This window comes from Salmo salar, chromosome ssa06 (assembly GCF_905237065.1).
Source record: "Salmo salar chromosome ssa06, Ssal_v3.1, whole genome shotgun sequence".
Taxonomy (NCBI): Eukaryota; Metazoa; Chordata; class Actinopteri; order Salmoniformes; family Salmonidae; genus Salmo; species Salmo salar.
In genome coordinates, this window is record NC_059447.1 from 80,927,618 (window position 1) to 81,215,975 (window position 288,358).

At 43.7% G+C, this 288,358-nt stretch overlaps 1 protein-coding gene across 1 annotated transcript; it reads right to left on the reverse strand.

Moving 5' to 3' along the window:
- Positions 1 to 8,492: 8,492 nt before the first annotated feature.
- On the reverse strand, positions 8,493 to 189,854 carry LOC106608176 (leucine-rich repeat and fibronectin type-III domain-containing protein 2-like). Its single transcript, XM_014205961.2, has 5 exons — positions 189,263 to 189,854; positions 106,594 to 106,709; positions 94,478 to 94,578; positions 33,804 to 35,200; positions 8,493 to 11,685 (listed from the first exon to the last, which is right to left on the reverse strand). The coding sequence occupies exons 4-5, from the start codon at positions 35,177 to 35,179 to the stop codon at positions 10,662 to 10,664; spliced, it is 2,400 nt and encodes a 799-aa protein (XP_014061436.1). The 5' UTR covers positions 35,180 to 35,200; positions 94,478 to 94,578; positions 106,594 to 106,709; positions 189,263 to 189,854; the 3' UTR covers positions 8,493 to 10,661.
- Between the last annotated feature and the right edge of the window lie 98,504 nt (positions 189,855 to 288,358).

A 288,358-nucleotide genomic window follows, 5' to 3' on the forward strand; every position in this document is an offset into this window, starting at 1 on the left:
GTCTCAAGCACTGAGATGCAGGGCCTTAGACAGCTGCACCACTCGGGAGCCCAAAAGGCCTACCCCCATTTCACTATGTGGTGTATGAATTTCCTTGGGACATGAATCTGTCGACCAATGTGAAGAACAACTCTGTTGACCAGTCAAAAATGTGATTGGATAACGTCCTCAATTTACATATCCTGTTTGTAGGTCCTTCGGCCTGTTTCTATAGACCTATTGTAAATATATTCAACTTGGACGGGGCAGTCTCACTCAAGAGCTTACTGTAGGTAAATTCATTGAGTTAATATTAGCATGATGTCCATTTTCATCTTTGTTCACAGACATCTGTCATTTTGTTGACTTTTGGTTTTACTTTATCTGCCTTAGAGGTTACTGAGGTCCTTGTAACCTTCAACCTCCAGTTATCCACTCCAGATCCACTGCTCATTCTCTTACGTTCACTCTACCTATTTGTATACAATGTATGTAAATTCATCTGTCTGTATTCTGTCTATAAACGTTGTCTATCACTAGCAGTACCATATCACCAAGTAGAAGTCTGAGTATGTGTAAATGTACTTGGCAAATGATTCTACTGTATTTCAACAATCTGTACAGGTAACTTACAACCACAGGGAGGCACTACTGTATTATGTGGGATGTTGACCACTTCTGCACATCACATAGGTGTCTGTCTATGCATATCTGAATGTTCTTTAAAGCTCACTCATTTTAATAAAGGCACCTACCTATTCAATTTTACCTCATCAGTATTCTGTAACTGTAACTTCACTGTAACTTCAGTTGTAAATTATACAAAATACAGGCATAATCAAATATGGAAAACATATACGACTGTGTGTGGTGCTCTCTAGAGTTATGTTAAATAGATCAACCTTTTCCTATGCTAGACATCATGTTGTCAATGCTCAATAAGACCCTAATGGCTAAGTGGAAGGTTTCAGCCAATGGGTTCCATTCCCCCTGGCACTTCCCATGGCTCCAGTACACCAATACTCTCCACCTCGGGATTCATGTTTCAGTTATGGCAACCCTGGAAGAACAGCCACACGACCAAGTAAATAATCCACACGAGTCAAGATGACCCTGATTATTTGGTGCAGTAAGGACACACTTCTGAAAGGTTCCAGGAAGAAACATCTCATGCACTTGTTTGGTTTTCAGGTAGTAAGTTCGTGGTAAGTTGTTTATGCAATTGTAAATACTGCAACATGTATTTGTTGACTATGTTCTATTTCATAAAGTTTTAGAGATGAAGAGAATGGGTGTTTGTGTAGAACACTGGTCATATAGGCACAACACAAGTGTATCCATGCGACCCATCAAATATTATTTTTTGCACTTAGAATCAGTAAAAACACCAAGTTTCCACTTTAACCTTAGTGGCGACCCATTTGGACAGTTACAAGTATTCTGACCACTTAACTTTTTCCACATTTTGTTATGTTACAGCCTTATTCTTAATTTGATACAAAAATAATGTCATCGATCTGCACACAATACCTCAATAATAACAAAGCGACAAACTGTTTATTTATTAATATTCATTACAAATAAAAAAACAAAATACCTTATACATGTAAGTATTCAGACCCTTTGCTATGAGTTCGAAATTGAGCTCAGGTGCATTCTGTTTCCATTGACCATCCTTGAGATGTTTCTACAACTTGACTGGAGTCCACCTGTTGTAAATTCAATGGATTGGACATGATCTGGAAAGGCACACACCTGTCTATATAAGGTCGCGCGGTTGACAGTGCCATGAAGGAATTGTCCGTAGAGCTCCAAGACAGGATTTGTGCAGCATTGAAGGTCCCCAAGAACACAGTGGCCACCATCATTCTTAAATGGAAGAATTCTGCAACCACCAAGGCTCTTCCTAGAGCTGGCCGCCCGGCCAAACTGAGCAGTCAGGGGAGAAGGGCCCTGGTCAGGGAGGTGACCAAGAACCCAATGGTCACTCTGACAGAGCTGCAGAGTTCCTCTGTGGAGATGGGAGAAACTTCCAGAAGGACAACGATCTCTGCAGCACTCCACCAGTCAGGCCTTTATGGTAGAATGGCAAGACGGAAGCTACTCCTCAGTAAAAGGCACATGACAGCTCACTTGCAGTTTGCCAAAAGCACCTAAAACCTCTCAGACCATGAGAAACAATTTTCTCTGGTCTAATGAAACCAAGATTGAACTCTTTGGCCTGAATACCAAGCATCACGACTGGAGGAAACCTAGCACCATCCCTGCTGTGAAGCATGGTGGTGGCTTCATCATAACGTGGGGATGTTTTTTAGCGACCGGGATTGGGAGACTAGTCAGGATCGAGGGAAATATGAACGGAGCAAAGTACAGAGAGATTCTGGATGAAAACCTGCTCCAGAGTGCTCAGGACCTCAGACTAGGGCGAAGGTTCACCTTCCAACAGGACAACGACCCTAAGCACGCAGCCAAGACAATGCAGGAGTGGCTTCGGGACATGTCTCTGAATCTCCTTGAGTGGCCCAGCTAGAGCTGTGCAGTGACGCTCCCCATCCAACCTAACAGAGCTTGAGAGGATCTGCAGAGAAGAATGTGAGAAACTCCCCAAATACAGGTGTGCCAAGCTTGAAGCGTCATACCCAAGAAGATTCGAGGTGTATTCGCTGCCAAAGGTGCTTCAGCAAAGTACTGAGTAAAGGGTCTGAATACTTATGTAAACGTAACATTTCCGTTTTTATTTTTAATACACTTGCAAAAACTTGTTGCTTTGTCATCATGTGATATTTTGTATATATTGATCAGAAAAAAAAAACAATTTAATCATTTTTAGAATAAGGCTGTGTCATAATATTTTTGGGGAAAAAGTCAAGGGGTCTGAATACTTTCCAAATGCACTATATATGCCTGCGTTCTGATGTTCTGTTGTTGTGTGGTTATTAGGGCACGTTTATCAGTTAGCTCTGGTTTAGGCGGGGTTCGATGAAGGGAATGCCTGGAATGTGTCAGTGCCAGGCGTCCATGTGGTTGGTGGAACAACGGACAGGCTGGGAAGGGGCTGGGCACTTCATGTCTGGTATATTTCCATGCTTGCATTGTTATCCCTTTATCTAGGTCCTGACAGTGAATTGAATACCTGATATTGTTATGTCATATTTATTTGGCATAGGTTACGCCAGACAGTAGACTGTGCTCTTTGTGGGTCAGTAAACCATTCAATTCATAAAAAACTCAAGAAATGTTGTGGACATTCTCTCATTTATGATCTTTCGAGGTCATTAAAATAAGTTAAAACCCATTGGTAATTGATGATGGGTATATCATTGAATGTTTATACTGCATTAAGGCATTGCAATCAACGAGATTCCTTATAGGAAAACTTTTGGTATTTGTATTTGTTTCATTAGGCCATTGTTGACATGGTCTCAAAATGTTTTGCTTGTCAGCAATCAAGTTTTCAAGATATGTAACTTTCCAAATGCAGAAATCATCCCCGTATGATGCATTTTGTATCATATGATGCTGCGTTTTGAATCACATTCAATTACTGAGACTGACAGCCTCCTATCCTATCCTGTCCTCTGCTGCTGCAGCGCCTCTATATGGATGTGGCGGGGAGGGTCTGAGCCATGGGCAGCCTGCCATGCAAGCTGTGCCTCCTCCACACTGAGCCAGCACTATGCACTATTACCTTTCCTCTGCTCTACCCACCATGCCACCCACCAGCCACCATCACCATCTTTCTCACCCAGCACAGAGCGTCTCACACCCCTTAAATATCCCTCACATGCACATTCCCCAATAGGGTCCATGCAGACACACCAAATCCAATCAGTTTTCCAAGTTGATTCAATGTCATCACACATACATTTTTTTGTTGAAATCACGTGGAAACTACGTTGATTCAAAAGTTTTTGCCCAGTGGGCAGGGTCATATTCATTCGGGCACACCATAACAAAACAATTTGCAACGGAAAGCAAGAATGAGTGTTTCTTATCGGACAAGTTCAGGTAGTAGTTCCGTGTTTCAGTCCATAATCTTCATCTTGGTGCCTAACAAATACGACCCAGTGTGCACTCTGCTTTGGCTTAAAAGGGGCTTTATACACCTCACTCCACCTCTAACCACATGATCTCCCCTGGTTAAGCTCATTTATGCCCCTACTTGCCTCCAACTCTTCCCCTGCACAAACCCATTTTAAAATGCATGCAGGAGCTAAGTGGATATCTAGGAGGCATGTGAATAAGATCGTCAACACAGGGTGTTAGGAGACTTCCCCTTATCCTAGTCCGGCTATGCTATGACGTAAGGAGTCCAGGGCAGGTTAATGCGGGGTAACCCATTAGTTTTTTTTCTCCGAATTGGACGTCAGTCAGGCCAATTAGTGGTCTGACATGTGATGCTGAGGTAGTCTCCGGGATTCCGGAACGCTGAAATTCCCAGAAATCCATGATCTCCTCAGAGCTGCTTCATACAGATCTACTTACTGTTTACCCCAGACCTACCAGAGGCTGACAATAGAAGATCATTGCTGAACAATGCAATACAATTACATGACAAATGTTGCACATTACCACGTCTTATAATAAGGGTCTGACAAAACACGAAAGTTTCAGAATATCTAGATTTTTTTTTCTATTTTTGTAGCAAAACACAATATTTTGGACAGCAGAAACATTGTCTACAAATCCAGGTGCGAAATATACATGGTTATACTGTAAATATACAGTGAGAAACCACTTTATTTCTGTATGCCTACCAAGAAAATAAAGACACTGGTTGGTGGAACAGCGGACAGGCTGGGAAGGGGCTGGGCACTTCATGTCTGGTATATTTCCATGCTTGCATTGTTATCCCTTTATCTAGGTCCTGACAGTGAATTGAATACCTGATATTGTTATGTCGTATTTATTTGGCATAAGTTACGGCCAGACAGTAGCCTGTGCTCGTTCTGGGTCAATAAACCATTCAATTCATAAAAAACTCAAGAAATGTTGTGGACATTCTCTTATTTATGATCTTTCGAGGTCATTACAATAAGTTAAAACCCATTGGTAATTGATGATGGGTAAATCATTAAGTGTTTATATTGCATTAAGGCATTGCAATCAACGAGAATCCTTAAAGGAAAACTTTTGGTATTTGTATTTGTTTCATTAGACCATTGTTGACATGGTCTCAAAATGTTTTGCTTGTCAGCAATCAAGTTTTCAAGATAAATAACTTTCAAAATGCAGAAATCATCCCCGTATGATGCATTTTGTATCATATGATGCTGCGTTTTGAATCACATTGAATTACTGAGACTGACAGCCTCCTATCCTATCCTGTCCTCTGCTGCTGCAGCGCCTCTATATGGATGTGGTGGGGAGGGTCTGAGCCATGGGCAGCCTGCCATGCAAGCTGTGCCTCCTCCACACTGAGCCAGAACTATGCACTATTACCTCTCCTCTGCTCTACCCACCATGCCACCCACCAGCCACCATCACCATCTTTCTCACCCAGCACAGAGCGTCTCACACCCCTTAAATATCCCTCACATGCACGTTCCCCCACAGGGTCCACACACCAAATCCAATCAGTTTTCCAAGTTGATTCAATGTCATCACACATACATTTCTTTGTTGAAATCACGTGGAAACTACGTTGATTCAAACGTTTTTGCCCAGTGGGCAGGGTCATATTCATTCGGGCACACCATAACAAAACAATTTGCAACGGAAAGCAAGAATGAGTGTTTCTTATCGGACAAGTTCAGGTAGTAGTTCCGTGTTTCAGTCCATAATCTTCATCTTGGTGCCTAACAAATACGACCCAGTGTGCACTCTGCTTTGGCTTAAAAGGGGCTTTATACACCTCACTCCACCTCTAACCACATGATCTCCCCTGGTTAAGCTCATTTATGCCCCTACTTGCCTCCAACTCTTCCCCTGCACAAACCCGTTTTAAAATGCATGCAGGAGCTAAGTGGATATCTAGGAGGCATGTGAATAAGATCGTCAACACAGGGTGTTAGGAGACTTCCCCTTATCCTAGTCCGGCTATGCTATGACGTAAGGAGTCCAGGGCAGGTTAATGCGGGGTAACCCATTCCTTTTTTTCTCCGAATTGGACGTCAGTCGGGCCAATTAGTGGTGTGACATGTGATGCTGAGGTGCTCTCCGGGATTCCGGAACGCTGAAATCCACATTGGTTCTGGAATGCTGAAATTCCCAGAAATCCATGATCTCCTCAGAGCTGCTTCATACAGATCTACTTACTGTTTACCCCGGACCTACCAGAGGCTGACAATAGAAGATCATTGCTAAACAATGCAATACAATTACATGACAAATGTTGCACATTACCACGTCTTATAATGAGGGTCTGACAAAACACGAACGCTCAGATTATCTAGATTTTTTTATATTTTTGTAGCAAAAAACAATAGGTTTGACCACAGAAACATTGTCTACAACTCCAAATGAGAAATATAAATGGTTATACTGTAAATATACAGTGAGGCACCTCTTTATTTCTATATGCCTACCAAGAAAATAAAGACACTAGTGTACAGCTTTTGTTCATTCTCCATCAATTATATATATAAAAAGTCAATATACAGAGTCAATGTACAGATGCAGTTGATCCAGAATGTCACAAAAAAGTAATTCAGACAACACAATGTGAGGAAAGACAGATAGCGTATAAGGTTCTTAACGGGCCCATGAGTTAGTCCTCGGTAAACATGCAAGTTGTACACGTTACAGAAAAGCCAACAACTTCAGCATAGTTGAGAGCCATTTTGCACTGTACATTTATGGTACCTGTCAATTTATGCTACCAAACAAAAGAAAATCAAGTTTGATAATTCCTAGACACAGACAGTTTACCATGAATTTCCAGTACATTTCTCATGCCAATAACTGCTGAGGGAGGCAAGGTTTTTGCTTACCCTCAAATGTCAAACATTTTAGGTGATGAGATCCAGATACATTACACAGGTAAGTGTATCTAAGTACACTACCATTCAAAAGCTTGGGGTCACTTAGAAATGTCCTTGTTATTGAAACCAAAGCACATTTTTTGTCCATTAAAATAACATCAAATTGATCAAAAATACAGTGTAGACTTTGTTAATGTTGTAACTCACTATTGTAGCTGGAAACGGCAGGTTTTTTTATGGAATATCTACATAGGCGTACAGAGGCCCATTATCAGCCAACATCAATCCTGTGTTCCAATGGCACGTTGTGTTAGCTAATCCAAGTTTACCATTTTAAAAGGCTAAATGATCACTAGAAAACCCTTTTGCAATTATGTTATCACAGCTGAAAACTGTTGTGCAGATTAAAGAAGCAATAAAACTGGCCTTCTTTAGACTAGTTCAGTATCTGGAGCATCAGCATTTGTGGGTTCGATTACAAGCTCAAAATGGCCAAAAACAAAGGCCTTTCTGCTGAAACTCATCAGTCTATTCTTGTTCTGAGAAATGAAGGCTATTCCATGCGATAAATTGCCAATGCTGTGTACTACTCCCTTCACAGAACAGCGCAAACTGTCTCTAACCAGAATAGAATAGAGGAGTGGGAGGCCCCAGTGCACAACTGAGCAAGAGGACAAGTACAGTAGACAAGTACAGTAGTGTCAAGTTTGAGAAACAGACGCATCACATGTCCTCAACTTGCAGCCTCATTAAATAGTACCTGCAAAACACCAGTCTCAGCGTCAACAGTGAAGATGCGACTCCGGGATGACGGCCTTCCAGGCAGAGTTGCAAAGAAAAAGCCATATCTCAGACTGGCCAATGAAAAGAAAAGATTAAGATGGGCAAAAGAACACAGACACTGGACAAAGGAACTCTGCCTAGAAGGCCAGCATCCCGGAGTCGCCTCTTCACTGTGACTGGTGTTTTGCGGGTACTATTTAATGAAGCTGCCAGTTGAGGACTTGTGAGGCGTCAGTTTCTCAAACTAGACACTCTAATGTACTTGTCCTCTTGCTCAGTTGTGCACCGGGGCCTCCCACTCCTCTTTCTATTCTGGTTAGAGACAGTTTGCGCTGTTCTGTGAAGGGAGTAGAACACAGAGTTGTATGAGATCTTCAGTTTCTTGGCAATTTCTTGCATGGGATAGCCTTCATTTCTCAGAACAAGAAAATACTGACGAGGTTCAGAAGAAAGGTTTTTGTTTTTGGCTATTTTGAGCCTGTAATTAAACCCAGAAATGCTGATGCTCCAGATACTCAACTAGTCTAAAAAAGGCCAGTTTTATTGCTTCTTTAATCAGAACGACAGTTTTCAGCTGTGCTAACATAATTGCAAAAGGGTTTTCTAATGATCAATTAGACTTTTAAAATGATAAACTTGGATTAGCTAAAACAACGTTCCATTGGAACACAGGAGTGATGTTGGCTAATAATGGGCCTCTGTACGCAGATATACGTAGATATTCCATAAAAAAATCAGCCATTTCCAGCTACAATAGTCATTTACAACATTAACAATGTCTACACTGTATTTCTGATCAATTTGATATTATTTTAATGAACAAAAATTTTTATTTTCTTTCAAAAACAAGGACATTTCTAAGTGACCCCAAACTTTTGAATGGTAGTGTACATGAAAAAGTAAAAATGTTCCTTGGAATTGGAGAAGGATGCTTGTCTCTCAAAGATTAAGCATGTTGAGCTGCAGTTTTTCTGAGGGCTTAATCTTTCTGTGCAAGAGAGGGTAAACTCCTGCTGGTTGTTAGCTCTATACTGGGTTAATTGATTTGGAGGCCAACAGGGGCCATGTTCTTTTGCTGAAACTCATTATAGGACTCCCCTCTAATGAACCTTTTAAGTGACATCACGATAACAGTTACATTTTCACTTAAGACCTTACCCATTTCACATTGCTATCTTAAAAAAAATATTTCATGGTTTTGAGGATGAATTGTTTGCTCGCTTTATACATGAATACAACTTGATAGGAACCAGATATGGCATTATTTAATGAAGCCTCAAATAAACATTCTGTATACAAAGTTAAAATATTCAAATACAGTGGTTTCATGAAATCATTTCATATATACATTTTTTTTAATGATTAACTAAATTGCCTATATAAAGTGTACATATGGTACTGCAGATATTAAAAAAATGCGGATGGATATACGGTCAGGTCCATAATTATTGCCACCCTTGTTAAAGAGGAACAAAAAAGGCTGTATAAAATAAATAATACAAACTGCATGCTACTTTTAAAAAAAAATCATATTATTTTACACTCAGGGAAAGGGCTTTTGTTTAATAAGTAATAAAACAAATCTAAGAAAGATAGGGATTAAATGTATTGTCACCCCTGTTTTTAGTACTACAGCACCCTCCCCTTGCGAGGATAACAGCACTGAGCCTTTTTCTCAAATGTTTTATGAGATTGGAGAACACATTGGGAGAGATCTTAGATCGTTCCTCCATACAGAATCCTTCCAGATCCTTGACATCCTTCGTCTGCGCTTATAGACTGCGCTTTTCAATTCAAACCGCAGGTTTTCAATGGGGTTCAAGTGGAGGCTGAGATGGCCATTGCAAAATGTTGATTTTGTGGTCAATAAACAATTTCTTTGTAGATTTTGATGTTTTGCTGGAAGATCCAGTTATATCAAAGTGTCAGCCTCCTGGCAGAGGGAACCAGGTTTTTGGCTACAATCTTCTGGTATTTGGTAAAGTTCACGATGCCGTTGACCTTAACAAGGGCCAAAGGACCAGTGGATACAAAATAGCCCCATAACATCAAAGATGCATCATCATATTTTACCTTAGGTATGAGGTACTTTTATGCATATGCTTCAGTTTTCGACACCAAACCCACCACTGGTGTACGTAACCAAAGAGCTCTATTTTGATGTCACCTCTTTCTCTGAGCAAATGTATTAGTACAAAATAATATAATGTCCTTTTTTTGCATACAATATAGCTCAGTATTTGTATTATTTATTTTGTGCAGTCTTTTAAGTTCATCTTTATCAAGGGTGCCAATCATTTTGGACCTGACAGTATATTGAGGTTTTTCATAATGCAAATATTGAAGTCAGAGCCCCGTCGTGTTCAGAGGGGAAAAACAGTATTAGACAATGTGTGTTTGATCAGCAAAATAAAACATGTAAAAACATTAAATTCATTACATATTTCATATTCACTTACAGCAGTATTAGTCCAGGGCCATGCATGGCCCATCATCTCAGCAACAGTAACAAGAGGGACTTTCACTGTTATGCCATTTTACAAGTCAACAAATACAGTGATTTGTTTCACGTTCCTTGTGTCAGAGAAACCATGGCTCTCCTTAGGAACATCAGGCCTGCTTCCCATTTCCTAGGTTTCATTGCATGCCTTACTTGTAGTTTGAAGTTGACCATTACTGTGCATTCCCCGTCCCCATGTAGAGAACACACACATACAAACACAAAACAACCACACTCCACGAATCAGCTCCATCCACCAAGCGTCATTAGCCGACTTACCCACTTGGGGGAACTTTGTACATATCTGTCACAACAATGGAGGATCCACAATAGATTAACATGAATGAATTCCATGCAGGACGAGGAGGGAGGAGGCATGGACTTCTCCTCCAGCCTGGAGGTCTATCAGAACTGAGGCGTATTGCTATCTCTCTGGGGCAGTGTTTTAGAAGACACAAAGCAAATCCTCATCTCTCCTAGACGGTACTCTCCATGACCCACTCTTGGCTGTCAAAGGTCCCCTTGCCCCCCCCCATATCCCCTTCCTCGTCACACTGTAGCAGCATGCCGTTCACAGACAGGCTCCTCTTAGTCCAGATGTTGCTGATGCGCCGCGGGTAACTGCACACCGGCGTTGTGGCAGTGGAGGTGCTAGAGGCCATCGCTTGGTCTGTTTGTTGATCTGTATCCATACAGTCCCCCATGTCAAACGACTGGCTCCTTTTTGGTTTGGAGTCATGAGACAGCATGAGCAGCCGGCTCAGCCGCGAGTCCATTGTCCGGCCCAGCAGGGGCTCTCTGTCCGTGTGGGGCCTATCGCCACCCGCCACCGGAGTGCTACTGCTGGATGAGGGCTCCCCCAGGTCTCCCCTGCCCTGGGGCCCCCGGAGCTCTAGGGAGTTGAAGGCCCCCAACAGGTGATCCAGGTTTGCCCTGGGCTTAGAGGGGGCAGCCTGCCTCCACATAATGGCCAGGGTGCTGTTGGGGCTGTAGGAACCCTCCCCGACCACCGAGCCCCCCGACGAGGATGAGGACGAGGTGCTCTGGAGGGAACCACATTTAAACTCCACCACCTCATCCTGGAGGGTCACTTTGGCCTTTGGTTTGGGCAGGGGAAGGGGCACGCCGTTCTGTCCCAGCCGGCCCCCATTGTTCTGTGAGTGGGTGTCACTAACGCTGGTCAGCTTGCCGCTCCCCCCGATGCCACCCCCCTCATGGTCGGTGGCTTTGTAGCGCACCATCAGGATAACGATGAAGACGAGTAGCGTCGCCACGATGATGCCACCCACCACCAGGATCATGGTGCCCCCCAGAAACTGGCTGTGGAGAGACTGGCACTGTGTGTAGTCATCGCGGGTAAAGAACTGGGCACAGCCCACCACGTTGGTGGCCGTCAGGGTGGTGGCGGTGTCGTCCCAGGCGGCCAGGACACACAAATCGTACTTGGTCCCCGACACCAAGTTGGTCACCAGGAAGGCTTGGCTGGAGGCTGGGATCATCCTATAGAAATGGAGAGGAAGAGTTAAACATGGTGATGACTGAGTCGAGTCAGCATAATCATTGTTGGACATCCGTGAAAACCTGGGAAAGTCAGCTGTGAAAACCTACCACATTTGATACAATTTAATTGATTTGGAGGATAATGCTATTAACATGCATCTTTCTTAACACCATACATTTCATATCAATATAAAACTGTGCTTGAGTGTTCTTTATGTCATTTCCACTGAAAGAAAAGCAGGGCTTCTGTGTTCTTAGGTTCATTCCTGAGGAGTTGTCCAGTGTTAAGTCTCTTTGTGGTTGAGGTTCTAGTCTAACAGACAGACAGCTGTAATTGGCTTTATCTCTCTAAACCATCTGTCCTGCTGCAGCAAACAGACGCTCTACCCCATGTCTGAGCCATGGAGATGTGAGAAGAATAAATAACCAGAACACAGAGGAAAAGAGTGAAAAAAGAGTGAAAGAGAGGGAAAAGGAGAAGATTGAAAGGCTTCTGTAACAGCTAGAGCCTCAGATACCTATGTTGCTCAGGCGAGTCTTAGTCTGCTTATAAGGCAGGAACCTGTCTGAGAACATGACGAGGTATGTCCAGGGAACTGGCTCGGAGCTGTTCGACAACATCAATCATTCAGTCACAGTAGCTGGCCATGCACACCCATGTAGTATGCTGGAAATAAACACCCATGTGATAAGCTGGCCATCAACACCCATGTGATAAGCTGGCCATAAACACCCATGTGATATATAACCATATGATAATAACTATAACCAATGATGCCATACCTTTTCTTTCACATTGTTCTGTGTGTTCTGATAACTCACTCCACACTAATACTGTAGCAAAAGATGCAAAATAATGCAAAAGAAACTAAAACAGGAAACGCCCGTGCTCAGGTCTGTTCAACGCTGGTCCGACCAATCTGATCCACGCTTCAAGATTGCTGCGATCACATGGACTGGGACATGTTCCAGATAGTGTCGAACAACAACATTGATGTATACGCTGATTCGGTGAGTGAGTTTATTAGCAAGTGCATCGGTGATGTTGTACCCACAGCGACTATTAAAACCTTCCCCAACCAGAAACCGTGGATTGATGGCAGCATTCGCAATCACGGACTACAAAAAGAAAACCAGCCCCGTCGCGGACCACAATGTCTTGCTCCCAGACAAACTAAACAGCTTCTTTGCTCGCTTTGAGGACAATACAGTGCCACCGACACGGCACGCTACCAAAACCTGCGGGCTCTTCTTCACCGCAGCCAACGTGAGTAAAACATTTAAACGTGTTGACCCTTGCAAGGCTGCCAGCCCAGACGACATCCCTAGACGCGTCCTCAGAGCATGCGCAGACCAACTGGCTGGTGTGTTAACGGACATATTCAATCAATCCCTATCCCAGTCTGCTGTTCCCACATGCTTCAAGAGGGCCACCATTGTTCCTGTTTCCAAGAATGCTAAGGTAACTGAGCTAAACGACTATTGCCCCGTAGCACTCACTTCCGTCATCATGAAGTGCTTTGAGAGACTAGTCAAGGATCATATCACCTGCACCCTACCTGACAGCCTAGACACACTCCAATTTGCTTACTACCCCAATAGGTCTACAGACAACGCAATCGCAAACACGATGCACACTGCCCTAACCCATCTGGACAAGAGGAATACCTATGTAAGAATGCTGTTCATCGACTACAGCTCAGCATTTAACACCATAGTACCCTCCAAACTCGTCATTAAGCTCGAGACCCTGGGTCTCGACCCCGCCCTGTGCAACTGGGTCCTGGACTTTCTGACGGGACGTCCCAGGTGGTGAGGGTAGGAAACAACATCTCCACCACGCTGATCCTCAACACTGGGGCCCCACAAGGGTGCGTTCTCAGCCCTCTCCTGTACTCCCTGTTCACCCATGACTGCATGGCCATGCACGCCTCCAACTCAATCATCAAGTTTGCAGACGACACTACAGTGGTAGGCTTTATTACCAACAACAGCGAGATGGCTTACAGGGAGGAGGTGAGGGCCCTCGGAGTGTGGTGTCAGGAAAATAACCTCACACTCAATGTCAACAAAACAAAGGAGATGATCGTGGACTTCACGAAACAGCAGAGGGAGCACCCCCCTATCCACATCGAACGGGACAATAGTGGAGAAGGTGGAAAGTTTTAAGTTCCTCGGCGTACACATCACGGACAAACTGAAATGGTCCACCCACACAGACAGCGTGGTGAAGAAGGCGCAACAGCGCCTCTTCAACCTCAGGAGGCTGAAGAAATTTGGCTTGTCACGATGAACACTCACAAACGCTTACAGATGCACAATTGAGAGCATCCTGTTGGGCTGTATCACCGCCTGGTACGGCAACTGCTTTGCCAACAACCGTAAGGCTTTCCAGAGGTAGTCTGCACAATGCATCACCGGGGGCAAACTACCTGCCCTCCAGGACATCTACACCACCCGATGTCACAGGAAGGCCAAAAAGGTCATCAAGGACAACAATGACCCGAGCCACTGCATGTTCACCCCACTATCATCCAGAAGGCGAGGTCAGTACAGGTGCATCAAAGCTGGGACCAAGACGCTGAAAAACAGCTTCTATCTCAAAGCCATCAGACTGTTGAACAGCCATCACTAACATTGAGTGGCTGCTGCCAACATACTGACTCAAATCACTAGCCACTTTAATAATTTAAAATTGCATGTAATAAATGTATCACTAGTCACTTTAAACAATGCCACTTTATATAATGTTTACATACCCTACATTACTCATCTCATATGTATATACTGTACTCTATACCATCTACTGCATCTTGCCTATGCCGTTCGGCCATCGCTCATCCATATATTTACATGTACATATTCTTATTCATTCCTTTACACTTGTGTGTATAAGGTAGTTGTTGTAAAATTGTTAGATTACTTGTTAGATATTACTGCATGGTCGGAACTAGAAGCACAAGCATTTCACTACACTCGCATTAACATCTGCTAACCATGTGTATGTGACCAAAAGAATGTGATTTGAATTTGATTTGATTTGATAAAAGGTTGATCATATTTAATGTTTTGGTCCTCAGGGGATGTAATCTATTACAGAGTGATAATTGCTTGCTTGGCATCGGCATGGGAGGGAGGGAAATTCCAGTGCTTAGTGAATATTTTGCCGGGCACTGCTCTGTCCTGTGACTGATTCATGTCAGGCCGTCTGTGTTGACTGTTTCATTCAGCTGAATTAAAATACATCGGGACAAAGTGGAACTCAGGAAAAACGTCTGGCTGTGCTTATCATGGGGAAATGAATACACGTTTTTTTCCCTACACCCTTTGGGCATCGAAAGGCAATTTGGAGATTGCTTTAAATCGTTTCCAGTGACGGCATGAGGCCATAACATTAATCAGAGTGAGAGAGGATGCAAGTCCTTAAACATTGCTTCTGGGAAGGAAAAGTAGTGGGGAAGGGGATAGGGATAGGCACCAATCAGCCACAGCTACCCTCTTCCTCCCAAACAGTTTAAAAGCTATTGTCAGATACAGTTTCAACACACTTCCTCACTGGCAAGAAAGAAAAAAGAACTGAAAACAAACAAACAAGTCATTACTTCAGGTTATAGCATTTCTCCCACTCAACAATCATTAAAGTATTTCATGGCTAATTCCCCCCCAGGAGGACTGTATGATTTCTTAAGGCGGCCTCTTTCTCTGGATAACAGACAAGGTCATGCCAAATGGGTCTCTTGCTCCATTGATTCAGCCTAAATGTCAGGGTGCTGGGAAATGTGATTATGCTTATATAAGCAAAAATCCCTAATGGGCTCTGCACTTTCTGCTAGGGCATTTATTGGGAGATGCTGCTGAATTGTACTATAGCGGTAGTGGGGAGATTAAATGGAACTTGACGCTTGCCTGTGTCTGTGTCCATACCCTTGAGTATATATCCTGCCATAAAACATCCTGCTATGGTAACTATAATGGATGAGTTCATTTTAGAAAAACAGCTAACTTTGGGAGTGTCAAACAGTACAACTGCAGCATTAGCTCAAGGTTTGATTAGTGTTTTGGCTTGTGTTGTTAAGCTCAAGGTCTGGTTAGTATGTTGGCTTGTGTTGTTAAGCTCAAGGTTTGGTTCGTGTGTTTTGGCTTGTGTTGTTAAGCTCAAGGTTTTGTTAGTATGATCGCTTGTGTTGTTAAGCTCAAGGTTGATTAGTGTGTTGGCTTGTGTTGTTAAGCTCAAGGTTTGGTTAGTATGTTGGCTTGTGTTGTTAAGCTCAAGGTTTGGTTCGTGTGTTTTGGCTTGTGTTGCTAAGCTCAAGGTTTGGTTAGTATGTTGGCTTGTGTTATTAAGCTCAAGGTTTGGTTAGTGTGTTTTGGCTTATGTTGCTAAGCTCAAGGTTTGGTTAGTGTGTTGGCTTGTGTTGTTAAGCTCAAGGTTTGGTTAGTGGTTTGTCTTGTGATGTTTTGCCTTTACAAAGAATAAATAAGCATATCAGAGCTTGTAAACTCTTTTTTGAAGAACTTTGGCTTTTCAAAGATAATCCTCCTACGAGCACATCAATACACACAACGATTACAATAAGGGTTGTTAAATCCAAAGCTTATGATCACTATAAAACTATTCATCATAAAGATGACGGCATCACTATCTGCCTGAAACGCACCATTAATATGCAAATGCAGATCCCATTTAATTTCTGTAAAAAGACTCTCTAAACCTTGTGGAATGCCGGAATATTTCATTACGTTATTACTGACATGGGATGTTATCTGTTCACTCATACCCAAATCAGACACATTTAAAGACCACATTATCAAGTATTAATGTCTTGGCCTAAGGATAGGTTCTACAGATAAAATATCAAATGGGTCCAGAGCAAGGTTCTAGATGGGCAAGATCACTACTTTGTCTAAAGAGTAATGGGTATATCATTTGGGGGGTGCTTATATTTGGCTGTCAAACACTAGTACAAGTGTGTAATGGAAATGTGTTTTTTGCACGGGCAGGGATACCATTGTACAGCACCCCTGGAGCAATTGGGGTTAAGTGCCTTGTACAAGGGCACAATGATGAGTTTTCACCTTGTCGGCTCCAGGATCAGAAACAACCAACTTTTCGGTTGCTGGCCCAACACTCTACCCTGGAGGCTATACGCCCCTATATATAACATATAATTATCTTATTAAACACGTAGGGTGTGGTGTACCGCAGGGCAGCTTTCTAGGCCTACTACTCTTTTCTTTTTTACCAATAACCTGCCACTGGCATTAAACAAAGCATGTGTGTTCATGTACTGTATGCTGATGATTCAACCATATACAGTACCAGTCAAAAGTTTGGACACACCTACTTATTCAAGGGTTTTTCTTTATTTTTACTATTTTCTACATTGTAGAATAATAGTGAATACATCAAAACTATGAAATAACACATATGGAATCATGTAGTAACCAAAAAAGTGTTAAAAAATCAAAATAAATGTTATATTTGAGATTCTTCAAAGTAGCCACCCTTTGCCTAACGCTGCAGAATGCTGTGTTAGTCATGCTGGTTAAGTGTGACTTGAATTCTAAATAAATCACTGACAGCTTCACCAGCAAAGCACCCCCACACCATTACACCTCTTCCTCCATGCTTCACGGTGGGAACCACATATGCAGAGATCATCCATTCACCTACGCTGCGTCTCACAAAGTCACGGAGGTTGGAACCAAAAATCAAAAATTTGGACTCATCAGACCAAAGGACAGATTACCACCGGACTAATGTCCATTACTCGTGTTTCTTGGCCCAAGCAAGTCTCTTCTTATTATTGGTGTCCTTTAGTAGTTGATTCACACAGTCTCCTCTGAATAGTTGATGTTGAGATGTGTTTGTTACTTGAAATCAGTGAAGCATTTATTTGGGCTGCGGTGGTGGTCCTCATGAGAGCCAGTTTCATCATAGCGCTTGATGGTTTTTGCGACTGCACCTGAAGAAACTTTCAAAGTTCTTGAAATGTTTCTGATTGACTGACCTTCATGTCTTAAAGTAATGATGGACTATCACTTTTCTATGCTTATTTGAGCTGTTCTTGCCATAATATGGACTTGGTATTTTACCAAATAGGGCTATCTTCTGTATAACACCCCTACCTTGTCACAACACAACTGATTGGCTCGAATGCATTAAGAAGAAAATAAATTCCACACCTGTTAACCTCTTGGGGCTAGGTGGGACGCTAGCGTGCCACCTGTGGTGCACTCCATCAACAGCAGGTGCATTTCAAGAGCGGCAAATTTGAATCCAAATAAATGTCAAAATTCAAATTTTTCAAAAATACAACTATGTTACACCATTTGAAAGATAAACATCTCCTTAATCTAACCACGTTTTACGATTTCAAAAAGGTTTTACGGCGAAAGCATAAATTTAGAGTATGTTAGGACAGTACATTTACAAGAGTTGTGTGTAATGTTTTGTCAAGTCAACGACAGGGTCACCAAAACCATAAAACCAGCTAAAATGATACACTAACCTTTTACAATCTCCATCAGATGACACTCCTAGGACATTATGTTAGACAATGCATGCATTTTTAGTTCTATCAAGTTCATATTTATATACAAAAACAGCGTTTTACTATGGCATTGATGTTGAGGAAATCGTTTCCCTCCAATAACCGGCAGTCAAGTCAGCGTCACAAATTAAATAATTAAAATTAGAAAACATTGGTAAAATATTATATTGTCATTTAAAGAATTATAGATTTACATCTTTTGAACGCAATCAACTTGCCAGATTTAAAAATAACCTTACTGGGAAATCACACTTTGCAATAATCTGAGCACTGTGCCCAGAAAAATACGCGTTGCGATACAGACTAGACGTCATGTTGGGGAGATCTAAAATCGAAAATACTATGTAAATAATCCATTACCTTTGATTCTCTTCATCAGATGTCACTTCCAGGTATCACAGGTCCATAACGAATGTAGTTTTGTTCAAAAAAGCTCATCATTTATGTCCAAAAATCTCCGTCTCGTTAGCACATGATGTAAGCCAGCCGGACTTCTCGTCATGAACGAGGGGAAAAATATATTTCCGTTCGTTCAAACATGTCAAACGTTGTATAGCATAAATCATTAGGGCCTTTTTAACCAGAACATGAATAATATTCAAGGTGGACGAATGCATAGCCTTTTATAACGTATTGGAACGAGGGTACCCAACATGAAGTAGCGCGCCAGGTGTCTAATGGGACATCACCGTTCCATGGCTCTTGTTCGGTCAGATCTCCCTCCAGAAGACTCAAAACACTTTGTAAAGGCTGGTGACATCTAGTGGAAGCAATAGGAAGTGCCAAAATATTCCTAAACCCCTGTGTTTTTCAATGGGATAGGTTTAAAATCAATACAACACATCAGGTATCCACTTCCTGTCAGAAAATGTCTCAGGGTTTTGCCTGCCAAATGAGTTCTGTTATACTCACAGACACCATTCAAACAGTTTTGGAAACTTTAGAGTGTTTTCTATCCATATATAATAAGTATATGCATATTCTAGTTACTGGGTAGGATTAGTAACCAGATTAAATCGGGTACATTTTTTTTATCCAGACGTGCAAATGCTGCCCCCTAGACCCAACAGGTTAATGGAAATGAATTCCAGGTGACCACCTCATGAAGCTGGTTGAGAGAATGGTTGAGAGAATGCCAAGAATGTGCAAAGCTGTCAAGGAGCTGCAGTCAGTTTTGGAATGGGTGGCCAGTAATGTCACGCGGAATGACGCTGGAGGGACGAAGCAGGTACGGGGAGTAAACATTTAATAATAACGGACAGAGACGAGACAGGAACAGCGTCAAAGACTAAAACTAAAGACAAAAACAATACAATGAAGCAGCAGGGAACAGAGCTAGGGAACTGACAAATATAGGGGAGGAAATAAACAGGAGATAAGTGAGTCCAGGTGAGTCCAATAACGCTGAATGCGAGTGACGAGGGAAGGCAGGTGTGCATGATGGATGGCAGGAGCGTGTGATGCAGGGTAATCTGGCCCCCTCAAGCGCCAGAGGAAGGGAAGATCGGGAGCAGATGTGACAGTACCTCTCCCTTTTGGGATACCACCCGGCGTCCAGCCTGGGCGAACCGGCCGAGACATGGGCACTGGGCAAGCCGGTTGGAGCGTGAAAACCTGACGAACCGGCAGGAGCATGAGAGCCTGGCGAGCCGGCCGAGGCATGAGAGCCTGATGATCCGGCTGAGGCAAGACGCCTGTGGATCCCACAGCAGAAGGGGAAGGGAAGCCCGATGATCCCGTGGAGTGTGACATGGGATGGGAAGCCGCCGAGCCAGGAAAACCTCTCGAGCCAGCCAGGGCGTGAAAGCCTGACGGGCTGGCTTAGGCATCCCGGTTCCATCGGCAGTGGAATCCACCCCGACGTCACCAACAAAACACAAGACAAACAAAAAACACTCCTGGACCGGCTGGGTGAACAAAAACTGCCGATCCAGCTGAGGCCCGACGTGGGATGTGAGCCATCCGAGCCAACCGGACCAGGAAACCTCTTGAGCCAGCTAGGGCGTGGAAGCCCGACGAGCTGGCTAGGCATCCCCGGTTCCTTCGGTGGCGACCCAGAACTGCTGCCACCATTCCAACCGGAACGCCAGTACTCCCCGATGCTTCGTTTGTTGGCTGCTTCATTCTGTCATGCGGAATGACGCTGGAGGGATGAAGCAGGTACGGGGAGTAAATATTTAATAATAACGGACAGAGACGAGACAGGAACAGCTTCAAAGACTAAAACTAAAGACAAAAACAATACAATGAAGCAGCAGGGAACAGAGCTAGTGTCACGACTCCCGCCGAAGTCGACCCCTCTCCTTGTTCGGGCGGCGTTCGGCGGTCGACGTCACCGGCTTACTAGTTGCCACCGATCGATGTTTCACTGTTCGTTTGGTTTTGTCTTTATTGTGTACACCTGTTTTGAGTTTCCCTAATTATGTTCATTATTTAACCTGTTATGGTTAGGGGGCAGTATTTTCACGGCTGGATAAAAAACGTAACCGATTTAATCTGGTTACTACTCCTGCCCAGTAACTAGAATATGCATATAATTATTGGCTTTGGATAGAAAACACTCCAAAGTTTCTAAAACTGTTTGAATGGTGTCTGTGAGTATAACAGAACTCAAATGGCAGGTCAAAACCTGAGAGATTCCTTTACAGGAAGTGGCCTGTCTGACCATTTCTTGAACTTCTTTGCCATCTCATTCAATTACAAATGATCTCTGCTCTAACGTGACACTTCCTACGTCTTCCATAGGCTCTCAGAGCCCGGGAAAAAACAGAATGTCGTCATCCCAGCCCCAGGCTGAAACACATTATCGCCTTTCTCAAGTGGCCGATCAAGGGACTGTGGGCTTAGGCGCGTGCCCTGGCCGCCCCCGTCTTTGTGATTTTTCCTCTGTTTGCCGAAAAGGAGATTCCCGGTCGGAATATTATCGGTTTTTTACGAGATAAATTGCATATAAATTGATTTTAAACAGCGGTTGACATGCTTCGAAGTACGGTAATGGAATATTTAGATTTTTTTTGTCACGAATTGCGCCATGCGTGCGACCCTGATTTACCATTTCGGATAGTTTCTGGAACGCACGAACAAAACGGCGCTATTCGGATATAACAATGGATTATTTGGGACCAAACCAACATTTGTTATTGAAGTAGTAGTCCTGGGAGTGCATTCTGACGAAGACAACAAAGGTAATAACATTTTTGTTATAGTAAATCTGATTTTGGTGAAGGCTAAACTTGCCGGGTGTCTAAATAGCTAGCCCGTGATGGCTGGGCTATGTACTTAGAATATTGCAAAATGTGCTTTCACCAAAAAGCTATTTTAAAATCGGACATATCGAGTGCATAGAGGAGTTCTGTATCTATAATTCTTAACCTCTTACATCTAGACGTTCCGCTAGCGGAACACCTGCTCCAATATCCAATGATAGGCGTGGCGCGAATTACAAATTCCTCAAAAATACAAAAACTTCAATTTTTCAAACATATGACTATTTCACAGCATTTTAAAGACAAGACTCTCCTTTATCTAACCACACTGTCCGATTTCAAAAAGGCTTTACAGCGAAAGCAAAACATTAGATTATGTCAGCAGAGTACCAAGCCATAAATAATCAGACACCCATTTTTCAAGCTAGCATATAATGTCACAAAAAACAAAAACACTGCTAAATGCAGCACTAACCTTTGATGATCTTCATCAGATGACAACCCTAGGACATTATGTTATACAATGCATGCATGTTTTGTTCAATCAAGTTCATATTTATATCAAAAACCAGCTTTTTACATTAGCATGTGACGTTCAGAACTAGCATACCCCCAGCAAACATCCGGTGAATTTACTAAATTACTCACGATAAACGTTCACAAAAAACATAACAATTATTTTAAGAATTATAGATACAGAACTCCTCTATGCACTCGCTATGTCCAATTTTAAAATAGCTTTTCGGTGAAAGCACATTTTGCAATATTCTCAGTAGATAGCCCAGCCATCACGGCTAGCCATTTAGACACCGACCAAGTTTAGCCCTGATCAAACTCCGATTTACTATTACAAAAGTTTCATTACCTTTTGTTGTCTTCGTCAGAATGCACTCCCAGGACTGCTACTTCAATAACAAATGTTGGTTTGGTCCAAAATAATCCATCGTTATATCCGAATAGCGGCGTTTTGTTCGTGCGTTCCAGACACTATCCGAAATGGTAAAGAAGGGTCGCGCGCATGGCGCAATTCGTGACAAAAAAATTCTAAATATTCCATTACCGTACTTCGAAGCATGTCAACCGCTGTTTAAAATCAATTTTTATGCCATTTTTCTCGTAGAAAAGCGATAATATTCCGACCGGGAATCTCCTTTTCGGCAAACAGAGGAAAAAATCACAAAGACGGGGGCGGTCAGGTCACGCGCCTAAGCCCACAGTCCCTTGATCGGCCACTTGAGAAAGGCGATAATGTGTTTCAGCCTGGGCTGGGATGACGACATTCAGGTTTTTCCCGGGCTCTGAGCGCCCATGGACGACGTAGGAAGTGTCACGTTAGAACAGAGATCCTTAGTAAATATAGAGATGGCAAAGAAGTTCCAGAAATGGTCAGACAGGCCACTTCCTGTAAAGGAATCTCTCAGGTTTTGACCTGCCATTTGAGTTCTGTTATACTCACAGACACCATTCAAACAGTTTTAGAAACTTTAAGGTGTTTTCTATCCATATATAATAAGTATATGCATATTCTAGTTACTGGGTAGGATTAGTAACCAGATTAAATCGGGTACGTTTTTTATCCAACCGTGAAAATACTGCCCCCTAGCCATAAGAGGTTAAAATAATTGTTATGCTTTTTGTGAACATTTATCGTGAGTAATTTAGTAAATTGTTAGTAAATTCCCCGGAAGTTTGCGGGGGGTATGCTAGTTCTGAACGTCACATGCTAATGTAAAAAGCTGTTTTTTTTATATAAATATGAACTTGATTGAACAAAACATGCATGTATTGTATAACATAATGTCCTAGGTGTGTCATCTGATGAAGATCATCAAAGGTTAGTGCTGCATTTAGCTGTCTTCTGGGTTTTTGTGACATTATATGCTAGCTTGAAAAATTGGTGTCTGATTATTTCTGGCTGGGTACTCTGCTGACATAATCTAATGTTTTGCTTTCGCTGTAAAGCCTTTTTGAAATCGGACAGTGTGGTTAGATAAAGGAGAGTCTTGTCTTTAAAATGCTGTGAAATAGTCATATGTTTGAAAAATTGAAGTTTTTGTATTTTTGAGGAATTTGTAATTCGCGCCACGCCTATCATTGGATATTGGAGCAGGTGTTCCGCTAGCGGAACGTCTAGATGTAAGAGGTTAAACCTCTGCATTTCCTGTTTGTCTTGTCGGTGATTGTTTGTCTGTTTAGTGTAGTTGGAGGTGTGTTCTCCAGACTATGTATTTTTAAGAGAAGATGGATTTAATAATTTTAGTAAACAAGTTTTGGTTTACCTTCATCCCTGTGTCCTGCGCCTGACTCCTCCACTTCTCTCCGTTACAGAATCACCGACCACAAATGGAGTCAGCAGGAGCAGCCAGTTCTCCTAGTCATATAGAGGAGCGCGTTAAGCAGCAGGCGAATATGATCCAGGATCTAATGACTGCCATGGATTGCGTGCTGCTAACCATGGAGAGATTGGAGAGGAAAGGATGTCCCGTCGACCCAGCCACACCACCGCCCGGTACATCTCTGGATCCTATCCAACCGCCGTCTGGATCCGGTGGGATTTGGCTCTCGCTCCCGGGAGCGTATGACGGAACAGCTGCCGGGTGTCAGGGGTTCCTACTCCAGCTGGAGCTCTACCTGGCGGCTGTCCGGCCGCCGCCCTCGGGACGCGAGAGAGTGAGCGCCCTCATCTCCTGTTTGACTGGTAAAGCCCTAGAGTGGGCCAACGCCATCTGTGAGGTGGAAGATCCGACTCGGGAAAACTACGAGGATTTCTCCCGCCGCTTTCGGGCAGTGTTTGATCATCCACCAGAAGGAAAAGCGGAGGGAGAGCGCTTGTTCCATTTAAAGCAGGAGATGAGGAGCGCTCGGGAGTTCGCACTGGATTTTAGAACTCTAGCGGCTGGTGCAGGATGGAATGAGCGGGCCCTGATCGATCACTACAGGTGTGGTTTGCGAGAGGACGTTCGTAGGGAGCTAGCCTGCAGGGACACCACCCTCCACCTGGACCAGCTGATGGACTTATCTATCCAGCTGGATAACCTGCTGGCCTCCTGCGGACGTCCGGATCGGGGTCCGTTGGTTCCATCCTCCAGTCCCTTAGACCCAACACCAATGGAGTTGGGCGGGGCTGGTACTAGGGAGACCGGAGGGGAAACCGTTCCATGCACCAGAGGTGACCGCAGAGGACACACTGCTGGTCGGTGCTGGGGAGGTTTTCCAGGTCGTCGAGGTGGTAGGCGGAACACTGGTGGTTCATCTCAGGTGAGTAGGCACACGACTCACCCAGACCCCCCTGTTGCTCACATGTGGTTGTCTATAAGATTTCCGGGGTTTTCCCTGCATTCACAGCATAAGGCGCTAGTAGATTCAGGCGCAGCTGGGAACTTTATAGATCGGTCTTTGGCCAATAGATTAGGGATTCCTATTGTTCCCGTTGATGTTCCCTTCCCTATACATGCCCTAGATAGTCGTCCTTTGGGGTCTGGGCTGATTAGGGAGGTCACAGTTCCCATTGCTATGGTGACGCAGGAGAGTCAGGAAGAGAGGATTAGTCTCTTTCTGATTGACGCTCCTGCGTTTCCCGTTGTATTGGGGCTTCCCTGGTTGACTTCTCATGATCCTATTATTTCGTGGCAACAGAGGGTTCTCAAGGGATGGTCCTGTCAGTGTTCAGGGAGGTGTTTAGGTGTTTCCTTAGGTGCCACTACGGTGGAAAGTCCAAACCAGGTTTCCACCATGCACATTCCCCCCGAATATGCCGATTTGGCAATCGCTTTCTGTAAAAGGAAGGCGACTCAATTACCACCCCATCGACCGGGGGATTGTGCGATAAATCTCCTGGAGGGTGCTGCACTTCCCAGGAGTCACGTGTATCCTCTGTCACAGGAGGAGACGGCGGCTATGGAAACATATGTCGCTGAATCTCTGGGACAGGGATACATTCGGCCCTCCATTTCACCTGTCTCCTCGAGCTTATTTTTTGTGAAGAAGAAGGATGGAGGTTTACGCCCGTGCATTGACTATCGAGGTTTGAACCAGATTACTGTGAAATACAGTTACCCGCTACCTCTGATCGCCAGTATGACAGAGTCATTGCTCGGGGCGCGCTTCTTCACAAAATTGGACCTCAGGAGCGCGTACAATCTGGTGCGTATCAGGGGAGGGGGATGAGTGGAAGACGGCATTTAGCACTACATCTGGGCACTATGAGTACCTCGTCATGCCGTATGGGTTAATGAATGCTCCATCCGTCTTCCAATCATTTGTGGATGAGATCTTCAGGGACCTGCACGGGCGGGGTGTAGTGGTGTATATAGATGATATTCTCATATACTCTACCACCCGCGCTGAGCATGTGTCCCTTGTGCGTACGGTGCTTGGTCGACTGTTGGAGCATGACCTTTACGTCAAGGCGGAGAAATGTCTGTTCTTTCAACAGTCCGTCTCCTTCCTTGGGTACCGTTTGTCCGCGTCAGGGGTGGAGATGGAGACTGACCGCATTTCAGCCATGCGTAATTGGCCGACTCCAACCACGGTAAAGGAGGTGCAGCGGTTTTTAGGGTTTGCCAACTACTACCGGAGGTTTATCCGGGGCTTTGGCCAGGTGGCGGCTCCCATTACCTCCTTACTGAAGGGGGGACCGGTGCGGTTGCGGTGGTCGGCTGAGGCGGATAGAGCTTTTGGCAACCTGAAGGCTCTGTTTACCATGGCTCCAGTGCTGGCGCATCCTGATCCCTCCTTAGCGTTCATAGTTGAGGTGGATGCATCCGAAGCTGGAATAGGGGCTGTGCTATCTCAGCGCTCGGGTAACCCACCAAAACTCCGCCCCTGATCTTTCTTTTCGAAGAAGCTCAGCCCGGCGGAGCGAAACTATGACGTGGGGGATAGGGAGTTGTTAGCTGTTGTCGGGGCTCTGAAAGCGTGGAGACATTGGCTTGAGGGGGCTAGACACCCTTTCCTCATTTGGACTGACCACCGAAATCTGGAGTATATTCGGGCAGCGAGGAGACTGAACCCTCGCCAGGCTAGGTGGGCTATGTTTTTCACACGCTTTTCTTTCACTCTTTCTTATAAACCAGGTTCCCAGAATGTCAAGGTAGACGCACTGTCCCGGCTGTATGATACAGAGGAGCGGTCCACAGAGCCCACTCCCATAATTCCAGCCTCATGCCTGGTGGCACCGGTGGTATGGGAGGTGGACGCGGACATCGAACAGGCGTCACGTGCAGAACCCACTCCCTCCCAGTGTCCCGTTGGGCGCGTGTACGTGCCGTTTGATGTTCACGATCGTTTGATCTGTTGGGCCCACACATCACCCTCCTCTGGTCATCCTGGTATAGGTCGGACGGTGCGCTGCCTGACGGGGAAGTACTGGTGGCCCACGTTAGCCAAGGATGTGAGGGTTTATGTCTCCTCCTGTTCGGTATGCGCACAGTGCAAGGCACCTAGACATCTGCCCAGAGGGAAATTACAACCCCTTCCCGTTCCGCAACGACCGTGGTCACACCTATCGGTGGATTTCGTGACAGATCTTCCCCCGTCACGGGGGAACACCACGATCCTGGTCGTTGTGGATCGGTTTTCTAAGTCCTGCCGTCTCCTTCCTTTGCCCGGTCTCCCTACGGCCCTACAGACTGCGGAGGCCCTATTTACCCATGTATTCTGGCACTACGGGGTGCCTGAGGATATAGTCTCTGATCGGGGTCCCCAATTTACGTCTAGAGTCTGGAGGGCGTTTATGGAACGCCTGGGGGTCTCGGTCAGTCTTACCTCAGGGTTCCACCCCGAGAGTAATGGGCAGGTGGAAAGAGTCAACCAAGAGGTGGGTAGGTTTCTGCGGTCCTATTGCCAGGACCGACCGGGAGAGTGGGCATCATTTATCCCTTGGGCGGAGATGGCCCAAAATTCCTTACGCCACTCTTCCACTAACCTTACCCCTTTTCAGTGTGTGCTAGGGTATCAGCCGGTCCTGGCACCATGGCATCAGAGCCAGATCGAGGCTCCTGCGGTGGATGAATGGTTTCGGCACTCGGAGGAGACATGGAACGCTGCCCATGTACGTCTGCAACGGGCCATCAGGCGGCAAAAGGCGAGTGCCGACAGCCACCGCAGTGAGGACCCGGTTTATGCATCGGGGGATCGGGTCTGGCTCTCGACCCTTCACCTGCCCCTTCACCTGCCCTGCCGGAAGCTGGGTCCGCGGTTTGTGGGGCCATTTAAAGTCCTGAGGAGATTGAACGAGGTTTGTTATAGGTCCTGTTATGGCTAGGGGGCAGTATTTTCACGGCTGGATAAAAAACGTACCCAATTTAATCTGGTTACTACTCCTGCCCAGTAACTAGAATATGCATATAATTATTGGCTTTGGATAGAAAACACCCTAAAGTTTCTAAAACTGTTTGAATGGTGTCTGTGAGTATAACAGAACTCATATGGCAGGCAAAAACCTGAGAAGATTTCATGCAGGAAGTGGCCTGTCTGACAAGGTGTCGTTCTTCTTGTCTCTGTTTATTGAAGAGTGAGGATCTTAGCTGTCCCGTGACACTTCCTACGGCTGCCATAGGCTCTCAGAAGGCGGCAAAATGCTGAATCGTGGCTTTGCAGGCTCTGGCTGAAAAAAAGTAGCGCGTTTGGGTAGTGGCTGGTTACAGTACTGTGAGACTCAGGCTCGTGCCCGCGTCGACCGAAAGCTTTGTTTTCTTTCCTCTGTTTAGCTAAATGGACATTCCCGGTTGGAATATTATCGCTTTTTTACGAGAAAAATTGCATAAAAATTGTTTTTAAACAGCGGTTGACATGCTTCGAAGTACGGTAATGGAATATTTAGAATTTTTTGGTCACGAATTGCGCCATGCGCACGACCCTGATTTACCATTTCGGATAGTGTCTGGAACGCACGAACAAAACGCCGCTATTCGGATATAACGATGGATTATTTGGGACCAAACCAACATTTGTTATTGAAGTAGCAGTCCTGGGAGTGCATTCTGACGAAGACAACAAAGGTAATAACATTTTTGTTATAGTAAATCTGATTTTGGTGAAGGCTAAACTTGCCGGGTGTCTAAATAGCTAGCCCGGGATGGCTGGGCTATGTACTTAGAATATTGCAAAATGTGCTTTCACCAAAAAGCTATTTTAAAATAGGACATATCGAGTGCATAGAGGAGTTCTGTATCTATAATTCTTAAAATAATTGTTATGCTTTTTGTGAACGTTTATCGTGAGTAATTTAGTAAATTGTAAGTAAATTCCCCGGAAGTTTGCGGGGGGTATGCTAGTTCTGAACGTCACATGCTAATGTAAAAAGCTGTTTTTTTATATAAATATGAACTTGATTGAACAAAACATGCATGTATTGTATAACATAATGTCCTAGATGTGTCATCTGATGAAGATCATCAAAGGTTAGTGCTGCATTTAGCTGTCTTCTGGGTTTTTGTGACATTATATGCTAGCTTGAAAAATGGGTGTCTGATTATTTCTGGCTGGGTACTCTGCTGACATAATCTAATGTTTTGCTTTCGCTGTAAAGCCTTTTTGAAATCGGACAGTGTGGTTAGATAAAGGAGAGTCTTGTCTTTAAAATGCTGTGAAATAGTTATATGTTTGAAAAATTGAAGTTTTTGTATTTTTGAGGAATTTGTAATTCGCGCCACGCCTATCATTGGATATTGGAGCAGGTGTTCCGCTAGCGGAACGTCTAGATGTAAGAGGTTATAACTTCCCCATGATTATCATATTAACCCCTCGTTCCATGTGTCTCTCCTCAGGCCGGTGGTAACTGGTCCGCTCCAGCAGTCGGAGGTACGGGAGGTTCCTCCGCCCCCTCTGGACATCGAGGGGGCCCCGGCATATACCGTACGAGCCATTATGGACTCCAGACGTCGGGCGGGGGGCCTTCAGTACCTCGTGGAGTGGGAGGGGTATGGCCCGGAGGAGCGAAGCTGGGTACCGGCGGAAGACATCCTGGATCCATCGTTAATCCAGGATTTTCATCGCTTCCGTCCGGATCGCCCTGCTCCCCGTCCTCCGGGTCGTCCCCGAGGCCGGTGTCGGCGTGCTGCTGGAGCCGCGCGTCAGGGGGGGGTACTGTCACGACTCCCACCGAAGTCGACCCCTCTCCTTGTTCGGGCGGCGTTCGGCGGTCGACGTCACCGGCTTACTAGTTGCCACCGATCGATGTTTCACTGTTCGTTTGGTTTTGTCTTTATTGTGTACACCTGTTTTGAGTTTCCCTAATTATGTTCATTATTTAAACCTCTGCATTTCCTGTTTGTCTTGTCGGTGATTGTTTATCTGTTTAGTGTAGTTGGAGGTGTGTTCTCCAGACTATGTATTTTTAAGAGAAGATGGATTTAATAATTTTAGTAAACACGTTTTGGTTTACCTTCATCCCTGTGTCCTGCGCCTGACTCCTCCACTTCTCTAAGAAGATCCGTTACAGCTAGGGAACTGACAAATATAGGGGAGGAAATGAACAGGAGATAAGTGAGTCCAGGTGAGTCCAATAACGCTGAATGCAAGTGACGAGGGAAGGCAGGTGTGCATGATGGATGGCAGGAGAGTGTGATGCAGGGTAATCTGGCGCCCTCAAGCGCCAGAGGAAGGGAAGAGCGGGAGCAGACGTGGCAAGTAATAAACTGGGCCTGAACATATCTAAAACTAAGAGCATTGTATTTTGGTACAAATCATTCCCTAAGTTCTAGACCTCAGCTGAATCTGGTAATGAATGGTGTGGCTGTTGAAGAAGTTGAGGAGACTAAACTACTTGGTGTTACCTTAGAATATAAATTGTCATGGTCAAAACATATACACTGCTCAAAAAAATAAAGGGAACACTTAAACAACACATTCTAGATCTGAATGAAAGAAACAATCTTATTAAATACTTTTTTCTTTACATAGTTGAATGTGCTGACAACAAAATCACACAAAAATAATCAATGGATATCCAATTTATCAACCCATGGAGTCCTGGATTTGGAGTCATACTCAAAATTAAAGTGGAAAACCACACTACAGGCTGATACAACTTTGATGTAATGTCCTTAAAACAAGTCAAAATGAGGCTCAGTAGTGTGTGTGGCCTCCACGTGCCTGTATGACCTCCCTACAACGCCTGGGCATGCTCCTGATAAGGTGGCGGATGGTCTCCTGAGGGATCTCCTCCCAGACCTGGACTAAAGCATCCGCCAACTCCTGGACAGTCTGTAGTGCAACGTGGCGTTGGTGGATGGAGCGAGACATGATGTCCCAGATGTGCTCAATTGGATTCAGGTCTGGGGAATGGGCGGGCCAGTCCATCTTGCAGGAACTGCTGACACACTCCAGCCACATGAGGTCTAGCATTGTCTTGCATTAGGAGGAACCCAGGGCCAACCGCACCAGCATATGGTCTCATAAGGGGTCTGAGGATCTCATCTCGGTACCTAATGGCAGTCAGGCTACCTCTGGCGAGCACATGGAGGTCTGTGCAGCCCCCCAAAGAAATGCCACCCCACACCATGACTGACCCACCGCCAAACCGGTCATTTAGTCATGTTGGAGGATCAGTGTGAACCTGCTTCATATGTAAAGAGCACGTCATTTTGCAGGGCTCTGGCAGTGCTCCTCCTGCTCCTCCTTGCACAAAGGCGGAGGTAGCGGTCCTGCTGCTGGGTTGTTGCCCTCCTACGGCCTCCTCCACGTCTCCTGATGTACTGGCCTGTCTCCTGGTAGCGCCTCCATGCTCTGGACACTACGCTGACAGACACAGCAAACCTTCTTGCCACAGCTCGCATTGATGTGCCATCCTGGATGAGCTGCACTACCTGAGCCACTTGTGTGGGTTGTAGACTCCGTCTCAGCTACCACTAGAGTGAAAGCACCGCCAGCATTCAAAAGTGACCAAAACATCAGCCAGGAAGCATAGGAACTGAGAAGTGGTCTGTGGTCTCCACCTGCAGAACCACTCCTTTATTGGGGGTGTCTTGCTTATTGCCTATAATTTCTACCTGTTGTCTATTCCATTTGCACAACAGCATGTGAAATTTATTGTCAATCAGTGTTGCTTCCTAAGTGGACAGTTTGATTTCACAGAAGTGTGATTGACTTGGAGTTACATTGTGTTGTTTAAGTGTTCCCTTTATTTTTTTTGAGCAGTGTATATTAAATGGTTGTAAAGATTGGGGGAGGCCTGTCCATAATAAAGAGATGCTCTGCTTTTCGGACACCACACTCAAGAAAGTCCTGCAGGCTCTAGTTTTGTCTTGTCTTGATTATTGTCCAGTCATGTGGTCAACTGCTGAAAATAATACCAAGTTAAGCTGCAGCTGGCCCAAAACAGAGCAGCACGTCTTCCTCTTAATTGTAATCAGAGGGCTAATATAAGTATTATGCATGCCAGTCTCTCTTGGTTAAGAGTTGAGGAGAGACTGACTGCATCACTTCTTCTTTTACAAAAAACATGAATGTGTTAAAAATGTCCAATTGTTTACATAGTTAACTTACACACAGCTCTGACACACACTCTTACACCACCAGACATGTCACCAGGGGTCTTTTCACAGTCCCCAAATCCAGAAAAAATTCAAGAAAGCTTACAGTATTACATAGAGAAATTATTGCATGGAACTATACATGTATATATTGCTCAAATAAATAGCAAACCTGGTTTTAAAAAAAACGATAAAGCAACACCTCACGGCACAGCGCCTCTCCCCTATTTGACGTAGATACTGTGTGTATGTATTGATATGTAGGCTATGTGTGCCGTTTTTAAATTCATGTAGTTCTGTGCATGAGCTGTTCTTGTCTATTAATGTTCTGCACTATGTCATATTTCATGCTTTGTGTGGACCCAGCAAGAGTAGCTGCTGTTTTCGCAAAAGCTAATGGGGATCCTAATAAAACACCAAATACCAAAGCTAACACGTTTCTCTGTGATGCAAGAGGTATGAAGCGTGGATCCACCCCCACTCTCCGTGACTCCAGCTAACAGCCAAAAATAGTGGCCCCAGGACCTTGCTATCATTTCTGAAACACATTGTCAAGCCGAGCAGAAGCATAGGCATTAAATCACATGGGATGGTACAATCAAACCATTACATGGTAAAGGATTGCTCTGAGGGACTCATTGCAATTGAACTGAAATATTACTGAAAGTCCGTGTCTGACACATAACTTCCATTACTATGTCCACGTATAGCACCTTCTTTGGCTTCTATTGCTGCTTATACAATCCTGATGGATGAAGATAATGTGCTTAACGTATTCTGGGTATATATTCGATCTTGCTCTAACCATAGGGTAAATAAATATACTATTATATTGTTCTCCGAGCCCAGCGTCTTTTATCGCCTGGTGAATCAGATTTGTCAGAGAAAAGAGAAAACACTTAGGATTTTCTACAGATTTGTTTTGAAGAGGAAGAAGGACTGGTTGTTCTAATGGAGAGTCATACTGTATGCGATAACAAAGCTCTACACTGACTATAGGACTACATATCATTATTTTCATGGCAGGTATAGTACGAGTTAGAGTTCATTTACATTCCAATCCCTTTGAAAAAATTTTTTATATAATAAACTGTAAAGCAATCATAGCCAAGTGTAGTGGTAATGATAAGCAGAAATAAATACTGTCTGATGAGATATAGACCTATATGTCACTAAAGTGTTACAGTACAACTCTCGAAGTCTATGGCTGAAATGATCTGCCTTTCTCTAGGTTTTAACAGAGTAACTAATTTAAATGGCATGAAATAATTGGATTTCCTTTCCAACTGGTTTCACAGTCGTTTGGAGATGTGCTAATATACTATATATCAGCTTCCTGTAATACACTTTCAGCCTCATCAAATAGCTGCTGTAGTGGATTGACAGAATATCCATCCATTAAGCTTAGGAATGAAATTCCCTTATTTATGGCCTACTTAGCATAATGGAGCTGATGCTTAGCGACCGAAACGTCAGATGATAAAAAAGTCTGTGGAAAGTGAAGAGTGAGTTGTCTCGCTGTCCAACAATTCAACGGACAGACAGAAACAATGGATGATGGATGGATCACTTAGGATTAACAACACCATTGTAGGCTATATTGTTATGGAAAACTGGGTATGAAAGCTGCTGGTTCTGTACACATGGCAGTGTTATTGATACTGTGTATTTTGTTCAGAGTAAACAGCATGATTTACTGTTTGCACAATTCATCTTCATCATTCATCTTTTGTGAAAGCTGAGAGACATTATCTTTAGGTAAACAAAACAAGTCGACTGGAGTCTTAAAACAACACTTGTATTGAGCGCCTCCTCCATCTTTTGTTTCCTCATAGATCAAAGCTATCGATGTTCCTACTTCTCTGAAAATGAAGGTTTGTTACCTGTAGATGAGGACTTCATCATCGGAACAGTTGTACTGGAGCTGGTACATCTTTACCTTGGGCGCTGCCTTGCTGACGGTCCACTTAACCAAGGCTGAAATGGCCGTCACCTCTGACACAGTGACCACTTTCTCCAGGGGGGTCTTTGGAACCCCCTTGCTTATCCTGGTGGTGCCGGTGATGTCCGAGAGGCGGGACTTGGGCTGTGAGGCCTGACCGGTGCCGTTGCTGAGGTGGGGCAGCTGGATGATTGACAGATCCACTGAGGCGGTGGACTCCCCAGCCACGTTGGCCGCGATGCAGGTGAAGGTACCGTAGTCCTTGGAGGTGGTGATGAGAATCTCCAGTGTGCCGTTGCCGTAGACGACGGTTCTGGACGAGTTGCCAAGGACACGGTCGTCGGGGGCCATCCAGTGGATGGTGGGGGTGGGGTCTCCAATGGCCTCGCACCTCAGGCTGGCCATCTGGCCCTCCAGCACCAGCATCCTGTGGGTGTGCTGAGTGATGAGGGGTGGCTCACACACAAACTCCTCCTCCCTCACATACCAGAAGTAGCGCCCCTTCAGGTTGGAAGGGGAAGCGCATGTCTCCTGATCATCGTCCCTATCCAGCCGCCGCAGCCACAGCACCTCACAGTTACAATGCAGGGGGTTTCCACCGATGCCAAGGGACAGCTGGGGGGCGTAGGGAGTGGTCATCATCACTGAGTCCTGGGCCCTGGCAAAGATGGGGTCTGGGGGCAGCTTCTGCAGTCGGTTGGAGGTGAGATCCAGGCGAGCCAGTCTCTCTAGATCAGTAAAGGTCCCCTCAGGGATGAAGTCCAGGAGGTTATGGTCAAGACTCAACTGGTGGAGAGAGACCATCAGCTTGACTGAGTCCCAGGGCAGGCTCCTCAGGTTGTTGTAAGACAGATCCAGATCCTCTAGGGAGGGTGCCAGGTCTTCCAAGGCCCGGTCTGAGATGCGCCCCAGCTGGTTGTTGTTAAGGATGAGGTGCTGTAGATTGACCAGGCCCCGGAGATCATCGGGACCCAGCTCTATGAGGCGGTTGTTGTCCAGGTGTAAGGAGCGCAGGGTCTCCAGGTCGCTGAAGGAGAAGGGCTGGATGTAGCTGATGGTGTTGCGGCTAAGCGTAAGGTCCACCAGGTCGGTCATGTTGGCAAAGTCCTGCTGGGTGATGCGGAGGATGTAGTTTCCGCCCAGCCGGAGCTCCACAGTGCGCCGGTCGATGTCCAGTGGGACGAAGAGCAAGCCTTTGGAGGGACACAGGGTCCCCAGGGACTCGGACAGGTTCTGGCACACACAGTACTTTGGGCATGCGTGGGCCATCAACACTGCGGTTCCCAGGACCAGCAGGCAACAGAGGATGTGGTCCATGGTAGAGTCACACAAAGGAACCTACAGAGAGAGAGAGAGAGGAAGAGATAGAGACAGAGAGAGAGAGAAGAGAATAGAAAATAGGAGAAGAGAGAGAGAGGTGGAGGGAGAGAGAGAGAGAGGGAGAGAGAGAGAGAGAGAAGAGAATAGAAAATAGGAGAAGAGAGAGAGAGGTGGAGGGAGAGAGAGAGGTGGAGGGACAGAGAGAGAGAGAGAGAGAGAGAGAGAGAGAGAGAAGAGAGAGAGAAAGAAATACATGATTAGTTCTTCCATAGTACGCAGTCTACTTCTCCTTTCACTGTGGCAGACAATCATGATCTCATGTAAACTATCTGTGAGGATCTCTGCCTAGAGCAGTAGGGTGTTGGGGCCTGTTTTTGACAGGCTACATCTGTAGGGTTTTGGGGCTTGTTGTTGACAGGCTACAGCAGTAGGGCTTTGAGGCCTGTTGATGACAGGTTACAGCTGTAGGGTTTTGGGGCTTGTTGTTGACAGGCTACAGCAGTAGGGTTTTGGGGCCTGTTGTTGACACAGCAGTAGGGTTTTGGGGCCTGTTGTTGACAGGCTAAATCAGTAGGGTTCTGGGGCCTGTTGTTGACAGGCTACAGCAGTAGGGTTTTGGGGCCTGTTATTGACAGGCTACAGCAGTAGGGTTTTGGGGCCTGTTGTTGAAAGGTTACATCAGTAGTGTTTTGGGGCCTGTTGTTGACAGGTTACATCAGTAGGGTTTTGGGGCCCTGTTGTTGACAGGTTACATCAGTAGGATTTTGGGGCCTGTTATTGACAGACTACAGCAGTAGGGTTTTGGGGCTTGTTGTTGACAGGTTACAGCAGTAGGGTTTTGGGGCCTGTTGTTGACAGGTTACAGCAGTAGGGTTTTGGGGCCTGTTATTGACAGACTACAGCAGTAGGGTTTTGGGGCCTGTTGTTGACAGGTCACAGCAGTAGGGTTTTGGGGCTTGTTGTTGACAGGTTACATCAGTAGGGTTTTGGGGCTTGTTGTTGACAGGTTACATCAGTAGGGTTTTGGGGCCTGTTGTTGACAGGCTACATCAGTAGGGTTTTGGGGCCTGTTGTTGACAGGCTACAGCAGTAGGGTTTTGGGGCTTGTTGTTGACAGGTTACATCAGTAGGGTTTTGGGGCCTGTTGTTTACAGGCTACTGCCGTAGGGTTTTGGGGCCTGTTATTGACAGACTACAGCAGTAGGGTTTTGGGGCCTGTTGTTGACACAGCAGTAGGGTTTTGGGGCCTGTTGTTGACAGGTTACAGCAGTAGGGTTTTGGGGCCTGTTATTGACAGGTTAAATCAGTAGGGTTTTGGGGCCTGTTGTTGACAGGTTACATCAGTAGGGTTTTGGGGCCTGTTATTGACAGACTACAGCAGTAGGGTTTTGCGGCCTGTTGTTGACAGGCTACATCAGTAGGGTTTTGGGGCCTGTTGTTGACAGGTTACATCAGTAGGGTTTTGGGGCTTGTTGTTGACAGGCTACAGCAGTAGGGTTTTGGGGCCTGTTGTTGACAGGCTACAGCAGTAGGGTTTTGGGGCTTGTTGTTGACAGGCTACAGCAGTAGGGTTTTGGGGCTTGTTGTTGACAGGTTACATCAGTAGGGTTTTGGGGCCTGTTGTTGACAGGCTACAGCAGTAGGGTTTTGGGCCCTGTTGTTGACAGGCTACATCAGTAGGGTTTTGGGGCCTGTTGTTTACAGGCTACTGCAGTAGGGTTTTGGGGCCTGTTATTGACAGACTACAGCAGTAGGGTTTTGGGGCCTGTTGTTGACAGGTTACCAGCAGTAGGGTTTTGGGGCCTGTTGTTGACAGGCTACATCAGTAGGGTTTTGGGGCTTGTTGTTGACAGGTTACATCAGTAGGGTTTTGGGGCTTGTTGTTGACAGGCTACAGCAGTAGGGTTTTGGGCCCTGTTGTTGACAGGTTACAGCAGTAGGGTTTTGGGGCCTGTTGTTGACAGGTTACAGCAGTAGGGTTTTGGGGCCTGTTATTGACAGACTACAGCAGTAGGGTTTTGGGGCCTGTTATTGACAGACTACAGCAGTAGGGTTTTGGGGCCTGTTATTGACAGACTACTGCAGTAGGGTTTTGGGGCCTGTTATTGACAGACTACAGCAGTAGGGTTTTGGGGCCTGTAGTTGACAGGCTACATCAGTAGGGTTTTGGGGCCTGTTGTTGACAGGTTACATCAGTAGGGTTTTGGGGCTTGTTGTTGACAGGCTACAGCAGTAGGGTTTTGGGGCTTGTTGTTGACAGACTACAGCAGTAGGGTTTTGGGGCCTGTTGTTGACAGGTTACAGCAGTAGGGTTTTGGGGCCTGTTATTGACAGGCTACTGCAGTAGGGTTTTGGGGCCTGTTATTGACAGACTACAGCAGTAGGGTTTTGGGGCCCGTTATTGACAGGTTACATTAGTAGGGTTTTGGGGCCTGTTGTTGACAGGTTACAGCAGTAGGGTTTTGGGGCCTGTTATTGACAGGTTATATCAGTAGGGTTTTGGGGCCTGTTGTTGACAGGTTACATCAGTAGGGTTTTGGGGCCTGTTATTGACAGACTACAGCAGTAGGGTTTTGGGGCCTGTTGTTGACAGGCTACATCAGTAGGGTTTTGGGGCCTGTTGTTGACAGGTTACATCAGTAGGGTTTTGGGGCTTGTTGTTGACAGGCTACAGCAGTAGGGTTTTGGGGCCTGTTGTTGACAGGTTACAGCAGTAGGGTTTTGGGGCTTGTTGTTGACAGGCTACAGCAGTAGGGTTTTGGGGCTTGTTGTTGACAGGTTACATCAGTAGGGTTTTGGGGCTTGTTGTTGACAGGCTACAGCAGTAGGGTTTTGGGCCCTGTTGTTGACAGGCTACATCAGTAGGGTTTTGGGGCCTGTTGTTTACAGGCTACTGCAGTAGGGTTTTGGGGCCTGTTATTGACAGACTACAGCAGTAGGGTTTTGGGGCCTGTTGTTGACAGGTTACCAGCAGTAGGGTTTTGGGGCCTGTTGTTGACAGGTTACAGCAGTAGGGTTTTGGGCCCTGTTGTTGACAGGCTACATCAGTAGGGTTTTGGGGCCTGTTGTTTACAGGCTACTGCAGTAGGGTTTTGGGGCCTGTTATTGACAGACTACAGCAGTAGGGTTTTGGGGCCTGTTGTTGACAGGCTACATCAGTAGGGTATTGGGGCCTGTTGTTGACAGGTTACAGCAGTAGGGTTTTGGGGCCTGTTGTTGACAGGTTACAGCAGTAGGGTTTTGGGGCCTGTTATTGACAGACTACAGCAGTAGGGTTTTGGGGCCTGTTATTGACAGACTACAGCAGTAGGGTTTTGGGGCCTGTTATTGACAGGCTACTGCAGTAGGGTTTTGGGGCCTGTTATTGACAGACTACAGCAGTAGGGTTTTGGGGCCTGTTATTGACAGACTACTGCAGTAGGGTTTTGGGGCCTGTTATTGACAGACTACAGCAGTAGGGTTTTGGGGCCTGTAGTTGACAGGCTACATCAGTAGGGTTTTGGGGCCTGTTGTTGACAGGTTACATCAGTAGGGTTTTGGGGCTTGTTGTTGACAGGCTACAGCAGTAGGGTTTTGGGGCTTGTTGTTGACAGACTACAGCAGTAGGGTTTTGGGGCCTGTTGTTGACAGGTTACAGCAGTAGGGTTTTGGGGCCTGTTATTGACAGGCTACTGCAGTAGGGTTTTGGGGCCTGTTATTGACAGACCACAGCAGTAGGGTTTTGGGGCCCGTTATTGACAGGTTACATTAGTAGGGTTTTGGGGCCTGTTGTTGACAGGTTACAGCAGTAGGGTTTTGGGGCCTGTTATTGACAGGTTATATCAGTAGGGTTTTGGGGCCTGTTGTTGACAGGTTACATCAGTAGGGTTTTGGGGCCTGTTATTGACAGACTACAGCAGTAGGGTTTTGGGGCCTGTTGTTGACAGGCTACATCAGTAGGGTTTTTGGGGCCTGTTGTTGACAGGTTACATCAGTAGGGTTTTGGGGCCTGTTGTTGACAGGCTACAGCAGTAGGGTTTTGGGGCCTGTTGTTGACAGGTTACAGCAGTAGGGTTTTGGGGCTTGTTGTTGACAGGCTACAGCAGTAGGGTTTTGGGGCTTGTTGTTGACAGGTTACATCAGTAGGGTTTTGGGGCTTGTTGTTGACAGGCTACAGCAGTAGGGTTTTGGGCCCTGTTGTTGACAGGCTACATCAGTAGGGTTTTGGGGCCTGTTGTTTACAGGCTACTGCAGTAGGGTTTTGGGGCCTGTTATTGACAGACTACAGCAGTAGGGTTTTGGGGCCTGTTGTTGACAGGTTACCAGCAGTAGGGTTTTGGGGCCTGTTGTTGACAGGTTACAGCAGTAGGGTTTTGGGCCCTGTTGTTGACAGGCTACATCAGTAGGGTTTTGGGGCCTGTTGTTTACAGGCTACTGCAGTAGGGTTTTGGGGCCTGTTATTGACAGACTACAGCAGTAGGGTTTTGGGGCCTGTTGTTGACAGGCTACATCAGTAGGGTATTGGGGCCTGTTGTTGACAGGTTACAGCAGTAGGGTTTTGGGGCCTGTTGTTGACAGGTTACAGCAGTAGGGTTTTGGGGCCTGTTATTGACAGACTACAGCAGTAGGGTTTTGGGGCCTGTTATTGACAGACTACAGCAGTAGGGTTTTGGGGCCTGTTATTGACAGGCTACTGCAGTAGGGTTTTGGGGCCTGTTATTGACAGACTACAGCAGTAGGGTTTTGGGGCCTGTAGTTGACAGGCTACATCAGTAGGGTTTTGGGGCCTGTTGTTGACAGGTTACATCAGTAGGGTTTTGGGGCCTGTTGTTGACAGGCTACAGCAGTAGGGTTTTGGGGCTTGTTGTTGACAGACTACAGCAGTAGGGTTTTGGGGCCTGTTGTTGACAGGTTACAGCAGTAGGGTTTTGGGGCCTGTTATTGACAGACTACAGCAGTAGGGTTTTGGGGCCTGTTGTTGACAGGTCACAGCAGTAGGGTTTTGGGGCTTGTTGTTGACAGGTTACATCAGTAGGGTTTTGGGGCCTGTTATTGACAGGTTATATCAGTAGGGTTTTGGGGCCTGTTGTTGACAGGTTACATCAGTAGGGTTTTGGGGCCTGTTATTGACAGACTACAGCAGTAGGGTTTTGGGGCCTGTTGTTGACAGGCTACATCAGTAGGGTTTTGGGGCCTGTTGTTGACAGGTTACATCAGTAGGGTTTTGGGGCTTGTTGTTGACAGGCTACAGCAGTAGGGTTTTGGGGCCTGTTATTGACAGGTTATATCAGTAGGGTTTTGGGGCCTGTTGTTGACAGGTTACATCAGTAGGGTTTTGGGGCCTGTTATTGACAGACTACAGCAGTAGGGTTTTGGGGCCTGTTGTTGACAGGCTACATCAGTAGGGTTTTGAGGCCTGTTGTTGACAGGTTACATCAGTAGGGTTTTGGGGCTTGTTGTTGACAGGCTACAGCAGTAGGGTTTTGGGGCCTGTTGTTGACAGGTTACAGCAGTAGGGTTTTGGGGCTTGTTGTTGACAGGCTACAGCAGTAGGGTTTTGGGGCTTGTTGTTGACAGGTTACATCAGTAGGGTTTTGGGGCTTGTTGTTGACAGGCTACAGCAGTAGGGTTTTGGGCCCTGTTGTTGACAGGCTACATCAGTAGGGTTTTGGGGCCTGTTGTTTACAGGCTACTGCAGTAGGGTTTTGGGGCCTGTTATTGACAGACTACAGCAGTAGGGTTTTGGGGCCTGTTGTTGACAGGTTACCAGCAGTAGGGTTTTGGGGCCTGTTGTTGACAGGTTACAGCAGTAGGGTTTTGGGGCCCTGTTGTTGACAGGCTACATCAGTAGGGTTTTGGGGCCTGTTGTTTACAGGCTACTGCAGTAGGGTTTTGGGGCCTGTTATTGACAGACTACAGCAGTAGGGTTTTGGGGCCTGTTGTTGACAGGCTACATCAGTAGGGTATTGGGGCCTGTTGTTGACAGGTTACAGCAGTAGGGTTTTGGGGCCTGTTGTTGACAGGTTACAGCAGTAGGGTTTTGGGGCCTGTTATTGACAGACTACAGCAGTAGGGTTTTGGGGCCTGTTATTGACAGACTACAGCAGTAGGGTTTTGGGGCCTGTTATTGACAGGCTACTGCAGTAGGGTTTTGGGGCCTGTTATTGACAGACTACAGCAGTAGGGTTTTGGGGCCTGTTGTTGACAGGTTACAGCAGTAGGGTTTTGGGGCCTGTTATTGACAGGTTAAATCAGTAGGGTTTTGGGGCCTGTTGTTGACAGGTTACATCAGTAGGGTTTTGGGGCCTGTTATTGACAGACTACAGCAGTAGGGTTTTGCGGCCTGTTGTTGACAGGCTACATCAGTAGGGTTTTTGGGGCCTGTTGTTGACAGGTTACATCAGTAGGGTTTTGGGGCTTGTTGTTGACAGGCTACAGCAGTAGGGTTTTGGGGCCTGTTGTTGACAGGTTACAGCAGTAGGGTTTTGGGGCTTGTTGTTGACAGGCTACAGCAGTAGGGTTTTGGGGCTTGTTGTTGACAGGTTACATCAGTAGGGTTTTGGGGCTTGTTGTTGACAGGCTACAGCAGTAGGGTTTTGGGCCCTGTTGTTGACAGGCTACATCAGTAGGGTTTTGGGGCCTGTTGTTTACAGGCTACTGCAGTAGGGTTTTGGGGCCTGTTATTGACAGACTACAGCAGTAGGGTTTTGGGGCCTGTTGTTGACAGGTTACCAGCAGTAGGGTTTTGGGGCCTGTTGTTGACAGGCTACATCAGTAGGGTTTTGGGGCTTGTTGTTGACAGGTTACATCAGTAGGGTTTTGGGGCTTGTTGTTGACAGGCTACAGCAGTAGGGTTTTGGGCCCTGTTGTTGACAGGTTACAGCAGTAGGGTTTTGGGGCCTGTTGTTGACAGGTTACAGCAGTAGGGTTTTGGGGCCTGTTATTGACAGACTACAGCAGTAGGGTTTTGGGGCCTGTTATTGACAGACTACAGCAGTAGGGTTTTGGGGCCTGTTATTGACAGACTACTGCAGTAGGGTTTTGGGGCCTGTTATTGACAGACTACAGCAGTAGGGTTTTGGGGCCTGTTGTTGACAGGCTACATCAGTAGGGTTTTGGGGCCTGTTGTTGACAGGTTACATCAGTAGGGTTTTGGGGCTTGTTGTTGACAGGCTACAGCAGTAGGGTTTTGGGGCTTGTTGTTGACAGACTACAGCAGTAGGGTTTTGGGGCCTGTTGTTGACAGGTTACAGCAGTAGGGTTTTGGGGCCTGTTATTGACAGGCTACTGCAGTAGGGTTTTGGGGCCTGTTATTGACAGACTACAGCAGTAGGGTTTTGGGGCCCGTTATTGACAGGTTACATTAGTAGGGTTTTGGGGCCTGTTGTTGACAGGTTACAGCAGTAGGGTTTTGGGGCCTGTTATTGACAGGTTATATCAGTAGGGTTTTGGGGCCTGTTGTTGACAGGTTACATCAGTAGGGTTTTGGGGCCTGTTATTGACAGAATACAGCAGTAGGGTTTTGGGGCCTGTTGTTGACAGGCTACATCAGTAGGGTTTTGAGGCCTGTTGTTGACAGGTTACATCAGTAGGGTTTTGGGGCTTGTTGTTGACAGGCTACAGCAGTAGGGTTTTGGGGCCTGTTGTTGACAGGTTACAGCAGTAGGGTTTTGGGGCTTGTTGTTGACAGGCTACAGCAGTAGGGTTTTGGGGCTTGTTGTTGACAGGTTACATCAGTAGGGTTTTGGGGCTTGTTGTTGACAGGCTACAGCAGTAGGGTTTTGGGCCCTGTTGTTGACAGGCTACATCAGTAGGGTTTTGGGGCCTGTTGTTTACAGGCTACTGCAGTAGGGTTTTGGGGCCTGTTATTGACAGACTACAGCAGTAGGGTTTTGGGGCCTGTTGTTGACAGGTTACCAGCAGTAGGGTTTTGGGGCCTGTTGTTGACAGGTTACAGCAGTAGGGTTTTGGGCCCTGTTGTTGACAGGCTACATCAGTAGGGTTTTGGGGCCTGTTGTTTACAGGCTACTGCAGTAGGGTTTTGGGGCCTGTTATTGACAGACTACAGCAGTAGGGTTTTGGGGCCTGTTGTTGACAGGCTACATCAGTAGGGTATTGGGGCCTGTTGTTGACAGGTTACAGCAGTAGGGTTTTGGGGCCTGTTGTTGACAGGTTACAGCAGTAGGGTTTTGGGGCCTGTTATTGACAGACTACAGCAGTAGGGTTTTGGGGCCTGTTATTGACAGACTACAGCAGTAGGGTTTTGGGGCCTGTTATTGACAGGCTACTGCAGTAGGGTTTTGGGGCCTGTTATTGACAGACTACAGCAGTAGGGTTTTGGGGCCTGTAGTTGACAGGCTACATCAGTAGGGTTTTGGGGCCTGTTGTTGACAGGTTACATCAGTAGGGTTTTGGGGCTTGTTGTTGACAGGCTACAGCAGTAGGGTTTTGGGGCTTGTTGTTGACAGACTACAGCAGTAGGGTTTTGGGGCCTGTTGTTGACAGGTTACAGCAGTAGGGTTTTGGGGCCTGTTATTGACAGACTACAGCAGTAGGGTTTTGGGGCCTGTTGTTGACAGGTCACAGCAGTAGGGTTTTGGGGCTTGTTGTTGACAGGTTACATCAGTAGGGTTTTGGGGCTTGTTGTTGACAGGTTACATCAGTAGGGTTTTGGGGCCTGTTGTTGACAGGCTACATCAGTAGGGTTTTGGGGCCTGTTGTTGACAGGCTACAGCAGTAGGGTTTTGGGGCTTGTTGTTGAAGTGTTACATCAGTAGGGTTTTGGGGCCTGCTGTTTACAGGCTACTGCCGTAGGGTTTTGGGGCCTGTTATTGACAGACTACAGCAGTAGGGTTTTGGGGCCTGTTGTTGACACAGCAGTAGGGTTTTGGGGCCTGTTGTTGACAGGTTACATCAGTAGGGTTTTGGGGCCTGTTATTGACAGACTACAGCAGTAGGGTTTCGGGGCCTGTTGTTGACAGGCTACATCAGTAGGGTTTTGGGGCCTGTTGTTGACAGGTTACATCAGTAGGGTTTTGGGGCTTGTTGTTGACAGGCTACAGCAGTAGGGTTTTGGGGCTTGTTGTTGACAGGTTACATCAGTAGGGTTTTGGGGCTTGTTGTTGACAGGCTACAGCAGTAGGGTTTTGGGCCCTGTTGTTGACAGGCTACATCAGTAGGGTTTTGGGGCTTGTTGTTGACAGGCTACTGCAGTAGGGTTTTGGGGCCTGTTGTTTACAGGCTACTGCCGTAGGGTTTTGGGGCCTGTTATTGACAGACTACAGCAGTAGGGTTTTGGGGCCTGTTGTTGACACAGCAGTAGGGTTTTGGGGCCTGTTGTTGACAGGTTACAGCAGTAGGGTTTTGGGGCCTGTTATTGACAGGTTATATCAGTAGGGTTTTGGGGCCTGTTGTTGACAGGTTACATCAGTAGGGTTTTGGGGCCTGTTATTGACAGACTACAGCAGTAGGGTTTTGGGGCCTGTTGTTGACAGGCTACATCAGTAGGGTTTTGGGGCCTGTTGTTGACAGGTTACATCAGTAGGGTTTTGGGGCTTGTTGTTGACAGGCTACAGCAGTAGGGTTTTGGGGCCTGTTGTTGACAGGTTACAGCAGTAGGGTTTTGGGGCTTGTTGTTGACAGGCTACAGCAGTAGGGTTTTGGGGCCTGTTGTTGACAGGTTACAGCAGTAGGGTTTTGGGGCTTGTTGTTGACAGGCTACAGCAGTAGGGTTTTGGGCCCTGTTGTTGACAGGCTACATCAGTAGGGTTTTGGGGGCCTGTTGTTTACAGGCTACTGCAGTAGGGTTTTGGGGCCTGTTATTGACAGACTACAGCAGTAGGGTTTTGGGGCCTGTTGTTGACAGGTTACCAGCAGTAGGGTTTTGGGGCCTGTTGTTGACAGGTTACAGCAGTAGGGTTTTGGGCCCTGTTGTTGACAGGCTACATCAGTAGGGTTTTGGGGCCTGTTGTTTACAGGCTACTGCAGTAGGGTTTTGCGGCCTGTTATTGACAGACTACAGCAGTAGGGTTTTGGGGCCTGTTGTTGACAGGCTACATCAGTAGGGTATTGGGGCCTGTTGTTGACAGGTTACAGCAGTAGGGTTTTGGGGCCTGTTGTTGACAGGTTACAGCAGTAGGGTTTTGGGGCCTGTTATTGACAGACTACAGCAGTAGGGTTTTGGGGCCTGTTATTGACAGACTACAGCAGTAGGGTTTTGGGGCCTGTTATTGACAGGCTACTGCAGTAGGGTTTTGGGGCCTGTTATTGACAGACTACAGCAGTAGGGTTTTGGGGCCTGTAGTTGACAGGCTACATCAGTAGGGTTTTGGGGCCTGTTGTTGACAGGTTACATCAGTAGGGTTTTGGGGCTTGTTGTTGACAGGCTACAGCAGTAGGGTTTTGGGGCTTGTTGTTGACAGACTACAGCAGTAGGGTTTTGGGGCCTGTTGTTGACAGGTTACAGCAGTAGGGTTTTGGGGCCTGTTATTGACAGACTACAGCAGTAGGGTTTTGGGGCCTGTTGTTGACAGGTCACAGCAGTAGGGTTTTGGGGCTTGTTGTTGACAGGTTACATCAGTAGGGTTTTGGGGCTTGTTGTTGACAGGTTACATCAGTAGGGTTTTGGGGCCTGTTGTTGACAGGCTACATCAGTAGGGTTTTGGGGCTTGTTGTTGACAGGCTACAGCAGTAGGGTTTTGGGGCTTGTTGTTGACAGACTACAGCAGTAGGGTTTTGGGGCCTGTTGTTGACAGGTTACAGCAGTAGGGTTTTGGGGCCTGTTATTGACAGGCTACTGCAGTAGGGTTTTGGGGCCTGTTATTGACAGACTACAGCAGTAGGGTTTTGGGGCCCGTTATTGACAGGTTACATTAGTAGGGTTTTGGGGCCTGTTGTTGACAGGTTACAGCAGTAGGGTTTTGGGGCCTGTTATTGACAGGTTACATCAGTAGGGTTTTGGGGCCTGTTGTTGACAGGTTACATCAGTAGGGTTTTGGGGCCTGTTATTGACAGACTACAGCAGTAGGGTTTTGGGGCCTGTTGTTGACAGGCTACATCAGTAGGGTTTTGGGGCCTGTTGTTGACAGGTTACATCAGTAGGGTTTTGGGGCTTGTTGTTGACAGGCTACAGCAGTAGGGTTTTGGGGCCTGTTGTTGACAGGTTACAGCAGTAGGGTTTTTGGGGCTTGTTGTTGACAGGCTACAGCAGTAGGGTTTTGGGGCTTGTTGTTGACAGGTTACATCAGTAGGGTTTTGGGGCTTGTTGTTGACAGGCTACAGCAGTAGGGTTTTGGGCCCTGTTGTTGACAGGCTACATCAGTAGGGTTTTGGGGCCTGTTGTTTACAGGCTACTGCAGTAGGGTTTTGGGGCCTGTTATTGACAGACTACAGCAGTAGGGTTTTGGGGCCTGTTGTTGACAGGTTACCAGCAGTAGGGTTTTGGGCCCTGTTGTTGACAGGCTACATCAGTAGGGTTTTGGGGCCTGTTGTTTACAGGCTACTGCAGTAGGGTTTTGGGGCCTGTTATTGACAGACTACAGCAGTAGGGTTTTGGGGCCTGTTGTTGACAGGCTACATCAGTAGGGTATTGGGGCCTGTTGTTGACAGGTTACAGCAGTAGGGTTTTGGGGCCTGTTGTTGACAGGTTACAGCAGTAGGGTTTTGGGGCCTGTTATTGACAGACTACAGCAGTAGGGTTTTGGGGCCTGTTATTGACAGACTACAGCAGTAGGGTTTTGGGGCCTGTTATTGACAGGCTACTGCAGTAGGGTTTTGGGGCCTGTTATTGACAGACTACAGCAGTAGGGTTTTGGGGCCTGTAGTTGACAGGCTACATCAGTAGGGTTTTGGGGCCTGTTGTTGACAGGTTACATCAGTAGGGTTTTGGGGCTTGTTGTTGACAGGCTACAGCAGTAGGGTTTTGGGGCTTGTTGTTGACAGACTACAGCAGTAGGGTTTTGGGGCCTGTTGTTGACAGGTTACAGCAGTAGGGTTTTGGGGCCTGTTATTGACAGACTACAGCAGTAGGGTTTTGGGGCCTGTTGTTGACAGGTCACAGCAGTAGGGTTTTGGGGCTTGTTGTTGACAGGTTACATCAGTAGGGTTTTGGGGCTTGTTGTTGACAGGTTACATCAGTAGGGTTTTGGGGCCTGTTGTTGACAGGCTACATCAGTAGGGTTTTGGGGCCTGTTGTTTACAGGCTACTGCCGTAGGGTTTTGGGGCCTGTTATTGACAGACTACAGCAGTAGGGTTTTGGGGCCTGTTGTTGACACAGCAGTAGGGTTTTGGGGCCTGTTGTTGACAGGTTACATCAGTAGGGTTTTGGGGCCTGTTATTGACAGACTACAGCAGTAGGGTTTCGGGGCCTGTTGTTGACAGGCTACATCAGTAGGGTTTTGGGGCCTGTTGTTGACAGGTTACATCAGTAGGGTTTTGGGGCTTGTTGTTGACAGGCTACAGCAGTAGGGTTTTGGGGCTTGTTGTTGACAGGTTAAATCAGTAGGGTTTTGGGGCTTGTTGTTGACAGGCTACAGCAGTAGGGTTTTGGGCCCTGTTGTTGACAGGCTACATCAGTAGGGTTTTGGGGCTTGTTGTTGACAGGCTACTGCAGTAGGGTTTTGGGGCCTGTTGTTTACAGGCTACTGCCGTAGGGTTTTGGGGCCTGTTATTGACAGACTACAGCAGTAGGGTTTTGGGGCCTGTTGTTGACACAGCAGTAGGGTTTTGGGGCCTGTTGTTGACAGGTTACAGCAGTAGGGTTTTGGGGCCTGTTATTGACAGGTTATATCAGTAGGGTTTTGGGGCCTGTTGTTGACAGGTTACATCAGTAGGGTTTTGGGGCCTGTTATTGACAGACTACAGCAGTAGGGTTTTGGGGCCTGTTGTTGACAGGCTACATCAGTAGGGTTTTGGGGCCTGTTGTTGACAGGTTACATCAGTAGGGTTTTGGGGCTTGTTGTTGACAGGCTACAGCAGTAGGGTTTTGGGGCCTGTTGTTGACAGGTTACAGCAGTAGGGTTTTGGGGCTTGTTGTTGACAGGCTACAGCAGTAGGGTTTTGGGGCTTGTTGTTGACAGGTTACATCAGTAGGGTTTTGGGGCTTGTTGTTGACAGGCTACGCAGTAGGGTTTTGGGCCCTGTTGTTGACAGGCTACATCAGTAGGGTTTTGGGGCCTGTTGTTTACAGGCTACTGCAGTAGGGTTTTGGGGCCTGTTGTTGACAGACTACAGCAGTAGGGTTTTGGGGCCTGTTGTTGACAGGTTACCAGCAGTAGGGTTTTGGGGCCTGTTGTTGACAGGTTACAGCAGTAGGGTTTTGGGCCCTGTTGTTGACAGGCTACATCAGTAGGGTTTTGGGGCCTGTTGTTTACAGGCTACTGCAGTAGGGTTTTGGGGCCTGTTATTGACAGACTACAGCAGTAGGGTTTTGGGGCCTGTTGTTGACAGGCTACATCAGTAGGGTATTGGGGCCTGTTGTTGACAGGTTACAGCAGTAGGGTTTTGGGGCCTGTTGTTGACAGGTTACAGCAGTAGGGTTTTGGGGCCTGTTATTGACAGACTACAGCAGTAGGGTTTTGGGGCCTGTTATTGACAGACTACAGCAGTAGGGTTTTGGGGCCTGTTATTGACAGGCTACTGCAGTAGGGTTTTGGGGCCTGTTATTGACAGACTACAGCAGTAGGGTTTTGGGGCCTGTAGTTGACAGGCTACATCAGTAGGGTTTTGGGGCCTGTTGTTGACAGGTTACATCAGTAGGGTTTTGGGGCTTGTTGTTGACAGGCTACAGCAGTAGGGTTTTGGGGCTTGTTGTTGACAGACTACAGCAGTAGGGTTTTGGGGCCTGTTGTTGACAGGTTACAGCAGTAGGGTTTTGGGGCCTGTTATTGACAGACTACAGCAGTAGGGTTTTGGGGCCTGTTGTTGACAGGTCACAGCAGTAGGGTTTTGGGGCTTGTTGTTGACAGGTTACATCAGTAGGGTTTTGGGGCTTGTTGTTGACAGGTTACATCAGTAGGGTTTTGGGGCCTGTTGTTGACAGGCTACATCAGTAGGGTTTTGGGGCCTGTTGTTGACAGGCTACAGCAGTAGGGTTTTGGGGCTTGTTGTTGACATGTTACATCAGTAGGGTTTTGGGGCCTGTTGTTTACAGGCTACTGCCGTAGGGTTTTGGGGCCTGTTATTGACAGACTACAGCAGTAGGGTTTTGGGGCCTGTTGTTGACACAGCAGTAGGGTTTTGGGGCCTGTTGTTGACAGGTTACATCAGTAGGGTTTTGGGGCCTGTTATTGACAGACTACAGCAGTAGGGTTTCGGGGCCTGTTGTTGACAGGCTACATCAGTAGGGTTTTGGGGCCTGTTGTTGACAGGTTACATCAGTAGGGTTTTGGGGCTTGTTGTTGACAGGCTACAGCAGTAGGGTTTTGGGGCTTGTTGTTGACAGGCTACAGCAGTAGGGTTTTGGGGCCTGTTGTTGACAGGTTACAGCAGTAGGGTTTTGGGGCTTGTTGTTGACATGTTACATCAGTAGGGTTTTGGGGCCTGTTGTTTACAGGCTACTGCCGTAGGGTTTTGGGGCCTGTTATTGACAGACTACAGCAGTAGGGTTTTGGGGCCTGTTGTTGACACAGCAGTAGGGTTTTGGGGCCTGTTGTTGACAGGTTACATCAGTAGGGTTTTGGGGCCTGTTATTGACAGACTACAGCAGTAGGGTTTCGGGGCCTGTTGTTGACAGGCTACATCAGTAGGGTTTTGGGGCCTGTTGTTGACAGGTTACATCAGTAGGGTTTTGGGGCTTGTTGTTGACAGGCTACAGCAGTAGGGTTTTGGGGCCTGTTGTTGACAGGTTACAGCAGTAGGGTTTTGGGGCTTGTTGTTGACAGGCTACAGCAGTAGGGTTTTGGGGCTTGGTGTTGACAGGCTACAGCAGTAGGGTTTTGGGCCCTGTTGTTGACAGGCTACATCAGTAGGGTTTTGGGGCTTGTTGTTGACAGGCTACTGCAGTAGGGTTTTGGGGCCTGTTGTTTACAGGCTACTGCCGTAGGGTTTTGGGGCCTGTTATTGACAGACTACAGCAGTAGGGTTTTGGGGCCTGTTGTTGACACAGCAGTAGGGTTTTGGGGCCTGTTGTTGACAGGTTACAGCAGTAGGGTTTTGGGGCCTGTTATTGACAGGTTATATCAGTAGGGTTTTGGGGCCTGTTGTTGACAGGTTACATCAGTAGGGTTTTGGGGCTTGTTGTTGACAGGTTACATCAGTAGGGTTTTGGGGCTTGTTGTTGACAGGCTACAGCAGTAGGGTTTTGGGCCCTGTTGTTGACAGGCTACATCAGTAGGGTTTTGGGGCCTGTTGTTTACAGGCTACTGCAGTAGGGTTTTGGGGCCTGTTATTGACAGACTACAGCAGTAGGGTTTTGGGGCCTGTTGTTGACAGGTTACCAGCAGTAGGGTTTTGGGGCCTGTTGTTGACAGGTTACAGCAGTAGGGTTTTGGGCCCTGTTGTTGACAGGCTACATCAGTAGGGTTTTGGGGCCTGTTGTTTACAGGCTACTGCAGTAGGGTTTTGGGGCCTGTTATTGACAGACTACAGCAGTAGGGTTTTGGGGCCTGTTGTTGACAGGCTACATCAGTAGGGTATTGGGGCCTGTTGTTGACAGGTTACAGCAGTAGGGTTTTGGGGCCTGTTGTTGACAGGTTACAGCAGTAGGGTTTTGGGGCCTGTTATTGACAGACTACAGCAGTAGGGTTTTGGGGCCTGTTATTGACAGACTACAGCAGTAGGGTTTTGGGGCCTGTTATTGACAGGCTACTGCAGTAGGGTTTTGGGGCCTGTTATTGACAGACTACAGCAGTAGGGTTTTGGGGCCTGTAGTTGACAGGCTACATCAGTAGGGTTTTGGGGCCTGTTGTTGACAGGTTACATCAGTAGGGTTTTGGGGCTTGTTGTTGACAGGCTACAGCAGTAGGGTTTTGGGGCTTGTTGTTGACAGACTACAGCAGTAGGGTTTTGGGGCCTGTTGTTGACAGGTTACAGCAGTAGGGTTTTGGGGCCTGTTATTGACAGACTACAGCAGTAGGGTTTTGGGGCCTGTTGTTGACAGGTCACAGCAGTAGGGTTTTGGGGCTTGTTGTTGACAGGTTACATCAGTAGGGTTTTGGGGCTTGTTGTTGACAGGTTACATCAGTAGGGTTTTGGGGCCTGTTGTTGACAGGCTACATCAGTAGGGTTTTGGGGCCTGTTGTTGACAGGCTACAGCAGTAAGGTTTTGGGGCTTGTTGTTGACATGTTACATCAGTAGGGTTTTGGGGCCTGTTGTTTACAGGCTACTGCCGTAGGGTTTTGGGGCCTGTTATTGACAGACTACAGCAGTAGGGTTTTGGGGCCTGTTGTTGACACAGCAGTAGGGTTTTGGGGCCTGTTGTTGACAGGTTACATCAGTAGGGTTTTGGGGCCTGTTATTGACAGACTACAGCAGTAGGGTTTCGGGGCCTGTTGTTGACAGGCTACATCAGTAGGGTTTTGGGGCCTGTTGTTGACAGGTTACATCAGTAGGGTTTTGGGGCTTGTTGTTGACAGGCTACAGCAGTAGGGTTTTGGGGCCTGTTGTTGACAGGTTACATCAGTAGGGTTTTGGGGCCTGTTGTTGACAGGCTACAGCAGTAGGGTTTTGGGGCTTGTTGTTGACATGTTACATCAGTAGGGTTTTGGGGCCTGTTGTTTACAGGCTACTGCCGTGAGGGTTTTTGGGCCTGTTATTGACAGACTACAGCAGTAGGGTTTTGGGGCCTGTTGTTGACACAGCAGTAGGGTTTTGGGGCCTGTTGTTGACAGGTTACATCAGTAGGGTTTTGGGGCCTGTTATTGACAGACTACAGCAGTAGGGTTTCGGGGCCTGTTGTTGACAGGCTACATCAGTAGGGTTTTGGGGCCTGTTGTTGACAGGTTACATCAGTAGGGTTTTGGGGCTTGTTGTTGACAGGCTACAGCAGTAGGGTTTTGGGGCCTGTTGTTGACAGGTTACAGCAGTAGGGTTTTGGGGCCTGTTGTTGACAGGCTACAGCAGTAGGGTTTTGGGGCTTGTTGTTGACAGGCTACAGCAGTAGGGTTTTGGGCCCTGTTGTTGACAGGCTACATCAGTAGGGTTTTGGGGCTTGTTGTTGACAGGCTACTGCCGTAGGGTTTTGGGGCCTGTTGTTTACAGGCTACTGCCGTAGGGTTTTGGGGCCTGTTATTGACAGACTACAGCAGTAGGGTTTTGGGGCCTGTTGTTGGTTGACACAGCAGTAGGGTTTTGGGGCCTGTTGTTGACAGGTTACAGCAGTAGGGTTTTGGGGCCTGTTATTGACAGGTTATATCAGTAGGGTTTTGGGGCCTGTTGTTGACAGGTTACATCAGTAGGGTTTTGGGGCCTGTTTTTGACAGACTACAGCAGTAGGGTTTTGGGGCCTGTTGTTGACAGGCTACATCAGTAGGGTTTTGGGGCCTGTTGTTGACAGGTTACATCAGTAGGGTTTTGGGGCTTGTTGTTGACAGGCTACAGCAGTAGGGTTTTGGGGCCTGTTGTTGACAGGTTACAGCAGTAGGGTTTTGGGGCTTGTTGTTGACAGGCTACAGCAGTAGGGTTTTGGGGCCTGTTGTTGACAGGTTACATCAGTAGGGTTTTGGGGCTTGTTGTTGACAGGCTACAGCAGTAGGGTTTTGGGCCCTGTTGTTGACAGGCTACATCAGTAGGGTTTTGGGGCCTGTTGTTTACAGGCTACTGCAGTAGGGTTTTGGGGCCTGTTATTGACAGACTACAGCAGTAGGGTTTTGGGGCCTGTTGTTGACAGGTTACCAGCAGTAGGGTTTTGGGGCCTGTTGTTGACAGGTTACAGCAGTAGGGTTTTGGGCCCTGTTGTTGACAGGCTACATCAGTAGGGTTTTGGGGCCTGTTGTTTACAGGCTACTGCAGTAGGGTTTTGGGGCCTGTTATTGACAGACTACAGCAGTAGGGTTTTGGGGCCTGTTGTTGACAGGCTACATCAGTAGGGTATTGGGGCCTGTTGTTGACAGGTTACAGCAGTAGGGTTTTGGGGCCTGTTGTTGACAGGTTACAGCAGTAGGGTTTTGGGGCCTGTTATTGACAGACTACAGCAGTAGGGTTTTGGGGCCTGTTATTGACAGACTACAGCAGTAGGGTTTTGGGGCCTGTTATTGACAGGCTACAGCAGTAGGGTTTTGGGGCCTGTTATTGACAGACTACAGCAGTAGGGTTTTGGGGCCTGTTGTTGACAGGCTACATCAGTAGGGTTTTGGGGCCTGTTGTTGACAGGTTACATCAGTAGGGTTTTGGGGCTTGTTGTTGACAGGCTACAGCAGTAGGGTTTTGGGGCTTGTTGTTGACAGACTACAGCAGTAGGGTTTTGGGGCCTGTTGTTGACACAGCAGTAGGGTTTTGGGGCCTGTTGTTGACAGGTTACATCAGTAGGGTTTTGGGGCCTGTTATTGACAGACTACAGCAGTAGGGTTTCGGGGCCTGTTGTTGACAGGCTACATCAGTAGGGTTTTGGGGCCTGTTGTTGACAGGTTACATCAGTAGGGTTTTGGGGCTTGTTGTTGACAGGCTACAGCAGTAGGGTTTTGGGGCCTGTTGTTGACAGGTTACAGCAGTAGGGTTTTGGGGCTTGTTGTTGACAGGCTACAGCAGTAGGGTTTTGGGGCTTGTTGTTGACAGGTTACATCAGTAGGGTTTTGGGGCTTGTTGTTGACAGGCTACAGCAGTAGGGTTTTGGGCCCTGTTGTTGACAGGCTACATCAGTAGGGTTTTGGGGCTTGTTGTTGACAGGCTACTGCAGTAGGGTTTTGGGGCCTGTTGTTTACAGGCTACTGCCGTAGGGTTTTGGGGCCTGTTATTGACAGACTACAGCAGTAGGGTTTTGGGGCCTGTTGTTGACACAGCAGTAGGGTTTTGGGGCCTGTTGTTGACAGGTTACAGCAGTAGGGTTTTGGGGCCTGTTATTGACAGGTTATATCAGTAGGGTTTTGGGGCCTGTTGTTGACAGGTTACATCAGTAGGGTTTTGGGGCCTGTTATTGACAGACTACAGCAGTAGGGTTTTGGGGCCTGTTGTTGACAGGCTACATCAGTAGGGTTTTGGGGCCTGTTGTTGACAGGTTACATCAGTAGGGTTTTGGGGCTTGTTGTTGACAGGCTACAGCAGTAGGGTTTTGGGGCCTGTTGTTGACAGGTTACAGCAGTAGGGTTTTGGGGCTTGTTGTTGACAGGCTACAGCAGTAGGGTTTTGGGGCTTGTTGTTGACAGGTTACATCAGTAGGGTTTTGGGGCTTGTTGTTGACAGGCTACAGCAGTAGGGTTTTGGGCCCTGTTGTTGACAGGCTACATCAGTAGGGTTTTGGGGCCTGTTGTTTACAGGCTACTGCAGTAGGGTTTTGGGGCCTGTTATTGACAGACTACAGCAGTAGGGTTTTGGGGCCTGTTGTTGACAGGTTACCAGCAGTAGGGTTTTGGGGCCTGTTGTTGACAGGCTACATCAGTAGGGTATTGGGGCCTGTTGTTGACAGGTTACAGCAGTAGGGTTTTGGGGCCTGTTGTTGACAGGTTACACCAGTAGGGTTTTGGGGCCTGTTATTGACAGACTACAGCAGTAGGGTTTTGGGGCCTGTTATTGACAGACTACAGCAGTAGGGTTTTGGGGCCTGTTATTGACAGGCTACTGCAGTAGGGTTTTGGGGCCTGTTGTTGACAGACTACAGCAGTAGGGTTTTGGGGCCTGTAGTTGACAGGCTACATCAGTAGGGTTTTGGGGCCTGTTGTTGACAGGTTACATCAGTAGGGTTTTGGGGCTTGTTGTTGACAGGCTACAGCAGTAGGGTTTTGGGGCTTGTTGTTGACAGACTACAGCAGTAGGGTTTTGGGGCCTGTTGTTGACAGGTTACAGCAGTAGGGTTTTGGGGCCTGTTATTGACAGACTACAGCAGTAGGGTTTTGGGGCCTGTTGTTGACAGGTCACAGCAGTAGGGTTTTGGGGCTTGTTGTTGACAGGTTACATCAGTAGGGTTTTGGGGCTTGTTGTTGACAGGTTACATCAGTAGGGTTTTGGGGCCTGTTGTTGACAGGCTACAGCAGTAGGGTTTTGGGGCTTGTTGTTGACAGGTTACATCAGTAGGGTTTTGGGGCCTGTTGTTTACAGGCTACTGCCGTAGGGTTTTGGGGCCTGTTATTGACAGACTACAGCAGTAGGGTTTTGGGGTCTGTTGCTGACACAGCAGTAGGGTTTTGGGGCCTGTTGTTGACAGGTTACAGCAGTAGGGTTTTGGGGCCTGTTATTGACAGGTTATATCAGTAGGGTTTTGGGGCCTGTTGTTGACAGGTTACATCAGTAGGGTTTTGGGGCCTGTTATTGACAGACTACAGCAGTAGGGTTTCGGGGCCTGTTGTTGACAGGCTACATCAGTAGGGTTTTGGGGCCTGTTGTTGACAGGTTACATCAGTAGGGTTTTGGGGCTTGTTGTTGACAGGCTACAGCAGTAGGGTTTTGGGGCTTGTTGTTGACAGGCTACAGCAGTAGGGTTTTGGGGCTTGTTGTTGACAGGTTACATCAGTAGGGTTTTGGGACTTGTTGTTGACAGGCTACAGCAGTAGGGTTTTGGGCCCTGTTGTTGACAGGCTACATCAGTAAGGTTTTGGGGCCTGTTGTTTACAGGCTACTGCAGTAGGGTTTTGGGGCCTGTTATTGACAGACTACAGCAGTAGGGTTTTGGGGCCTGTTGTTGACAGGTTACCAGCAGTAGGGTTTTGGGGCCTGTTATTGACAGACTACAGCAGTAGGGTTTTGGGGCCTGTTGTTGACAGGCTACATCAGTAGGGTTTTGGGGCCTGTTGTTGACAGGTTACAGCAGTAGGGTGTTGGGGCCTGTTGTTGACAGGTTACAGCAGTAGGGTTTTGGGGCCTGTTATTGACAGACTACAGCAGTAGGGTTTTGGGGCCTGTTATTGACAGACTACAGCAGTCGGGTTTTGGGGCCTGTTATTGACAGGCTACTGCAGTAGGGTTTTGGGGCCTGTTATTGACAGGCTACTGCAGTAGGGTTTTGGGGCCTGTTATTGACAGGTTACATTAGTAGGGTTTTGGGGCCTGTTATTGACAGGCTACATCAGTAGGGTTTTGGGGCCTGTTGTTGACAGGTTACAGCAGTAGGGTTTTGGGGCCTGTTATTGACAGGTTACATCAGTAGGGTTTTGGGGCCAGTTATTGACAGGCTACTGCAGTAGGGTTTTGGGGCCTGTTATTGACAGACTACAGCAGTAGGGTTTTGGGGCCTGTTGTTGACAGGCTCCATCAGTAGGGTTTTGGGGCCTGTTGTTGACAGGTTACATCAGTAGGGTTTTGGGGCCTGTTGTTGACAGGTTACATCAGTAGGGTTTTGGGGCTTGTTGTTGACAGGCTACAGCAGTAGGGCTTTGAGGCCTGTTGATGACAGGTTACAGCTGTAGGGTTTTGGGGCTTGTTGTTGACAGGCTCCAGCAGTAGGGTTTTGGGGCCTGTTGTTGACACAGCAGTAGGGTTTTGGGGCCTGTTGTTGACAGGCTAAATCAGTAGGGTTCTGGGGCCTGTTGTTGACAGGCTACAGCAGTAGGGTTTTGGGGCCTGTTATTGACAGGCTACAGCAGTAGGGTTTTGGGGCCTGTTGTTGAAAGGTTACATCAGTAGTGTTTTGGGGCCTGTTGTTGACAGGCTACATCAGTAGGGTTTTGGGGCCTGTTGTTGACAGGTTACATCAGTAGGATTTTGGGGCCTGTTATTGACAGACGACAGCAGTAGGGTTTTGGGGCCTGTAGTTGACAGGCTACATCAGTAGGGTTTTGGGGCATTTTGTTGACAGGTTACATCAGTAGGGTTTTGGGGCTTGTTGTTGACAGGCTACAGCAGTAGGGTTTTGGGGCTTGTTGTTGACAGACTACAGCAGTAGGGTTTTGGGGCCTGTTGTTGACAGGTTACAGCAGTAGGGTTTTGGGGCCTGTTGTTGACAGACTACAGCAGTAGGGTTTTGGGGCCTGTTGTTGACAGGTCACAGCAGTAGGGTTTTTGGGGCTTGTTGTTGACAGGTTACATCAGTAGGGTTTTGGGGCTTGTTGTTGACAGGTTACATCAGTAGGGTTTTGGGGCCTGTTGTTGACAGGCTACATCAGTAGGGTTTTGGGGCCTGTTGTTGACAGGCTACAGCAGTAGGGTTTTGGGGCTTGTTGTTGACAGGTTACATCAGTAGGGTTTTGGGGCCTGTTGTTTACAGGCTACTGCCGTAGGGTTTTGGGGCCTGTTATTGACAGACTACAGCAGTAGGGTTTTGGGGCCTGTTGTTGACACAGCAGTAGGGTTTTGGGGCCTGTTGTTGACAGGTTACAGCAGTAGGGTTTTGGGGCCTGTTATTGACAGACTACAGCAGTAGGGTTTTGGGGCCTGTTGTTGACAGGTCACAGCAGTAGGGTTTTGGGGCTTGTTGTTGACAGGTTACATCAGTAGGGTTTTGGGGCCTGTTGTTGACAGGTTACATCAGTAGGGTTTTGGGGCTTGTTGTTGACAGGCTACAGCAGTAGGGCTTTGAGGCCTGTTGTTGACAGGCTACAGCTGTAGGGTTTTGGGGCCTGTTGTTGACAGGCTCCAGCAGTAGGGTTTTGGGGCCTGTTGTTGACAGGCTACAGCAGTAGGGTTTTGGGGCCTGTTGTTGACAGGCTACATCAGTAGGGTTCTGGGGCCTGTTGTTGACAGGCTACAGCAGTAGGGTTTTGGGGCCTGTTATTGACAGGCTACAGCAGTAGGGTTTTGGGGCCTGTTGTTGAAAGGTTACATCAGTAGTGTTTTGGGGCCTGTTGTTGACAGGCTACATCAGTAGGGTTTTGGGGCCTGTTGTTGACAGGTTACCAGCAGTAGGATTTTGGGGCCTGTTATTGACAGACGACAGCAGTAGGGTTTTGGGGCCTGTAGTTGACAGGCTACATCAGTAGGGTTTTGGGGCATTTTGTTGACAGGTTACATCAGTAGGGTTTTGGGGCTTGTTGTTGACAGGCTACAGCAGTAGGGTTTTGGGGCTTGTTGTTGACAGACTACAGCAGTAGGGTTTTGGGGCCTGTTGTTGACAGGTTACAGCAGTAGGGTTTTGGGGCCTGTTATTGACAGACTACAGCAGTAGGGTTTTGGGGCCTGTTGTTGACAGGTCACAGCAGTAGGGTTTTGGGGCTTGTTGTTGACAGGTTACATCAGTAGGGTTTTGGGGCCTGTTGTTGACAGGCTACATCAGTAGGGTTTTGGGGCCTGTTGTTGACAGGCTACAGCAGTAGGGTTTTGGGGCCTGTTGTTGACAGGCTACAGCAGTAGGGTTTTGGGGCTTGTTGTTGACAGGTTACATCAGTAGGGTTTTGGGGCCTGTTGTTTACAGGCTACTGCCGTAGGGTTTTGGGGCCTGTTATTGACAGACTACAGCAGTAGGGTTTTGGGGCCTGTTGTTGACAGGCTACAGCAGTAGGGTTTTGGGGCCTGTTGTTGACAGGTTACAGCAGTAGGGTTTTGGGGCCTGTTGTTGACAGGCTACAGCAGTAGGGTTTTGGGGCCTGTTGTTGACAGGTCACAGCAGTAGGGTTTTGGGGCCTGTTGTTGACAGGCTACATCAGTAGGGTTTTGGGGCTTGTTGTTGACAGGCTACATCAGTAGGGTTTTGGGGCCTGTTGTTGACAGGCTACATCAGTAGGGTTTTGGGGCCTGTTGTTGACAGGCTACAGCAGTAGGGTTTTGGGGCCTGTTGTTGACAGGCTACATCAGTAAGGTTTTGGGGCCTGTTGTTTACAGGCTACTGCCGTAGGGTTTTGGGGCCTGTTATTGACAGACTACAGCAGTAGGGTTTTGGGGCCTGTTGTTGACAGGTTACCAGCAGTAGGGTTTTGGGGCCTGTTGTTGACAGGCTACAGCAGTAGGGTTTTGGGGCCTGTTGTTGACAGGCTACAGCAGTAGGGTTTTGGGGCCTGTTGTTGACAGGTTACATCAGTAGGGTTTTGGGGCCTGTTGTTGACAGGCTACAGCAGTAGGGTTTTGGGGCCTGTTATTGACAGACTACAGCAGTCGGGTTTTGGGGCCTGTTATTGACAGGCTACTGCAGTAGGGTTTTGGGGCCTGTTATTGACAGGCTACAGCAGTAGGGTTTTGGGGCCTGTTGTTGACAGGCTACAGCAGTAGGGTTTTGGGGCCTGTTGTTGACAGGCTACATCAGTAGGGTTTTGGGGCCTGTTGTTGACAGGTTACAGCAGTAGGGTTTTGGGGCCTGTTGTTGACAGGCTACATCAGTAGGGTTTTGGGGCCTGTTGTTGACAGGCTACAGCAGTAGGGTTTTGGGGCCTGTTATTGACAGACTACAGCAGTAGGGTTTTGGGGCCTGTTGTTGACAGGCTACATCAGTAGGGTTTTGGGGCCTGTTGTTGACAGGTTACAGCAGTAGGGTTTTGGGGCCTGTTGTTGACAGGTTACATCAGTAGGGTTTTGGGGCCTGTTGTTGACAGGCTACATCAGTAGGGTTTTGGGGCCTGTTGTTGACAGGCTACAGCAGTAGGGTTTTGGGGCCTGTTGTTGACAGGCTACATCAGTAGGGTTTTGGGGCCTGTTGTTTACAGGCTACTGCCGTAGGGTTTTGGGGCCTGTTATTGACAGACTACAGCAGTAGGGTTTTGGGGCCTGTTGTTGACAGGTCACAGCAGTAGGGTTTTGGGGCTTGTTGTTGACAGGTTACATCAGTAGGGTTTTGGGGCTTGTTGTTGACAGGTTACATCAGTAGGGTTTTGGGGCCTGTTGTTGACAGGCTACATCAGTAGGGTTTTGGGGCCTGTTGTTGACAGGCTACAGCAGTAGGGTTTTGGGGCTTGTTGTTGACAGGTTACATCAGTAGGGTTTTGGGGCCTGTTGTTTACAGGCTACTGCCGTAGGGTTTTGGGGCCTGTTATTGACAGACTACAGCAGTAGGGTTTTGGGGCCTGTTGTTGACACAGCAGTAGGGTTTTGGGGCCTGTTGTTGACAGGTTACAGCAGTAGGGTTTTGGGGCCTGTTATTGACAGGTTATATCAGTAGGGTTTTGGGGCCTGTTGTTGACAGGTTACATCAGTAGGGTTTTGGGGCCTGTTATTGACAGGCTACAGCAGTAGGGTTTTGGGGCCTGTTGTTGACAGGCTACATCAGTAGGGTTTTGGGGCCTGTTGTTGACAGGCTACATCAGTAGGGTTTTGGGGCCTGTTGTTGACAGGTTACAGCAGTAGGGTTTTGGGGCTTGTTGTTGACAGGCTACAGCAGTAGGGTTTTGGGGCTTGTTGTTGACAGGTTACATCAGTAGGGTTTTGGGGCTTGTTGTTGACAGGCTACAGCAGTAGGGTTTTGGGCCCTGTTGTTGACAGGCTACAGCAGTAGGGTTTTGGGGCCTGTTGTTTACAGGCTACTGCAGTAGGGTTTTGGGGCCTGTTATTGACAGACTACAGCAGTAGGGTTTTGGGGCCTGTTGTTGACAGGTTACCAGCAGTAGGGTTTTGGGGCCTGTTATTGACAGACTACAGCAGTAGGGTTTTGGGGCCTGTTGTTGACAGGCTACATCAGTAGGGTTTTGGGGCCTGTTGTTGACAGGTTACAGCAGTAGGGTTTTGGGGCCTGTTGTTGACAGGTTACAGCAGTAGGGTTTTGGGGCCTGTTATTGACAGACTACAGCAGTAGGGTTTTGGGGCCTGTTATTGACAGACTACAGCAGTAGGGTTTTGGGGCCTGTTATTGACAGGCTACTGCAGTAGGGTTTTGGGGCCTGTTATTGACAGACTACAGCAGTAGGGTTTTGGGGCCTGTTATTGACAGGTTACATCAGTAGGGTTTTGGGGCCTGTTATTGACAGGCTACATCAGTAGGGTTTTGGGGCCTGTTGTTGACAGGTTACAGCAGTAGGGTTTTGGGGCCTGTTATTGACAGGTTACATCAGTAGGGTTTTGGGGCCTGTTATTGACAGGCTACTGCAGTAGGGTTTTGGGGCCTGTTATTGACAGACTACACCAGTAGGGTTTTGGGCCCTGTTGTTGACAGGCTACATCAGTAGGGTTTTGGGGCCTGTTGTTGACAGGCTACATCAGTAGGGTTTTGGGGCCTGTTGTTGACAGGTTACAGCAGTAGGGTTTTGGGGCCTGTTGTTGACAGGTTACATCAGTAGGGTTTTGGGGCCTGTTATTGACAGACTACATCAGTAGGGTTTTGGGGCTCGTTGTTGACAGGTTACAGCAGTATGGTTTTGGGGCCTGTTGTTGACAGGTTACATCAGTAGGGTTTTGGGGCCTGTTGTTTACAGGCTACTTCAGTAGGGTTTTTGGGCCTGTTGTTGACACATCAGTAGAGTTTTGGGGCTTGTTGTTGACAGGCTACAGCAGTAGGGTTTTTGGGCCTGTTGTTGACACATCAGTAGAGTTTTGGGGCTTGTTGTTGACAGGTTACAGCTGTAGGGTTTTGGGGCTTGTTGTTGACAGGCTACAGCAGTAGGGTTTTGGGGCCTGTTATTGACAGGCTACATCAGTAGGGTTTTGGGGCTTGTTGTTGACAGGCTACATCAGTAGGGTTTTGGGGCCTGTTGTTGACACAGCAGTAGGGTTTTGGGGCCTGTTATTGACAGGTTACAGCAGTAGGGCTTTGAGGCCTGTTATTTTCAGCCGCCACGGGGCATCTTGATGTGTATCGATTAGACTGCACTTTGATCCGACACAAAAGCTATCATCAAATGCACATGGATTTGAACTAGGTTTGATCTGTTGTCTGTGGGCGGATGGGTGTGTGTGTATTTGTGTGCGTGCATCTGTCCATGTGTGAGGGCTGTGTGGGAGGGAATCTTTACAGCAAATCGTGGCTCAGAATTAATCATTTCAAAGACAAAACAATATAAATTAAGTAACTTATCTACTAACAGCTAGCCATAAGACAGTCATAAATGGAGCTCCTCTGGGACATCAACTCATTTAGATTTACCATGGACAATTTGTCTGAAACACTATACTGCATTTATGATAGAGCCATTCATCATGCAAAAGGTTGGCTATTTATTTAGTGGCTTCTGTCATTTATGAAGTGTCCCTCTGAGGACACCGTAGTGCTCTCTAACGGGGAAGTCATGTGACATGGGTCAATTCCAACGATGGATGTTTCACTCAGGTGGAGATAATATACTGTAATCATAATATATTCAATGTAATCAGGGAATGCTGGGTAATAACTCAAGCCCAAAGCATTGGACAGCAGGCACTTAGAGACACCGTACAGAACTGACTCGAGATCAGGTGGTAGAGGTATATATTAATGAAGCAATAGACAGAGGGGAGACTGGCCTAAAATAAATGAGCATTCCTCAGAGATCAAATTAGAGAGGACATGCCTAAGCCCCTGTCTGTGACCACTCATTAGAGACAAATAGGTATGCAGTCATGTGGAACACAACTGCCCCCCCATGTCTATAACGTCCTTCATTAATATTCCCGTCTGCTTTGTTAATGTCAGTCACACACACATGCAGCCTACAAACACACACGCACACCTCTATGACCTTATACACCCATCAAATCATTATCCCCATGAGCCAAAACTATTAATTCTCTCTCTCTTTCTCTCTCTCATATATTATCTTACCAGGATTTCCATATAAAGTAGCATATGCTATAAAGCAGTGTATTTTTTGCATCATTTGACCACATTTGTATTCATATCGACTTGTGGCAGAATTCCAAAAACCTTTGGCAACACAAAGCATCTGAGGCTTTTGTACTCCAGTAAATGGAGGTGGCTAATCATTGGCCCGGTGAAAAGAGCAGCGGCAAACCTAAGGAAGGATGGATAAGAGAGGAGGCTTGACCTTAGAGTCATCTGCGCATTGACCCAGCCAGCCACAGTAGTCACAGTACATTGAAAATAGGATAATTCAATCACAGGATAACATGGGCCCAATGCTATAGAGCATGGACGCCAGGGGGAAGGCTTAAATCACTTGGCCAAAATCACGATTCAAGGACGAATCCTATACGGATCCTAGGGAAGATGGATTGATTTGAAGTCAGGCAGTTAGGAAAACCGCAGAGATTGACAAGCTATGTGGGGCACTACTGGGATGGTGGGATTATAATTTGACCAGCACACCGTGGTTGTAATCAGGATACTCATGGGAAGCTGGGAAGACATCAATACAGGGATAGCTTTTAACATGCTCACCCACTGGCAGGTGAATCAGAACATTATCACAGAGGTTAAAATGTCTGCTTACAATATGGGCTAATCAGTTGCCTTACGGAAGAAAAGGAACTAATAGCACTCGGATAGAATGTTGGTTGCAATGTTGGTAGCACCGCGGCCACGACAGCATGATTACTCTTATGTTATAAAATCAAATCAAGTCAAATCAAATTGTATTTGTCACATGCGCTGAATACAACAGGTGTAGACCTTACAGTGAAGTTATTACTTACAAGCCCTTAACCAACAATGCTTTAAAAAGTGAAGAAAAATAAGTGTTAAGTAAAACATTTAAAATAAAAAATAAAAGCAACAAATAATTAAACAGCAGCAGTAAATTAACAATAGCGAGGCTATATACAGGGGGTACCGGTACAGAGTCAATGTGCAGGGGCACCGGTTAGTTCATGTAATTGAGGTACTATGTACATGTAGGTAGAGTGACTATGCATAGATAATAATATATGACATAATATATGACACCGCCTGACATAGAGGTCCTGGATTGCAGGAAGCTTGGCCCCAGTGATGTACTGGGCCGTACGCACTACCCTCTGTAGTGCCTTGCAGTCGGAGGCCGAGCAGTTTTCATACCAGGCAGTGACGCAACCAGTCAAGATGCTCTCGGTGGTGCAGCTGTAGAACCTTTTTAGGATCTGAGGACCCATGCCAAATCTTTTCAGTCTCCTGAGGGGGAATATGTTTTGTCGTGTCCTCTTCACGACTGTCTTAATGTGTTTGGACCATAATAGTTTGTTGGTGATGTGGACACCAAAGAACTTGAATCTCTCAACCTGCTCCACTACAGCCCCGTCAATGAGAATGGAGGTGTGCTTGGTCCTCCATTTCCTGTAGTCCACAATCATCTCCTTTGTCTTGATCACGTTGAGGGAGAGGTTGATGTTCTGGCACCACATGGCCAGGTCTCTGACCTCCTCCCTATAGGTTGTCTCATCATTGTCGGTGATCAGGCCTACCACTGTTGTGTCATTGGCAAACTTGATGATGGTGTTGGAGTCGTGCCTGGCCATGCAGTCATGAGTGAACAGGGAGTACAGGACGGGACTGAGCATACACCCCTGAGGGGCCCCCGTGTTGAGGATCAGCGTGGTGGATGTGTTGTTAGCTACCCTTACCACCTGGGGGCGGCCCGTCAGGAAGTCCAGGATCCAGTTGCAGAGGGAGGTGTTTAGTCCCAGGGTCCTTAGCTTATTGATGAGCTTTGAGGGGACTATCGTGTTGAACGCTGATGAATAGCATTCTCACATAGGTGTTCCTTTTGTCCAGGTGGGAAAGGGCAGTGTTGAGTGCAATAGAGATTGCATCATCTGTGGATCTGTTGGGGCGGTATGCAAATTAGAGTGGGTCTAGTCTGATCTAGCAAAACAGTCCTGAAGCTTAGCGTCTGCTTTAACTGACCACTTTGTTATTGACCGAGTCACTGGTGCTTCCTGTTTTAGTTTTTGCTTATGAGCAGGAAACATGATGATAGAATTACGGTCAGATTTGCCAAATGGAGGGCAAGGGAGAGCTTTGTACGCGTCTCTGTGTGTTGAGTAAAGGTGGTCTAGAGTTTTTTTTCCCTCTGGTTGCACATTTAACATGCTAAATAGAAACAAGGTAAAATGGATTAAAGTTTCCCTGCATTAAAGTCCCCAGCCACTAGGAGCGCCGCCTCTGAATGAGCGTTTTCCTGTTTGCTTATGGCCGTATACAACTCATTGAGTGTGGTCTTAGTGCCAGAATCGGTCTATGGTGGTAAATAGACAGTTACAATGAATATAGATGAAAACTCTCTTGGTAAATAGTGTGGTCTATAGCTTATCATGAGATACTCTACCTCAGGCGAGCAAAACCGCGAGACTTCCTTAGATTTTGTGCACCAGCTGTTGTTTACAAATATTCATTGACCGTCACCCCTTGTCTTACTGCTGTTTTATCCTGCCGAAAAAGCTTAAAACCCGCCAGCTGTATGTTATTCATGTCGTCGTTCAGCCATGACTCAGTGAAACATAAGAACTTACAGTTTTTAATGTCCCATTGGTAGGATATACGTGATCGTAGTTCGTCTATTTTATTTTCCATTGATTGTACGTTGGCTAATAGGACCGATGGTAAAGGGAGATTACCGGCTTGGCATCGGATCCTTACAAGGAACCCAGATCTTCATCCAACTCGCCAAATAAAATGTTGTTTGTACCGAAGTAGCTAACTCATTCTTGTATTATTCATTGTTATTGTCAAATCATAATTTCCTCAGGGGAAAATCTATTGTTGACGTTATGATGTTCTTGTTGGGTGCTGACTGTTTGGGTGTTAGGCTGAGCGATAGTCTAAGAGCTCTACCTATGCTTCTTGAAAAAGATACGATGATGCATATTTCCATGGATATGATATTCTTACCAGTTTCTTACAATGTTTCACAAGTATCTCTCTCATTAAGACTCTCAGCTGGAGGTAACATGTTTACAACCCAGATAAATATCAAGCCTCCACATCACATCCAAATGTGGGTATTTGCAGTTCTATAATTCGTTTGCAGGCCGGCACATCTCATATCTAAATAAAAGTATTCAGAAAAAAAGTGAGGCTGATATTGATATATTCACCCACACCTGCTCTCCCATTTACATTGACAATGAACAAGACTATGTGGATACTGCTTGTCTGTCTGCACTTGTGCTCTACGTTCTGACTACACACTGCATGTTTCTAGTGAGATTAATATTTTGGATTATGCATGTTAGGATGCATGTTAGGATGGTGTGCATCATGACTCTAGTCAGATGATGATATTGGATTGAGAGGGTTCTGCCTGTATGCATATGAAAATCACATCTCTGTCACGTTGCAGACACAGAGATCCAGTGTAAATGCCTCGATCCGGGTGTTGAGTCTTTGGCTGGAGAAGCCGCAGAAGCTGGATCAGCACAGATACTTTATTTAATCTTCAAGACATGGGGAGACCGGCTCTGTATTAGCATTCTTCTGCTAGCGGTTTAGTGAAAAGGCTTTAAGTAGCTTTCAGACTGAAATCTCCCATACCCTTCATGAAGAGAGGGCTGCAGAGTCTGCAACTGAGTGTGCACTTAGAGAGTGAATTACCAAGTTGATGGAGACGGTTTAAGTGTTTAGGGGAAATGTCAGTGATTTTGGGCGGGAAAGAGGTCTAAATGACAGGGCACAGGGTAAAGGGGAGGGAGTGGAGAGCTGTGGGTCACTAGGCTTGTTAAATGAAGCATCCTACCACAGACAGACAGACATATGCACACGAGAATGCACACACACACCATCACGCCCTGTAAGGCTCAGTTCTCGTGATGTGTTACCTTTTTCTTCTGCAGTGTCATTTTAGTTCTTACCGCATGGCTGCATGGATTTCTCAGGAAACACTGATCTCATTTATGAAAAGTGTCAGGGAGGGTTTTCATAACAGCTAGCCTGGGCTAAAGATGAGCTTATTCAGCTAACTAATAGAAAAGAAAACACTCTCTCCCTCTCCCTTACAGAGCCCTGTCTCTCTCCCTCTCTCATTTTAATAACACCAGAGCCTCTTGATTCACAAAGCTGTTCTCTCTCTCTCTCTCTCTCTCTCTCTCTCTCTCTCTCTCTCTCTCTCTCTCTCCTGCCAAGTTATCTCCATAGAAAAGATGAATATTAATAATGGCTGTTGGAAGTGGAGGTGACACAATGAGATAGCTCCTCTACTGTCTGCTTAATTAACCTCATCAGCTAATGCTCCGTTCACCTACTCAAAGGCCTCTTTGGTGTGACATGGCAAAGGATGCCTTTCAGGGATAATAAATTGCTCTTTTGGGAAGATATATAAAGGGGATTACTTTTGCCTGCTCCAAAATTAGGAATCTAAATGAAATATATGAACCAGTGGTTCAGGCCAGCATTTGGATCCTTCCTTGGTCAAATAGAGCAAAGTCTTTGGGATGCCTGCTATTCGGTTATAGTCTCCATCTCCTTAGCGCCATAGATCACATTGCCACAGATCAGCGGGCTTCATGGTCAGATCTCTCAGAGGAGAATACTCTGGACGATTACAGGCTGCAGGGAGAGCGAGAGAGCGAGAGAGCGAGCGAGCGAGAGGGGGAGAGGGACACCCTGTGTAATACCAGGGCGAGAGAGAGTCCCTGTGTAATACCAGGTGGAGAGAAAGAGAGCCAGAGAGAGAGAGAGAGAGAGAGAGAGAGCTAGGGAGAGCCAGAGAGAGAGCCAGAGAGAGAGAGAGAGAGAGAGAGAGAGAGAGAGAGAGAGAGAGAGAGAGAGAGAGAGAGGCCCTCTGTAAGTATGTTGGCAAAGCAGTTAAATAGACATGAAGATATGCATGCACAAACATGCACACAGACTAAAGGTGCAGGTATGCACACACACACACACACACACACACACACACACACACACACACACACACACACACACACACACACACACACACACACACACACACACACACACACACACACACACACACACACACACATTTTGTTCTTCTATCCTCATGGGAGCCTAAAATAAATGTCCTATTTTCCCTAACCCTAACCTAGCTCCTAACCCTAACCCTAACCACTAAGCCCTTACCCTAATTGTAACCCTAAAGCTAACCCCTAAGCTTAAAATAGCCTTTGTCCTCATAGGGATCTGGGAAATGTCCCCACGAGGGAGAATTTTTCTTGTTTTACTATCCTTGTGGGGATAGTTCCCAGCTAGCCTCCCTAGTGGACCATAGTCACAGGTAATGGGATGAGATAGAGAGCTCTGTGTCTCAGGGAGCATCTGTATAAGCCGACGCCCACAACGTCCCCTCAGTCCCACTGGTCTCCCTGGCTGGGCGGTCAGCTGTAGTTGGCCCATCTGGCAGCTTACTTAGTTAGGGCCTTCCCCTGGTACTGCATTCTCACCTCTGGCCCGCTCTAATGAATAACTAATCAAATGAAGAGCATTAAACAAATACTGTCCAACAAAAACTAACTCCTAATCTCTTTGGGAGAGGAGTTTGTTGTGTTCCCACTGGTAAGTGAGAATAAGCTGCCCACCCGAGGCGAAACAAGATTAGCACGGCAGTTTTTAAAGAAAGGACAGCGGGGAGGGGGGGCAGCTTGGTAGAGGGAGGGGGAAAGGGAGAGAGAGAGAAAGAGACTGTCAGTAATATCACTGATAACAGGACAGTGTTAGTCACCAACTCACCAGTACTATTCCTGTTGCTGTGATGAGAATGGCAGTGAGCCTGTGAATGAATGACAAAGCACCCACAGGCCTTCATCCTCCTCATCCTCATCATCTGTAAATATAGCAGCGCTCAACACCACACTTCAAACAGGGACCATCATCCCACACTCTTGTCACTGCTGTTCTGACTTCGATCATCATCCAATCATATGACTCTTGCCTATAGCACTTTCTATAACAATTTGTTCTTATCTCCTGGCCAGCCTCTCTCTCTCTCTCTCTCTCTCTCTCTCTCTCTCTCTCTCTCTCTCTCTCTGAGTGGGACCTGGAGATGTGACTCCGCTCTTATCAGTGTGTGTCAGACAGCCTCCCACGTCCTCCCACACGAAGCCTGCATGCTCATACACAAGGAGGAATCCCATTTAAAAAGAGTCAGTGAAGATCCCAAAGAGGACCAGAGGGACACAAGGACACAGAAAGGCAGAGATGGACAAAGGGATGGCGAAAGAGAGAGAGCGAAAAGGATTGACAGATATTCCCGTCTGGACCGGCAGCCTTGGAAGGGTTAACACTTAAATGGCTCTGTGTTATTTTCCTCGAAGCAAGCACAGAAGGTGTTTAGGTTCGGAAGCAAGGTGTCGGTGTCTGCATTGTGGCCACATGCGTCTCGTGTCTGAGCCGTTGAATTGCGACTCCACTTTGTCTCTGTACTGATGTTTTGCCTCTTTGATTGCCTTACGGAGGTCATAGATCAGGGATCATCAACCAGATCCAGCTGTAGACCGATTTTTTCTTGAGAGGATGGTCGGGGGGCTGTAACATAATTAAAAATAATTTGTAGACTGCAAATTGACAGCAAGGTGCCCAAATAGATTTAATATTTGACTAAAACATAATCAGTTCAAACCTTGCTTACGTTTGTTTACGATCGCGTGTCTCTCTACTATGCGTCGGAATACTTGGGAACAGATTTCCCAAATTAAAATCCATTGCAGCTGATTTCCTGGTATTTTTACAGTATTTTATGTCCAACAATGAAAATTCTAAAAAAATAAAAACATTTAAAATAAAAACTTGGGGGGGGACAAATAAAACCACCGTGGGTCAAATTTTGCCTGCAGGCCGCCAGTTGGGGAACCCTGTAATAGATGGTCTGTTTGTACACGTCCATGTTCACAGTCACCTTGCTCTGGTTAAATGTGGTGGTTCGTGCTTTTAGATTTGTGCAAAACAATCTTGAAGCAGAGATTCTAACATTGAACAGTCTTTACCACGGTGTCACGTCCTGACCAGTAATAGGGGTTATTTGTTATTATAGTTTGGTCAGGACGTGGCAGGGGGTGTTTGTTTCATGTGGTTTGGGCTATGTATTTAGGTAGAGGGGTATTTGTTTTATATGGTTCGGGGTGTGTGTGTATGTAGAAGGGTGTTGGATTTATGTGTTCCGGGGTTTTTGGTTTATGTTCTTGTTTAGCTATGTGTGCCTGACAAGACTGTCAAGTTCGTTTTGTGTTTTGTATACGTTTTTGGTGTTTTTCCTTCTTCACTTTAAATAAAAGAAGATGAGTGTACATTTTCCCGCTGCGTCTTGGTCTCAACCCTACGACAACCGTGACAGAATCTCCCACCACAAATGGACCAAGCACCGGGGTAAGGAGCACGAGGAAGAAGGATGGACATGGGCAGAGATGAGGATGAGCATTTCCAGGGCTATGGAGGAGTTAAGGGAGCCCGAGAGGCAGCCCCAATAATATTTTTTTGGGGGCACACGGGTAGTTTGGCTGGGCGAGGATTAAGCCCCAAGCCAAATCCCCGTGCTTTTTTTAGGCAACATATGACTGGACAGGTCCCGTGCTTAGGGGTAATGCGTACTGTGGCGAGGCCAAGTATTTTCTGGCCGGTGTGCGCAGTGCCAGCGCCCCGCATTTGCCAGGGGGAAGTGGGCACTCAGCCAGTACGGGCGGTGCCAGTCCTGCGCTCGAGACCGCCAGTGCGCCTCTACGGTCCAGTGTTTCCCGCTCCTCGCGCTAGCCTTGAAGTGCGTGTCTCGAGTCTGATACCTCCAGTACCAGCACCACGCACCAGGCTTCCAGTGCGTCAGCCCAGTCCAACTCGTCCTGTTCCTGCTCCCCGCACTAGCCCTGAGGTGCGTGTCCCCAGTCTGGTACCTCCACTACCAGCCCCACGCATTAGGCTTCCAGTGCGTCAGCCCAGTCCCAGTCCAGAGTGTCCGGCAACAGTACCTCGTCCAGAGTGTCCGGCAACAGTACCTCATCCAGAGTGTCCGGCAACAGTACCTCGTCCAGAGTGTCCGGCAACAGTACCTCGTCCAGAGTGTCCGGCAACAGTACCTCGTCCAGAGTATCCAGTAACAGTGTCCAGTTCGGGAACCAAGTGAGACGGCCTACAGTCCGGCACCGAGTGAGACGGCCTACAGTCCGGCACCGAGTGAGACGGCCTACAGTCCGGCACCGAGTGAGTCTGCCTACAGTCCGGCACCGAGTGAGTCTGCCTATAGTCCGGAACCGAGTGAGTTGGCCTACAGTCCGGAACTGAGTGAGTCTGCCTACAGTCCGGAACCGAGTGAGTCTGCCTACAGTCCAGAGCTCCTAGAGTTGCCCTACAGTCCAGAGCTCCCAGAGCCCAGTCCAGGGTCTTCAGTGACTGGCCTCAGGCAGAGGTATGCAGTGGGGGTGGTTTGGTCCGGTAGGAGATTAAGGCCTGAGCCTAAGCCACCTCCACTGTAGGAGGTTTGGGGAGGGGGGGTGTAGCACAGGAGCCGTCGGTGATGGCAGCCACCCTCCCTTCCCTCCCTTTAGATTTGGGATTTATTTTTTGGGGGTCATTTTTGGTTATTTGTGTGAGGTGCATCCGGGGTCTGCACCTTTGGGGGGGGGGGGGGGTGTACTGTCACATCCTGACCAGTAATAGGGGTTATTTGTTATTATAGTTTGGTCAGGATGTAGCAGGGGGTGTTTGTTTCATGTGGTTTGGGCTATGTATTTAGGTAGAGGGGTATTTGTTTTATTTGGTTCGGGGTGTGTGTGTATGTAGAGGGGTGTTGGATTTATGTGTTCCAGGGTTTTTGGTTTATGTTCTTGTTTAGCTATGTGTGCCTGACAAGACTGTCAAGTTCGTTTTGTGTTTTGTATACGTTTTTGGTGTTTTTCCTTCTTCACTTTAATAAAAGAAGATGAGTGTACATTTTCCCGCTGCGTCTTGGTCTCAACCCTACGACAACCGTGACACACGGGTGCTTCCTGCTTAAGTTTCTGCCTATAGTTCAGAGAGTATGAAGTTCACTGGGTTCTGAGCAAAGCAATATTAAAAGGCAGATCTTATCCAGTGTGCTCTAGCCTTTAAACTAATCAAAAGTGGTGCAACATTATTTTTTTTAAAGAAGATTAGAAATCGAGCTAAAATCACAGAGAGATTTCACTACAGACACAGTTGCTGATATGTTGCGGTGTCTATTGACTTCTATTGGCACAGCATGCCTTCCAAGGTCATCTACTCATCATAGTTTTGTAAATGGCTTTGAGTGGAGTGGAAGTTATTGGCCTTGAGAAGATCAATGGCTTTCTCCATTGGGATTCTTCCGGTGCTTTTGTGAACAACAAATTCAGCACAAGTGTTGTTGGCCCACTTTGTAATGTTTGCTTTCTGTTGTTAAGCCTCGTCTTTGTAGAAGTGCTTCACACAGGGCCTTCAAGGGTACTTTGAGTACTGTACTGCGGATAACTGCATGCGTACAGTTGGGGAAAAAAGTGATTCATTATCCCAGAAAATAATTATCGACAGAGCACAGAGCAATCTCGAGGTAATGAGAGCAATTAAACAGCAATGAAATACGAATAGGCCCTGATATTACTTTACTGTATGTTTCCAAGTCAGTACAAGTGGCATACAAAGTCCTGCTGCTTTTCTGGAAGTGACGCTCTGCATGGCTCTGTGTTAGGACAGTTTCGGATACTAAAAGAAGCATAAATTGTCTAGAGAAACTGCTTACAGTAAAAAATCCATAAACAGTCTTTATGTAAAGAATGCGGTCAGACCATCAGATAATTGGCATATATATTACTCTTACTGAATTTCTACATGGGCGAGGATATTGGAAATTTAATCAAAGCCTATTGGATGACTAGGACAGAGGACATAACATAGGTACAGTAGATCCCCTTATTGCATGGGACACTTTTAAATGTGCCTTTAGAGGCCATACAATTCAGTACTCAGCTTTAAATCAAAAGAAATTTAGGTAAAAAAGTTAACAAATGAAATAGAAGGTCTAACAGAACAGATAGATAGCAATAAAACTGTACCATAGAGGCTCAGAATAAGTTAGAGGAAAAAGAAAAAGAAAAGGAGGAACTTATTCAAGAAAGATTAAGTGTAATATATTATAAAATAAAGCAAACTGGATGGAATATGTGGAAAAATGCACAATAAAAAAATAAAATCTTCAACAGAAATGCTACCAAAAATAATGTACCAGAACTTGTTACAAATGTCACCCATGATTCACCAAATTATACTTTGAAAGAGGAAGCAAAGTACTTTAAGCATATGTTTTCGTTTCAGTCTCATCCATCTCCTCTAACTGAAGCTAATTGTATAGATTTTAAAATTAACAGCTGTACAGAAAGATTCATGTGAAGGCAAAATTACAGAGGAGGAACTTCTTGGTGCAATTAATGCCTTTAAGTCTAGGAAAACTCCAGGGCTGGATGGCATACCAGTTGAGGTATACCAAACTTTTTTTTATATATACTCAGAGGACCATTATTAGCATGTTTTAACCACTCCTATGTAAATGGTAGATTATCGGACACTCAACAGGGTCTGATTTCATTATTACTGAAACAGGATACAAGTGATACATATAAAGATCCAGTCCTTTTAAAAAATTGGAAGCCCCAGTGTTGTGATGCAAAAATTGTAGCAAAATGTGAAGCGCCTAGAATTCAAAAGGTATTGGATATTATTCATTCGAATCAGACAGGATTTTTACATGGATGATACATTGGCGATAATATATGAAGGCTTTTGATAAAGTACGACTGGAGTTTATATATAAATGCCTGGAACATTTCCATTTTGGAGAATCTCTTATAAAATGGGTTAAAGTCATGTATAATGGGGCCTCCTGAGTGGTGCAGCGGTCTAAGGCACTGCATCGCAGTGATAGCTGTGTCACTACAGATCCTGGTTCAATCCCAGGCTGTGTCGCAGCTGGCCGCGACTGGGAGACCCATGAGGCGGCACACAATTGGCCCAGCATCGTCTGGGTTAGGGGAGGGTTTGGCCGGCCGGGATGTCCTTGTCCCATCGCGCTCTAGTGACTCCTGTGGCGGGCGAGGAGCATGCAAGCTGATACGGTCGTCAGGTGTTTCTTCCGACACATTGGTGTGGCTGGCTTCCGGGTTAAGCGAGCATTGTGTCAAAGAAGCAGTGCGGCTTGGCGGGGTCTTGTTCGGAGGATACACGGCTCTCAACCTTCATCTCTCCCGAGTCCGTACGGGAGTTGCAGTGATGGGACAAGACTGTAACTACCAATTGTGGAGAAAAGGGGGTAATTTTTTTTGAAGTAATGTGTAGTTTAAAAATATATGTATATTTAACCTTTATTTAACTATGCATGTCAGTTAAGAACAAATTCTTATTTACAATGACGGCCTACATAGTTAGCCTAGATGTGAAATAGTAAATAATGGCTACTTCTCTCAGAAAGTTTTAAACTGTCAAGATGAGTAAAACAAGGTTGTCTACTATCGGAATACCTATTTATTATGGCCATCGAAATGTTAGCTATGATCCAACAATAATATCAAGGGGTTAGAAATCCAGGGCTTAATAACAAAGGTGTCATTGAATGCTGATGATTCATGTTTTCTTTTAAATCCACAATTTGGATCCCTCCACAGCCTCATAGAGAATCTAGATACTTTTTCTAACCTCTCTGGATTACAACAAAATTGTTGTGCTATATTACATATTGGATCACAAAAAATACAACATTTACATTACCGTGCAGTTTACCAATAAAATGGTGTGATGGTGATGTCGGTATACATATCCCAAAATAAATAAATGATCTCACTGCAATACATTTTAATAGAAAGTTAGCGAAAATACATAAGATTTTGCTACACCTAGCAAAAATACCTGTCTATTTGTGCAAAAATTAAATCTTTAGTCATATTCCAGTTTACCTATTTGCTTATGGTCTTGCCTACACCTTACCAAACAGTTAATTAAATTATATGAGGAAAAAGATTCAATTTTCTTTGGAACGACAAGTCAGACAAAATTAAACGGGCCTATTTATAGAATTAATATAAATTCGGGTGGGCACAAATTATTAAATATGAATATTAAAGCATTAGACCTCTCACTAAAGGTTTCAGTCATACAAAAGTTATACTTAAATCCGAACTGGTTCTCTAGCAAATTAATAAGAATGTCTCACCCCATGTTCACGAATGGCCTTTTTCCCTTTATTCAGATTACAACCTTGCACTTTCAGTTATTTGAAAAGGAAATAATCTCCCAAATATCGCTATTTTTACAAAAAGCCATAGAAAGTTGTTTGCAATTTCAATTTAATCCACCAGAAAAAAACTGAACAAATAATACAACAAATACTGTGGTTAAAATTATTAAACTCAAATATACTAATTGATTTAAATATATATATATATATATATTTTTTTTTTTTTTAATGTTTAAAAAAGGTATCATCTTTGTAAATTATATCATAAATAGGACTGGTGGAGTTATGTCACACATGCAGCTAACACAAATATATGGAAATATCAAATTTACCCAAAACTGCAACTAATTGCAGCATTGCCATAAAAATGGAAGAGGAAAGTGGAAGGGGGAAAAAGTAGGGAACCTGTCTGTCAGCCCTGCATTAAAGACCATAATTGGTTAAAGAAAATTGAGAAAAATAAAAAAGAATACCAGTTTCATTTAAGGACCAAAAATTGACAGCTGTGCCATATAGATTACAAAATAGTTGGGAAGAGATTTTCAACATACCGATTTCATGGCACATGGTTTATGAACTGATACGCAAAACAACACCTGATTCAAAACTTTGAATTTTCAAATTAATATCCAAAATTCTTGCAACCAATAGAATGTTATATATATGGGGAGAATGTTATATATATGGGGGATACAACCTTCCCAGCTCTGCAGATTTTTATGCGAAGAGACAGAATCATTAGATCATTTGTTTTGGTACTGTCCATATGTAGCTTGTTTTTGGTCACACGTCCAGGAATGGATGAAGAATTGCAACATTTACCTGGAGCTAACTCTGCAGATAGCTCTACAGGGTGATTTGAAAAGTCATAGTCAATCGGTGTTAAATCCAATGTGGATGGTGTTGAATCCAATATGGATGGTGTTAAATCCAATGTGGATGTTGTTAAATCCAATGTGGATGGTGTTAAATCCAATGTGGATGGTGTTAAATCCAATGTGGATGGTGTTAAATCAAATGTGGATGGTGTTAAATCCAATATGTGGATGATGTTAAATTCAATGTGGATGGTGTTAAATTCAATGTGGATAGTGTTAAATTCAATGTGGATGGCGTTAAATCCAATGTGGATGGTGTTAAATCCAATGTGGATGGTGTTAAATCCAATGTGGATGGTGTTAAATCCAATGTGGATGGTGTTAAATCAAATGTGGATGGTGTTAAATCCAATATGTGGATGATGTTAAATTCAATGTGGATGGTGTTAAATTCAATGTGGATGGTGTTAAATTCAATGTGGATGGCGTTAAATCCAATGTGGATGGCCTTAAATCCAATATGGATTGTGTTAAAGCCAATATGGATGGTGTTAAATCCAATGTGGATGGTGTTAAATTCAATCTGGATGGTGTTAAATTCAATCTGGATGGTGTTAAATCCAATGTGGATGGTGTTAAGAAATAGATGGGAGCGGTTGAATGGAGCCGAAGGTTGGGAATAATAACAACTAATAACAACTAAAATAACTCATGTAAAACATACTGTGTCCTTAAAAAGTATCAAGGTTCAGCACTTTTGTGAAATAAATAGATGGGAGAGGTTAACGTTAGATGAAGTACAGGAGTAAAAACAAACAAAATATAACTATTGTGAAATAGACTGTGTCCGTAAAGTTTATAGTATGTATAAACTGGAAGTAGAAGCCTAAGCATTGTGTTCACTAGTTTACACCAATTAGGGGAGGGGTGGTAGGGTTAGAAAGAAATAAAGGAACATATATTTAAAAAAGATGTGCATATATATGTATGTATTTGCCCAAAAATATATGGGGGATTGGAAGTGATGCAGACAATTACATTGATGGAAGCTACAATATATCTGCAATATTAAAGATGATCTACCCCCTATACATACAAAGTATTTATGTTTATCTGTGCCTCTCTACTATATATATATATATATATATATATATATATATATATATATATATATATATATATACAGTATATACTTCATTGGAATAATGAAATACAGTGGAGTCACTGCAGTGGCTATGCAGTGGCTGCCCAGAGGGGGTTATAGCTAGCCTGTGAAGAAGTCCCATCTGGCCAGAAACAAAATGGTATTCCATTGTCTCTTTGAAACTTCCCAAACAATAATCATAAGAACACTGTATAGGGTCAAATCCAAGAATGCAATCCGTAGAGATGGAAAATGGAATATACTGATAAGACTGTAGGATGAGATGGTGGATGTCATGATGGGGTTAGTGCTTTGCCTTTCCATCTGAATTGGAGCACCACAGCACTGCTGTGAAAGAGATGAGAAGATAAATAAGCGGAATCACTTCCTGGGATGTAGGCAATACCTAAACAATAAGTCACTCAAGAAATAATGACGGGGCATTTCATACAGGGATAATGGAACGCTCACGAAGATGCAATTATGTCGACTCGTGGGAAGTAAAGTTATTATCGTGGCAGATTTTCAATACAGACCTAACCCATCTCAGGACTCAGTAGCAGAGTAGACCCACAGTAGGCCTTTTCACCTTGCATTGTTCTTGGCCCTGGGTTAGACTGGCCTTGGGCTAGCTTAGCCTGTGTTCACACAAGCATTAGTTAACCCTGGGCTATGCTTTAGCCCTGGGCTAAGGATTCACACTTGTATTCCAAAGCCCTGGGCTAACGGACAAACACAACATGTGACCAACATTCTGTCTCTGCCACGAGACCAACATTCTATCTCTGCCACGAGACCAACATTCTATCTCTGCCACGAGACCAACATTCTATCTCTGCCACGCGACCAACATTCTATCTCTGCCACGCGACCAACATTCTATCTCTGACATGCGACCAACATTCTATCTCTGCCACGCGACCAACATTCTATCTCTGCCACGCGACCAACATTCTATCTCTGACAGGCGACCAACATTCTATCTCTGCCAACCGACCAATATTCTATCTCTGACAGGCGACCAACATTCTATCTCTGCCACGCGACCAACATTCTATCTCTGACACGCAACCAACATTCTATCTCTGCCACGCAACCAATGTTACAAGCAATTAGACATTTATCAACACATGATTTCCTCTTGCTTCAAGCCCAACATTTGATTTCCTCTTGCTTCTAGCCCAGCATTTGATTGCCTCTTGCTTCTTGCCCAGCATTTGATTTCCTCTTGCTTCTAGCCCAGCATTTGATTTCCTCTTGATTCTAGCCCAGCATTTGATTTCCTCTTGATTCTAGCCTAGCATTTGATTTCCAACAGTGATGGTTTGTATAAAGCATGCGGTCTGCCTATCCGACCTCTAAAACAATGTTTCACTTTTGAAATTCAATCTCGTCCCTGTACAGAGAATGCTGTGCACGAATGAGAAATCAACTTTACTGATTCAGGTGAAATCATGCAACAAGTATTATCATGGATATATCCAAATGAATGTCAATAGCTATGAAAACAGAGGAAAACAGAGGAGAATTTGCTGCTTTTCCAGGGGCAGTGTGTTGCTTGGCGAAGTGAGAAGAAGTTAGCCAGCATGCAAAGTAATCATTTTTGTTAAGCATAGCAACCAATGTTTTTTGCACCGATTAAAATATTTTGTTTTTTGTCCTCAGATGGAAGGATGAATACATGCAGAACACATTACTGGTATCATGAGCATATGTAAATTAAGTGACAGTACAGCTTTGGTGATTGGACAGTGAGCATTCTAAGGATTGACCGTCTTTCGCACAGGCTATTTTGGTACCGTGTTTTTTAGGGTATCCCTTTTGGGAAAGCTCAGGAGCAGGGCCAGCTAGCCCTGGGCTAAGGTTGGTGCTAACCCACTTTAGAATGTGCAAGTGTGAACACTCGCTTAGACCTGGGCTAAAATCTTCCCTAGCCCAAGGCTAAGGAGGCTCTTATCCCTGGGCTAAGGTGTAAATGTGCCTAGTGACTGGTAGGTACAGGGGATACCAATATTGAGTGTCACACATACAGCATATGTTTAACCTGTTGGGGCTAGGGGGCAGTATTTGCACGGCCGGATAAAAAACGTCCCCGATTTAAACTGGTTACTACTCTTGCCCAGAAACGAGAATATGCATATAATTAGTAGATTTGGATAGAAAACACTCCAAAGTTTCTAAAACTGTTTGAATGGTGTCTGTGAGTATAACAGAACTCATATGGCAGGCCAAAACCTGAGAAGATCCCATACAGGAAGTGTCCTGTCTGACAATTTATTGTCCTTCTGTTGCATCTCTATCGAAAATACAGCATCTCTGCTGTAACGTGACATTTTCTAAGGCTTCCATTGGCTCTCAGAAGGCGCCAGAAAGTGGAATGAAGTGTCTCCTGTCTCTGGGCGAAGAACAGCAGGAGATTTTGTGAGTGGTCAGGCTGGGAACAGTGACACTGGAGATGCGCGTTCATGAGAATTCTCTATTTTTTTCTTTCAGCCTTTGAACGTCGCTCGGTTGGAATATTATCGCTATTTTACGAGATAAATAGCATAAAAATAGATTTTAAACAGCGTTTGACATGCTTCGAAGTAAGGTAATGGAATATTTTGACATTTTTTGTCACGAAATGCGCTCGCGCGTCACCCTTCGGATAGAGACCTGAACGCATGAACAAAACGGAGCTATTTGAATATAACTATGGATTATTTGGAACCAAAACAACATTTGTTGTTGAAGTAGGAGTGCATTCTGATGAAGAACAGCAAAGGTAATCCAATTTTTCTAATAGTAATTCTGAGTTTAGTGAGCGCCAAACTTGGTGGGTGTCAAATTAGCTAGCCTGTGATGGCCGAGCTATGTACTCAGAATATTGCAAAATGTGCTTTCGCCGAAAAGCTATTTTAAAATCTGACACCGCGATTGCATAAAGGAGTTCTGTATCTATAATTCTTAAAATAATTGTTATGTATTTTGTAAACGTTAATTGTGAGTAATTTAGTAAATTCACCGGAAGTTTGCTAGTTTTGAACATCACATGCTAATGTAAAAAGCTGGTTTTTGATATAAATATGAACTTGATTGAACAAAACATGCATGTATTGTATAACATAATGTCCTAGGAGTGTCATCTGATGAAGATCATCAAAGGTTAGTGCTGCATTTAGCTGTGGTTTTGGTTTTTGCGACATATATGCTTGCTTTGAAAATGGCTGTGTGATTATTTTTGGCAGGGTACTCTCCTGACATAATCTAATGTTTTGCTTTCGCTGTAAAGCCTTTTTGAAATCGGACAATGTGGTTAGATTAACGAGAGTCTTGTCTTTAAAATGGTGTAAAATAGTCATATGTTTGAGAAATTGAAGTTATAGCATTTTTGAGGTATTTGTATTTCGCGCCACGCGATTCCACTGGCTGTTGACTAGGTCCAGGGAAGTTAAAACATCTCAAAAATATATATTAGTAGAGTGATCTAAAAATAAAATAAAATACATAATTGAATTACTTCAGTTGTGGCAGGTCGGATAAGATAAAGATAATATATATATATATATATATATATATATATATATACACAGTGAGCACCATAATTCATTGGACAGTGACAATTTTTTTGTTATTTTGGTTCTTTACTCTAGCACTTTGCGTTTGAAAGGATACAATGACAATGAGGGTGAAGTGCAGACTGTCAGCTTTAATTTGAGGGTATTTTCATACATATCAGATGAACCGTTTAGAAATGACAGCACCTTTTGTACATGGTCCCCCCATTTTAAGGTACTACATGTATTTGTTGAATTGGCTTCACAGATGTGTGTCGTTAGGCAGGTGTATTCATTTGTGTCGTTAGTGAATGCAGGAGAGTTGTTGATGAATAGTATTGATTCTAGACTTTGCTATTGCCTTTGTAGGTTGTTGTTGGGGTGTGACAACATGATGAAGACAGCAGTCGATTCAAATGAAGCTGGCCGTCATAAGGCTCAGAAATGAAAATCAATCAATCAGGAACATTGCAAAAACCCTGGGCATGCCCAAGTCAACAGTTTGGTTCATCATTAACACGAAAAAAAACAACCGATGAACTCAATTATGTCAAAAGACCCGGTAGACTGAGGAAGACCACTGTAGTGCATGACCGGAGAATACTCTCTATGGTGAAGAAAAAACCCCTGACAACAGCCCCACAGATCAAAAACACTCTTCTGGATGTAGGTGTAGATGTGTCAAAGCCTACCATACGTAAAAGACTACACCAGCAGGACTATAGAGGGTGCACTACAATATGCAAACCACTGATAAGCCTGAAGAACAGAAAGGCGAGATTACAGTTTGCTAAAAAGCACCTAAAAGAGCCCCAAGATTTTTGGAAAAAAGTATTGTGAACAGATGAGACAAAGATTAACATGTACCAGAGTGATGGAAAGAGGAAAGTGTGGAGAAAAAAAAGACATGCCCATGATCCAAAGCATATCACCTCATCCGTGAAACATGGTGGAGGGGGTGTTATGGCTTGGACCTGTATGGCTGCCAGTGGAACAGGCTCACTTGTCTTCATTGATGATGTGACTGCAGACAGAAGTAGAACAATGAATTCTGAAGTCTACAGAAATATTTTATCTGCTCAGATAAAACCAAATGCCTCCAAACTCATTGGACGGCACTTCATCATGCAACAAGACAATGACCCTAAACATACTGCTAGAGCAACGAAGGGGTTTTTGAAGGCCAAAAAGTGGAAAATCCTTGTCTGGCCGAGTCAATCACCAGATCTGAATCCAATTGAACATGCATTTTACATGCTGAAGAGGAGACTGAAGGCAATAAGTCCCTGAAACAAGCAGGAACTGAAGATGGCTGCAGTACAGGCCTGGCAGAGCATCACCAGAGAAGATACCCAGCGTCTGGTGATGTCGATGCATTGCAGACTTCAAGCAGTCATTGCATGCAAAGGATATGCGACCAAATATTAACAATTATTACTTTATTCTACATTAGGTTAAACTGTCCAACGTTTTTTGATCCCTGAAAATGGTGGGGGGACTATGTACAAAAGCTTCTATAATTTCTAAACGGTTCATCCGATATGTATGAAAATACCTTAAAATTAAAGCTGACAGTCTGTACTTCACCCTCATTGTCATTGTATCCTTTCAAACTCAAAGTGCTAGAGTACAGAACCAAAATAACAAAAAAATGGTCACTGTCCAATGAATTATGGTGCTCACTATATATATATATATATATATAGTAAACATACAAACAGCAACATTCACACATGACGGATACAAATGCTGACAAGGTACTGTTTATACAATAAATGTAATTCACAGAATCTATTTCATTAAAGGTAGACTCAGCGATATGGTGTAGATGCAGAAAGTAAACAGCATAGTGGGTCAATTTCCGTAACACCTAAGAGCATAACAACTACAAATGACTGAAATTACCCTGCTGGACTACTATAACTGTGAAATGACTGAAATTACCCTGCTGGACTACTATAACTGTGAAATGATCGACACTCTTTACTGAGTCTTAAGTAACTATGGAAAATATAAGCCATCAGCACTCACATGGACTTGCTTACACAGAGAGAATCAACCAATGGCATTTGAGTGACTGGGACTAAAGCCTCTCCATCCAATTAAGCTAGGGTATCCCCTTGGAGAAATCTATCCAATAGCAACAAAAAGCAACAGAGGCTTTTCTGTCAGAGCTTGCAGGCAGCAGAAATAGATCTCCGTTTGTGTTTTCCAGTTGTCTTGGTCACACTAAACCCCCTCTGCACACACACACGCACGGCACACACACACACACACACACACACACACACACACACACACACACACACACACACACACACACACACACACACACACACACACACACACACACACACACACACACACACACACACACACACACACACACACACACACACACACACACACACAGCGCCATGTTGTGTGGCCGGTGGAACGGGGAAAATAATGACTCCCAAAGCAATTATCAATAATTATCCTCAGCTTGGCTTCTTAGGCATGGTGACAGCTGCCACTGGGATCCATCAGGCCTCCTCTGCAGACTGCCTGAAGTGGTGTTGTGTAATATAATGTATGTGCTCAGGGTGGACACACTCACAAACAACTTCAATGATCACAGCAGCATTGTGATTATCAATGCAGACTGTGACCTATATTGTACTCAAGAAGAAGTGTTGCAGAAGTAACCCTACTAAATGCTTAATTAATGAACTCTTTAGGGATAGGGGGCAGCATTGGGAAGTTTGGATGAAAAGCGTGCCCAGAGTAAACTGCCTGTTACTCAGGTCCAGAAGCTAGAATATACATATAATTAGTAGATTTGGATATAAAACACTCTAAAGTTTTCAAAACTGTTAAAATAATGTCTGTGAGTATAACAGAACTCATACGGCAGGCAAAAACCTGAGAAAAATCCAATCAGGAAGTGGGAATTCTGAGGTTTGTAGTTTTCAAGTGAATGCCTATCGAATATCCAGTGTCTGTGGGGTCAGATTGCACTTCCTAAGGCTTCCACTAGATGTCAACAGTCTTTAGAAGTTGTTTCAGGCTTCTATTGTGAAAGGGAAGCAAATAAGAGCACTCTAAGCAGATGGCCCAGGTGAAAGCCTTTAGTTTAGTCACGCGCGAGCTCCGTTCCCTTTCCTTTCTAATGAAAACAGTATTGTCCAGTTGAAACATTATTGAATATGTATGATAAAAACACCCTAAGGATTGATTAGAAACATCATTTCACATGTTTCTACGAACTCAAATTGAATTTTTTTGACTTTTTGTCTAGACTTTGTGCCTGCTCTTTGTGCATTTGGATTATTGGACTAAACGCGTGAACAAAAAGGAGGTATTTGGACATATAGATGAACTTTATCGAACAAAACTAACATTTATTGTCTAACATGGAGTCCTGGGAGTGCCATCAGATGAAGATCATCAAAGGTAAGTGATTCATTTTAATGCTATTTCTGACTTTTGTGTCACCTCTCCTTGGTTGGAAAATGGCTGTATGGTTTTTGTGGCTAGGCGCTGACCTAACATAATCGCATGGTGTGCTTTCACCATAAAGCCTTTTTGAAATCGGACACAGCGGATGGATTAACCTCTCTAGGGCAGGCGGGACGAATTCGTCCCACCTACGCAACAGCCAGTCTAATCCAGTGGCGCGATTTTCAAATACCTTAGAAATGCTATTACTTCAATTTCTCAAACATATTACTATTTTACAGCTATTTAAAGACAAGACTCTCGTTAATCTAACCACACTGTCCGATTTCAAAAAGGCTTTACAACGAAAGCAAAACATTAGATTATGTCAGCAGAGTACCCAGCCAGAAATAATCAGACACCCATTTTTCAAGCTAGCATATAATGTCACAAAAACCCAGAAGACAGCTAAATGCAGCACTGACCTTTGATGATCTTCATCAGATGACACACCTAGGACATTATGTTATACAATACATGCATGTTTTGTTCAATCAAGTTCATATTTATATCAAAAACCAGCTTTTTACATTGGCATGTGACGTTTAGAACTAGCATACTTCCGGGGAATTTACTAACAATTTACTAAATTACTCACGATAAACGTTCACAAAAAGCATAACAATTATTTTAAGAATTATAGAAACAGAACTCCTCTATGCACTCGATATGTCCGATTTTAAAATAGCATTTTGGTGAAAGCACATTTTGCAATATTCTAAGTACATAGCCCAGCCATCACGGGCTAGCTATTTAGACACCCGGCAAGTTTAGCACTCACCAATATCAGATTTACTATTACAAAAGTTTGATTACCTTTTGTTGTCTTCGTCAGAATGCACTCCCAGGACTGCTACTTCAATAACAAATGTTGGTTTGGTCCAAAATAATCCATCGTTATATCCGAATAGCGGCGTTTTGTTCATGCGTTCCAGAAACTATCCGAAATGGTAAATCAGGGTCGCACGCATGGCGCAATTCGTGACAAAAAAAATCGAAATATTCCATTACCGTACTTCGAAGCATGTCAACCGCTGTTTAAAATCCATTTTTATGCCATTTTTCTCGTAAAAAAGCGATAATATTCCGACCGGGAATATCCTTTTAGGTAAACAGACAAAGGAAAAGAAAGCTTTCGGTCGACGCGGGCACGAGCCTGAGTCTCACAGTACTGTAACCAGCCACTACCCAAACGCGCTACTTTGTTTCAGCCAGAGCCTGCAAAGCCACGATTCAGCATTTTGCCGCCTTCTGAGAGTCCATGTGAGCCGTAGAAAGTGTCACGTAAGAGCAGAGATCCCCTGTAATTGATAGAGATAATCAACAAGGCCAAGAAATGGTCAGACAGGGTACTTCCTGTACAGAATCTTCTCAGGTTTTGACCTGCCATTTGAGTTCTGTTATACTCACAGACACCATTCAAACAGTTTTAGAAACTTTAGGGTGTTTTCTATCCAAAGCCAATAATTATATGCATATTCTAGTTACTGGGCAGGAGTAGTAACCAGATTAAATCGGGTACGTTTTTTATCCAGCCGTGTCAATACTGCCCCCTAGCCCTAACAGGTTAACAAGAAGTGTATCTTTAATCGTATGTATAACACTTGTATCTTATATCAATGTTTATGATGAGTATTTCTGTAATTTGATGTGGCTCTCTGCATTTTCACCGGATGTTTGTTTGAGACAATGCATTTCTGAACATAACACGCCAATTTCAAATGAGGTTTTTGGACATAAAGATTAACTTTACGAACAAAACAAACATTTATTGTCTAACATGGAGTCCTGGGAGTGCCACCAGATGAAGATCATCAAAGGTTAGTGATTAATTCTAACGCTATTTCTGACTTTTGTGACACCGCTCCTTCTTTGGAAAATGGCTGTATGTTTTTTTTGTGGCTAGGCGCTGACCTAACATAATTGCATGGTGTGCTTTCACCGTAAAGCCTTTTTGAAATCGGACACTGTGGTTGGATTAACGAGAAGTTTATCTCTAAAATGGTGTATAATTCTTGTTTGTTTGAGGAATTTTAATTATGAGATTTCTGTTGTTTGAATTTGGCACCCTGCAATTTCACTGGCTGTAGGCCAGAAAGGTTAAAGCCCTAACTGTGTGTGTATGTCTGTGCATGTTTTTCTGTGTACACGTGTGTGTGTGTAGCCGGTGTGAAATGGCTAGCTAGTTAGAGGTGCAAGCTAGTAGCTTTTCAAACGGGATGTCTCTCGTTCTGAGAGCTTGAAGTTGTTGATTCCCTTGCTCTGTGGCTTTTGTGGCATGATAGGTAACGGTACTTTGAAGGTGACTGTTGTTTAGAGGGTCCTTGGTTCATGCCGAAGTTGAGGAAAGGAGAGGGATGGAAGCAATACTGTTATATTGATGATGTTGACTCGGATCACTTGCTGCGGCGGAGAAGGAGGTCAAAACGGGGACGAGTGTAACCGGTGTGAGATGGCTAACTAGTTAGCGGTGTGCGCTAGTAGCGTTTCAATCAGTGATGTAACTTGCACAGAGTCCTTGAAGTAGTTGATATACTTGCTCTCCAAGGGCTGCAGATTTTGTGGAGCGATAGGTAATAGAGGTATTTACGGACCCACCTGTACATGAATACCTGAGAACAAATCTGGGACCCGAGCGGGTTCACACCAGACACGGACTGTTTTGATTTTGACCCCCCTTTATTCAGGGTCACATTATTCAATTTCTGTTAGTCACATGTCTGTGGAACTTGTTCAGTTTATGTCTCAGTTGTTGAATCATGTTATGTTCATACAAATATTTACACATGTTAAGTTTGCTGAAAATAAACACAGTTGACAGTGAGAGGACGTTTATTTTTCTTCTGAGTTTATAACTGACACTAAGAATGCTTAGACATGGTTGGTTCCACCCCTCCCATGCAGATTGGGGCATCATAAGCCACTTTGGGTTCATCCTGTCTTCTGCAAGGGGGGGGGTATTGTCTTAACCTGTTAGGGCTAGGGGGCAGCATTTGCACGTCTGGATAAAAAAAATGTACCCGATTTAATCTGGTTACTAATCCTACCCAGTAACTAGAATATGCATATACTTATTATATATGGATAGAAAACACTCTAAAGTTTCTAAAACTGTTTGAATGGTGTCTGTGAGTATAACAGAACTCATTTGGCAGACATTTTCTGACAGGAAGTGGATACCTGATGTGTTGTATTGACTTTAAACCTATCCCATTGAAAAACACAGGGGCTGAGGAATATTTTGGCACTTCCTATTGCTTCCACTAGATGTCACCAGCCTTTACAAAGTGTTTTGAGTCTTCTGGAGGGAGATCTGACCGAACAAGAGCCATGGAACGATGATGTCCCATTAGACACCTGGCGCGCGAGTTCATGTTGGGTACCCTCGTTCCAATACGTTATAAAAGAGTATGCATTCGTCCACCTTGAATATTATTCATGTTCTGGTTAAAAAAGGCCCTAATGATTTATGCTATACAACGTTTGACATGTTTGAACGAACGTAAATATATTTTTTCCCCTCGTTCATGACGAGAAGTCCGGCTGGCTTAGATCATGTGCTAACAAGACGGAGATTTTTGGACATAAATGATGAGCTTTTTTGAACAAAACTACATTCGTTATGGACCTGTGATACCTGGAAGTGACATCTGATGAAGAGAATCAAAGGTAATGGATTATTTACATAGTATTTTCGATTTTAGATCTCCCCAACATGACGTCTAGTCTGTATCGCAACGCGTATTTTTCTGGGCGCAGTGCTCAGATTATTGCAAAGTGTGATTTCCCAGTAAGGTTATTTTTAAATCTGGCAAGTTGATTGCGTTCAAGAGATGTAAATCTATAATTCTTTAAATGACAATATAATATTTTACCAATGTTTTCTAATTTTAATTATTTAATTTGTGACGCTGACTTGACTGCCGGTTATTGGAGGGAAACGATTTCCTCAACATCAATGCCATAGTAAAACGCTGTTTTTGGATATAAATATGAACTTGATAGAACTAAAAATGCATGCATTGTCTAACATAATGTCCTAGGAGTGTCATCTGATGGAGATTGTAAAAGGTTAGTGCATCATTATAGCTGGTTTTATGGTTTTGGTGACCCTGTCTTTGACTTGACAAAACATTACACACAACTCTTGTAAATGTACTGTCCTAACATACTCTAAATTTATGCTTTCGCCGTAAAACCTTTTTGAAATCGTAAAACGTGGTTAGATTAAGGAGATGTTTATCTTTCAAAGGGTGTAAAATAGTTGTATGTTTGAAAAATTTGAATTTTGACATTTATTTGGATTCAAATTTGCCGCTCTTGAAATGCACCTGCTGTTGATGGAGTGCACCACGGGTGGCACGCTAGCGTCCCACCTAGCCCATAGAGGTTAACCCCACCCTGGCTTAGTCTTGCAGATGCAATGATGATTTTGAGACAATGAGGGATTTTTCTACTCCTAAGCTATCTAGTAAAACACATTATTGTCTATGTAATGCAGTCTTTAACTCATTTGTCAGCTCAAGCCATCTCTGGTGACCATACGCCCAGATTAGCTGCAGGGCACTAGAGTGGAGACCATAAAAACACAGACACTAGCAGGACAGAAATGTCTTACTATTAGTTAGATATGAATTGTTAACCATTAATATCAAATAAATCAGGTAAATACACAATTTCTCTCACAATATTTTATTAATTTGGATCCGAACAGGTCCGTTCGGAACAGGTCTCTATATTTAAAACATTTATGTATATCGGGTCTGGGTGGGAAAGCACCAGGTCCATTTCGGAACGGGTCCAACTTTTTGGAACTGTGAAGACCTCTAAAAGGTAACGATGACTGTTGTCGATGTGTGCAGAGGGTCTCTGGTTCAAGCCCAGGTTGGGGCAAGGAGAGGGATGGAAGCAACACTGTTACGTGTGTGTGCACGTGTGCATGTGTGTATGCATGTCTGTGCCCACACAAAACAGAGAGCTGGTGGGTCTGTTCTTTCTTCCATTTGAATGGTTTTCTCTACCACAGCAAGTGTTTATCCCCTCGCTCTCCCACACGTATTCCTCCGCCGGTTGGACACAGAGTCCCGCTGCTGGCATTAAGACAGAATGAAGGATTACAGAGGAGCTCTGCCTCCCCATACAACCGCTGCACTCTCCACAACAGCACAACTCTCAGAACATTGCAGCAAAAAACCTACGCACTGGCTGTTGGCATTAAATAACTAATCCTTTTGGATGAAAACCAAACACCTCACAGAAGCTCGCAGAGGAACAAACGGGGCAAAATGGGTCCCTTTAAGATGGAGAAAATACAGAGTTGTCCTCTTCTGATGGAGACATAGAGACGGTTCTTAATCTTGACTATTATGTTGGGTTCCATTGGTGTCCATATCTTCTCTCCAATTTGGGGGATTCCCCCAAGGATACCCAGCAATGACATACTGTATCTCCTTAGAACAGCAATGATAAGGCTGATTAAATGTATTCAGATTAATGTGGAGTATCTCTGCAAGAGAAAATCAGACATAGCCAGTGGTGAACACGTGTTTGAGTAAGGCACATCTGACTGTGTGTGTGTGTGTGTGTGTGTGTGTGTGTGTGTGTGTGTGTGTGTGTGTGTGTGTCTGTGCGTGCATGCGTGCGCTCAAATGTGTGTGCACTCTCTCTCTCTCTCTCTCTGACTGCTCTGGACCACTGACACAAAGACACCAGCTTCACATGACTGTTCCAGGAGTCAAACAACAACACTGAGTAGAACAACAAGTAATATGGATGGTTCCAGACATGATACTGCAGAGGGATCTATTGTGTACTGCTGTTTACACTAATGTAGTAGCATTCAGACTCTTTAACACTGCTGTTTACACTAATGTAGAAGCATTCAGACTCTTTAACACTGCTGTTTACACTATGTAGTAGCATTCAGACTCTTTAACACTGCTGTTTACACTATCTAGTAGCATTCAGACTCTTTAACACTGCTGTTTACACTATGTAGTAGCATTCAGACTCTTTAACACTGCTGTTTACACTATGTAGTAGCATTCAGACTCTTTAAGCTGTTAGGGCTAGGGGGCAGTATTTACACGGCCGGATAAAAAACGTAACCGATTTAATCTGGTTATTACTACTGCCCAGAAACTAGAATATGCATATAATTATTGGCTTTGGATAGAAAACACCCTAAAGTTTCTAAAACTGTTTGAATGGTGTCTGTGAGTATAACAGAACTCATATGGCAGGCAAAAACCTGAGAAGATTCTGTACAGGAAGTACCCTCTCTGACCATTCCTTGGGCTTCTTGGCTCTGTTTATTGAAAACTTAGGATCTTTTCTGTAACGTGACACTTCCTACGGCTCCCATAGGCTCTCAGAACCCGGGAAAAAGCTGAATGATGTAATTCCAGCCCCAGGCTGAAAAACATTAGCGCCTTTGGTAAGTGCTCTATCAGAGGACCATCAGACTGAGGCGCATGCACGGGGCGACACCATGTTTTTATTTTCTCTCTCTTCGTACTAAAACACGATTTCCCGGTCGGAATATTATCGCTTTTTTACGAGAAAAATGGCATAAAAATTGATTTTAAACAGCGGTTGACATGCTTCGAAGTACGGTAATGGAATATTTAGAAATGTTTTGTCACGAAACGCGTCGTGCGCGTCACCCTTCTTTACCCTTTCGGATAGTGTCTTGAACGAACGAACAAAACGCCGCTATTTGGATATAACTATGGATTATTTGGAACCAAACCAACATTTGTTATTGAAGTAGAAGTCCTGGGAGTGCATTCTGACGAAGAACAGCAAAGGTAATAACATTTTTCTTATAGTAAATCTGACTTTGGTGAGGGCTAAACTTGTTGGGTGTCTAAATAGCTAGCCCTGTGATGCCGGGCTATCTACTTAGAATATTGCAAAATGTGCTTTCACCGAAAAGCTATTTTAAAATCGGACATAGCGAGTGCATAGAGGAGTTCTGTATCTATAATTCTTAAAATAATTGTTATGTTTTTTGTGAACGTTTATCGTGAGTAATTTAGTAAATTCACCGGAAGTTTGCGGGGGGTATGCTAGTTCTGAACGTCACATGCTAATGTAAAAAGCTGTTTTTTTATATAAATATGAACTTGATTGAACAAAACATGCATGTATTGTATAACATAATGTCCTAAGATTGTCATCTGATGAAGATCATCAAAGGTTAGTGCTGCATTTAGCTGTGATTTGGGTTGATGTGACATTATATGCTAGCTTGAAAAATGGGTGTCTGATTATTTCTGGCTGGGTACTCTGCTGACATAATCTAATGTTTTGCTTTCGTTGTAAAGCCTTTTTGAAATCGGACAGTGTGGTTAGACTAACGAGAGTCTTGTCTTTAAAATGGTGTAAAATAGTCATATGTTTGAGAAATTGAAGTAATAGCATTTCTAAGGTATTTGAATAACGCGCCACTGGATTCCACTGGCTGTTACGTAGGTGGGACGAAATCGTCCCACTGGCCCTAGAGAAGCTAACACTGCTGTTTACACTATGTAGTAGCATTCAGACTCTTTATCACTGCTGTTTACACTATGTAGTAACATTCAGACTCTTTAACACTGCTGTTTACACTATGTTGTAGCATTCAGACTCTTTAACACTGCTGTTTACACTATGTAGTAGCATTCAGACTCTTTAACACTGCTGTTTACACTATGTAGTAGCATTCAGACTCTTTAACACAGACGTAGAATTTTACTTACAATAATGTAAAAAAAGATATACATTTCATTGTTTCAAATTGTCCTCAAATGATAGAGAATAGAGGAAAATGGTTTCTATTCCCTGGCTGTGACGAGTGAAATGATCCAGCACAATTATGTCCATGCAATAAATCATTTCTGTTTGTCAAGAGAGTCATTCGTATTTGTACCCTCAGATGTAATACCCATTAACCTTGTGCTAGTGCCTCATTCAGCTGGCTCCTCTAGCAGCTAATAACATCATGTTATCCTCCTACTCTCTTAGAAAAGATAGGATGGAATAGCCTGTACTGTCAGACACGCACATCTAGTGCCCACACACACACACATGCACGCGCACAAAGGCACGCAGGCAAGCGCACGCACGCACGCACATATATACACACACACACACATTTGTTTTACTATCCTTGTGGGGACCAAACAATTAATTCCCATTCAAAATCCTATTTTCCCTAACCCTAACCTTAAACCCAAACCCTAACCCCTAAGCCTAAAATAGCCCCTTTCCTTGTTTTAATATCCTTGTGAGGACTTCTGGTCCCCCACAAGGATAGTAAAATTAAAAACACACATTCACAAACACACAACATGATGTTCTCTTAGAAAAGAGAGGAATGAGTATCCTCAGACAAACAAACTGTTGTCAAATCTATTCTTATTGGATTATGCAAGGCTTTATCTCAGTCATTGTTGTGTAGGAGTTATGGCATCATTATAATAAGAGTACAATCCTAACCCTGCACTTTTCTTTCTGTGAAAGTGGATTTTCTTTGTCTGAGCAAATAGCCCAAAACGCTGTAGAAGCAAATAGATATTATGTACATTATATGATTTTAGAGTTTTACAGTAATCCCAGTTTCCGTCTAAAAATACTTTACAATGAGTTCTTCTGTCTTATAAAATGACAGTCTTTTGAAGCAATCAATTTGATTTTAAAGGGACAGAGAAGTTTTATTGCAATGAGTTGCGGATTGCTTTAACAGCCATGCGATAAAATGTCCTGCAGGAGAGGAGTTAGTGTGCTTGACTTTCTCAGTCCCTTATCCTCAAAGAGACAGAGAAACCACCGAAGCAGAGTGTATCAATCTTAGAACTGCCCATGAAATTAGACGGGATTCCTCCTCTCAAATCCTGGCGGATGTAGTTTCACGGACTGGGCGGGATTCTAACATCATACATCTCCTTTCTCCTCCCTTCTCTGTCCAACTCTGATTAAGATGGCATATCACCTTTTATTGGCAACAAGACAGGTGTAATAAAACATGGATCCTCCCCTACTGCATGGTCCACTGTATTGTTTTTACCCCGCATTGTTGATTGATTTATTTGGTCTACATGGAAAACACAGGACACAGCTGGGCACAGTTAGGCTATAGCAGATTCAAAATGGCTGCCGTCGGTTATGCTTCTACATACTGCCCATATTTTACCTCTCAGTATCAGCTGTCACAATTTCCCAATTCACAACCAGAGATCTTATCCTCCACTCCCGCCAGAGGAAGCCTTACTGAGACTCATAATGCAAGGCTACCCGTGGTGGCCGTGTCAGAGAGGTACGTCCTTCTCACACCACGGACCTGGGCAGCTGGAGCTGTGTTCACAACAGAAGCCATATCAAGAACAGAGAAAAAGTCTTGCTGCTGAAAAGATACAGCGAAAGAGTGTAGTTTACTGTAACATATCAAGCAATAAGTCCCCAGTGTAGCGGTAGTAGACTATTCATTTACTTCGATGTTGAAAGCAGCAATGATTGGTGAACTTCGATTCAGCAGCACCCGGTTTAGGGTAAAGGGATAAGGGCTTGAAATTCCTCCTGCTGTTTTTCTATTCACTTGAAGAGATAATTGTGCAAAATTTAAAAAGTTTTAATTTAGGTTTTTCTGTGAAAATGAAACAAATCATTCTGGCAAGGCATATACAGTAGGGACACAATACTTTTGAAAACCTTTGGCTGTACCTGGGTAGCAAAACAGAAGGCATGTTTAAATCTTCAACATATTTCCGCGCACAACACAACACAGACTCAAACTTAACTTATATCCAAACACCAGAATTGACCTGACCTCCAACCAACTTTTTCGAGGTCTGTGCTCAATAACAAAAAGTATCTTAAAATTCTTGATTTTCAGCTTCATGCATTTAATGGCAGACTGTCCTGACCTTGGTCAGCTCCTGCACCCCCAGGGGGTTATAGATTTGATTTGATGTGGTCAGGGTCAAAATCCACCGTAATCCTTGAGAAAGAATGCCTGCTGACTTTCAATAACCAGGAGGCTGCAGGAGCTGGAGCCTTTCCTCCCCCTTGTCTTAAGGGCACCCAGGGGTTAGTCTGAGAGAAATCATAAACCCTAGGGAACCTGCATGCTTCTACAGTATGTGTCCAATACTCCTCAACACTCCTCACTCAGCCACGCCAACACAAACAACAATCATCAGTCCAGCCTCGTACCACCTCATTCCACCCAAACACTTCCTTTCCCAATTCTTTCTTCTTTAGAAGCGAAAGCCTTTAAATGATTTCTCAACCTTTGTTTTTCCTCTAGAGAACTTTGTTTTCGTACCAGTAAGGTTAAGGCCCGCAGGGATTGGCTCTGCTGTAGGTGTGTGAGGTAAGTGGATTCCAAACACCTGTGCACTGCTCGGTGCTACTTACCTGTATTGTGTGGTTTCACTGCCATAGGTTCACTCACAGGGCGCCACCCATCAATCACAGCCTGCACGTCTCTGACCACCACACCAGAGGGAATGGTTAACCTGGAGGACACACAGGACACACACACACACACACACACACACACACACACACACACACACACACACACACACACACACACACACACACACACACACACTGATCAGTTTACACATGGCAACACACTCCAATCAGCTCTAACACAGAAATTCTATGTACACTTTGTAAATAGCTACAGGAATTCTGAGAATATGATGGATATGGAATTACTGTACATGCAGTGGTCAAATAAGTCCCTTGTACAGTGCGGTTAGGATTTATTGCATAACGAGTTCCGGCTTCCAATAATACAGCTCTAGCCCTGCAGCATACACACTGTTTGGGGAACGCATAAGAGCCATCCATCTATGTAACACCACTGCGATAGACATCCTCAACGTAAGTCCTCATCATCTAATGCTTTGTATTCGATGGCTTTGACATAGATTGTCAGAGCAGCAGTACTAGAAACTCAGATTCCTCTTATAGCCAAGTGGAATCTTAATATGAATATGACGAATGCCCTGCAAAGGGAATATTGTTTTCAGCCGTATCCATAGGACAGTCATACGGGATGCAGGGGAGGGGATCCGAGTGCCAAAGAGAGATATAATAAATATGACTAATGCATACTGAGTATGGTGATGTAAGACAGGAAATAGCTGTCTTATTGATTATAATAAGTTAAGAGGTACAAAACAATAAAACCTAAGAACTACATTTACGTCAAGTAGCAAACACTCTTATCCAGAGCGATTTACAGTGGTGAGTGTATACATTTTCATACTTTTTTCGTACTGGTCCCCCCTGGGAATCAAACCCACCACCCTGGCGTTGCAAGCACCATGCTCTACCAACTGAGCTACACTACATAAACTGTCCATTAATCTCCCTGCGTTTAGACCAAAGAATGCGATGCGTGAGATAACGAGCTGCAGTAGTTCCAGTCTTTGGGTTATCGTCACTGGATATGGATGTATCAGGATTGGGTGAAGGCAGTGCTTAAACTGCTTTGTGTCGAGTGCTTCACACGTGTGCCCACACAGATCGGAACTCTCAATTTCTAACGAGTATAGACCAAGAAGTTAATCACGCAGCTGACCAAATTACGCAAGATTTTACTTCTGGGCTAACCAAGATTAGCTATCCATAACACAAGTAATTTGTTACACTAGCTCCAACAGACACAGACAACACAGACACCTCCCAGACAGACTGACTGGGTTAGCTTGACAGACAGACTGACTGGGTTAGCTTGACAGACAGACTGACTGGGTTAGCTTGACAGACAGACTGACTGGGTTAGCTTGACAGACACATGGACAAATAAGTGTGAAAACATGGGAGCCCATTGTAGAAGTGTAGGACTTTCAACTACATTTAAGATAATTCACTCTGACAGAATATTATTGCAATAAGATATTTCCTATAATTACAACCTAGTGCACCTGCCACACTCATTAGCTCTGTGATACGGGTGAAGAATTCAGCTGCATTTATGTAAATTGAGAGCTTGATGAAGTTATAATGAATTGGATAGCACTGGATTATAAGGCTTTATGGAGTAGAGACATTGTATCTTCTTTAATTGTGTACCTCCCTATTCTTGCAAAACGTTAAGTTCAAAAGATACATGAGTGATAAACATGTAAACTGCACAGACGTGTTTCCGCTTTTGACGAATCACTTTGCAAAAAACTCTAAAACCAAGACAATTTGAGGGAGTAAATGTTTTCTTTAAAAAATTACATTGATCTTTCAAATCAACTTTAGGCCTAACCTTTTTCCATAATGATCTATATTTATCTAACATTTGAATGTTCCATACACTGCAACAAAGAGCAGTATGTATGGAGGCTTTCGATTCATTCACACCTTAAAACCCTCCACTGCTCATCAACACACTCATCTATTTGGATTTTATCTGAATAAATATGCAGAACATTCCTTGAACACAGTTCTTTTTCAACTAATGACAAGCCAATGACCGTGTTCCTCTTTAGCCCATCTTGAAAGGAGGATTCTGCTTTCCCATTAGTGACTAATGTGCTATAATATTGACTGCTTTTGCGATGGGCCATCATGCAAGACTAAAAAAGTGCAGAATCTTAAGCACATGGAGGGAAGCTGATGTGAGTTTCTGCCTCCTAGCAGCCACATCTGGTAGGTATTTCTCACTTTATCCAGAGCCAAATGCTTTGACTTACACATGTTGAGATCTAAATGATCTTGAACCTATTCCATGGCGAGAGATGGAGATAGATGGAGAGATAGAAAGAACGCTGTTAGTAATTAGTCAGGTGGCGAAATAGAATTTGCTGCCAAGTGAATTAGACCACGTCTACTGTGCTGCATCTCATTCTTTAAAACAATGACCAGAAACCAGAGCTTTGCTTCAGAATGCTTTGCTACAACATGGACATCTTCATTTGACCAGTTTCTCACAGCAGGAAAATAATCCTGCAGCAAAAGGACATGTGAATTATTATGTGTATAATAATTAACCCCCTAGATTTGAAATTGAATTAGCATAACAAAAAAAATCGACATAAAAATCCATCAGTTTAAGCTAGAGATATGTTTTTTTTTTGATGGATGCGGTGAAAGATGACAGAGCTATAGCGGTGTTTGTCAGACAATGAGACATTCACGAAAATTGCTCTTCTCACAAAATCGGCTGTACCGTCCTAACAGTTTGGCCTGCAAACTGTTTTGCTTCAGACTCATCTGAAGGTCCCCTGGGACCAGTTCAAAAATAATGTACTGTATATACGTCCATACCAGTCAAAAGTTTGGACACACCTACTCATTCCAGGGTTTTTCTTTATTTTTACTATTTTCTACATTGTAGAATAATAGTGAATACATCAAAACTATGAAATAATAGAAATGGAATCATGTAGTAACCAAAAAAAGTGTTTAACAAATAAAAATATATTTGAGATTTGAGATTCTTCAAAAGTAACCACCCTTTGCCTTGATGACAGCTTTGCTAGCTAGGTAAACAATGAACCATAATCCCAACTCATGACGTTACTACCCTGCATGAATCTGCAGGTGGCTAACCAACCAGGTTCAATGTTAGCTAGCTAACATTAGGCTATAGCTAGCCAAGTAAATGGCTCTGCGATACGAATAATAACATCATACATGTAACGTTAGCTAGAGAGCCAGCCAGCGAACGTTAGCTAGCTAGCTAAACAATGAACCATAATCCCAACTCATGACATTACTACCCTGCATGAATCTGCAGGTTACTAACCAACCAGGTTCAATGTTAGCTAGCTAAAATTAAGCTATAGCTAGCCAAGCAAATGGCTCTTTCTGTCAAAATTAGAAACGTGTAATATCTGAAAATGTAGCTAACTAGACCATCTTACCTGTATACATGGATGGACGCATCTCCTGTTGGATGCCATGGTTGCCCTTAGTTTGAAGATGTAATCCGGAGACAGGTGGTTTCTCCATCTCCTTAGCTATCATACTCAAAATCCACTGATTTAAAAACTCGTTCCTCCAAAATGGGAGAGCAACACTTGTGCAGTTTTAATACACAATATGTTTTTTAAAAAGTAACGTTAGATAGGATTACCTAGACATACTGACCAGCTCAAATAGACAGAAGCTGGCAGACCAATCCAAACTAATCTCTCAGAATGTCCAGCCTACTCATTATCTCAGCCAATCATGACTTGCGAGAAGGTTGCAGCATTTTTCTGTGGCTAAACCAACTAGGCTTGTAATTTAACAATTGTATTTGTATTTACAGATGACATCAAAGTTTGTTATTAAGGCACATGAAAGTTCATAAGTTCGTGAAGGCATTTCTGCCAATTAACTTGTTAGGGCTAGGGGGCAGTATTTACACCGCCGGATAAAAAACGTACCCGATTTAATCTGGTTACCACTCCTACCCAGTAACTAGAATATGCATATACTTATTACATATGGATAGAAAACACCCTAAAGTTTCTAAAACTGTTTGAATGGTGTCTGTGAGTATAACAGAACTCATATGGCAGGCAAAAACCTGAGAGATTCTGTACAGGAAGTGGCCTGTCTGACAAGGTGTCGTTCTTCTTGTCTCTGTTTATCGAAGAGTGAGGATTTTAGCTATCCCGTGACACTTCCTACGGCTGCCATAGGTTCTCAGAAGGCGGCAAAAAGCGGAATCGTGGCTTTGCAGGCTCTGGCTGAAAAAAAGTAGCGCGTTTGGGTAGTGGCTGGTTACAGTACTGTGAGACTCAGGCTCGTGCCCGCGTCGACCGAAAGCTGTGTTTTCTTTCCTCTGTTTAGCTAAATGGACATTCCCGGTCGGAATATGATCGCTTTTTTTACGAGAAAAATGGCATAAAAATTTATTTTAAACAGCCGTTGACATGCTTCGAAGTACGGTAATGGAATATTTAGATTTTTTTTTGTCACAAATTGCGCCATGCGCGCGACCCTGATTTACCATTTCAGATAGTGTCTGGGACGTGCGAACAAAACGCCGCTATTCGGATATAACGATGGATTATTTTGGACCAAACCAACATTTGTTATTGAAGTAGCAGTCCTGGGAGTGCATTCTGACGAAGACAACAAAAGGTAATCAAACTTTTATAATAGTAAAGCTGATATTGGTGAGTGCTAAACTTGCCGGGTGTCTAAATAGCTAGCCCGTGATGCCTGGGCTATGTACTTAGAATATTGCAAAATGTGCTTTCACCAAAAAGGTATTATAAAATCGGACATATCGAGTGCATAGAGGAGTTCAGTATCTATAATTCTTAAAATAATTGTTATGCTTTTTGTGAACGTTTATCGTGAGTAATTTAGTAAATTGTTAGCGAATTCCCCGGAAGTTTGCTAGTTCTGAACGTCACATGCTAATGTATAAAGCTGGTTTTTGATATAAATATGAACTTGATTGAACAAAACATGCATGTATTGTATAACATAATGTCCTAGGGTTGTCATCTGATGAAGATCATCAAAGGTTAGTGCTGCATTTAGCTGTCTTCTGGGTTTTTGTGACATTATATGCTAGCTTGAAAAATGGGTGTCTGATTATTTCTGGCTTGGTACTCTGCTGACATAATCTAATGTTTTGCTTTCGTTGTAAAGCCTTTTTGAAATCAGACAGTGTGGTTAGATTAACGAGAGTCTTGTCTTTAAATAGCTGTAAAATAGTCATATGTTTGAGAAATTGAAGTAATAGCATTTCAAAGGTTTTAAAAATCGCGCCACAGGATTCAACTGGCTGTTACGTAGGTGGGACGAATTCGTCCCGCCTAGCCCAGAGAGGTTAACGCATTTTGATAAAATCAAAGTTTACGTTCAAATGGCTCTCCTATGCAGTAGTGACCCGCAACATACATCTAGTTTCCTGAAACAGGGTCACATACTAATTCATTTTTAAATGGATGGGTTTACTGGTGGTAAAATAGGCATGTTATACCATTTTGGACCACCAGGCTGCGGATGTCATGCAATCTGTCGTTTTTGTGTTTATTCTTTTTCATAAAAACAATGACAAGTTTGATGTCGGACAACAATAGAATGTTCATGATGTTACTGACAACTGTCTACAGACATGTCGATAGACGTAGTATAAATCAGCCTTTAGTCTTGAAATCTTTGGTTGTTTAGTACACTACTGTATTCACTCCGTTTAGCATATGCCTACATACAGTTGAAGTCAGAAGTTTACACAAACTTACGTTGGAGTCATTAAAACTCGTTTTTCAACCACTCCACAAATTTCTTGTTAACAAACTATAGTTTTGGCAAGTCGGTTAGGACATCTACTTTGTGCATGACAAAAGTAATTTTTCCAACAATTGTTTACAGACAGATTATTTCACTTATAATTCACTGTATCACAATTCCAGTTGGTCAGAAGTTTACATACACTAAGTTAAATGTACCTTTAAACAGCTTGGAAAATTACAGAAAATTATGTCACGGCTTTAGAAGCTTCTGATACGCTAATTGACATCATCAATTAGAGGTGTACCCGTGGATGTATTTCAAGGCCTACCTTCAAACTCTGTGCCTCTTTGCTTGACATCATGGGAAAATCAATAGAAATCATCCAAGACCTCAGAAAAAAATTGGAGACCTCCACAAGTCTGGTTCAGCCTTGGGAGCAATTTCCAAACGCCTGAAGGTACCACGTTCATCTGTACAAACAATAGTACGCAAGTATAAACACCATGGGACCGCGCAGCTGTCATTTGCTCAGGAAGGAGACGTTTTCCGTCTCCTAGAGATGAACGTACTTTGGTGCGAAAAGTGCAAATCAATCTCAGAACAACAGCAAAGGACCGTGTGAAGATGCTGGAGGAAACAGGTACAAAAGTATCTATATCCACAGTAAAACGAGTCCTATATCGACATAACCTGAAAGGCCGCTCAGCAAGGAAAAAGCCACTGCTCCAAAACCACCATAAAAATGCCAGACCACGGTTTGCAACAGCACATGGGGACAAAGTTTGTACTTTTTGGAGAAATGTCCTCTGGTCTGATGAAACAAAAATAGAACTGTTTGGCTGTAATGACCATCATTATGTTTGGAGGAAAAAGGGGGAGGCTTGCAAGCCGAAGAACACCATCCCAACCGTGAAGCACGGGGGTGGCAGCATCATGTTGTGGGGGTGCTTTGCTGCAGGAGGGACTGGTGCACTTCACAAAATCGCATCACGAGGAAGGAAAATTAAGTGGATATATTGAAGCAACATCTCAAGACATCAGTCAGGAAGTTAAAGCTTTGTCGCAAATGGGTCTTCCAAATCGACAATGACCCCAAGCATATTTCCAAAGTTGTGTCAAAATGGCTTAAGGACAACAAAGTCAAGGTATTGCAGTGGCCATCACAAAGCACACATCTCAATCCACCTGAAAATTTGTGGGCATAAGTGAAAAAGTGTGTACGAGCAAGGAGGCCTACAAACCTGACTCAGTTACACCAGCTCTGTCAGGAGGAATGGGCCAAAATTCACCCAAATTATTGTGGAAGCTTGTGGAAGGCCACCCAAAACTTTTGACCCAAGTTAACCTCTTGGCGTTCCCCTAGGATAGGGGGCGCTAAAGCGATTTTTGAAAAACATTTGTGCCCATTTTAAACGGCCTCCTACTCAAACTCAGAAGCTAGGATATGCTTATAATTAATACTTGTGGATAGAAAACACCCTAAAGTTTCTAAAACTGTTTGAATGGTGTCTGTGAGTATAACAGAACTCATATGGCAGTCAAAACCACGAGACAGATGGAAACAGGAAGTGGAATTCTGAATTGCGAACTCAACTTCATCCCTTTGCCTATTAATCACACCGTGAGCTATGGTTCATTGAGCACTTCCTGTTGCTTCCACTAGATGTCCCCAGTCTTCACAAATTGGTTTGAGCCTTCTACTGTTAAAATTGAATGAATGAGACGCTGTGGAACGTGGTCACACGGAGAGGGCCATCACCATTATGACGCCGGCGCCCCTGGTTACCCTCCCCTTTCGAAACGTTTTGAAACACAATGCAATCGCCCCCCTCGAATCTTATTGGCTCCCTTGTTGAAAAACGCCCTGAAGATTTATGTTATACAATGTTTGACATGTTTGAACGAACCTAAATGGGGAAAAAAAGCATTTTCTCGAAATGGCTGTTCCGTGGCCGACGAAGCATTTTTACTTCAGCCTTCAGACGCGCTAACAAGAACAAGCTCTTGGAACATAAAGGAGTCATACGGGACGGAGGCCGCACAGGGGTTAAACAATTTAAAGACAATGCTACCAAATACTAATTGAGTGTATGTAAACTTATGACCCACTGGGAATGTGATGAAAGAAATAAAAGCTGAAATAAATCATTCTCTCTACTATTATTCTGACATTTCACATTCTTAAAATAAAGTGGTGATCCTAACTGACCTACGATAGGGAATGTTTACTAGGATTAAATGTCAGGAATTGTGAAAAACTGAGTTTAAATGTATTTGGGTAAGGTGTATGTAAACTTCTGACTTCAACTGTAGATATTCCATAAAAAAATCAGACGTTTCCAGTTACAATAGCCATTTACAACATTAACAATGTCTACACTGTATGATCAATTTGATGTTATTTTGTCTGCCCAGCAGACAAATCATTACAAACAGTTAGCAGCCAAGAAGAGGAGTAACAAAAGTCAGAAATAGCGATAAAATGTATCATTTATCTTTGATGATCTTCATATGATTGCACTCCCAAGACTCCATGTTATACAATAAATGTTATTTTTGTTTGATAAAGTCCCTCTTTATATTCAAAAACCTCCATTTTGTTGGTCCGTTTTGTTCAGTAATCCATTAGAACAAAGCGCGGTCACAACAGACAGACGAAAAATCAAAAACGTACCATAAAAGTTAATAGAAACATGTCAAACGAATTTTATAATCAATCCTCAGGTTGTTTTTGTCATAAATAATCTATCCTATTTCAACCGGACAATTGCTTCATCAATAGAAAAGGAAAAACAAGAAAGGCACAGTCCCGGTCACACGTAGGACTCATGTCTGGAAATTTCCACTGTCCTCTCATTGAGGATGGTGTTTCTCCCTCTTTTTTCAGAGTAAAAGCCTGAAACAATGCCTAAAGTGAACTGCATCATAAGTCTTTGTATGGTGGATAGGCTTTCAATGGAAAAACAGACATTTCAAAATAATAGCACTTCCTGGATGGATTTTCTTCAGGTTTTCGCCTGCCATATCAGTTCTGTTATACTCACAGACATTATTCTAACAGTTTTGGAAACTTTAGAGTGTTTTCTATCCAAATATACCAATTCTATGCATATCCTAGCTTCTGGACCTGAGTAGCAGGCAGTTTACTTTGGGCGCACTTTTCATCCAAAATTCCAAATGCTGCCCCCTAACCTAGTGAGGTTTTAATGGACAAAAAAAATGTCATTTTCTTTCAAAAACAATGGCATTTGTAAGTGACCCCAAACTTCTGAACGGTAGTATACATGTAAAAAAACTGTAACTTCAGAACAAACTTCCTTTAAATTTTTGGGACCATCTGTTGTTCCATGTAGGGAATCTGTTATTCAATGCGTTTGTATTTGCTAATAGCCAAATAAAATATTTAATCAAATCATTAGTCAATATATATTTTTTTATACTTCAAGGGGTGTTAAAATTCAAAATCAAATAGCTAAATGATCCTTGGTATGACCTTCTTATACATTTCCATATAACTTAGTAGAACTCCCTGTACCCCGGCTTAGACAGGGCTTAGCCTAGACATTTTTGTAGGGGTTTGTATTTCTTGCTGCACAGGACACTTCTCCGCGACAATAGAGTGGCCAAATTAAGACAGCACACCTGTAGGGAATATATCATATTCAATGCCCAGCCTTTAATAAAAAACGCTGATCAGGAGTGTGTGGGTTTCAAAAGCCACCAATTGGTTTGGAACAAACCCCACCAGTTCCCTGAATCAATGACTGCTGTTTAACCTAATAAGCACAGATAAAGTAACAAATGGTGTTTACGAGACCAATAATTAAAGTGAATAAATATTGGACCTCTATTGACGAGGTTTCAAGCTCTTTTTGTTGTGGCTTGAATGTCTGTTGCTGCAGTTCCCCAAAGAAGCAGCTCCGGATCGTAAATTCAACATTAGTATTGTATTCCTCGGCCTCCATCAGAACGCTGTTGAGGACAAGAAGACATTTCAGTTCGAAGTGCATATCCTTGAAGTTACAGCTAGCACTGACAAAGAGGTTTATCCAATGTTTAGCATTCTTCTCAGCTTTGATGTCAAAAGTAGTTTGACAAATCTCCAGAGTCACTATTTCCTAGACAAAAAAGCAACAACCAATCCCTTTTTCCACAAGACACAGAGTAGAGTGTATTCTATTGCTGACATTTTGGGGCCAGTTTATGAGCCAGTTTATGACTGTCCTAAGATTCCTAAGAGGACAGACTACTCCTTATAGTATATACAATACTAATAATAATATAACATAATACAATATATATACTCCTACACATGTAGACTTTTAGAGAGCAAAGTGGGCCTGATGCTCAACACTGAAATATTAACCTTCAATAAAAGGCAATCCCTGGTGATTTGCTGTCCGCCAACTGGATTATACATAGCTTCCTGGAAAGCCATCTCCAAGCGCGAGCAGCATTACGAGGCTGCATTAAAAAGGAGATTCCTCTTGGCGTACACACAGAGGTCTGGATTCTGCCTCTCCTCTGACACTATTTATATCTGCTGCCTGTGATCCCAGTGGTCAGACAGCCTAATGAGATGGAAGCTATTCTAAAGGGATAGAAGATTGGATAGAGGTGTATGTGTTCGCATGAGTGCGTGTGTGAATGCGTGCACACAGTGCCTTCAGAAAGTATTGACACCGCTTTACTTTTTCCACATTTTGTTGTGTTACAGCCTGAATTTAAAATGGATTAAATTGAGATGTGTCACTGGCCTACACACAATACCCCATAATGTTGAAGTGGAATTATGTTTTAATGTTTTCAAATGAATTAAAAATGAAAAGCTGAAATGTCATGAGTCAATAAGTATTCAACCCCTTTGTTATGGCAAGCCTAAATAAGTTCAGGAGTAAATATTTGCTTAACAAGTCACATAATAAGTTGCATGGACTCACTCTGTGTGCAATAATAGTGTTTAACATACTTTTTTAATGACTACCTTACCTCTGTACCCCACACATATAGTACAATTATCTGTAAGGTCCCTCAGTTGAGCAGTACATTTCAAACACAGATTTAACCACAAAGACCAGGGAGGTTTTCCCACTCCTCACAAAGAAGGTACCCTATTGGTAGATGGGTAAAAAAAAACAGACATTGAATAATTCTTTGAGCATGGTGAAGTCATTAATTACACTTTGGATGGTGTATCAATACACCCAGTCACTACAAATGCGTTCTACCTAACTCAGTTGCCGGAGAGGAAGGAAACCACTCAGGGATTTCACCATGAGGCCAATGGTGATTTTGAAAACAGTTACAGAATTTAATGACTGTGATGGGAGAAAACTGAGAATGCATTAACAACATTGTAATTACTCCACAATACTAACCTAATCGACAAAGTGAAAAGAAGGAAGCCTGTACAGAATACAGATATTCCAAAATATGCATCCTGTTTGAACCAAGTCACTAAAGTGATACTTCACAAAATGTGGAAAAGCAATTAACTTTTTGTCCTGAATACAAAATGTTATGTTCGGGGCAAATCCAATACAACACATTACTGAGTACCACTCTCCATATTTTCAAGTGTAGTGGTGGCTGCATCATGTTATGGGTATGCTTGTAATTGTTAAGGATTAGGGTCTTTTTCAGGATAACAAAGATACGCAATGGAGCTAAGCACAGGCAAAATCCTAGAGGAAAACCTGGTTCAGTCTGCTTTCCACCAGACACTGGGAGATTAATTCAATCTAAATCAAAAGGCCAAATATACATTGGAGTTGCTTACCAAGACGACATTGAATGTTTTGAGTAGCCTAGTTACAGTTTTGACTTAAATCGTCCTGAAAATATATGTCAAGACCTGAAAATGGCTGTCTAGCAATGATCAACGACCAACTTGACAGAGCTTGAATAATTTTTTTAAGAAGTATGTTCAAATATTGTACAGTTCAGGTGTGCAATCCTTTTAGAGTCTTACCCAGAAAGACTCACGGCTGTAATCACTGCCAAAAGTGATTCTAACATATACTGACTCAGGGATGTGAATGCTTACGTAAATTTGATATTTCTGTAACTCATTTTTGATAAATGTGTAAACTTTTCTAAAAAAAGTTTTTCACTTTGTCATTATGCGGTATTGAGTGTAGATGAGTGAGAAAATGTTGTTTTAATCAACGTTGAGTTCTGTCTGTAACGCAACAAAATGTGGAATAAGTCAAGGGGCAGGAATACATTCTTTAGGCGCTATGTGTGTGAGAGATGGGATGCAGGATGTGTGTATATGTGGTGATAGAGGATGTGTGTCTGTGTGTCCCAGTGAGAGATGGGACATAGGATGTAAGACTCACAGAGATCCGGTCGGGGATAATGAAGTGGAGGAGTCCCCTTAGGTCAGGCTTCCATTATCTTTACAATTTAGCAAAGGCCTTGGTCCTGAGCTCATTGTGGCCATCACAACACCCTCCTGTAGGGAATATAGAGAAGGAAAACACATTTTAAACATCAACTCCATCTCAGCACATTCCCACCAGATGAGACTTTGATTTCGCTATGAGCAATGAAGACTTCATGACATTCCACTGATTGTAAAAGTAGAGTTCTGTGAGTTGCTTTCTCAGTGAGAGGACCTCAGGGTTGACTGTTTTGCCCTAGAGGAAGCCTCCAGGTGTCATTCTGATAAGAGTGTACAAGCCTCCAGGTGTCATTCTGAATGGAGTGTACAAGCCTCCAGGTGTCATTCTGATAGGAGTGTACAAACCTCCAGGAGTCATTCTGATAAGAATGTACAAGCCTCCAGGTGTCATTCTGATTGGAGTGTACAAGCCTCCAGGTGTCATTCTGATAGGAGTGTACAAGCCTCCAGGTGTCATTTTGATGGGAGTGTACAAGCCTCCAGGTGTCATTCTGAAGGGAGTGTACAAGCCTCCAGGTGTCATTCTGATAAGAGTGTACAAGCATCCAGGTGTCATTCTGATAGGAGTGTACAAGCCTCCAGGTGTCATTCTGACTGGAGTGTACAAGCCTCCAGGTGTCATTCTGATAGGAGTGTACAAGCCTCCAGGTGTCATTCTGATAAGAATGTACAAGCCTCCAGGTGTCATTCTGATTGGAGTGTACAATTCTCCCGGTGTCATTCTGATAGGACTGTACAAGCCTCCAGGTGTCATTTTGATAGGAGTGTACAAGCCTCCAGGTGTCGTTCTGAAGGGAGTGTACAAGCCTCCAGGTGTCATTCTGATAAGAGTGTACAAGCCTCCAGGTGTCATTCTGATAGGAGTGTACAAGCCTCCAGGTGTCATTCTGACTGGAGTGTACAAGCCTCCAGGTGTCATTCTGATAGGAGTGTAAAAGCCTCCAGGTGTCATTCTGAAAGGAGTGTACAAGCCTCCAGGTGTCATTCTGATTGGAGTGTACGAGCCTCCAGGTGTCATTCTTATTGGAGTGTACAAGCCTCCAGGTGTCATTCTGATTGGTGTGTAAAAGCCTCCAGGCGTCATTCTGATAGGAGTGTACAAGCCTCCAGGTGTCATTCTGAATGGAGTGTACAAGCCTCCAGGTGTCATTCTGATAGGAGTGTACAAGCCTCCAGCTGTCATTCTGATAGGAGTGTACAAGCCTCCAGCTGTCATTCTGATAGGAGTGTACAAGCCTCCAGGTGTCATTCTGATTGGAGTGTACAAGCCTCCAGGTGTCATTCTGATTGGAGTGTACAAGCCTCCAGGTGTCATTCTGATAGGAGTGTACAAGCCTCCAGGTGTCATTCTGATAGGAGTGTACAAGCCTCCAGGTGTCATTCTGATTGGAGTGTACAAGCCTCCAGGTGTCATTCTGATTGGAGTGTACAAGCCTCCAGGTGTCATTCTGATAGGAGTGTACAAACCTCCAGGTGTCATTCTGATAGGAGTGTACAAGCCTCCAGGTGTCATTCTGAAGGGAGTGTACAAGCCTCCAGGTGTCATTCTGAAGGGAGTGTACAAGCCTCTAGGTGTCATTCTGATTGGAGTGTACAAGCCTCCAGGTGTCATTCTGATAGGAGTGTACAAGCCTCCAGGTGTCATTCTGATGGGAGTGTACAAGCCTCCAGGTGTCATTCTGAAGGGAGTGTACAAGCCTCCAGGTGTCATTCTGTTAGGAGTGTACAAGCCTCCAGGTGTCATTCTGATAGGAGTGTACAAGCCTCCAGGAGTCATTCTGATAGGAGTGTACAAGGCTCCTGGTGTCATTCTGATTGGTGTGTACAAGCCTCCAGGCGTCATTCTGAATGGAGTGTACAAGCCTCCAGGTGTCATTCTGATTGGAGTGTACAAGCCTCCAGGTGTCATTCTGATAGGAGTGTACAAGCCTCCAGGTGTCATTTTGATAGGAGTGTACAAGCCTCCAGGTGTCATTCTGATTGGAGTGTACAATTCTCCCGGTGTCATTCTGATAGGAGTGTACAAGCCTCCAGGTGTCATTTTGATAGGAGTGTACAAGCCTCCAGGTGTCGTTCTGAAGGGAGTGTACAAGCCTCCAGGTGTCATTCTGATAAGAGTGTACAAGCCTCCAGGTGTCATTCTGATAGGAGTGTACCAGCCTCCAGGTGTCATTCTGACTGGAGTGTACAAGCCTCCAGGTGTCATTCTGATAGGAGTGTAAAAGCCTCCAGGTGTCATTCTGAAAGGAGTGTACAAGCCTCCAGGTGTCATTCTGATTGGAGTGTACAAGCCTCCAGGTGTCATTCTTATTGGAGTGTACAAGCCTCCAGGTGTCATTCTGATTGGAGTGTAAAAGCCTCCAGGCGTCATTCTGATAGGAGTGTACAAGCCTCCAGGTGTCATTCTGAATGGAGTGTACAAGCCTCCAGGTGTCATTCTGATAGGAGTGTACAAGCCTCCAGCTGTCATTCTGATAGGAGTGTACAAGCCTCCAGCTGTCATTCTGATAGGAGTGTACAAGCCTCCAGGTGTCATTCTGATTGGAGTGTACAAGCCTCCAGGTGTCATTCTGATTGGAGTGTACAAGCCTCCAGGTGTCATTCTGATAGGAGTGTACAAGCCTCCAGGTGTCATTCTGATTGGAGTGTACAAGCCTCCAGGTGTCATTCTGATTGGAGTGTACAAGCCTCCAGGTGTCATTCTGATTGGAGTGTACAAGCCTCCAGGTGTCATTCTGATAGGAGTGTACAAGCCTCCAGGTGTCATTCTGATAGGAGTGTACAAGCCTCCAGGTGTCATTCTGAATGGAGTGTACAAGCCTCCAGGTGTCATTCTGAAGGGAGTGTACAAGCCTCCAGGTGTCATTCTGATTGGAGTGTACAAGCCTCTAGGTGTCATTCTGAATGGAGTGTACAAGCCTCCAGGTGTCATTCTGATTGGAGTGTACAAGCCTCCAGGTGTCATTCTGATAGGAGTGTACAAGCCTCCAGGTGTCATTCTGATGGGAGTGTACAAGCCTCCAGGTGTCATTCTGAAGGGAGTGTACAAGCCTCCAGGTGTCATTCTGTTAGGAGTGTACAAGCCTCCAGGTGTCATTCTGATAGGAGTGTACAAGCCTCCAGGTGTCATTCTGATAGGAGTGTACAAGGCTCCTGGTGTCATTCTGATTGGTGTGTACAAGCCTCCAGGCGTCATTCTGAATGGAGTGTACAAGCCTCCAGGTGTCATTCTGATTGGAGTGTACAAGCCTCCAGGTGTCATTCTGATAGGAGTGTACAAGCCTCCAGGTGTCATTTTGATAGGAGTGTACAAGCCTCCAGGTGTCATTCTGATTGGAGTGTACAAGCCTCCAGGTGTCATTCTGAATGGAGTGTACAAGCCTCCAGGTGTCATTCTGAAGGGAGTGTACAAGCCTCCAGGTGTCATTCTGATAGGAGTGTACATGCCTCCAGGTGTCATTCTGATAGGAGTGTACAAGCCTCCAGGTGTCATTCTGATTGGAGTGTACAAGCCTCCAGGTGTCATTCTGATTGGTGTGTACAAGCCTCCAGGTGTCATTCTGATTGGAGTGTACAAGCCTCCAGGTGTCATTCTGATTGGAGTGTACAAGCCTCCAGGTGTCATTCTGATAGGAGTGTACAAGCCTCCAGGTGTCATTCTGAATGGAGTGTACAAGCCTCCAGGTGTCATTCTGAATGGAGTGTACAAGCCTCCAGGTGTCATTCTGATAGGAGTGTACAAGCCTCCAGGTGTCATTCTGATAGGAGTGTACAAGCCTCCAGGTGTCATTCTGAAGGGAGTGTACAAGCCTCCAGGTGTCATTCTGAAGGGAGTGTACAAGCCTCCAGGTGTCATTCTGATTGGAGTGTACAAGCCTCCAGGTGTCATTCTGATTGGAGTGTACAAGCCTCCAGGTGTCATTCTGATAGGAGTGTACAAGCCTCCAGGTGTCATTCCGATAGGAGTGTACAAGCCTCCAGGTGTCATTCTGATAGGAATGTACAAGCCTCCAGGTGTCATTCTGATTGGAGTGTACAAGCCTCCAGGTGTCATTCTGATTGGAGTGTACAAGCCTCCAGGCGTCATTCTGATAGGAGTGTACAAGCCTCCAGGTGACATTCTTAATGGAGTGTACAAGCCTCCAGGTGTCATTCTGATAGGAGTGTACAAGCCTCCAGGTGTCATTCTGATTGGAGTGTACAAGCCTCCAGGCGTCATTCTGATAGGAGTGTACAAGCCTCCAGGTGTCATTCTGAATGGAGTGTACAAGCCTCCAGGTGTCATTCTGAAGGGAATGTACATGCCTCCAGGTGTCATTCTGATAGGAGTGTACATGCCTCCAGGTGTCATTCTGATAGGAGTGTACAAGCCTCCAGGTGTCATTCTGATTGGAGTGTACAAGCCTCCAGGTGTCATTCTGATTGGTGTGTACAAGCCTCCAGGCGTCATTCTGATAGGAGTGTACAAGCCTCCAGGTGTCATTCTGATTGGAGTGTACAAGCCTCCAGGTGTCATTCTGATAGGAGTGTACAAGCCTCCAGGTGTCATTCTGAATGGAGTGTACAAGCCTCCAGGTGTCATTCTGATTGGAGTGTACAAGCCTCCAGGTGTCATTCTGAAGGGAGTGTACAAGCCTCCAGGTGTCATTCTGAAAGGAGTGTACAAGCCTCCAGGTGTCATTCTGATTGGAGTGTACAAGCCTCCAGGTGTCATTCTGATTGGAGTGTACAAGCCTCCAGGTGTCATTCTGATAGGAGTGTACAAGCCTCCAGGTGTCATTCTGATAGGAGTGTACAAGCCTCCAGGTGTCATTCTGATAGGAATGTACAAGCCTCCAGGTGTCATTCTGATTGGAGTGTACAAGCCTCCAGGTGTCATTCTGAAGGTTACCTAGCCAGCTACACGTTCAAAGTCAACAACGCAGCCACTGCTAGCTAGCCTACTCCACCAGCCAGCAGTACTGTATCATTTTAGTCAATAAGATTTTTGCAAGCCTCCAGGTGTCATTCTGATTGGAGTGTACAAGCCTCCAGGTGTCATTCTGAAGGGCGTGTACAAGCCTCCAGGTGTCATTCTGAAGGGAGTGTACAAGCCTCCAGGTGTCATTCTGATAGGAGTGTACAAGCCTCCAGGTGTCATTCTGATAGGAGTGTACAAGGCTCCTGGTGTCATTCTGATTGGTGTGTACAAGCCTCCAGGCGTCATTCTGAATGGAGTGTACAAGCCTCCAGGTGTCATTCTGATTGGAGTGTACAAGCCTCCAGGTGTCATTCTGATAGGAGTGTACAAGCCTCCAGGTGTCATTTTGATAGGAGTGTACAAGCCTCCAGGTGTCATTCTGATTGGAGTGTACAAGCCTCCAGGTGTCATTCTGATAGGAGTGTACAAGCCTCCAGGTGTCATTCTGAAGGGAGTGTACAAGTCTCCAGGTGTCATTCTGATTGGAATGTAAACAGTGAGCTATAACAAGTAGGTAAGCTAACCTGAGTAGACCAGGACTGACAAACTCATGATCCTAATCTATACATGAAAACCTATCTGACTTGTTTGGGATGAGAACGTGCCTTTGCTCAAGGACACAACACTACTTCTCCTGTCCCGTCCCGTATAGAAGGAGCTCCAAGTGCTGTGATTGGATCACATCTCACAAAACACCCTGTTAGCGAGCGTTAGCGTTAGCACAAGGCAGTGTCATCCGTCAGAGAACCCAGACAGGCCGTGACTCACAGCACAGCTGCGAAAACAACAACAATGACTGCAAACTAAACCTGAACTCAGGGAGAGGATTTATTCAGAAGCGAAAAGCCAGGTCTGCCAAGGAAAGGACCTTTCCCAGAATCCTATCACCCTCTCTGTAGTACCAAACCACTTACTTTATATTAGTTGGCACAGACACACACACACACACACACACACACACACACACACACACACACACACACGATAACATACGCACTATACATACACATGGATTTAGTACTGTAGATATGTGGTAGTGGTGGAGTAGGGGCCTGAGAGCACACAGTGTCTTGTGAAATCTCTGAATGTATTGTAATGTTTTTAAAATTGTATAAACTGCCTTAATTTTGCAGGACCCCAGGAAGAGTAGCTGCTGCTTTGGCAGCAGCTAATGGGGATCCATAATAAATACAAAATACAAAAATACTTCCCTCTGCCTACCGCAAATCAATGATCAATTATGGAAATTCAGCTCCAGTTGCACAACTGTTTTGGATGGTGAACTAGTCTGATGGACCTTAAAGGATCTCATGATGCACAGTTATATGACATAGTACAGAATGGTGAAATGTATGGTTCCATTATTTCCATTCTCATATCCAATTACATAATCATACATGAATTAAGGTGAAACTGAGAAGCTCACATGTACTCATAATACACTTTCACAACAGCCATGTAACATAACATCCTGCAAATGGGATGTAAAGCTGCAATCCATAGCGGTGAAACTGCCAAGTCCGTTTGCGACATTACACTGAACAAAAACATAAACCAAACATGCAAAAATGTCAACGATTTTACTGAGTTACAGTTCATATAAGGACATCATTCTTTAGGCCCTAATCTATTGATTTCACATGGCAGGGAATCACAGATACCTGAAAAAAAAGGTAGGGGTGTGGATCAGAAAAGCAGCCAGTATCTGGTGTGAGCACCATTTGCCTCATGCAGCGCGACACATCTCCTTCACATATACTTGCTAAATCTGTTGATTGTGGCCTGTGGAATGTTGTTCCACTCCTCTTCAATGGCTGTGTGAAGTTGCTGGATATTGACAGGAACTGGAACACACTGTCGTACACGTCAATCCAGAGCATCCCAAACATGCTCAATAGGTGGGTCTCATGAAGAGGGCACGACAAAGCCTATTCCCCCTCAGGAAACTAAAAATATTTGGCATGGGTCCAGAGATCCTCAAAAGGTTCTACAGCTGCAACATCGAGAGCATCCTGACTGGTTGCATCACTGCCTGGTACGGCAATTGCTCGTCCTCCAACCGCAAGGCACTACAGAGGGTAGTGCGTACCGCCCAGTACATCACTGGGGCTAAGCTGCCTGCCATCCAGGATGTCTACACCAGGCGTTGTCAGAGGAAGGCCCTGAAAATTGTCAAAGACCCCAGCTACCCCAGTCATAGACTGTTCTCTCTACTACCGCATGGCAAGTGGTACTGGAGTGCCAAGTCTAGGACAAAAAGGCTTCTTAACAGTTTTTACCCCCAAGCCATAAGACTAGTGAACAGGTAATCAAATGGCTACCCGGACTATTTGCATTGTGTGCCCCCCCCCCCCAAAGCCCTCTTTTACGCTGCTGCTACTCTCTGTTTATCATATATGCATAGTCACTTTAACTATACATTCATGTACATACTACCTCAATTGGCCCGACCAACCAGTGCCCCCACACATTGGCTAACCGGGCTATCTGCATTGTGTCCCGTCACCCACCACCCACCAACCCCTCTTTTACGCTACTGCTACTCTCTGTTTATCATATATGCATAGTCACTTTAACCATATCTATATGTACATACTACCTCAATCAGCCTGACCCACCGGTGTCTGTATGTAGCCTCGCTACATTTATAGCCTCGCTACTGTTATAGCCTCGTTACTGTTATTTTTCACAGTCTTTTTTACTGTTGTTTTTATTTCTTTACTTACCTATTGTTCACCTAATACCTTTTTTGCACTGTTCGTTAGAGCCTGTAAGTAAGCCTGCCTGTAAGTAACCTGTTGTATTCGGCGCACGTGACAAATAAACTTTGATTTGATTTGACATGTCTGGTGAGTATGCAGGCCATGGAAGAACTGGGACATTTACAGCTTCCAGGAATTGTGTACAAGTGAGCAGGTGAAGAAGCCGGATGGAGATCCTGGTGTGGTTACACATGGTCTGCGGTTGGCAGGCCAGTTAGACGTACTGCAAAATTATCTAAAACGACATTGGAGGCGGATTATGGTAGAGAAATTAACAATAAATTATCTGGCAACAGCTCTGGTGGACATTCATGCAGTCAGCATGCCAATTGCATGCTCCCTCAAAACTTGAGACATCTGTGGCATTGTGTTGCGTGAAAAAACTGCACATTTTAGAGTGGCCTTTTGTTATCCCCAGCACAAGGTGCACCTGTGTAATGATCATGCTGTTTAATCAGCTTCTTGATATGCCACACCTGTCAGGTGGATGGATTATCTTGGCAAAGGAGAAATGCTCACTAACAGGGATGTAAAGAAATCGTTGCACAACATCTTTGAGAAATAAGCTTTTTGTGCATATGGAATATTTATGGGATCTTTTATTTCAGCTCATGAAACATGGGACCAACACTTTCCATATTGCGTTTATAATTTTGTTCAGTAAACAACAAAGACCTTACTTCAAACAATGAACACAGTTTTTTCCCTCTGACATAACTGCACGTGCGAAAGAACTGCAGAGCACCTCCTACGATTTGTTTTACCACGATGCTGGATGGCTTTCCTCCAAACAAAAACAATAACAAATGTGCCTGGGGGTAGCGGTGGCTCAGTTTGAATTACATTGCTTTCATTTTTCACGTCCTACCCATATCTAGTCTATGTGTTTCCTGGATTACTCTTTCTATCTTTTAACCCATTGTACCCTGCAGACATAAGGTTTCTGAAGGTTCTAAATATTTATCTGTGCTCTCCCTCGTTCTCTCTCTGTTTCTCTCTATCTTTCCCTGTCCCATTATCTGTGTGTCTGTTTGCGTCTGTCTCTCTTTAAGGTCTCCCAGCTCTTTTAGTCCCTTTGCTTTTCCTTCTACCTGTATTGCTGCAGGGTTATGCTCAGTGCTCATCCCCAGGTCGGTCCAACACACCAATCGCTTTCATGTCACTCCACAAATGGATGCGATTACTGTGACTGAGGAGCCCAAGTTATCGGAGAAGGGTGACCGACTGTGCTCCTAATCAAAGTGACACGGCCATACTGCAAGGTGAAGAGGCACCCACGGAACGGCTGCACCAGCCAGTCAGCCGCCAGAGCCAGAAGCAGATATATCACCGCCACTCAACTAGTGTTTTACACGTAATAGCTTAGCTGTTAATCACATGGGGAAACTGTAATGCACTGTACTGTGTGTGACCAGCAACATGGTGTTGTGGGTACTGCTGTGACACCTGCTAATAAAGGTTATATAATATATCAAACCAAATAAAATGTTATTAGTTACATACACATGGTTAACATATGTTATTGCGAGTGTAGCGAAATGCTTGTGCTTCTAGTTCCGACAGTGCAGCAATATCTAACAAGTAATATCTAACAATTCCACAACAAATACCTAATACACACAAATCCAAATAAGGAATGGAATAAGAATATATAAATATAAATATATGGATGACCAATGTCAAAGCGACATAGGCTAAGATGCAATAGATAGTATAGAATACAGTATATACATATGAGATGAGCAATGCAAGATATGTAAACATTATTAAAGTGGCATTATTAAAGTGACTAGTGTACCATTTATGGCCAGTGATTACAAGTCTGTATGTAGGCAGCAGCCTCTGTGTTAGTGATGGCTGTTTAACAGTCTGATGGCCTTGAGATAGAAGCTGTTTTTCAGTCTCTCGGTCCCAGCTTTGATGTACCTGTACTGACCTCGCCTTCTGGATGGGAGCAGGGTGTATTGGTGTCAGAATGTGTGCAGAGAGGAAAGTGTGTGAAAAAGGAATGAAGTTCCATTGATGTATCCCCCTATGTACACATTGTACGTTGATAGCCCACAGCTGCCTTATCATGTATAACAAACGTGTTGTCCTGTCTTATTTCTTAACTTTATCATTTAAGAAATATAAATTAGCCCCCAGCTTGGTTTCATCACTTTGCAGAGAGGAGCGGTGGGAGAGAGAAATAGTGAGAAAATGTATATATATATATAGAGAGAGAGAGAGAGACTCCCAGCTTGGTGCTTTGAGCTGACGGTGCAGTTCGATTGTGATTCCTAACAAGACCACTCTTAATAGGCAAGGAACCCAATGGAGCATTTTAATATGCTCTGTAATACATACTGACTATGACTACGTACCAGAATAATAGGACTGGAGTCACCGCCAACGTCTGCATACAGGCCTATAAAATCCATTAAAATACAGTGCTGAGCCAGAAAAAACACCAACTAATGGGTATGAACATAAAGATGAGAACAATAACAAATATCCACACTTTATATCACTACAATATTATTGGCACTGAATATCTTATGTCATCCAAATACATGTTTTTTGATGTGATTTTGAGGCATGAAATCTGTTATATCTCATCTTCTGGGTCTAAATCCCTCATCACCCATGAGAGGGTCATCGGCAAATGAAAACATGGCATGCAAATAAGATTAAATCTGGCAGCATAGGCTTGGTTGCATAAAAGCGCTATGGCCGGTCCTTGAATAGTGCAAGATTGTAAATGATGGATGTTTAGTGTGGACATTTAGTTTAATATCAAAGCAAATTAAACCACTTTCCCTGATTGATTCTTACTGCACAGCTTTTCCATTTACTGTGGTTCACAATAGAAATAGCTAAAGACAAGCAAACATAGAAGCTAAGGCACTTTTATATATATATATATAGTATTTTGCAATTTTATTTTGCAATTAAAATCTACTATATAGACATGTTTCCTGCTTTAGAGAGGCACTGCAAATGCAATAACATTACATTTGAACTAGAATGTGGCCTTCTCTTAACTGACCCCTTGATAAAGAGGTATGGTGCTACTGGGTACTGAAACTATCAATGTAAATCAGCCGCGTTTGGATGTTATAGTGTTAGGTTACATGAAGTAAACGGGTTAACACTGCAGACTGCTAAAGGAACAGAGACTGATCTTTGCCAGCCCATTCAATGTCAATGTTCATTCCCAAAAGAGAGCCAAACAAAGGACAGCTATTTTGTCTGTCTATTACAGCCATATCAACTCCTATCAAAATATGCCATCCCTAAGAGCTGGTCACTAACACTCGCTTATCGTATTCATTCAAAAACAGGAATGTAAATGAAGAAATGATGTTAATACACCATCCCTCTCACTCGCCAATTAGGTAACAGTGCCTAGTCCCGTTCTAAATATAGCACTGCATCGCTGGTGGAACTCAACCTCTGTGCAGATAGAGCAGGAGGCTGAAACACCCGCATGTTTGTGAATGAACCATGAGAGAGAACAGCCAGAAAGAAGAATAAAGGAAAAAATAAACAGGAATTAACAACCAAAAATTACTGAGGCCAAGTGCTTTATATAGACTGCCTCCGACTGCGACATAGCTTCATATGCCTACATACATACAGGACCGGCTCTACCACGCAAGTCAGCTACAGTCCCATGGGGCCCCCAAGAGCCCCCGTCACGTTTCCTATTGATTCATATCAGCCGTTGCGGGGGCCTGGGGTTTGGTGGAGAGAGGGGTAGAGAAGGGCAGCCAGGCAGCTAGCAATGAGGCTGTCAGAGTCTTGACTAATTGGGGGGAAAACACAGAGCGCCAAAGAAGCTTAGACCTCATTGTTTGTCTTTGATCCATAAAACATGATGAGTTCAATCCCCTTCTCTCCTTTCATTACCGTAATAAACATGCCAGAATAAATGAATAAAACATCCGTCTAGGAAATCACAAAGTAAAAACAACAACCACAACAACACAAAATGATTTCCTGTAGAAATGTGTTGGAGAGATGGTACGTGCTTTTGATGAGGAAAATGCCATTGATGGGCCTCACAACTACATATAGATGTAGGATCTTAATTTGAGCCAGTTTGCTACAGCAGGAAATCAATCCTGCAGCAACAAGACATTTTAATTATTATGTGGATTATAATTAATCCACATAATTATGTGGATCATAATTAATCCACCATTTTTGTAGTTGTTGAAAATCATGTCTGATATTTCAAAATGGAAATTACAAAATTCAGAAGCCTTTTTAAACCTCAAATACACTACAAGTTTTACATTTCCTGCATCACAGGAAAGTTCTCCTGCAACAGGCTGATCAAATTAACATCCTACATCTGTAGCATACCATCAAGGCCAATGTGGCATTGTGTAGCAAGATCCAACCCAATCATATTCACAAGGAAGTCATCTTGGGGTACTATGTCCCGAAGAGGTGAGACAATTATATCACCAGACCATCTAGGCAAGGAGTGGAGGACTGAGAACAAATACATTTCCCTACAGTCACCTTTTGAAGACGGATTCATTTCTCAAATCTACTGTACTTAACGCTAGGCGTTTCTACACAGTCACAGCTGATACTGCCATTGCACATCCCAAAATGCCAAAACACCCAATATGAATTTACAGCCTGCTGTACTTCTCCACATCACTCCTGCTCTCAAACAGAGAGGTTGCCAACTAATTTAGGGGCCATTGGATTTCCAATATTAACTTGTATATTAACTTTTACGAGGCTGTAAACAGCCTTATGGTCAGCTGAGTAAGCAAAACAGAAGAGACAAAGTTGTTCTACTGTGTTTTACAATGCTTTCCTATCCGTTACATAAATAGAGTAACACCACTCATTTGTTCCAATGAGTCTAATTTTCCCTGATGAAATATGTAGTTTGGAGAGGAGTGGGAGGATACTGCAAATGCAAATCAGTGCAGCACAAACGTTTGCACATGTGCTCGACTGCTTCATCAAACTACTGACAACTGCTGTTTGACAATGTTACGAGGACCACTCAACATTTGTTACATCCTGCATGCAGTGAAGCACGCAACAGTTCCATATGGTACGATATAGGTACGCCGTAAAAAAATGAATAAATCTCTTGTTGGCAAGCGGTGGTAAGCATGATCGGCTTCAGGCAAAGCAGCTTATAGGATTTAGTAGCGATTGAGTATGTTTCATAGATAAATGAATGAACAAAATACAATGACAATGTGCTGCCTTGGAAAGCCATCATGGTAATCCTCCCCGTGAGAATATGGGCGGGTGTCACAGAAGGTGAGGTCACTGTTTGGACGATTGTGTGCCTCACCGCTACTGTACAATACTACAGACGCCAGAAACCTCTCCCTTGCTGTTTCACTGCAGCATTAAACACTGAGTAAAACAAACATCTGCATACAGTTGGCCTTGATGACATCCCTTACCTAAATCCCTCTTAGAACCCTCTATTATAAGTCATAGAGAAAGATGCAGTACAGTCAGGGGCGTCATGCAAACCAAAAATCTGAGGGGGCACAAAGTACGTGAGGATGTCTAGTGGTGGTGGTGGTGGTGGTGTTGGTGGGGGGGGGGGGAGACGACGACTAGGCCCCCTGTGTTGAAGCTGCCAAAATTTACATCTTTCAAACACGTGAAACTGCTTTTTCCTACAATCTAGAGCCATAGTCATTATGCTTAATTCTATGTGAAAAACGTATATGTTTTCTGCATATCTAAGCATACCTCTTGAGCTGTCTTTATCCTTCTGACTGGTGGTTAATTTTATTTAAAGAAACAAAATATGCTTCTCTGCATTTCTTCTAAAATCTGGGTAAAATATGTGAGTCTTATTCAGTACACAAGTTTTTCTAAAGTCTACCAACCTTGCCAGCAGGTATGTTATCTAGCTACTCTAACTTGATTGATAGCCTGAAATGGGTTGGTAGCTCGTCATGAGTTTAGGAGATTTGGAACCTATCTGGGCTAGCTAAAGCCAACTTCATAAAATTGTTAGGTGGCTAGTAGTATTACAGAGAAACAACAACAACAAAAAATGAAACATAAAAATAATATATATACACACAGTGCCTACTGAAAGAATTCAGACCACTTGACTTTTTCCACATTTTGTTATGTTACAGCCTTATTCAAAAAAATTATTAAATAATTTTTCCCCCCTCATCAATCTACACACAATAACCCATAATGGCAAAGCAAAAACAGGTTTTTAGAAATGTTTGCACATTTATTTTAAAAGAATTACAGAAATATCACATTTACATACGTTTTCAGACCCTTTACTCAGTACTTTGTTGAAGCACCTTCAGCAGCGATTACAGCCTCGAGTCTTCTTGGGTAAGACGCTAAAAGCTAGGCACACCTGTATTTGGGGCGTTTCTCACATTCTTCTCTGCAGATCCTCTCAAGCTCTGTCAGGTTGGATGGGGAGCGTTGCTGTACAGCTATTTTTAGGTCTCTCCAGAGATTGTCAGAGTCTACGTGATGTGGGTAAGGCGGAGTCAGACGCAGGACACAGAGATGAGTAATAATAGTAACTTTACTCAAAAATAATCCTCCAACAAGGAGAACGAAAATCCAGAATCACATAAACGAGACAACTGACAACAATAAACACGCACAAAATCATAATGGCTCCAGAGGGTTAAATAGGGAAATAATTAAAACGAAATGGGAACCAGGTGTGTACAATGCAGACAAAACAAATGGAAAAATAAATGTAGATCGGTGGAGGCTAGAAAGCCGGTGACGTCGAACAAGGAGAGGCACCAACTTCGGCTGAAGTCGTGACAGAGATGTTCAATCGGGTTCTGGCTGGGCCACTCAAGGACATACAAAGACTTGTCCCGAAGCCACTCCTGCATTGTCTGGGCTGTGTACTTAGGGTCGTTGTCCTGTTGGAATGTCAACCTTTGCACCAGTCTGAGGTCCTGAGCTTCTGTCTGGCCACTACCATAAAACTCTGATTAGTGGAGTGCTTTAGAGATCGTTGTCCTTCTGGAAGGTTCTCCCATCTCCACAGAGGGACTCTAGAGCTCTTGGGATCTTGGTCACCTCCCTGACCAAGGCCCTTCTCCTCCCGATTGCTCAATTTGGCCGGGCAGCCAGCTCTAGGAAGAGTCTTGGTGGTTCCAAACTTCTTTCATTTAAGAATGATGGAGGCCACTGTGTTCTTGGGGACCTTCAATGCTGCAGAAATGTTTTGGTACCCTTCCCCAGATCTGTGCCTCGACCCAATCCTGTCTCGGAGCACTACGAACAATTCCTTCAACCTCATGGCTTGCTTTTTTGCTCTGACATGCACTGTCAACTGTGGGACCTTATATAGACAGGTGTGTGCCTTTCCAAATCATGTCCAATCAATTGAATTTACCACAGGTGGACTCCAATGAAGTTGTAGAAACATCTCAAGGATGATCAATGGAAACAGGATGCACCTGAGCTCAATTTTGAGTCTCATAGCAAAGGGTCTGAATACTTATTTAAATAAGGTATTTCTTTTCTTTTTTCTTTACATTTTAAAAAATATCTAAAAAACAGTTTTGGCTTCGTCATTTTGGGCAATTGTGTGTAGATTGCTGAGGACATATTTTTATTTAATCCATTTCAGAATAAGGCTTTAACGTAACAAAATGTGGAAAAAGTCAAGGGTTCTGAATACTTTACGAATGCACAGGGTGGCTACTTTGAAGAATCTAAAATATAACATATTTCGATATGTTTAACACTTTTTTGGTTACTACATGACTCCATATGTATTATTTCATAGTTTTGATGTCTTCACTATTATTCGACAATGTAGAAAATAGTAAAAAATTAAGAAAAACCCTGGAATGAGTAGGTGTGTCCAAACTTTTGACTGGTATTGTATATATTAAACAAGACAAATCTGAGGGGGCACATGCCCTTGTGCACCCTATGAGCATGACACCTCTTTTTGCAGTAACAACAAGGATACATTTTCTGACTTAGTGCTATGAGAACATGACTGGATTTCTGAGTTTATATGCCATGATCCTCTGTAGCTCAAAATGTTTTTGCACGTCAGCAAACGCATCATACCGACTGTATTTCTGTATTTTGAAAGTTGAAATCCTGATTGTTGACATGAAAAAACATTGAGACTATATCAATAATGGACTAATGAAACAAATACCGAAAGATAGGTTTTGGGTGGAGTTTTAATTAAAGTCTGGCATAATTGGTCAGATGCTCGACTAAAGTTCTGGGTCCATACGTGCTAAGAGAAGAGATCGGAACTGGAAGGAAGAGCTTCATCCTCTCTCTTTGCAAGTTACAGGCAAGTCTATAGGCCAAATGTCCTCTCCTCTTCCGAAACTCGAAAGATGCTAATACCTGCGATATTATGATTTGTCCAAAGCACCAGAACTAATGCTGCATTAGGACAGATCTACAGTACCATTTATGTTTACGTAGTCTGTCCTCGAGAGAGACCTTCATGCTAAAGAAACGTTAAAGAATGCAAAGCAACTTAACCTGTAGAGGGCCACAAATGTCATAGTAGCTGAGGCATTGGTTGCTTCACGTTAACTAAATGAATTAACTTGTTATGCTCTTTCAGATAGGGTATCAAATTGTCTGGCCTGCATTGACTGTAGGATTACTTGGAAAAGAAAGCAAGCACCAACAAGCTTCACAAAGACGCCCTCAAAGATGGCCTCTGGTGGTTTCAACAAGCATTAACGGCACCAATGACTGACAGTAAAATACTCTGACGTCATGCACTCTAACATGCTGTACCATAGCGCAGCATCCTGCAAGCTGTGCTGCGGTATGATGTAACTTTTAAATGAGGAACCACTGTAGAATGCTCCCCTAGACCTACACGCTTAACACATTCTTATCTGCTTTTTACACAGTGTGTATGATTCTCTTTAGGCTGAGAATAGTCTGGAGGGGCAATTAGGAACTTTCTGTTAATGGCTCCACTACACATCGTGTCACAGAAGAGGTGAGACGTTTTAGCAAGTTATCTCTCGTTAATGGCTTATTACAGTGTAGCCACCCAGAGAAGAGTTCCATCTCTCTCATGCAGCACACATCTTAACAAACTATGAGTTACACATATCTGCTATGCTAAATGGGATGATGAAGTCACCTAAACATTCCATTACAAGACTAGAAAATGTAAATTGCATGCAATAAAATTAGCATGTGTTACATTGCCTGACACCAGCACCACAGAGGCTATGTACAGCATCCTCAGTGACAACTCTGCCATCTCTAATTCCTGAGCTCAGAGGGCTTCGGAGCTATCTCCATATGCACTGGCAGATGGCTGGACACTTTCAGCAGCGCAGTGATATCCACACCTAGGCACACACACAGCAGATACTTGGCTAGCCCGCCATTGTCATGTTGTCCGTGGGTGAGTGACTGGTGGCAAGTGGCGGGCGACCAGCCAATGGCAGGGTGAATCAGCAGGGTCATGAGTGACACAGACCAATGACAAGGCTCTGTACTGCAGCTTAAGGGATGATAGAGAGAGGAGGGCATGTGGGACTTGCTCTAAGCACACATATACCCAAGGGAATTGTACACACTGCACACAGTGCACCAAACTGCCACGGATTGAGAACAAATCCATTCGGATAGGAGAGAAAGAAAGACCAATCTGTGTAGAAAAGACAGTCAGTAATGTGAGTCTGAGTATATGGCTCATGGTGTGTGTCAGCAGAGCACATTCATTACTCAAAAGATGCTTGCACTTTGTTTGTTTCTTTTTCCTTTAATCTACCACAAGTTGGACAGGTCAGAGGAGCGGGGATATTGAGATTGCTAAAACATTGAGCCGGACAAATCAATCTCAAATCTAGTGATGTTCTTAATGGTGAAGAAGAGAGAAGTGCTTTGTGACCAGTAGCAACAGCCACAACCACACAGCAGACACAAACAGAGTCCTAATGAATATAAAGTCTGATAACCACTGTTTGATAATGTACAATACAAACTATCAGTGGAACTTAATTTCCCCAGGCTCCAGTGGACTGTCTGGTGAGAGTGGTCAAATTTGTTTAATTTGCCTCTGTGCTTTCCTTTATGCTTTCTTTTGCCAAATTACTTGAGAATGGGAACTGAGTCAAGGTTATAAGCAGAGAAGGCATTGGTCAACAGCACCTACAGACCACTAGGGAGGTCCAACCAGCCATTGGAAGGATACATATTAGAGGGGTATCTAGTGTAGCTCCAGCAGTACTCAAGGCCCTGGACTCAAGACTCTGACTTCAAGGCAAGATATCTTTGGCTTTGTAAACATCCCCATCTCTGTCTTGGTGAGGCTGGGATACTGTTCACAGCCATAAAACAGCTGCGGCCCGTATGGGAGCAAAGTCCCCCCAGAGAGCTATCTGACAAACACATTACCCGGGCGCTACCGCGTGCATGCAGCCGCGCACACAGACGGCCATGGAAGCATCTGCAATCGACGATTGGTTATTCAATGCAGATGGCAATTACATCGTTTTAGCCGCGTTAGCCAAATAAATCTGCATGTCCTGGGAGACGACAGATGAAACATGAGGGAATCATCAACCTTGGGAGAAAAAAAAGCTAGCTAGTGTTCTCTGTGGGGGTGTTACCACACACAAACACACACACTGCAATGCTATGGACTGAGCCATGATTGCGTATGGGGGACACGTCTCACTGTGAGTGGAAAGTAATCAAGCTCACACCCTCAGTCTAATGATTTAAACAAAGATGGGGTTGTGTGTTTGTCGGGCCCTTTTTCTCTCCTAGCCTGGGCTAATGGGACTGTGTTAGCCATAGGACAGCTGTCTGTCTAATCTCTAATGAGTGACACAGAACAAAGTGAAACTTTTCACCTGATGCCATCCTTAGGGATTTGGGAGGTGGATCGGGGTAAGGGGTTCCGATCAGTTTGAATTGGAATCTCTGCTTCGAAATTTGCCTGGTTCACCTCTGCACTACGGTTCACCTCCGAAGCAAATATAGGCAGGCTACACTGTTAGACAGGATTCACCTTGACAAATCCAGGAGTGAACATGTTATTGCCAATCTAATTTCATGTTCAAACATGAGTGAGGTAGAGTCATTTATGGTGAAACAAAGAGCACTGACCTCTCTTCCTCCTTGACGGCAGTAAACAAGCTATGTCTTGTTCTCCTTCTCTAGACCGTAAATTATTGGCAACTGCTCTTCCTTCCATGTGATATACATGTATCATCCTCCATCTGGTTACGCTCTCGACTCAAAGATAAACACAAACAAACGTGAGCTTGAAATATTAATCTACTCAACATCAAAATATCTGGTTGGTCTGTCAATCTGCCAATTAAATGTTATTACATTTATGGGATCCCCAATTAGCCAAGGCAGCGGCAACTCTTCCTGAGGTCCAAACAGGAAACAAAACAACAAATAAAATACATAATTGTATATAATATACATAACACTACATAAAACTACATAATATACACTGCTCAAAAAAATAAAGGGAACACTTAAACAACACAATGTAACTCCAAGTCAATCACACTTCTGTGAAATCAAACTGTCCACTTAGGAAGCAACACTGATTGACAATACATTTCACATGCTGTTGTGCAAATGGAATAGACAACAGGTAGAAATTATAGGCAATAAGCAAGACACCCCCAATAAAGGAGTGGTTCTGCAGGTGGAGACCACAGACAACTTCTCAGTTCCTATGCTTCCTGGCTGATGTTTTGGTCACTTTTGAATGCTGGCGGTGCTTTCACTCTAGTGGTAGCTGAGACGGAGTCTACAACCCACACAAGTGGCTCAGGTAGTGCAGCTCATCCAGGATGGCACATCAATGCGAGCTGTGGCAAGAAGGTTTGCTATGTCTGTCAGCATAGTGTCCAGAGCATGGAGGCGCTACCAGGAGACAGGCCAGTACATCAGGAGACGTGGAGGAGGCCGTAGGAGGGCAACAACCCAGCAGCAGGACCGCTACCTCCACCTTTGTGCAAGGAGGAGCAGGAGGAGCACTGCCAGAGCCCTGCAAAATGACATCCAGCAGGCCACAAATGTGCATGTGTCTGCTCAAACGGTCAGAAACAGACACCATGAGGGTGGTATGAGGGCCCGACGTCCACAGGTGGGGGTTGTGCTTACAGCCCAACACCGTGCAGGACGTTTGGCATTTGCAAGAGAACACCAAGATTGGCAAATTCGCCACTGGCGCCCTGTGCTCTTCACAGATGAAGCAGGTTCACACTGAGCACATGTGACAGACGTGACAGAGTCTGGAGACGCCGTGGAGAACGTTCTGCTGCCTGCAACATCCTCCAGCATGACCGATTTGGCGGTGGGTCAGTCATGGTGTGGGTTGGCATTTCTTTGGGGGGCCGCACAGCCCTCCATGTGCTCGCCAGAGGTAGCCTGACTGCCATTAGGTACCGAGATGAGATCCTCAGACCCCTTGTGAGACCATATGCTGGTGCGGTTGGCCCTGGGTTCCTCCTAATGCAAGACAATGCTAGACCTCATGTGGCTGGAATGTGTCAGCAGTTCCTGCAAGAGGAAGGCATTGATGCTATGGACTGGCCCGCCCGTTCCCCAGACCTGAATCCAATTGAGCACATCTGGGACATCATGTCTCGCTCCATCCACCAACGCCACGTTGCACCACAGACTGTCCAGGAGTTGGCGGATGCTTTAGTCCAGGTCTGGGAGGAGATCCCTCAGGAGACCATCCGCCACCTCATCAGGAGCATGCCCAGGCGTTGTAGGGAGGTCATACAGGCACGTGGAGGCCACACACACTACTGAGCCTCATTTGGACTTGTTTTAAGGACATTACATCAAAGTTGGATCAGCCTGTAGTGTGGTTTTCCACTTTAATTTTGAGTGTGACTCCAAATCCAGACCTCCATGGGTTGATCAATTGGATTTCCATTGATTATTTTTGTGTGATTTTGTTGTCAGCACATTCAACTATGGAAAGAGAAAAGTATTTAATAAGATTATTTCTTTCATTCAGATCTAGGATGTGTTGTTTAAGTGTTGCCTTTATTTTTTTGAGCAGTATATATATAATACTATATAATATACATTGCACGACATAATACTACATAGCACTACATAATATACATAATACTACATATCACTACATAATACTACATAACACTACATAATCTCCTGCCTCTGCCTCATGCTTCAGAAACAGGAGATGGCTCCTGCCCTATGAAACGTTCCGACTCACACAAGCCAAGGCTTGTGCAAGGCCACCCACCTACATAATACAATACATAACACAGTACAACTCAATATTAGGAAGCTGTCCTTAATGCTTTGTACACTCAGTGTTTATACATAGGATATCCTTCCCTGCATGCCCTGGATCCACATTTAGTCACACTCTGTAATCGTCCTCTAGTCACTTTTATTGAGATGTCTTGTCTTTAGATGATTTACAGCCACATTGTCACTTGAATGCTTTGATCTATCTCAGTATAATTTACAGTGCAGCATCTTTTATGCACAAATATTAAGATAACAGAAAAAATGTATTTTATGAGTGTAGATTGATCCAGATATACATTGTTTGTTCTGCCCAGGACATGAGCACAGTGAGACTGGAGGCTGGGACACGTTCCCATTTTGGGAGACGATACTGTATGTATACGGGCAATTCCACAGTAAAGGAATTATGCTTTGACTCCGTTTTTTTTACTTACAAATGTATGTAAGAAAAAAAAAAACATTGATTTCAAAGTTTAAAAAACCATACAACTCTATGCACAACGACTACTTATAACAAGTTCCACTAATTTAGTGGAAGAACTGTGCAGATGCAAACTTTGGTAACGGAATGACAGTAAAATGTCCCTCAGGTTTTCATGCGACCACATTTTCCAAAAACTCTTAAATATTTGCTCCGAATTACGATTCAAAGATGTCTACAGAAAGAATGGGGTGTCAGCTATGACATGACACTTTGTGTTTGAAAAAAATATATATTTTGGTTATTGAACTACAGTAAGTGAAGTGGATTTACACCCGGTAAGGGAATTACGGTAATGGAATTACATCATGGGTCCCTGATCTGTACTATACAGAAATTAATAATTATGCATATGAATGTCATTCTCAGTACAGCAGAGCACAGTAGAGTTCAGTACAATACAGCACAGCAGAGTAGAGTTCAGTACACTACAGTGCAGTATACTGTAGTACAATATACTGTACTATACTCAACTTTTCTTGAATGTACTGAGTACTGTATTGTACTGTACTCTACTGTGCTCCACTCACTGTACCACAAAACCAAATGTGTGTTGATATTAGTTGGCAGGGGTCTTTACATCAACATTATTGTGTTTTGATGTATTTCTGATCCCTTTTAAGACTTTTTCTGGTAGATGTTTTCTAAGACCCATTTTCTATCTATTTATCCAGAAATCAAAGTCTTTAATTATGCCTCATTTTTAAGATGGAAAATGTTTGAAAAATGTATCTATGCCTCCATTTCCCAGAAATATAGTCTTAGGTTTCATTTGACACGCAATTTGATATGCTCCTATGAACATCACATAGGTGCTCATTAGTCCTTTTCGAAGGAAATGTCCATACCTAACCCCTGGTACACACCTGTACCAGTCCACATGACGACAGAAATGTCTTGGCTTTTTGGGCATCTGCTGCTGAATCGTATTCACACCCCCTGAAATATAAGCTGTAGTGCAAAAAATATTCTGATAGCCTTGCAGGAAAGATAATTTGCACCGCAGACATTTTGCATAACTCTGTGGCTTTTGTTTATATTGCATTGGTGCACAACATGACTTAAATAATCACAGAGGCAAAAGAATAAAATGCCAGGGTAAAGTCTAACATCTTTGTACAAAACTGATGCAACTGTTGTATTTTTTATTTAACTGGGCAAGTCAGTTAAGAACAAATTCTTATTTACTATTGCGGCCTACCCCTGCCAAACCCTAACCCGGACAACGCTGGGCCAATTGCACGCCGCCCTATGGGACTCCCAATCACCGCCGGTTGTGATACAGCCTGGAATCGAACCAGGGTCTTTAGTGACGCCTCTAGCACTGAGATGCAGGGCCTATTTAGACCACTACACCACTCAGGAGCCCATTGAGACTTGAGATATGAAACACACTCGTTTGTGTAGATCATTTTCACAACTGAAGCACCAGTGCAGATGTACAATGTCATTGGAGGGTTTGTTATGGGCTTGCGACGCCAGAGGGGGAGAAGGGTAGACAAAATGGAGAGAACAAGACACAAGGAGACAACAACTAGTTTTGTACAGCAGTGCCTGTCATATGAAATTCAAAATGAGTGCTCAAACATAACAAATAAACTAATGTATCTACCTTATAATGAATACAGTTGTAAATAACAATTATCGGAAATAATTACAGCTTGTGGTTGGTCTGTTAATTGTCAGGTTAAATACAGTGGTTTAAAACAACATTTCCTAGAGAGAGTGCTTAACCATTCTGGATAATCTTAACCCAGCCAAGTTGAATCACACTATGCAAATAGCTTTTTAATGATTAATGAATGTTGGTAAGGAAAAACAACCTCTGTAATCAGAAATCTAATAGACATCAGGGGAAAGCAAAGAGGTTTTCAAGTCTGCCATATTGCTTTGATCACCTCAGTAAGAAGTTGTTGACCTTCTATGTTCCTTTCTTGTGTTAGTTTCGCTTTATAAGAGAGCTGTGACTTGAGGCCTGTGGCAGATATGCAGCACAGGAAAACTCGGTCACACACCGGTGGACGGCACCAGTATAGCTATGTGAAGGTTCTTCTTACACAGCCTACCCAATTTTCTCTCTCTCTCTCTCTCTCTCTCTCTCTCTCTCTCTCTCTCTCTCTCTCTCTCTCTCTCTCTCTCTCTCTCTCTCTCTCTCTCTCTCTCTCTCTCTCTCTCTCTCTCTCTCTCTCTCTCTCTCATATTAGGGGCAACAACAACTCCATGGTCTGTGTAGCAACGTTTCGGAGGAATAACAAGTAATGTAATGCTCCCTCTTGTTGTTATGCTAAACTCAGGTCTTCATAGCCACTGTGGAATATGCATGACAAACAAACGCATTAGCCACCCTCCAACGGGTTCTTTTAAATTCACAGCACTGCCACTCTTAATCAGCCCTGCAGTAGAATCATAGCGTGTGCTTCATCTGATTAAATACAGAGCAGGAACTGGGGAAGTCTCTACGCAGTGTGAGATACAGTGAGCGGCTCATCCTCTCTCTCTATACACCACCCTGGATCTAACACACCTACACCCTGGATCTAACACACCTACACCCTGGATATAACACACCTACACCCTGGATCTAACACGCCTACACCCTGGTTCTAACACGCCTACACCCTGGTTCTAACACACCTACACCCTGGTTCTAACACACCGACATCCTGGTTCGAACACACCTACACCCTGGTTCTAACACACCTACACCCTGGTTCTAACACACCTACACCCTGGTTCTAACACACCTACACCCTGCTTCTAACATACCTACACCCTGGATCTAACACACCTACACCCTGGATCTACACACCAACGTGTTGTGGCTGTTTTAACCACTAAAGTACTGGGACTGTCTTAACCACTAAAGTACTGGGACTGTCTTTACCACTAAAGTGTTGGGGCTGTTTTAACCACCAACGTGTTGGGGCTGTTTTAACCACCAACGTGTTGGGGCTGTTTTAACCACCAACGTGTTGGGGCTGTTTTAACCACTAACGTGTTGGGGCTGTTTTAACCACCAACGTGTTGGGGCTGTTTTAACCACCTGTCACGAATCCCACCGAAGGTGGCTCCCCTGCCTGCTCGGGCGGCGCTCGGCGGTCATCGTCACCGACCTACTAGCCGCCGCTGATCCCTTTTTCCTTTTCGTTTAGTATGTCTTATTGTTTGCACCTGTTCCTCATTTGGGTCTTTGATTTTGGTTATTTAAGCCTGGTTAGCCCGCCCAGTTTTGTGCGGGATTATTTAGCGTCAGGTTGTGTTTTTGTGTTAGGATGTGCTGGCGATCTACTGCTGTTATATTTTATGCATGCTGTGCACCTGTTCTGGGCACGTTGCATTTTTTCCACGCCGTTTGTGTTGGCGTCGATCGTGTTGTGTTTTGGTTAAATAAACACCAAGTTCCTTACCTCTGCTCTCTGCGCCTGACTCCTACCACCACTCCTAGCAACGACTGACAGAATCCCGCACCTTACTATGGAGTCAGCAGGAGCAGCCTCCCCTCCTCTCCCATCGATGGAGGAACGGGTCCTCCACCATACCACCATCCTCCACCGAATCGGCTCAGCGATGGACCAGATGATGGAGAGGATGGACCGATGGGAGAGGAGTGGCCTCCCTACCGCATCCCCAGCACCACTTCCCCCTCCTGCATCTACCCCTCCACCGACGTCCAGACCCGGAGCCCTACGCCTGGCTCTCCCCAGGGAGTACGATGGAGCGGCGGCTGGGTACCAGGGGTTCCTGCTACAGTTGGAGTTGTACCTGGCTACCGTTCGTCTGACTCCCTCGGGAGAGGAGAGCGTAAGCGTCCTCGTCTCCTGCTTAACGGGACGTGCCCTGGAGTGGGCCAACGCAGTGTGATATGGCCCAGACTCGGCAAGGGATCACTACCCCGAGTTCACCCGCCGTTTCCAGGCCGTGTTCGACCACCCCGCAGAAGGCCGGGCGGCGGGTGAAGGCTGTTCCACCTGCGGCAGGAGACGAAGAGCGCACAGGACTTTGCTCTGGAGTTCCGGACCTTGGCTGCTGGAGCGGGGTGGAACGACAGGGCCCTGATGGACCACTATCGGTGTAGCCTCCGGGAGGACGTCCGCCATGAGCTAGCCTGTCGGGACACTACCCTCTCACTAGATGAACTAATCGACATGTCCATTCGTCTTGACAACCTGCTGGCTGCGCGCGGGCGTCCAGACAGGGCCCTGTTGGTTCCACCTCCAGGTCCTCCAGCTCCCATCCCTATGGAGCAAGGAAGGGCCGCGTCCTGGGAGACCGGAGGAGGAGGCTCCTCTTGTACCCAGTGTGGTCGGAGAGGACACACTACCGACCGGTGCTGGGGGAGCTCCTCTGGGAATCGGGATGGCAGGCGGAGCACTCCTCGTTCACCTCAGGTGAGTAAGCACCAACCTCACCCAGAGCTCCCTGTTGGTCACATGTTCGTTTTAGTAACTTTCCCCTTGTTTTCTCCCTCTTTCCAGCATAAGGCGCTAGTCGATTCAGGCGCAGCTGGAAACTTTATGGATCGTGGGCTCGCATTAAGGCTAGGGATTCCCCTGGTGTCGTTGGACCAACCTTTCCCCGTGCACTCCTTAGATAGCCGACCATTAGGGTCAGGACTGGTCAGGGAGGCCACGGTGCCACTGGACATGGTAACGCAGGGGGATCATGGGGAACGGATTAGTATCTTCCTCATTAATTCTCCTGCGTTTCCGGTGGTGCTGGGGATTCCCTGGCTGGCCAATCACAATATTTCGTGGAGACAGGGGGCTCTCAGAGGGTGGTCAGAGGAGTGCTCAGGCAGGTGTAAGGGAGTTTCCATCGGTACGACGACGGTGGAGAGTCCAGACCACTGTGCGCATTCCCTCAGAATATGCCGATTTGGCTATCGCCTTCTGTAAAAAGAGGGCGACCCGATTACCACCTCATCGACGAGGGGATTGCGTGATAAATCTCCAGGTAAACGCTGCACTTCCCAGGAATCACGTGTACCCATTGTCACAGGAGGAGACGTTGGCTATGGAGACATATGTCACGGAATCTCTGAGACAGGGGTACATTCGGCCCTCCATGTCACCCGTCTCCTCGAGTTTCTTTTTCGTGAAGAAAAAGGATGGAGGGTTGCGTCCGTGCATTGATTATCGAGGTCTAAATTCCATCACAGTAGGGTTCAGTTACCCACTACCTCTCATCGCTACGGCGGTGGAATCATTTCACGGCGCGCGTTTTTTCACGAAACTGGACCTCAGGAGCGCTTACAATCTGGTGCGTATCCGGGGAGGAGACGAGTGGAAAACCGCATTCAGTACCACATCGGGCCACTATGAGTACCTCGTCATGCCGTATGGGTTAACCTGTTTAGGATAGGGGGCAGTATTGACACGGCTGGATAAAAAACATACCCGATTTAATCTGGTTACCACTCCTACCCAGTAACTAGAATATGCATATACTTATTACATATGGATAGAAAACACCCTAAATTTTCTAAAACTGTTTGAATGGTGTCTGTGAGTATAACAGAACTCAAATGGCAGGTCAAAACCTGAGAGATTCCTTTACAGGAAGTGGCCTGTCTGACCATTTCTTGAACTTCTTTTCCATCTCTATCATTTACTAAGGATCTCTGCTCTAACGTGACACTTCCCACGTCGTCCATAGGCGCTCAGAGCCCGGGAAAAAACAGAATGTCATCATTCCAGCCCCAGGCTGAAACACATTATCGCCTTTCTCAAGTGGCCGATCAAGGGACACTGGCTTATGCGCGTGACCCCGACCGCCCCGCCTTTGGGATTTTTTCCTCTGTTTGCCGAAAAGGAGATTCCCTGTCGGAATATTATCGCTTTTCTACGAGAAAAATTTCGTAAAAATTGATTTTAAACAGCGGTTGACATGCTTCGAAAGTACGGTAATAGAATACTTAGAATTTTATTGTCACGAATTGCGCCATGCGCGCGACACTTCTTTACTATTTCGGATAGTGTCTGGAACGCACGAACAAAACGCCGCTATTCGGATATAACGATGGATTATTTTGGACCAAACCAACATTTGTTATTGAAGTAGCAGTCCTGGGTGTGCATTCTGACGAAGACAACAAAAGGTAATCAAACTTTTATAATAGTAAATATGATTATGGTGAGTGCTAAACTTGCCGGGTGTCTAAATAGCGAGCCCGTGATGCCTGGGCTATGTACTTAGAATATTGCAAAATGTGCTTTCACCAAAAAGCTATTTTAAAATCGGACATATCGAGTGCATAGAGGAGGTCTGTATCTATAATTCTTAAAATAATTGTTATGCTTTTTGTGAACGTTTATCGTGAGTAATTTAGTAAAATGTTAGCGAATTCCCCGGAAGTTTGCGGGGGTATGCTAGTTCTGAACGTCACATGCTAATGTAAAAAGCTGTTTTTGATATAAATATGAACTTGATTGAACAAAACATGCATGTATTGTATAACATAATGTCCTAGGGTTGTCATCTGATGAAGATCATCAAAGGTGAGTGCTGCATTTAGCTGTCTTCTGGGTTTTGGTGACATTATATGCTGGCTTGAAAAATGGGTGTCTGATTATTTCTGGCTTGGTACTCTGCTGACATAATCTAATGTTTTGCTTTCGTTGTAAAGCCTTTTTGAAATCGGACAGTGTGGTTAGATTAACGAGAGTCTTGTCTTTAAATGGCTGTAAAATAGTCATATGTTTGAGAAATTGAAGTAATAGGATTTTTAAGGTTTTGAAAATCGCGCCACAGGCTGGCAGTGGCTGTTACGTAGGTGGGACGAATTCGTCCCGCCTAGCCTAGAGAGGTTAAAGAATGCTCCAGCCGTCTTTCAATCCTTTGTTGACGAGATTCTCAGGGACCTGCACGGGCAGGGGGTGGTGGTGTATATAGACGACATCTTGATTTATTCCGCCACTCGCGCCGCGCATGTCTCCCTGGTGCGCAAGGTGCTTGGGCGACTGCTGGAGAATGACCTGTACGTCAAGGCTGAGAAATGTGAGTTTTTCAAACGAGCCGTTTCCTTCCTGGGGTATCGCATTTCCACCACGGGGGTGGTGATGGAGGATGACCGCGTTAAAGCCGTGCGTAATTGGCCGACTCCGACCACGGTAAAGGAGGTGTAGCGGTTTTTAGGGTTTGCCAATTACTACCGGAGGTTTATCCGGGGCTTTGGTCAAGTTGCTGCTCCCATTACCTCACTGCTGAAGGGGGGTCCGGCGCGCTTGCGCTGGTCAGCAGAGGCGAACAGAGCGTTCGGTCGCCTGAAGGAGCTGTTTACCGTCGCTCCAGTGCTGGCTCATCCGGATCCCTCTTTGGCATTCATAGTGGAGGTGGACGCGTCCGAGACTGGGGTGGGGGCCGTGCTATCACAGCGCTCGGGCACGCCACCCAAACTCCGCCCGTGCGCTTTCTTTTCTAGGAAGCTAGGGCCGGCGGAGCAGAACTATGACGTGGGGGACAGGGAGTTGTTAGCTGTGGTCAAGGCTCTGAAGGTGTGGAGACATTGGCTTGAGGGGGCTAAGCACCCTTTCCTCATCTGGACTGACCACCGTAATCTCGAGTACATCCGGGCAGCTAGGAGACTGAATCCGCGTCAGGCCAGGTGGGCCATGTTCTTTACCCGTTTCCGGTTCACTATCTCGTATCGGCCAGGTTCACAGAACACGAAGGCCGACGCACTGTCCCGCCTATATGACACCGAGGAGAGGGCCATCGATCCGGCTCCCATTCTTCCAGCGTCGTGTTTGGTAGCTCCGGTGGTATGGGAGTTGGACGCGGAGATCGAGCGGGCGTTACGGTCGGAACCTGCACCATCGCAGTGTCCGGCAGGTGTTCAGTACGTACCGCTTGGTCTCCGTGATCGATTGATTCGATGGGCCCATAATCTCCCCTCTTCGGGTCACCCTGGGATCGAGAGGACAGTGCGGAACCTGAGGGGGAAGTACTGGTGGCCCACCTTGGGTAAGGACGTGCGGTTTTATGTTTCCTCCTGCTCGGTGTGCGCTCAGAGCAAGGCTCCTCGACACCTGCCTAGAGGGAAATTACACCCCCTCCCCGTTCCACAGCGGCCGTGGTCACACTTGTCAGTGGACTTCCTCACTGACCTTCCCGTATCTCAGGGGAACACCACTATCCTGGTCGTTGTGGATCGGTTCTCGAAGTCCTGTCGTCTCATCCCGTTGCCCGGTCTCCCTACGGCTCTGCAGACTGCGGAGGCCCTGTTTACCCATGTCTTCCGGCACTACGGGGTGCCCGAGGACATCGTTTCTGATCGGGGTCCCCAGTTCACGTCCAGAGTTTGGAGGGCGTTCATGGAACGTTTGGGGGTCTCGGTCAGCCTGACCTCGGGTTTCCACCCCGAGAGTAATGGGCAGGTGGAGAGGGTGAACCAAGAGGTGGGTAGGTTTCTAAGGACGTATTGCCAGGACCGGCCCAGAGAATGGGCGAGATACGTGCCATGGGCAGAAATAGCCCAAAATTCTCTACGGCACTCATCAACCAACATGTCACCGTTCCAGTGCGTGTTGGGCTACCAGACGGTCCTGGCTCCATGGCACCAGAGCTAGACCGAGGCTCCTGCGGTGGAGGATTGGGTGCAGCGCTCGAAGGACACTTGGAGAGCCGTCCAAGACGCACTCACAAAGGCGAGTGGACGGCAGAAGAAGAGCGCTGACCAGCACCGCAGTGAGACCCCTGTGTTTGCACCAGTCTGGCTCTCGGCTAGAAACCTGCCCCTCCGCTTGCCCTGCCGGAAGCTGGGCCCGCAGTGTGTAGGGCCATTTAAAGTCCTGAGGAGGATAAACGAGGTGTGTTACTGGTTACAACTTCCATCTTACTACTGTATTAACCCCTCGTTTCATGTGTCTCTCCTCAGGCCGGTGGTGGCTGGTCCCATGCAGGAAGGTGAGGTGCCGGAGGGTCCTCCCCCCCCGCTGGACATTGGGGGGTCCCCGGCGTATAAGATACGCGCCATTCTGGACTCCAGACTTCGGGGGGGGGGCCTACAGTACCTCGTCGACTGGGAGGGGTACGGCGCGGAGGAGAGGTGCTGGGTACCCAGGAAGGACATTTTGGACCCCCCACTACTGAGGGAGTTCCACCGCCTTCATGGGGATCGCCCTGCGCCTCGTCCTCCGGGTCGCCCTCGAGGTCGGTGGCGGCACGCTGCGGGAGCCGCGCGTCAGGAGGGGGGTACTGTCACGAATCCCACCGAAGGTGGCTCCCCTGCCTGCTCGGGCGGCGCTTGGCGGTCGTCGTCACCGACCTACTAGCCGCCGCTGATCCCTTTTTCCTTTCCTTTTCGTTTAGTATGTCTTATTGTTTGCACCTGTTCCTCATTTGGGTCTTTTGATGTTGGTTATTTAAGCCTGGTTAGCCCGCCCAGTTTTGTGCGGGATTATTTAGCGTCAGGTTGTGTTTTTGTATTAGGATGTGCTGGCGATCTACTGCTGTTATATTTTATGCATGCTGTGCACCTGTTCTGGGCACGTTGCATTTTTTCCACGCCGTTTGTGTTGGCGTCGATCGTGTTGTGTTTTGGTTAAATAAACACCAAGTTCCTTACCTCTGCTCTCTGCGCCTGACTCCTACCACCACTCCTAGCAACGACTGACACCACCAACGTGTTGGGGCTGTTTTAACCACCAATGTGTTGGGGCTGTTTTAACCACCAACGTGTTGGGGCTGTTTTAACCACCAACGTGTTGGGGCTGTTTTAACCACCAACGTGTTGGGGCTGTTTTAACCACCAATGTGTTGGGGCTGTTTTAACCACTAAAGTGTTGAGACTGTTTTAACCACCAACGTGTTGGGGCTGTTTTAACCACCAACGTGTTGGGGCTGTTTTAACCACCAACGTGTTGGGGCTGTTTTAACCACCAACGTGTTGGGGCTGTTTTAACCACCAACGTGTTGGGGCTGTTTTAACCACCAACGTGCTGGGGCTGTTTTAACCACCAACGTGTTGGGGCTGTTTTAACCACCAATGTGTTGGGGCTGTTTTAACCACCAACGTGTTGGGGCTGTTTTAACCACCAACGTGTTGGGGCTGTTTTAACCACCAACGTGCTGGGGCTGTTTTAACCACCAACGTGCTGGGGCTGTTCATGCATGTAAAGGTGTGAGACATCCACCCTGTTGTGTTGATCTGCACACCATGGTAACAGCAGCCAGACACACTCTCTAAGACAAAGTGTACATGCAATCACCGCATCTTCCCCTCTTCAATGATTCAGCTGGACTGAGAGAGAGAGACGGCTCATGAAGCGGCTGATATCACACCTCAGCATGCGTGACGGTCTTGTACAAGACACACCCCTATAATGAGGTCTACTGTCACTGCAGGGAAGGCTATACTGTCCGTCATCATGGCATTGTTTGGAAGTCAGCTTGTTCACACTTAAGCCGAGATGTATTGGTGGTAACATACCAAAGTGGGAAGAATTAGAGACATTAATGGACAATAGATAAGAAGGAACTAAAGAAGTTGACGTTTTAGCACACACAAGAGTGCGTTTGTTGGATCATGCATGGCACTGTCAATTCCTGCAACGGCACATATTCAAGATATCTTGTTAATTAGTATGTTGTTTTGGATAAAAGCATCTGCTAAATCACCATGTTATTATTATTGTCATTACACTGACATCAGTAATAAATTGGCTAGGCTCTGATTGAACCCCCAGGGGTCAGTGTGTGTTGGATGGGTTAGAGGAGGCCAGGAGCCTCCAGGGATTGCGTGCTCGGCTGATTAGGACGCATCCCATCTCATCATCGCTCTCATGAATCCAATCAGCGGGCGGTGACGCACAGCCAAGAAGATCTTTTTGATGTTTCTGGAGAGCGTAAATAATGGATTTACTACTTCTGATGTGTCGCCGGATGAGTCCTTCCAGGCAGAGCAGCAGCACTCTGGCTGTAGTTGGTTCCTCTTGTCACTGAAACCTGCCAGGTGCTACCGAGGTAAGGCTACACCGTGTGTCTTTGGTAAGGGGAAAGAAACAAAATCAAGCTGCAAGTAGTGATTATACGGGATCCGCCACTTGATTGGTTGTTCGAGTGTCTTGTTGGCACATAATTTAGTTAGCTACGCAATAGTGAGATGAGGATTCTATTTCATTGCTTTTCATAAACACTCTAAATGCGGCTTCATATATCCATGAGCAAAGCTTGGCCTAGTTCTATTCCGCTAGTACCTGATTCCTTTAATTAAGTCTTCAAAACAGCCGCATAATTCAACCTACACAGCAACTTACAGTCAAAGCATGCCGTAGTAAGACAGTCAAGTGTTTGGTCCATTTCACAGCATTGTTCACCATCTATGAAGTAACATTTTGACTGACAAAAAGGAAATCATTGGAATTACCTTAGCCAAATCACTTCAGCCAAAAACCTAACCAAACATCTGCACACCCAAACTCAAAAGTTGAGCCAAGCTGCTGTCCGTATTATGAAGTTGGCCGGTTCTGGTTTGGGCTGATGTGACCTCAATCCCTGGCATCCCTGCCTACTTAGATCATCAGTGTCTACAACTGTAAGACCTGCTTCTTGGTCAGGTCTGGCTAAAGCCTCAAACACACACACAGCACCCTTCCCAGTCAGAGATTAACACATGGGTCAGCTTCTCTGTCTCTTCTTATGGAAGTATTCTAGAATTACAGTTTGCTGCTGAGGCTCTGCCCCTCCCCATCACCCTAATCCCCTAGATGCCATGACTCCTGTATAGTTCGCTTGAAAGCATTAGCCCTTCAAAAGTATAAGCTCTCAAACTGTGCTGCAGTGAGCCCTGGTGTCTATAATTCCTAGGTGAGTCTCGCTGTGTCATAGAAATCAAGTCCCACTTTAGAATTATTTCTGTTGAAACTGCACTAATGAAAAAAAATTGACAGTGGTTGGTGGCAGTAGAAGAAAGAGATCGAGAGAGAGAGGGAACGAGAGAGAGAAAGAGAGGGGGAGAGAGAGAGAGAGGGAGAGATAGAGAGAATATATGTTAAAGCCCAGTGGCTGAAATATAATGGAGGCAGACATTCCCGGTAATGAATTATAGCTATTAGGTAGGAAGAACACAGGAAAACACATTGACTGACAGAAAGTGAATGAACGTGTTAATAGCATGAGAGGTTCAGGGATCTTTGTCTTAAATTGACCATCCTCTGTATGCTCCACATTTAATAGTTTGTGACCGCACTTCTACAAGATGCTGGAGGAAGTGGACAAAGTAAAGTGATAATAATTAGCATACCCTTCTACTTTTGTGGTTAAGGGCTCAGAAAAAACAAGTAGGTCTTACAGAACAAATATATTACCATCCATGTCTACACACAGCAATAAGACATAGAAACATGCCGCACAGTCCTCACTGACAAAACTAAGTCATGATAAGCCAGCCAATGAATACAAATGTATCACTGACAGACTATCCGGCAGGTGTTTTTCATTGTTGTCTTTAAATGCCATTGTGTCTCTCTTCGTTTGCTCCTCTGCCCTGCTATACAGTGCCTTCAGAAAGTAATCACACCCCTTGACTTTTTTCAAAAAAAATTGTGTTACAAACTGGGAATTAAAATGTATTGAATTGTCATGTTTTGTCAATGATCTAACATTCATTCTCTTTGCTCTTGCTTTCCTTAATAGGATGTCGGGTGGGCGGAGTTGGGAGGGTCGTCAGCGAAATGGGACACACCTGGGCTCGGGTGTGTCCCGGGACAAATACACCTCTTCCCCATTTATTGAGGAGACTCTCTCCATGCAGAGACACTGATAGAGTTTGGTTGTGGCATTTTTGTGGCAGTTTTGCTTGTTTGGGCACCTTTCAACACCCCTCATTATCACATTTATGGACACAAACCCTCACTTACACTACTGATTACACACACCATTGTTAATTGTATTTAGTTTACTTCAGTTAATAAATATATATAGTTATTCCTTATCTTCACGTTGTCTCCCTTTTTGTTACGAACTTCGAGCCGGTTCGTGACAAGTGGGGGCTCATCTGGGATCTTGAAGGTATTGTGTTTGGGAGAAAACGTGGAGTTAATGTTTAACTCTGTAGGTGCTTTATTTGCATCTTTTTTACATCTTTTTTTGTTGCAATGTTTGGTGCTCAGTACTGGTTGCCTTTGTTTGTTTGGTAAACTTACCACTGCGGTGGATAGTTCGTTGTGAGCTGCGTTGGAGAGAGAACATTGGTTAGTTTCCAGGCCCTTGCCCAGTTTGGAGACTCTTGCTCTACTCACTGTTGGGACATCGGTCTGAGGTGAGTACAATTGGCTGTGTACCTCAGTGGGAGATTTGGGTAGGGCAGTGACACTTGCTACCCGGATCTATAGCTTTTCTTTTTCCCCTGTTAGGCTTAGCGACGTGTTTCACTTTGGAATACGTAGGGCATGGTTATTTTGTTTTATTTTTGTGTGGTGTCCCTGGACTGAGCAGTTGTCTCTGAGTCACGTCCGTGGCTTGGGGGAATCTGCCAGCGTGCTGGGTGTTTAAAAAAAAAAAAATTATTCGTATTTATTTTTGTTTTTTTATTTTAATTTTGTATACATTTTTTAAATATTTTTTTCCCACTTGCCAGCAGGCTACAGTGCGTAATTACCCACCGCAAATCCGCATGAAGACTAGGGTTGAGTTATTGTAGGTTTTGGGGAAGCTCCATATATATCTCATCTCTGGAAGCATATTCAGCTCTTAGTGTAGCCGACAGTGTCAGTTATGATAAGGTTAAAATGGCTGTGTTACAGATTTGCGAATTGGTTCCTGAGGCTTACCGCCAACGATTTAGAACTTTAAAAAGGGATGATAAACAGACTCATGTTGAGTTTGCGCGAGAGTTATCTTCAGTTTAATCGCTGGTGTTCTGCCTCTGCAGTTATGGCTTTCCAAGGGCTGTGTGATCTGATTATGTTAGAGCAATTTAAGGACACAATCCCTGATCGTATTGCCACGTACAGTAACGAACAAAGTAAAGACTGTCGCTGAAGCTGTGGTTTTGGCGGACGAGTATCTTTTGACTCACAAGTGTCTTTGCAGAGCCCTGTATTCGGAGTGAGTGGGGGCGTTCGGAGAGATTTGGGCCTCGCTCACTGAGATACTCTGGTTCACGGTCATTCAACTAGGGTTGAGCATGACTCCTGTGGGAAAGCTGACTTTGGTCAAGAGTGTCACTACTGTCAAGGATCAGGTCATTGGAAAAACAAATGTCCGGTTCTCAGGGCTAAGGGTAAATTCAGTACTTGTGCTTACGTTAAATCTAAGCCTATGGCGTTAGCAGTGCTTGTCCCACATCAGTTCACTCCTGACAGTCTCATGCCCAGGGGCATGTGAAAGTCCATATTGACCCAGACTATTTACCTTTCATTACGGAGGGTTTGTGTCTGTTAGGAAGTAACGACCTAGTGCCAGTGAAGATCCTGAGAGATACAGGTGCCTCTGAGTCATTTGTGTTGGCGTCTGTGTTACCCTTCTCTGCTGAGACTGATTCAGGGAATAGTGTTCTAATTAGGGGAATAGGTTTGAACACTCTCTGTTCCATTGCATAAACTGATGTTGGATTGTGGACTGGTGAATGGTGAGGTTGTTGTGGGGGTGTGTCCTTCATTGCCTATTGAGGGTATCGACGTTATCCTTGGAAATAACTTGGCTGGTGAGCGTGTATGGCCTGTCGTGTTTCCATCTCTAGTGGTTTCCGCTAAGCTGTCATTTGTAGGGATTCCTGATGAGAGTGCGCAGAGTTTCTCAGAGGTGTTCTGTGCAGTGACACATTCTTTGAGCCATGGCGACCTGGGCACTGCGCCGGCTAATGAGAATGGCACAAAGAAATGTCACTACTTTCCCTGTTATCCCATTATCTGTACCCCGCTCTGATCTAATCAAGGAGCCACAGGCTGACCCCACATTAGAAGTGTTGCGTGACCAAATTGTGCCTGTGGAACAGTTGGGAGATGTCGTCCATGGCTATTTTCTCCAAGCGGATGTCCTGATGAGGAAGTGGGTGTCTCATGGTAGTTGTTTTGTGGGGGAGGCTATTAGTCAGGTTGTTGTACCAGTTAAGCTTCGTGAGTTGGCGTTGACAACTTCCCACAACAATATTGCTGGAACTATGGGTGTGAGGAAAACCTACAATCACATATTAAGACATTTCTTTTGGACTAGGTTAACCTGTTAGGGCTAGGGGGCAGTATTTGCACGGCTGGATAAAAAAAATGTACCCGATTTAATCTGGTTACTAATCCTACCCAGTAACTAGAATATGCATATACTTATTATATATGGATAGAAAACACTCTAAAGTTTCTAAAACTGTTTGAATGGTGTCTGTGAGTATAACAGAACTCATTTGGCAGGCAAAACCCTGAGACATTTTCTGACAGGAAGTGGATACCTGATGTGTTGTATTACCTTTAAACCTATGCCATTGAAAAACACAGGGGCTGAGGAATATTTTGGCACTTCCTATTGCTTCCACTAGATGTCCCCAGCCTTTACAAAGTGTTTTGAGTCTTCTGGAGGGAGATCTGACTGAACAAGAGCCATGGAACGATGATGGCCCATTAGACACCTGGCGCGCGAGTTCATGTTGGGTACCCTCGTTCCAATACGTTATAAAAGAGTATGCATTCGTCCACCTTGAATATTATTCATGTTCTGGTTAAAAAAGGCCCTAATGATTTATGCTATACAACGTTTGACATGTTTGAACGAACGTAAATATATTTTTTCCCCTCGTTCATGAAGTGAAGTCCGGCGGGCTTAGATCATGTGCTAACAAGAAGGAGATTTTTGGACATAAATGATGAGCTTTTTTGAACAAAACTACATTCGTTATGGACCTGTGATACCTGGAAGTGACATCTGATGAAGAGAATCAAAGGTAATGGATTATTTACATAGTATTTTAGATCTCCCCAACATGACGACTAGTCTGTATCGCAACGCGTATTTTTCTGGGCGCAGTGCTCAGATTATTGCAAAGTGTGATTTCCCAGTAAGGTTATTTTTAAATCTGGCAAGTTGATTGCGTTCAAGAGATGTAAATCTATAATTCTTTAAATGACAATATAATATTTTAACCTCTTGGGGCTAGGTGGGACGCTAGCGTGCCACCCGTGGTGCACTCCATCAACAGCAGGTGCATTTCAAGAGCGGCAAATTTGAATCCAAATAAATGTCAAAATTCAAATTTTTCAAAAATACAACTATGTTACACCATTTGAAAGATAAACATCTCCTTAATCTAACCACGTTTTACGATTTCAAAAAGGTTTTACGGCGAAAGCATAAATTTAGAGTATGTTAGGACAGTACATTTACAAGAGTTGTGTGTAATGTTTTGTCAAGTCAAAGACAGGGTCACCAAAACCATAAAACCAGCTAAAATGATGCACTAACCTTTTACAATCTCCATCAGATGACACTCCTAGGACATTATGTTAGACAATGCATGCATTTTTAGTTCTATCAAGTTCATATTTATATACAAAAACAGCGTTTTACTATGGCATTGATGTTGAGGAAATCGTTTCCCTCCAATAACCGGCAGTCAAGTCAGCGTCAGAAATTAAATAATTAAAATTAGAAAACATTGGTAAAATATTATATTGTCATTTAAAGAATTATAGATTTACATCTCTTGAACGCAATCAACTTGCCAGATTTAAAAATAACCTTACTGGGAAATCACACTTTGCAATAATCTGAGCACTGCGCCCAGAAAAATACGCGTTGCGATACAGACTAGACGTCATGTTGGGGAGATCTAAAATCGAAAATACTATGTAAATAATCCATTACCTTTGATTCTCTTCATCAGATGTCACTTCCAGGTATCACAGGTCCATAACGAATGTAGTTTTGTTCAAAAAAGCTCATCATTTATGTCCAAAAATCTCCGTCTCGTTAGCACATGATGTAAGCCAGCCGGACTTCTCGTCATGAACGAGGGGAAAAAAATATTTCCGTTCGTTCAAACATGTCAAACGTTGTATAGCATAAATCATTAGGGCCTTTTTTAACCAGAACATGAATAATATTCAAGGTGGACGAATGCATACTCTTTTATAACGTATTGGAACGAGGGTACCCAACATCAACTAGCGCCAGGTGTCTAATGGGACATCAACGTTCCATGGCTCTTGTTCGGTCAGATCTCCCTCCAGAAGACTCAAAACACTTTGTAAAGGCTGGTGACATCTAGTGGAAGCAATAGGAAGTGCCAAAATATTCCTAAACCCCTGTGTTTTTCAATGGGATAGGTTTAAAGTCAATACAACACATCAGGTATCCACTTCCTGTCAGAAAATGTCTCAGGGTTTTGCCTGCCAAATGAGTTCTGTTATACTCACAGACACCATTCAAACAGTTTTGGAAACTTTAGAGTGTTTTCTATCCATATATAATAAGTATATGCATATTCTAGTTACTGGGTAGGATTAGTAACCAGATTAAATCGGGTACATTTTTTTTATCCAGACGTGCAAATGCTGCCCCCTAGACCCAACAGGTTAACAATGTTTTCTAATTTAAATTATTTAATTTGTGATGCTGACTTGACTGCCGGTTATTGGAGGGAAACGATTTCCTCAACATCAATGCCATAGTAAAACGCTGTTTTTGGATATAAATATGAACTTGATAGAACTAAAAATGCATGCATTGTCTAACATAATGTCCTAGGAGTGTCATCTGATGGAGATTGTAAAAGGTTAGTGCTGTCACGTCCTGACCAGCAGATGGAGCTAGTGTTTTAGTTTTGGGGTCAGGACGTGGCATGTTTGTATTGGTTAAATGTTGGGTGGATGATTGGGACTTCCAATTGAAGGCAGGTGTGTATAGTTGCCTTTGATTGGAAGTCCTATATAGGTGTGTGTGTTTTTCTTTGGGGTTGTGGGTGGTTGTTTTTTGCACTGCGTTTCTAGCCTGCAGAACTGTAGCTGTTGTTACTTTGTTTGAATTGTTAAGTGAATGCTTTACTCCTTTATTTTAATTAAAGATGAGTATTCACGTACCTGCTGCGCCTTAGTCCATTTCTACAGAAGACAACCGTTACAGAACCACCCACCAAAGGACCAAGCAGCAGAAGAGGAGGAAGCCACAGGAGAGAAAAAGGGAACAATGGACATGGGAGGACGTCCTGGACGGCAAGGGAGCCTACACCTGGGAAGAGATCCTGGCCGGAAGGGATCGCCTCCCATGGGAACAGGTGGAGGCACTCAAGAGAGTGGAGGCAGCTGGACAGAGGAACCATCGGGAACGTTACGCTGGAACACGGTTGGCTAGGAAACCCGAGAGGCAGCCCCAAGATTTTTTTGTGGGGGGGCACACGGGTAGTTTGGCCAGGCCAGGGAAGAGCCGTAAGCCAGCTACCCGTGACTACAGGGAGGTGCGTACGAGGTGGAGGGCGCCATGTTACGCTGAGGTGCGCACCATCTCGCCTATACGGACGCACAGCCCAGTTCGCCCAGTACCAGCGCCCCGCAGGTGCCAGGGCAAGGGGAGCATTGAGCCGGAAGGGGTGATGCCAACCCTGCACTCAAGACCGCCAGTGCGCCCTTTCGGTCCGGTGTTTCCCGCCAGACGCACTAGCATGGAGGTGCGTGTCTCCAGGCTGGCACGTCCTATACCAGCCCCACGCATCAGGAGTCTAGTGTGTCAACCCAGCCTCGCCAGTCAACAGTCACCAGAGCTGCCCGCCAGTCAACAGTCGTCAGAGCTGCCCGCCAGTCAACAGTCGTCAGAGCTGCCCGCCAGTCAACAGTCGTCAGAGCTGCCCGCCAGTCAACAGTCGTCAGAGCTGCCCGCCAGTCAACAGTCGTCAGAGCTGCCCGCCAGTCAACAGTCGTCAGAGCTGCCCGCCAGTCAACAGTCGCCAGAGAGGTCAGACTGCCCTGAACTGCCGGAGTGGCCAGACTGCCCTGAACTGCCGGAGTGGCCAGACTGCCCTGAACTGCCGGAGTGGCCAGACTGCCCTGAACTGCCGGAGTGGCCAGACTGCCCTGAACTGCCGGAGTGGCCAGACTGCCCTGAACTGCCGGAGTGGCCAGACTGCCCTGAACTGCCGGAGTGGCCAGACTGCCCTGAACTGCCGGAGTGGCCAGACTGCCCTGAACTGCCAGGGTGGCTAGACTGCCCTGAACTGCCAGGGTGGCCAGACTGCCCTGAACTGCCAGGGTGGCCAGACTGCCCTGAACTGCCAGGGTGGCCAGACTGCCCTGAACTGCCAGGGTGGCCAGACTGCCCTGAACTGCCAGGGTGGCCAGACTGCCCTGTTCTGCCAGAGGTGCCCGCCTGCCCGGATCTGCCAGGGTGCCCTGCCTGTCAGGATCGGCCAGAGTGGCCCTCCTGTCCTCCGGCCCAGCCCGAGGGGCCCTCCTGCTCTCCGGCCCAGCCCGAGGGGCCCTCCTGCTCTCCGGCCCAGCCCGAGGGGCCCTCCTGCTCTCCGGCCCAGCCCGAGGGGCCCTCCTGCTCTCCGGCCCAGCCCGAGGGGCCCTCCTGCTCTCCGGCCCAGCCCGAGGGGCCCTCCTGCTCTCCGGCCCAGCCCGAGGGGCCCTCCTGCTCTCCGGCCCAGCCCGAGGGGCCCTCCTGCTCTCCGGCCCAGCCCGAGGGGCCCTCCTGCTCTCCGGCCCAGCCCGAGGGGCCCTCCTGCCCTCCGGCCCAGCCCGAGTGGCCCTCCTGCCCTCCGGCCCAGCCCGAGTGGCCCTCCTGTCCCCCGGCCCAGCCCGAGTGGCCCTCCTGTCCCCCGGCCCAGCCCGAGTGGCCCTCCTGTCCCCCGGCCCAGCCCGAGTGGCCCTCCTGTCCCCCCGGCCCAGCCCGAGTGGCCCTCCTGTCCCCCGGCCCAGCCCGAGTGGCCCTCCTGTCCCCCGGCCCAGCCCGAGTGGCCCTCCTGTCCCCCGGCCCAGCCCGAGTGGCCCTCCTGTCCCCCGGCCCAGCCCGAGTGGCCCTCCTGTCCCCCGGTCCAGCCCGAGTGGTCCGTCTGCCAGGGTCAGCCCAAGTGGCCCATCTGCCCGGCGCAGTTAGCAGCGCCACCGAAGTGGGCTACGCCGACGGTGGAGCAAGGTCCACGCCCTGCACCTGAGCCACCTCCAGGATAGGTGGGTTGGGGAGGGAGGGTGTAGCACAGTGCCGTCGGTGACGGCAGCCACCCTCCCTTCCCTCCCTTATTGTTTTAGGGTTATTGTTTATGGGTTTTGTGTTGTTTTTTTTTGTTGGTACGTGCATTCCGGGGTCTGCACCTTGAGGGGGGGGGTACTGTCACGTCCTGACCAGCAGATGGAGCTAGTGTTTTAGTTTTGGGGTCAGGACGTGGCATGTTTGTATTGGTTAAATGTTGGGTGGATGATTGGGACTTCCAATTGAAGGTAGGTGTGTATAGTTGCCTTTGATTGGAAGTCCTATATAGGTGTGTGTGTTTTTCTTTGGGGTTGTGGGTGGTTGTTTTTTGCACTGCGTTTCTAGCCTGCAGAACTGTAGCTGTTGTTACTTTGTTTGAATTGTTAAGTGGATGCTTTACTCCTTTATTCACGTACCTGCTGCGCCTTGGTCCATTTCTACAGAAGACAACCGTTACAAGTGCATCATTTTAGCTGGTTTTATGGTTTTGGTGACCCTGTCTTTGAATTGACAAAACATTACACACAACTCTTGTAAATGTACTGTCCTAACATACTCTAAATTTATGCTTTCGCCGTAAAACCTTTTCGAAATCGTAAAACGTGGTTAGATTAAGGAGATGTTTATCTTTCAAAGGGTGTAAAATAGTTGTATGTTTGAAAAATTTGAATTTTGACATTTATTTGGATTCAAATTTGCCGCTCTTGAAATGCACCTGCTGTTGATGGAGTGCACCACGGGTGGGACGCCTGCGTCCCACCTAGCCCATAGAGGTTAAAGAGTGATGTTTCTGAGTTCATCAAAACTTGTCACACCTGTCAATTAACTGCTCAACCTAATCAAGCTATTAAGCCGGTACTGTTTCCTATTCCTGTACTCAGCCAACCTTTTGAGTATCTGATTATTGACTGTTGGTCCTCTGCCTCGTTCTAAAAAGGGTAGTAGTTACCTGTTCACTGTGATGTGTCAGACCATTAGGTTTCCTGCTGCCTATCCTCTCCGGTCTATCACGACTAAGTCTGTGTTAAAAGCTTTGACTCAGTTTCTCACTGTTTGGAATCCCTAAGGTCATTCAGAGTGATCAGGGATCTAATTTCACCTCTAATCTGTTTGGTCAGGTTCTCCAACAGCTCCATATTAAACACAATTTGTCTAGTGCCTATCACACGCAGAGGCAAGGAGCGCTGGAATGTTTCCATCAAACACTTAAGTCTTGGTTGAGAGCTTATTTTACTGAGATGGATAACGTTTGGGAGGAGGGGTTGCCTTGGTTACTGTTAGCCGCTAGGGAGGTTTCACAGGAGAGCACGGGTTTCAGTCCAAATGAACTTGTGTTTGGACATAGGATGACTGGAAGTCTCCTGAGCCCTCTCAGTCCCTGTTATCTTCTTTGGGATAGAGGGCAGTGGTTTCACGGCCGGAAGAAAACATACCTGATTTAATCTGGTTACTACTCCTGCCCAGAAACTAGAATATGCATATAATTGTTATATTTTGATAGAAAACACCCTAAAGGTTCTAAAACTGTTTGAATGGTGTCTGTGAGTATAACAGAACTCATATGGCAGGCCAAAACCTGAGAAGATTCCATGCAGGAAGTGCCCTGTCTGACAATTTGTTGTCCTTCTGTTACATCTCTATCGAAATTACAGCATCTGTGCTGTAATGTGACACTTTTTAAGGGTTCCATTGGCTCTCTAAAGCCGCCAGAAAGTGGAATGGGGTGTCTGCTGTCTCTGAGCAAAGTATAGGAGCAGAGCTTGTAAGTGGTCAGCCTGGGGACAGTGAGAATGGAGATGCGCAGTCACGAGAACTCGCCATGTTTTTCGTTCTCTCTTTGAATGAATACAACGTTGCCCGGTTGGAAAATTATCGCTATTTTACGAGACAAATAGCATAAAAATTTATTTTAAACAGCGTTTGACATGCTTCTAAGTACGGTAGTGGAATATTTTTACATTTTTTTGTCACGAAATGCGCTCGCACGTTACCCTTCCGATAGTGACCTGAACGCACGAACAAAACGGAGGTATTTGGATATAACTATGGATTATTTGGAACCAAAACAACATTTGTTGTTGAAGTACAAGTCCTGGGAGTGCATTCTGACGAAGAACAGCAAAGGTAATACAATTTTTCTAATAGTAATTCTGAGTTTAGGTGACCCCGAAGTTGACGGATGTCAAAATAGCTAGCCGTGATGGCCGAGCAATGTACTCAGAATATTGCGAAATGTGCTTTCGCCGAAAAGCTATTTTAAAATCGGACATAGCGATTGCATAAAGGAGTTCTGTATCTATAATTCTTAAAATAATTGTTATGTATTTGGTCAACGTTTATCATGAGTAATTTAGTAAATTCACCGGTGGGTATGCTACTTCTGAACATCACATGCTAATGTAAAAAGCTGTTTTTTGATATAAATATGAACTTGATTGAACAAAACATGCATGTATTGTATAACATAATGTCCTAGGAGTGTCATCTGATGAAGATCATCAAAGGTTAGTGCTGCATTTAGCTGTGGTTTGGGTTTGTGACATATATGCTTGCTTGGAAAATGGCTGTGTGATTATTTGTGTGTATGTACTCTCCTAACATAATCTAATGTTTTGCTTTCGCTGTAAAGCCTTTTTGAAATCAGACAATGTGGTTAGATTAACAAGAGTCTTATCTTTAAAATGGTGTAAAATAGTTGATTGTTTGAGAAAATTGAATTGTGGTATTTTAGTTGGTTTTGTATTTTGCGCTGTGCGATGCCATTGGCTGTTGGCTAGGGGTTCCGCTAGCGGAACGTCTGTCCTCAACAGGTTAACTTATGTGTGTGTACACCGCTGGTGAAATGGCTAAAGAGAAGCTATCATCTTCACAGGAGAGGATGAAGGGCATATTTGTTTGGCACTTTAGTCCAGGTAACCAGGTTCTTGCTCTGCTGCTAATTGTAAGTTCTCCTTTTCAAGCCAAGTTTCAAGGTCCATATACGGTTGTGCGCCAGTGCACTGAGCAAAACTATCTAGTTGCCAATCCAGAATAGCGAAAAGCACACCAACTGTGCCATGTAAATCTGTTAAAACCCTATTATGCACGATCCTCTGAGGCTGAACAGTGGGCGTCTACAGAGGACGGTAAACCTGTTCTTTTGGCCGATGCCGTTATTTCGCTAGATTCTTATCATGCTAGGTCTGTGCATGAGGAGGAAGATGTTCCTGGTCCCGACGATTGCATACTGCAGGGTAGATTGAAAAATTCAGAGACACTGGATGTTTTAGACAGCTTTCTCGCTCATCTACCTGTTGATTGGCGGGAAGAGATTGTCGGTCTGATTCGGCGATTTCCAGGTTTGTTTTCTGATACACCTACACGTACAAACGTAATAGAACACGATATTGATGATGGGGATGCTGACCCCATTCCTCAGCGGTTCTATAGAGTTTTTTTCAGAGAAACTGCGTTGTCTGGATGCTGAGGTCAGGTACATGCTGGAGAGTGATATAGCAGATCCTTCTTTCTCCAGTTGGGCTTCTCCCTGTATCTTGGTCAGTAAACCGGATGGGACAAACACATTTTGTATGGACTACCGTAAGGTAAAGTGTCACTAAACCAGATTAATTTCCTCTTCCTCGGATGGAGGACTGCGTTGATCAAGTCGGAGCAGCTAAGTTTGTGCAAATTTGACCTGTTAAAGGGCTATTGGCAGGTGCCACTGATAAGTAGGGCAGGTGAAATCTCTGCCTTTATTACACCTTCTGGTCTGTACTCATATTCGGTTAGAGTTTCGGCCTGCGTAATCCACCTGCCACTTTTCAGCAACTTATGAGCAGGGTTGTCTCCGGTCTGGCTGGGTGCGCTGTTTATCTGGATGATGTAGTGATGTATGCAGATACCTGGGAGGAACATCTGTCCCGTATTCAAGCCTTGTTTGACCGCCTAGCTGCGGGTCGCCTCACGATCAATCTGGCTAAATGTGAGTTTGCTCAGGCGACCGTTACATACCTTGGAAAGGTGATTGGGCAGGGTGAAGTGCGTCCTGTTCGGGCTAAGGTGGTAGCTATTGATGCTTTTCCACCACTAACTACTAAAAAGGAACTGATGCGTTTCTTGGGAATGATTGGTTATTACCGTAGTTTTTGTAAAAACTTCTCTACTGTGGTCGCTCCCTTGGCAGATTTGCTGAAAGCTAAGGCTGTTTACGTCTGGTCTTCTCGTTGTCAACAGGCTTTTGAAGATGCAAAGAGGTTGCTTACCTCAACTCCGGTGCTGGCTGCTCCTTGCGTGGATTTGTCGTTTACCTTGCAGGTGGAAGCTAGTCGTGGGGGCAGGTGCAATTTTGCTGCAAGCAGATGTGTATGGTGTTGAAAGGCCTATTAGTTTATTTTCCAAAAAGTTGAACCATTATCAGTTGAACTACTCGGTCATATAAAAAGAAGCGCTAGCACTCATATGGGTGCTACAACACTTTGAAGTGTATGTCGGGTAGGGAGTAGTACCTATTGTGGTCTACACCGACCATAATTCTCTCACCTTCTTGAGGTCCATGATGTGTCCTAACCAGAGGATAATGAGATGGTGTTGATTTTTACAAGCATTGTCGTTGCTCTCTCGTGCGCCCTGTTCCTGAATGGCCACGTGACTGATCCCTGTTATCTTATATTTGGTATTGTTCTGTTCTATCGCTCCTGTCTGCTCCCTTCTGGTCTCGTTTTCTTCTTTCCTCTTAAAGGTTGCTTCCTGTGCGCAAAGGTTGCTGAGGTCTGGGGAGGATGAGGTTGGCTGGGGCAAGTGGAAGTGTGAACACATAACCCCCCTTATGGATTTGGGATGCAGGCTGCATCTTCTATTAGGATCCAGGGCAGTATTTTGTTTGACTGGTATGGTGTTCCGGGGTCCTTGTTGGGGGGGGGGGTGACGACCCTCCCCCTGGCTGCCGAATTCTTTCTCTTTGCTCTTGTTTTCCTTAACCTCTTGGGGCTATGTGGGACGCTAGCGTGCCACCCGTGGTGCACCCTATCAACAGCAGGTGCATTTCAAGAGCGGCAAATTTGAATCCAAATAAATGTCCAAATTCAAATTTTTCAAACATACAACTATCTTACACCCTTTGAAAGATAACCATCTCCTTAATCTAACCACGTTGTCCGATTTCAAAAAGGTTTTACGGCGAAAGCATAAAGTTAGATTATGTTAGGAGAGTACATTGACAATAGCTGTGTGTAATGTTTTGTCAATTCAAAGACAGGCGTCACTAAAACCAGCTAAAATGATGCACTAACCTTTGACAATCTCCATCAGATGACACTCCTAGGACATTATGTTAGACAATGCATGCATTTTTAGTTCTATCAAGTTCATATTTATATCCAAAAACAGCGTTTTACTATGGCGTTGATGTTCAGGAAATCGTTTCCCTTCAATAACCGGCAGTCAAGTCAGCACCACAAATTAAATAATTTAAATTAGAAAACATTGGTAAAATATTATATTGTCATTTAAAGAATTATAGATTTACATCTCTTGAACGCAATCGACTTGCCAGATTTAAAAATAACCTTACTGGGAAATCACACTTTGCAATAATCTGAGCACTGCGCCCAGAAAAATACGCTTTGCGATACAGACAAACGGCCATGTTGGAGAGATTGAAAATACTATGTAAATAATCCATTACCTTTGATTCTCTTCATCAGATGTCACTTCCAGGAATCCCAGGTCCATAACGAATGTAGTTTTGTTCAAAAAAGCTCATTTATGTCCAAAAAGCTCCATGTTGTTAGCACATGATCTAAGCCCGCCGGACTTCACTTCATGAACGAGGGGAAAAAATATATTTACGTTCGTTCAAACATGTCAAACGTTGTATAGCATAAATCATTAGTGCCTTTTTTAACCAGAACATGAATAATATTCAAGGTGGACGAATGCATTCTCTTTTAAAACGTATTGGAACGAGGGTACCCAACATGACCTCGCGTGCCAGAGTCTAATCGGCCATCACCGTTCCAAGGCTCTTGTTCGGTCAGATCTCATGGTAAAAGACTCAAAACACTTTGTAAAGGCTGGTGACATCTAATGGAAGCAATAGGAAGTGCCAAAACTTTAATCAGCCCCTGTGTGTTTCAATGGCATAGGCTTAAAGGTAATTCAACACATCAGGTATCCACTTCCTGTCAGAAAATGTCTCAGGGTTTTGCCTGCGAAAGGAGTTCTGTTATACTCACAGACACCATTCAAACAGTTTTAGAAACTTTAGGGTGTTTTCTATCCATATATAATAAGTATATGCATATTCTAGTTACTGGGTAGGATTAGTAACCAGATTAAATCGGGTACATTTTTTTATCCAGCCGTGAAAATACTGCCCCCTAGCCCCAACAGGTTAATAGGTTGTTGGTGGGCGGAGCCGGGAGGGCCGTAAGCAAAATGGGACACACCTGGGCTCAGTTGTGTCCCGGGATAAATGCACCTCTTCCCCATTTATTGAGGAGACTCTCTCCATGCAGACACACTGATTGAGTTTGATTGTGGCATTTTTGTGGCCGTTTTGTTTGTTTGCTTTGGCACCTTTCAACACCCCTCATTATCACATTTATGCATGCAAACCCTCACGTACACTACTGACTACACACACCATTGTTAATTGTATTTAGTTTACTTCAGTTAACCTCTTGGGGCTAGGTGGGACGCTAGCGTGCCACCCGTGGTGCACTCCATCAACAGCAGGTGCATTTCAAGAGCGGCAAATTTGAATCCAAATAAATGTCAAAATTCAAATTTTTCAAAAATACAACTATTTTACACCATTTGAAAGATAAACATCTCCTTAATCTAACCACGTTTTACGATTTCAAAAAGGTTTTACGGCGAAAGCATAAATTTAGAGTATGTTAGGACAGTACATTTACAAGAGTTGTGTGTAATGTTTTGTCAAGTCAAAGACAGGGTCACCAAAACCATAAAACCAGCTAAAATGATGCACTAACCTTTTACAATCTCCATCAGATGACACTCCTAGGACATTATGTTAGACAATGCATGCATTTTTAGTTCTATCAAGTTCATATTTATATCCAAAAACAGCGTTTTACTATGGCATTGATGTTGAGGAAATCGATTCCCTCCAATAACCGGCAGTCAAGTCAGCGTCACAAATTAAATAATTAAAATTAGAAAACATTGGTAAAATATTATATTGTCATTTAAAGAATTATAGATTTACATCTCTTGAACGCAATCAACTTGCCAGATTTAAAAATAACCTTACTGGGAAATCACACTTTGCAATAATCTGAGCACTGCGCCCAGAAAAATACGCGTTGCGATACAGACTAGACGTCATGTTGGGGAGATCTAAAATCGAAAATACTATGTAAATAATTCATTACCTTTGATTCTCTTCATCAGATGTCACTTCCAGGTATCACAGGTCCATAACGAATGTAGTTTTGTTCAAAAAAGCTCATCATTTATGTCCAAAAATCTCCGTCTTGTTAGCACATGATGTAAGCCAGCCGGACTTCTCGTCATGAACGAGGGGAAAAAATATATTTCCGTTCGTTCAAACATGTCAAACGTTGTATAGCATAAATCATTAGGGCCTTTTTTAACCAGAACATGAATAATATTCAAGGTGGACGAATGCATACTCTTTTATAACTTATTGGAACGAGGGTACCCAACATGAACTCGCGCGCCAGGTGTCTAATGGGACATCATCGTTCCATGGCTCTTGTTCGGTCAGATCTCCCTCCAGAAGACTCAAAACACTTTGTAAAGGCTGGTGACATCTAGTGGAAGCAATAGGAAGTGCCAAAATATTCCTAAGCCCCTGTGTTTTTCAATGGGATAGGTTTAAAGTCAATACAACACATCAGGTATCCACTTCCTGTCAGAAAATGTCTCAGGGTTTTGCCTGCCAAATGAGTTCTGTTATACTCACAGACACCATTCAAACAGTTTTAGAAACTTTAGAGTGTTTTCTAGTTACTGGGTAGGATTAGTAACCAGATTAAATCGGGTACATTTTTTTTATCCAGACGTGCAAATGCTGCCCCCTAACCCTAACAGGTTAATAAATATATTTTATTATTCCTTATCTCCACATTGTCTCCCTTTTTGTTACGAACTTCGGGCTGGTTCGTGACAGATGCCACAGCAGACACCTCATCTCCACCCTCTGAATCCGACTCGAAGAGCCTGGAGTCTCGCGAAGACATGTTTTTATGCAAAATCAAAGTAAACATGTTTTTAAAATGTCCGTCACATTTAAGGAAGAAGGTGCGCTATCCTTGGGGAGAAAGTGTTTTCGCATGTCAGCTGTCAAACAGGACTTGTTTATGGTGCGCTTTTCATCAATTAGTGAAGCCGTTTGGAAGAAAGACTAAAACAGAAGAAAAACATTAGCAGAGACCTAAATTACTTTGACAACAACAGAAGTTCTCCTGAGTACTAATATAGCAAACAAGAACAGTACACAACCTAGTGACAATATGTAACTTTAGAATTCAAAAAAAGATGAAAAAAAGATGATTCTGAGATAATTGGCTTTAAAGGTTTGAATGGTGTGAGAAATTTTTATCTTGTATTATTTTTAACTTAACATGATTTGGGGTCAGCCACTTGTTCGCATCCTGTACAATGGATTAAAATGAGCAAACAAATTAATATCTGCCTTTTTGTTGAGTGCTGAAACTCCTTTTGACCTCGAATTAGTCCTTTTGGAGTTTATTTTCTTGGTAAGCCATTGTCAAAATGAATTGGGGGTATTTAGAATAGAGAACAAAGGTCTAGAAGAGCTTGACTCGTGCCAGTACCAGGTGACTCGCTAGTACGAATGAATGTGCCGCAAACAAGTTCCCTGGGGGTTGACAGACTGACACCCTGTGCTATTTTTTTTGGTGTACCAGGCTTCACACAGAAGCACTGCATGAAATCTATTCTGCTTTCCAGCGACTTGGCCCCTCCCTATATCTCTTATTCAAATGACACGGCGTTGAGAAGACATTAGGTTTTAATAAGCATGATGATGCATGCTTGTCAATCTTGACAGGCGGAAAAATGAACTTTCCTCAGATTCCGTGGGCACGGAATGAAACAAAGCAAAAAAGTAAATGAACAGCTCTCTGTTTATCAGAGGCTTGTCTGTGTACTGAGTGTGAATTCTGTTCTGCTCTCTCACACACAGGTTTCTGGCTCACTCCTTTACGCGCTCGGATCAGACAGACCTCAAGGGATGTTGTGACTGTTATCCCGCTTGATTGGACATAAAGACTTAGAGGGAAATGATAAACAAGTTGGTCAGCGTGCATCGAGTTGTTTGTGATGGGTTGAGAGAGCCATGCTGTATGTATACGGCTGAGACGGAGCCATGCTGTATGTATACGGCTGAGACGGAGCCATGCTGTATGTATACGGCTGAGACGGAGCCATGCTGTATGTATACGGCTGAGACGGAGCCATGCTGTATGTATACGGCTGAGACGGAGCCATGCTGTATGTATACGGCTGAGACGGAGCCATGCTGTATGTATACGGCTGAGACGGAGCCATGCTGTATGTATACGGCTGAGACGGAGCCATGCTGTATGTATACGGCTGAGACGGAGCCATGCTGTATGTATACGGCTGAGACGGAGCCATGCTGTATGTATACGGCTGAGACGGAGCCATGCTGTATGTATACGGCTGAGACGGAGCCATGCTGTATGTATACGGCTGAGACGGAGCCATGCTCTTTCTGATGTATTTCAGGGGTACAATGCATTAACGACGGCTTGGCATCAGACATACCGTAAGCCTATTATTCAAAGTGAATAATCCCACATGGTAATATGAGTAGATATCTTTTTGACTAAAGATCATAAAATCAGCCTTTTAGATTCACATGCTGAATTCTGAAATGAAAAAGCTATTTCCTGGAAGTATGAAGTATACTTACAGCAGCTGCCATATTACGACCACAGATAGATTACACCACTGGAATTATACTTCTCCATGTCAGCCAATATGATATTAGTGTCCATTAAGAAGTGCGATAAGAACACCAGCCATAATTATTGACACTGTCAGAACAGCATACTGCTGTCAAGCTGTAAAATGTTATAGAACCCACATAGGTACCTAAACTACATATAACTTAATGACATCTACTATAAAATCCCAAATGGTAGGACCCTGCTAATTTTATTGAAACACAATCCAACTCACCAGTATACAGCAGCTAAAATTAAAATTCAACGTGCTAAGGGGTAAATTACATGCCTACAACTAATTAGCAAGTAATACTTCCTATTAGTCTTCTAATGGGAACATCCCGTTCCCATAAACAGTTACCTGATACAGTGAGAATGCTGCAATAAAGTAGGTTAAACACAGTAGTGCCTGAAGGTTATTTGTCTTTCATGCCAAGTTTATCTGATTATCTGTGCGAAATCCTGGGCTTCCAAACAAGCCCACTGTATGGTTTCCTCACAGGAACACTGTGAGAGAAGGAAGCCGTTTTACTGCACTATGGGGACTAAGCAGGTTCTTAACAGGTACTCGCGGGACTACACGCAAACACAGCAGTAGCTGTAGAGTACAGAAGTGTATTTTTATATCTATATTTTACGTTCAATCAATAGTTGTTTGTGTGAGTCATCACAGAGCAGTTTCAGTCTCGGTGGAAACTGGCAAGGGAAAGATGGAGTCAGTTTGAACAGAGGGATACCTTAAAGGAGCGTTGTCACAGCGGTTGCACTCTCAGAGCCTTTAAATACACACTGACACATACAGGACCAAAATGCACATGCTAACGCGCACACGCACACACACACTACTCAGTCTTGTACAACTGTCATGTCCTGACCAGTAAAAGGGGTTGTTTGTTATTGTAGTTTGGTCAGGACGTGGCAGGGGGTGTTTGTTTAGTGTGTTTCGGGGTTTTTGGTTTATGTTCTATGTTTTCTATTTCTGTGGTTGTCTAGTTTTTCTATTTCTATGTTGGGGTTTTGGAACGACCTCCAATTAGAAGCAGCTGGTTGTCGTTGCCTCTAATTGGAGGCCATATTTAAGTGGGTTCGTTTTCTCTTGTGTTTGTGGGTGGTTGTTTCCGTGTATAGTCTGAGCACCTTACAGGACTGTTTTTCGTCATTTGTTTTGTGTAAGTGTATTTTGGTTTTTCCTTCTAATCAAAATAAGATGCTCACTATACCTGCTGCAGTTTGGTCCGCTCCCTACAACAACGCTTATGACAACAACTAACCTTATGGGGGCACACAATTCAGTCCCATTCAAAATCCTGTTTTCCTTAACCCCTAACTAACCCATACTCTTACCCTAACCCAAAAACCTGAACTTAAACCTAACCCTAGCTCCTAACCCTAAATCTAACCCTAGCCCCTAACCCTAATTCTAACCTTATCCCTAAAACCCATAGAAATAGCATTTGACAGTGTGGGGACCAACAAAATGTCCCCAGTTGGTCAACAATTTCTTTGTTTACTGTTCTTGGGTAACTTCTGGTCACCACAAGAATAGTTAAACACGTCCACACACACATACACACACACACACACACCCCAGTTCCCATGCACAACAAACACTCTCCTCACACACAGTCACAAGTCATAGTGGCAGAATGGGTCCAGATTGATGTTTCTGAGGTGTGAAAGTAGCCCTCCACTGCCTCTGCGCTCTTCCTCTCGTCATCTATCTTCTCTTGTCTACCAAATCTCAAAGGAGGGACTCTCATCAGTTGTGCTTAGCTGGCGCTTTCCCACCAAATTGGGTTAGGATCTCAGCGGATGCAGGTTGTTATGTTATGACCCAGAGGGCTTTAATCTTTAGCACTAGGCCCTGTGTAACTAGGCCCTATGCACAGCACTCACAAGGATACTGTGAGATGCACCACAAGATTATTTCGAGGTATTTTTTTTAAATGTTTATTTTCAACGTGTGCTTACTTGCTATAAAACGGTATCGCATAATGTTTTATGTGTGTAAAACAACTAGAGCAGGTCTCCCCTATCACCTCAGCATGCTGAATGACTGTGATCTGAATGTGAAAGGAGACCACACCTACATGTGAATGCTCTCTCTCTCTCTCTCTCAATTCAATTCAGTTCAAGGGGCTTTAATGGCATGGGAAACATATGTTAAAATTGCCTAAGCAAGTGAAGTAGACAATATACAAAAGTGAAAAACAATAAAAATTAACAGTAAACACTACAGTCATGGCCAAAGGTTTTGAGAATAACACAAATATAAATTCAGTCTGCTGCCTCAGTTTGTATGATGGCAATTTGCAAACACTCCAGAATGTTATGAAGAGTGATCAGACTAATTGCAAAGTCCCTCTTTGCCACGCAAATGAACTGAATCCCCCAAAAACATTTCCACTGCATTTCAGCCCTGCCACAAAAGGACCAGCTGACATCATGTCAGTGAATCTCTCGTTAACACAGGTGTAAGTGTTGACGAGGACAAGGCTGGAGATCACTCTGTCATGCTGATTGAGTTTGAATAACAAACTGGAAGCTTCAAAAGGAGGGTGGTGCTTGGAATCATTATTCTTCCTCTGTCAACCATGGTTACCTGCAAGGAACATTGCTTTGCACAAAAAGGGCTTCACAGGCAAGGACATTGCTGCCAGTAAGATTGCACCTAAATCAACCATTTATCGGATCATCAAAAACTTCAAGGAGAGCGGTTCAATTGTTGTGAAGAAGACTTCAGGGCGCCCAAGAAAGTCCAGCAAGCGCCAGGACCGTCTCCTAAAGTTGATTCAGCTGAGGGATCGGGGCACCACCAGAACAGAGCTTGCTCGGGAATGACAGCAGGCACATGTGAGTGCATCTGCATACACAGTGAGGCGAAGACTTTTGGAGGATGGCCTGGTGTCAAGAAGGCCAGCAAAGAAGCCACTTCTCTCCAGGAAAACCATCAGGGACAGACTGATATTCTGCAAAAGGAACAGGGATTGGACTGCTGAGGACTGGGGTAAAGTAATTTTCTCTGAATCCCCTTTCCAATTTTTCGGGGCATCCGGAAAAAAGCTTGTCCGGAGAAGACAAGGTGAGCGCTACCATCAGTCCCGTGTCATGCCAACATCCTGAAACCATTCATGTGTGGGGTTGCTTCGCAGACAAGGGAGTGGGCTCACTCACAATTTTGCCTAAGAACACAAGTATGAATAATGGTACCAACACATCCTCCGAGAGCAACTTCTCCCAACCATCTAGGAACAGTTTGGTGACGAACAATGCCTTTTCCAGTATGATGGAGCACCTTGCCATAAGGCAAAAGTGGCGAACTAAGTGGCTCGGGGAACAAAACATCGATATTTTGGGTCCATGGCCAGGAAACTCCCCAGGCCTTAATCCCATTGAGAACTTGTGGTCAATCCTCAAGAGGCGGTTAGACGAACAAAACCCCACAAATTCTGACAAACTCCAAGCATTGATTATGCAATAATGGGCTGCCATCAGTCAGGATGTGGCCCAGAAGTTAATTGACTGCATGCCAGGGCGGATTGCAGAGGTCTTGAAAAAGAAGGGTCAACACTGAAAATATTGACTCTTTGCATCAACTTCATGTAATTGTCAATAAAAGCCTTTGACACTTATGAAATGCTTGTAATTATACTTCAGTATTCCATAGTAACATCTGACAAAAATATCTAAAGACACTGAAGCAGCAAACTTTGTGGAAATTAATATTTGTGTCATTATCAAAACATTTGGCCACGACTGTACACTCAAAAGTTCCAAAATAATGAAGACTTTACAAATGTCATATTATGTATGTACAGTTGAAGTCATTTACATTTAAGTCATTTAGCAGACGCTCTTATCCAGAGCGACTTACAAATGTTAGTCGTTTACATTCACCTTAGCCAAATACATTTAAACTCAGTTTTTCACAATTCCTGGCATTTAATCCTAGTAAAAATATCCCTGTTTTAGGTCAGTTGGGATCACCACTTTATTTTAAGAATGTGAAATGTCAGAATAACAGTAGAGAATTATTTATTTCAGCTTTTATTTTATCACATTCCCAGTGGGTCAGAAGTTTACATACACTCAATTAGTATTTGGTAGCATTGCCTTTAAATTGTTTAACTTGGGTCAAACGTTTCACAAGCTTCCCACAATAAGTTGGATGAATTTTGGCCCATTCCTCCTGACAGAGCTGGTGTAAATGAGTCAGGTTTGTAGGTCTCCTTGCTCACACACGCTTTTTCAGTTCTGCTTACAAATTTTCTAGTGGATTGAGGTCAGGGCTTTGTGATGGCCATTCCCATACCTTGACTTTGTTGTCCTTAAGCCATTTTGCCACAACTTTGGAAATATGCTTGGGGTCATTGTCCATTTGGAAGACCCATTTGTGACCAAGATTTAACTTCCTCTGATGTCTTGCAATGTTGCTTCAATATATGCACATCATTTCCCTCCCTCATGATGCCATCTATTTTGTGAAGTGCACCTGTACCTCCCGCAGCAAAGCACCCCCACAACATGATGCTGCCGCCCCCGTGCTTCACGTTTGGGATGGTGTTCTTCGGCTTGCAAGCCTCCCCCTTTTTCCTCCAAACATAACGATGGTCATTATGGCCAAACAGTTCTATTTTTGTTTCATCAGACCAGAGGACATTTCTCCAAAAAGTACGATCTTTGTCCCCATGTGCAGTTGCAAAGCGTAGTCTGGCTTTTTTATGGTGGTTTTGGAGCAGTGGCTTTTTCCTTGCTGAGCGGCCTTTCAGGTTATGTCGATATAGGACTCGTTTTACTGTGGATATAGATACATTTGTACCTGTTTCCTCCAGCATCTTCACAAGGTCCTTTGCTGTTGTTCTGGGATTGATTTGCACTTTTCGCACCAAAGTACGTTCATCTCTAGGAGACAGAACGCATCTCCTTCTTGATTGGTATGACGGCTGCATGGTCCCATGGTGTTTATACTTGCGTACTATTGTTTGTACAGATGAACGTGGTACCTTCAGGCGTTTGGAAATTTCTCCCAAGGATGAACCAAACTTGTGGAGGTCTACAATTTTGTTTCTGAGGTCTTAGCTGATTTCTATTGATTGTCCCATGATGTCAAGCAAAGAGGCACAGAGTTTGAAGGTAGGCCTTGAAATACATCCACAGGTTCACCTCCAATTGACTCAAATGATGTCAATTAGCCTATCAGAAGCTTCTAAAGCCATGACATCATTTTCTGGAATTTTCCAAGCTGTTAAAAGGCACAGTCAACTTAGTGTATGTAAACTTCTGACCCACTGGAATTGTGATACAGTGAAATAATCTGTCTGTAAACATTTGTTGGAAAAATTACTTGTGTCATGCACAAAGTAGATGTCCTAACCGACTTGTCAAAACTATAGTTTGTTAACAAGACATTTGTGGAGTGGTTGAAAAACGAGTTTTAATGACTCCAACCTAAGTGTATGTAAACTTCCGACTTCAACTGTATACAGTGTTGTAATGATGTACAAATGCTTAAAGTACAAAAGGGAAAATAAATAAGAATAAATATGGGTTGTATTTACAATGGTGTTTGTTCTTCACTGGTTGACCTTTTCTTGTGGCAACAGGTCACAAATCTTGCTGCTGTGATGGCACACTGTGATATTTCACCCAGTAGATATGGGAGTTGATCAAAATCCGATTTGTTTTTTTGAATTCTTTGTGGATCTGTGTAATCTAAGGGCTCTCTCTCTCTCCATGTGAGTGTAAAGTCATGTGCTCTAATTAGCCTACTTCAACAGGATTAGTAGCGCCTCCTTAAGTCCCTATTCCCCAAGCCACCACATGCCTCTGACTCCGTTTACAATGTTGATAGTAAGATTCACCTGTTGAAGCAGGCTAAAGACAGCCCAGTAGGAAGCAGGATACATATATTCCTGTAGGAAGCAGGCTAAAGACAGACCAGAAGGAAGCAGGCTAAAGACAGCCCAGAAGGAAGCAGGCTGGGGTTGTGGGTTTGATTCCCAGGGAGGACCAGTATGAAAAAAGTATTAAAATGTATGCACACTACAGTAAATCCCTCTGGATTAGAGCATCAGCTAGATGACTAACATTTTAAAATGTTAAGCACCTTTAAGAAATGCTCAGAGGCTATGTTAATAAATTACTGTTTTTGTATTCCCCAAATTAGGCTACTTATCTCCTAATTTTAATTTCAGGGGCATAGGTTAAGTTGCTGGTTTAATACTGAATATCTTTCCTTAAAACATTCAGTTATTCCGTTACGCAGACTCCTGGACACACACACTCACCACCTATTCCAATACCCATTAACTGTGCAATAATACGCCTGTCGATTTGAGGTTTAGGACTAGTAAAATGCCCATCTGTCTGGCTTGCATCCTAATGGTGAAAGTCAATGTCTGAGCCTGAAAGACTGTCTTAAGACTGACACTCACTGACCAGGGTCTCATCTTAAGGTTCTAAACTTAGATTGAAAGGGGCTTAATGGAGAGGGTCAGAACAGTGATTAAATCACTTCTCAGTAACTGGAGTAATCAAAGCTTTGTGCGCATTTTTTTTCTTCTAGTATGCCTAGTGTACTTCTAAAGTCTGAATGGGACTTCTTACTGGTTTGTGAGAACAGATTATAAATCAATAGAAAATCCCTGCCAAAGTATTGTATGTCCACCATGGTTATTCTAGTTAACTAAACCGGTTGTGCAATTAGTTTATACTACTATACATCACAATGGCAAAGGACAACGCATCATGACAAAGCTTTCTAATTTCATTGGAGAGACATTTACTCACCGAGTGCACCAACAACATGCTTAGTATGTCATTCCGTATTCTTACTGAGCAATGGGACAGGGCTTTAAGTGGTGGCCTATTTATAACCTGATTCAATATAAATGGATCTGGCGTGGAGCCGATGTGTACAGATAGAGCTAATTATAAACTTAACAAAAGTACAGGGGACTTAAGGCTATTTATAATGTGGCCTGGTTATTGGCAGGCAGATATTCCACCAACTGAGTGGAATAGTTTAAAATAGTTGAAGCTGGTCTATTTAACCAATTTATTCGATTTGATTTGCTAGAGTGGTTGCAAGTCTAACTTGATGCGTGGGCACACGGCCGACATCGTAGGGTGGCTGACAAAAGGGCAAAGGTGACAACTGTGGTGAAAGTAAGATAAGGCAACAAATACCATTTGAAAAACAATAGTGATCTGGGTGAGATAGAGGCGTGACAAAGGAAAGCATTACAGAACCAAATATTGCAGCTGAACAAGAGGAGCCTATGGACTTTCTTGTTCAATTTAATTTCAGCTACCCAAGCATGCAAAGCATTCATTTAGAGGTAAACATTGCTAACATAGTGATTTAAGATGCTTTAGACACCACAACTACACACACCACATTTTGTGATTGAGAATTGCAGCAATAGTACATCACTTATCATACAAACAGTGACCAAGCAGATTTTCAGTCAAACTACTACTATTTCCATCCTTAAAAAAAAAGGCTTTTTTTGCTGGTCAAAATTTCACTAACCTACATCATATGATATATCACTGACTGTATTGAGTTTAGATGTTGCAGTATTGCATTAAGATCCACATAAATTTATATTAATATTAAGTGAGACCTATAGCTGGTGGGAAGTGTGATACATGGGGGATGGAAGTGTGATACATGGGGGATGGAAGTGTGATACATGGGGGATGGAAGTGTGATACAGGCCATTTTCACTGGGAAGCAGGAGAGGTGATTTCTATTCTCCTGTCATCCCCCTGTAACTTTGGTATTTTTGTGAACTGGAGATTAAATTCAGGAAAGCTGAACTTAATTCTTCAGCCAATAAATGTTATAAATATTACATTGGCTGTGCTTACTAACAGGATTGAAACTGAAAGGCTGCTCTTTTTATTACCGGGGCAAGGTCAGCATCTTCAGCTGAGAATAACGACTCCTGCTCACCGCCTTAACTGATGGTCCTGGCTGAGTGACTTAATAGCCATTGATTTTCATTTACCTTAATAATTTATCAATAATTCAGATTGTATATCCATCTGGATGATTTGTGTTTAACGCATCATGGAGCACATTGAACAATCCAGCAGTTTGCAATGTACTTTTATGACATAGTGAAACAGTTTGGATTTTGCCACGGAATGGAAGACGTATCAGCATTGCCATACATCCATACAGTACGGAGTAGGCCATGATCGTCAAGTGGACATATGTGGGAAATTGGAGTATACTTGTTTGGTCACTTAAATGATTTTCAAATCCCAGTGGTGTGAGGCAGCTGACACCCTTGGGAGAAGCTCAAATATACAGGCAGGCATGATTGGGATGCCCGTCATGGTCCTCTGTGGCTCAGTTGGTAGAGCATGGCACTTGCAATGCCAGGATTGTGGTTTTGATTTGATTTGTAAAATGTATGCCCGCATGACTGTATGTGGCTTTGAATGAAAGCATTTGATAAATGGCATATATTTCAACTGTGGGAAGCATTGGAGTCAACATGGGCCAGCATCCCGGTGGAACGCTTTCAACACCTTGTAGAGTCCATGTCCCGATGAATTGAGGCTGTTCTGAGGGCAAAAGGGGGTGCAACTCAATATTAATATTAGAAAGGTATACTCAGTGTATATAAGATAAATGTGACCAAGGACCTCCTAGGACGTAGGCCATAACAAACCAGCCAGTGTAAGATCACAGCATCACAACAATGGGATACATGTTGTGGTTGGCTGACTTTAATCTCAATGTCCAAAGTTCCCTTTGTTACATTACAGCCACCACATCATGCTTTAATAACACAAGGGATCAAGGGAGTACTCAACTCACATAAAACAGATGTACTCTCGCAAGCAGCGGCACCAGCAATATCTCTGTATTAAGAGTAAAACCCTGAGCAAACAGACTCCAGGTGACAGTTACCACTTTGTGTACAGAAGATCAGTGCCATTCAAAAGTCAATGCCACATTTCAAAATGTCAATACTAACAAGAATGTAGGATGTTGCTTTGACCTATTAAGACTGGGGCCGGCAACAAGTGGCCAAAACCGGCCTGCCATTTCACCAGGAATTCAGAAAAAATATGTTGGGGGAAATCTGTTCCCAAGAATTCCCACAAATAAAAAAAAAAAGAGATATGTGATCATGTCTCAATGTAATCAAGGTATGAAATTATTCTTATTTTCTCCTGTTTGGCATCACAGTGGTGTGTGTTCTCTCCTCCTCTCTTTCCCCCCCGTCTGTCTGTCTCTGTCTCTGTCTCTGTCTGATGTCACAGCAGACTGGGTGTGTTCAGAAGAGCCACCTCCTCTTACTGCTGTCACCAGCTGTATGGAGATGGCTAGAGACAACCAGAGACCAAGAAGAGAGCAGGAGGGGAAAGGCATCTAAGAGACAGCGAGGAGTATTGTACAGCAGCTGTACCTGCTCTTTGTCCCCATGCAGTACTATAGAGTGGGGAATAGGTCTCTCTAATGGAGGTCCACTGGGACATGTTTAATGGATTGGGCTGCATTAGTGCTCAGGGTTCTGTCATCAGTTTAGCCCTGTTGTCACCCTGAGAGTCTTTGCCTCACTCGTTAGCTACAGAGTACAGGCTGTGGAGCCATTTTAACGACAATCCAAAAATATCACACAAAACAAAGAACACACTGACACGTCCTGAGGCTGCAAAGCAAAGGGTGAGTTGATCTGTTCTGCACTGCAAAGCTAGCTTGGTTCCAGATCTGTTTGTGCTGTCTTGCCAACTTGAAAGACAAGACAGCACAAACTGATCTGGGACCAGGCTTACATTTTTTGTTTTTGAAATTGCACTTTGTAGTTGGCAGAACCCAGCTCTTGTCAGTTGAGAAAAACATGATACAGCCGTAATCGCTAGCCTACAAAATATAGAACATTACCCAATACCTCCAAAAACACGGGTCGACATAATCTTTCCTATCAGCTATGAAATACATCATTTTAAAGTCTGTGTTACACTGACCGAAATACGATCAAATAAACCACAGCAAATACGTTTTCTAAGAAATCCCATCAGCATCAAAAGTCTGATCTGATATTTGTCGGTACATGGGCATTCTGACCGGTCAATCCAAGGGATGCCGGCTGCCAACGGTAGGACAAATATGAGCCAGACTGGTGCACTAACTGATGGCATGAGGGGGAAATGGAGCTAATCCGATTGTGAGACGTTAACTGGGATACTTCAAAGGTAAAGTATGTTAATGTGTCTAATAGCAGGACTAGTAATGTGGTCCACAGAACAAGCATAGTTTAATGTGTAGCCCTTTACACTCACAGCCCCTGTCATCCCATATACGGGTCGATAAGCTTTCAAATGATGCCCACCTGACCCAGATTTAGATCTATAATGGAACATTTTGCATTGCGTAAGCAATAACAGTAATTGTGCAATGGTGGAGATGCAAGGCTGTGTTCTGTTGGGTTCTGAGAATATGAAATGTTACTTATTCATGTCACTGATGGAGTGCTAAGGTTGAGGGTCTACACCAGAAGTTAAGGGTTATAGGAGGAAGGTATATAGTGGGTGCAACTAAGCTTGGAATGTGTTGAGTGCTGGGAAGCGATTACATGTGGCAGGCATTGATAAGGGGAGACGGGTGGAGATCTTAGAAACTAACTGAGGGAGACAGGGTAATGTATAACGTTTACATTATGTCAGGATATGTTATTGTTCGCCATCAGGGATCCTCTGGGAGGAGAAGAGACACAGTCTGGTATCAATAACCATGACAGCCTTGAGTTGGGGAGGAGTGAGCACTTTGGGGTAGAGGTCAGGTTAGATGAAGTGAGGAAGAACAGATATCACTAAGGTTCTGTCTAGCAACAGAGATGTATTGGCTGTGCGGTTGTGGAGGAGGAGACTCAGCCTAGGAGAAAGGGTGAAATATCAGTGCTTGTGTGAATTGTTTTGTCTGAATTACAGCTGTAACGACCCTTTGGGAAGAATTCAACTTGGTTAAGCTTCTCTAGTGTTCGTGAGTATTTACTCTGAAGAATTAGGACCTAACAGTTCCAAACAAAAAAACTACAAGTGTGCTTGCTTCAGTTCCTCAACGGCACAGCTAGGAGAGCTAAAATGAAGCACCTTATATTTGAAGGCTCTTTCCTTGAGTCATAAATTGAAATTACATAGGAACTGCACTGTCACGTCCTGGCCAGTATATAAGGTTAATTGTTTTGTAGTTTGGTCAGGGCGTGGCAGGGGGTATTTGTTTTCTGTGGTTCGGGGTGGTGTGTTTTGTGTAAAGGGTGTTTGATTTAGTAATTCCGGGTTTTGGTTTATGTTTAGTAATTCTACGGTTAGTCTAGGTTGTGTGTTTCTATGTTTGGTTGATTGGGGTTGGGACTCTCAGTTGAAGGCAGGTGTTGTCTATCTGCCTTTGATTGAGAGTTCCATATATTAGGGTGTGTTTGTATGTGTGATTTGTGGGTGATTGTTCTGTGTTTCGCCTTGTGCCTTACCAGACTGTTTTTGTTGATCGTTCGTGTTTTTTGTTATTTTGTATGTTCGTTTTGAAAGATAATTAAAAAGCAAGATGAGCATTCACGTACCTGCTGCGTTTTGGTCCTCCTCATTCACCGACAACACCTGTGACAGAATCACCCACCACCAAAGGACCAAGCAGCAGAGGAAGGAGCAGACGGAGTTCGAGTTGGACTGGCGGGAGAAGTGGACTTGGGAGGAAGTTCTGGACGGGGCCGGACCCTGGCATCAGGCTGGGGATTATCGACGCCCGCAGGGGGAAATTGAGGCAGCCAAGGCAGAGAGGCGGTGGTACGAGGCCAAGTACGCGCTGAAGGAGAAGCACGAGAGGCACCCCCAAGAAAATTTTGGGGGGGGGCACACGGGTAGTTTGGCTAGGCGTAAGAAGAGCCGGAAGCCAGCTACTCGTGGTTATATGGAGGAGCGTATGGGGTGGAGAGCGCTATGTTTCGCTGAGGAGCGCACTATCTCACCCATACGCACGCACAGTCCGGTGCGCGTTATTCCAGCCCCTCGCAGGTGCCGTGCTAGAGCGGGCATCCAGCCTGGTAGGAGGATGCCTGCGCAGCGCATCTGGTCGCCGGTACGCCTCCGAGGACCAGGCTACCCAACTCCCGCTCTACGCACGGCTACCATCAGGCCCCTGCACAGCCCAGTCTGCCCTGTACGAGCACCCCGCTCGTACAGGGCTACTAGTTCCATCCAGCCAAGGCGGGTTGTGCAGGAGGTAAGATCTAGACCGGCTGTGCGCCTCCATAGCCCTGGGTTTCCAGCTCCTGTCTCTCGTGCGGACCCGGAAGTGCGTCAACCCAGTCCGACTCGTCCTGTTCCCGCTCCCCGCACTAGCCTGGAGGTGCGTGTACATAATCTGGTAAGCCCAGTACCAGCACCACGCACCAGGCTACAAGTGCGTCAACCCAGCCTCGCCAGTCAACAGTCTTCATCAGAGCTGCCCGCCAGTCAACAGTCATCATCAGAGCTGCCCGCCAGTCAACAGTCATCGTCAGAGCTGCCCGCCAGTCAACAGTCATCGTCAGAGCTGCCCGCCAGTCAACAGTCATCGTCAGAGCTGCCCGCCAGTCAACAGTCATCGTCAGAGCTGCCCGCCAGTCAACAGTCATCGTCAGAGCTGCCCGCCAGTCAACAGTCATCGTCAGAGCTGCCCGCCAGTCAACAGTCATCGTCAGAGCTGCCCGCCAGTCAACAGTCATCGTCAGAGCTGCCCGCCAGTCAACAGTCATCGTCAGAGCTGCCCGCCAGTCAACAGTCATCGTCAGAGCTGCCCGCCAGTCAACAGTCATCGTCAGAGCTGCCCGCCAGTCAACAGTCATCGTCAGAGCTGCCCGCCAGTCAACAGTCATCGTCAGAGCTGCCCGCCAGTCAACAGTCATCGTCAGAGCTGCCCGCCAGTCAACAGTCGTCAGAGCTGCCCGCCAGTCAACAGTCGTCAGAGCTGCCCGCCAGTCAACAGTCGTCAGAGCTGCCCGCCAGTCAACAGTCGCCAGAGAGGTCAGACTGCGCTGAACTGCCGGAGTGGCCAGACTGCGCTGAACTGCCGGAGTGGCCAGACTGCGCTGAACTGCCGGAGTGGCCAGACTGCGCTGAACTGCCGGAGTGGCCAGACTGCGCTGAACTGCCGGAGTGGCCAGACTGCGCTGAACTGCCGGAGTGGCCAGACTGCCCTGAACTGCCGGAGTGGCCAGACTGCCCTGAACTGCCGGAGTGGCCAGACTGCCCTGAACTGCCGGAGTGGCCAGACTGCCCTGAACTGCCGGAGTGGCCAGACTGCCCTGAACTGCCGGAGTGGCCAGACTGCCCTGAACTGCCGGAGTGGCCAGACTGCCCTGAACTGCCGGAGTGGCCAGACTGCCCTGAACTGCCGGAGTGGCCAGACTGCCCTGAACTGCCGGAGTGGCCAGACTGCCCTGAACTGCCGGAGTGGCCAGACTGCCCTGAACTGCCGGAGTGGCCAGACTGCCCTGAACTGCCGGAGTGGCCAGACTGCCCAGACTTCCGACTGCCAGACTGCCCAGACTGTCCCGAGCCAGACTGCCCAGACTGTCCCGAATTGCCAGACTGCCCAGACTGTCCCGAATGCCAGACTGCCCAGACTGTCCCGAATTGCCAGACTGCCCAGACTGTCCCGAATTGCCAGACTGCCCAGACTGTCCCGAATTGCCAGACTGCCCAGACTGTCCCGAATTGCCAGACTGCCCAGACTGTCCCGAATTGCCAGACTGCCCAGACTGTCCCGAATTGCCAGACTGCCCAGACTGTCCCGAATTGCCAGACTGGCCCGACTGCCCCCCGGCGAAGCCAGAGTGGCCCGACAGCCTGGAACGGCCGGAGCCAGAGCCACCTCCAGAAATAGGTGGGTTGGGGAGGGGGTGTAGCACAGTGCCGTCGTTGACGGCAGCCACCCTCCCTTCCCTCCCTTTAGAAAAGGGGACTTTTTGTTGGTGTTGCTTGGGGTTATTTTTTTGTTAAGGTGCTTCTGGGGTAGCACCTTTAAGGGGGGGGTACTGTCACGTCCTGGCCAGTATATAAGGTTAATTGTTTTGTAGTTTGGTCAGGGCGTGGCAGGGGGTATTTGTTTTCTGTGGTTCGGGGTGGTGTGTTTTGTGTAAAGGGTGTTTGATTTAGTAATTCCGGGTTTTGGTTTATGTTTAGTAATTCTACGGTTAGTCTAGGTTGTGTGTTTCTATGTTTGGTTGATTGGGGTTGGGACTCTCAGTTGAAGGCAGGTGTTGTCTATCTGCCTTTGATTGAGAGTTCCATATATTAGGGTGTGTTTGTATGTGTGATTTGTGGGTGATTGTTCTGTGTTTCGCCTTGTGCCTTACCAGACTGTTTTTGTTGATCGTTCGTGTTTTTGTTATTTTGTATGTTCGTTTTGAAAGATAATTAAAAAGCAAGATGAGCATTCACGTACCTGCTGCGTTTTGGTCCTCCTCATTCACCGACAACACCTGTGACATGCACACAGCTTGGAGACACCAGTCCTCTCACTCAAACCTTTGTAATAGTTTTGTTTTATGTTGCACCTACTCCAAAATGTCCAAGAATATTCTTATTATGTTACTGAATGTATCCAGAGGATTTTCAGATGTTGTTATTGACAGATGCTGTGAAAAGTACAGTGAATATAAAATGCACATACAATCAACAGTGTAATGTTTGGATTCCGTGTTGTGAACTGTTGTGTCCTCACCTTTGGTCTGATAATTTCCCCATAATCCCCAGTGTTCTCTTTTAATTGCTACCATGGTCATGCATATAGTTTTTATAGTTCTTCTGTTAGAAACATCACAATTGGCCCTATCCATATGGCCAATATCCACCAGTGTAAAGGGTTAATGTGTCAGATAGCTTGATTTGTAATGTGGTTCCACAGAATAAGCACAGTTTAAAATGTGTCTGATAGCTGGACAAAAAGAAGAAAAAAAACACAGGTTTTATTGTCACTTACACCAGATAGGTGCAGTGAAATGTGTTGTTTTACAGGGTCAGCCACAGTAATACAGTGCCCCTGGAGCAAATTAGTGTTAAGTGCCTTGCTCAAGGGAACATGGACCGATTGTTTTACCTTGTCAGCTCGGGTATTCGAACCAGCGATCGATCAGTTACTGGCCCAAAGTTGTAACCGCTAATCTACCTGTCAGAGGCAAAGTCCGAACAGGGAACAAACTGTGGTCTCCATTCCAAAAAAGTATTGATATTTAGAGCAACCAAAAGGTCACTTCAACAATGTTAACATATCTTGCATTACTCATCTCATATGTATATACTGTATTCTATACTATTCCACTGTATCTTAGTCTATGCTGCTCTGACATTGCTTGTCCATGTATTTATAGATTCTTAATTCCATTCCTTTACTTAGATTTATGTGTATAGGTTATTTGTTGTGAAATTGTTATATAATACTTGTTAGATATTGCTGCACTGTCGGAACTAGAACCACAAGCATTTCGCTAAACTCGCAATAACATCTTCTAAACACGTACGTGTATGTGACCAATAAAATGCGATTTGATTTGATTTCAGATCCTGCCATCATGCCAGGCCAATCAAGGGGTCAAAATGATTGCAGTGAGAAAGTTAGGACTCAGTTATTAGGTAGGCTGTACAGTATCATGCAAATAATATCAAGAACAGTGAAATAGTACCCTTTTCTAAACCCTGTCAATGAGACCAGAAGAGGCGGTACCAGCTGCAGAAAAACTGCACCTTGTAGATAGACAAACACTGTGTACACACCTGTATGCACCCAAACACACACACATGCACAAACACACACACACACACAGACATTGTGTGCCATGAATAGCAACCATGTGTTTCTTCCAGCCGGTATGTAGGTTGAATTCTTCCTCCACCATTTGCTTCACTTCAAAGCTCTTTTTTTGTGCTGTGCTGGTCCCCTGGGCACTTCCGTCCTCTTTTCAGGGCTTGCCTGGTGTCAACGGCTATGCAGTGAACGGCAGATCAATTACACAATGAGGCTGTGGGAGAAAACTGCCATCAACAACTAATACTGTGGGTTTGCTGCTCCTCCACAAAAGCCTGCTTATTAAGGATGCCAAGTACTGAACATTTAAATGATTTGTTCTTCATTTAATACAAAATGTTTTAGCGTTATTGCCAAACAATTGTATCTGTTGAAAGAGAAAACATTATCATTGCCTTTTTTTTTTTTTACAATCCTGCTTCTTCACGAGGCAAGTTCCATTACAAGGTTGAATGAGATGATTATTGATGTCTTTGCCATACATTGCCTGAATAATGTAATGAAGTTAACACAACATGCTACCACTGAACCAGGAGGAACCAAAAGTACTGAGGCCACTCATCCCTCACACACCAGCTGAGGACAATGTGCAAAGAAGAAGTTCAAGCGGTGCCACATAGAGAGGGGACAGAACAGAGTGAATCATGGTCATGTGGAGAGAGAACAGAACAGGGTGAATCATGTGGTCATGTGGAGAGAGAACAGAACAGGGTGAATCATGTGGTCATGTGGAGAGAGAACAGAACAGAGTGAATCATTGTCATGTGGACATGTGGAGAGAGAACAGAACAGGGTGAATCATTGTCATGTGGTCATGTGGAGAGAGAACAGAACAGGGTGAATCATTGTCATGTGGACATGTGGAGAGAGAACAGAACAGGGTGAATCATTGTCATGTGGTCATGTGGAGAGAGAACAGAACAGGGTGAATCATTGTCATGTGGTCATGTGGAGAGAGAACAGAACAGGGTGAATCATTGTCATGTGGACATGTGGAGAGAGAACAGAACAGGGTGAATCATTGTCATGTGGACATGTGGAGGGAGAACAGAACAGAGTGAATCATTGTGATGTGGACATGTGGAGGGAGAACAGAACAGAGTGAATCATTGTGACGTGGACATGTGGAGGGAGAACAGAACAGAGTGAATCATTGTGACGTGGACATGTGGAGGGAGAACAGAACAGAGTGAATCATTGTGATGTGGACATGTGGAGAGAGAACAGAACAGAGTGAATCATTGTGATGTGGACATGTGGAGGGAGAACAGAACAGAGTGAATCATTGTGATGTGGACATGTGGAGGGAGAACAGAACAGAGTGAATCATTGTGACGTGGACATGTGGAGGGAGAACAGAACAGAGTGAATCATTGTGATGTGGACATGTGGAGGGAGAACAGAACAGAGTGAATCATTGTGATGTGGACATGTGGAGGGAGAACAGAACAGAGTGAATCATTGTGACGTGGACATGTGGAGGGAGAACAGAACAGAGTGAATCATTGTGATGTGGACATGTGGAGGGAGAACAGAACAGAGTGAATCATTGTGACGTGGACATGTGGAGGGAGAACAGAACAGAGTGAATCATTGTGATGTGGACATGTGGAGGGAGAACAGAACAGAGTGAATCATTGTGATGTGGACATGTGGAGGGAGAACAGAACAGAGTGAATCATTGTGATGTGGACATGTGGAGGGAGAACAGAACAGAGTGAATCATTGTGATGTGGACATGTGGAGGGAGAACAGAACAGAGTGAATCATTGTGACGTGGACATGTGGAGGGAGAACAGAACAGGGTGAATCATTGTGATGTGGACATGTGGAGGGAGAACAGAACAGAGTGAATCATTGTGACGTGGACATGTGGAGGGAGAACAGAACAGGGTGAATCATTGTGATGTGGACATGTGGAGGGAGAACAGAACCCCTCTAAAGGCTCTAAGCACCTCTGCCAAGGTCTGCCTGCTACTACCCTGAGGGAAGGGTTGAAATCATACAGCTATTCCCTTAGGAGATATCCACTTTACAAACTGCTCCACTTACCAGGCAGTAAGGATAAATAGCGGCCGATGCAGTTGCCAAGAAACCAGAGTTGGATTGTTGTTTGACGGATGTAACTAACAGTACTATTTATATATCACAAGGGTGTGTGTGTGTATTTGTGTACTTGTGTACGTGTCTGTGTTTGTGTGTGCATGCATGCTTGTTTTTAAGAATGTATCTGCGACTTTTAGAAATTCAATAATTGCCAGACAACATGTCTTGCCACATAGCTCCCGATATGAAAGCTTAATGTAAGATGAGAGTGTTATCAAAGCAAGTCATTTTAAAACAAACCCAGTCTTAACCTTTTGGGCAGTTGTTGTATAACTGCCTGATAACGGTTGTAATATAGAGCTATCAAAGACAAGATATATCTGCAGGGAGACCCATGCTGAGTTTCAGTATTCTAGCATTAGCAACAGAACCATGCTATCCTGCTGCTCTCCCTCCTACTATACACTCCCAAAGCTGTTATACTGATGCTCTGGGACACAGCTGTGTGTGAGTGTGTGTGTGTGTGTGTGTGTAATTTCCAGAACAGTAACTTTTCGTTCAACTGTAAACAGTATTAGTAATAAGACTATTACTTAGCTCCCTGTCCTATAAGGAAAATGCTATGTCTAACATATAGGCAAATAGCAGACTTTCTCTTTTTCTCTGCTTTGGACTACTGTAGCCAATGTATTCTACTTGGTCTACATAACAACTTGCATAATATGGGCTACTACAGTAACAGATAATAATTGAGTGAGTAATATTCATAAATTCCACAAGCTGCCTGTCACATATATAGATTTAATCACCCAGCATTCTAAAGCAGAGAGAGAGAGAGAGAGAGAGAGAGAGAGAGAGAGAGAGAGAGAGAGAGAGAGAGAATCACATGTAGGTGTGGTCTCCTTTCACATTCAGATCACAGTCACTCAGCATGCAGCACGCCAAGGTGTTGCAGCAAGCCAGGAAATGGCTCAAGGGCATCGCACAACGTGTGGCAGAGAGAGAGCGGGTCAGCTGTGGCATGCTGACACGGACACAGTACCCCCACTCAGATAGGGACCTGTGTTAATGAGAGCCTCTAGTGCAATGATGAGTAACACTCCTCTCTTTCTTCCCCTCAATTCCTGCTTCCTGCTCATTCCCCAGCTCTCACTCTCTGCAGCCTTGTTCTCAACTATCATTTTTCTTCCTATCTCTCCTCTGTCACTCTCTCTCTCTGTTTTCATCATCTCACTCTCTGTGTCTTTCTCATCATACGTTGCTCAATGTTTCAAGAGTTAGGTCCTTTCTCACATTGACGCTCTCAGTGCCTGATCTTTCTCTCTCTCTCTGCACCACTCCCTCTCTCCCTCTCTCTCCATGGGAATATAGAGCAGGGTCATTGAGCGGCTGAAGCCTGGCCCTCACTGCGAAATTAATCTTTAGAAAATTACACAAAGGCCAACCGAAGCTCGCCGTAAATCTGTGCCTTAGACTTGTTTAATTTCAGGGCTACAGTGGGGAAGAGCTGACACAGGGCTTCTTCTCTGGCAACTGAGAGAGACGCACAGCTCAATTTCTCTATTTGTATGTCTGTACCCTCGCCGTCCATCTTAAGTGTCCCACCGGAGCTAACACGAGAGACAAATACCCCAGGTTACAACTCTGATATACAAAACGTGAATCCTAATTAGAGAATATGTAGGCAGCAGTTTACTTGAAATATTCTTGCATTAAGTGTTCACTGTGTGTCTATATCTCTCAAATGTTCCAAGCTATTTCAGGAATGTACAGACATATTTCAATTGAACAGATAACAATTGAAAAGTACCTGCGCTACATGTTAGCGTCTGAAGAATGTCTGACATTGTTTGAACTCAATTTCCAGAGACACTCAGTGCTTCTGATGCAGAGAAGTAATTTATATAGCCTGGCGTGTAAACGGTGTGATGGAACTCGTGCTGCTGGAAGAAAGCAGCACTACATGCACTGGAGGACTGAGAAGCTTCACAAAGCAAATATTAGATCTTAATGAATTACCAAGAGGCAATGCAGGCAGCCAGGCCTGTATCATACAGCCACACATTTTCTCTGACAAAACAACTAAAGAGCACCAGAGAAGATATGTCTGGATATATTGTTCAGTCTATAATCCTGTTGGTTTCTAACTCTGTAAGTGCTGACCTGTCAGTGATGGGATTGGATTGTCCATAGGAGAGAGGAATCAGAGAATCAGGAATAACTAAGTACATGAGCAGTGGATTTGGCTTTGGGCCCACTTTGGCTTTGCACAGACAGGCTTGAGAGTGGGAAATTATGACTTTTTGTCCTATTTTGCTTTGGTTGGCTGCTATTTAACTAAGACAACATCCCACAATGACAAACCAATACGTTATTTATAAATGAACCAAAAATTCTGATTCCCAACCAATGTTTTGTCCTGTGAATGATCCACCCTTTAGGAACTGTCCAAAATCAAAATACATAATTGCAGTGCATTCTTCAAATATGTCAATGGAGGGGTTAGCCTAGCCTTACTCGCTACAACCAACCATTTGGGACCAAAAGAAAACAAACATTTGGGACCATTTTTTTTGGGGGGGGCAACACTAAAATCCAACCGATAAAACTTGTTTATCAGTTCAATATATGTGTCCACCTACACAACTGAGAAAAAATGGACAACATGACTAAACTGGGCATAGGTCTGGGTAGGTAGCACGCGATACTGCCAGCTGAACCCTCACCAGAAGGGACAAGACAAACCTAGCCTGGTCGCAGATTTGTTTCTGATGCCAACTCGTGATAATGACCATAGGATTTGACAAGACTGATCTGGGAGCAGGCTAAACCACTGTTCTGTGTATAATCCACATCCATCCCTTTTGATTGAACACCCTGTTCCACCCATACATGTTCTGTTCACTGTTTGATGAAAAAAATGTAGCGGCTGTCAGGCGTGACCATCTAATCCCAGCTTTAGGGATGCTGCTGGTCCAAGGACAGAATCAATGGCTGATGAGGGGACATTGCAGTGGTTGTAACAACAAATGAGACTTGCTGCTGTCTTGTCTTCTCTGACATCAGGAGTAAGACAGCCAGGGAGTCCAGGCTAAGCCTATGTACAGTCAGGGAGTCCAGGCAAGGCCTATGTACAGCCAGAGTGTCCAGGTTAGGCCTATGTACAGCCAGGGAGTCCAGGCAAGGCCTATGTACAGCCAGAGTGTCCAGGTTAGGCCTATGTACAGTCAGGGAGTCCAGGCTAAGCCTATGTACAGTCAGGGAGTCCAGGCAAGGCCTATGTACAGTCAGGGAGTCCAGGCTAAGCCTATGTACAGTCAGGGAGTCCAGGCAAGGCCTATGTACAGCCAGAGTGTCCAGGTTAGGCCTATGTACAGCCAGGGAGTCCAGGCCTATATAGTTGAGTGCAGTGCCTGTCTGTGCACAGGAGCTTTCATCTCTTGAGCCTTTTAGTCCTTTTAGCCTAATGCCTTTGGTGCTCTGACTGACACTCAGGCTAGCAGCCTCCACTGGCAGGCAACAGTGAGGGCACTCTGATCACCAGAACACAGCATCAACCAACACTCAACCCAGGTTTAAGAGTGAACACATCCTAGTGCTAGCATTCATCTTCACAGCATAAAACACTTTAGAGAGTTAAAATTAAGGGACAATTTAATTTCTACACTATGGCTAATGTGCACCATGGCTAATCAATAATGCCTAGCAATGTACAATACAATCATCGTGTATCACAGGAGGTTGGTGGCACCTTAATTGGGGAGGACGGGCTCATGGTAATGGCTAGAGGGAAATAAGAGGAACGGTATCAAATAAATCAAACACACTGTTTCCATGTTTGATGCCATTCCATTTGCTCCATTCCAGGCATTATTATGAGCCGTTCTCGCCTCAGCAGCCTCCACTGCCATGCATGGATATTAAAGGATCTGTAAGGTGGCTCAATAAACATTGGGCGACGTTGTCGCTCTCTTTTGAAATAGATGCCAAGTTGCTGAAGGAGATGGATGACATGAATATTAAACCAGTTGTTGGTTGCTATCAGATGGCACCACTGTTTGTTACTTGTGGAAGCTTTGCTATAATGGTAACACTTCACTGGAAGGGAGTGTACATAAGGCATTCATAACACCCTTTATGGAACCAGTTATGACACCTTTATGGGTGTTGCAGTATCAAAGGAATAATAAATGCCTCATGTACAGTATACAGTATGTGTCACGTTCTGACCAGTAAAGGGGTTATTTGTTATTGTAGTTTGGTCAGGACGTGGCAGGGGGTGTTTGTTTTATGTGGTTCGGGGGTTTGTTGGGCTATGTGTTTATGTAGAGGGGTTGTTTGTTTAGAGTGTTCCGGGGTTTTGGTTAATGTTCTATGTTAGTATATTTCTATGTTATAGTTTAGTCTTTCTATTTCTATGTTTAGTTGATGGTGTTGACCTTCAATTGGAAGCAGCTGCTCTTCATTGCTTCCAATTGAAGGTCTTATTTAAGAGGGGTGTTTTTGTCATGGGATTTGTGGGTAGTTGTCTCCTTGTTTAATGTCTGAGCACATGACAGGACTGTTAGTGTCATTCATTGTGTTTGTATATGTGTTTTGTTTGTTTTTTCCTTCTTTCTGCCATTAAAAAAAGAAGATGAGTATACATATTCCCGCTGCGTTTTGGTCTGATCATTATGACACCCGTTACAGTATGAGATATTGACACCTTTGAGGAAAGCGTTAACTCTCTATAACTTGGTATTTAAACATTTTGGGAATGCTTGTAGCTAAAAAGCTTGTGAATTCAGTTTTTAGGTCCCACGTTACATCTGATCTCAGGCCTTTTGGTCAGCAATTTTGAAGTAATTGTGGGTGTGTTTCCCTGTGCTTGGTGTTGTGGTTTAAAGGGATAATTCGGGATTTTGGGAATGAGTCCCTTTATCTGTGGCGTACTGCACTAGCATCGAAAAGTCCCCATGATATGCAACTTTTCAAGGAAGTCAGGAACCAATATACACAGTCAGGAAAGCAAAGGCTAGCTTTCGCAAACAGAAATGTGCATCCTGCAGCACTAATTCCAAAAAGTTTTGGGACACTGTAAAGTCCATGGAGAATAAGAGCACCTCCTCCCAGCTGCCCACTGCACTGAGGCTAGGAAATACTGTCACCACCGATAAATCCACGATAATCGAGAATTTCAAGAAGCATTTCTCTATGGCTGGCCATGCTTTCCACCTGGCTACCCCAACGCCGGCCAACAGCTCTGCACCCCCCGCAGCAACTGGCCCAAGCCCCCCCCCCACTTCTCCTTCACCCAAATCCAGACAGCTGATGTTCTGAAAGAGCTGCAAAATCTGGATCCCTACAAATCAGCTGGGCTAGACAATCTGGACCCTCTCTTCCTAAAATTATCCGTCGCCATTGTTGCAATCTCTATTACTAGTCTGTTCAACATCTCTTTCATATCGTCTGAGATTCCTAAAGATTGGAAAGCTGCCGCGGTCATCCCCCTCCTCAGAGGGAGACACTCTAGACCCAAACTGTTACAGACCTATATCCATCCTGCCCTGCCCTTCTAAAGTCTTCGAAAGCCAAGTTAACAAACAGATCACCAACCGTTTTGAATCCCACCGTTCCTTCTCTGCTATGCAATCCGGTTTCCGAGCTGGTCACGGATGCACCTCAGCCATGCTCAAGGTCCTAAACGATATAACTGCCATCGATAAGAGACAGTACTGTGCAGTTGTCTTCATCGACCTGGCCAAGACTTGACTCTGTCAGTCACGTTATTCTTATTGGCAGACTCAACAGCCTTGGTTTCACTAATGACTGCCTTGCCTGGTTAACCAACTACTTCTCAGATAGAGTTCAGTGTGTCAAATCAGAGGGCCTGTTGTCCGGACCTCTGGCAGTCTCTATGGGGGTGCCACAGGGTTAAATTCTCGGGCCGACTCTTTTCTCTGTATATATCAATGATGTCGCTCTTGCTGCCGGTGATTCCCTGATCCACCTCTACGCAGACAACACCATTCTGTATACTTCTGGCCCTTCCTTGGACACTGTGCAAACTAACCTCCAAACGAGCTTCAATGCCATACAACACTCTTTCCGTGGCCTCCAACTGCTCTTAAACACTAGTAAAACCAAATGCATGCTTTTCAACCGTTCGCTGCCCGCACCCGCCCGCCCGACTAGCATCACCACCCTGGACGGTTCCGACCTAGAATATGTGGACCACTACAAATACCTAGGTGTCTGGTTAGACTGTAAACTCTCCTTCCAGAATCATATTAAACATCTCCAATCCAAAATCAAATCTAGAATCGGCTTTCTATTTCGCAACAAAGCCTCCTTCACTCACGCCGCCAAACTTACCCTAGTAAAACTGACTATCCTACCGATCCTCGACTTCGGCGATGTCATCTACAAAATAGCATCCAAAACTCTACTCAGCAAACTGGATGCAGTCTATCATAGTGCCATCCGTTTTGTTACCAAATCACCTTATACCACCCACCACTGCGACCTGTATGCTCTAGTCAGCTGGCCCTCGCTACATATTCATCGCCAGACCCACTGCCTCCAGGTCATCTATAAGTCTATGCTTGGTAAAGCTCCACCTTATCTCAGTTCACTGGTCACGATAACAACACTCACTCGTAGCACACGTTCCAGAAGGTATATCTCACTGATCATCCCCAAAGCCAACACCTCATTTGGCCGCCTTTCATTCCAGTTCTCTGCTGCCAGTGACTGGAACGAATTGCAAAAATCACTGAAGTTGGAGACATATCTCCCTCACTAACTTTAAGCATCAGCTGTCAGAGCAGCTTACCGATCGCTGCAGCTGTACACAGCCCATCTGTAAATCCTACTACCTACCTCATCCCCATATTTGTTTTTGTTTTTCTGCTCTTTTGCACACCAGTATTTCTACTTGCACATCCTCATCTGCACATCTATCACTCCAGTGTTAATTGCTAAATTGAAATGACTTCGTCATTATGGCCTATTTATTGCCTTACTTCATTTGCACACACTTTATACAGATTTTTTTATATTGTGTTATTGACTGTACGTTTGTTTATCCCATGTGTATCTCTGTGTTGTTGTTTTGTCACACTGCTTTGCTTTATCTTGGTCAGGTCGCAGTTGTAAATGAGAACTTGTTCTCAACTGGCCTACCTGGTTAAATAAAGGTGAAATACATATTTATTTTAAAATCTATTTCCGCATAGTCTGATGAACTTGTGGATATCGCTTTCATGTCTCTGTTTGAAGGAAGTTGCTAACTAGCATTAGTGCAATGAAGGGAAGTCTAGCATGCTAGCAGATACCCATAGACTACCAGTCATTGCGCATTGGTGAGCCAAACTACCTCCAACTTCCTTCATACTGGACAGAGACATAAAAATGGTTACCACGAGTTCATCTGACTCTGGGGAAGTAGACTAAGGGCTTCATTGCCAAAAACCTGAAGTATCCCTTTAAGACTGTAAAACTATTTTGATGGTTTTAGTGCTCAGCACAGCAAGCAGTCTTTATACGTCCCACGGCGATGCTATTGTTTCCTTATGCTGACGGGCGTGTAAAATTCTCAGAAAATATATTTGGCAAAACAAAGTGGCAGTAACCTCTTTCTCTGGCAGGTTCCAGAGTCTGCCAGTCAGGAGTGCAAGCTGGGTGGGAGGGGAGAGGGGAGGGAGAGCGAGGCAGAGAGGGCAAGCTGGGTGGGGTGGGAGGGGAGAGGGGAGGGAGAGCGAGGCGGAGAGGGCAAGCTGGGTGGGAGGGGAGAGGAGAAGAGGGGATGGAGAGAGAGCGTTGCGAGGCAGAGAGGGAAAGCTGGATGGGAGGGGAGAGGAGAAGAGGGGTTGGAGAGAGAGCGTTGCGAGGCAGAGAGGGAAAGCTAGGTGGGAGAGGAGAGGGGATGGAGGGAGAGCGTAGTGAGGCAGAGAGGGCAAGCTGGGTGGGAGGGGAGAGGAGGAAAGGGGAGGGAGGAAGTGAGAGCGTAGCGAGGCAGAGAGGGAAAGCTGGGTGGGAGGGGAGAGGAGGAGAGGAGAGGGGAGGGAGAGTGAGGCAGAGAGGGCCAGCTCCGTGGGAGGGGAAAGGAGGAGAGGAGATGGAGAGAGAGTGTAGCGAGGCAGAGAGGGCAAGCTTAGTGAGTAAGGAAGAAAACACCAGCGATGCAGAGAGGTGATAAAACCAGGAGTAATATGAAGAGGAGGATGAAGAGATAGACCTCAGGCCTGCTTCTCTCTATGTCACCTCCCAATCCCCTACACAAACACACACACACACAGTTTGGAGTCCCATAGCTCAGTCCCTCAGACACACCACACAACCGTGCACGCTCTCTGTGCTGTGCGTCCTGTGTAGTGTGCAGGCAGCTAAGAATGGGGCTTAGTGTGCGTCAGTCAGAAGAACGGTGACATATGTGCCATTATTTATAGCTAGCAGATCCTCTGAGAGGCCCAGCCCAGGGGCTGCTTAGAGAGGTATTATTAGAGAGCCCAAAGGCCTGCACCAGAGCACCATCCAACCCAACCCGCAGAACTTTTCACATTAAATAGACCAATAATGGTATATATGTTGTTACTGCACAAGGAATCAAGTATCCTCATGAGAGTGATTTTAATGTTGTCATTAGAATACAATCACAAGAATAAGTGTCTATTTACAGAGCTATTCTATTTAAGGTCTATGTACAGGGGCTCCCAGTATACAGATTGGAAAAGGGGCATGGATTCATATGAAAAACATTAACATAGTGACATACAGTTACCAACACAGATGTTGTGCAATAAAAAGGTGGGGAATCAGATTCCTTGTAAAATGGCAGAATCTGGATGTGATATTTTTGTCTGTTAACCCCTCCACCAACTTTACATTCTTCAGATTTGAGCTGTGATCTCCATGCATCCATGTTACCATGAAGTTGGAGTGTGGTCATGGGAGGTATGGTGTGAATTAGGGCAGGGCGGTATATTGAGGAATATGCAAAGCCTGAATACTGTATGTTAGCCACATGATATAGCTAAGAGAATACATTCAATGTAGCCAAAGATTATAAGGTCCCCTAAGAAACACTTATCAACACTTTGGTTCCTACCATGTCACAATAACTTCTCCCTGGCATTTTCATTTGTCGTCATGTCAAACATCACTGTACATCAAAGTGCCAACTATTATATTCTAACTATACATTCTATTTCCATGATTCCAACAGTTCACCCAAGTGTTTTGCTCTAAATCGGAAGTCAAATCGCAATTGCAACATAAGGCCTAGATTGTTTGCCCATATCATGCAGCCCTACGTGGCAGTGTGGAAATGATCTCAAATGAGTGCAGAAAATGCCCAAATTTATGAAAATGCAGAAAATGATTCTTGGTTGAAGTAGAATTGAACAGTATAAAACATTCAGAATGGAGAAAGACCCATTGAAATCACTTAGAATGTATGTGTTGCCACCCAAGGATCACTACTCAAAAACATAAAATACTGTCAAATACCGTGATATGATATTTTGTCTATATCGCCCAGCTGTACTGTGAAATGGTTAATAGGAAGTAAATTAGGGGCATGTTTCTAATCCCTGTGAGGCAAAGGCCATCTCTTAAACAGCAGACAATGGATTTAGCAGTGAGCACTATAGCTAGGATCCCTTCCCTCTGCATGGCTTGCCTGCTGTGACGTGGTAGTGAACCAGCTAGCTCCACCAGGGAGGGAGTTAAGTGTTCCTGGCTGCGCAGCACAGGTATTAAGGTTAGCCTATTGTTGGCGGTGCCTCTGTAAACCACTTCACACAGACTGACCGCTGTGGACTGACTCACAGGCAGCTCTGGCAGAACAGAGAATCTAGGACCAGTTTTATAAATATCTTAGAACTAGCACTGCAGGTTTGGAGAACATGTTGTGGAAGGTGCTCATTATTTTTTCTTCACACATTCTTGAACGCGTGACTGTATGGCATGGAAATACTGGGAAAGTCAAGGTCTGAACTAGAAACGTCATGGTTAAAAACACAGTACTGCAGCTCACCTGGTTTCTAAGCCAAAATACATATTTCATGGCTGCTATTCAAGAGTTTGCAATATCATCTCTCTGAAGCAACACTACTACTACGTTTCTGTTGTAGACATACAGCAATTGAGGGGGAGAAAAAGCCAGAGCAAGGCTTGAACCAACGACCCTGTGGGTACAGGGCAAGCACACTGCCTGCAGTGTGATTAAGGTCCAGATCCCTTAGTACAGGCTAAATTATGCTTACATAAAGGCAATAGAATATAGCTAGTTGCCAATCTTCTCTAAAAACCACATTCCAATTATCCAAATCAGACAAATCGGGACCTAGGTTCTAGCTGACATTTTGGTCAAAAATGAGTTAGCTACATTGATCGTTGCTCTTTAGGTGGTCCTTTACATGAGATTTGTCAGATTTGTGAAAAAGGTTTTAAAAAATTGTGGAAAATCTGAAAGTTCTATCTGCGCAAACATCACACAATGCTGGGTTGTCAATCAAAAGTAACTGTATGTAAGGTGATATACTTATTGAGTCATGAAAGAGGAAGACATCACAAAACAGTTCTGAGATCTGGAACTTGAAAAATACTCATCTCAAAACCATACATTTTGCATATAGAACCTTATAGTCCCAAGTCCTTGATTATTCATATAATAGGTTCTGGTCCTCTTTTACAATTACTTAGATGTTTTTCACCACTTGTTCAGAAGAATGACCATCACTTAAGCTCTTTATGGTAAAAACAAATAAATACTGGTGCCTCACATCAGCCCTTTACACTCATACCTGTATACAGATTGAGAATTGCAGATTTGGACACTAATAAGCGCCTAAATTGGAACACAGTGGCTGTACAGTAACATGCTATATATGACATCAGAGCTCAGGCTCTGAGCTTCACAGTGCTGTATGGGGTTTGACTGACAGATGTTCTGAACGCAACAAGAAGTGGCCTCCATTCCTCCTGCTAATTGGGCAACTTTAAAATAATTTGTTGTCCGAATGTGAGAAAAGCTGTAAGTTAAGAGGACTCTATGTATTTGAAATATGAGACGTTGAGGATTATAATAAATACCACTTTGATGTCATACAAGCAAGCCAAACACCCGTGAGTCCAAATGTGCACTTCACATTTCCATATCATAAAATGAATGTCATATATAGTGTCAACGTTCATGATCACTATGTTTGATGTACAGTTACAAGATGACATGGTGTCATACCCTGGGTTGTTCTGAACAGAATGAGCCCATGTTTGTCTATTGTGAAGAAAATTCACTTTCGGCACACGCACCTGAATGCACTCAGGACGCCTTCCTATGTGCAGCAAAATTACCATCTGTTTCTCTGAATTGCCTTCTGTAAGAAACAGTTACATTTAGCCATGTCCATATAGGCCAATTCCCACGAAGGTAAAGGCGCATTGGAGAGGCATTGCTGTTTTTGTCTTGTTCTATATCAATATGAAAACCTCCATGGAAGGATTAGTTCACTAAAATTACAAACATACCACATTGTATTGATAACTAGCAAGTAGTTTACTGACTGTCGGTGTCGGAGACAAGAAAAATGTATCAGTTTCCTCATCCAGAGCTAAGCTTTAGTAATGTTGTTAGTTCTCCATAGGCTATAGTGTACTTGTCATTTTAGTGAACTAGCGCTTTAACAAATGTGTGACGAACATTAACAATACATTTGTTGATGGGATTAGAAAGAAGAGCATTCTATTTATTTAATCATTAAATATCTGTACTTTTCTTTTGAAATGTAAATATGTTTAACATTCTGTGCCAGATAGAACCTTATGGATGAACCCAGATAGAACCTTATGGATGAACCCAGATTGAAATTTCAAAACCACAAGGTTCTGTGTTTGCACCCACCTAAAATAACATATTTACAAATGTCTCAGGATTTAGATTCTACACACGTTGGGTACTTTTAAGGTGAGAACCTTAATGGCTTATGAAAGAAGAATTCACCACAAAACAGTTTTTAGTTCTTGGATGTAAAAACTTTGATGCTGAATATTTCAGAACTTTGCTTTGTGCAAATATAACATTATAGTCCCAAGGTCACAAAATAATTTTACAGGCATGATTGCATGTGCTTCAAATGAAAGAAAATGAAGGTGACATGAATACCCAACACATTTTCTGTGTTTATTTTCAATGGTGCTCTCTCCATCCCCACCTCTAAATGGAACACATCCTTTTCACCATATGACTCCACACTTTGGATAAGATTACTTATTTTCACAGCAGTTCATCCATCTATTACATAGGACGCAGCCAACTTGGGAAAGCAACACTACTGTATGCAGTGTTTTGGGTACTTACAGAGTATCCCTAGTATTCAGTAGTTCTTGAAAACGAATCCCCAGGCCCCTACACATAAAATGCAAGCAACAATTCCAGCAGTTCTTTTTCCAGCAGACATTGACAGCTTGGGGATTCAAACCAGCAACCTTTGAGTTACTGGCCCAATGCTCTAACCACTAGGCTCCCAGCCACCCCATAGTTTGTGCCTGAATATGCATGCAGTGCAATGACAGGGACAGAAGATTGCAAAATTGGTGCACTTTAAAGTCACAGATGGCTCCAAAGTATTTGAATGTGCCCAGATAATCAGTAACATGCTCATGCATGTATAGGCTACATTTCCCGTTAATCATGCATTAACAGCCATTTATCTGCATTGGGGTCATGATAATAGAATAATCATGTCCAATTTGATTCCCCAATCACATGTCCCCTTAAAAACCTAGCTATAAATGTACCTTTACATCTAATTTAAATAATTGAAAAGCTAAATGAATATGGATATCGTTATCTCACAGTCGCGTTTGATCATGATTGCTGAATCTCAATGAATGTTTCTTGATATAGGTTTCAGTAGCCTATCCATGGGTCATGCACGCGCAGCCTGGCATCAAATGCGACTAGGGTGGCGGCGCGAGCGAAAAGTGATAACAGAATGCAGCAGTTTTCTAAACAACAACACGAGTAATTCCATTTAACATCAATACCAACTTGAACTATATACGCATTTTGGCACCAACTATACATAGTCATGGATTTCTTGAAAATAATTTACAATGGATAAGGGCATGAGAAAGTACGTTTAGACAAATTAGCTGACTTTTCAATGTGCCATTCTAACGACTTGATAATCATGAAACCTCATTAACAGAAAACGGACAGTGCTTGTCCCTTTCTTACCGTTCATGGCAGGCGTTTGTCCATCGTGTATTCTACCAAGAAGATGTTGCATCCTCGGCGTCCTTACTTTCACTTCGCCATTATTCCAAAATCGTTTTGAATTTCCAATATACTAACGCAATCCCGACCAGCCCTCATCACCGGCTCGCTCTGTGGATAGTGCGAGTTGCAAAGCGACCTACTCAGTGCGAAACATCCGCTCCAGTCTCTCAGCGAAGTACTTCAGCAGTTTGAAAGGCGGTCACTACAGTACATTGGCGCAGCGATACTGGTCAAACGTGTATTGAGTTATTTCAATGAAAACCAACTGTCATAATGTATCGTACTGTAATTCGTTCTTACTGGAAACGATTCCCATTCTTCCTTAGGCTACTTAAATATCATATGATTAAAAACGCAATACTGTTCAATTCAGAATGCATCCGATTTTTGGCAGTATAGCTATCCCGGGTAAATTTGCGCTCCTAGCAAAACCATGCAGAAAAGAGTAGACTATATACTCTGACTGCAACAATCACACGAGGTGTACTGCAGCTCAGAGGAGATAACGTTGACCAGCAGATAGCTGGTTGAGGCCTCTAGTAGGTGGTATAACCAGCCCATGTCTCGGTAACCGCGGGAGAGACAGACAGTGAGAGACCGGTAGCGCTCATTCAGCCGCAACAACACCATTATAGCCAGGTACCATACAATATTTAACAACCTTCACCAACATTGCTCGCATATTGCTCTCTATCCGACATTTCATCTAATTTCATCCAACCTAAAGTTTTTAAGCTTAACAAGCCGATATCTGGGTCTATAGGCACACATTCAGATGAGGATGCCAAATGCCTTGGTTGAAATCTGTCACAGCTGGAGTCATAGTTAAAACATTAGTCCTAGATATTGAAATGTAACGACATTTACGTGAAACAACATTGAACATGGGTGCATTTAAAAGCCAGATACAAAGTCATTCACGTCGCTTTGACCATTCAAAAGACGCACTACATGGAATTGGGAGGAAGACACAGGCCACTTGCCATAAGTCTGAGTCAGAGTCTTATCATATCATTTGTCGTGCCACTTGCTTTATTTGTGTCTGGTTTGATGTTTTCTATTGGCCCAGTTAAGTTTAGATCCCCTCAAAAATGATGATATTCTTTCATACAGTGTATATGCATGGTGTGTGCATTATGCACACATGAGTGATTTTCCTATTGTGTGGCCATCTACAGTGCATTCGGATAGAGTTCACACACCTTGACTTTTTCCACATTTTGTTATGTTACAGCCTTATTCTAAAATTGATTAAATCATTTTTTCCCTCATCAATCTACACACAAAACCCCATAATGACAAAGCAAAAACAGGTCTTTAGAAATGTTTGCCATTTTATATCACTTTATCACTTTAAATAAGTATTCAGACCCTTTACTTAGTACTTTGTTGAAGAACATTTGGCAGCAATCACAGCCTCAAGTCTTGCTCGGGTATGAAGCTACAAGCTTGGCACACGGGTATTTGTTGGATTTTATCCCGTTCTTCTCTGCGGATCTCAATCTCTTAAAGCTTGGATGGGGATTGTCGCTGCACAGCTATTTTCAGGTCTCTCCAGAGATGTTTGATCGGGTTCAAGTCCGGGCTCTGTCTGGGCTGCTCAAGTACATTCAGAGACTTGTCCAGAAGCCACTCCTGCATTGTCTTGGCTGTGTGCTTACGGTCATTGTCCTGTTGGAAGGTGTACCTTCACCCCAGTCTGTCTTGAGTGCTCTGGAGCAGGTTTTCATTAAGGATCTCTCTTTACTTTGCTCCGTTCATCTTTCCTTCGATCCTGACTAGTCTTGCAGTCCCTGCCGCTGAACACACCCCTACTGTAAGGTTCTGCTTTTCTTTTCTTAGTCAACCTTGTGTTCTTTTTCTTTGTGTTCTTGAACGTAGCCCTGTTTCTTTGTGTTCTTGAACGTAGCCCTGTATTTCATTTTTGTTCATTGATTTCACCTATGTTCGTTTCTCACCTGGTCTCATCAGCTCCCTATTTAGTTCAGTTCTTTCTGTTTATATGGTTGTGAGGTATTGTTTGTTTTTGACTGCCTACCTGTGTTTGACCATTGCCTGCCTATGACCACGATTCCTGCCTTCTGCGAAGTCTTAACAGACATCTGCACGTGAATCTACACCTTTTTCTCCTTAAGTATTCATTACACCTAGAGCATGATGCTGCCACCACCATTCTTCACTGTAGGGAAGGTGCCAGGGTTCCTCCAGATGTGATGCTTGGCATTCAAATAAAATCAAGTAACATTTTATTGGTCACATACACATGGTTAGCAGATGTAATTGCAAGAGTAGCAAAATGCTTCTGCTTCTAGTTCAGACTGTGCAGCAATATCTAACATGTAATCTAACAGTTCCACAGCTACCTAATACACACAAATCTAATTAAAGGAATGGAATAATAAATATGTGGATGAGCAATGACAGAATGGTATAAGCAAGATGCAATAGATGGAATAAAATACAGTATATACATATGAGATGAGTGAGATATGAGAACATTATTAAAGTGACATTATTAAAGTGACTAGTGATACATTTATTAAAGTGGCCAATGATTTGAGTCTGTATGTTGGCAGCAGCCTCTGTGTTAGTGATGGCTGTTTAACAGTCTGATGGCCTTGAGATAGAAGCAGTTTTTCAGTCTCTCGGTCCCAGCTTTGATGCACCTGTACTGACCTCGCCTTCTGGATGATAGCGGGGTGAACAGGCAGTGGCTCGGGTGGTTGTTGTCCTTGATGGTCTTTTTGGCCTTCCTGTGACATTGGGTGCTGTAGGTGTCCTGGAGAGCACGTAGTTTGCCCCGGTGATGCGTTGTACAGACCGCACCACCCTCTGGAGAGCCTAGCGGTTATGGGCGGTGTAATTGCCATACCAGGTGGTGATGCAGCCCGACAGGATTCTCTCAATTGTGCATCTGTAAAAGTTTGAGGGTTTTAGGTGACAAGGCTGTTGCGCCTTCTTCACCACACTGTCTGTGTGGGTGGACCATTTCAGTTTGCCCGTGATGTATACGCCGAGGAACTTAAACTTTTCCATCTTCTTCACTGCTGTCTCATCGATGTGGATAGGGGGGTTCTCCCTCTGCTGTTTCCTGAAGTCCACGATCATCTCCTTTGTTTTGTTGACGTTGAGTGAGAGGTTGTTTTGCTGACACGACATTCCGAGTGCCCTAACCTCCCTATAGGCTGTCTCGTCGTTGGGGGTAATCAAGCCTACCACTGTTGTGTCATCTGCAAACTTGATGATTGAGTTGGAGCTGTGCATGGCCATGCAGTCATGGGTCAACAGGGAGTACAGTAGGGGGCTGAGCACGCACCCTTGTGGGGCCCCAGTGTTGAGAATCAGCAAAGTGGAGATGTTGTTTCCTATCCTTCACCACCTGGGGGCTGCACGTCAGGAAGTCCAGGACCCAATTACACAGGGCGGGATTGAGACCCAGGGCCTCTAGCTTAATGATGAGCTTGTAGGGTACTATGGTGTGGAATGCTGAGCTATAGTCAATGAACAGCATTCTTACAGTGAGGGAAAAAAGTATTTGATCCCCTGATGATTTTGTACATTTGCCCACTGACAAAGAAATGATCAGTCTATAATTTTAATGGTAGGTTTATTTGAACAGTGAGAGACAGAATAACAACAACAAAAATCCAGAAAAACGCATGTCAAAAATGTTATAAATTGATTTGCATTTTAATGAGGGAAATAAGTATTTGACCCCTCTGCAAAACATGACTTAGTACTTGGTGGCAAAACCCTTGTTGGCGATCACAGAGGTCAGACGTTTCTTGTAGTTGGCGACCAGGTTTGCACACATCTCAGGAGGGATTTTGTCCCACTCCTCTTTGCAGATCTTCTCCAAGTCATTAAGGTTTCGAGGCTGACGTTTGGCAACTCGAACCTTCAGCTCCCTCCATAGATTTTCTATGGGATTAAGGTCTGGAGACTGGCTAGGCCACTCCAGGACCTTAATGTACTTCTTCTTGAGCCACTCCTTTGTTGCCTTGGCCATGTGTTTTGGGACATTGTCATGCTGGAATACCCATCCACGACCCATTTTCAATGCCCTGGCTGAGGGAAGGAGGTTCTCACCCAAGATTTGATGGTACATGGCCCCGTCCATCGTCCCTTTGATGCGGTGAAGTTGTCTTGTCCCCTTAGCAGAAAAACACCCCCAAAGCATAATGTTTCCACCTCCATGTTTGACGGTGGGGATGGTGTTCTTGGGGTCATAGGCAGCATTCCTCCTCCTCCAAACACGGCGAGTTGAGTTGATGCCAAAGAGCTCCATTTTGGTCTCATCTGACCACAACACTTTCACCCAGTTGTCCTCTGAATCACAGATGTTCATTGGCAAACTTCAGACGGGCATGTATATGTGCTTTCTTGAGCAGGGGGACCCTGCGGGCACTGCAGGATTTTAGTCCTTCACAGCGTAGTGTGTTACCAATTGTTTTCTTGGTGGCTATGGTCCCAGCTGGCTTGAGATCATTGACAAGATCCTCCCATGTAGTTCTGGGCTGATTCCTCACCGTTCTCATGATCATTGCAACTCCACGAGTTAAGATTTTGATTGGAGCCCCAGGCCGAGGGAGATTGACAGTTCTTTTGTGTTTATTCCAATTGCGAATAATCGCACCAACTGTTGTCACCTTCTCACCAAGCTGCTTGGCGATGGTCTTGTAGCCCATTCCAGCCTTGTGTAGGTCTACAATCTTCTCCCTGACATCCTTGGAGAGGTCTTTGGTCTTGGCCATGGTGGAGAGTTTGGAATATGATTGATTGATTGCTTCTGTGGACAGGTGTCTTTTATACAGGTAACAAGCTGAGATTAGGAGCACTCCCTTTAAGAGTGTGCTGCTAATCTCAGCTTGTTACCTGTATAAAAGACACCTGGGAGCCAGAAATCTTTCTGATTGAGAGGGGGTCAAATACTTATTTCCCTCATTAAAATGCAAATCAATTTATAACATTTTTGACATGCGTTTTTCTGGATTTTTGTTGTTGTTTTTCTGTCTCTCACTGTTCAAATAAACCTACCATTAAAATTATAGACTGATCATTTCTTTGTCAGTGGGCAAACGTACAAAATCATCAGGGGATCAAATACTTTTTTCCCTCACTGTAGGTATTCCTCTTGTCCAGATGGGATCGGACAGTGTGCAGTGCTATGGCAATTGTACTCTCCATGAAGCTGTTGGGGTGGTAAGAAAATTGTAGTGGGTCTAGGGTAACAGGTCAGGTGGAGGTGATATGATCCTTGACGAGCCTCTCAAAGCACTTCATGATGACAGAAGTGAGTGCTACGGTATGATAATAATTTAGTTCAGTTACCTTTGCCTTCTTGGGTACAGGAACAATGGTGGCCATCTTGAAGCATGTGGGGGCAGCAGACTGGGATAGGGAGATATTGAATATGTTCGTAAACACACCAGCTGGTCTACGCATGCTCTGAGGACGCGGCTATCCTCAAAGCAGCCTTGCGAGGGTTAACACGTTTAAATGTCTTACTCACATCGGCCATGGAGTAGAAGAGCCGTTGAATAGCGACTCCACTTTGCCTCTATACTGACATTTTACTTGTTTGATTGCCTTGCGGAAGGAATAACTACACTGTTTGTATTCGGCCATAATCCCAGTCATCTTTGCATGGTTAAATGCGGTGGTTTGCGCTTTCAGTTTTGCGCGAATGCCGCCATCTATCCACGATTTCTGGTTTGGGTAGGTTTTAATACTCATGGTGTGTATAACATCTCCTACGCACTTCCTTATAAACTCACTCACAGAATCTGCGTATACGTCAATATTATTTTCTGAGGCTACCTGGAACATGTCCCAGTCCGCGTGTTCAAAACAATCTTGAAGCGTGGATTCCGATTGGTCAGGCCAGCGTTGAATAGTTTTTAACACTGGTACATCCTTTTTGAATGTCTGCCTATAGGAAGGGAGGAGCAAAATGGAGTCGTGGTCAGATTTGTCAAATATACATGGCTGTGACAATAACCGAGGTGAATTCTCTGAGGAGGTAATACGTTGGCATTTGATTGTGAGGAATTCTAGGTCAGGTGAACAAAATGACTTGAGTTCCTGTATGTTGTTACAATTACACCATGAGTCATTAATCATGAAACATACACCCCCGCTATTCTTCTTCCAAGAGAGATGTTTATTTGTGTGGGCATGACGTACAATGAATCCAGGTGGCTGTATCGACTCCGAAAGCATATTCTGAGAGAGCCATGTTTCCATGAAACAGACTATGTTACAATCCCTGATGTCTCTCTGGAAAGCAACCCTTGCCCTAATTTTGTCTACCTTGTTATCTAGATACTGGACATTTGCAAGTAATATACTCGGAAGCAGTGGGTGGTGTGCACCTTCGAAGTCTGACCAGAAGACCTCTCCATCTAGTCTCTAAGCCAAAGAGTTCAACCTTGGTTTCATCAGACCAGAGAATCTTATTTCTCATGGTCTGAGAATCCTTTAGGGGCCTTTTGGCAAACTCCAAGCGGGCTATCATGTGCCTTTTACTGAGAAGTGTCTTCCGTCTGGCCACTCTACCATAAAGGCCTGATTGGTGGAATGCTGCAGAGATGGTTGTCTTTCTGGAAGGTTCTCCCATCTCCACAGAGGAAATCTGGAGCTCTGTCAGAGTGATCGTCGGGTTCTTAGTCACCTCCCTGACCAAGGCCCTTCTCCCCCGATTGCTCAGTTTGGACGGACAACCAGCTCCTGGAAGAGTCTTGGTGGTTCTAAACTTCTTCCATTTAAGAAGGATGGAGGCCACTGTGTTCTTGGGGACCTTCAATGCTGCATACATTTTTTGGGACCATTTAATCCCAGCCCCTGTCAAATAAGAATTTGTTCTTAACTGACTTGCCTAGGTAAATAAAGATTAAATAAAATAAAATAAATACTGTACTGTACTGAACTATACTTTTCTTTACTCTACTGTACTGTACTATACTTTTCTTTACTGTACTCTACTGTATTGTGCTATACTTTTCTTTACTGTACTCTACTGTACTGTGCTATACTTTTCTTTACTGTTCTCTACTCTACTCTACTCTTTTTGACTGTACTATACTGTACTGAACAATACACTACTATATACACTATAATTAATTAGTAGGTCTACCTTTACTTATTACTTCTGTGAACTTTCATTATCGTCTCTCATGAGGGAGAGAAATTAGAAAATAACGTTTGGTATGAATGACAAGACATATTTCTTAATTAAGCTTACAGAAGGCAAATGATTTCTGCAAAACTAAATATAAATGTTGACATTAGTTGGCAGGGATGTTTACTTCAACATTATTGTGTTTTGATCCATTTCTAATACCTTTTAAGACTTTTTCTAGTTTATGTTTTTTAAGTTAGAAAAATGCTCCAGAAGATGCCTTTTCATCTCATAATAATCACAGGGGAATGTTATTTAGAGTGAGACACGGGGGTAAAGCAAATACTCCATAGAACAAAAGTAATGTGATGCTAGGTTTCAACTTTCCACTCCTCACTCTCGATTTTTAATGATGCTTTCCAGCACCGGCCTATGTTGAAAATTGGCCTGAGAGAAAGTGAACCATTCATATATGGGTATAATTGCTATGGAAATTGATATGGCAATCAGCTTGAAAATGTTTACTCATCATAGAGAAATAAAAGTAGCTACTTAATTAAGCTGTGTGAAAAGCAGTCAACACCATCCCCTTCTTGGGTTAATTTACACCTTGAATCCAGAGCAAGGTGTTATGGCATATCACTTTCATGCTGTTACAGATCATTTAAAGAGAACACAATGATTGCACACAAAGCATATGTCTACATTACACTAAATGGTGTGTTAGATGTCTTAACATGTCTGTATTAAAGTCTATATTAGTCTACATTAACGTGTGTGTGTGTGTGTGTGTGTGTGTGTGTGTGTGTGTGTGTGTGTGTGTGTGTGTGTGTGTGTGTGTGTGTGTGTGTGTGTGTGTGTGTGCGCAATACTCTCCATCTGTTTGTTTAGATGTCTTTGCATGGTTGATGTAAATGCACAAAGGAAAAAGGAAATTCTTCCTAGAAAACGTTGATTGGGTAGCCATCCAGGCCTATTTTAAAGATTACAGTCATGAGAATTCTATACTTCCATGTAACATCCTGAGAATGGCCCTAACATGCTTAGTCAGCAGAATAAAAACCCTTACGCCAACAGAATTGACCAGGGTGTGAGGAATCTGAGGGCAGCCTAAAGGGGTACCATGAACAGAATGCACACGAGTGGTTGCTGCTCTTGGTCTTAGTGAGGGGTTGACTGGGCTTTGGCTGTCTTGGTCCTTCAGCATCACATCTAACATTCCTTTCTGGCTATGGCCCAGTCCATTCTCTCAGTTATGTCGTATACATGGAAGTATGCGCTATGGATGTATTTTATTTGTAGTTATCTGCCTGTAGTCGATGCAGGGTGTGTTTGGGAGCTTTAATACTACTTTGATGTAAATACTTCAGATGTGTGAATGTACTAAAAGAGAAGACGATACATATTTATTTTCATGATTTGATTCTTATTTAATTTTTTACTGGGAAGATCAGTTCAATAATTATGTCCATTTTCTCAACTGACTTTGCTGCTAGAATATGACATGTGGCATGCACGTTTTGTCATATTAATGTCTTCTGGGCAGATATAAAATAACTGTGGTAGTTTGCTATTTTGCATAGAAAAGGAGGAACTTTAACATAAAAAAAGAGTTATGTTGTTCTTATGCTTCTTCCTCCCTTGTAATTGGATGCAAAACTTCTTGATGAAAGCAAGGTGTTATCTGCTTCGTACTAAGATCTAAGTTGTTTAGGCCTTTTCCAAGTGTTGCCTCGATTATACACACTTTTCTCCTACTGAGATGTCATTGACTGAGAGAAAATGGAAAAAGAGGCAAACACCTTCTCATCCTTTTTGATCACCTTCACTTTTGGTGTGCTACCTGACAATTTGCCTCTGCCTACTTGAAATAAATGACGTGGAGTGTGTGTTCATGGATGTGTTTTTGAGGTTGATGGGGTTGTCAGAAATGGCATCACTTCAACCTGTCGAGAGGATATCAAAAATCCTCTGAGATGCGGACGTTTTGGGTATAGTGAGTCAATGCAATTTCACATACCCCCTGGACTCCACACTCCAAGCCCTTTGAAGTCCTGGAGATGGAATACATTTTCTTAAAAGGTAAATCAAATAATACAGCTAGATTATGCCTCACTAACCTAGAATCATGGCCGCCATCTTGGCAAAGTCTTAGTCAGACTAGAAGTCTACAGTTTCTTTGGGCAAATGTGGCTGTTCTGTTTTGAATTGCAAAAATGGCTATCCTTATTCACATTCGTCGATACCAGAAACTGTGTGCATGTTTTCTTTGAAGAAAGACACTGGTTTTGTTTAGAAACTGTTTAAATATCCAGACACATACTGTGTACTTACAGTATTTGTATTGCTGATGTTCTTGCTAACATAATGCTCACTGTGGGTGGCATGGATGTTCATACACTCATATAACTGCATATAGAGACAGCTGGGGAGTGAAGCTATTATACCCAGTAGCATACTTCATAAAGTACATGTACCTTCAGAAGTCAGTTAAGAAGTCAGTAAAACATCCGAGCACCTCTTAAGAATCAACCCCTTTTTAAAAAATGTCGCCTTAAATTACATACCCAAATCTAACTGCCTGTAGCTCAGGCCATGAAGCAAGGATATGCATATTCTTGGTACCATTTGAAAGGAAACACTATAAAGTTTATGGAAATGTGAAAGGAATGTAGTAGAATTTAACACAATAGATCTTGTAAAAGATAATACAAAGAAAAAAACAACCGTTCTTTCGTATTTATTTTGTACCATCATCTTTGAAATGCAAGAGAAAGGCCATACTGTATTATTCTAGACCAGGTGCAATTTAGATTTTGGCCACTAGATGGCATCAGGGTATGTGCAAGGTTTTAGACTGATCCAATGAACCATTGCATTTCATTTCAAAATGTTGTATCAAGACTGCCCAAATGTGCTTAATTTGTTTATTAATAACTTTTCATGTTCAAAATTGTGCACTCTCCTCAAACAATAGCATGGTATTATTTCACTGTAATAGCTACTGTAAATTGAACAGTGCAGTTAGATTAACAAGAATTTAAGCTTTCTGCCAATAACAGATATGTCTATGTCCTGGGAAATGTTCTTGTTACTTACAACCACATGCTAATCACATTAGCCTACGTAAGCTCAGTCATCCCGTGGAAGGGACACCAATCCCTAAGAAGTTTAAGATAAGACAGCAGCATGTTTTCTCTCATCCAGAGAAAATATAAGCAATCAAGAAACGTGTTTCCTTTGACAGAATGCTTCATGCATTTGAATCCATGTCCCATGGAGTAATATTGTTAAATCCATTTGTATCCTGTAACAGGGATTAGAATGTTTATTCGAATGGATGTTTACTTTAACATCTCATTCATATTTTCCTGGAAATAATAATGCAAATGTGTATTCCCTCAGATTAAAATGTTGATCAGCGTTTAAGTCAGGCAGCTAAGGAGAATCAGTCAGAGTATTGGGATCAGTTGATGTCATGACCTTTGACTGCCTGCATCTGTCATCTAGATCCAAATGAGGTACAATTACTTAGCATTTACAATACATATATGCTATTACATGCATGTCTATGCTTTTGTGTTTTTGTGCATGTATAACAGTGAGGGAAAAATGTATTTGATCCCCTGATGATTTTGTACGTTTGCCCACTTACAAAGAAATTATATAATTTTAATGGTAGGTTTATTTGAACAGTGAGAGACAGAATAACAACAAACAAATCCAGGAAAACGCATGTCAAAAATTGTATAAATTGATTTGCATTTTAATGAGGGAAATAAGTATTTGACCCCTCTGCAAAACATGACTTAGTACTTGGTGGCAAAACCCTTGTTGGCAATCACAGAGGTCAGAAGTTTTTTGTAGTTGGCCACCAGGTATGCACACATCTCAGGAGGGATTTTGTCCCACTCCTCTTTGCAGATCTTCTCCAAGTCATTAAGGTTTCGATTAACCTCTCTAGGGTCGGCGGGACGAAATCGTCCCACCTACGTAACAGCCAGTGGAATCCTGTGGCGCGTTATTCAAATACCTTAGAAATGCTATTACTTCAATTTCTCAAACATATGACTATTTTACACCATTTTAACCTCTCTAGGGCAGGTGGCACCAAATCGTCCCACCTACGTAACAGCCAGTTGAATCCTGTGGCGCGATTTTCAAATACCTTAGAAATGCTATTACTTCAATTTCTCAAACATATGACTATTTTACAGCATTTTAAAGACAAGACTCTCGTTAATCTAACCACACTGTCCGATTTCAAAAAGGCTTTACAACGAAAGCAAAACATTAGATTATGTCAGCAGAGTACCCAGCCAGAAATAATCAGACACCCATTTTTCAAGCTAGCATATAATGTCACAAAAACCCAGAAGACAGCTAAATGCAGCACTAACCTTTGATGATCTTCATCAGATGACACACCTAGGACATTATGTTATACAATACATGCATGTTTTGTTCAATCAAGTTCATATTTATATCAAAAAACAGCTTTTTACATTAGCATGTGACTAGCATGTGACTAGCATTCCCACCGAACACTGCCGGTGAATTTACTAAATTACTCACGATAAACGTTCACAAAAAGCATAACAATTATTTTAAGAATTATAGATACAGAACTCCTCTATGCACTCGATATGTCCGATTTTAAATTAGCTTTTCGGTGAAAGCACATTTTGCAATATTCTAAGTAGATAGCCCGGCATCTCAAGGCTAGCTATTTAGACACCCAGCAAGTTTAGCACTCACCAAAGTCAGATTTACTATAAGAAAAATGTTATTACCTTTGGTGTTCTTCGTCAGAATGCACTCCCGGGACTTCTACTTCAATAACAAATGTTGGTTTGGTCCCAAATAATCCATAGTTATATCCAAACAGTGTCTTGAACGCACGAACAAAACACCGCTATCCGAAAGGGTAAAGAAGGGTGACGAGCACGACGCATTTCGTGACAAAAAAATTCTAAATATTCCATTACCGTACTTCGAAGCATGTCAACCGCTGTTTAAAATCAATTTTTATGCCATTTTTCTCGTAAAAAAGCGATAATATTCCGACCGGGAATCTGCGTTTAGGTAAAAAGACGAAAGAAAATAAAGCATGGGGTCGACTCGTGCACGCGCCTAAGCCCATTGTCCTCTGATCGGCCACTTGCCAAAAGCGCAAATGTGTTTCAGCCTGGGGCTGCCTCGATATCATTCAGCTTTTTCCCGGGTTCTGAGAGCCTATGGGAGCCGTAGGAAGTGTCACGTTACAGCAAAGATCCTCAGTCTTCAATAAACAGAGGCAAGATGCTCAAGGAATTGTCAGACAGGCCACTTCCTGTAAGGAATCTTCTCAGGTTTTTGCCTGCCATATGAGTTCTGTTATACTCACAGACACCATTCAAACAGTTTTAGAAACTTTAGGGTGTTTTCTATCCAAAGCCAATAATTATATGCATATTCTCATTTCTGGGTAAGAGTAGTAACCAGTTTAAATCGGGTACGTTTTTTATCTGGTCGTGTAAATACTGCCCCCTACCCCCAACAGGTTAAGGTCTGGAGACTGGCTAGGCCACTCCAGGACCTTAATGTGCTTCTTCTTGAGCCACTCCTTTGTTGCCTTGGCCGTGTGTTTTGGGTCATTGTCATGCTGGAATACCCATCCACGACCCATTTTCAATGCCCTGGCTGAGGGAAGGAGGTTCTCACCCAAGATTTGATGGTACATGGCCCCGTCCATCGTCCCTTTGATGCGGTGAAGTTGTCTTGTCCCCTTAGCAGAAAACACCCCCAAAGCATAATGTTTCCACCTCCATGTTTGACGGTGGGGATGGTGTTCTTGGGGTCATAGGCAGCATTCCTGTCACGGTCGTCGTCGGTTAAGGAGGACCAAAACGCAGCAGGAATGTTGATGCTCATCTTGTGTATTTATTTACAAACTAAGTGAACACCAAAACAACAAAACGAACTTACGAACAACGAAACAGTCTTGAAAGGCACACTCAGCAAAACAAGAAACAATCTCCCACAAATGCACAGACAAACATACCCAACTAATATAGGACTTCCAATCAAAGGCAACACCACACAGCTGCCTTCAATTGGAAGTCCACCCCAATTAACTCAACATAGAAACAGATTACCTAGACTAAACATAGAATTACATAAACAAGGAACAGTGCCCAAAAACCCCGGAATACATAAATCAAATGCCCTTTTAGAAAAACCACCACCCCGAACCACATAAACCAAATACCCTCTGCCACGTCCTGACCAAACTACAATAACAATTAATCCTTATCCTGGCCAGGACGTGACAATTCCTCCTCCTCCAAACACGGCGAGTTGAGTTGATGCCAAAAAGCTCCATTTTGGTCTCATCTAACCACAACACTTTCACCCAGTTGTCCTCTGAATCATTCAGATGTTCATTGGCAAACTTCAGACGGGCATGTAAATGTGCTTTCTTGAGCAGGGAGACCTTGCGGGCGCTGCAGGATTTCAGTCCTTCACGGGGTAGTGTGTTACCAATTGTTTTCTTGGTGACTATGGTCCCAGCTGGCTTGAGATCATTGACAAGATCCTCCCGTGTAGTTCTGGGCTGATTCCTCACCGTTCTCATGATCATTGCAACTCCACGAGTTAAGATTTTGATTGGAGCCCCAGGCCGAGGGAGATTGACAGTTCTTTTGTGTTTATTCCAATTGCGAATAATCGCACCAACTGTTGTCACCTTCTCACCAAGCTGCTTGGCGATGGTCTTGTAGCCTATTCCAGCCTTGTGTAGGTCTACAATCTTGTCCCTGACACCCTTGGAGAGGTCTTTGGTCTTGGCCATGGTGGAGAGTTTGGAATCTGATTGATTGATTGCTTCTGTATACAGGTGTCTTTTATACAGGTAACAAACTGAGATTAGGAGCACTCCCTTTAAGAGTGTGCAACTAATCTCAGCTCGTTACCTGTATAAAAGACACCTGGGAGCCAGAAATCTTTCTGATTGAGAGGAGGTCAAATACTTATTTCCCTCATTAAAATGCAAATCAATTTATAACATTTTTGACATGCGTTTTTCTGGATTTTTTTGTTGTTATTCTGTCTCTCACTGTTCAAATAAACCTACCATTAAAATTATAGACTGATCATTTCTTTGTCAGTGGGCAAACGTACAAAATCAGCAGGGGATCAAATACTTTTTTCCCTCACTGTATGTATGTCTATGCGAACGTGTGGTGTTGATTGACATTAATGAATGCCAAAATCAAAAAACAACAGAATACTTATACTTACACGAAGATAGCCACTGTACTTCTGAGAGATTTACAGCATAGCAAATGGTGTTGGTTCTTAAATAATCTCCACAAGTGTTGTGTAACCACATGCCTTTATTATTATAGTCTGTAGCTCTACTGTTGGAGGAGAAGAGCACCTTTCTAAGATGAAATCACAAGTTATTTTTTTGTAATAAAAAAATAAATATGCGGGGAGCTTTAATATTACACATAGATTGTAATTATCTGCATCATTTCCAATCCCCCATATATTTGTTTTTGTAAATATATAAAATATTTATGTTCTGCTTGGGGGGTTTACTTCCCACAGCATGCGCTGTCAACTATAAACAAACACCTGCCTTACACTCAAATTGTCTAATTTAAAGACAGAGATTTTCTTTTTGCCTCAGGGCTCAGTGCACGATTTAGAAATTCCTCTCTCTGTTGCATTATACACAGCTTTGGGAAAGGGGTTTGATGTGCAACACAAATTCTATGGTTTTTAATCTTACATTTAGGTCACTGTCGAATGATAATTGTTTGATGCTGTATTGTGGCTTAACTTAAAGTTATTTTTAATGAAAGCAAGTTAGGCTTTTCTAACTGGAATTGAAAATGTAATGCAAAGGGACTGGTTCTTATCACAGGCAACACAATCCAGATTGATTTATTATATGCTTTACAATTCATAGTACAATAGATTTACAGTACATGTATACATCCCCTTTCCCCAACATTTCTACAAGTACAAATATGTCTATTGTACACCGGAGGGTCTACTACAGTGAAGTCTTTACCCTGGTAATCTCTTGCTATATGCTGACTCACAATATTACCACGAAAGCAATTACTTTGTTGCATGTTGAAAGGTAACAGCCGTGGTACACAGTTAAGCTGTGGTTGGTTGGTTGGGTGTTTTATCCTCTTAAAGTCCCCTGTTTTGGTGACCTGTGTGGTTCTGGTAACGGTTCTGACCAACATTTTAGTTTATAAATCGATATGTGGACACCGTAGAGTGAAATGGCTTGCATTGAGCGCTAGCCCTGATTCTCACGGACACATGAGTATGTCTCTTCTGCATATGTGAAGCAGGATGTGAAATCTGACACCACTTGAACCTCCTACCATTTAATTTGCTCTTCCGACTGTCCATCAACTCCTGGCTGAAGCCTACATCACAGCCACTAACAACACATATGCATGAAATCCTTACATTGTAATGCAGCAGGAGAGAGTTTCATCACTGTAGCACATTCTTAGATTGATTTATAGCCAGTAATCTAAAATAATGAATAGATTTAAAACGAAAAACACTTTATTTTCAATGATATGAGGTGAAAGGCGAGTTCCTAACGAGTTCAGGAAGCCAAGCTAGAGCTTTGTGAGACGTTCACAGTGATGGGTGTAGACGTTTTGATCAAGAGAGACCTTTAGAAAATATGCACATTTTCTCTAACACTAAATATATAAATATGTACACTAATTTTCAAAAGTTTGGGGTCACTTAGAAATGTCCTTGTTTTTGAAAGAAAAGCAAAAACAAATCCATTAAAATAACATCAAATCGATCAGAAATACAGTGTAGACATTGTTAATGTTGTAAATGACTATTGTAGCTGGAAACGGCAGATTTTTTTATGGAGTATCTACATAGGCGTACAGAGGCCTATTATCAGCAACCATCACTCCTGTGTTCCAATGGCACGTTGTGTTAGCTAATCCAAGTTTATAATTTTAAAAGCCACATTTATTTTTAAACTAGGCAAGTCAGTTAAGAACAAATTCTTACTTACAATGACAGCCTAGGAACAGTGGGTTAACTGCCTTGTTCAGGGGCAGAATGACAGATTTTTACCTTGTCAGCTCGGGGATTTGATCTAGCAACTTTTCGGTTAGTGGTCCAATGCTCTAACCACTAGGCTATCTGCCGCCCCAGAATCTAATTGATCTAATTGATCATTAGAAAACCCTTTTGAAATTATGTTATCACAGCTGAAAACTGTTGTTCTGATTAAAGAAACAATAAAACTGGCCTTCTTTAGACTAGTTGAGTATCTGGAGCATCAGCATTTGTGGGTTCGATTACTGGCTCAAAATGGCCAGAAACTAAGAACTTTCTTCTGAAACTCATCGGTCTATTCTTGTTCTGAGAAATAAAGGCTATTCCTTGCGAGAAATTGCCAAGAAACTGAAGATCTTGTACAATGGTGTGTAGTACTCCCTTCACAGAACAGCGCAAACTGTCTCTAACCAGAATAGAAAGAGGAGTGGAGGCCCCGGTGCACAACTGAGCAAGAGGACAAGTACATTAGAGTGTCTAGTTTGAGAAACAGACGACTCACAAATCCTCAACTGGCAGCTTCATTAAATAGTACCCGCAAAACACCAGTCTCAAAGTCAAGTGAGGCGACTCTGGGAATTACTTTTGGGGATTTTGTATATTCACTTTTCAATTACATTTAAATACATTTAGGAAGATGTATACAATGACACATGAGTGATCTGATATGAAAGGGCTTGTGAAGATCCAGTCCTCAAACGTGATTTAATCAAATAAAATGTAATTTGTCAAATGCTCTGAATACAACAGCTGTAGACTTTACTGTGAAATACTTGCTGACAAGCCCTTCACATCGATGCAGTTTCAAAATAATAGTAAAAATAAAATTGTAACTCTATTGATTACACAGAAGCATCACCTCAACGCATAGTATATTGTCACTGATAATCACTCTTCCTATAGGTAGGACCAGGGGATTGATCCAGGCCTGGTTTCCTAGAACCTTTGTAGCAGTCAGACAGCTTGAAGATGTGTCACCATTCAGACCTGGTTTCCTATAACCTTTGTAGCAGTCAGACAACTTGAAGATGTGTCACCATCCAGACCTGGTTTCCTAGAACCTTTGTAGCAGTCAGACAGCTTGAAGATGTGTCACCATCCAGACCTGGTTTCCTAGAACCTTTGTAGCAGTCAGACAGCTTGAAGATGTGTCACCATTCAGACCTGGTTTCCTATAACCTTTGTAGCAGTCAGACAGCTTGAAGATGTGTCACCATCCAGACCTGGTTTCCTATAACCTTTGTAGCAGTCAGACAGCTTGAAGATGTGTCACCATCCAGACCTGGTTTCCTATAACCTTTGTAGCAGTCAGACAGCTTGAAGATGTGTCACCATCCAGACCTGGTTTCCTATAACCTTTGTAGCAGTCAGACAGCTTGAAGATGTGTCACCATCCAGACCTGGTTTCCTATAACCTTTGTAGCAGTCAGACAGCTTGAAGATGTGTCACCATCCAGACCTGGTTTCCTATAACCTTTGTAGCAGTCAGACAGCTTGAAGATGTGTCACCATCCAGACCTGGTTTCCTATAACCTTTGTAGCAGTCAGACAGCTTGAAGATGTGTCACCATCCAGACCTGGTTTCCTATAACCTTTGTAGCAGTCAGACAGCTTGAAGATGTGTCACCATTCAGACCTGGTTTCCTATAACCTTTGTAGCAGTCAGACAGCTTGAAGATGTGTCACCATCCAGACCTGGTTTCCTATAACCTTTGTAGCAGTCAGACAGCTTGAAGATGTGTCACCATCCAGACCTGGTTTCCTATAACCTTTGTAGCAGTCAGACAGCTTGAAGGTGTGTCACCATTCAGACCTGGTTTCCTATAACCTTTGTAGCAGTCAGACAGCTTGAAGATGTGTCACCATTCAGACCTGGTTTCCTAGAACCTTTGCAGCAGTCAGGCAACTTGAAGATGTGTCACCATCCAGACCTGGTTTCCTATAACCTTTGTAGCAGTCAGACAGCTTGAAGATGTGTCACCATTCAGACCTGGTTTCCTAGAACCTTTGCAGCAGTCAGGCAACTTGAAGATGTGTCACCATCCAGGCCCGTGTCACCAGTATGTAGTAATAGCTCTTACAGTTGTTGATTTCTATCATTTTTTAATGTTCGTTGGATTTCAGTTGATGCAACAGAGAACCATTGTACCATCTAATCTGCTGTGAAATATATTTTTAATAACCCCAAATATAATATTTTCAGCTGTTTGAAGCTGATGTACAAACTGAAAATCAAAGAAGCAAACACAAAACTTATGGTGAAGCAGAAAAATATATTGCACATAGAACAAATCTATAGCTTATCAGACTTGCTTTCAAGAAGAATGACAAATCCATATCAGAAATGTACAGTATATCTAAAATCAGTCAGGTTGTACACAAAACTACATAATGGACCTTAAATATCAACAGGTAGAGCCCTGTCACTATTTTACATGTGTTCCCCTAGTCAGAAATCCTCTTTACTAAAGTGTTTCTTGAAAAACTCTGTACATTAACTACAATAATGCTCCAGACATCTGGTAAGGCAGCCAAGCATGTTGTTAAGCAAATCCCAACCCCCCCATCCTTCTGAACCCAAGAAAAGAAGCATGGATCCGGATCAGACACAGTCTAAGCCAGTCTAATGCACAGATCCAGACACTCCGTAAGCCAGCCCTCTTACTTTGCTCCTGACCCCATCACTGTGCTGCTGCTGCTGCTGAGCACCCTGAGCTCCCTCTCTGCCCTGACCTCTGTGTAATCCTCTGTCGCTATTGCCTCGCCACCTGATCCTTCTCCGGACACAATATATTTACCCAGTCTCTTCAAGGCCTGCCGTGACCTATCAGCTCACATCGGTGGCGGTGAGCCAAGGCAACAGGATACAGCCTCCTAACATGCAGTGGTCACAACACCAACTCTGTTCCTAAGCAGCAGCCCCCAACGTGGATGCTTCTTGGCTCTCGATCAGTACACCACACCAAGTTACCTTCTTCTGCAAACTCTGGGCCTTTGATGTTAGCAATCTGTCAACACTTTATTTTACTATTTCTTTTTCTGCTGGTACCCCTATCAGCCTCTGTAACCCTAAAAGTGCAACAGGGGTCAAAAACTTTCAACAATATTTTTTTATGGGACTTTGTCAAACAGCTAGTTATGGACAATTGAAAAAAAACATTTTCAACACTATGATTTCTGTGTTAATATGAAGTAATGAAAAATGACATTTTCTGTATGCTGGAAAAATTACCCCAGTTAGAGCGTTTAACCTGTTAGGGCTAGGGGGCAGTATTGACACGGCCGGATAAAAAACGTACCCGATTTAATCTGGTTACAACTCCTGCCCAGTAACTAGAATATGCATATAATTATTGGCTTTGGATAGACAACACCCCAAAGTTTCTAAAGCTGTTTGAATGGTGTCTGTGAGTATAACAGAACTCAAATGGCAGGCCAAAACCTGAGAAGATTCCATGCAGGAAGTGGCCTGTCTGACAAGTTGTGTTTCATCTTGGCTCTTTTTATTGAAGACTGAGGATCTTTGCTCTAACGTGACACTTCCTACGGCTCCCATAGGCTCTCAGAGCCCAGGAAAAAGCTGAGCGATATCGAGGCAGCCTCTGGCTGAAACACATTATCGCTTTTGGCAAGTGGCCGATCAGAGTACTATGGGCTTAGGCGCGTGCCCGAGTCGACCGAATGCTTTATTTTCTTTCATCTGTTTACCTAAACGCAGATTCCCGGTCGGAATATTATCGCTTTTTTATGAGAAAAATGGCTTAAAAATTGATTTTAAACAGCGGTTGACATGCTTCGAAGTACGGTAATGGAATATTTAGAAATGTTTTGTCACGAATTGCGCCATGCTCGACACCCTTATTTACCCTTTCGGATAGTGTCTTGAACGCACAAACAAAACGCCGCTGTTTGGATATAACTATGGATTATTTTGAACCAAACCAACATTTGTTATTGAAGTAGAAGTCCTGTGAGTGCATTCTGACGAAGACAGCAAAGGTAATAACATTTTTCTTATAGTAAATCTGACTTTGGTGAGTGCTAAACTTGCTGGGTGTCTAAATAGCTAGCCCTGTGATGCCGGGAATATGATGCCGGGGATGCTGAGAATATTGCAAAATGTGCTTTCACCGAAAAGCTATTTTAAAATCGGACATATCGAGTGCATAGAGGAGTTCTGTATCTATAATTCTTAAAATAATTGTTATGCTTTTTGTGAACGTTTATCGTGAGTAATTTAGTAAATTCACCGGCAGTGTTCGGTGGGAATGCTAGTCACATGCTAGTCACATGCTAATGTAAAAAGCTGTTTTTTGATATAAATATGAACTTCATTGAACAAAACATGCATGTATTGTATAACATAATGTCCTAGGGTTGTCATCTGATGAAGATCATCAAAGGTTAGTGCTGCATTTAGCTGTGGTTTGGGTTTATGTGACATTATATGCTAGCTTGAAAAATGGGTGTCTGATTATTTCTGGCTGGGTACTCTGCTGACATAATCTAATGTTTTGCTTTCGTTGTAAAGCCTTTTTGAAATCGGACAGTGTGGTTAGATTAACGAGAGTCTTGTCTTTAAAATGGTGTAAAATAGTCATATGTTTGAAAAATTGAAGTTTTTGCATTTTTTAGGTTTTTGAATAACGCGCCACGGGATTACACTGGCTGTTACGTAGGTGGGACGATTTGGTGCCACCTAACCTAGAGAGGTTAAGCAACATCAGAAAATGTTGGCACTTTTAGGGTTAACCCTTTTAAGGATTTAGGCACTGATAACCGCCTAAACTGGAACACAGTGGCTGTACAGTAACATGCTATACATGACATCAGAGTTCAATGAGTTTTGACTGACATCCATTCAGAATTTAAGCACCTTAATCGACAAGAAGAAGCCCCCATCCCTCCCACTAATTTGTTTTGTCTGAGAAAAGGAAATGCTCTAAATAAAGAGGACTCTATGTATTTGTAAAGATGAGACGTTTATTGAGGACCAAACTTGCCAGAATTAGAATGAATGAATGCACACACAAATAGATACATCATTATTTAAATCTTTTATCCCACTTTCTTAAATTGTATTCATTTATATTATTTCAAAATTTGTTTATTTATGTCTTTCTTCCTCAAATATGATAATGAGTGGGTGTCAAGCAAACGTATATGGGTGAGAATGGGGGCGTGCTCGGTCCTCCTTTTCCTGTAGTCCACAATCATCTCCTTTGTCCTGATTACGTTGAGGGAGAGGTTGTTATTCTGGCACCACCAGAATAACAAGTCTCAGGTCTCTGACCTCCTCCCTATAGATTGTCTCGTCGTTGTCGGTGATCAGGCCTACAACTGTTGTGTCGTCTGCAACTAGGGTTGGTAGTGACGCCTCTAGCACTGAGATGCAGTGCACCACTCGTATTTAATAGGGTTGTCATTTATTTAGCTAGTTAGCTACATTGGCTAATTATTGACAGCATCTATATTTGAAGCAATTTGGCTGTTAAATTAGGTCTCAACATTGACAGGCATCTAAGCGGGCAGCTAGCTAACTACAGTCAAATAAGGAGGAGCATGTTATCATGATGGAAATAACCTATGTGAAGCTAGCAACAATATGGATTAGCCACAATACGGATTAGCTACAATCATGGAATTTGCTGTTTGCCTCAGCAATTGTTAGTGAGATGAGATGTGGTGGCATAATATAAATAATATCTTAGCTAGCTATAAATCCACATTTATGCCATGTAATTTGTCATAGCCGTTATCACAAAATGGCATGCGTACTTTTAATCAGATCTATTGTTGTCATTTACAGACATGAATGTGAAGTAGGCAAACTGATACATGAATCCTAAATACAGATACAATTGTATTTTATTTTTCTCTGCAGGTTTGTCATTTGACTTCTTAGAGCCTGGTGGAGATGGATGGAACCATACTACAAGGCAGTACATTTCTATGCATCCAGGTTGAGGCTTGCTACCAGCAGGAACATGGAGCACTCTGTGTCAGTAAGTCATCATATTGTTTTCTTTTACGTTGCATGATACTAGGGAGGAGGCCCTGGGCCAGGGGGAGGTCAGGGCTAAGGGCTCTCGCTCTTTCTAGCACTCACTACCTTGTCATGTCATGTGGTAACTTAAACACAACACTTGGAGCTTATGATTCAAAAGTTGAGAATTAAATGCAAGTCTCATGTCCAGGGTGAATACATTTTTATGAATGCATGTCAGATACATCACACAGGTCTGTCAACTACAATATATATCCCAGACAAGATTGAAGAACGGGACAAGCAGACAAAGTGAATGGAAGTCAATGATTGCATCCATAGGAGTTTGTATGAATTTGAGTGGTTACATACAATAATTGTTGACAGAATGACTGTAAAGTAAGGCCCTTGCTTCTGGCACCACTGAAGACCCAAGTATTCAGTCAGAAAGCTTGAAGAAGATGTGTGCCACCATCCAAGCCCATGTCACATCATGCATCTTTCTTCACTAATGCCATGTTAGCATTTACTGCACATGTTGCTGAACAATTCAACACTTTTGTTAGTGTCATTAGCTAGGTTTCCATCCAATTGGCAACCGATTTTCATGCGAATATTCTAAAATCTGCATAAAAACAATATGCACATTTTCCCACCAGGAGTTTGTGTTTCCATCAAATTGATAAAAGGCTGTGTATGATGACATAGTGCACATAAAAATACATTTTGCGGTTAAATTCCCATGTACCGAATAAAAAAATACTAGTTAAATGGGATTCCATCGCATTTTCTACTCTACCGACAGTTCTCTCACTGTACTGTAACTGCGTGCTGTTGGCTAGAGTGCAGGTATAGCCTACATGATTAGATTATTATGGACAAAAGAGCAAGATCATTTTTATTTGTCAAATGGCAGCTAAGCATCGATAATCATGTCACCAGAATAAGACCCTCGAAATGGGAGGACCACAGAACATGCAATAGCGTGACTCCGAAGTTTACATTGATGTGATCATTATAATATCAATATTTGAACATAAGTGTTTCCACCGACATTTCTCGCACATTCATTTTACCGACATAAACAGATCCCACCTTGTCTAACGTATTTTGTTTTGTCTACATTTTAAAAGTTTAATGAAAATGTTTGTTTCCATCAAGCCTGTCATGACATTTTTTGTCCTATAAGCACTTTACTCACAAAAAGGTTGGATGGAAACCTGGTTATTAATATATGGAAATTCACATACAATATTCAGTTAATAAGCATTGACTAATATCTGTAGTGAAGGGGTAGACAACTCTGGTCCTGGAGTGCCACAGGCACTTCATGTTTCTGATTTAACCAACCTGGAAGACCAGGTGTATTGAATTTAAGCAATCACTGAACTGATCAATTAGCTCAATTGGTCAGGGCTGCATTCAGCACATAACTTAATAGAACACTCAACTGAACGGAAACGGTGCTGTACTGAACGGCCAGTTGAAAAGCAGGGAGGGGTTGGGTTGTGGGTTCAAAATGCACTGCTACCCTTTAAAATACGTCACTCATTGCTTCAAGCCAAACCCGGCACACCCACCGAACAGAGCAAACGGTTTCAGAACAGCGATTACTTACCGCGGACGGGAAGAAACTTTTTCCTTGAACGAGTCCGACGAGAAGGCTGTACTGCTTTCACTGAAACAGGCCCAGATCTCCTTAATTTGCTTGAAGAAAAGACGCAGGAAAAGGGGCCGCAGATCGGTATGCCATCTGAGAATCCGCAGACGAGCGAGTGAACTCCCACTGCCATCCGTTCTTCTTGCTAACGTGCAATCATTGGAAAATAAAATTGATGACCTATGATTGAGATTATCCTACCAACAGGACATTAAAAAGTGTAATATCTTATGTTTCACCGAGACATGGCTGAATGATGATACGGATAATATAGAGCTGGCGGGATTTACAATGCACTGGCAGAACAGAGAAGCTACGTCTGGTAAGACGAGGGGTGGGGGTGTGAGTCTATTTGTCAATAACAGCTGGTGCGCAATGTCTAATATTAAAGAATTCTCAAGGTATTTCTCACCTGAGGTAGAGTACCTTATGATAAGCTGTAGACCACACGATCTACCAAGAGAGTTCTCATTTTTATTATTCGTAGCCGTCTATTTACCACCGCAGAACAAAGCTGGCACTAAGACCTCTCTCTACCAACTCTATAAGGTCATAGGCAACAAAGAAAATGCTCACCCAGAAGTGGCGCTCCTAGTGGCCGGGGAATTTAATGCAGGCAAACTTAAATCAGTTTTACCACATTTTTTGCCAAATATCACATGTGCAACCAGAGGAAAATAAATTCTAGACCACCTTTACTCTACACAAAGAGATGCATACAAAGCTCTATCCCGCCCTCAATTTGGCAAATCTGACCATAATTATATCCTCCTGATTCCTGCTTACAAGCAAAAACTAAAGCAGGAAGTACCAGTGACTCGCTTAATACGGAAGTGGTCAGATGACGCGGATGCTACTCTACAGGACTGTTTTGCTAGCACAGACTGGAATAGGCTTCATCAATTAGTGCATCGACGACATCATCCCCACAGTGACCGTACGTACATATCCCAACCAGAAGCCATGGATTACAGGCAACATCCGCATCGAGCTAAAGGCTAGAGCTGCCGCTTTCAAGGTGCGGGAGACTAATCTGGACGCTTATAAGAAATCCCACTATGCCCTCAGACGAACCATCAAACAAGCAAAGGGTCAATAAAGGATTAAGATTGAATCCTACTACACCGCCTCTGAGGCTCGTCGGATGTGGCAGGGCTTGAAAACGATTACGGACTACAAAGTGAAAACAAGGCGCGAGCTGCCCAGTGACGCGAGCCTACCAGACGAGCTAAGGCTTCCTTTTATGCTTGCTTCTAGGCAAGCAAGACTGAAGCATGCACGAGAGCACCAGCTGTTTGGGATGACTGTGTGATAACGCTCTCGGTAGCCAATGTGAACAAAACCTTTAAACAGGTTAACATTCACAAAGCTGGGCCAGACGGATCACCAGGACGTGTACTCAAAGCATGCACGGACCAACTGTCAAGTGTCTTCACTGACATTTTCAACCTCTCCCTGACCGAGTCTGTAATACCTACATGTTTCAAGCAGACCACCATAGTCCCTGTGCCCAAGGAAGCGAAGGTAACCTGCCTAAATGATTACCACCCCGTAGCACTCATGTCGGTAGCCATGAAGTGCTTTGAAAGCATCAACAGCATCCTCCCGGACACTCTTGACCCACTCCAATTCACATACCGCCCCAACAGATCTACAGATAATGCAATCTCAATCGTACTCCACACTGTTCTTTCCCATCTTGAAAAAAATAACACCTATGTGAGAATGCTGTTCATTGACTCCAGCTCAGCGTTCAACACCATAGTGTCCACAAAGCTCATCACTAAGCTAACGATTCTGGGACTAAGCACCTCCCTCTGCAACTGGATCCTGGGCCGCCCCCAGGTGGTAAGAGTAGGCAACAACACGTCTGCCACGCTGATCCTTAACACTGGGGCCCCTCAGGGGTGTGTACATAGTCCCCTCCTGTACTCCCTGTTCACCCACGACTGCGTGGCCAAACACGACTCCAACATCATCATTAAGTTTACTGACAACGATGAGATGGCCTATAGGGAGGAGGTAAGAGAACTGTCAGTGTGGTGCCAGGACAACAACCTCTCCATCAATGTGAGCAAGACAAAGGAGCTGATCATGGACTACAGGAAAAGGTGGGCCGAACAGGCCCCCAGTAACATTGACGGGGCTGTAGTGGAGCGAATCGAGAGTTTCAAGTTCCTTGGTATCCACATCACCAACGAACTATCATGGTCCAAACATACCAAGACAGTCGTGAAGAGGGCACGACAAAGCCTTTTCCCCCTCAGGAGACGGAAAAGAATTGGCATGGGTCCCCAGATCCTCAAAAGGTTCTACAGCTGCACCATTGAGAGCATCCTGCCTGGTTGCTTTGCCGCCTGGTATTCAGCCAGCTGAGGCATGGGAGCCTGTCGAACCCGATGAGGCATGGCAGCCTGTCGAGCCAGCTGAGGCATGGGAGCCTGTCGAACCCGCTGAGGCATGGCAGCCTGTCGAGCCAGCTGAGGCATGGGAGCCTGTCGAACCCGCTGAGGCATGGCAGCCTGTCGAGCCAGCTGAGGCATGGGAGCCTATCGATCCCGCTGGGGTATGGCAGCCTGTTGAGCCAGCTGAGGCAGGGGAACCCAACAAACCGGCTGAGGCCTCCCAGGTAGCTCCGGTTCGGACACCCAGACCCGACATCACCTCCAACACACACAAAAAAAAACCTGATGCTTCCCTTTGGTGAGGCGTCATTCTGTAACGATGTGTGCTGTGGGTCGGGAAGCAAATTCAGGGAGGGAGTGTTTTAATAAAATAAACAGAACATAATTCTAAACAAGAACCACTAACAGCACACTGACGTGAAACTCAAACAAAAACAATAATGCCTGGGGAAGGAACCAAAGGTAGTGACACATACAGTTGCTTGCGAAAGTATTCACCCCCCTTGGCATTTTTCCTATTTTGTTGCCTTACAATCTGGAATTAAAATGGATTTTTGGAGATGCAAAATATTTTTTATTGTGAAACAAGGAAGATCCACCTTTTTCAGCAATTACACCTGCAAGTCTCTTTGGGTATGTCTCTATTAGCTGGGCACATCTAGCCACTGGGATTTTTGGCCATTCTTCAAGGCGAAACTGCTCCAGCTCCTTTAAGTTGGATGGGTTCCGCTGATGTACAGCAATCTTTAAGTCATACCACAGATTCTCAATTGGATTGAGGTCTGGGCTTTGACTAGGCCATTCAAAGACATTTAAATGTTTCCCCTTCAACCAGTCGAGTGTTGCTTTATCAGTATGCTTAGGGTCATATAACTGGGGCAGCAGGTAGCCTAGTGGTTAAGGCGTTGGGCCAGTAACTGAAAGGTTGCTCGATCGAATCCTCGAGCTGACAAGTTAGAAATCTGTCATTCTGCCCCTGAACAAGGCAGTTAATACACTGTTCCTAGGCCGTCATTGTAAATAAGAATTTGTTCTTAACTGACTTGCCTAGTTAAATCAGCCAATTTCCAAATGCCTGAAGGTACCACGTTCATCTGTACAAACAATAGTACGCAAGTATAAACACCATGGGACCACGCAGCCGTCATACTGCTCAGTAAGGAGACGCGTTCTGTCTCCTAGAGATGAACGTACTTTGGTGCAAAAAGTGCAAATCAATCCCAGAACAACAGCAAAGGACCTTGTGAAGATGCTGGAGGAAATAGGTACAAAGTATCTATATCCACAGTAAAATGAGTCCAATATCGACATAACCTGAAAGGCCGCTCAACAAGGAAGAAGTGACTGCTCCAAAACTACGGTTTGCAACTGCACATGGGGACAAAGATCATACTTTTTGGAGAAATGTCCTCTGGTCTGATGAAACAAAAATAGAATTGTTTGGCCATAATGACCATTGTTATGTTTGGAAGAAAAAGGGGGAGGCTTGCAAGCTGAAGAACACCATCCCAACCATGAAGAAGGACAAGGGTGGCAGCATCATGTTGTGGGGGTGCTTTGCTTCAGGATGGACCGGTGCACTTCACAAAATAGATGGCATCATGAGGAAGGAAAATGTTGTGGATGTATTGAAGCAACATCTCAAGACATCAGTCAGGAAGTTAAAGCTTGGTCGCAAATGGGTCTTTCAAATGGACAATGACCCCAAGCATACTTCCAAATGTAATAAGGGTCATCTAAAGGAGACCAAAATGCGGCGTGTGAAGTGCTCATATTACTTAAAATGAAAACACTTTGCAAAGTAACAAAACGACCAACAACAGTCCCGTCAGGTATAAACAACGAAACGGAAAACAACCACCGACAAAACCCCATGAAAAACAGGCTGCCTAAGTATGGCTTCCAATCAGAGACAACGAAAAACACCTGCCTCTGATTGGAAACCATATCCGGCACCAACATAGAAAATACAACATAGAATGACAATCTAGACAACCCACATAGAAAACAGAAAACCCAAAATACATAGACAAAAACACTCCCCTGTCACGCCCTGACCAATCTACTATGGAAAAATGACCTCATACTAAGGTCAGAGCGTGACACCAAAGTTGTGACGAAATGGCTTAATTAAGGACAACAAAGCCAAGGTATTGGAGTGGCCATCACAAAGCCCTGACCTCAATCCTGTAGAACATTTGTGGGCAGAATGAAGGAAGTGTGTGCGAACAAGGAGGCCTACAAACCTGATTCAGTTACACCAGCTCTGTCAGGAGGAATGGGCCAAAATTCACCCAACTTATTGTGGGAAGCTTGTGGAAGGCTACCCGAAACATTTGACTCAAGTTAAACAATTTAAAGGCAATGCTACCAAATACTAATTGAGTGTATGTAAACTTCTGACCCACTGGGAATGTGAAGAAAGAAATAAAAGCTGAAATAAATCATTTTCTCTACTATTATTCTGACATTTCACATTCTTAAAATAACCTAAGACAGGGAATTTTTACTTGGAGTAAATGTCAGGAATTGTGAAAAACTGAGTTTAAATGTATTTGGCTAAGGTGAACTTCCGACTTCAACTGTGTATAAATAAAATTGTACCCAGTGTGAAGGCAAAACTGATCCTGAAATCAGTACTTCTATTTTGAGATTCTTTGTGAGTATGAGGCCTGGCCTGTTAGCATGCTGGCCTGTTAGCAATGCCACTCCACCTGAAATGCAACAAAAATATAATAAGAATTAACTTAGTCAGTCAGTAACTTAGCTAACTAGCTAATGAAACACCCATGTAAATGTGCAAAGCCCACTAATCAGCCAAATTATATGAACACAACGCAATCTATTTGAAGTATAATTAGGAGGGGCATTTTTCTGGCCAACTTTAGCTCACCAATAAATCTATATACAAGCAGAGGAACAAAGTAGTTTGACAAAAACTGTTCAAATAGTGATTAGCTAGTCTTTAAAATATAGCTACCAATTATATAGCTAGTTGTTATTTTCTAGAAACCTAGCTAGAGTCCACTTAGCTCGTTGTTAGCTTGCCAGCTTTCCCCCAGCAGTATCAAAAATTGTTCGGCTAGTTAATGGCAGCTAGCCGACCCAAGTTTTTTTATGCATGCCTCCACATGGAAAAGCAAGTTATCTGGAGATGGATTGTTTATTAGCAACTGCCAACACTGCCAGATCCACCTATATGAAGCACGATAAAGATTAGCCACAATATTTGTGTACACTCTCCACAGTTGTGTTCTGTGGGTGTCACTGAGTAGGCTGTTACCCAATTTCATGGACCCAAGATCCATAGGTAAGGCCGTACATTGCAATATATATGTTCAATACACAGTAGGTTGACTGGTGAGCTAATGTGGCTCATTTCATAGTGTTGTCAAAGTCCTGCAATAAGAGCTACGATGCTAATATTTGTGTAAACTCTTCACAGTTGTGAACATTTCATGGACCCAAGATCCTTAGACAAGGCTGTACAATGCATACAGTATGCCCCAAATGCAATTCTGAAGTCTAATTCATCCACAGTGCGATTTCAACAGATTTTGAAAACAAATTATAGTATTTTGTTGAATTTATATAACAATCCAAACATGTTAAGTATTATCTATTCAAAATATGACATGATTCCACTATTTGTATCTGTTTAAATCAGTTTCAATGCAGAACCTTTACTTTGAAGGCGAAACACAAATTCTACTATTGTGGCAAATTGTTATTGTGGGTATCTTCACATAGCAGGCAAAAGCAATTGAGCAACGTGCTGTGACATTGATCAACCAATGGTGTGGTAGATACCACCCACAGACGTTTGACACCCCCTCATTATCATATTGGAGGAAGAAATTTAGAAGTTAATAATGAATTAATGAATAAAATGAATTACAGTTTGAGTAATTAGATAATGTCTAGATAAATAATTAAGTACATACAGATATGATGAAGAGAAAATTAATACATTTTGGTGCGTATTTTTGTTTTTCCTTGCTAATTTATTTAATTATGTGTTGATTCATTGATTTATTGATACTTTTATCTATTTATGTGTGCATTTATTTATTCATTGAATTCTGTTATGGCAGGTCTGGTCTTCCATAGACGTTAAGTATTATAATAAATACCACTTTGATGTCAAACAAGCAAGCCACACACCCGTCCAAATGTGCATTTAACATTTCCATATCATGTCATATTCAGTGTTAACATTTGTGATCACTATGTTTGATATACAATTACAAAATGACATGGTTGTTCTGAACAGAATGAGCTTGTGAAGTGTGAAGATAATTACTTTTATTTAACTAGGCAGGTCAATTAAGAACAAATTCTTATTTTCAATGAGAGCCTTGGAACAGTGGGTTAACTACCTTCTTCAGGGGCAGAACAACAGATTTGTACCTTGTCAGCTCGGGGATTCGAACTTGCAACCTTTCGATTACTAGTCCAACGCTCTAACCACTAGGCTACCCTGCCGCCCCAGGATAGCCTAATTAGCCGAGGCACATGTACCCGAATGCACTCATGACTCCTTCCCTTGCATTGTGAACGCCTAACACTGTAATATCGTATTTTATAACTTAGCTAACTTGGCAATAGATCATGCTTTAAAAGTATGCCCACCTGACCCAGATTGCAATTTCTAATGGGCTGTTTTGGATTGCGTAAACAACAACAGTAGTATGATGGTGGGGTTGTAGGGTTGTGTTCCAAACAAAACTACAAATGCAAATACTCTAGTTCCTCATTGGCACAGCTAGAAGAGCTAAAAAAAGGACCTTATAGTTGAAGACTTCTTTGAGCCATAAAAAGGTATTGAAATGACACAGGAACTGTACACACTCTGGAGAGGTGTGAGGCCACTATCCCACATTTCCATGAATATTCTTATCATGTTACTCAATGTATCCAGAGTATTTTGAGATTTTGTTATCAACAAATACGGCGAAAAGTACTGTAAATGTAAAATGCACATAAAATCAAGTGTAATGTATGCATTCAGTCTTGTGTCAGGTGAACTGTTGTGTCCTCACCTTTTGGTGTAATAATTTCCCCATAATCTACAATCTGCTTCCTTTCAATTGGTATTATGGTTATGTACATGCTTTTCATATTTATTTTTTAAGAAACATTTTAATTTAGGTCCCTCAAGTGTTAAGGGTTAAAAGAGGTCTCAGAGGATATGAAAAGTGTGTTAAAAAATGATTTGTGTGTTGATATCGAAGAATGAAAAATAAAATAATATTCTGAATAGAAGAAAAATTATCCCAGTTAGCGCTTTTAACCTAAAAATATGTTGGTGCTTTTAGGGTTAAAAGTGGTCTTCAGAGGATATGCAAATGGGATTAAAAATGCATGCAGGAGTCCAGTGGGCTGATAATGGTAGGAAATGAGATGGAAGGGCATGTTATATGGGTAGGATTACACAGCGGCCTCACTTGGCCTTGGCTCTAGCCTTGGAGGTCCTCCAGTAGTGTTGTGGATTAGTCGTACTCACACCCTCATTAAAAACTCAGAGATGAAAACCCCAGGAATTTGTTACAGCTAACACTGTCTTACAGTATTACACAACAACTGCACAGTCAGTCTAGATCTGGACCAGATACATGTGGCGGGGTCACACTGGATGATGGCTAGGGGTCGTTCCATGTCATTTCAGCAAGCCATCTCAGATTGTTGAAAAGTTAGAAACAGATAAGCATTCCGGAAGTATTATTTAGTTAAAATATAGTTTGATCTATTAGAAATTAACAATTGATTGCACCCAAATTGGACATTTAAAATTTCTAGGATTTAGATAATATTCAATAAGTATAGTACCTAACATCTGATTTGGACCATAGTTTTTTTCTAATCTTGAGTTAGAAATGGACCCATTAGGTCTGGGGGTGATAGGCTCAATTCTTTCAGAGGTTAGAGCTATAGAGCTTTCTCAAAGGAACCGTTCCTCTGGGTCTAACTAACTATAGGGTTCTACTGCTCTAAAGCTTCGATCACACCGACAGCATCATTGCATTTTAATACCAGAATTACATTAATTTCTAATGAAACACTGCATTTGCCTTGCAGCATTGCATTGCAGAGGCAGTTGCAGTGCGTTCGGTGTGGTGTATACGTTGAACATATGCGCCAAACTGTATGCGTAGATGGCTTGACAGAAATGGTAGCAGAAGGTGAATGTTGAACTTTGTTGCATACATATCCAGATGATGCTGCGTAAAATTTTGCGCAATAACGCTGTCGGTGTGTTCGAAGCGTAAACCCTTGTAGGGAATAAATCTGTTCGGTCACTTGGAATGAGAGCGCATGTTTGCGAAGGAACATCAAGGGACGCTTGAAATTTTGAGGGAAATCAAAAAACGGCCACCTATTACAAAGCTACACAGTGAGTCAAGGCACTTTAAAAGTTGTCCACTCTACAGCGCATGCTTTTGGCTCCTTTCATCATGACATTAGCGAATAGGATCTCTGAATCCCCATTCGCTAAAATCTTCGAAAGCCAAGTTAACAAACAGATCACCGACCATTTTGAATCCCACCGTACCTTCTCTACTATGCAATCTGATATCCGAGCTAGTCATGGGTGCACCTCAGCCACGCTCAAGGTCCTAAACTATATCATAACCACCATCGATAAAAGACAGTACTGTGCAGCCATCTTCATCGACCTGGCTAAGGCTTTCGACTCTGTCAATCACTGCATTCTTATCGGCAAACTCAATAGCCTTGGCTTCTCAAATGACTGCCTCACCTGGTTCAGCCAACTACTTCTCAGATAGAGTGTCAAATCGGAGGACCTGTTGTCCGGATCTCTGGCAGTCTCTATGGGGGTTCCACATTGTTCAATTCTCGGGCTGACTCTTTTCTCAGTATATATCAATGATGTCGTTCTTGCTGCTGGGGATTCTCTGATCCATCTCTACGCAAACGACACCATTCTGTATACATCTGGCCCTTCTTTGGACACTGTGTTAACAAGTGGCCTCCAACTGCTTTTAAATGCTAGTAAAACTAAATGCATGCTCTTCAACCGATTGCTGCCCGCACCCGCCCGCCCAACTAGCATCGCTACCCTGGACGGTTCTGGACAACTACAAATACCTAGGTTTCTGGTTAGACTGTAAACTCCCCTTCCAGACTCACATTAAGCATCTCCATTCCAAAATTACATCTAGAATCGGCTTCCTATTTTGCAACAAAGCCTCCTTCACTCATGCTGCCAAACATACCCTCGTAAAACTGACTATCCTACCGATCATTTACAAAATAGCCTCCAACACTCAACTCAGCAAACTGGATCTTGTCTATCACAGCACCATCCGTTTTGTCACCAAAGCCCCATATACTACCCACCACTGCGACCTGAATGCTCTCGTTGGCTGGCCCTCACTACATATTCGTCACCAAACTCACTGGCTCCAGGTCATCTATAAGTCTTTGCTAGGTAAAGCCCCGCCTTATCTCAGCTCACTGGTCACCATAGCAACACCCACCCCTAGCACGCACTCCAGCAGGTATATTTCACTGGTAATCCCCAAAGCCAACACTTCCTTTGGCCGCCTTTCCTTGCAGTTCTCTGCTGCCAATGACTGGAATGATTTGCAAAAATCACTGAAGCTGGAGTCTTATATCTCCCTCTCTAACTTTAAGCATCAGCTGTCAGAGCAGCTTACCGATCACTGTACCTGTACACAGCCAATCTGTAAATAGCACACCCAACTACCTCATTCGCATATTGTTATTCATCCTCTTGCTCTTTTGCACCCCAGTATCTCTACTTGCACATCATCATCTGCGCATCTATCAGTCCAGTGTTAATGCTAAATAAATAGGCCTCTATGGCCTATTTATTGCCTTACCTCCCTATTCTTCTACATCTGCACACACTGTACATAGATTTTTCTATTGTTTTATTGACTGTATGTTTGTTTATGTGTAACTCTGTGTTGTTGTTTTTATCGCACTGCTTTGCTTTATCTTGGCCAGGTCGCAGTTGTAAATGAGAACTTGTTCTCAACTGAACTACCTGGTTAAAATAAAAATCGCCTGTGAAAACAGCAGCATACCTTCTTTGAGCTAGTCTCACTAAGGTCATTGTCTCTGCCAACACACAGACAAAGACATACATATGGCCAATTGAGAGTTGTGAAGTTGTAATGTATTGAGCCACTCCTCCTGCTAGGGTTCTCTGTGTAGCTGTCCATGGTGCTGAATGTCTGGAGGCTGCTATCCTGGTTAATTTTAACACTGTCCATGGTGCTGAATCACACCAGCCTGTCATTGCGTGTAAATCTAACGCTGTCCCTGATGCTGAATCACACCAGCCTGTCATTGGGTGTAAATCTAACGCTGTCCCTGATGCTGAACCACACCAGCCTGTCATTGGGTGTAAATCTAATGCTGTCCATGGTGCTGAATCACACCAGCCTGTCCATAATGTGAATTGAACCACACAATGCTGTCCAGGGTGCTGATTAAAGTTCTATCCTCTATTATTATGGGCCTTCTTCACTTGCTGTCCTCCTTTCCCTCTCCCTCCTTCTTGCTGTCCATGGTGCTGAATCACACCAGGCTGACCCTAATGTAAATTGTAACATGTGGCACTGTCCATGGTGCTGAACCATGGCAATATCCTGCTGGAGTGCGCTGTGTAGCTCTCGATGGTGCTGAACCACCACTGTCTATCTATAATAGAAATTGTAACACATGGGGCTGTCCATGCTGCTGAACCATCACAGTCTACCTAAACTCATCAACAAAATAAACATCCTCTCACTGTCAACTGCGTTTATTTTCAGCAAACGTTACATGTGTAAATATTTGTATGAACATAACAAGATTCAACAACTGAGACAAACTGAACAAGTTCCACAGACATGTGACCAACAGAAATTGAATAATGTGTCCCTGAACAAAGGGGGGGTCAAAATAAAAAGTAACAGTCAGTATCTGGTGTGGCCACTAGCTGCATTAAGCACTGCAGTGCATCTCCTCCTCATGGACTGCACCAGATTTGCCAGTTCTTGTTTCCCCACTCTTTCACCAAGGCACCTGCAAGTTTCTGGACATTTCTGGGGGGAATGACCCTAGCCCTCACACTCCGATCCAACAGGTCCCAGATGAGCTCAACGGGATTGAAATGCGGGCTCTTCGCTGGCCATGGCAGAACACAACACTGACATTCATGTCTTGCAGGAAATCACTCACAGAACGAGCAGTATGGTTGGTGACATTGTCATGCTGGAGGGTCATGTCAGGATGAGCCTGCAGGAAGGGTACCACATGAGGGAGGAGGATGTCTTCCCTGTAACGCACAGCGTTGAGATTGCCTGCAATGACAACAAGCTCAGTCCGATGATGATGTGACACACTGCCCCAGACCATGACGGACCCTCCACCTCCAAATTGATCCCTCTCCAGAGTACTGTCCTCGGTGTAACACTCATTCCTTCGACGATAAATGCGAATCCGACCATTACCACTGGTGAGACAAAACCACCACTTGTCAGTGAATAGCCCTTTTTGCCAGTCCTGTCTGGTCCAGCAACAGTGGGTTTGTGCCCATGGGCGACGTTGTTGCCGGTGATGTCTGGTGAGGACCTGCCTTACATCAGGTCTACAAGCCCTCAGTCCAGCCTCTCTCAGCCTAATGCGGACAGTCTGAGCACTGATGGAGGGATTGTGCATTCCTGGTGTAACTCGGGCAGTTGTTGTTACCATCCTGTACCTGTCCCGCAGGTGTGATGTTCAGATGTACTGATCCTGTGCAGGTGTTGTTACACATGATCTGCCACTGCGAGGACGATAAGCTGTCCGTCCTGTCTCCCTGCAGCGCTGTCTTAGGCGTCTCACAGTACGGACATTGCAATATTTTGCCCTGGCCACATCTACAGTCCTCAAGCCTCCTTGCTGCATGCCTAAGGCATGTTCACACAGATGAGCATGGACCCTGGGCATCTTTCTTTTGGTGTTTTTCAGAGTCAGTAGAATGGCCTCTTTAGTGTCCTACGTTTTCATGTCTGTGACCTTAATTGCCTACCGTCTGTAAGCTGTTAGTGTCTTAATGACCGTTCCACAGGTGTATGTTCATTAATTGTTTATGGTTCATTGAACAGGTATGGGAAACCGTGTTTAAACCCTTTACAATGAAGATCTGTGAAGTCATTTGGATTTTTACGAATTATCTTTGAAAGACAGGGTCCTGAAAAGGGGCCATTTCTTTTTTTGCTGAGTTTATAATGGGAGTTGGTGCTGTCCATGGGGCTGAACCATCACATTCTACCTATAATGGGAGTTGCAACACATGGTGCTGAACCATCACAGTCTACCTATCACAGGAATTTTATCACATGGTGTTGTCCATAGTGCTTAACTAGCAGTTTTCTTCAATGATGATCGTCTCCCAATTGCTGTCTCTGTCTATTTACCACAGATGTTACCATGAAGTACCAGAGTTATTTTCACCTTTCAGAGTAACAAATCACAACAACCATTCGGCGTGCCCCCCCCCCAGGAGACGTGTCCCCCCCTCCCCCAGTAGGCATGTTAAAGTGGTAGAGCGAGAAGTGAATAGAGGTCGAGACAGGGAGGGCCTGTCACGCCCTCACCATAGAGAGCCGTTGGTTCTCTATGGTGTTGTAGGTCAGGGCGTGACTAGGGGGTGTTCTAGTCTTTTCATTTCTATGTTGGTGCTCTTGGTATGGTTCCCAATTAGAGGCAGTTGATGTTTGTTGTCTCTAATTGGGGATCATACTTAAGTTCTCCATTGTTCCCATCTGGATTGTGGGATGTTGCTTTGTGTTAGTGTGTTGAGCACTACGACTTCACATGTGTTGTATGTTTGTTGTTTTCTTAGTTTCACTTTAAATAAATATGTGGAACTCAAATCACGCTGCGCCTTGGTCTGACCTTTTCTACAACCATGACAGGGCCCCTCATCTAGGAGGGCCTTAAGGCCGCCAGCTCGCTTCAGCTCTCCTGAACACACTCCTCTCCAGCATTCTGGCTCAACTTTTATTCTTATTAAAACGATCAACACTTCCTCTCCCATTTTTTTATTTAATTTTTTGGCAGTTTTAAAAGCTAATTTCCTGCAAGTCTACACATTTGGCCATGACTTATGCCATTTTAATATGATATCTGAGTGAGAGTGACTAACAAAATTAATGGGGGCCAACCTCTGTGTCCTCATTTGTAGCTATGCCCCTGCTCTCTCCTGTTCCCTTCCACCAGATGGCTGTTGTTTCAATTGATAGTTCTTAATGAGCGTTCGAGCAGATGTAACTTGTCACTCAGCTCTGTGTTTCAACATTAGTGATTTCTGTGATGGGCACCAACAGTTTTAGCCAGAGAGAATTTATGGATGATTGAACAAAAATGATTTAAAATATCATAAAGTCACCCTAATGATAAATTACATGACAGATTGAAAGTGATTTTCAAAAACAATGACAGTCATAGATTGTTCTAATTGTTACAGTAAATTGGGATTTCTGTAGTCATAGCAATAGCTGTATTGTCCTATTTAGTGTTAAACAGGGATGCTTGTTAAGGAGAAGAGAGCTTTCATCTCTTCGTTGGTGTGTGTGTGTTTGCATGTGAGCCTGCACCATGCATTCCAGTGTGTGCATAGGCATGTCTTTGTGATGAGTGGGATTAAATCCATTTTCCTCCAGTACAATCACAAAGAGGCCTAGCCAGAGTGACCCATGGGGCCTAAACCAAGGAGAGCTCCAATCATCCCCGCTGTCCCTGATCCGGAGTGGACTTTATTCCCTGGAGACTCTCTGGCTCTCTCTGGATTTATGGCCCCAGATACATGCAGAAACTGCATCAATACACAAGTACAATGACAGGAAAAGTGAAAGGAAACATAGTCTGGCGAGAGAGCGGCTTTTGGAGCTTTTTCTTTGTCATGTTTTTCCTTTGTTCAGTTACACAGGAGATGTCAAAGTAACAGGAGGTAACTGAAACAGCTCCTCTTGGACACTTTGGGTGCCAGTACCTGCTGTTAATAGCCTCCTCTCCTGTCCAGGATTAGCAGGAACTTTTATCAAATGGAAAATGGTTGTTTCTCAGCTTAGCAACTACTGTAAATCGCTTATGTCGTTTGTCTTCCACTCTATTCACTTAAGTGCACCAATCAGAGTAAACAATCCTGGGAACAGGCTGATCAATGATTGTAAAGAATTTGGTTTGGCTGAGTTGCTCCTGTAACCACAGTTGAGTGGGACTCTAACAGGGTGTAACGGAGACAAGATACCCATTATGGCTCAGAATGGCTCTGTCTCATAGACGAGTTGTCACTTTTTCAATTAGACTAAACTGTTGTTGCTGTCTTTGAAGTCGTTGTTGTTGATGTTGTTAAACCCAGGCAACAATGTAATCAAGGTGGATCAGTGTGTTCTAATTGGTAGATAGTATTTCATTAGCCTACCAAAAATGATTTTCCAAAATGATCCACTTAGAAAACATGATTAATAATGGGTGCAAACATGAACATCTTGGAATACAGAATTAATGCTATGTAAATGAAGGCCGGATTATAAATATTTGAATGCATTTACAGTAACACTCAATAATTGCAATACTCAATAAAGTTATGTTTGTGCATTTGTAAAACACATTTATGGTAACATATTAAAACACACTCAGCACCTCCAGCCAATTACAATAGTTTAATATATGCCACTGTTTAAATAAACAGAATTTCCCATACCTGCACACAGTTAATACATTTTCTGTACCCAAGGTGTTATTTTGACATCATGGAAAACTATTTGTTATGTGCATGTGTTGAAGCCATCTAATGTGATACTGCATTAACAGATTGTGGATTAAAAAATGAAGTGAGCTTTGCTTTGTCATATTGGTGCAAAACACATACAGTATATCAAGGACATATTTTGATTGGATAAAATGAAGCAAGTACACTTGATTTGCCCTAGGAAAGTAAACTGCTGTATAGGATAAGCTCTGTGAATTCATATCAACAACACAATCAAGATGGAGACAATGACATAAAAAAATGAGAGACTGACAATATAAAACCAGTGAGAGAAATCACACTCTACAAATAAAACGCAACAGATTAATTGATTTTGTGCTCAAGAGTAGATTGTAAATGACACCATTCCATATGGTGTCATGCACAACAATACGGAGGTAGAATGATGAGGAAACACTGTATTCCAGCCACATGCCAGCCATATGGTATCGTTTGCTGGGGCTTTACATCCTTCAGTGTGCGGTATCAATCTCTTACAGTGTTAAAACAGGCAGGTTCATTCATTATCAGGGCTATCAGGAACTCAACCAGTGAGACGGTCTGACCTGTGTGGCCAGGAGCAAGCTGACCTACTTTTCTGACAGCGCTCGGATGTACACATCGTTTTTCATCGGGGCCCGCTGCTGCCTGCCTGCCTTCCCCGGCAAGACAGACTTTGTCAGCGGATAGAGAGAGAGAGAGAGAGAGACCGACATGATGGATTGGTAGCAGGGCACCAGTGTTGTTGGTGAGGTGGGAGGGTGTGTGTTTAGGGGTGGATGGGGGTGTTAGAGGAAGGAGGTGGAGAGAGATTGATGTGGTCTGACTTTGAAACATCCCTGATTGGCTTGCTTGTTGGTCCTTCTCTCCAACACTCCCAGATCATAATTCATCTCACAAATGCAATACCCTAGTGAAACATGAGACTACCATCATCATACAAACATCATCATTATCATCATCACCATCATCGTCATTAACATCATCATCATCATCATTAACATCATACCGGTTCCAAGTGGAAAAAGCATCCATTTTAAATATATATTTTTTATCTGATAGAAATAACACCATCCTCCATGAAGTGTAATTTCAAATCAAATCAAAGTTTATTTGTCACGTGCCCCGAATACAACAGGTGTAGACCTTACAGTGAAATGCTTACTTACAGGCTCTAACCAATAGTGCAAAAATGTATTAGGTGAACAATAGGTAAGTAAAGAAATAAAAACAACAGTAAAAAAGACTGTGAAAAATAACAGTAACGAGGCTATAACAGTAGCGAGGCTATAAATGTAGCGAGGCTACATACAGACACCGGTGGGTCAGGCTGATTGAGGTAGTATGTACATGTAGATATGGTTAAAGTGACTATGCATGTATGATAAACAGAGAGTAGCAGTAGCGTAAAAGAGGGGTTGGTGGGTAGTGGGTGACGGGACACAATGCAGATAGCCCAGTTAGCCAATGTGCGGGAGCACTGGTTTGTCTGGCCAATTGAGGTAGTATGTACATGAATGTATAGTTAAAGTGACTATGCATATATGATAAACAGAGAGTAGCAGCAACATAAAATAAGGTTGGGGGGGGGGGCACACAATGCAAATAGTCCGGGTAGCCATTTGATTTCCTGTTCAGGAGTCTTATGGCTTGGGGGCAAAAACTGTTGAGAAGCCTTTTTGACTTGGCACTCTGGTACCGCTTGCCATGCGGTAGTTGAGAGAACAGTCTATGACTTGGGTGGCTGTGGTTTTTGACAGTTTTTAGGGCCTTCCTCTGACACCGCCTGGTGTAGAGGTCCTGGATGGCAGGCAGCTTAGCCCCAGTGATGTACTGGGCCGTACGCACTACCCTCTGTAGTGCCTTGCTGTCGGAGGCCGAGCAATTGCCGTACCAGGCAGTGATGCAACCAGTCAGGATGCTCTCGATGTTGCAGCTGTTAAACCTTTTGAGGATCTCAGGACCCATGCCAAATTATTTCAGTATCCTGAGTGGCAATAGGCTTTGTCGTGCCCTCTTCACGACCGTCTTGGTGTGTTTGGACCATTCTAGTTTGTTGGTGATATGGACGCCAAGGAACTTGAAACTCTCAACCTGCTCCACTACAGCCCCGTCGATGAGAATGGGGGCGTGCTCGTCTTGGTTACGTTGAGGGATAGGTTGTTGTCCTGGCACCACCAGGCCAGGTCTCTGACCTCCTCCCTATAGGCTGTCTCGTTGTTGTCGGTGATCAGGCCTACCACTGTTGTGTCGTCTGCAAACTTAATGATGGTGTTGGAGTCGTGCCTGGCTGTGCAGTCGTGGGTGAACAAGGAGTACAGGAGGGGACTGAGCATACACCCCTTGGGGGCGGATCAGCGTGGCAGATGTGTTGCTACCTACCCTCACCACCTGGGGGCAGCCCTTCAGGAAGTCCAGGATCCAGTTGCAGAAGGACGTGTTTAGTCCCAGGATCCTTAACTTAGTGATGAGCTTTGAGGGTACTATGGTGTTGAACGCTGAGCTGTAGTCAATGAATAACATTTTCACATAAGTATTCCTTTTGTCCAGGTGGGAAAGGGCAGTGTGGAGTGCAATAGAGATTGCATCATCTGTGGATCTGTTTGGGCAGCATGCAAATTGGAGTGGGTCTAGGGTTTCTGGGATAATTCACAACTTTATAAGAGCTAGAGGTATAAGAGGTAGGTAATTGAGTAATCCATTTGGATAAGGGAATTGTAACTATAATTTTGTTTTAACAAATGTGAAACCAGTCATATGGCAGCAAACCTGAAGCATATCAACATATCTTCCCCACAGCAAAGTTTATGAAATGCTGTGCCATTATGCAGATTTTAAAATGTACAGCCTTTTAAATTGCAGGGATGTATTAATTATTGGCTACCTCGACTTTCTCTGTTTCCTATTTCTATCATGTTAAGTATTAGCCACTATCAGTATATGCCGACAGTTGGCCCAATAACAACACATATGCCAATTTACTGTTAGTTCCCTTCAGTTGGTATAGCCTACGTGATCAGTCCATTCAATTCCATTGTTTTGTTGACTTTCATTTGTTTCCTCTGTAAATGTCATCACGACCATGTGGTTGTTGCTGAGGATCATTAGTAACAGTTGATAATATAAAAAGGCATGTAGGCTAATTAAATCGTCATGGAGTGGAGAGCAGACCAAGCTGTAACAGAACCCGACGCATGGCGCATTACTTGTCTGTGTCATCACACAGTTCCATGGTTAGTGCAGGCAATAGACGAGGGTATAGACTACTATGGTACACTGTTCTCCCTATTAGAATTCTATGTACATTAATATTCCAACATTACCATGAGTTAAAGTACTGAATGTGGAAATTTTCAGAATTAATCAAATCACTGTATTTTTGATTCATCAATGTATTTTGTGCGTGAAGGTTCTCCAAACCTGTTTCATACATTCCTAACCCATTCCTAACCTTCATAAGGTAAGTCTGAATACCAACTACTGACAAGTGCGTAGGAAAGGTGTGCGTAGGAAATAAGTAATTCCCTAGGTCGGAATCGGGCCCTTAGTGAACCTCGTGTTAATGCATGACTTGTTAGATCCCAGGGAGCACCGAACCATTAAAACATTCTATATTAGTATTAGATTGGGTAGAATAAGGTATGAAACAAAATGCAATATACAAATGGAACTCAACTCAATCTTTCAAAGAACAAATAAAACTCATTAGGTCAAAGAACAGAGAGAACTTTACATTTCACTTTGAGGAAACTGACACAATAGCAAATGGATTTGTTTTTACTTAGATACGGTAAAGTTTCATCACTCAGTACATTCATATTTTCAACATCTAAATGTTTTAAAACCTTACCATTCCATGGCCAGTGGAAGAAATGTGTGATGTTCTTATACTTGTTTAAACATTTATTTAGTACATGAGAAGATATGAATTATAGATGTAGAGCGGCGTATATCCCCTACATAGTGATTAAACCCACTCGCTAGTAGGGCTGGGAATTGCCTTACCTCACAATACAGTATTATAACCATAGTTAGGTGCCGATACGATATGTCTTGCTATACTCATGATTCTATATGTATTGCGATTCGACACTGTGATATTACTGCGATTCGATGTTCCAAACATATTGCTAACCATATGTCTGCTGCAGAGGGACAAGAGATCCATGAGAAAATTAGTTTTGATCAGTCATGGAAATAAAAGTGCTGAAAACAAATGAGCTCCCTATTTAAAAAGAAGACAGAGAACAAGCTAAGAAGGAAAAATACTAGCGTTTTGGTGCAGCAAAGTAGCGCAGAAATAACATCCTGATGTGTAACTGTACGGTAATGTACTGTATGTCTCCACATTGGACATATTATATAATAGGGGCTAGTAGCATCTGAATGCATACAGTATCTACATGTTCCAGAACAGTACATTCACTTCTACTGTATGCTTTGATGTCTAACAGAGCAGCTCAGGTCTGAACTCAAACCTCGGGTGCTGCACCTTGAAAGTGCCTTGTGTGGTGGAGTATCACCTTCCTTATTCACATCTACGGCACATTCAGTTGGAATTGATATTTTTTTTATGATTTATTTTACCTTTATTTAACTAGGCAAGTCAGTTATGAAAAAATTCTTCATTACAATGACGGCCTACCCCGGACGATGCTGGGCCAATTGTGCTCCGCCCTACATGACTCCCAATCACAGCCAGATGTGATGCAACCTGGATTCAAACCAGGTACTTCTGTGGCACCTCTTACACTGAGATACAGTGTCTTAGACTACAGTGCCACTCAGGAGCCAAGATGGTCTCAAATGCTCATTAGAATCTCTATCGCATTATCTCATGATCTCGCTGGAAATGCAACAAAAGAATTGTTGACTAAATTGATAGCGCCTCTATGTACATGTGAATCCATCTTTTTCTCACTGTTACAGAGGAACTTTTGTTTCAGAAAGTGTTGTGATTTTTCTTTCCTCCTTCCAGTTGTTTGGAAGAGCCCACAGTGCCCTTTCAAGCGGAGTGCAAAAGCAATTATTTGAGAAGTTCATGGAGTGCCCCGGTCACAGCCTTGTAGTGTTTCCCCTGAATCTCTCACCATCTTGGCTTCCTTCTCGCTCTCACCCGCTCCCTCCTGCTCCAGCTGAGCACTCCATTCATTAGGCTTGATCAAACTGTCAACCGAGCACTGGTCTGGAGCTGACAACATTCCCCATTCAGAACATTCACCAAAACACTCCTCTATGAAGGTCAGGAATGGCAGGAATATCGATTCACAACAGCAGAACAGAAGAATAAACCACCACTCCTGTATTCTACAATCCTCATCTGTCAGGAGAGCAATTCATTGTTCAATCATTTGTTGTATAGTAATGGAAAGCTGCTGCTGACTGGGCCTCCATGTGTGCTGATATTCCGTCTTTAGTTATCTCACCTGCTATAGCGTAGTACAATTAGGGAAAGGGGAAAACCAAGTCAGTTGTCTAACTGAATGTATTCAACTGAAATGTGTCTTAACCCAGCCCCTCAATCAGAGAGGTGCCTTAATCCACATCCACGTCTTCGGCAGCCGGGGAACAGTGGATTAACTGCCTTGCTCAGGTGCAGAACGACAGATATTTACCTTTTTTTCAGCTCGGAGATTTGATCCAGCAACCTTCCAGTTACTGGCTAAACGCTCTAACCACTAGGCTACCTGTACCATACAGTAAGGAAAATGATTTGAATCTGAGCACAAATGTCTGGATCTGTAGTTTCTTTGCCCTCCATATTTTTCATGTGAGTTTCCTGGGTTGACCCCATGGCACTAGCATGACATCATATCATGGACGACCGTCATTAACAGAACAAAACCGTCAGCTACTCGAGGCAACAGCCTCAGTTAAAACTGGGTCAAACAGAAAGTACTTGAGTCTCTGATGGTTTGAGTAATATGCTAGTCCGGCCTCTCCTTTACACTGGAAACACAACCCATCGCCCTTTGGTCCAGTGGCTGTATTGATGCAGGTATAGAACGAGACCATGTGGTCAGGAGCAGTGAGGCAGAGTAGGATGCACTAGAGAAGGCCCTAATGCAATGATTGATAACATGCTTACACAGAGCCTCACAGAGTCTCACACTAGATAAAGTGGTAGAGGTAGCGCTAGTGATTGGTGGAAAGGCGCTCAAATTATTCTTTGTGAGAGCGCCAGGTCAGTTACATTAGGAACAGAGATCGCCCGGGAAAGGGAGAGCACACTAAAGCTCTTACCAAAGTTTCATTGAAAGTTCCTTGGGTATCCATCGTGCTCTTAATAAGACTTTAACAGTAGCAGGATGGAGAGGGATTGTCATGAGTTAACGGTTTGAAATAATAGGAGATGACAGTCAATCCATCAACCTTTCCTCTCAACTGTACTATGTTTCACTAGTGAGTCATATGGGTGTTTAGCCACATAATATAGCTCTGCTGTGGAGGAGGAAGACATTATCCAGAGCAAAGTTATTCACAGATTAACTCACTTAATGGATTTGAGACAGTTAGAAATATAGGTGTTATAAACCATTTAACATAGACGTATACCTTTATGTGCAATTTGGGGATTATGGAGGCTGCCACATCACTTAGCCTTTGATGTTAAACGTCCCAATTAACGCTAATGTATAAATTATTATATTTAAGACATTAAAATGGGGCTCTCTAGATCTGTAACTAATTCTTAATGCTGAGGAAGGCTGTGGAATGGAACTGAGAAACCTGGACTTCTGCTCCCTTATTCCCGGTACGTGATTCAAGCTGAAAGGTAGAGTAGTGAAACGATTCCCTCCATATTCTATGCTAAAAGGTCTCATTGAATCAGTGTTGTGTGGAATCAGGGTTTGATTGCGAGGAGAGGAGAAAAAATAGGCGATGCCATGCCTTATAACTGGGCCAGGGGATGAACAGTTCTAAAAGAGGAGGGGGTAGAAATGTAATGTATAAAAAAACACAAATTAAAATAAACCAATAAATTCACCTTGGCATCTTTTTTCTGTGGCTGCCAGAATGTGGCAGGATGTGTTGCATAAAATCCCAGCCGGGAAACAAGCCAAGCCAAGCCAAGCCAAGCCAAAGCTGAGTGTTGGCATTCAGAAAAGCAGGTTTTAGGAAAAGCTGAATTTTTCGGAGGAAGCAGTGCTGTAGTGGGAAGTAGCAGGGAAGGAGCAGGTCGGGCCAACCACGCTTGTGAGAACACAGAGAACAGTGTCACAGGGAACAACGAGGGGCCTGAGAACGTGGCACAACTGAGACCGAAGCTCTGGTCCTTATCACCTCATTATCATGGTAAAGAGGAAAGGAAATGACATCACAGTCAACAGAACACAATGACATCACAGTAAACACAGGAGAGGAGGCTTGTTCTGAGCCAACTACTGCTACCTACTGCCTATGATAACTGCTCAGCCACGATGGGCTGATTACATGTAAGTGGTTCTACATTTGCACTGTTTGTTTGAAGAGAGGGAGGGAGAAAGAGAGGGTGGGAGAGAGTGAAGGAGATGAGGAGATGGGGAGAGAGAAAGATGAACAGAGAATGAGAGAGAATGACAAGGAGAGAGAGAATTTGAAATTCAAATGAAGGAGAGTGAGAGCCAAATTAGGAGGACTGAAAAGAAGAATCTTCCTGGGCATGAAAACAACCACAGATTTCAGTGTGGGAGGACATGAGCAAAATAAAAACATCACAAAACAAGGCAACAACTTTCCCAATCAGGAACACCAAGTTGAATTACCAAGTTGAACACTGCAGTGAGCTAAGGTTGTGAGCAGCACTGAATACATTAGTCTGTAACTCTGAATACCTTAGCCTGTAACTCTGTAAAACTGAATACATTAGCCTGTAACTCTGTAAAACTGAATACATTAGCCTGTAACTCTGTAACACTGAATACATTAGCCTGTAACTCAGGATACATTAGCCTGTAACTCTGTAACACTGCATACATTAGCCTGTAACTTTGTAACTGAATACATTAGCCTGTAACTTTGAGTACATTAGCCTGTAACTCTGTAACACTGAAAACCTATATCTCAGTATACACTACCGTTGAAAAGTCACTTAGAAACGTCCTTGTTTTGAAAGAAAAGCACATTTTTTGTCCATTAAAATAACATCAATTGATCAGAAATACAGTGTAGACATTGTTAATGTTGTAAATGACTATTGTACCTGTAAATGGAAGGTTTTTTATGGAATATCTACATAGTTGTACAGAGACCCATTATCAGCAACCATCACTCCTGTGTTCCCATGGCACGATGTGTTAGCTAATCCAAGTTTATCATTTTAAAAGGCTAATTGATCATTAGAAAACCCTTTTGCAATTATGTTAGCACATCTGAAAACTGTAGTTCTGATTAAAGAAGCAATAAAACTGGCCTTCTTTAGACTAGTTTAGTATCTGAAGCATCAACATTTGTGGGTTCGATTACAGGCTCAACATGGCCAGAAACAAAGTACTTTCTTCTGAAACTCATCAGTCTATTCTTGTTCTGAGAAATGAAGGCTATTCCATGCGAGAAATTGCCAAGAAACTGAAGATCTCGTACAATGCTGTGTACTACTCGCTTCACAGAACAGTGCAAACTGGCTCTAACCAGAATAGAAAGAGGAGTGGGGGCCCCAGGGCACAACTGAGAAAGAGGACAAGTACATTAGTGTGTCTAGTTTGAGAAACAGACGCCTCACAAGTTGTCAACTGGCAGCTACATTAAATAGTACCCACAAAACAGCAGTCTCAAAGTCAACAGTGAAGAGGTGACTCCAGGATGCTGGCCTTCTAGGCAGTGTAGTGTATGTCTCAGTATTCCTCTGCCAGGGTATACAGTACCAGTCAAAAGTTTGGACACACCTACACATTCAAGGGTTTTCTTTATTTTTACTATTTCCTACATTGTAGAATAATATTGAAGACATCACAACTGTGAAATACACACATGGAATCACATAGACAAACAAAAAGTTATAAACAAATCAAAATTTAGCCATGCTGGTTGAATGCCTTGAATTCTAAATGAATCTTGACAGTGTCACTAGCAAAGCACCCCCACACCATCACACCTCCTCCTCCATGCTTCACGGTAGGAACCACAAATGCGGAGATCATCCGTTCACCTACTCTGCGTCTGACAAACACACAGCGGTTGGAACCAAATTTTGGACTCATCAGACCAAAGGACAGTTTTCCACCAGTCTAATGTTCATTGCTCGTGTTTCTTGGTCCAAGCAAGTCTCTTATTATTACTGGTGTCCTTTAGTAGTGATTTCTTTAAAGCAATTCAACCATGAAGACCTGATTCACTCAGTCTCCTCTGAACAGTTGATGTTGATATGTGTCTGTTACTTGAACTCTGTGAAGCATTTATTTGGGCTGCAATATCTGAGGCTGTTAACTCTAATGAACTTATACTCTGCAGCAGAGGTAACTCTGGGTCTTCTTTTCCTGTGGCAGTCCTCATGAGAGCCAGTGTCATCATAGCGCTTGATGGTTTTTGCAACTGCACTTGAAGAAACTTTAAAAGTTCTTAAAATGTTCCGTATTGACTGACCTTTGTGTCTTAAAGTAATGATGGACTGTCGTTTCTCTTTGCTTATTTGAGCTGTTCTTGCCATAATATCAGGACTTGGTCTTGTACTAAATAGGGCTATCTTCTGTATACCACCCCTATCGTGTCACAACACAATTGATTGGCTCAAACACATTAAGAAGGAAATAAATTCATTTTAACAAGGCACACCTGTTAATTGAAATTCATTCCAGGTGTCTACCTCATGAAGCTGGTTGAGAGAGTGCCAAGAATGTGTAAAGATGTCATCAAGGCAAAGGGTGGCTACTTTGAAGAATCTCAAATATGAAATATATTTTCATTTATTTAACCTGTTGGGGATAGGGGGCAGTATTTACACGGCCGGATAAAAAACGTACCCGATTTAATCTGGTTATTACTACTGCCCAGAAACTAGAATATGCATATAATTATTGGCTTTGGATAGAAAACACCCTAAAGTTTCGAAAACTGTTTGAATGGTGTCTGTGAGTATAACATAACTCATTTGCCAGGCCAAAACCTGAGAAGATTCCAAACAGGAAGCGCTCTCTCTGACCATTTCATGGCCTTCTTGATCATCTCTAACCAAAACAGGGGATCTCTGGCATAACGTGACATTTTCTAACGCTGCCATAGGCTCTCAGAAGGCGCCAGAACGATGAATGGTGGCTTTGCAGGCCATGGCTGAAAAACATTAGCGCATTTGGTAAGTGGTCGATCTGAGGACAATGAGACTGGAGGCGCGTGCACAAGCCGACACCATGTTTACTTTCTCTCTCTTTGAACGAAAACAACGACTCCCGGTCGGAATATTATCGTTTTTTTGACGAGAAAAATAGCATAAAATTTGATTTTAAACAGCGGTTGACATGCTTCGAAGTACGGTAATGGAATATTTTGAATTTTTTTGTCACGAAACACGTCGGGCGCGTCACCCTTCTTTACCCTTCGGATAGTGTCTTGAACGCACGAACAAAACACCGCTATTTGGATATAACTATGGATTATTTGGAACCAAACCAACATTTGTTATTGAAGTAGAAGTCCTGGGAGTGCATTCTGACGAAGAACAGCAAACGTAATCAAACTTTTCTAATAGTAAATCAGAGTTTGGTGAGTACCACACTTGGTGGGTGTCAAAATAGCTAGCCTGTGATGGCCGGGCTATCTACTCAGAATATTGCAAAATGTGCTTTCACCAAAAAGCTATTTTAAAATCGGACATAGCGAGTGCATAAAGGAGTTCTGTATCTATAATTCTTAAAATAATTGTTATGTTTTTTGTGAATGTTTATCATGAGTAATTTAGTAAATTCACCGGAAGTGTTCGGAGGGAATGCTAGTCACATGCTAGTCACATGCTAATGTAAAAAGCTGGTTTTTGATATAAATATGAACTTGATTGAACAAAATATGCATGTATTGTATAACATAATGTCCTAGGGTTGTCATCTGATGAAGATCATCAAAGGTTAGTGCTGCATTTAGCTGTGGTTTGGGTTTATGTGACATTATATGCTAGCTTGAAAAATGGGTGTCTGATTATTTCTGTCTAGGTACTCTGCTGACATAATCTAATGTTTTGCTTTCGTTGTAAAGCCTTTTTGAAATCGGACAGTGTGGTTAGATTAACGAGAGTCTCGTCTTTAAAATGGTGTAAAATAGTAGTTGTTTGAGAAATTGAAGTAATAGCATTTCTAAGGTATTTGAATATCGCGCCACGGGATTACACTGGCTGTTGAGTAGGTGGGACGCAAGCGTCCCACTGGCCCAGAGAGGTTAACACTTTTTTGGTTACTACATGATTCCATATGTGTTATTTCATAGTTTTGAGGTCTTCACTATTATTCTACAATGTAGAAAATAGTAAAAAATAAAGAAAAACCCTTGAATGAGTAGGTGTGTCCATACTTTGACTGGTACTGTATGTATATGAACTATTGATATGAAATGGCAGCTGACTACAGCAAGTGATGTCCCCCACTTTACCTCCCAACGACAGAGGAACAGGGAGCTCTGCACAGTATATGTCCCTGGTGATAATATGGTTCAGTAATGATAATTTGTATTTTCTCTGCAACTCCCGTATGGACTCGGTCGAGAGCCATGTGTCCTCTGAAACACGACCACACCAAGCCGCATTGCTTCTTGACACAATGCCCACTGAACCCGGGAGCCAGACGCACCAATGTATCGGAGGAAACACTGTACACCTGGCGATCATGTCAGCATGCATGCGCCCGGCCCACCACAGGAGTCGCACGAGCACGATGGGATAAGGACATCCCGACCGGCCAAACACTAACTAAACCCGGACGACGCTGGGCCAATTGTGCACCGCTTCATGGGTCTCCCGGTCACGGCCGGCTGCAACACAGCCTGGAATCGCACCAGAATCTGTAGTGACACAGCCAGCACTGTGATGCAGTGCCTAAGACCGCTGCACCACTCGGGAGGCCACATATACATCATTTAATAAAGCAATAATTGAAACAGCGACAGAAAAAACTCCTCACATCTTCGGCAGATACCTGGCAAACACGGCAGTTACGCTGTTACTTTTTCATTTGCACTTGTGCTATTTTGACAGGATGAATTGTGTATAAAGAACAGTTATTCATGTTTCACTCAAATTTCTCAGGAAAGTGTTTATCAACATAGAGTTGTCAAACACTGTTTGCAAACATTGAGTTTAAAGGAAGCTATTACTTTTCTGATTAAGTGTAGCTCCAAATTAATGAGTTGAGGTGCATCCAAAACTTGTCAACACCTCACTTAGCTTAGCGTGTTGGGGACTTTGGTCTTTGCAGGGAAGCATATTAGATATAGGGTTTTGCAGACCCGCCCCATGGTCCTTCTTTCACAATCAACATCAATTTTCATCTTGCTTCGGTTCATGTGGGTAACTTTTTTGTGAAACATCAGAAGTGAACTTTGGTAGGCGAAGTGGGCCACGGAGTGCAACGACAGGTCACAACGGATAGGGCTGAATCCCCTCAGGATTGCCAGCCATAGGAGGACCTCAGCGGATAGCTGGACACAGTTCCACAGTGTAGTGCTCCTCGTCTAAGTGAGTAATTATGCTAGCATGGCTGCGTTTCCCCGGGGACGGAAGCTCCGGCTCTGAGATAGTTGATAACGGAAGCAAGCAGCCAGAGACTAAGCAGATCTCTTTGGGACACTGCAGAAGCGTGGCTTGATGATGACCCAAAATTCACCCAAGTCTTCACAGTATCCAATTCCAAAATATTGTAACCTTGTACATCCAAGGGCACTTTTTAATAGTCTGTACCAAGAAAAGTTGAAAGAACAGGAAATTGGGATAAGGACCAACAGATACAGCTTTAGTATAGGATTAAAATGTGTCCAACTTGTTGGTTACTATGACAACTCTCACAATAATCTCCACATACATTGGCTGTACATCTTAGGCCTTTTACCTACTTAACCTTGTGAAAACTGTTGCACAGTAAACGTGAGACCGAATGATGTCTCATTTTCATTAACAGGTACATTTTTCCATTACAACAGTAACCGAAAGGTTGCTAGTTCGAATCGCCAAGTCGACAAGGTGTAAAACCTGTTGGTATGCTCTTGAGCAAGGCACTTAACCCTAATTGCCCCAGGGTTGCTATTGATAATGGCAGACCCTGGCCATGACTCCACTCGCCAAGAGGGTCTAAGGGGTAGTTGGGATATGCAAAAAAAGAAAACAGTGTAGTACACACTTGCACATCTGTGAAATAGGACAAATATAAGCACCCACCTAATTATTGTTATTGTTATTATTAATAATAATAATATTATCCCCAGCCAACCAGGGACAGAGTCAGAACATCTGCCAAGTAAAAAACAAATAATACTTCACTGTGAAAGCACAATTCATGTCCAGCTGTTTCGGCGCAATGCTCTGATTAGTAAATGGTATGTGCTTTGGCTGCTGGCCCTGTACTTCCTGAACAGTGTACTGTCACTGTTGGCCAACTCTGGACTGAAGGGCTCGTCTGGTGCTCTCCGTGTTGGACCCTTGTCTCCAATAGTGAACTAATGAAAATGGGTTCAGGGGATAAATAATTACACTGTGGTGAGTGTGGGCTGGGACGCCTTGCCAGCTCAGATTGATGGGGAACACCTGGTTGATTCCTGTAAAGGTGCTGGAAAGGGATGGAGAGTCAGGGCCAGCATGGGATCTTAGCACCTCACAGCCTCCATGTGAACAACAGCCCTGGTTGTAATTATTTCACCTCTATGGCCTATTTATTGCCTTACCTCCCTAATCTTCTACATTTGCACACACTGTACATAGATTCTTCTATTGTGTTATTGACTGTGTGTTTGTTTATGTGTAACTCTATGTTGTTGTTTTTGTCGCACTGCTTTTCTTTATCTTGGCCAGGTCGCAGTTGTAAATGAGAACTTGTTCTCAGCTGGCCTACCTGGTTAAATAAAGAGGGAGTGGAGGAGAGGGATTCCTTGAAAGAGTGACAGTCTTACTCCCACACAGTGATCCAAGATGACATCCCCTGTCATGACAACATCACAGCTCTAACTCCTGCCCGGTGGTAAGATTTGTGGACAGTCATTACTTTTTTTGGAATCTAATGTCCTTATGTAATCTAATAAATCTACCAGTTAGCATTGTCCTCTCAAATTATAGTACATTTCCATTTGCTACTGTCCATCTGGAAGTTGGAAGTTTCTTAAAACTTGCTGTTTCCTGGAACAACTTTTACTTTACTACATTCCTAAAGAATAGAATTTACTTTTTACTCCATACATTTTCCCTGACACCCAAAAGTACTTGATACATTTTCAATGCTTAGCAGGACAGGAAAATGGTCCAATTCACACACTTATCAAGAGAACATCCCTGGTCATCCCTTCTGCCTCTGATCTGGCAGACTCACTAAACACACACGCTGTGTTTGTAAATGGTGTCTGAGTGTTGGAGATAGCCCCCTGGTTATCCGTACATAAAAAAAAGAAAACAGTGCCGTCTGGTTTGCTTAATAAGGAATTGTAATGATTTATACTTTTTGTTTTGATACTTAAGTACACTACTGGTCAAAAGTTTTAGAACACCTACTCATTCCAGGGTTTTTCTTTATGTTTACTATTTTCTACATTGTAGAGTAATAGTGAAGACATCAAAACTATGAAATAACACATATGGAGTCATGTAGTAACCAAAAAAGTGTTAACCTGTTGGGGATAGGGGGCAGTATTTGCACGGCCGGATAAAAAACGTACCCGATTTAATCTGGTTACTACTCCTGCCCAGTAACTACAATATGCATATACTTGTTTGATTTGGATAGAAAACACCTAAAGTTTCTAAAACGGTTTGAATGGTGTCTGTGAGTATAACAGAACTCATTTGGCAGGCCAAAACCTGAGAAGATTCCAAACAGGAAGCACTCTCTCTGACTTTTTCTTGGCCTTCTTGATCATCTCTAACCAAAACAGGGGATCTCTGGCATGATGTGACATTTTCTAATGCTCCCATAGGCTCTCAGAAGGCGCCAGAACGATGAATGGTGGCTTTGCAGGCCATGGCTGAGAAACATTAGCGCATTTGGATAATGGTCGATCAGAGGACAATGAGACTGGAGGCGCGTGGACGAGCCGACACCATGTTTACTTTCTCTCTCTTTGAACGAAAACAACGACTCCCGGTCGGAATATTATCGCTTTTTTACGAGAAAAATAGCATAAAAATGGATTTTAAACAGCGTTTGACATGCTTCGAAGTACGGTAATGGAATATTTTGAATTTTTTTGTCACGAAACACGTCGGGCGCGTCACCCTTCTTTACCCTTCGGATAGTGTCTTGAACGCACGAACAAAACGCCGCTATTTGGATATAACTATGGATTATTTGGAACCAAACCAACATTTGTTATTGAAGTAGAAGTCCTGGGAGTGCATTCTGACGAAGAACAGCAAAGGTAATCAAACTTTTCTAATAGTAAATCGGAGTTTGGTGAGTACCACACTTGGTGGGTGTCAAAATAGCTAGCCTGTGATGGCCGGGCTATCTACTCAGGATATTGCAAAATGTGCTTTCACCGAAAAGCTATTTTAAAATCGGACACGTGGCGCGTTATTCAAAAACCTCAAAAATGCAAAAACTTCAATTTTTCAAACATATGACTATTTTACGCCATTTTAAAGACAAGACTCTCGTTAATCTAACCACACTTTCCGATTTCAAAAAGGCTTTACAACGAAAGCAAAACATTAGATTATGTCAGCAGAGTACCCAGCCAGAAATAATCAGACACCCATTTTTCAAGTTAGCATATAATGTCACATAAACCCAAACCACAGCTAAATGCAGCACTAACCTTTGATGATCTTCATCAGATGACAACCCTAGGACATTATGTTATACAATACATGCATGTTTTGTTCAATCAAGTTCATATTTATATAAAAAAACAGCTTTTTACATTAGCATGTGACTAGCATGTGACTAGCATTCCCACCGAACACTGCCGGTGAATTTACTAAATTACTCACGATAAACGTTCACAAAAAGCATAACAATTATTTTAAGAATTATAGATACAGAACTCCTCTATGCACTCGATATGTCCGATTTTAAAATAGCTTTTTGGTGAAAGCACATTTTGCAATATTCTCAGTAGATAGCCCGGCATCACAGGGCTAGCTATTTAGACACCCAGCAAGTTTAGCACTCACCAAAGTCAGATTTAATATAAGAAAAATGTTATTACCTTTGCTGTCTTCGTCAGAATGCACTCCCAGGACTTCTACTTCAATAACAAATGTTGGTTTGGTTCAAAATAATCCATAGTTATATCCAAACAGTGGCGTTTTGTTCGTGCATTCAAGACACTATCCGAAAGGGTAAATAAGGGTGACGAGCATGGCGCAATTCGTGACAAAACATTTCTAAATATTCCATTACCGTACTTCGAAGCATGTCAACCGCTGTTTAAAATCAATTTTTATGCCATTTTTCTCATAAAAAAGCGATAATATTCCGACCGGGAATCTGCGTTTAGGTAAACAGACGAAAGAAAATAAAGCATTCAGTCGACTCGGGCACGCGCCTAAGCCCATAGTACTCTGATCGGCCACTTGCCAAAAGCGGTAATGTGTTTCAGCCAGAGGCTGCCTCGATATCGTTCAGCTTTTTCCCGGGCTCTGTGAGCCTATGGGAGCCGTAGGAAGTGTCACGTTAGAGCAAAGATCCTCAGTCTTCAATAAAAAGAGCCAAGATGAAACACAACTTGTCAGACAGGCCACTTCCTGCATGGAATCTTCTCAGGTTTTGGCCTGCCATTTGAGTTCTGTTATACTCAGACACCATTCAAACAGTTTTAGAAACTTTAGGGTGTTTTCTATCCAAAGCCAATAATTATATGCATATTCTAGTTACTGGGCAGGAGTAGGAACCAGATTAAATCGGGTACGTTTTTTATCCGGCCGTGTCAATACTGCCCCCTAGCCCTAACAGGTTAATCTAACCACACTGTCCAATTTCAAAAAGGCTTTACAGCGAAAGCAAAACAAAAACATTAGATTATGTCAGGAGAGTACATAGTCAGAAATAAACACACAGCCATTTTTCAAGCAAGCATATATGTCACAAAAAACTAAAACACAGCTAAATGCAGCACTAACCTTTGATGATCTTCATCAGATGACACTCCTAGGACATTATGTTATACAATACATGCAAGTTTTGTTCAATCAAGTTCTTATTTATATCAAAAAACTGCTTTTTACATTAGCATGTGATGTTCAGAACTAGCAACTAGTATACACACCGCAAACTTACGGTGAATTTACTTAATTACTCACGATTAACTTTCACAGAATACATAACAATTATTTTAAGAATTATAGATACAGAACTCCTTTATGCACTCGCAGTGTCAGATTTTAAAATAGCTTTTTGGCAAAAGCACATTTTGCAATATTCTGAGTAGATAGCCCGGCCATCACGGCTAGCTAATTTGACACCCACCAAGTTTGGCCCTCACCAAACTCAGATTTACTATAAGAAAAATTGGATTACCTTTGCTGTTCTTCGTCAGAATGCTCTCCCAGGACTTCTACTTCAACAACAAATGTTGTTTTGCTTCGAAATAATCCATAGTGATATTGAAATAGCTCCGTTTTGTTCGTGCGTTGAGGTCATTATCCGAAGGGCGACGCGCAGGCGCATTTCTTGACAAAACATTTCAAAATATTCCATTACCGTACTTCGAAGCATGTCAAACGCTGTTCAAAAGCAATTTTTATGCGATTTTTCTTGTAAAATTTCGATAATATTCCAACCGGGCGACGTTGTATTCGTTTAAAGAGAGAAAGAAAAAAATGGAGTCCTCTCGTGCATGCGCGCTCCAGTGTCAGTGTTCCCTGCCTGACCACTCACAAACACTCCTGCTGTTTTTCGCCCAGAGACTGCAGAGCTCTCATTCCACTTTCTGGCGCCTTCTTAGAGCCAATGGAAGCCTTAGAAAATGTGACGTTACAGCAGAGATGCTGTATTTTTGATAGAGATACCCTAGAAGGACAACAAATTGTCAGACAGGGAACTTCCTGTATGTAATCTTCTCAGGTTTTGGCCTGCCATATGAATTCTGTTATACTCACAGACACCATTCAAACAGTTTTAGAAACTTTAGAGTGTTTTCTATCCAAATCTACTAATTATATGCATATTCTCATTTCTGGGTAAGAGTAGTAACCAGTTTAATTCGGGTACGTTTTTTATCCGGCCATGAAAATACTGCCTCCTAGCCCCAATAGGTTAAACAATCTCATATAAAATATATTTTGATTTGTTCAACACTTTTTTGGTTACTACATGATTCCATATGTGTTATTTCATAGTTTTGATGTCTTCACAATTGTAGTAAAATGTAGTAAAATAAAGAAAAACCCTTGAGTGAGTAGGCGTTCAAAAACTTTTGACGGGTTGTGTATATTTCAGCAATTACAATTACTTTTGACATTTAAGTATATTTAAACCAAATACTTTTACTCAAGTAGTACTTTACTGGGTGACTTTCACTTTTACTCGAGTCATTTTCTATTAAGGAATCTTAACTTTCACTCTGTATGACGATTGGGTACATTTTCCATTGATTCATTATTATGTAACTAGCAGTTAACATAAGTACATCATAACCTTCCAAAGATACCCAAGGCTTCCGTTGTGAATGCAGTGATTCAAAGTACACACACAAAGCCACGCTGCACAGGCAGTTGTGTGAACCATCTTTTTAAACTCCTGTGTGAATTAATGTGCTTTTAGCCACAGGCAGGAATTAGTTGCTCTTTTCAACAGTTGGTCTTTTTATAATCTGGTTTGGAGGCAGACAGTGAAGAAAAAACGTTCTCATTAGCATGGCTGAACTATAAATGACGTTGAACTTTGACCCAGGAGTGAGTGGGAGGGGGGGGGGCTGATCTGCGGCAGACAATGTCAACTTTAACGTATACTGGTGTCATGGGTATAGTAGGACTTGGCTGCGCTCATAAATTATATTCTATAATACGTTTGAATCGTCTCTGTGTTACATTAAACCTACTATGGGTCTGGTTGATTGTAATAAAGTAATTTCTATACACTTCTCTGCCTATGTATTTGGACAGTGATGCTAAAAGGTTACATTTGGCTCTATAGTTTGGTCAAAAGCCTGGGTTTTCATTCATTGATAATAAAGCTGTTCATTCAGTTTTAGAAATTCCTCCAGCGTCAAGATGTCACCTCATATAAAACATTTGATCTCAAATCCAAAATGCTGGAGTACACAGCCACATTTGACATTTTAGCGTCACTGGCAAAATACATACATAGCGGAGTGTGTGTGCTTGTGCGTGTCTGTTTCATGATTTACTCTGTCAAATAGCTTTTAAACCTTTGATAGCTTTCAAATATTTTACCACAAGAAACCAAAACATCAACATTTCATTAGCACCTTCTTTAATATACCTGACCACCATCCCTGTCTCTTACTTCCTCTCTCTTACTTTGACCGCCTCCCAGGCGGCCATCTGCACTGCTCCAATATTCCACTGTTGTCAGGGGTAATATTCTATCAACTGTCATTTCAATGCTATGACACGGGAATCTCTGCCTGGCAGTTTTCAGCCACAGGCCCTGATCTCTTCGTTCTCTTATTTAAAATACTACAGTGTATTCCTCGTCCCTTCTCATCGGAACATTTGATTATTATTTTTATTTGAATCCCTTTTTTGGTCCAACTGTAAAAGGACCCATGGTATCAGTATTCATAGCTGACACATCACAACATCTATTTTTCTTTCAGGTGGAAAGTGTTAGTTTTCAATTTGAATAGAGATAGCTAAGACACTTGTGCAGAAATATAGCAAAAATAAAAACCCTCTTTTGAGTCAAGAAGAAAATAATGTATTTTAGAGTAATGAAAAAATAAATGAATGAGTGAAACAGCTTGCCACTACCTGCCTTAAAAACTCAGCCCAATAAACCAAATTACACATAATAGAACACTCTTTTTAAAATGAATTTCCTGGGTGAAAAGTAAGGTTTGAGAATGCGGTTTATAATTCATTTTGTGTCACCCAATGAAAAATATACTGACAAAATATGTTTATGGTAGGCGTGTAATTCAGTGGAGATGTTAACTGAAATAAGCTGGTATGTCACGTTCTACTTCTAACACTTCGATGTGTAACACTGTGGTAGGGTTCATGTCAGTGGTACATGGTGACATGTTGAAAAGGAATGTCTTATTTTATGGTGCCATAAAAAACTTTCATGACATGCTTTATAAAATTCCAGGTCATGTTAATGCCAACCTTACTGTATGAAAGTATTATGACAAAACATTCAGATGGGTAGTGGTTCCCTTTCAAATACTTGTTTCGATGTACAATATCACATTTGTAACCCGTTTCAGGAAACTAGGCTTATGTCGCACGTCACTCTCTGGGCTAGGCGGGACGAATTCGTCCCACCTACGTAACAGCCACTTGCAGCCTGTGGCGCGATTTTCAAAACCTTAAAAATCCTATTACTTCAATTTCTCAAACATATTACTATTTTACAGCTATTTAAAGACAAGACTCTCGTTAATCTAACCACACTGTCCGATTTCAAAAAGGCTTTACAACGAAAGCGAAACATTAGATTATGTCAGCAGAGTACCAAGCCAGAAATAATCAGACACCCATTTTTCAAGCCAGCATATAATGTCACCAAAACCCAGAAGACAGCTAAATGCAGCACTCACCTTTGATGATCTTCATCAGATGACAACCCTAGGACATTATGTTATACAATACATGCATGTTTTGTTCAATCAAGTTCATATTTATATCAAAAACCAGCTTTTTACATTAGCATGTGACGTTCAGAACTAGCATACCCCCCAAACCTCAAGATGGTTGACGAGCTATGAAGCCACTTATAAAGACATGATTTAGGCTTACTATATTTAATCAAGCTTTGATTAATTTAACTAAACTAGGCTGTTGAATGACAGGGGGAATTCCGGGGAATTCGCTAACATTTTACTAAATTACTCACGATAAACGTTCACAAAAAGCATAACAATTATTTTAAGAATTATAGATACAGACCTCCTCTATGCACTCGATATGTCCGATTTTAAAATAGCTTTTTGGTGAAAGCACATTTTGCAATATTCTAAGTAAATAGCCCAGGCATCACGGGCTCGCTATTTAGACACCCAGCAAGTTTAGCACTCACCATAATCATATTTACTATTATAAAAGTTTGATTACCTTTTGTTGTCTTCGTCAGAATGCACACCCAGGACTGCTACTTCAATAACAAATGTTGGTTTGGTCCAAAATAATCCATCGTTATATCCGAATAGCGGCGTTTTGTTCGTGCGTTCCAGAAACTATCCGAAATGGTAAAGAAGGGTCGTGCGCATGGCGCAATTCGTGACAAAAAAATTCTAAATATTCCATTACCGTACTTCGAAGCATGTCAACCGCTGTTTAAAATCAATTTTTACGCCATTTTTCTCGTAGAAAAGCGATAATATTCCGACAGGGAATCTCCTTTTCGGCAAACAGAGGAAAAAAATCACAAAGGCGGGGGCGGTCGGGTCACGCGCCTAAGCCCAGTGTCCCTTGATCGGCCACTTGAGAAAGGCGATAATGTGTTTCAGCCTGGGGCTGGGATGACGACATTCTGTTTTTTCCCGGGCTCTGAGCGCCTATGGACGACGTAGGAAGTGTCACGTTAGAGCAGAGATCCTTAGTAAAAGATAGAGATGGAAAAGAAGTTCAAGAAATGGTCAGACAGGCCACCATTCAAACAGTTTTAGAAACTTTAGGGTGTTTTCTATCCATATGTAATAAGTATATGCATATTCTAGTTACTGGGTAGGAGTGGTAACCAGATTAAGTCGGGTATGTTTTTTATCCAGCCGTGTCAATACTGCCCCCTAGCCCTAACAGGTTAACAGGAGAGGCATTTGAATGTAAACTTTAAAAAAAAGTTTTTTAGCAGAAATGCCTTCTGGAACATGTGAACTTTCATGTGCCTTAATAACAAACTTGTATGCCATCTGTAAATACGAATAAAACTGTTATATTCCGAGGCTAGTTGGTTGAGCCACAGAAAAAGCCAGCAACCTTCCCGTTATCCATGATTAGCTGAGATAATGAGTGGGCTGGACATGGGCTGGACATGGTTGTATGTATGTATGTATGTATGTATATATGTATGTATGTATGTATGTATACGTAGTGTGTATGTATGTATACTGTATGTACATTATTCTACTGCTCTAGGGATGTAATTATTGTTTGGATAACCTTATTGACTATTATGTATTGATGTATTGTATTTTTTTCCCTATTTATGTGACGTGTAATGCAGAGATTGCGGGAAAAATATTTATCATTTAATTACCATAGTGAATTATTGTAATGTTTGTTAATGTGTCAATTAATCCCATAAGGGATAGGTTGCCAATTGGCGATTTGAGACGAAAATGCAATCTCATTCATTCATTCACGCACAGAGATGAGTTCGGATTGGTCTGCCATGTAGAACGCTTCTGTCTATTAGAGCTGGTCAGTATGTGTAGGTATCCTGTTTAATACAGCTTTTAATTAATTAATATATATATATATATCACATAGTAGAACTGCATAGGTGTTGCTCTCCACTTTCTGGAGGACCGAGTTTTGAAATCAGTGGAATTAGAGTATGATAGCTAAGGAGATGGAGAAAACACCTGTCTCTGGATTACATCTTCATATTTAGGGCAACCATGGCATCCGTGACGTGACAGAGGGAAAAGCGTCCATCCATGTATAAGATGTAAGATAGTCTAGCTAGCTACCTTTTCAGATATTACACATTTCTTATTTTATCAGAAAGTAATTTTCATTTCAAGTGGAGATGTCCTGTAATCTGGCTAGCTAAAGTTAGCTGGCTGGCTCGCTAGCTAACGTTATGTGTAGGATCTGTGTAGTAATATTATTCATATCTCAGAGCCATTTGCTTTGCTAGTTATAGCCTAATGTTAGCTGGCTAACATTGAACCTGGTTGGCTAGCTACCTGCAGATTCATGCAGTGTAGTAACGTCATGATTTGGGATTATGGTTCATTGTTTAGCTAGCTAGCTAGCTAGCTACATGTCATAACAAAACACTCCACTATGCAAGTAACCATTTCAATCAAATGCTAATGGTGTCATGCGAAAACTGTTGATAGACATAGCTGGTAAATCCGCTCTGGCTATCTACTCCAATTTCAGAACACTCTCGTCTGAGTGTGCCAAAGTGCAGAATAACTGACGAATTTACGAACGCTCAACACATGTTGAATATGGACGGTGTCAGTAAACGCATGCAAAAAAAGCATAAATTGTTGTTGTTAACATAGTTGCAGTCTCTAATGCTCTGGATAACATAAAAACAGCCTAACCAGCTCTGCTAGGGTGAGTAAAATGGTCAGAGTGAGCTGTTCTCTCATTTGTGTCTGGAAGTAGCTAGTCAACGTTAGCCAGTTAGCTTGGGTGCTTGACTGCTGTTGTTAGGACAGAACGCTCAGATCAACCCTTAAAGCAATGGGTGGGGCTAAAGCATAAGAGGGTGTGAATGATGCTGAATGGGTGTAGATAAAGAATAGCTCTCCAGTACGTACCAAAATATTCAAAGGCCATTTTCTCAAAAGTGAGGTTACAAGTTTATCAACTTTCAAAGCAGAATTACTTTCCCGTTGTTCCTCAACTGTAGTGTATGACATACCATTTTCTAGCTGTGAGTCTCTACTTTTATCCAATGTAAAAAACACAATTTCAAATTTTGCTACATAAGACCGAATCGAGCTGGTTCGGTCACATATGGGAAATCGCCTTAGTGCGTTTCCCTACAGGAAGAAACCAATCACACAACATCTGGTCAAGTGGAGAATGAGGTAAGCCTCCCCTCCCTATACAGCACCACTAGCCCACCAGTTTAGATCTTTTGTTCAACAAAAATAAATAAAAATTATTAGTGTTTTTAAGTGAAATCGATCTGTTTTTTTTTGGTGAACGACTGGTGCTGAAGTAGTAGGGCAATTCCTGTCAGGTTGGTGGGTGTAGCTGGTGAATAAAGGCAGGCGCAGGAGAGCAGAGATGAGTGAAACAATGCACTTTACTCGACAGCACAAAGTAAACAATTTACAAAGTGCAAAAAGAACCGTTGCCACAAAGCATGGGTGATAAACAGCACACGGTACAAACCAGCCGGAACATACCGACCTGAACAAATAACAATCACACACAAAGACATGGGGGGAAACAGAGGGTCAAATACATGACCAGTAATTGGTAAATGAAAACCAGGTGTGTGGGAAAACGAGACAAAACAAATGGAAAATGACAAATGGATCGGCGATGGCTAAAAGACCGGTGACGTCGACCGCTGAACACCACCCGAACAAGGAGAGGCATCAACTTCGGCCGAAGTCGTGACAATTCCACAGTAATGGAATTATGCTTTGACATATTTTTTTGTACTTTAAAAACTTTGCAGAACAAGAAACGTTGATTTCAAAGTTTAACAAACCATACATCTCTTTGCACAATGACGACTTTCAACAATTTCCACAGAAAAATCTCCAAAAACTAAATTAGTGGAGGAACTGTGCAGAAGCAAACTTTGCGTTTTTCTATGTTTGCTATTTCTATGTTTGTGTTCTAGGTTTTCTATTTCTATGTTTTTTGGGGGGTTGATCTCCAATTGGAGGCAGCTGGTCCTCGTTGCCACTGATTGGAGATCATATTTAAGTAGGGTTTTTTCTTCCTGGGGTTTTGTGGGTAGCTGTTTTCCGTTTTGTCAAGTGTACCTGACGGAACTGTTGGCTGTCGTTTTTGTTGTTTTGTTTAAGTGTCTTCATTAAAGTTAAGAAATGAGCACTCTACACGCTGCGCCTTGGTCCCCTTTATACAACCCGCATTACAGAACTACCCACCATGATTGGATCAAGCGGTGTGCCCAGGCAGAAATGGACACCTGGTCTCATAAGGAGTGGACAGAGAGGAGAAACTGGACTTGGGGCCAGGTAATCGAGTGATATCAGAGCCTACCTGGGAAGAACGAGAGGCAGCCCCCCCCAGAAAAAATTGGGGGGCACACGGGTAGTTTGGCTGGGCCAGGGGTGAGGCCTGAGTCAACTCCCCGTGCTTATTGTGGTGAGCATGTGCCTGCCTCTCGCACTCTCTCTCCAGTGCGCCTCCATAGCCCAGTACGTCCTGTGCCTGCTCCTCGCGCTCTGCCTCAAGTGCGCCTCCATAATCCAGTATGTCCTGTGCTTGTTCTTCGCACTCTCCCTCCAGTTCGCATCCATAGCCCAGTACGGCCGGTGCCTGCTTTGAGCACTCGGTCCTCAGTGTGTCTCCCCAGTCCGGTGAAACCGGTTCCAGCTCCACGTAGAAAGCCTCCAGTGATAATCGATGGTCCGACACCTCTAGTGATGATCCATGGCCCGGAGCCTGTAGGGATGTTCCATGGCACGAAGCTAGCAGAGGTGATCCATGGCACGGAACCTGTAGAGATAATCCTTGGCAAAAAGCCTGGAGGGATTATAAATGGTCCGGAGCCTGTAGGGATAAACCATGGTAAGAAGCCTCCAGTGATGATCCAGGGCGCGGAACCTGTAGAGACGATCCATGGCATGGAGCCAGCAGCAACGGTCACTAGTCCGGAACCTAGTATGACGCCTCCCAGTCCGGAACCTCCGGCGACATTTCTCCGTCCGGAACCTCCGGCGACGTTTCTCCGTCGGAACCTCCGGCGACGTTTCTCCGTCCGGAACCTCCGGCGACGTTTCTCCGTCCGGAACCTCCGGCGACGTTTCTCCGTCCGGAACCTCCGGCGACGTTTCTCCGTCCGGAACCTCCGGCGACATTTCTCAGTCCGGAGCCTCCGGCGACGCTCCCCAGCCCGGAGCCTCCGGCGACGCTCCCCAGCCCGGAGCCTCCGGCGACGCTCCCCAGCCCAGAGCCTCCAGCGACGCTCCGCAGCCCAGAGACTTCAACGGCGGTCCGCAGCCCGGAGTCTTCAACGAGTCTTCAACGGCGGTCCGCAGCCCGGAGTCTTCAACGGCGGTCCGCAGCCCGGAGTCTTCAGCGGCGGCCCGCAGCCCGGAACCTCCAGCGGCGGCCCGCAGCCCAGAACCTCCAGCAATGATCTACAGTCCGGTTCCTTCGACGACGATCCATGGTCAGGTGGTAATAAAGCAGAAGGATCAGCGGGTGGAGCGGGGAGTACACCCCAAACCGGAGCCGCCTCCTATGCTGGAGGTTAAGTTTATGTGGACTGCATTTGAGCCGCCATAGACAATTATCACCCTCCCTACCCTCCCTTTTGTTTTGTGTTTTTTTGGGGGGGTTTGTTGCATTCGGAGTCTGCACCTTTGGGGGGGAGGTACTGTCACGTCCTGACCCTAGTAAGATGTCATTTTCTATAGTAGAGTTGGTCAGGGCGTGACAGGGGGTGTTTTGTGTTTTTCTATGTTTTCTATTTCTATGTTTGTTTTCTATTTCTGTTTTTTGGGGGGGGGTTGATCTCCAATTGGAGACAGCTGGTCCTCGTTGCCTCTGATTGGAGATCATATTTAAGTAGGGTTTTTTTTCCCCCTGGGTTTTTGTGGGTAGTTTTCCGTTTTGTCAAGTGTACCTGACGGAACTGTTGGCTGTCGTTTTTGTTGTTTTGTTTAAGCGTCTTCATTAAAGTTAAGAAATGAGCACTCTACACGCTGCGCCTTGGTCCCCTTTATACGACCCGCGTTACAGTTACTTAGACTGATGTTCCAGGGTTTCAATAGACCCTTAATGATTATGATTTCCTATTGTAGCCAATTCAGTTGCAGTAATTCAGAAAGAAATTAGAAAATATCTTCAAGATATGTGGGTTTTTGGTAACGGAATTACAGGGCATTGATTTTTAAACTTACTGATTGTAAACACGTTCTCCAAAACTTAATGTGTGTTGATATTAGTTGGCAGGGGTCTTTACGTCAACATCATTGTGTTTTGATGTATTTATGATCCTTTTTAAGACTTTTTCTGTTTGATGTTTCCATCTGTTTATCCAGACATCAAAGCCTATATTTATGCCTACTTTTTAAGATGAAAAATGGTTGAAAAATCTATGTATGCCTTAATTTCACAAAGAATATAGACTCTTAGCTTTCATTTGACACCAAATTTGATATGCTCCTATGGACTTCACATGTTGGTGCTCATGGGTCCTTTTACATGGAAATGCCCAGAAGTACATGCACTAAAGTACAATGGCAATGCATGGCTAATTTATGGAATACTCAATTTGACCTCAAAGCATTACCAAAGTTGTCTGAATTGATTAGAAGGGCCCAGAGGTTATCCTGGCAAGGTAATTATATCAAAGTGGACCAAAATGACCTTCAGTCATTATTTTGACAGTACTAGAGAAGACTGCAAAACCTATTGAGACATTTTTATACTCACACAATAGCAGACAACTGATGAAATGTAATTGTACTGACAGTGACATTAGTCCATTGTTGCAGCATGTTTTTCCCCGATGGCAAAACCCCTTCAGTTAGTCCCTCTGTTAGCGATTCTAGGAATCCATGTTGCTTTGATGCCAGTGAATCCATGCTGCTTTAATGCAAGTGTAATGCCAGTCTAATGACTGCATCCTTGTTGATTAATACATCTGAATATGATATTTAATCTGGAGCTTGAGCAGCAAATGTAGTCATTCCTGTTTGAAAAAGGCCATTAATGAGGTTTGAGACTTGAACGTTTCTGCATCTCTGCTATAAACACAATGTTCATGTTTATATGGTGAAATAACCTCTTACATTTTGCGTACAAAAAGAGTCAAATGTCAGTCAGAAAAGATACATCTGACAGAATGTTGACTCAAAAGCCAAACATTTGTGGCCATAGAGTAGACATTTTAGATCAACCCATAAAATAGAAATGCAATTCTGCAAGTCAATGAAACAGTAAAAAGCTTACCTCATATCAAATGTCACAGTCAAATTTAAGATTATGCAAACTTCATTGCCAACTTCATTCACAGCCCTCTTCCAACTGTTTGGAGACAGGGATGACAGTTGGGTTCATAGCAGTGACACATTGCTGGGGAAGGAATAATTCAAACTACTTTAGTGTTCATAAGCGCTGCCAGCTGCCATCACTGAATGAAGAACGATGGTGGTTTAATTGACAGGCCAACCACCACTCTCCTAAGTTGAACTTGACAGATGCGAGTTACGCCTACTTATGTCTATGCAATCCGGTTTTCACCCTCTGTCTGGCGCTTTTGTTACAAAAGACGTGTAATGGTAAAAATGTATGACAACAATGATCAATTTATTTATCAAACATTTTGTAATCAATAATTTGGACAAGTATCAGCTGCGGAAAGCTGTTTGTTTTTGTACCAATATTGCACAATGTGAATGAATTACAGTACCATGTATAACAAATAAAACACAGTAAACAATATTAATTATCTTACAGTGCTAGCCCTGTATTAGCTGCTGATTACTGAATAAGTGAGTAACAAGAACAGTGGATTATACATTTCAGTATCGTTGCCTTGTATCGTCCTCACGTATGACTGGGCTAACACGTATGACTGGGCTAACACATATGACTGGGCTAACACGTATGACTGGGCTAACACGTATGACTGGGCTAACACTAGGTGTGTGAATGACAAGGAACAGAGCTGAACAGAACAATTACTCAATGTTAATTAATTAACTCCCATGTGTGAAGCTGTCTCCTTATCCCGTGCTAATGGGATGATAAATTGAATCCCTGGCGGCGGAGCGGGGGCCCCTCTCAGGCTACTGTACCCCCCTGAGGATGACCTTTTCAACCTTTCACCAGCTAATCCCCTTTTGCAGGTTTGAAGGAGGTTAGAATAATCCTGGGAAACACACTGGGCCCAGGTGCAGGATTATCTAAATCCCCATCTTCAACACTTTAATCCCACCCAGATGAAACAAAAACATACTTCAGAAAGAACTGGTCTTTTCACACTGCCGGCAACCTGTGTCAAATCACCGTGTCAAAACATGCATGAGTGTTGCGCACGTACACACACACGCACACCCACACAAGCTGTGTAGAGAGGCCTAACTTTGGCTCCTTGGGAGGACTCTGCTGACAGAGGACTGGATTTGAGATATCGATTTCTACAGTAGAGAACCCAGACTGATTGGTACTGACTAAAACTCAAAAAAAGACTGCTATGTTTGGTCATTGTTCTCATATAATGAGAACCTGTTCTCTCCTAAATGTTGTAGATAACTGACCGTAATGATTTTGTTTGTTTGCCTGTATTTGCATTGTCTAACAGTGTCACCATAATGCTTTCACCAAACAGAGCACTGCTTTGTATACACACAGGAGTCACTGCTACAACTAACGGTGCCGTACAGACAGATTCTCCAGTAGGGATGTTAAGTCACTCTGCTACAACTAACGGTGCCGTACAGACAGATTCTCCTGTAGGGATGTTAAGTCACTCTGCTACAACTAACGGTGCCGTACAGACAGATTCTCCTGTAGGGATGTTAAGTCACTCTGCTACAACTAACGGTGCCGTACAGACAGATTCACCTGTAGGGATGTTAAGTCACTCTGCTACAACTAACGGTGCCGTACAGACAGATTCACCTGTAGGGATGTTAAGTCACTCTGCTACAACTAACGGTGCCATACAGACAGATTCACCTGTAGGGATGTTAAGTCACTCTGCTACAACTAACGGTGCCGTACAGACAGATTCACCTGTAGGGATGTTAAGTCACTCTGCTACAACTAACGGTGCCGTACAGACAGATTCTCCTGTAGGGATGTTAAGTCATGCTAGCTGACTCTAGATCTGTCATATCTCTGGGCTCTTTTTCACCAACTGTAAATACACTAAACACTGGCTCTGCCCACTACACTGTACAATCAAGTTTGTTTTGGATATGGAAATCATGATGTACTGTAAAGTCTTACTTACTAAAAAAATGTAATCTAATTTTCAGTGTTCTCATTTTCACGGTTCACACCTCTTAGAAATATTCTGTACCTGCAAATAATACACCTGCAAATAATTAAGTTTGTCTCTACAAAAGCTTTTCTACCAATGCACATTTCAACCATTTTCTTCAGCATTGTCTGCTGATGAATATATTATCACAATTATAAAAAAATATTATCCCTTCCTTTCATCCACAAAAACAACATGGTATGTAGAATTGGTTAATTACTTGATCACTGTTACGACTTCCGCCGAAGTCGGTCCCTCTCCTTGTTCGGGCGGCGTTCGGCGGGCGGCGTTCGGCGGTCGACGTCACCGGCCTTCTAGCCATCGCCGATCCACTTTTCATTTTCCATTTGTTTTGTCTTTGTCTTACACACCTGGTTTCAATCCCCCAATTACTTGTTCATTATTTAACCCTCTGTCCCCCCATGTTTGTTTGTAATTGTTCGTTGTATATCGGTCCGTTATTGTGGGCTCGCATTATTGCTTTATATTTGTGTCTTTTTGAGTAAAGTACGTTGATTAATCATATCTGCTGTCCTGCACCTGACTCTCTACACCAGCTACACACAGGAACCTTACAGACCTGGTGTTGTTCTACTCATATCTGCTGTCCTGCGCCTGACTCTCTACACCAGCTACACACAGGACCCTTACAGACCTGGTGTTGTTCTACTCATATCTGCTGTCCTGCGCCTGACTCTCTACACCAGCTACACACAGGACCCTTACAGACCTGGTGTTGTTCTACTCATATCTGCTGTCCTGCGCCTGACTCTCTACACCAGCTACACACAGGAACCTTACAGACCTGGTGTTGTTCTACTCATATCTGCTGTCCTGCGCCTGACTCTCTACACCAGCTACACACAGGACCTTACAGACCTGGTGTTGTTCTACTCATATCTGCTGTCCTGCGCCTGACTCTCTACACCAGCTACACACAGGACCCTTACAGACCTGGTGTTGTTCTACTCATATCTGCTGTCCTGCGCCTGACTCTCTACACCAGCTCCACACAGGACCCTTACAGACCAGGTGTTGTTCTACTCATATCTGCTGTCCTGCGCCTGACTCTCTACACCAGCTACACACAGGACCCTTACAGACCTGGTGTTGTTCTACTCATATCTGCTGTCCTGCGCCTGACTCTCTACACCAGCTACACACAGGACCATTACAGACCTGGTGTTGTTCTACTCATATCTGCTGTCCTGCACCTGACTCTCTACACCAGCTACACACAGGACCTTACAGACCTGGTGTTGTTCTACTCATATCTGCTGTCCTGCGCCTGACTCTCTACAGCAGCTACACACAGGACCCATTACAATCACAGCTGTCCCTTTACTGTAACGCAATCGTGTTAACACATTTGTAACGCAGTGGGGCAGAATGATACAAGGCTCCAATACACCTACCAAACAGAGTGCTTGTTGTTGCCGTGTCGATCTGTGCAGTGCCGACCCAGAGTGCTGTTGGGTCTACAATGTTCACCAGGAGGATGCGTTCTGACAGAAACTAGTCTACATCGCTGCCTGTGGAGAATATAGTCTCAAGATGTTCGATGCTGTCTTGTTTCAGCATATGCTCTGGATCTGACAACTTATTTGTGAATAAATATATAAATGAACAAATAAAAATAAGAAACTTTACCTTGAGAAAGTTGTCAATATTTAGAATGCTAAAATGAAGATATTCAGAGAAACAACTGGCCTCGATACCTCTTTAGTCTCCTGATTTGTAAAGAGCTACAGATGGTTAGGGCTTAACTGTGTGTGTGTTGCGTGCGTGCGTCCGTGCATGCGGGTCTTGTGTGCAGAGAAAATGCCAAAGAAAGACAAAGTTAGATTTCTCAGAAACAGCTCTTCGAAGAGTTCCACTACCTTCAATCTGTTACTCATAGTTTGCCTGCTGTGAAGAAGTAATGAACTGAGTGGAGAATCAGAACTTGGCTCCAGCTATAGTTCCGATCCCTTGAAGGGCGCATTAAACAAGACACTGTAAATGGTCATGGTCAACGGTCAAAAGTTTTTACAATAATGCATAGTCCCTTTACCCCTAACTACATGTACAAATTACCTCAACTAACCTGTATCCCCGCACATTGATTTGGTACCGGTACTCCCTGTATATAGCCTGGTTATTGTTATTTTATTGTGTTACTTTTTATTTTATTGTTTACTTTAGTTTAGTTTATATTTTCTTAACTCTATTTTTTGAAATGCATTGTTGGTTAAGGGCTTGTAAGTAAGCATTTCACAGTAAGGTCTGCACCTGTTATATTCGGCGCATGTGACAAATAAAATGTGATTTAATTTTGATTTGAGTACTGAGCTTGACAATATTGTTCAAAAGTAAAATGTTTCTCCACATCCACAATAACCCTCTTGCGCTCTTCCAAGATCTTAGTCGAGAACAATCATTATGAGTACCAAGTACTGTAGCCTACAGCGTTTCCATCTCATCTTTTCCAGACCCATGCTAAAAGGAAAAAGGCCCATCATCATCATCTCTGTCATTGGACTGTTGTTACTGATGGTAGGATAGTCATCTAATCTAGCATCTGCAATAACATAACTCCACAAGTAGAGTATGTTTCTCTATAGTCACTCATTTTGATCAGGTGGAGAGTGTATGACTGAATTATCGTAGTTGAACACCAACAGGTTGTCTAAAGCAATGGTTCTCAAAACTCTCCTCAGGGACCCCCAGTCGTTTCACAATTTTGCTGTAGCCCTCAAGTAGCTCACCTGATTCAAGTAGTCAAGGGTAGTCAAAGACTTGATGATTACTTGACAAGGTGAATCGGGTGAGCTACCTCTGGAATAGATCAGACACACATGGCATGGGTGGGGCTCCTCCAGGAGAGCTTTGAGAACCACAGGTCTAATAAACTCTAGCACAATGCCTACTGTACTTGGATAATGGGAAAACCATGTTTGCATAATGGTGGCACTTACAACTGAAAACTGTCATGTATTTGAGTCAAAAACAGAGTTCAAGAAGGTAAAGCTAAAAATATGACACCAGGTTAGGATTCATACTCTCTCAACCTGACCTACAGCACAGAGCCAGACCAACAGTAACCTCTCTCATCCTGACCTACAGCACAGAGCCAGACCAACAGTAACCTCTCTCAACCTGACCTACAGCACAGAGCCAGACCAACAGTAACCTCCCTCATCCTGACCTACAGCACAGAGCCAGACCAACAGTAACCTCCCTCATCCTGACCTACAGCACAGAGCCAGACCAACAGTAACCTCTCTCAACCTGACCTACAGCACAGAGCCAGACCAACAGTAACCTCTTTCATCCTGACCTACAGCACAGAGCCAGACCAACAGTAACCTCCCTCATCCTGACCTACAGCACAGAGCCAGACCAACAGTAACCTCCCTCATCCTGACCTACAGCACAGAGCCAGACCAACATTAACCTCCATCATCCTGACCTACAGTACAGAGCCAGACCAACAGCAAGCTCTTTCATCCTGACCTACAGAACAGAGCCAGACCAACAGTAACCTCTCTCATCCTGACCTACAGCACAGAGCCAGACCAACAGTAACCTCTCTCAACCTGACCTACAGCACAGAGCCAGACCAACAGTAACCTCTCTCATCCTGACCTACAGCACAGAGCCAGACCAACAGTAACCTCTTTCATCCTGACCTACAGCACAGAGCCAGACCAACAGTAACCTCTCTCATCCTGACCTACAGCACAGAGCCAGACCAACAGTAACCTCTTTCATCCTGACCTACAGCACAGAGCCAGACCAACAGTAACCTCCCTCATCCTGACCTGCAGCACAGAGCCAGACCAACAGTAACCTCCCTCATCCTGACCTACAGCACAGAGCCAGACCAACAGTAACCTCTTTCATCCTGACCTACAGCACAGAGCCAGACCAACAGTAACCTCCCTCAACCTGACCTACAGCACAGAGCCAGACCAACAGTAACCTCTCTCATCCTGACCTAGAGTACAGAGCCAGACCAACAGTAACCTCTCTCATCCTGACCTACAGCACAGAGCCAGACCAACAGTAACCTCTCTCAACCTGACCTACAGCACAGAGCCAGACCAACAGTAACCTCTCTCAACCTGACCTACAGCACAGAGCCAGACCAACAGTAACCTCCCTCATCCTGACCTACAGCACAGAGCCAGACCAACAGTAAGCTCTCTCATCCTGACCTACAGTACAGAGCCAGACCAACAGTAAACTCTCTCATCCTGACCTACAGCACAGAGCCAGACCAACAGTAACCTCTCTCATCCTGACCTACAGCACAGAGCCAGACCAACAGTAACCTCTCTCATCCTGACCTACAGCACAGAGCCAGACCAACAGTAACCTCCCTCATCCTGACCTACAGCACAGAGCCAGACCAACAGTAACCTCTTTCATCCTGACCTACAGCACAGAGCCAGACCAACAGTAACCTCCCTCAACCTGACCTACAGCACAGAGCCAGACCAACAGTAACCTCTCTCATCCTGACCTAGAGTACAGAGCCAGACCAACAGTAACCTCTCTCATCCTGACCTACAGCACAGAGCCAGACCAACAGTAACCTCCCTCATCCTGACCTACAGCACAGTGCCAGACCAACAGTAACCTCCCTCATCCTGACCTACAGCACAGAGCCAGACCAACATTAACCTCCATCATCCTGACCTACAGTACAGAGCCAGACCAACAGCAAGCTCTTTCATCCTGACCTACAGCACAGAGCCAGACCAACAGTAACCTCCCTCAACCTGACCTACAGCACAGAGCCAGACCAACAGTAACCTCTCTCATCCTGACCTAGAGTACAGAGCCAGACCAACAGTAACCTCTCTCATCCTGACCTACAGCACAGAGCCAGACCAACAGTAACCTCCCTCATCCTGACCTACAGCACAGAGCCAGACCAACAGTAACCTCTCTCATCCTGACATAGAGTACAGAGCCAGACCAACAGTAACCTCTCTCATCCTGACCTACAGCACAGAGCCAGACCAACAGTAATCTCCCTCATCCTGACCTACAGCACAGAGCCAGACCAACAGTAAACTCTCTCATCCTGACCTACAGCACAGAGCCAGACCAACAGTAACCTCCCTCATCCTGACCTACAGCACAGAGCCAGACCAACAGTAACCTCTTTCATCCTGACCTACAGCACAGAGCCAGACCAACAGTAACCTCTCTCATCCTGACCTACAGCACAGAGCCAGACCAACAGTAACCTCTTTCATCCTGACCTACAGCACAGAGCCAGACCAACAGTAACCTCTCTCATCCTGACCTAGAGTACAGAGCCAAATCAGGCAAAGAAGCACAGACAGTATTTGAAGGGAGTAAATTGTTACATTTCTACGTAGCTCTGTAATCCAACACCTCTCTCCCTTTGTGCCAGTATCTCACTCACTCACTCACTCACTCACTCACTCACTCACTCACTCACTCACTCACTCACTCACTCACTCACTCACTCACTCACTCACTCACTCACTCACTCACTCACTCATGTAGGTTTACCAAATGCACTCTCTTGTCCTACGCTACCTTCCTCAATGCCCCTGTTTTGGATTTGGTCTAAAACAGACTGTGTGCTAATCCTTGCTCCCACACAATCAACCTTTTTTTATGATCTCATTGCATTAGTGTCCCATAATGCCTTGCAGATGCCTCATTCTGGTGTGGCGCCCAGCGTGTCGCCAATCAAAACGGTCTACCCTCCCCTTAATCAGCTGCCGTGTCTTGTGTTCGTTTGCAAACATCCCAAGGTTTTTAGGAGCAATGTCTCAGACAAAACGTTTTTGCACCTCATTATAGACTACGGATTCATTCACCCACCCTGTTCACTCTCAGGGTCACAAGCACTGAATTAATCAACATTCAACAGGCTTATGTTTTCAGTCCAAAAAAAGAACAAATCCAAGCACAATGTTTTCCCTGGACACTCACAAAAGAAAATAACATTAGAAAGAATAAACTTTGCATAAACGTCCGCCATACCTTACCTCAATGTTAATCTATAGAGGTATGTGCTACTGGACCGGGTTTCAGGGATGGATAACTATGGGGATCCCGTCGATCTCCATGGAGTTGGGTAGATCTGCTTTTACGGGTGGAATGATCTGCAATACACTTTAACATTAGAGTAATTGGTGGTCTCTTGGGAATTTCAGATGGTTGCTTGGAGATCTTGTTACCGAGCAATGTTTCTGTTTTTTATGATTGTGTTTTGCTTTTCATGTAAAAACAAATCTAATCAAATACAATTTTATTGGTCACATGCACATGGTTGGCAGATGTTATTGCAACTGTAGTGAAATGATTGTGCTTCTAGTTCCGACAGTGGCACAATATCTAACATGTAATCTAACAATTCCACAACAACTACCTTATACACACAAATCTAAGTAAGGAATGGAATAAGAATATATACATATAAATATATGGATGAGCAATGAAAGACCGCCATAGGCAAGATGCAATAGATGGTATAAAATACAGTTTATACATACAAGATGAGTAATGCAACATATGTAAACATTATTAAAGTGGTATTATTAAAGTGCTAGTGATCCATTTATTAAAGTGGCCAATGATTTCAAGACTATGTAGACAGCAGCCTCTCTGTGTTAGTGATGGCTGTTTAACAGTCTGATGGACTTGAGATAGAAGCTGTTTCAGTCTCTTGGTCCCAGCTTTGATGCACCTGTACTGACCTCGCCTTCTGGATGGTAGCGTGGTGGACAGGCAGTGCCTCGGATGGTTGTTGTCCTTGATGATATTTTTGTGTATAATAACATGTATGTTAATGTGTATATAAATGTGTAGTTTAATGTGTTTATTGTATTGTGGTGCTATATAGGGCTCATCTGGAAATCAATCAATGTAATTGTCTGCATCATTTCCAATCCCCCATATCTTTTTTTGGTAAATATATATCCACATACATACACATATGCATACATATATACATACATACACACCTATATAGATATACATACTTTTTTTTAGAATATACCTTTATTATTCCCCAAACCCTACCACCCTTCCCCCAATTTGAGTAAACTAATAAACAATAACACTTAGGCTTCTACCTTCAGTTTATACATCTTATACACATTTTACAGACAGTCTATTTTACAATAGTTATATTTTGTTTGTTTTTAGTCCTTCTATTTCTGATGTCCATCCAGTTTGATTTCTATTTGTAACTGTGCTATTTCACAACATTTCTGAACCTATATACATTTTACAGACCCCATATGTTTTACATTGGTCATCTTGTTATTAGTCCCACCCTTCAGCTCCATTCAACCCCTCCCATCTATCTCTTAACACCATCCATTTTGGATTTCTATTTGCCATATATTTTTCAACTGTGCTGTGATGCTTCACAAAAGTACTGAACCTTTCTATTCTCATAGCTTCTACAGATTGTAAATTAAAAATAAATATTATATTATTGATTGATTGACTATGGCTTTTCAAATCATGCAGTATTGCTATCTGCAGCGTTAGTTCTAGGCAAATGTTGCAATTCTTCAGCCATTCCTGGACCTCTGACAAATGGACAATACCAAAATGGACAATATGGACAATACCAAAATAAATTATCAAATGACTGCCTCCTCACAGCAAAATCTGCAGAGCTGGGAAGATTGTATGTATGTATGTATGTATGTATGTATGTATGTATGAATGAATGAATGAATGAATTATGTATGTATGTATATAACATTCTATTGGTTGCAATAATTTTGTACAGTAATTTTAATTGAAAAATTCGAAGTTTTGAATCCGGCGTTGTTTTGCATATCAATTCATAAACCATGTGCCATGGAATGGGTACATTGAAAATCTCTTCCCAACTATTTTGCAATTTATATGGCACAGCTGTCAATTTTTTGGTCCTTAAATGAAATTGGTACATGCTTTAATATATCACACTTTTCTTTAACCATTTATTTTCTTTAATGCAGGGCCGACATACAAGTTCCTTACTTTTTTCCCCTTCTACCTGCCTCTTCTATTTTTGCGGTAATGCTGCAATTAGTTGGTTGTAATTTTGGGTAGATTAGACATTTCCATATGTCTGTGTTAGCTGCAAGTGTGACATAACTCCATCAGACCTATTTATGATATCATTCACTAAATTATACCTCTTTTAAAAATTTCTTAGAATTTTTTTTTTTTTTTAATCAAACAGTATCATTGAGTTTAACCACAATATTTGTTGTATTATTTGTTCTGTCTTTTCAGGTGGATTAAACAGAAATTGCAACCAACATTCTAAGACTTGTTTAAAAAATAATGATATTTTGGAGATTATTTCCTTTTCAAACAACCGAAAGTGAGCAGTTGTAATCTGAATAATGGGAAAAAGGCAATTCTTGAACATAGGATGAGACATTCCTACCAATTTACTAGAGAACCAGTTTGAATTCAAGTATACATTTTGTATGACTGATGGCTTTAGTGAGAGGTCTAATGCTTTAATATTTAAACAATTCTGCCCTCCGAATTCATATTCGTTATATAAATAGGCCTTTTTAATTTTGTCTGGTTTGCATTTTGATGGCAATAATAAATAGATAAGCCGATAGTGGACAACCTTGTTTTACTCCTCTAGATAATTTAAAACTTTCTGAGAAGTGGCCATTATTTTACACCTAGGGTTACTATACATAACTTTAACCCATTTTATAAAAGATTCCCAATAATTGAAATATTCTAGGTATTTATATATAAACTCCGGTCATAATTTATCAAAAGCATTTTCAAAATCAGCTATTAAAACCAGGCCTGGTGTCCCCGATATTTCATAGTATTCTACTGTTTCCAGTACTTGTCTTATATTATCTCCAATGTATTGTCCATGTAAAAAACCTGTCTGATTAGGATGAATAATATCTGACAATACTTTTTTTAATATGCACCAAGCATTTTGCTAGGATTTTTGCATCACAACACTGAAGTGTAAGAGGCCTCCAATTTTTTCAATGGACTGGATCTTTATATATACCATTTGGGTCTTAGCATTGCCTCCTTTTCAAAATAAAGAGACCATGGTCTTAACATTGACACCCTGTCAAAATAAAGAGACAATGTTCTTAACATTGACACCCTGTCAAAAGAAAGAGACCATGGTTTTAGAATTCTCCCTGTCAAAATAAAGAGACCATGGTCTTAACATTGACTCCCTGTCAAAAGAATAAAGGAGGAGTGAAAGGTTGAATGTTTTCATCTTATTTTCAGCCACGGATTCAGTAGCGTTTTTCTTTTGGATTATACAACAACAACCTTGATACTTCAGTGTCATCGACAAAACTGTAAAAACAAGCAATTTATAATATCAAATGCTTATTTTGAGATGAATGTTAAGAGACGTGATTCACTTGATCATTCTCTACATAACATACATACAATGTGCTGATGCTCTTATTAAGGTTTGATAACGGAATGGATTCATAATAATAATTGTTTATACAATCAAGGTTTACCTTTCACTGAACATTCTGTACTGAAAGTTGTTCCAATGTCTGGATGTTGTTGACAACATATTTGAAGGTCCTCTCTAGCATATATATCAGTGACTTTGGATGATTATGTAGGATCCATATATTTGGGAGGAAATTCAATCAGTTTGGAGGAAAACATCGCTGGATTATGACATGGTTCACAAATGCTATACATATAGAGAAAATATAGTTCACAATCTGCATTGTTTTCTGTTTTTTTCTATAGCTCTTTGTTATTGTATTGATTGATTTGGGTAATTTCTCTCGATTGGTATTCAATTATGGAGAATAAACCTCATGAATGCCATCTGCTTCTCTCTGCTATCTAAAGGATATCCGGTGTATATCCAGGGGCTACTGTTGTGAAACCCCACAGGTAGAGCCTTCCTTCATTATAGATATTATCTGTTCCTGTGATGAAGTCAAAGCCACCAACACAATAGCCACCACACACATCAACACCTGGAGATCCGCTGTCAAATCAATGTTGTCGTGACAACCCATTCGCTGTGCCATGGCAAGACAACAACAGCCCACTTTTTGCTATCCATCTCGACCTCAGCCACCATATTATCTACTGATCCATTGTGGAGTTTGCTTGACAGGCATTTTTGTTTCCCGTTCCATTGGTTGCTCTCTATCATCTCTGGTCAGATCAGTCGTTATTGCCTGCCATGTCTGGAATTGATAGGGAGAATTTTGATATGCTTCAACTAGAAAATGGGAAATGAGATGTTGTTTTGAATGATTATTTAGAGCAGGGATGGACAACATTGATGGGGCTGGGGGCTGGGGGCTGCAAAAAATCTGAACTCATCATGAGGGGCCACAGTGACTTGCGGGTCTGCGTACCCACTCCCATACCCACACATGCAGTCAGAGCCGGAATTAGCCTTTTGGTGGCCCTAAGTGACACTGGTGGCCACCACTGTGAAAAGGTGGGCGGAGCAAGCAGAGGGAGGCTGGTGGAAAAGATGAGACAGGCAGAGCAGTGACTGTATGCTAGCAGGATAGTTCACATCTCCAATCATCTTTGCTGATAGCGATGCTGTGTTTTCATAAGTGGATGAATTGGTCTAATTTAGCATGTGTGGTAAAACCTCAACCCTTAGCTACATCTTCCAATTCAAATGAGCTTGAAAAAAAGTGAATAATGACAACATTTTTATTGTTTTGTGTGACTACAGCGGCACCGTTAAAATGCATAAATTGAGTCACGGTCTAATTGAGCGAGGCGTCAAAGTGTACAACCCGCACGGGCCTTAGTTTGGTCATCATAATTCAAAACAATGCATTCTAAAATAAATCACACACGCCTTGCACCCTCACTTTTGGTGAGTCTAGGCCATAATTAAGTGACTGTCAGTGACTGACATAACAAAGAGAAACTACTGATGCACATTTCCAAACTGCACCTTGTGTATCACAGTGCCATCCGTTTTGTCACCAAAGCCCCATATACTACCCACCACTGCGACCTGTACGCTCTCGTTGGCTGGCCTTCGCTTCATAATCGTCGCCAAACACATTGGCTCCAGGTCATCTACAAGACCCTGCTAGGTAAAGTCCCCCCTTATCTCCGCTCACTGGTCACCATAGCAGCACCCACCTGTAGCACGCGCTCCAGCAGGTATATCTCTCTGGTCACCCCTAAAGCCAACTCCTCCTTTGGTCGTCTCTCCTTCCAGTTCTCTGCTGCCAATGACTGGAACGAACTACAAAAATCTCTGAAACTGGAAACACTTATCTCCCTCACTAGCTTTAAGCACCAGCTGTCAGAGCAGCTCACAGATCACTGCACCTGTACATAGCCCATCTATAATTTAGCCCAAACTACTACCTCTTCCCCTACTGTATTTATTTATTTTATTTATTTTGCTCCTTTGCACCATATTATTTATATTTTATCTCTGAACTTTCTTCAAACTACAAATCTACCATTCCAGTGTTTTTCTTGCTATACTTTATTTACTTTGCCACCATGGCATTTTTTTGCCTTTACCTCCCTTATCTCACATCATTTGCTCACATTGTATATAATCTTTTTTTTTTTCTACTGCATCATTGATTGTATGTTGTTTTACTCCATGTGTAACTCTGTGTTTTTGTATGTTGTCGAACTGCTTTGCTTTATCTTGGCCAGGTCGCAATTGTAAATGAGAACTTAACTTCTCAACTTGCCTACCTGGTTAAATAAAGGTGAAATAAAATAAATAAAATAAATAAATAAAATTCAACTATTGTAACTTTCAACAGTAAGCTGAGACCCTGACTGTGTTGCTAAAAATAAATAAATATATATTTATTTATTTTCTTCATTTTTGGGAATTAATCCGCCGGCCTACAAAAAAGGGGGCCGCGCCACCAGTTGTCCATCCCTGATCAAATCAAAGAAAACTCAACTTTATTTGGCACATACAGCAAGTGTAGACCTTACTGTGAAACGCTTACTAACAAGCCCTTAACCAACAGTGCAGTTCAACAAGAGTGAAGAAAATATTTACCAAATAAACTAAAGTAAAAAAAATAAAAAGTAACACAATAAAATAACAATGAGAAGGTTATATACAGGGGGTACTGGTACCGAGTCAGTGTGCGGCAGTACAGGTTAGTTAGGTAATTTGTACATGTAGGTAGGGGTGAAGTGACTATGCATAAATAATAAACAGCGAGTAGCAGCAGCGTACAAAACAAATGGGGTGTCAATGTAAATAGTCCGGTGGCCATTTGATTAGATGGGGTAGAAGCTGTTAAGGAGCCTTTTGGTCCTAGACTTGGCGCTCCGGTGCCGTTTGCCATGCGGTAGCAGAGAAAACAGTCTATGACTTGTGTGACTGGAGTCTCTGATGAATTTATGGTCTTTCCTCTGACACCACCTATAATATAGGTCCTGGATGGCAGGAAGCTTGGCCCCAGTGATATACTGGGCCGTACGCATTACCCTCTGTAGCGCCTTACGGTCGGTCAGATGCCGAGCAGTTGCCATACTGGGCGATGATGCAACTGGTCAGGATAGACTCGATGGGGCAGCTGTATAACTTTTTGAGGATCTGGGAACCCATGCCAAATCTTTTCAGTCTACAGAGTGGGAAAATGTTTTGTTGTGCCCTCTTCACAACTGTCTTAGTGGTTTTGGACCATGATAGTTCATTGGTGATGTGGACACCAAAGAACTTGAAACTCTCAACCCGCTCCACTACAGCCCTGTTGATGTTAATGGGGCCCTGTTTGGCCCGCCTTTTCCTGGAGTCCACAATCAGCTCCTTTGTCTAGCACACATTGAGGGAGAGTTTGCTGTCCTGGCACCACACTAGCAGTTCTCTGACCTCCTCGCTATAGGCTGTCTCATCGTTATCGGTGATCAGGCCTACCACTGTTGTGTCTTCAGCAAACTTAATGATGATGTTGGAGTCGTGTTTGGCCACGCAGTCGTGGGTGTACAAGGAGTACAGGAGGGGACTAAGTACACACCCCTGAGGGGCCCCAGTGTGTAGGATCAGCGTGGCAGACGTGTTGTTGCCTACCCTTACCACCTGGGAGTGGCCCATCAGGAAGTCCAGGATCCAGTTGCAGTTGGAGGTGTTTAGTCCCAGGATCTACGCTTAGAGATGAGCTTTGTGTGCACTATGGTGTTGAACGCTGAGCTGTAGTCAATGAATAGTATTCTCACATAGGTTTTCCTTTTGTCCAGGTGGGCAGGGCAGTGTGGAGTGGAATTGAGATTGCGTCATCTTTGGATCTGTTGGGGCGGTATGCGAATTTGAGTGGGTCTAGGGTATCTGGGAGGATTCTGTTGATGTGAGCCATGACCAGCCTTTCAAAGCACTTCATGGCTACCGACGTGAGTGCTACGGGGCAGTAATCATTTAGGAAGGTTACATTCGCTGCCTTGGGCACAGGGACTACAGTGGTCTGCTTGAAACAGGTTCCGCGCATGCTTTGAGTACAAGTCCTGGTAATCCGTCTGGCCCAGCGGCTTTGTGAATGTTGACCTGTTTAAAGGTCTTGCTCACATCGGCTACCAAGAGGGATATCACACAGTCATCCAGAACAGCTGGTGCTCTCATGCATGCTTCAGTGTTGCTTGCCTCGAAGCGAGCATAAAAAGCATTTAGCTCTTCTGGTAGGCTTGCGTCACTGGGCAGCCTTTTGTGGTCTGTAATAGTTTTCAAGCCCTGCCACATCCGACGAGCGTCAAAGCCGGTGTAGTAGGATTCAAGCCTAATCCAGTATTGACGCTTTGCTTGTTTGATGGTTCGTCTGAGGGCATAGCGGGATTTCTTATAACCGTCCGGATTAGTTTCCTGCTCCTTGAAAGCGGCAGCTCTAGCCTTTAGCTCGATGTGGATGTTTCTTGTAATCCATGGCTTCTGGTTGGGATATGTAAGTACGGTCACTGTAGGGACGACGTTGTTGATGCACTTATTGGTGAAGCCGATGACTGAGGTGGTATACTCCTCAATGCCATTGGATGAATCCCAGAAATATTCCAGTCTGTGCTAGCAAAACAGTCCTGTAGCATAGCATCTGCGTTATCTGACCACTTCCGTATTGAGCTAGTCACTGGTACTTCCTGCTTTAGGTTTTGCTTGTAAGCAGAAACCAGGAGGATAGAATTATGGTCAGATTTTCCAAATGGAGAGCTTTGTATGCATCTCTGTGTGTAGAGAAAAGGTGGTCTCTAGTTTCTTTTCCCTCTAGTTGTGACATGCTGGTAAAAATTAGGTAAAACTGATTTAAGTTTTCCTGCAATAAAGTCCCCGGCCACTAGGAGTGCCGCTTCTGGATGAGCATTTTCTTGTTTGCTTATGGCCTTATAGAGTTGGTTGAGTGCAGTTTTAGTGCCAGCATCGGTCTGTGGTGGTAAATAGATGGCTACAAATAATATAGATAAGAACTCTCTTGGTAGATAGTGTGGTCTACAGCTTATCATAAGGTACTCTACCTCAGGCGAGCAATACCTCGAGACTTCTTAAATATTAGACATCGCGCACCAGCTGTTATTGACAAATATACACACACCCCCACCCCTCGTCTTACCAGACGTAGCTTCTTCTCTGTTCTGCTGGTGCATGGAAAATCCCGCCAGCTCTATATTATTCGTGTCGTTGTTCAGCCACGACTCGGTGAAACATAAGATATTACAGTTTTAATGTCCCGTTGGTAGAATAATCGTAAGTCATACATTTGATTTTCCAATGATTGTATGTTAGTCAGTAGAACGGATGGCAGTGGGAGTTAACTTGCTCGCCTACAGATTCTCAGAAGGCAGCCCAACCTGTGTCTCCTTTTCCTCTGTCTTTTCTTCACGCAAATGACAGGGATTTGGGCCTGTTCCCGGGAAAGCAGTATATCCTTCTCGTTGGACTCGTTAAAGGAAAAAGTTTCTTCCAGTTCATGGTGAGTAATCGCTGTTCTGATTTCCAGAAGTTATTTTCGGTCATAAGAGATGGTAGCAGCAACATTATGTACAAAATAAGTTAAAAAAAATAAGTTACAAACAACGCAAAAAAACTAACAAAATAGCACAGTTGGTTATGAGCAAGTAAAACGTCAGCCATCCTCTTCAGCGCCATCTTAAAAAACTGATTGACTGTAGGCTACAGCTATGGCTAACCACTCAAGGTTGATGAGTCTCCGTATTGATTGACTGTAGGCTACTGCTAGGACTAACCACTCAAGGCTGATGAGTCTCCATATTGATTGACTGTAGGCTACTGCTAGCGCTAACCACTCAAGGCTGATGAGTCTATGTATTGATTGACTGTAGGCTACTGCTAATGCTAACCACTCAAGGCTGATGAGCCTATGTATTGATTGACTGTAAGCTACTGCTAACCACTCAAGGCTGATGAGTCTCCGTATTGATTGACTGTAGGCTACTGCTAGCGCTAACCACTCAAGGCTGATGAGTCTCCATATTGATTGACTGTAGGCTACTGCTAGGGCTAACCACTCAAGGCTGATGAGTCTCCATATTGATTGACTGTAGTCTACTGCTATGGATAACCACTCAAGGCTGATGAGTCTCCGTATTGATTGACTGTAGGCTACTGCTAGCGCTAACCACTCAAAGCTGATGAGTCTATGTATTGATTGACTGTAGTCTACTGCTATGGATAACCACTCAAGGCTGATGAGTCTCCGTATTGATTGACTGTAGTCTACTGCTATGGATAACCACTCAAGGCTGATGAGTCTCCGTATTGATTGACTGTAGGCTACTGCTAGCGCTAACCACTCAAAGCTGATGAGTCTATGTATTGATTGACTGTAGTCTACTGCTATGGATAACCACTCAAGGCTGATGAGTCTCCGTATTGATTGACTGTAGTCTACTGCTATGGATAACCACTCAAGGCTGATGAGTCTCCGTATTGATTGACTGTAGGCTACTGCTAGGGCTAACCACTCAAGGCTGATGAGTCTATGTATTGATTGACTGTAGTCTACTGCTATGGATAACCACTCAAGGCTGATGAGTCTCCGTATTGATTGACTGTAGGCTACTGCTATGGATAACCACTCAAGGCTGATGAGTCTCCGTATTGATTGAATGCTGTAAGTATTCCCTTGCATCTTTGCATCATTAAATAAAGTCTAGCAGTCATTTCACAAAATTCATAGACACATCGTTGACATACAATCTTGGTGTGTAGATATAATTGTTGGACATGGAATTGCAGGTACATGACTTTGCCTATTTCTTTTGATATGATTCTATTTGTTTTGGGTCACCGCAGAACCAAATTGATTTTTTTTCTATGGAGGTTGGAATGCCCTGTGATGATTGCCAAGTCCAACTACCCGTCAGAGCTGTAACATTTAACTAAATCTGACATCAAACACTCCCTGAACTCTGTCTGCCCCCCCCTCCACCCAGATCAACTGGACACTGCACTTTGCATCAATGGGCCTTGAAATGTGATTACAAGCACACCACTGCCATAGGATACTATAGATTACTGTGGTCTGTGGTCTAAGGCTTGAGACACAGTCTTTCCACTAAACTCATCTCTCTCACTCACTGCCCTGCTGCTATACCTGGACATAGTAGGTAGTCTCAGCTCCAGGATATGAGTTCAGCACACTAGAAACAAGTCAGAAAGAGAATGGAGTATGTCAAATGTATGTATATGTATCAAAATTAGATTATGAAAGCTGTAAAAACAACATAAAAATGTATTTTGTCCTCAGAAAAGGGTGGATGGGTTAATAAAAATAATAATACATTATTTTGTAAGTCTGAAAGCTATCATGAAGTCAGCGATCGAAATCGTCATGGGAAATCTTGGATAACCGCTATCAAAGTGTAGGTAAGATATTATTGTTCTGTAAATCTCAGTGTTTCTAAACTCCATCACCCATGATCCTTAATTTGTAATCACCCCCAGCAACACAACTGACAATAGGCGAACGAATCATCCAGCTACAAGCCTCACAAAAAACATGTTTTTCATTTCAGGCATGTGTCCCTAACGGCGGCCCCCAATGTCCCAACAACACTTCATTCATTATTCATTCTCAGAGGCGTCACTCGTCTCTCCTCTCCGCCGCTAGTACTTCAACGCTGGTGGCACACTCATACGAAAATATTCCAACCTTAATTACTTTTTCCCCATTCATCTCAAACGTTGTGGAACTAAGACAATACTGTTACACATCAGCTGTCACACACTGGCTATGAATGTTTGTCTTCCTCTTAAGGCGTTTTGCTGATGGAGAGCAACAATGACTAATGGTGTACCACTCTGGGGTGCATTAACCAGTGTTTCACTCTTCATTTACAGAAAACACAACTGGGAGAATTTATTGTGTCTCTCTTCGATTAAAAACACATGGCAGTTATTGTAAATAAGAATTTGTTCTTAACTGACTTGCCTAGTTAAATAAAGGTTAAATACATGTTCTTAATAAAAACACAAACTGCAGAGCCATGAACAGAGTGCATATAGCCTATATGGGAGGGCACACAAATACATACATACTGTTACGGCACAGTTGTCTTCTTCTCTGGCTCGGCCTCAGTTGTTCATTCTGCCTGCAGCATTACATTCACGTCAGATCCAACTGCCTGGTTCCCCGTATTGTCACTGTATCTAGGAGGCTGAATACAAATGTGATTGCTCTAGTCATTTCCACTGCTTCGGGGAGAGACCCAACCCCCTACTCCGCGAGCAGATAAATCATTTGCAGCTGCAGCCAAGGTGATGCCAACCAAGCTGATGACATTTGAGGAAACACAAGTTTGTCTTGAGTAGGATTACAAAGCTACTTCTAATTTACCAAAGTTACTGGAATTTTCTGCAATTTTGGTAATTAACAGGTTGTCATTGTCAATCAAGGGTTACGTTGGTAATTCATACTTGAATAACTTTTACAAATGTTAATCATATAAAGTATTTTTCTATCTGTGTCCATGAGTTTCTACTACTACATTGAGCTCCAAAAGTATTGGGATAGTGACACATTTTGTTGTTGTTTGTCACGTCCTGACCAGTAAAAAGGGTAATTTGCCATAGTAGCATGGTCAGGGCGTGGCAGGGGGGTTGTTTTGTGTGTTTTGGGGGTTTTTTGTTCTAGGGGAATTTGTTCTAGTTTTCTATTTCTATGTGTTGTTTTCCATGTTTGGCCGAGTATGGTTTCCAATCAGAGGCAGGTGTCTTTCGTTGTCTCTGATTGGAAGCCATACTTAGGAAGCCTGAGTTTTGTGGGTGGTTGCTTTCTGTTTAGTGGGTTAGTATACCTGACAGAACTGTTTGGCTGTCGTTTGTTTTCTTTGTGAAGTGCTTTTCATTAAAAGTAAAAGGATGAGCACTCAACACGCTGCGCCTTGGTCTGTTCTCTACGACGCTTGTGACATTGTTTTTCCTCTGTACTCCGTCACTTTGGATTTAAAATGGTACATTGACTGTGAGGTTAAAGTGCAGATAGTCAGCTTTAATTTTAGGGTATTTTCATCCATATCGGGTGAACGTTTAGAAATTACAACACTTTTTGTACATAGACCCCCCATTTTAGGGGACCAAAAGTATTGGGACAAATTCACTTAAACCTGAATGAATCGTGAATAATGGTGAGTGAGAAAGTTAGACGCACAAATATCATACCCCCCCATGTCGTCAACAATGGCATTATTTTCAATTAAATCTGCAATTCTTCCAACTATTGACCTTTTTCACAACTGCCTTCAGTTTGGCACCAAAACATTGACATATTGATATTTCATGCAGAAAACCTTGTATTAAACACTAAGTGAATAGTTTATATTTAGGATCATGTTTTATAGCTTTATCATTATATTTTTTATTTTAAAATCATCTTATTTTATAATGTTTATATACTATAGAAATACAGACACCTGTGATGATCTGAAGTACCGCAAACACCCCCCACCCCACCCAAAACAAAACATGAAAGTTAACAAAATGATGGTAGATTACTGGTAAACTTCAAAAGTTTCCAGTAACATACCCATCATTGCAACCCTAGTCTTGAGACAGCGAGGAAGGAATAATAACATCCCAGAGCCTTTTACCTCTAATCAAGAGATAGCTTGTAATGTGTTTGTTTACATAAACAAGAGCATCTTGGGTTACGAATGAATCAGTGGAGAGAAGCAACAGAAGCACGCCAGATCCATGTAGAGAATCTACTGATCTACTAATTGCAGCTCTCCAATGTTCTAAACCGAGTGATGAAGACAGACTAGTGAATTAGAGATGACATGTCAGTAACCTATCTGAGGAGAACAACAGCAGGTATTAGGTGTAAAGGCTTTCAGACAAAACCATCAGGGGAATAGATGGATAACATGATCGTTTAGGCAACTCTCTAAAGCTGATGTGGTTTATCTTATCCAAGACCATTCCATTTGCCTGGAATAGAAAGGAAAAAATGAAATAAAAATAAACATCAGACTGATTTTAGAGTATTATTTCAGATATGTAGGTTTGTCGTCCCTGATTTAGTATTGAATGGGAAACATATGACTTGTTTAAAGCAATCTGAGAACACACAATGAATAATGCAAGTGATGCAGCTATAGGGATGCAGGCTCAGCATGCAATCAACTAACAACTGTTCCTGCTGTCCTTCCCTGACAACTAAACCTTATGGTACACTGCTTTAATTCTGACTGTGCAGCTGGGAGATAGAGGCAAACAGGAGAGTGTTTACCATTACCAAAGAAAACAGCAAAACCGAAAGAGTCGTCCGCGAGGTCTGTAATGTATATTCAATTGCAACCCACTTCAATGCAACTCTTTTCAGTCAGCTACACAGGGCATGTGTGTTTAGGCCTCCCAGATAATACAAAACCCTCAGATACAACACAATGATGAATAATTGCCTTTGATATGAACAGTTTATTATGACCTTCATTCTTTGTGTGCTCTCTAATTTCTTTGTTTCCCTCTGCTGTTTCTCTGCAGTGTCACACTTATTTGTGTTTAATTCTTGCCCTTTGAAAGTAGGATATTGAACAGTGGTCCCTTGAAATATGAATCACTGATTAAAGAATCTCTCTGAATAATCAGACATTCGTTCTACGTGCGACCATCATGCATTAACCAGTGCAAAACGTGGACATAATCACCAAAATGGCTGGAATAATTCTGCTGGCCCAGGGTCCAGATCGACACAGCAGTGTAGCTGGGACCCCAGAGGAGTGGCGGCTGAGCCCACCACACCAGCCCCACCATCTGGTACTGCGGAAGATGAAACCAGGGCCTCTGGTACTCTCCTCTACTGTACACTGCTGCACTAAAAATGTGTCTGATTGTGAGAGACCACACAGCTGTGAGCCCAATGGACAGATGTTCCTCCATTTTTGCACCCATCTCAGAAGAGACAAAAATACACACAATTGCAGATGAGCTGTAACCCCAACATGCTTCAGCGATGATTTATCATACACCGATGTGTCATTGTGTTCTAAACCTGGACCCCCGATGGGGAAACACTTAACGATTAGAATCACAGTGGCCTCATATATTTATACAGCCTATAGATGTCCTGCCTCTTCAGCTTATCAGCTTCGTAGGGGATTAAAAACAAGTTTATAGTAAAGATGGGCGGCATTTCAATGCAGAGGGAGTCAGTAGAAATATTGTACAGCAGCGAGAGAGAGAATACAACCAGCTGTATAAGCTCTCATGTTGCTGGCAAACGGCAGATGCTGATCAAAGAACATGGTCAAGACAAATGGACAGTGAACTGTTTCCTACTGCTTATGTATCCTGGGGGGTGTTCATTGAGGCACGCAACGTACAACGTTTTGCGTCAGAAAATGAAAATGAGCGTTTCTTATTGAACAAGCCCAGGTAGTCCCTCCTTGTTTCAGTTTGTTTTCTTCCGTTTCGTGCCTAAGGAACACAACCCTGACTTACTGGACAGCTGCTGTTTTGCAAGCATGACTTGCTGGTGATCAGTGGTCGGGGCTCAGTCATGAATTCACTGGCTGTAACTCAGTCATGTGCAATTGATGCTAAATGATAGTTATTTACAATACCACAGGCCAAACACAACTGAGAGAGAGAGAGAGATTTCAATGGAAAAGGACCCATGAGCACCAACATGTGAAGTCCATAGGAGCATAGATACATTTTTCAACCATTTTCCATCTTAAAAATTAGGCAGGTAGCCTAGTGGTTAGAGCATTGGGCCAGTAACCGAAAATAACAATTTAAAATCCTCTCAAGCTCTGCCAGGTTGGTTTGGGAGCGTCACTGCACAGCTATTTTCAGGTCTCCAGAGATGTTAGATCGGGTTCAAGTCCGTGCTCTGGCTGGGCCACTCAAGGACATTTAGAGACTTGTCCCGAAACCACTCCTGCGTTGTCTTGGCTGTTTGCTTAGGGTTGTTGTCCTGATGGAAGGTTAACCTTCGCCCCAGTCTGAGGTCCTGAGCGCTCTGGAGCAGGTTTTCATCAAGGATCTCTCTGTACTTTGCTCCGTTCACCTTTCCCTTGACCCTGACAAGTCTCCCTGCCACTGAAAAACATCCCCACACCATGATGCTGCCACGACCATGCTTCACCGTAGGGATGGTTTCATATTTCTTCTAGACTTGACGCTTGGCATTCAGGACAAAGGGTTCAATCTTGGTTTCATCAGACCAGAAAATCTTATTTCTCATGGTCTGAGTCCTTTAGGTACCTTTTGGCAAACTCAGAAAGGGATGTCATGTGCATTTTACTGAGGAGTGGCTTCCGTCTGGCGACTCTACCTTAAAGGCCTGATTGTTGGAGGGCTGCAGAGATGGTTTTCCTTCTGGAAGTTTCTCCCATCTCCACAGAGGAGCTCTGGAGCTCTGTCAGAGTGACCATTGGGTTCTTGGTCACCTCCCTGACCAATGCCCTTCTCCCCTGATTGCTCAGTTTTTCCGGGCGGCCAGCTCTAGGAAGAGTCTAAGTGGATCCAAACTTCTTCCATTAAAGAATGGTCGATTTAAAAACCAAAGGGATATTTTAACGTAATTCTGTTACCAAGGTTTGCATCTGCACAGTTATTCCACGAAATTAGTTCCTGTACATTTTTCATTTGAAATTGTTAAAAGTAGTCATTTTGCATAGAGTTGTATGGTTTGTTAAACTTTGAAATCAATAGTTTTCGCTTGGCACACATTTTGTTTGGCATACCATAGAATTGCCCAGAGACAGAGAGAGGGAGCAAAAAAGAGAGAGTAAAGCTGAACAGTCATGAGAGATGAGAAGTTGGACAGAAGTTGTATAGCCAGCCAAGTGTCCATTTAAAGCTGGGATCATCAACTAGATTCAGCCGCGGGCTGATTTTTTTGTAGAGCAGGTAGTAGGGGGGCCAGAACATAATGAAAAATAAAACTTCAAACTGACCGCAAGAAGCCCAAACTGATATAATATTTGACAAAGATAATAATAAAAAACCATGCTTACATTTGTAAACAATCATGTCTCTATATTATGTGTGGGAATACTTGTCCAACAATGATAAAAAAAAATAAAAAACATAAACATGAAAATAAATAAGTGTTTTTTTGCTTAAAAACTTGGACGTGGGGGCAAATAAAACCACCGCCAGTTGGGGAATAGTGTTATTAATTCATAGAGACGTTATTGGAATAGACATGATGTGTCTCTGTGCAGCGGCATGGCTGACTGGCAGGCTGTGCGCATGCTGCTCTGCTCATACGGACTCTAAGAATTTGTCCCAAATGGCACCCTATTCCCTATAGTCCCTTATTTCAAAAGTAGTGCACTATATATGGAATAGGGTGCCATTTTGGATGCAAACCTTAACACTAATGACTGGGTCTTGGCTAAAAAGGCCCATTCCCCAGGCTCACTGACTGGCCACTGGGCTCATTAAGAAGCCTTTGTCATTCAAGCATTGAGTGATTAAGCTAATGCAAATACACTGGCAGCGGTCCTGTAGAGTAGGGCGCAGCCATTGACTTTATGTCTTAATTCAATTCACAATTAACCACTTAGAGCAAGTGTGCCAAGAGCATATGTCTCTCAAATTGCTGGCATTTGACCTTGTAGTTATTATCAGCTGCTACAGCATGTGGATCAGGCCTTTATGGGTGTTTTCTCCCTAATCTAAGGACACCTTTGTTGTTAATGCACAGTATCTACTAATGTGACTGATAAAGAGCATGTTGTAATTCGTAACATATCATACGAAATTGATAATGGACATCCACAAATGAATACATACCATACAAAACGTAATATACTATACTAATTGGAGTGTCCCGGATTTACATTTACTATGTATTATCAGGTTTCTTCCATGATAATGCTCATCACGCTGTCATACATTCTCTCTCTCCCCTCCCTAAACAACATTACCTCCCTACCGAGTCATTCTCTCTCTCCCCTCCCTAAACAACATCAAATCAAATCAAAGTTTATTTGTCAAGTGCGCCGAATACAACAGGTGTAGACCTTACAGTGAAATGCTTACTTACAGGCTCTAACCAATAGTGCAAAAAAGGTATTAGATGAACAATAGGTAGGTAAAGAAATAAAACAACAGTAAAAACACAGGCTATATACAGTAGCGAGGCTATAAAAGTAGTGAGGCTACATACAGACACCGGTTAGTCAGGCTGATTGAGGTAGTATGTACATGTAGAAATGGTTAAAGTGACTATGCATATATGATGAACAGAGAGAAGCAGTAGCGTAAAAGAGGGGTTGGCGGGTGGTGGGTGGGACACAATGCAGATAGCCCGGTTAGCCAATGTGCGGGAGCACTGGTTGGTCGGCCAGTTGAGGTAGTTTGTACATGAATGTATAGTTAAAGTGACTATGCATATATGATAAACACAGAGTAGCGTAAAAAGAGGGGTTTGGGGGGGGGTTGGAGGAGGCACTCAATGCAAATAGTCTGACAAGTCATTTGATTACCTGTTCAGGAGTGTTACGGCTTGAGGGTAAAAACTGTTGAGAAGCCTTTTTGTCCTAGACTTGGCACTCCGGTACTGCTTGCCATGCGGTAGTAGAGAGAACAGTCTATGACTGGGGTGGCTGGGGTCTTTGACAATTTTTAGGGCCTTCCTCTGACACCGCCTGGTGTAGAGGTCCTGGATGGCAGGCAGCTTAGCCCCAGTGATGTACTGGGCCGTACGCACTACCCTCTGTAGTGCCTTGCGGTCAGAGGACGAGCAATTGCCGTACCAGGCAGTGATGCAACCAGTCAGGATGCTCTCGATGTTGCAGCTGTAGAACCTTTTGAGGATCTCAGGACCCATGCCAAATCTTTTTAGTTTCCTGAGGGGGAATAGGCTTTGTCGTGCCCTCTTCATGACCGTCTTGGTGCGTTTGGACTATTCTAGTTTGTTGTTGATGTGGACACCAAGGAACTTGAAGCTCTCAACCTGCTCCACTACAGCCCCATCGATGAGAATGGGGGCGTGCTCGGTCCTCCTTTTCCTGTAGTCCACAATCATCTCCTTAGTCTTGGTTACGTCAAGGGATAGGTTGTTATTCTGGCACCACCCGGCCCGGTCTCTGACCTCCTCCCTATAGGCTGTCTCGTCATTGTCGGTGTTGTGTCATCTGCAAACTTAATGATGGTGTTGGAGTCGTGCCTGGCCATGCAGTCGTAGGTTTAACAGGGAGTACAGGAGGGGACTGAGCACGTACCCCTGGGGAGCTCCAGTGTTGAGGATCAGCGTGGCAGATGTGTTGCTACCTACCCTCACCACCTGGGGGCGGCCTGTCAGGAAGTCCAGGATCCATTTGCAGAGGGAGGTGTTTAGTCCAAGGATCCTTAGCCTTGTGATGAGCTTTGAGGGTACTATGGTGTTGAACGCTGAGCTGTAGTCAATGAATATCATTCTCACATAAGTGTTTCTTTTGTCCAGGTGGACAAGTCCATTCTCTCTCTCCCCTCCCTAAACAACATTACCTCCCTACTGAGTCCATTCTCTCTTTCCCCTCCCTAAACAACATTCCCTCCATACCAAGTCCATTCTCTCTCTCTCCCTCCTTCCCAAACAACATTACCTCCATACCGAGTCCATCTCTCTCTTCCCTCCCTAAAAAACACTAACTCCCAACTGGGGCAGAATATTTTAGTCAAAACAACCTGTCCACATTACAGATTTTGGGCACCTCTGTTGCGTTGCAAAGCCATATCAAGCATGTCTTTGCATCAGTGTGAAGCTACAGTACATAAGGGGGCAGATATGACACTTCGTTGACATCCCATTCCATGTGGCCCTCCACATACTAATAACAATATGGCTGCTGACAGAAGAGAGTGGCCACTAGAAACCAGCTCACAGCACTAGTCATCTGGCTGACTCAATACCGACTTATCTGATTTATACCAGTTTAAATCCCTCCACATCTGTAGCCATGCACTCAACTCAACAAGCTTAATCGGAAACAAATGCATTAACCATCTGGCCAGTTGTAGCGTATTGATTAGCATTGAGAAAAAACAAGCATTTCAATGTGAATATCTATCTTAAAAAGCAGTATGGCAAAGTGCCAGATACAATATAAATAATGAACTGTAAGAAATTCTGATTTTGCATGGTAGAGTGATTTTTCTGTCAAGGGAAGAGACACCATCAACCCTCAGAGGTTCAAACAAAGGACTATCCTTTTGGCATATAAATAGTAATTGTGATATTCCCTGAAAGTTTGCGCTGAGTTCAGGAAGCCATTTGGGGATACATACGGCAGAGTTAGCAGTTTGGTTTTAAACACATTTGAAAATCCTTGTCTTCACAGATATTGCAGTATTATTTGCTCTCTTAATGCCCTTTGCTGAACTGCACTGGGTTGGACAAAGACACTCAATTTTCTCAGCGATGTGTGCTTTTCTCTGTATGAATACTGCTTCAGTGCTTTCCACGAAAATACTATTAACTGCAGCGATCCATACTAATCATACAAATAAAGGTTAAGAGACTAAAGGGAAAATATATCAATGCAACTTTGTCAGGCAGTCTAATATCTCATCTAATGAATATAGATAATGCATATTCATGTGTTTATGTTGAAGGTATTAAGGGATAATAAAGTGAGATAGGTAGTGGGCTACCAGTACAACTGCCGTGCAAAGCCCTACTTCACTTTTGGCCACTGATGTTGACTGATGTTTCCTTTCAGCGAAATCAAGATGAACACTAATCAGACATGTAAACAAGCATGTGTACTAATACACAAATGCAAGACTGGAGGAAAATTGTTATGAACATTTTTATTGGGTACAACGGACACATGAGTTAGTCTTTAAAAAACAAATATATTCTGTCCCTCCAGTCTTTACACTCCAAACACTTTTTGCCAAGCTGGCATGATTCCAAGCAAGTTGTTTCAAGGGTAACGAACTAAACTCAGCAGAAAAAGAAACGTCCTCTTCAGCAAACTTAACATGTGTAAATATTTCTATGAACATAACAAGATTCAACATCTGAGACATAAACTGAACAAGTTCCACAGACATGTGACTAACAGAAATTGAATAATGTGTCCCTGAACAAAGGGGGTTCAAAATTAAAAGTAACAGTCAGTATATTGTGTGGCCACCAGCTGCATTAAGTACTGCAGTGCATCTCCTCATAGACTGCACCAGATTTGCCAGTTCTTGCTGTGAGATGTTACCCCACTCTTCCACCAAGGCACCTGCAAGTTCCCAGACATTTCTGGGGGGAATGGCCCTAGCCCTCACCCTCCGATCCAACAGGTCCCAGAAGTGCAAAATGGGATTGAGATCCGGGCTCTTTGCTGGCCATGGCAGAACACTGATATTCCTGTCTTGCAGGAAGTCACGCACAGAGCGAGCAGTATGGCTGGTGGCATTGTCATGCTGGAGGGTCATGTCAGGATGAGCCTGCAGGAAGGGTACCAAATGAGGGAGGAGGATGTCTTCCCTGTAATGCACAGCGTTGAGATTGCTTGCAATGACAACAAGCTCAGTCCAATGATGCTGTGACACATTGCCCCAGACCTTGATGGACCCTCCACTTCCAAATTGATCCCGCTCCAGAGTACTGTCCTTGGTGTAACGTTCATTCCTTCAACGATAAACGTGAATCCGACCATCACCCCTGGTGAGACAAAACCGCCACTCGTCAGTGAAGAGCGCTTTTTGCCAATCCTGTCTGGTCCAGCAACGGTGGGTTTGTGCCCATGAGCGACGTTGTTGCCAGTGATGTCTGGTGAGGACCTGCCTTACAACAGGCCTACAAGCCCTCAGTCCAGCCTCTCTCAGCCTATTGCGGACAGTCTGAGCACTGATGGAGAGATTGTGCGTTCCTGGTGTAACTCGGGCAGTTGTTGTTGTCATCCTGTACCTGTCCCGCAGGTGTGATGTTCGGATGTACCAACCCTTTGCAGGTGTTGTTACATGTCGTCTGCCACTGTGAGGACGATCAGCTGTCCATCCTGTCTCCCTGTAGCGCTGTCCTAGGCGTCTCACAGTACGGACATTGCAATTCATTGCCCTGGCCACATCTTATTTTTTGGTGAGTTTATATGCAATACAATACAACTTCATTAATCCCTGATGGTCATTTTGTTCAGGGCTGACAGGGTGCTTCAGACAGGACAAACACACACAGCAGAATAAAGAAAACAAAAAAAACACTTAAGGCGTGATTTGAAATTGCATGCTACAATTTAAGAAACTAAATGTCCATGGTAGCCACAGTTTTTAATTAATGTCAGGGCTAAACTATCTCTAGAATAGTTCCTATAGAGGTCTTCCTTAATGGTCCTGTTAACCAGGCAGATGGCCTCGGGTACAAACGAGTACCTTTTGGGGCAAAAACTGTGGGTTGAGAACATGGGTGCTGTCCCTCAGCATAACATAGGCCTATATTCTGGCCTGCGTATATAAAAGTTATTAATCTACTACTGAAAGAAGTCATTTCTACTGTGTTACTTTCTGGTTGAGTGAGTGGACAAGAAATCACTCTTAAGAGAAGTCTAATAACATGGTAATCAAATAAATCAGCATGAGCTGTCTCACACCCAGAGAGAACTGTGCAGTGTAGAGGTTCTGACTAACGGCGAATACACTATAAGCTATAAAGAGAGTCACACTGTATATATAAACTCCCAGCAATTTATTGGGCAAAACACCATCGTTACGGCATCACTGTCTCTTCTTCAGTGTGAAGCTGAAACATTGGTGTTTTACCCAATAAATTACTGGGAGTTTATATATACAGAGAGTGACTCTGTTTATAGCTTATAGTATTGTAATTACACAATTATTTTGTGTCATGGGTTTCTGTTTGAGAGACTACATGTATCAGCCAAACTGAAACATTTTTAACAAAATGCCAAAGCAATAAGTTCCTATCATCATGTCAACGAGCATTTGAATTGAGATCAGTTTTACCATTCTGCCATGACAGCCCCGACTGCCAAAACCTTTTCAACCTCTTTCCAAAACCTTAAAATTATTAACCCTACATCCATCTTTATCAATCTTTGTTGGATTACATTTAAAACAACTACCAGACAAAAGAGAATACTCATACTTTTAGTTAATTCGAAACCAATTCAAATAAATTATTAAGCATTAACTAAACTATTTTTATCTATGTTGTATGTATGTGCCAGTGCTTCCTAGCTTCTACCTTGCCAATAAAGTCTGCAAGTTATATCATCAATACCCTACCTGACCTTATATACTGCTCAAAAAAATCAAGGGATCACTAAAATAACACATCCTAGATCTGAATGAATGAAATAATCTTATTAAATACTTTTTTCTTTACATAGTTGAATGTGCTGACAACAAAATCACACAGAAATAATCTATGGAAATCCAATTTATCAACCCATGGAGGTCTGGATTTGGAGTCACACTCAAAATTAAAGTGGAAAACCACACTACAGGCTGAACCAACTTTGATGTAATGTCCTTAAAACAAGTCAAAATGAGGCTCAGTAGTGTGTGTGGCATCCACGTGCCTGTATGACCTCCCTACAACGCCTGGGCATGCTCCTGATGAGGTGGCGGATGGTCTCCTGAGGGATCTCCTCCCAGACCTGGACTAAAGCATCCGCCAACTCCTGGACAGTCTGTGGTGCAACGTGGCGTTGGTGGATGGAGCGAGACATGATGTCCCAGATGTGCTCAATTGGATTCAGGTCTGGGGAACGGGCGGGCCAGTCCATAGCATCAATGCCTTCCTCTTGCAGGAACTGCTGACACATTCCAGTCACATGAGGTCTAGCATTGTCTTGTATTAGGAGGAACCCAGGGCCAACCGCACCAGCATATGGTCTCACAAGGGGTCTGAGGATCTCATCTCGGTACCTAATGGCAGTCAGGCTACCTCTGGCGAGCACATGGAGGGCTGTGCAGCCCCCCAAAGAAATGCCAACCCACACCATGACTGACCCACCACCAAATCGGTCATGCTGGAGGATGTTGCAGGCAGCAGAACGTTCTCCACGGCGTCTCCAGACTCTGTCACGTCTGTCACATGTGCTCAGTGTGAACCTGCTTCATCTGTGAAGAGCACAGGGCGCCAGTGGCGAATTTGCCAATCTTGGTGTTCTCTGGCAAATGCCAAACGTCCTGCACGGTGTTGGGCTGTAAGCACAACCCCCACCTGTGGACGTCGGGCCCTCACCACCCTCATGGAGTCTGTTTCTGACCATTTGAGCAGACACATGCACATTTGTGGCCTGCTGGATGTCATTTTGCAGGGCTTTGGCAGTGCTCCTCCTGCTCCTCCTTGCACAAAGGCGGAGGTAGCGGTCCTGCTGCTGGGCTGTTGCCCTCCTACGGCCTCCTCCACGTCTCCTGATGTACTGGCCTGTCTCCTGGTAGCGCCTCCATGCTCTGGACACTACGCTGACAGACACAGCAAACCTTCTTGCCACAGCTCGCATTGATGTG

Coding starts and splice junctions, on each gene's coding strand:
- LOC106608176 (XM_014205961.2), bottom strand. CDS start 35,179: ATGGACCACATCCTCTGTTGCCTGCTGGTCCTGGGAACCGCAGTGTTG. Junction 11,686..33,803: donor GATGAAGTCCTCATCTACAG/GTAACAAACCTT, acceptor CCATTTCTATAG/GATGATCCCAGCCTCCAGCC.